The sequence below is a fragment of the Lithobates pipiens genome, unplaced genomic scaffold (assembly GCF_037356315.1).
Source record: "Lithobates pipiens isolate NorthernLeopardFrog02 unplaced genomic scaffold, aLitPip1_a1.2 Scaffold_8, whole genome shotgun sequence".
Lineage (NCBI taxonomy): Eukaryota > Metazoa > Chordata > Amphibia > Anura > Ranidae > Lithobates > Lithobates pipiens.
This window is the reverse complement of record NW_027507903.1, coordinates 243,780,342-244,068,699: the sequence shown is the minus strand read 5'-3', so window position 1 is coordinate 244,068,699 and position 288,358 is coordinate 243,780,342. Positions and strand designations below refer to the sequence as shown.

General features: G+C 43.6%; 3 protein-coding genes across 7 annotated transcripts in view; 1 reads left to right on the top strand and 2 right to left on the bottom strand.

Annotated features, from left to right (window-relative positions):
• The first annotated feature begins 85,659 nt into the window (after positions 1–85,659).
• Positions 85,660–195,348, top strand: CPM (carboxypeptidase M). Of its 3 annotated transcripts, none has more exons than XM_077469121.1 (9): positions 85,661–85,882; positions 90,425–90,584; positions 168,203–168,300; positions 169,218–169,390; positions 175,211–175,395; positions 177,080–177,220; positions 184,555–184,707; positions 189,551–189,699; positions 191,018–195,348. In XM_077469121.1, the coding sequence occupies exons 1-9, from the start codon at positions 85,874–85,876 to the stop codon at positions 191,240–191,242; spliced, it is 1,293 nt and encodes a 430-aa protein (XP_077325247.1). In that variant the 5' UTR covers positions 85,661–85,873; the 3' UTR covers positions 191,243–195,348. The 3 variants fall into 3 exon arrangements, with proteins under 3 accessions (XP_077325248.1, XP_077325247.1, XP_077325246.1); XM_077469120.1 differs by having other exon boundaries at positions 90,422–90,584; XM_077469122.1 differs by lacking the exon at positions 90,425–90,584 and having other exon boundaries at positions 85,660–85,882.
• Positions 195,349–197,689: 2,341 nt separating this feature from the next.
• MDM2 (MDM2 proto-oncogene) lies at positions 197,690–260,056 on the bottom strand. Of its 3 annotated transcripts, none has more exons than XM_077469119.1 (11): positions 259,895–260,056; positions 259,118–259,196; positions 258,949–259,023; positions 258,708–258,841; positions 251,269–251,318; positions 227,836–227,897; positions 226,412–226,490; positions 226,101–226,261; positions 222,115–222,270; positions 213,285–213,362; positions 197,690–204,532 (listed from the first exon to the last, which is right to left on the bottom strand). In XM_077469119.1, exons 1-11 carry the CDS (start codon positions 259,924–259,926, stop codon positions 203,969–203,971), a joined length of 1,470 nt encoding a protein of 489 aa, XP_077325245.1. In that variant the 5' UTR covers positions 259,927–260,056; the 3' UTR covers positions 197,690–203,968. The 3 variants fall into 3 exon arrangements, with proteins under 3 accessions (XP_077325245.1, XP_077325244.1, XP_077325243.1); XM_077469118.1 differs by lacking the exon at positions 259,895–260,056 and adding an exon at positions 259,350–259,856 and having other exon boundaries at positions 226,101–226,258; XM_077469117.1 differs by lacking the exon at positions 259,895–260,056 and adding an exon at positions 259,350–259,852.
• Positions 260,057–281,607: 21,551 nt separating this feature from the next.
• The window catches only part of SLC35E3 (solute carrier family 35 member E3), a 15,179-nt gene continuing 8,428 nt past the window's right edge, over positions 281,608–288,358 (bottom strand). Inside the window, exon 5 of the mRNA XM_077469086.1 lies at positions 281,608–282,184. Coding sequence (XP_077325212.1) covers positions 281,998–282,184 — 187 coding nt within the window. The 3' untranslated portion in view covers positions 281,608–281,997. The remainder of the gene's footprint in view (positions 282,185–288,358) is intronic.

Sequence of the window (288,358 nt, the reverse complement as noted above, 5' to 3'; positions counted from 1 at the left end):
TCCCTGACCCCATCTTCGTCCCTTGCATCTATGATGCTTCTGACACACTTAGAGACATATGGGAGGAGATACTGGAGACCTTCCAGACTTTCTATTCAAACCTATATCTATCCCAGGCCCACTATACCATACCAGAACTGTATGAATATGTTAATACGATTGAATTCCCTGTGTTGCCCTTGGAACAGAAAATGTCACTGGAATCGCCCATCTCGGTAGAGGAGATAACGGCAACTATTAAAAATTTTGCTAAACACAAAACCCCTAGGCCCAGACGGTTTTCCCATTGAATGGTATTTAGAATATCAGGAAGTCCCCTAGACTATGTAAACTTTTCTCCACCATTTTTACACAGCGCGGTCTACCCCCATCTATGAAAGAAGCACTCATTGTATTAATCCCCAAGCCCAACAAGGACCCTCTTTATTGTGAATCCTACAGGCCAATTTCCCTAATTAATACGGATCTGAAAATTCTATCGAAAATTTTAGCCACCCGAATAAATTCTGTAATTACCACTCTAATAAACTCGGATCAGACCGGATTCATCTCGGGGAGATCTACTTATAGTAACATACGCAGATTATATACCAGTCTCCAGGCCCCAAATGCACTAACAGTCACTAGAGCAATAGTATCCCTGGACGCCCATAAAGCGTTTGATTCTGTGGAATGGCCTTATCTCCTCTACATTATGGAAAAGTTTGGCTTTGGAAACAACCTTATTACCTGGATTAAGATATTGTATGACCAACCCATAGCCCGTCTTCGGATTAACGGTACCATTTCTAAACCCTTTAGGCCCCTTTCACACATGCGGACAGTATGTCCGTATTTCATCCATCCGTTTGTGGATGAAATACGGATATACATGCATCCCTATGGGATAGCGGGTGTCTGCGGATGAACATCCGCAGACACCCGCTATTGTCCGCCTCCGCTACTGTCCGATTCTGCAGACGGAGGAAAATCCTATTTTTCTATCCGTCTGCAGAGCAGATCGGATGAACACGGACAGACGGTCCGTGCTCATCCGATCCCCATAGAGGAGAGCGGAGCGCTGACAGGGCAGTCCCCGCACAGTGTGCGGAGACCGCCCTGTCCGCCGCCGGCTCAGCGGGGACAACGGAGCGATCCCCGCTTAGAGCGAGCGGATCATCACCCGCCCCGTGTGAAAGGGGCCTTAGAATTCATAGAGGTACCAGGCAGGGATGTCCTCTATCACCCCTTCTATTTGCGTTGGCAGTGAAACCCCTTGCTAGGTTGCTAAGAGTTTCCACGGAGCTACAAGGAATGTGGATAGGCTTGTTGGAAGAGCGTATATCATTATACGCAGAAGACATGCTGCTTTTTTTGTCAAATCCAAAATTTACGATCCCCAAGCTGCTCCAGCTAATCACTGATTTTGGCGTATACTCCGGGCTGAAAATTAATTGGACTAAGTCCATTGTGTTCCCGATAGATTCTGACTCTTCTGTTGACTTACCGCAGAACTGTCCATTGCAGGTTGTCACAAAGTTCAAATATCTGGGAGTGACGGTCCAATTACCAATTACGAAGTATATCTCAGATAACCTTCTCCCATGTATAGACTCCCTTAAGATTAAACAAAATAATTGGGTCAACTTACCCCTAACATTGATGGGGAGAGCTAATATATTTAAAATGGTGTTTTTCCCCAAACTATTATATATTCTAGCAAACTGCCCCGTCTATGTGCCCAAAATGATTTTTCAAGAGATTGATTCCTTAATATCCGCATTTCTTTGGTTCCCCAAGAATCCACAAATAGCGCTGACTACCCTGCAATTACCCACAAATAAGGGGGGGCTAGCACTGCCAAACTTGAGAATGTATTACTATGCCTCACAACTAGTCTATGTCCACTGGTGGCTGTTCCCACAACTGAATAATGCTGTGATTGCAGCGGAGGCAGCCTTGCTTTCCTCCTACGAAGCTCTGTCGAATGTCATATTCAGGGGAAGGGTTGGAGGAAGGGGAGGTACAGAGATGATCAAGGTCTCTCTCAAAATCTTTAAACTATGTCAGATACTGGTGCCTGAGGCCCAACCCACAATCTCACCCAATCAGCCCATATGGTATAATCCTTAGTTTCCGCACTTCCATGATTTACCCGATGCTGGTAGATGGGCGGCGAAGGGCTTAAAATATGTTCATCAACTATATGAGGACGGTATATTTAAAACATTCCCCACGTTACGACAGGAGCTGGGAATACCTGAGACCTGGAGATTTAGATACCTACAACTAAAACATGCCACTAACTCCCAACTGGGACTCAGGAATGTCTCTTTTCAGAACTTTACATTAGGAGGGGCATTAGCGCGCCCAGAACATGTAAAACTGGTCTCCACTTACTATAAGGTGCTGAATGAACCAAGGGCTACTCGATTACAAATTTTGAAACAACACTGGACGAGGGATATACCTGATCTCTCGGAGGATAATTGGGAAGAATTCCTTGATACATACTTTAGCACTGCTATCTCCGCCACGGATAGAATGATGCAGATACGTACTTTTCACAGGATATATTACACTCCATTGCGACTTTTCCGAATGCGGAAAATACCTAGCCCAGTGTGTCATAAGTGTGGTAGAGGGGTAGGGAACTTGCGGCATATGCTATGGGACTGTGAGAAAATAAGACCATTTTGGTCCCAAGTGACCCACTTTGTTGCGGTCACTTTTGACCTGCCCAATATCTGTAGTCCTAAATGGTGTCTCCTCTCATCTTTTGAAGAGGTGGAACTTAGTAGTTACCGCAAACAGTTCCTCCGCTTTCTATTATACTATGCTAGGAAGTCTATACTTCTACAATGGACACAATCAGCAATGATCTCATTAAACCGCTGGAAAGCACTGATCAATATACCAGTGTACAAAATAACATACAAGACAAGGGGAAGGGCAGGGAAGTTTCTTAAAATATGGGGAGACTGGGTTGAGAAGGTAGATACGTGTGGAATTCCAGAACTTTGAACCTGACCACAACAAGAGTAATAATATAGAAGATTTCTAGGGCCTATGGAAATAGGTCTGTGCTTAGTGGTAACGATGGACTGATCGTCCGGCGTATGCGTGCAGAAGTTTGACTGTTTAATATTGTTTGGGGAATGGGGGGAGGGAGGGGGGAGAAAAGTACACACTTAATGTATAAATAAAGAGCAGGTAAAATAAGATTGAAAGATACAGTGTTCGGAGTAGTAACTTTAATGCTAACAAGGTTATAACATGGGATTATTCTACACCATGATGTGGCTATGTAAAATGTTTGTTGTACATTACCTGTCTGTAATGATTGTTAATAATAAAAGAAGTTTAAAAAAAAAAACCTATGTTAGACGAATACTTAGTACTGAGGTCAACAAGGTTAAAAAACATTCTGAAGCTCTAAGCCCTTGTACACATGGTCGGATATTCCGATGGAAAATGTCCGATCGGACCGTGTTGTCGGATACTCCAACAGTGTGTGGGCCCCATCGGAATATCCAATGGACCAAGTTTGAGAGCTTGGCTATAAAATTTTCCGATAACATGATCCGATGCATGTCAGTTCCGATTGTGTGTAGCCAATTCCGATGGACAAGGTGCCACGCATGCTCACAATAAATTCTGAGACGGAAGCGCTCTGTCAGGTAAAACTACCGCTCATAATCGATATAGCACATTCGTCACGCTGCAATGTTAAAAATTCTTTAATGCAGCTCTTTTTCTTTACAATGCTACAAGAATGAAGTTGTTTTGCTGCTCATATTCACACACACACTTCTCCCAAACTTATATCTTTATTCTTTTTCCTCATTTCATGAATACAATATTTTAATTCGTCCCATCTCCCCAATCATTTTTTTGTTTTTATTGGTTTTAAATTTGGTGGTTGTTTTTTTTAATCAACATCTCCTTTTTTGACAGTTTGCTCATCTTCGCAATATTTTTTGTGTTTTGTGTGTCAACTTACCACAACACCATTATTATCTTTTCATTTTATTGTTTTCTTTTTTAATCTAGAGGAGGTTGTTTGGTGTTGGTGCCCCTTGTTATTAATTTTACTTTGTAATTTTGAAATGTACCTGCCTACTCACAAATAAACTGTCCTTTTTGAAGTAAAACACATAGGCAAGTATTTCTTCAACCAAAAAAAACTTTAGGTGTCAGTAACAAATATAGAGGGAGACAGTGCTGGAGAAACTGGGGAGATTAGCGAAGCCTTTGGCCCCCAGGGCACACATCAACTATTTAAACGCAAAAATTGGTGGGCAGAGGAGTACATATCTGAGGGAGAGCAGTCTGGTCCTGAAGTCCAAGAAACCCGGAACAGCAGCAGATGACATCTATGTTCCCAGGCTGTGGTCCTACAAGAGGCTGCATCTTCTGTCAGACCAGACTGAACCTAGTTTATCACTCTCTTAACTCTTATCACTCTTATCAGGTCTTCTTTCCACACTTCCTTCCAGGCTGTGGTGCTGGAGGTGTGTCAGAAGGAGGAGGAGGAGCATGGTCCAAATCACACAAGTGTGTTGCTTGTGTGATTTGGCCCAACAACCCCTTGTTGAGGGTGTGTATGATGAGCTCCTCACACAAGAGGTGTTGCCCTTCCTCCATTTGCTGGAGTTTGCAGGCAGCCAAAGCGGCAAAGGCCTCTTGATATGTGGGGGTGGCTTTGAGGGCTGCTGAAGCCTCCCCGATGAGCTTCAGAGCAGACTCCTCCACATTCCCCCCCTTTCTGGGCCTTTTGCGTGGAAGGCGGAGGGGAGGGACTTGGGATTCAGTCAGGCTCCTATGCCTGCCCACCTCTTGGCTGCCCCTTTCCACAGCCACCTCCTGGCTGCTGCATTCCACACCCTCCTCCTGGCTGATGTCTTCTGGTGTATGAAAAAGGGACATAGTTTTAGTTTTTGGTTCATCAAACACACACACAATTTTCAGCTCTTGACTGTTGCAAATTGTTAACAAATAGAAAAGACTATCATTCTAAGCCCAGCATTTTCTTGGCCCACAGGTTTTGGCCACTACTGTCTATTGATATGTGAAATACTTTCTAAAATCAGCAATTAGTGAGCAAAAATCAAGTTAACATCATTCACTTTTACTCCCAAAATATGTTGAACAATACTATACCTGGCTCAAGCTGGGCTCCTCCAGTTCTTCCTGAGTGGAAGGTCCAGGTTGGGCGTTGGAAGACTCAGCAGGGGTGGATTGTAGTGTAGAAGGATGCGTGGAAGGAAGGGTAGAGAGGGATTCCCTGACATCAGCCTGGTCTGACAGAAAATGCATCCTCTCATAATACCACAGCCTGGGGACATAAACTTCATCTGCTGCAGCTCCAGTTTGCATGGACTTCAGCACCTTCCTGCACTCCCTGAGATATGTACTCCTCAGGAAACCAATTTTTGTTTTTAAATAGGTAGTGTCTGCCCTGGGGACCACCGGCTTCACAAACTCCAGCTGTTATGAAAAGGTCCACCCGTTGGTGGCACTGTTGGTTTCTTGGATTGCAGTACCAGTGTCCACCAGCGGGTGTCTTCTAACACCCAGGGCCTGTAATAAGAGGACCTACCTCCTGGTGGCACTGTTGGATCCTTGGGCTGTAGTACCGGTGCCCACCAGCGGGTGCACTCCTGCAGTGTGCAGCAGACAGCACCTTCTGCGCTCAGCTGTTATGTGAGGTTAATCATTGGTAGTCTTATAAATACCCGGCAAGCCCTCACATGCTTGCCTTGGTATCTTTCTCCCTGCTATCCTGACCTTGAGCCTGCTATCCTGACCTTGAGCCTGCATCTGACCCTGAGCCTGTATCTGACCCCCATCCCGGACTTGTCCCTCCTGTTTGCCTAAGATCCCTGCTCTACAGCCAATCCATCTGTCCTCTCCCTCTCCTGCTGGTTCCCCATCCTTACCCATCTACTGATTCCCCGGTGTATGACCTCGGCCTGGCTTTTATTTACGATGAAGGCTCTGATGGAGGAGGAGGGATTTAAAGCCCTCAGACTCCTCCCACAAATTCAGGCTAGCCTGCGGCCAGCCTTCCAACATATTACTTGTTGTTTGTGGTTGGTAGTGCACTGTTTGTTTTCACTTTCTTGTCACTTATAATAAACACTATTGTTATTTCACCTATATGCGTTTTGGGTTTCCTCTGTGCAGTCCATACAGTCTGGTCTAATAATTCCCTGATAGTATTCCAAGGCCATCCCTGACCAGACGTGGCTGCATTGAGGAACCATCCTGACCTGTTAGTCTGCCAATATGGATTTCAATGAAATCACTTATTATACTCTGCTGGCAGAAGAGGATGGTGAATATTGTCGCCAGCTTCTAAAAAGGTGGACTAGTGACCAGCTGATGAAAACCATCTGATCAGCTCATTCCCTGGTGGATCAGTGCTACATGTCATTTGAGGATGTTCAGCCCTTAATCCAATTATGTGCAAAGCCAGCCCTGTCATGTTATCCCGAAAGAAGTGATGATTTTTCTCCCCCCTTCAATTCTGGCCAAGTTGAATCTCTGGCATGGTTGTTAGAGGATGATCCAGCCTTTTTCATGGAATGTAAATCCTCTTGTCCACAGCAGGTGTTGTCTGACTGCATCCATTCAGTGCAATCTCTGGTTAGTCAGGCTGTGTGTGAATCAGTGTTTGTTCAACCTGTGCTAAAGGTATGGTCAGATCTCCTGCATTTAGCTAAGCCACAACATTCCAGCCCTGTCATTAATCACCTGCCTTCCCAAGTATCTATCTCCCCATTTCCTATGGCAACCTCAGCTACAGCCCAGTTTACTCCACTTCCTACCAAATACTATTATCCTGTCACCAAGTGTAACACCTATCCTGCCTTCAATCCACCTGCCTCTTCTCCTCCACCTGTAACAATCCCACAAAACCCTACTCCTGTCACTGTTCCTTGGTCTTCCTTTTGCCCAGATACTTTCTTTTCTTACAGCCCTGCACCCACATACAAAGCTGCAGTGGCTAAGCCAAAAAAGAAACGAAAGTTCTTTCCGACCCGCACAATCCTGCCAGTAACCCAACCCGCCTCCGCACCAACCAACCCGTTCCAGCCTGCATGCATGCCAGTTGAACCCGATGGCCCACCTAAGCCTGACGTCCCAGTTCCAGCTACCCAGCCGGACGTCCCAGTTCCAGCTACCCAGCCGGACATCCCAGTTCCAGCTACCCAGCCAGACGTCCCAGTTTCAGCTACCCAGCCGGACGTCCCAGTTCCAGCTACCCAGCCGGACGTCCTAGCGCCTGCCTTTCAGGCTGATGTCCTGCTGCCTGCCTTCCAGTCCAACGTGCCAGCCTTCCAGTCTGATGTCCTGCTGCCTGTCTTCCAGTTCAACATGCCAGCCTTCCAGCCTAATGTCCTGCTGCCTGCCTTCCAGTCCGACGTGCCAGCCCTCCAGTCTGATGTCCTGCTGCCTGCCTTCCAGTCCGATGTGTCGGCTTCCCAGTCTGCTGTACCAGCTTCCCAGCCTTATCTGCCAGCTTCCCATATTGATGTCTCTACTTGCCAGTCTGATGTTCCGGCTTGCCAGTCTGATGTTTCGGCTTACCAGTCTGATGTCTCTGCTTCCCAGTCTGATGTTCCAGCCTTCCAGTTCGATGTCTCTGCTTCCCAGTCTGAATTGCCAGCCTTCCAGTTCGATGTCTCTTGCTGCCCAGCCCGACGACCCAGAGATTGCTGCCCAGCCCGATGACCCCGAGATTGCTGCCCAGCCCAACTGCCCTGATGTGCCCGCTGTCTGCCCTGATGTGCCCGCTGTCCGGTTTGAAGTATCCGCTGCCCGGCTTGACGTGCCCTCATCCGTTGTGCGGTTTGAGGCCATTAACTTTGGACAATTACATCTAGTTGGAGCATCCGGAGGCCGCTCCTTTGAGGGGGGGTACTGTCATGAAAAGGTCCACCCATTGGTGGCGCTGTTGGTCTCTTGGATTGCAGTACCAGTGTCCACCAGCGGGTGTCTTCTAACACCCAGGGCCTGTAATAAGAGGACCTACCTCCTGGTGGCACTGTTGGATCCTTGGGCTGTAGTACCGGTGCCCACCAGCGGGTGTACTCCGGCAGTGTGGAGCAGACAGCACCTTCTGCGCTCAGCTGTTACGTGAGGTTAATCATTGCTAGTCTTATAAATACCCTGCAAGCCCTCACATGCTTGACTTGGTATCTTTCTCCCTGCTATCCTGACCTTGAGCCTGCTATCCTGACCTTGAGCCTGCTATCCTGACCTTGAGCCTGCATCTGACCCCCGTCCCTCCTGTTTGCCTAAGATCCCTGCTCTGCAGCCCATCCATCAGTCCTCTGCCTTTCCTGCTGGTTCCCCATCCTTACCCATCTACTGATTCCTCTGTGTATGACCTCGGCCTGGATTTTATTTATGACTCTGGCAATTCCCATTTATTGTATATATTACTTGTTGTTTGTGGTTGGCAGTGCACTGTTTGTTTTCACTTTCTTGTCACTTATAATAAACACTATTGTTATTTCACCTATATGCATTTTGGGTTTCCTCTGTGCAGTCCACACAGTCTGGTCTAATAATTCCCTGATACCAGCAGTTTCTCCATCACTGCCTGCCTCTTTAATTTGTTACTGTAGTGTGGATGCGTAGCTTGCCACAGACAGGGCAGCTCCCTGTACTTATCGATGAACAGAGGGAGGAAACTATGGTCGTTAAACCCATCCATATTCTCTGCAAGACACAACACAAGACAAACCCTAATGTCAGGCTAAACTCGACTAAATCTTGTCCCAATACAGGCCTCAATCTAGAAGCAGTATAGGTTAGTGATGTACAAAGTTAAAAATTGTACCTTCGTTTGCAGGATTGGCTCGTCAGCTTCTCCCTCTGCTCACAGATCGTACGTACGACACAGGCGCGTTGCGTTTTATATACAGTGCGCATGCCTGAAATTCCTCCCACCCCTGATGTTGAAATTTGGAAATAATAGAAAACTTCTTAGTCAAAGGAATTTTCAGACAATGTATGTGGTTTTTGTTCAGAAATTACATTAATTTTAAAAACAGAATGTTAAAAACAAGTGAAAATTTCAAACAAAATTCTTTCATTCAGCGAATGTACAAAGATTTTTTTTGTCTGAATATTCTCATCTGAAAATTGATCGGTGTGGCCAGCATAAGGCTTGGTACACACCTATGCAGTTTGCTTTTGATCTGTTTCTGTAGTGCTTTTTGCTGTACGTTTTGATTTTTGCACACGTGATTTTACTGCAATTTGCATTTTTGCATTTTTTTGGGGCAGATTAAAAAACACAAATTTCTGCAAAAACACATTACATGCTTTTCTGCAGCTTCTCCATTTAAGCGTATTGAACCAATAAAGCACCATTTTGCGTTAAAAGTCCCTGACCCTTTCAGATGTGAACGTGTCCCATAGGAAACCATGTAAATGAACTGTAGTGCATTTCTGCAAAAAGCACCAATAAACACATAGATGTGAACCAGGTCTAAGACGTTTAGTAACATAATGGGGTCAAAAAAACTAAAATTAGCCCTTCATAGTAGAAAAAAAGCAGATAATCACTACTGTAAGGGGTTCATTTTTTTTTACTGTAGAACAGTGACAGTAATATTTACAGTAGCGATTATTTTCTCTTTTTGTACTATAAAGCGCTAATTTTAGTTTTTTTAACCCCAAGATGTTACTGGCGATTAATCGATTATGAAAATAGTAATCGATTAATTTCATAATCGATTAGTTGTCGATTAATCGATTAGTTGTTTCAGCCCTACAATGAACTGACCAAGCCCTCAGAGTGAGGCAGTGTTTTATACCCAGCTGATTAGGTAACCTGCCACAGCTGATCCAAGAGTGACAGGTACAAACAGAATTGCCCACAGTACTTTATGCAAAACTAGGCATGGCTGGAAAGCAGGCAGAATAGAACTGAGGTGTGGCTCAGAGGTAAAGAAACAGGAGCAAGAACAAACAGTCATTAGTTCAATACCACCCAGAGCCACTTGGGGTGCGACCAACGCCTGGCCACCTAAAAGACACGGTAGGGCCCATGACAGTTGGGAAGTATGGACCTTACCCAAACCCAAATATCAGAAAGGCCAAGATCATAACTAAAGTTGTGAAGAGTCTTCAGAAGAATTTTGGGGTACAACGTTCCAAGGATCAACTGAGAAAACGCTGGTCAGACCTGAAACTGAGGGAGCACGATCAGTACAGAAGGATCAAGCGAGTTCTTCAAAAAAGTAAGTAGTTGTCGTGTGTTCATATTTTTATTATTACTTGCATACTGCTCCTTGTGCTTTGATTTAATGTTGTACAGTTTAAACTGGCCACTTTCATGTTCATGGATTCAATCGTTCGTAATAAACACCGTTCATTAGCCCACTCCAAAACAATGCTTTGCCAAATTGCACTTGACTACATTTGTTCACACAACAGGTAAGTATTCCAGCTTTAGAAAGTGTCAAAAATAATGTTTTCACCTTTGAACTCATTCAATTTCATATTCCTATTTCTGCCCTCTGTATGCTAAGTATTCCTTTTTTACATTCTCATAGGGGAGAGAAGACTCGGGACGTCTAAGGACACCAGGAACCCCAGGGACCCCACACCTACCAACACCAGAAGCGAAGGAGGAGGAAGGAGAGATTGTCAAAAATGCCAAAATTGGCACCACAACAGGTGAGTGTTGGAGACCACAGCTTCAGGTAAGCTAATCAATGCATGTCTGCATATTTATAATACATGGTGTGTTTTTTTTAGGTGATGTGGATGTTGTGGAAGAAGAATTGCATTTTACCAGTGAAAGTGCCCAGATTCTCATTGGGGAGATAACGGGGTGCAATCGCGATTTAGAGAATATACATTGATGTTTTGGGGAGAGTCTGAAACACCCCAAACTAGCTAGCATCGTTTTTAAATTTTCAAAAACACTTTTAGATTTTTAGAAAAGACAAATTTGGAAGATGCACACAGTGCGTCAACATGTACTATCTCCCATCACAGAGGATCAATGTACGTGTTTTGTGGGTGCAACCCCTTCCTTGCTACTAAAGTGGCTGAGATGAAGGGGTTGCACCCCCAAAACACGTTCATTGATACCCCATGATGGGAGATAGCACATGTTGACATTAGGCATGGGATCAGGAGGAAACTGGGCACTTTTTGATTCTCAATTTTTGTGCATCTTCCAAATTTGGCTTTTCCAGGGGTGACACCCCATCCGATGAAGGCAATATCAGCACAGTTTGTACATACTCATGTCTGATATTATCTTCACTTTTCAAAGTTGAGCTTTGTAAGTTCCTTTGTTCTGTATGTTATGCTTTGATGCAATGGAAAAAATAAAAAACTGCGCTATGATAAAAAATATTATACTAATCGTCCACAATGGAACTTTGATCAGCTGCGGCTTGACTTTATTACATAATTACAGAAGAAAACACATGAAAAATTTAATAAGCTGCGCTAAATCATAAACCCACATAAAATTCAATGAAATAAAAAACATTAGACAAAATTTCAATAATAATGTGCAAAAATAGGCCTATTACCCCCAGTCCTAAAGAATAAGGGTTATAGGATAATTGATCACAGTGAACAACGAAAAAAGAAAAACAAAAAAATAAAATAAAATAGTGAACACCCAATGTGTAATTATATATAAACATTTAAATTCCAACAGAGTCCAATATAGATGAAAATCGTCAAATCTTCTACTGTGTAGCAAGTGCTTGATCCACCACCATACAGCCAAAATTACTTCTTACCAGAATTTCATGACCCCCCACTACAGAGGGTCACCAACAGCATGTAACAATAGATATCTCCCACTTCAGAAGGGTCTCAGCTGTTCTCCTCCCTCCACCGATATCATGACCAGGTTGTCAAACAAGTATCTTTAGTTATCTCCCATATATTAGGTCATATGTGCCAATTCCATGCAAAGAAAATGAAGCTCCAATAGTGTAAAACCTTTTAATATAACTCAAATCTAAAAACAAAAATGCACTTACAAAGCACAAAGGAAAGATCAGCCTTAAGTCCGATGCGCCGGCCAGACGCAAATGGACAAACTCGTCGTTTCTGGGTACAAATCCTTCGTAAGGGGTGACGTCAGCGCATCGCTCATCCCTACGTGTTTCGAAAAAATTGCGTCATCCAGGGGCATGAGCGGCAAGCTGTGTCACCTCTATTTATACTGCCACATCCTCACCAAGCCTCGCTCTGGGCCTTCTGCATTTGGGCATCTGAGCCCTGAAGCACAATATGATTTAGTTTATATTCCGCCATGTGTATTGGCGTCAAAAATAGTCAGAACCGGCTGGCCATTATCCTGAAAGTGTTCTCCACTACTCTTCTGGCTCTGGCCACCCGCACATTAAAGATCCTCTGATTCGGGGAGAGGGTCCTCATCGGGAAATGCCGCATCAGGTGGTTTGCCAGAGCAAATGCCTCATCCGCGATGAAAACGAACAGGAGTCTTTCTACATTCTCCTCTGGAGGTGGCAAGCCCAGACTGTCACTCTGGAGACGCCAGTAGAATTCAATGCGCGCGAACACTCCACCATCCGACATACAGCCATTTTTCCCCACATCCACATACAGGAAGTGATATGTCGCTGACACCACCGCCAACATCACAATACTATTATACTGTCAGAAACCATGAAACAGACTGAGACAGAAGTACAATCAAATCACACTTGTTTATTAATAAAAATAAAAAGATAAATAGAAAAAAGGGTAGTCAAGCATAGCCAGAGTCCAGTAGCCAGATCAGGTAGTCAGCAAGTCCAAAGTTCATTAACCAGATTGGGTAATCAGCCAGGCCAGAAGTCAGGGATCCAAGGAGAGCAACTGCAAGCAGGATAAGAAGCCAGGAGGGATGTCAGCAAGCCAGTCTTGAAACAAACAGCAGAAGATGGTTCCTTCCTTGTGATGTGACCAACGCGAAGGCAAAGGAAAAAGTGAGCTGGAAGGCCTTAAATAGGCAGGTCAGACGAGCATCATCAGGAACAGCTGGTAACTGTGGAAAGAGAAGAGAGCTGGCAATTAGCCGACAGCTGAGCGGCCAGCCCAGAAGAGGAAGGGCTAAGCCAGCCCTGACATATTCCCCTTGTAATTATAATAGTAGGACCCCGAGTTGGGGGGTGGGACAATGGGGACGTGTTTCCCATCAATTGCACCTCCACAATTAGGAAAGTCCCAATGGCTGGCAAAGTGGGAAGCCACAGTCTGCCATTCCTGTGGCGTTGAAGGAAACTGTAGAGTCAAACAAGTAAATAAAAAATTAGTCATTTTGCACATCAACATTGCAAGCAGATTAGACACAAACATTTTTGGACAATATCAGTATAACATTTTTGGAAATGAGTATTGAAAGCCTAAAGTATAAGGTCCCCTTATCAGATTCCTCACCCCCCCCCCCCCCATCTGATGGCCCATTACAAAAAATTAGGGGGGGGATGTTTTGAACAGGTAACCCTCTCCACCTCATTGAGAACTGAATGCAGAAATAATGTGTGATACTTTGGCCAGCCCCTCCTTACTTACACTATTGGCAGCCCACCGGACAGGTAAGAAGTGTCATAATACAAAAGGAACAAATGGAAGCACATTTTGACATTCTGCTATTACCTATCAAGATAATAGGAGAAAAAAAAACTTCAAACTGTAGCATTTGAAAGTATTGAGGCAGACCCTTGCACTACATGCTTTGGTGAATTTATCCATAAATCTGACCAGAAAAAAGGTAGGTATAGTGTGTATTGGGTTTGGCAAAGTCAGCAGATAGAGGATTGCTATCAGCTGACCTAGCAGTTGGGGGGAGGGGGGTTCCTAATGAGTTTGGCCCAACCAAAAAAAAAATTCTGGCACTCTGCATGAATTTAAGCACACACATAACATTAGTACACATTTTAGGGGGTGTTTAGGGGAAAGCAATACTATGAAGCTGACAAAATACATTGCTAAGTGATTAGGCTATAGGTTGATGGGCCCAGAAGAGCATGCTGGGGAAGTTAGTGAAGGCAAATATGCATGAAGGAGAAAAAAGGAACTTGAAAAGCTTCCAGCATGCATGAGGACAAAAGGGGCACAGCATATCAATTAGAGCATATTGCAATCATGGTAATTAGGGAATGAGGAAAGAAACACATTAGCAAACATTAAATACATAGAATGTGATGTTAAAGGAGAAAACTTACCTTCATATAGTCCTTCTGCGGGACCTGAATTATGGCAGAACAGGTCTCTGGAATAATGATTCCCAGAGCCCGGGGGGAGATGCCTGTCGAGAACTTGAGGTCCTGAAGACTTCTCCCTTTCGCCAAGTAGCGCAACGTGGCGATGAGCCTGGAGTGATGGAGTGCCTGGAGTGATGGCTTGCCACATGCCGGTATCCTGCCTGCTGATATAAGGGGACAGCAAAGCCAGCAGACGGTGAAAAAGGGGTCCGTCATCCAGAGATAATTCCTGAAATCATCAGGATTATTCTCCCGGCTCTCACGAAGCAAAGGCATGTGCGAGAACTGGTCACGCTGGCGCAACCAATTCTTGGTCCACAAACTCCTCCCCGCCCTGTTCATGGACCGGCTTGTGTCAAAGCTAAAAGCCCAACCCCAAGCCCCTGTACAGCACGTACTCTACGACGAGTACATACAGGAAACATGGCTTGAAAAAGGTTGGCTGGTGAGAACGGATAACAGAAAGCACCGATAAACAGCAAGGCCCGAAAGAACGAACTGAAAACCAGAAACGAGCAGACAATAAGCAATGAAAATCAAAGCGTACTATATAGCAAGATATAGTCCACAATGACCAACAAATGCTAACTGACTACACACACTGATATAAGCAGATATGCACCGACAAGTACAAACTGAAGAGCAGTAACCATCTGAAGCACAAATCTGAAAAGCGCAAATCATCTCTCACCAAACTTCTACTAACACGCGATAAACACAAGATCAGCAGAAGGAGCCCAAAGGGTGCCGGACATGGTGCTGAACTTCCCTTTTTTAGCCCCATCTTATGCTGCTTACATCACCGCGTTCTTGGCGGTTGGAAATTCCGACAACTTAGTCTGACCGTGTGTATGCAACACCACTTCTGGACCACTTCCTGACTAAATCCGTCTGAATTTATCCGACGGATTTGGTTGTCGCAATGTCCGACCGTGTGTACAAGGGCTAAGAGAAGCATTAGAACTGCAAGCAGTGGCGGAATTATAGGTTTCACTGAGATCGCCAAGGCGACCGGGCCCCATGCTGCAGGGGGGCCTTGAGGGCCCCCCTGTATATCTGAAGGAGAAGTGTATATCAGCCGAAGTGTAATCGGCACTGTGCGGGGAGCTCGGAGTCATCACACTGCTTATAACTAAAGTGAAAGCAGTGTATGCTCTTTGTCTCCCCCCTACAGTGCAGTACCCGGCAGGAAGAGGTAAGATAAAGCAATGCCGTTTTTGAAAAGACTTTATGTGTGTGTGCATTTGTGTGTGTATGTGTGTGCATGTGTATGTGCATGTGTGTAGATGGCGAGCGGGCGGGAGGCACACTGGGGGCATTCAAGGGCACACTAGCAGCATTTGATGGCACAGTGGCTGCAATTGATGGCACAGTTGTAGCATTTGAGGGCACAGTGGCAGCGTTAAATGGGCACAGTGGCAGCATTTGGCACAGTGGCTGCAATTGATGGCACAGTGACAGCGTTTGATGGCACAGTGGCAGTATTTGAGGGCACAGTGGCAGCGTTAAATGGGCACAATGGCAGCGTTAAATGGGCACAGTGGCTGCAATTGATGGCACAGTGGCAGTGTTTGATGGCACAGTGACAGCTTTTCATGGCACAGTGGCTGCAATTGATGGCACAGTTGTAGCATTTGAGGGCACAGTGGCAGCGTTAAATGGGCACAGTGGCAGCGTTTGATGGCACGGTGGCAGCGTTTGATGGCACGGTGGCTGCAATTGATGGCGCGGTGGCTGCAATTGATGGCACAATGACAGCGTTTGATGGCACATTGGCAGCGTTTGGGCACAGTGGCTGCGATTGATGGCACAGTGGCTGCATTTGAGGGTACAGTGGCAGCGTTTGACGGCACAGTGGCTGCATTTGATGATTTGGTTTATAAAAAATGTTGTGCCCTCCAAAAATTTTGAGCACCAGCCGCCGCTGTTTAGATGTATGTATGCACATTTTATGTATCTGCGTTTAATCCTGCCCCCCCTTCCCATAATAGAGCTGGGCGATTAAAAAAAAAAAAAAAAAATTGTCATTCAAAAAAAAAAAAAAAACTCGATTCACAATTCTAATCCAGTTTTTTTTTTTATGGACACCGCGCCAGTCCTGAGGAGCTGCGGGCAGGAGTTTTTTTAGGTGAAGCCGTGGCTTCGCCCTAGTCCGCAGGTCCGGCCTCGTGGACTAGGCCGAAGCCGCAGCCTTACCTAAACTCCTGCCGATAGCTCCTCAGGACCGGTGCAGTGTCAGCACCGATCCTGGTGAAAAAATAAATATAAAAAAAAAAACTATTTGCTGAAAATTTGAATCGATTTGACCTCTCAACTCGATTCAAGATTCAAATCGATTTTTTTCCCCAGCCCTACCCCATATGTGTACAATCAGAACTGTTTTTAAAAAAACGCTATTTTAAAAAAATGATATTCCTCTGAAAAGCGATCTGTGCTCAGATTGCTTTTCAGAGGCATTTGACAGCTGGTAAAGGGGCAATCCTCCTGACCACCTTTTTTTTTTTTTTAACAAACATGTTATACTTACCTTCACTGTGCAGCTCGTTTTGCACAGAGTGGCCCCGAACCTTGTATTCTGGGGCGGCTCTCGTGGCTCCTCCTCTTATCAGACAACCCCCTAGGAGAAGCGCTCTCCCGGGGGGGGGGGTTACCTTACAGGTGCCCCCAATGCCCGCGTCATTGGATTTTATTAACAGCAGTGGGAGCCAATGGCTGAGCTGCTATCAATCTATCCAATCAGGAGCCGAGAACCCCGGGCAAAGGAAGAGCGCATCTCCACCTGGTGAAGTTCCAGGGCTCAGGTAACTAAAACGGGGGGGGGGGGGGGGGGGGGGGTTCCGGTGACTGCCAGGTGTTTTTCACCTTAATGCATAGGATGGATTAAGGTGAAAAAACACGAGGGTTTACAACCCCTTAAATGCATCATCACTATGCAATGCACACAGTTGCAGGGGGGTTGGAGTGCAGCCCCATTCACATTCCCATTCGCAAATGGAGAAATTGGTTGCTTTACATGCAGCCACCCACTTGCAAGTTGCAACCGGGCCCTGTTGTTCCGCCACCAAACTCGGAGTAAAGGGCCCTGTCAGGGGGGCCCTTCATGGTTTCTTGCATCGGGGCCCTGAAGGTTCTAGTTACGCCGCTGACTGCAAGCACACTCCCTCGAGGTGAAATATGTACAGAATCCCACTGAATCCACTAAGGGGGCATGGCAGTCTGCTCATTCTGCGTACGAGCACCTGCTGGCCTCACCAATGGGGAAAAAAAATAGGTTTTTCTCCAAGACAGCATTTTTTGAAGAGGGGGAGACAACAGGCCGACTCCTAGCTAGAATTGCTAACTCAGAGCAGAAGTCCCCAGTTATTGGAATCATAAATAATGCTAGGGGGCGGCTTGTCTGCTCTCCAGATCTCCTGTACCGTCCTGCCTCAGAGGATGGACCTGAGGAGTTTCTATTTGGATCTATTTGGCCGAGATCACATTCCTAAGTCTTACTACTTCTCAAAGCAAGGAATTAGACTCCCCGTTTATCTTGGAAGAATTGCAGGCAGCAGTTGCAACCTTTCCTAATTGTAAAGCCCCAGGGGGAGAGGGCATCCCCATGGAGATTTACAAACACTATTCAGAGATATTGCTACCCAGATTATTAGGAGTATTTAATGCAGCTAGGGAGCAAAATGTCCTACCACCCTCTGTCTAAGGCCCACATTGTGCTAATTTTAAAACCAGTAATAGTCCCAGTAGACCCAACCTCATATAGGCTAATATCATAACTACAGTGAGACTGGCTATTCTGACTCAGATTGTTGTGAAGCGACTATCCCTTGTGAGACCTCTATGCCTGGCCTGTATAAGATATAATCACTGAGGACAATCCTCATCAGATAGTTTTAACTCGCCAAATACCGATTCCATCCACAAGATGCTTTTATTCTGAACATCAGGTTACAGCAGATGACAGGATACAAACAGATGAATAGGTTATGGTCTTTATGCCGTCAAAAGATGATGTTGTCTGTAGCTTACAATGCAGAATACATGTGCCCTGCTACATGGGGCTTGTTGCATCCATGACACAGGAAGAACAATAACAGGAAGAAGGTTGGAGCATTACATACAAAGGAAGTGTGTCATAACATAAGGGAAAATAAACTTGAGAAAACGAGTGCATTACCACAAAAGGTCTCTCGATGGCAGCTTGTGAACTAAATATAAAAGTCCATAGAAAATGGTTATGAAACAATCTATATAAATTCTATGCCCCATTGGGGCGGCACACTGGCTAAAGTGCTAGCCCTCAGGCTAAACAAATAGCCTTTACAATTTAGCCCTCAGGCTAAACAATTAGCATTACTTCGGTCATTCACCCGGACCAGGCCCTGGGTCGACAGGTATCAATGAGTTCAGTCCCATTTGGTCAAATGATTCTTACCTCGAGCTGGCCAAACTAAAACATGCAGAAAGGTGGAAAAAATATGGCACTATCTATCTGAGACAAATTATTCACAACGGTGAATTGATGTCCTTTGAAACTCTGAGGGAGACGTATAAGTTACCAACATATATGCTCTTTTACACTTTGCAACTCAGACATGCATTCAGGACCCAAACAAACGCCTCTGAGTGGCATATGGATTCTGTACCCCTCTTCTTCCAGCTTAAGACAGCAGAGACCTCTAAAGGATTTATCTCCCAGAGCTATGGTACTCTGCTCTGTCAATACCTCACGAAACACCCCCCTGACAGTAAAAAGGCAATGGGAAGCAGACTTGGCTCCCTAGATGAGGATCAGTGGCCATATGCTCCCTAAATGTGACACAAAGGCTGACACAACTATACACACTCCTGAGAGCATACTACACTCCCCATAGATTGCATAATATGGGACTGATACCCACACCAATATGTACTAGATGCAAAAGGGACCATGGGGACTTGATACATATGTTGTGGCGTTGCCCCAAACTGCACGTATACTGGAAGGGGGTGACAGGCACACTGAACACAGTGTTTCAGGTGTCAGTCCCATTAGATCCCAAATACTGTATACTGAATCTGCTAGATGAGCTGGAATGGGACCACAAGGGCCCTTTTTATGGCCCGCAAATTGATAATGTCACACTGGAAGTCTGACTCACCCCCCACAGTCAAAGAATGGACTACTGCTGTAGGTAATGCACTGAGAATGGAAAAAGTAATTTATCAACATAAGGGGTGCTCTGGAAAATTTGAAAAGCTATGGGACCCATGGTTGGGAACACCGGGACTTGCCCCAGATGACCTGATCATGGATCAACTTTTCAGATTCAATGTGTACTGAATGCAGATGTCCTACTGAATTAATAATGGTTCAGGCATGGCGAGGTAAACTGTTTCAGATTTTGGGTGTAAGGGACTATGGGCTCTGACTTCAAATGATGATGGTGACTGCTGTGAAATACTAAATGTTTCCATCGTATACTGGACTGTATGTAATTGTTGTTTACAAACTAAATGTTGATCTTTTGACTGTATTTAATTCTAAATAAAAACAGTTTTTTTGGGATTAAAAAAAAAAACTATGCAAAAAAAGATCACACCTGGAGCTCAGCTTTAACCACTTGCTGGCTGCCCTATAGCAGATTTACCGTGTAGAATCTCCTATACCAATGTGATTCTGCACTGCCTCACAGGGCCCGCATGCGCCGCTGCACCACTTCTGCTGGGATAAGTTACAGCAGAAGCTGATCAGTGGGTGCCGGCCAATGGATATCCGCTGGCACCCGCTTATCGTTGAGGATAGACACAGGATGGAGCTCTGATAATGTAAACAATGTGATCACATGGGGCAATATGCGATCACATGATCACAATGTTAACAAAGCTGTTATGAATGAATGCATTCATAACAGCTATGTTTCCTCAGCTGTGATTGGCCCACAGCTATCTCATGGTACCATTCACAGCAGCCTGTACCATGTGATTAGCTGTAGCCAATCATTAGCAATCACAACAGTTATGAATATAACCCATTCATGAGAGTACAGAACATTGATGTTACAATGTTCACCATTGTAACAGCAATCAAAGTGTAAAAAAAAAAAAAATCCCTGATCCCCCCCCAGAGTAGTACACTGTGGTAACACTGACGAGTACACTGTGGTGACACTGAACTATTCTGATGAAAGTATTAAAAAATAAATTGTAAAAAATATTAAGAAAAGAAACTAAAATGTTTAAAAAAAATTGTTTAATATATATATATATATATTTTTAACATACTGTCACCAGCGTCCCTGATCACCACCACACCAGTTATATGATGACGCTATACTGCACTAGTGACAGCATGTAAAAAATAAATAAAAAAATCAATGTAAACATTTTCAAAAGAATTGTGACAAAAAATGACTTCTTACTAAATGCCTCAGGCGGTCTACTTTCTAAAAAGGGTTCATTTAGCAATTTAAGGCCCACAAGAAATTAGGTAGGCCATCAGTACATCAGAATTTATCCATTTTCATATATACTGTATATACCGTAGTTTGTAGAGGTTATAACTTTCACACAAGCCAATAATATGCATTTATTGGGACGTTTTTTTTTTTTACCAAAGACATGTAGCAAAATACATTTTGGCCTAAATTTACAAACAGATTTTATTTTATTGGATATGTTTTATAACAAAAAATATAGTTGTTTTTTTCCTGACTTTTCAGTATTTGTTTCATTTATATCAGAAAAAATGCCCCCAAAAAAACAGTAATGATCAAATACCACCACAAGAAAGCTCTATTTATGTGAAAAAGATGATACAAATTTTGTTTGTGTACAGTGTTGTATGACTGTGCAATTGCCACTTCAAGTAGAGCAGTCCTGAAAAGCAAAAAACGCTCCTGGTCATGAAGTGGGTAAAACCTTCCAAAGGATCAAATCTTTAAAGTAGAACCTTAATCATCCTGGTAGAGCACTTCATGCTGCCCCCTTTTGCAGGTATAGCTATGTCAAACATTAAAAAAATAAGTGCCTATACCGTTTACCGTTTAAAATCCAGTATGGCACTGTCTCACCCTGCTCTTCTCAGCCTCAGTTGTACTGTATTCTCTGCACTGTGCCGATAATTAATTAGTCACTAAAGGCCAATCTGCGACAGCTTCCAGATTTATTGCTGCTGGGGGACAACAACAACAAGATGACACAAACTGTGATGAGCAAACACAGATTAGGGAGAGGTAAAAGAAAAGCAGGAGAGGTGACACAACAAATTCTTTTGCCAGGAAGAGACAGAAGAGTTAAAGCGGGAGTCCGCCAGGAGTCCGCCATTTTTTTTTTTTTTTTAAAGCCAGCAGCTACAAATACTGCAGCTGCTGACTTTTAAAATAATGACACTTACCCGCCCAGCACGCCCACAATGTCGGCACCCAAAGCCGATCTCTTGATCGTCTCTCGGGTGCTGCCGCTGCCATCTTGGGTATGGGAATCAGGAAGTGGAGCCTTTCGGCTTCATTTCCCGGTTCCCTACTGCGCATGCGTGAGTCGCGCTGCGCAATAAGGATGGTCCCCGCTGTCTCTGGGATCCGTGTGTTTCCCAGCAGGCAGCGGGGGACCTTCGGAAAGGGGTGTAGATTCTGCGGAAAGGGGCGTACCTTCTGCAGAATCTACACCGGAAGTGGGTGCAGATACCTGTACTGTACAGGTACCTGCACCCCCCTCCCCCCTGAAAGGTGCCAATTGTGGCGCCGGAGGGGGGGAGGGTTCCAATGAGCGGAAGGTCCACTTTAGGGTGGACCTCCGCTTTAAATTTAAAAGGATAGTGTCTTATCCTATCCCCCTGATATTCACTCCTTTCTGCCTTCAGCACTGAAAAGTTTTTGCAGCATCCCTTCCTACCCAAGCCAAGACACACAATTCAAGGCTGAAAATGCACACATTTTAATTACAGAAAGTGGTATAGAGTGGGACCTGGGATTACGAGCATAATTTGTTCCAGAAGAATGCTTGTAATCCAAAGCACTCGTATATATCAAAGTGAGTTACTCCATAGAAAGTCGTTCCACAAAGACTTCTATGGTATGCAGTACCGCATGTGGCCCCAGAGGTGGGGGGGGGGGGGGCGCCGGAGACACTCTGAAACAGCTCGGATGGAGTGGAGAGTGAACAAGTCATGCTTTTTGACTGCTGGTGATTGCTGGGTTGCATTTTTAGGTTCTTTTTGGGGCTTTTTCTTGTAGCTTTTTAACACCTTTTTCTGACACCTTTTAAACAGATTTATTTTCTTTGCTTCCTTCAGCCTACTAATTAAGGGAAGAACCTCTGGGGGAATTTAGGATGGAAAAGGACCTGGGGGTCCTAGTAGATGATTGGCTCAACAAAAGCATGCAATGCCAAGCTGCTGCTAACAAAGCAAACAGAATATTGGCATGCATTAAAAAAGGGATTAACTCCAGGGATGAAGTGATAATTCTCCCGCTCTACAAGACTTTGGTCCGGCTGCACCTGGAGTATGCTGTCCAGTTCTGGGCATCAGTCCTCAGGTAGGATGTACTGGAAATGGAGCTAGTACAAAGAGGGGCAACAAAGCTAATAAAGTGGAGGACATTACTTATGAAGAACGGTTGCGAGCACTGAACTTATTCCCTCTGGAGAAGAGACGCTTGAGAGGGGATATGATTTCAATTTGCAAATACCATACTGGGGACCCCACAATAGGGATAAAACTTTTTTGCGGAAGGGAGTTTAACAAGACACGTGGCCACTCATTAAAATTAGAAGAAAAGAGGTTTAACCTTAAACTACGTAGAGGGATCTTCAGGGCTGCTGATAGAAACCATGGGGCCCCGTACAGCCTACCTGATGGGGCCCCCTTCTGCCCCAACCCCACCTATCCATCCAGCGAAAGGGCTAATATAGGTGGGAAGGGGTTAATGATGCCAAGAGGTGCTCATGTCTTACTTTGTAAACTTACAATCTTTTTTTATTTATGTGCATTATATTAAAATATGCAGCAAAGTCAGTATAACTGGCAGAAGATGCGGGGGGTAGGTCAGTAGAACAACGACAGAGTCCCCCATTTCACATCAGAGCCCCCTCCATCACATCAGAGCCCCCTCCATCACAGCAGAGCCCCCTCCATCACAGCAGAGCCCCCTCAATCACAGCAGAGCCCCCTCAATCACAGCAGAGCCCCCTCCATCACAGCAGAGTCCCCTCCAGCAGAGCCCCCTCCATCACATCAGAGTCCACTCCATCACAGCCCCCTCCATCACAGCAGAGTCCCCTCCAGCAGAGCCCCCTCCATCACATCAGAGTCCACTCCATCACAGCCCCCTCCATCACAGCAGAGCCCCCTCCATCACAGCAGAGCCTCCTCCAGCAGAGCAGAGTCCCCTCCATCACAGCAGAGTCCCCTCCATCACAGCAGAGCCCCCTCCATCACAGCAGAGGCCCCTCCATCACATCAGAGCCCCCTCCATCACATCAGAGCCCCCTCCATCACAGCAGAGCCCCCTCCATCACAGCAGAGCCCCCTCCATCACAGCAGAGTCTCCTCCAGCAGAGCTCCCTCCATCACAGCAGAGTCCCCTCAATCACAGCAGAGCCCCCTCAATCACAGCAGAGCCCCCTCCATCACAGCAGAGTCCCCTCCAGCAGAGCCCCCTCCATCACATCAGAGTCCACTCCATCACAGCCCCCTCCATCACAGCAGAGTCCCCTCCAGCAGAGCCCCCTCCATCACATCAGAGTCCACTCCATCACAGCCCCCTCCATCACAGCAGAGCCCCCTCCATCACAGCAGAGCCTCCTCCAGCAGAGCAGAGTCCCCTCCATCACAGCAGAGCCCCCTCCATCACAGCAGAGCCCCCTCCATCACATCAGAGCCCCCTCCATCACATCAGAGCCCCCTCCATCACAGCAGAGCCCCCTCCATCACAGCAGAGCCCCCTTCATCACAGCAGAGTCTCCTCCAGCAGAGCCCCCTCCATCACAGCAGAGTCCCCTCCATCACAGCAGAGTCCCCAGCAGAGTCCCCTCCATCACAGCAGAGTCCCCTCCATCACAGCAGAGTCCCCTCCATCACAGCAGAGCCCCTTATATCACAGCAGAGCACCTCTCAACATCAGTCCCCATTTCAGGTTGGTGGGGGAGGGGGCCTCTCAGGAGGTGTTAGGATCGTTTACATTACAAAACATTTCTGACTGTTCGTGTTGTGTCTGTGCTGGCAAGTCAGATGCAATGTCAGTGGGCCTGTTTTCATCTGTGCCCACATGAGAGAACTCTCCTGCATAGCAGCGTGTCTCTTACCTAAGAAGCTCCTGTCCCGGGCTGCTAATCCTTAGACTTCTCTCCTCCAACCAATGAGAGCAGCGGAGGGGTGTGGTCTTGGGTCTGTGGAGAAGGCAATCTAGAAGCTCTGGACTGGATTGCAGAGCTCAGCTGAGGTCCTGGGAGACACAGATTCCTGGATTCTGTGTCCAGGATTTTGTAATGGAAAGATCCAGTGTGTAGTGTACAATGAGCGCAGGGAGCCACTTGTAAATTAGTAAGCATTTTTTGGGTTTTCTCCACTGAACTGTCTTTGAAGCTGCACAGGCCCCCCCTGCTGGCCGGGCCCGGTACAACAGGGCTGGCTGTACTGGCTTATCAGCGGCCCTGGGGTTCTTAACTGTAAGAGCTGCAAGGATGTGGAATTCCCTTCCACAGGTGGTGGTCTCAGCGGGGGGCATCGATAATTTCAAAAAACTATTAGATAAGCACCTGAACGACCACAACATACAGGGATATACAATGTAACAATGTAATACTGACACATAATCACACACACAGGTTGGACTTGATGGACTTTTGTCTTTTTTTCAACCTCACCTACTATGTAACTTGCCACATTGCCTATCATCAGATGCAGCTTGTCATTTGCTACCAGATGCAGTTTGTCACTTGCCACATCACTGTCATCAGATGCAGATTGTCACTTGCCACGTCGCCTGCCACCAAATGCGGATTGTTACTTGCCATGTTGCTTGTCATCATATGCCGATTGTCATTTGCCACACCATCTGTCATCAGATGTAGCTTGACACTCACCCGCGGCGGCGGCCCACTCAGCAGCCTGCTTGCTAAGTCACCCAACAACCTGCTCACTATTTTCTCTGGGGCAATTGCCTCTTTGCCCCCCCCTCCCCTCAGATCTGCCCCTGTGCTGAGGCTCCTCCTCTTCTATGCCAGAAAAGCCATAACCCTTACTTGGAAAAAGCCACTAAATGCGAATTGTTACTTGCCATGTTGCTTGTCATCAGTTGCCGATTGTCATTTGCCACACCATCTGTCATCAGATGTAGCTTGTCACTCACCCGCGGCGGCGGCCCACTCAGCAGCCTGCTCGCTAAGTCACCCGACAACCTGCTCACTATTTTCTTGGGGGCAATTGCCTCTTTGCCCCCACTCCCCTCAGATCTGCCCCTGTGTTGGGGCTCCTCCTCTTCTATGCCAGAAAAGACATAACCCTTACTTGGAAACAGCCTGCTATTATGAAGAGACCTTCAGGATCCTACTGAATTGTTCATATATTGTGAATGTAACAGAAGGTGTTAGAACACTTCAAGATAGACAGGAACATGCTCGGGGTCAAAGAAATACACTTATGGTTGAAAACTTATGTCTGTGTATGTGTGTTTGATTTTTATTCTCTAATAACAACTCCCATAACCCTTTATATGCTTCTTCAGGAAGACAGCTAAGAATTTTTTGAAGCTGTCAATACTCTCAGCTAGTAGAGCTACCTGGGGGAGAGAATTCCATATTTTTAATGCTCTAACAGTAAAGAACCCTTTTAACGATCTAAGGTTGAACCTCCTTTCGTCTAACCTGAAAACGTGGGACCTCTCCAGGGAACTTAGAGTAAATAGTTTATTACAGTTACTGGAGTCACCTTTGATATATTTGTACACTGTAACCATATTCCCTTTTAAGTGCCTCATTTCCAGGTGGAACTGTAATTTATGTAATTGATCCTCTTAGCTGAGTTCCTCCATCCCCCTTATTCATTTTGTTGCCCTTAAATGTTCACTTTCTAATTCAACAACTTTCCTGAGGATTGATGACAAAAATTGAAAGGCACATTCAAGATGAGGCGGAAACCAGTATTTTGTAAAGGGGTAGAATTGTTCATCTATCTCTAGAATAAATGCACTTTTTAATGTATGAGAGTATTTTGCTAGCTTTGTTAGCTGTGGTTTGACATTGCACGCTATTGATAAGTCTGTGACCTACAAGCACGCCTGTATTATATTTCATCAATGATTCTCCCAGAGAATTCCCTCCTAATTTAGGTAGGTAAATTAGTTATCAATTTATAGCTAAGTTAACTGATGTATACTTAAACTACTAAATTTGGCATAGGCATCCAGGATTCCGTTCACAAAAGAGTTTAATAGATTTAAACTCTAACTTAATGACATTTGGTTTGCTATAGCAATAGCACTGTATCTTGTAAGCATGTGCCTAAATGCAAATTTCATGATTTTTTTTTAAAACTATAATTATATTAAAAATTATGTAAGACTTACATAAGTAAAAGGTTAAAGTCCAATAGTGCAGCGCTAACCATGTGTTTTAAATGTGATTGTCCATAAAAAAACAAATGGGAACAAAAAAACGTAAACGTGATTGTCCATAAAAAGTTGACGTAAATCTTCCACCAAGATTCAATGTGCCTATATAAAGCATACCACACCCCTGTGTTCTCAATATGCTTATCAGAATGATAAGAAAACAGGAATATAATCATACGATGCAGATGGTGAATAGTAAACTTGGATCTCACACTCCAAACTTGATAGATGGATCATAGGGTTAACCAGGTACATCAGTATCAGAGGGAACATCAAAACTCACACCAGGGTATGGATTTAAACAATCATCACCAAAAGAAAGAAAGGAGCAACAATAGTGAAGCCTGTAAGAGTAAAATACTTTAAAAATGTATTGTAGTCTACTTACAGGACAACAGCAGCATCAAAACATATAAAAATCTGTGATACATAACGTGCTTGCATCGGCCAGCCTAGGCCGATTTGACACAGTTCCCCATAAATGTTTTCTGTACAAAAGGTCCGTTGGCATGGACCATAGGGTGAGTACATGGATTGAAAACTGGCTACATGGACAAGTTCAGAGGGTGGTGATAAATGGGGAGTACTCGGAATGATCAGGGGTGGGTAGTGGGGTCCCCCAAGGTTCTGTGCTGGGACCAATCCTATTTAATCTGTTCATAAACGACCTGGAGGATGGGGTAAACAGTTCGATCTCTGTATTTGCGGATGATACTAAGCTAAGCAGGGCAATAACTTCTCCGCAGAAAAGAGGTTTAACCTTAAACTATGTAGAGGATTCTTTACTGTAAGAGTGGCAAGGATGTGGAATTCCCTTCCACAGGCGGTGGTTTCTGCAGGGGGAATTGATAGTTTCAAGAAACTATTAGATAACCACCTGAACGACCACAACATACAGGGATATAAAATGTAATACTGACATATAATCACACACATAGGTTGGACTTGATGGACTTGTGTCTTTTTTCAACCTCACCTACTATGTAACTATGTAACCATCTGCATCGTATGATTATATGCCTGTTTTCTTATCATTCTGGTAAGCAGATTGAGAGCACGGGGGTGTGGTGTGCTTTATATATGACATTGAATCTTGGTGGAAGATTTACGCCACCTTTCTATGGACAATCACGTTTACATTTTTTTGTTCACATTTGTTTTTTATGGACAATCACATTTAAAACTGTTGTTTAGCGCTGCACTATTGGACTTTATATTATTGTTTGATGAATCAGCAAACTGTGCTGGCTGCTGTGTGTGTTTTTTTGGGGGTTAGCGCAAATATTTGTTCACCTTAAGTAAACGGTTACAAGCATAAAAACATTGATTTCAAAAGCATACAGAGTTCACAGATACAGTAGACAGCGTATGTAACACTACACACTATAGTTAACAATATTGCATCAAAAGTCTATAAATACATATACTGTAGGTCCAGATAGAGAACAAAGTCAGTATGAGGTGAGTAAATGATTTTAAAGAATATGAAGAAGCAAAGCAAGAGAGGCTGTTTAGAGGCAAGAGCCTAGTTATCGGGAGGGGATGCTGAGATGGATCCTTAACTTATATTCAAAACCAAGTGCTAGGGTGAAAGTGAATGACAGATTATCAGAGCCATTCTCCATTTTAAATGGAACACGCCAGGGATGTCCCCTCTCACCCCTGATATTCATTTTGACAATAGAACCTTTTTTAAGGAAAATACGTGCCAATGTGGATATCAGGGGGGTAAAAATAAAAAATGAAGATCAGAAGTTGGCAGCTTATGCAGATGATTTGATCTTTTTTGTAACCTCCCCAATTACATCTCTCCCGTCTTTACTAATGGAGCTACGAGAATATGGGAAAATATCTAACTTTAGAATAAATTATGGAAAATCAGAAGCAATGGGGGTAGAAATAGATTCGCCTCAGCTACAAGCAATATCCACGCAATTTGATTTTAGATGGACGAATTCATATATAAGTTATTTAAGAACAAAAATGTCAAAAAATCTAAATGAGCTGTTCGAACTTAACTATATCCCACTGGTAAGACAGATCAAAAGTGATCTTCAAAAATGGGACAAAGAGATTTTTACATGGTTCGGGAGAACCAATATTATTAAGATGAATGTGATGCCTAGACTTCTATACATAATACAAACTATACCGATTAAGATCCCTCCAAGCTTTTTCAAGGATCTTAGATCAAGATTTATGAAGTTCATCTGGGCTGGGAAACCAGCAAGAGTACGTCGAGATATTTTAGTACTCCCCAAAGGAAAAGGAGGGATAGGACTCCCAGACCCAATAAAATACCAGGAAGCTTCACATTTAGCCAGAGTAGTGGAATGGTGTAGGCTTAAAAATAAAAAGCCGTGGATACAGACAGAACAAGCAGCGATAGATATCCCGTTGGAAGGATTAGTGTGGATTCCAGATACAGAAATACCAGTAGGAATGAGAAAACATCCAATACTAGGGGAGACATTACGAATAACTAAAAGAGTATTTAGAAAAACATCTATTTCAGGAATTCCCAGCCCGCTCCTTCCCATTCTGGGTACCCCAGCATTTCTACCGGGAATAACAGATCCAAAATTCAAAACAATACGAGACAGAGGCATGAGCAGAATTTGTCATTTCTCGGTAGGCAATCAGTTAATGACAAAAAAAGATATTGAAAAAGAAATCACATTAGGGTTAGATCCCTTCAGAATGAGGCAATTAGAAGCCTTTATTACATCTAAATCAAAAGTATATGTAGAAATAAGGGCATTGACTGAGTTTGAAGAGATCTGTTTGAAAGGAGAGGAACTGAGACATTTGATGTCTTATTTTTATAGTATGTTAATAGAACAGGAGACTCCACAAGAATTGCCTTTTCTGCAGGCTTGGGAAAGAGACTTAGGGACTACGTTTTGCCCAGAACAAAAGGATAAGATGTTGCTGTTTAATCAAAAGGCCTCGATGGCAAGCAGATATCAAGAAGGGGGATACAAGATCCTCACTAGGTGGTATAGAACACCAAAAGTGTTACATCAAATTTACCCCCAGATATCAGAGACATGTTGGAGATGTCGTGGAGCAGAGGGAACACTATTACATATTTTTTGGGAATGTCCAAAAATTAGAGTGTTCTGGGAGATGGTAGCTGATACTATTGTAGGGATTACAGGAATTGACCTGGGAGATAAACCGGCAACTTTTTTGTTGCTGGATATTCCAATGGCAATAGAAAGATTCAAAAATTCTTTGCTGAGACACTTATTGATAGCAGCAAGGGCATGTATTCCGGTTCTGTGGAAAAAAAGCAGCTCTCCAGCTAGAGCACAGTGGTTTCAGAGAATTGCAGAAATCCAACAAATGGAAAATTTAACAATGACAATGAGAGATCAAGATGAGAAATATCAGAAGATTTGGGCTCCATATCTAAATTATAGAGAAAGTATGATGTAGAACATTTGAAATTTGGTAGAGCTGACGGGTCGTGGGGGGGGGGGGGGGGGACGTGAGGGGGGGATTATAATGAAAACTCTGTTTTTTATTATTATTTATTTATTTATTTTTTTGGGAGGGAAGGGTGAGGGATGGGGGAGGATGACGTGGAATTGAGGTATGGATTGAAATATTATAAGACATAGCTGTTAAAGAAGTTGTAGATATATAACAAAATGTAATGTGAAATCTATGGAAAGAAAAGATGAAAAAATAAAGAATTTATAAAAAAAGAGCCTAGTTATCCTAACTGGAGTTCAAACTCTGCATGTAACCCTCTCGTGACACAGAGCCTATAAAAGCAGTTGTTATACTATATTAGTTGGGAGCTGCTAATATCAGCAATCCAGGTTCCCAGTTTTTTTAGGAATTCAGCAATTTAAAGGTGGTCCTTGGAAAACATATATTCCATATGGAAATGTTGGTTCAAGGTTGCAATTAGTTGAGAGATGGTTAGTGGAGTGGCAGATTTCCAGTTCTGAGCAATGGAGAGACGAGCTGCTATGAGGATGTGAGTAGTGATAGAGTGAAATTGATGAGGCCAGTCCTCAACCCTGTACACAGCAAGGCCATCTGTGGTATGATATCACGAGATACACCCGTGAGTGATTTCAGTAAATGACTCACTTCTTTCCAAAACATTAATATTATTTAAGTCCACCATATATGCAGGGATGACCCTATGTTTCCACAGTTTCTCCAGCAGGTGGATGAGAGGGCCCGGAAGAGTTTGGAGAGCTTTGCTGGTGTGTAGTACCAAAATTGGAGCAGCTTCTGGGCCGATTCCCAGTGAATATGGCACTTGGAGAACCATAGCGTTGCCTGGATTACTTGGTGCTAGGATGTGATGGTACATTTCATGATTTTTATTCATAAAGCATCCAATCCTCTCAGCCATTGTAAATAAATAAATATATATATATATATATATATATATATATATATATATATATATATATATATATATATATATATATACACACACACAGTATCTCACAAAAGTGAGTTCACTCCTCACACTTTTGTAAATATGTTATTATATCTTTTCATGTGACAACACTAAAGACACTTTGCTACAATGTAAAGTAGTGAGTGTACAGGTTGTATAACGGTGTATTTGCTGTCCCCACAAAATAACACAACACACAGCCATTAATGTCTAAACCACTGGCAACAAAAGTGAGTACACCCATAGGTGAAAAAGTCCAAATTGGGCCCAAAGAATTTTGTGTGGCCACCATTATTTTTCAGTACTGCCTTAACCCTCTTGGGCATGGAGTTCACCAGAGCTTCACAGGTTGACACTAGTGTTCTCTTACACTCCTCCATGACGACATCACAGAGCTACTTCTTTGAGGATACCCCACAAATGCCCAATAGGGTTTAAGCCTGGAGAAATGCTTGGCCAGTTCATCACCTTTACCTTCAGCTTCTTTAGCAAGACAATGGTCGTCTTGGAGGTGTGTTTGGGGTCGTTATCGTTACCGAAGGGAGGGAATCATACTTTGCTTCAGTATGTCATAGTACTTGTTGGCATTCATGGTTCCTCAATGAACTGTGACTCCCCAGTGCCGGCAGCACTCATGCAGCCCCAGACCATGACACTCCCACCACCATGCTTGACTGTAGGCAAGACAAACTTGTCTTTGTACTCCTCACTAGGTTGCCGCCAAACACGATTGACATTGACATCTAAACCAAATAAGTTTATCTTGGTCTCATCAGACCACAGGACATGGTTCCAGTAATCCATGTCCTTAGTCTGCTTGTCTTCAGCAAACTGTTTGCAGGCTTTCTTGTGTGTCATCTTTAGAAGAGGCTTCCTTCTGGGACCACAGCCATGCAGTTCAATTTGATGTTGTGTGCGATGTATGATCTGAGAACTGACAGGCTGGCCCCCCCACCCCTTCAACCTCTGCAGCAATGCTGGCAGCACTCATATTTCTATTTTCCAAAGACAACCTCTGGATATGACGCTGAGCACGTGCACTCAACTTCTTTGGTCTACCATGGCAAGGCCTGTTCTGAATGGAAGCTGTCCTGTTAAACCGCTGTATGGTCTTGGCCACTGTGCTGCAGCTCAGTTTTAGGGTCTTGGCAATCTTCTTATAGCCTAGGCCAGGGGTGTCCAAACTTTTTTCAAAGAGGGCCGGATTTCATGAAGTGAACATGCATGAGGGCCGACCATTTTGCCTGACTTTTTTTGAACCGTTAAAATGAAATGCAAATTAAATTTTTAACCAAAGTTTATTGCAAACGGCATACTTTTAATTTCGTCACATGGATGACAAATCTACACAGGTGTTAAATCACTCTGCCTTTCATATATGAAGGCCGGATGAAAAAAAGAAATCCAGGAAGCTGAAATATATGTCAGGAACATTCTAAAGTACATTAATAAAGGCTGTCTGTCAACTTTTAAGCTAAAAAAAAAAATATGAACAGGAACATAAAACCAAGTGTCCATCTTGTGAAATATAGTCATAACTGATTTAGACCAACTGATACTAACTGAGATTTTACATTAATCTGAATTGAAAAAGAAAACTTGTCTGCATTAATGTGAAGGGTGAAACTGAGATCTGGACTGCAGAACATAGGTCAGGTCTGGGTCAAAGGCAGTGGTTTTGATGCGCAAAATGTCCCGCAGGTGAGAGTCACTTAGTCTTGTCCTCACGCGGTTCTTGTTAAAGTTCATAACAGAGAACGTCTTCTCACATATATATGTTGAGCCAAACAAGCTCAGCATTTTCTTAGCCAATGTTCGAATCTCTTGAAACCGGCTTTTATCCAGTTGGCGATAAAAGTTTACAAGAGAGAGTAGTTGGTGACGACTGCGTAACTCGCTGTCACAATGCAGCTCAATGAGCTCAAGCTGCAGCTGATCTGGAGCATCATCGGGGTCAACAGAGAATGGAGAGGAGAAAAGGCTGATCTCCTTTTCAATAGCTGCAAAATCCTGAAAGCGCCGTTTAAACTCCCCAGCTAGAGAAGTGATGTCTGCTGCATATCTGCTCATTTGCGCACTGATATTGTCCTGTGGAAAACTGGTCATTATTTCCTGCAACGCTGAAAAATGTATAAGATTGGGTTGTGCTTGTGACAACTGCCTTATGAAAAGTTGCAGCTTTGTTCCAAAGGCTTTGAGGTGTGAATAGAGCTGGTTCACTGCTGCATCTTTCCCCTGAAGACTCGTGTTCAGGACATTCAGATGCTTGGTTATGTCAACTAGAAACCCCAAATCGGCCAGCCACATCGGATCAGATAGTTCTTGCATCAGTTGTCCCTTTGTTTCCAAGAATTCTCCAATTTCCTTTTTGAGAGAGTAGAAACGCTGCAGTGCAGACCCCCGACTGAGCCATCTTACATCGTTGTGATATAAAACATCTTCGTATTCAGCCTGGATGTCCAGTAGAAACTGTTTAAACTGGCGGTGGCACAGAGCTTTAGAGCGAATAAAATTAATAGTCTTCACCACCGGTTTCATAACATGGTCATATTTGAGATGTTTAGCACAAAGAACTTGTTGATGAATGATACAGTGGAGTTTAATAGCTTTGCCCCCTTCTTCAATCACCTTGTTACAGATTAGGGCTGCTAATCCACTTCTCTCACCAGCCATGGCAGGTGCCCCATCAGTAATAATCCCAGTAACTTTGTTCCAAGGCAAGTTCATGTCATTTATGGCGGAACTAACAGAAACAAACAAATCTTTTCCTCTTGTTTGGTCCGTAAGACTCTGGAGGTCAAGTAGCTCTTCAGTCACATTCATTTCATCGTCCACCCCTCTCATAAAAATCAGCAACTGAGCCGTGTCAGATAGGTCTGTGCTTTTATCACAGGCTATTGAAAAGAAATCAAAATCCGCTCCTTTGGATGTCAACTGTCTCTTAATATCTGATGAAATCTCTTCAATTCTCCGTGCTACAGTGTTACGAGCCAGGCAAATGTTGGCAAACTCTTGCTTCTTCTCTGGACAGATATTCTCCACCATTTTCATAACGCATTCTTTGATGAAGTCACCCTCAGCAAAAGATCTGCAATTTTTAGCAATTAACGTTGCCACCTCATAGCTTGCCTTTGTGGCATTTTCATTTGACTCACGGGCTCTTGTGAAAAATCGCTGTTGCAACATTAAAACAGCTTCAAGTTGCTTCAACTTTTCACTGCGGTCGCGCCCTGTTAGCTTGTCATATGTGCTATGTCGCGACTGGTAGTGCCTCTTGACATTAAATTCCTTATAAACAGCCACAGTCTCTTGGCATATCAGACAAACACAGTGATTCCGTATTTCAGTGAAGAAATATTCCACTTTCCACTTGTCCTGGAAGCGGCGGCCCTCACTGTCAACTTTCCTTCTCTTGTTTACAGTCGCCATTTTAGAAATTGACCAGAATGGGAAAATGATTATGTAAGCGCAGTGTCAGAGGTTTTGGTCTAAGCGTGTTCGTCCCATACACGAATACACCGCCCAGCAAGAATTCTGCTACCTTTTGCACCTGTGTGTGGGGAAGATGAGCTGTTATTTGGATATATGTATTTATTTCTCTTTCTCTTTATTTCTCTCTTTCTCTTTATTTAATTCTCTTTCTCTTTATTTCTCTCGTTCTCTTTATTTCTCTCTTTCTCTTTAATTCTCTCTCTCTCTTTAATTCTCTCTCTCTCTTTAATTCTCTCTCGCTTTAATTCTCTCTCTCTTTAATTCTCTCTCTCTTTAATTCTCTCTTTAATTCTCTCTTTAATTCTCTCTCTTTATTTCTCTCTCTCTTTAATTCTCTCTCTCTCTCTCTCTCTCTCTCTCTTTCTCTCTCTCTCTCTCTTTAATTCTCTTTATTTCTCTCACTAATTCTCTTTAATTCTCTTTATTCCTCTCTCTCTTTAATTCTCTCTCTCTTTAATATTCTCTCTCTTTAATATTCTCTCTTTAATTCTCTTTAAATATCTTTATCGGTAATTCTCTTTACCTTCTTTCTCCTCTCGTTCTGGCTTTCAGGCACCTGACAGCGCGCGGCACCGCAGCCAATCCGCGCCGCCAATCACAGGCACTGAGAGATCTGCAGCTGCTGCAGGGATAGCTCAGTGTCTGCTATTGGCGGCATGTGCTGTCAGCTTCCCGGAGGCCTTGGACCGCCCCCAGCATCTGATTGTCAGTGGGAGGCGGGGATGAGAGGCGGGGTGAGAGGCACTAGCAGCCAATCACCGCCACCAATCCCCGCCGGAATCACAGGCTCCGGACCTGCCGCACACGCCTCAGCTTGTCAGAGAGGCGCTCGGGGTGTGCGGAGCCAGGCGGGCCATAATGCAGGAGAAGCTGGGGGCAAGGTGGGGGCCATACAAAACCGCAAATGGCCCGCGGGCCGGACTTTGGACATGACTAGCCTAGGCCATCTTTATGTAGAGTAACAATTCTTTTTTTTAGATCCTCAGAGTTCTTTGCCATGAGGCGCCATGTTGAACTTCCAGTGACCAGTATGAGAGAGTAAGAATTTAACACACCTGCTTCTCATTCACACCTAAGACCTTGTAACCTTGTAACGAGTCACATGACACCGGGGAGGGCAAATTGCTAATTGGGCCTAATTTGGACATTTTCACTTAGGGGTGTACTCACTTTTGTTGGCAGCGGTTTAGACATTAATGGCTGTGTGTTGAGTTATTTTGAGGGGACAACAAATTTACACTGTTATACAAGCTGTACACTCACTACTTTACATTGTAGCAAAGTGTCATTTCTTCAGTGTTGTCACATGAAAAGATATAATAAAATATTTACAAAAATATGAGGGATATACTCACTTTTGTGAGATACTGTATATGTATATATATATTTTTTTTTCCCCATAAAGTTTGTATATATATATATATATATATATATAATTTTATACCTATATACTGAATGAAAGAAAAACAAAAGACTGAGATATATTTAAATTGTAATCATCATTCTAAACGGCCTGTGGTTTTCATTAATAAATACTGTGTTTCAGGACTCTGTGAACACATCATGTTGGCAGATGTTTCAACAAAGAACAGTTGCTCAGTATTCTGATCAGCTTAGTGGCAGGGAAAGTAAATATTGCAAAACTAATAAGCATTTTCAGAGACTTTGGAGCTACTCAACTGACTTTAAAAAAAAAGAGAGAGAGGCCACCCTGTATGCATTCCATGTAGTTGCTTCAACACGCCAGCTTCCCATAATTTTGTTTTTTTAAATAGTGATAATATGTGATTTTCTATATTTAAAATTAGTAGTTACACAGTATAATTAAAGGAATGGAAACATTTGAACTCCTTACTAGTGAACTTCCTAATGTGATCATTTAAACAGTTAAAGTAACATCTATTTATAACTAGAGGCCAAGGGAAATGCTTGTATGTTTGTTTTGTGTATTTGAAATGCCAATCATCTGATATTATTTTGAGGTGTCTGGATGATAAAAAAAATGTCTCAGTTAATGTTGGATAATGTTGGGACACCACTGGTGGATAAATGCCTAATATAGGAGTTTAGAAATATCCTGCCAAGCCCTCGATATTTAATGTCATTGTAGATGTGACTTAACGTTCATGTTTTTAAACGTCTTCATGTTTAATTTGGTAACCAGGCATTTCAAGACACCAGTCATCAAAAAAGTAAGTATTATATATCTTCTTTTAGCAGGTATACATTTAGATATAATTGATTGTGTATACTTTTAATGTCTTTCTGTTAATACAATGTTACTTGGCTTTGCTAACATGGCATAACACTAGTAATGTGTTGGATGTCTATCTTGTAAAAAAAGGTAAATGGTTGGTGATTATCCTGAGATGATAGATACTTGAAATTGCATCCGAAGAAATTGCACAGACATTGAGGAGTATAATAAATAATTGAAAATATTGAAACAACACTAAAGCCCCCTACACACGATCGGATTTTCCGATGGGAAATGTTGGATGTCAGGCTGTTGGCGGCCAATCAGACTGTGTGTATGCTCCATCGGACAATTGTTGTCGGACTTTCTGCCAACAAATGTTACTTTGTTTCATTGTTAACCATCGTTTGCTTAGTAGGTATGCCATTCAGCTGCAGCAAGGGTTTATTTATTCTGGCAGCAACAGTGTTTGCTCCCACGATATGTAAAGCTGTGACTCCAGCACTGTAGGAGGTGATTTCATCACCACAGTAAAAAAAAACAAAAAAAAACATATATGCCGAAGCATGGGGGCAGGGGTGGAAGAGCAATTTGCTCCTAACATTAGCATCTGCACTGATTTATTTATTATTACGTATCTTGACCGCAACAGCGTTTGCTCTCACGATACGTAAATCAGCGACTCTAGTACTGTAGGAGGTGATTTCCGCACCTAATGCCCATCATTAGAAGTGAGTGGATGAAGGGCAATACTCTAATGGTGGGCATACCCACTGATCAATCTCTTTTTTTCGTTCAGAACACAGAATGCATGAAAAAAAGATATGATATAAGGGGGAGGGGTCGAGATTGCTCATGATTAGAAAAAATGCGTTAATACCAGACTTCGCATTTCCTCTTTTTCTTTTTCTTCCAGGCCTTCCAGGTCAGACCGCCAAATCATGGTCCAAGATGACATAGACCTTACCAGGCCACAATATCACCACTCAACATCCAAGTCCAGACGTGACTCTCTGTCCAGGACCCACCAGCAGAGGAGATGTTCCCAGACACCGCACCCACCTCCATGACAGCCGCTCTGATTGCAGAGCCTGCTGGGGATGTGCGACATGAGCCCCGGAGGGCAAATCATTGTGTGACAAATGCTATGCCCAGGTGGTCGGGTAAAAAGAGACTGAAAACCAACAGATGGAGTCTCTAGTTAAGCATGTGTGCAGCAATCCCTAAAGGAGTGGGGTACAACCCAAACATGGCACCAGTCCACCACTCCGAGGCCCAGGAGAATGCGGCCCATCCCTACCTTATGATGCATCTCCCGGGTCTTCAGACAGTGAGTTGGAGGGAGACAAATTTGCCGGACTCTTCGACTTCGCTCTTGTTTCTCAACTAATTAAAGTGGTCAAAGAGGCCCTTAGGTGGGACAATCCTTCCACTCCCCCGGCTAAGCAAAGGAAGTTCTTTAAACACTTGGGGAAGGAACGTTTCAATTCCCCGCACATTTCAGAATTGAGAGATATCATTGATGAGGAGTGGAGCAAGGTAGATAAGAAGACTTCTATGTCAAGCAAAACCTCCAGAGTATACCCCTTCAAGGCAGAGGAAGTGAAACATCTGGAAAGCGCTCCCCTCATAGATGCAGCACTGATGCAACTGGCCAAACATTTCACTCTTCCCCTAGAGGATGCTGAATCCTTCAAGGATGGGCTCGAGAGAATAGACCAAGACCTCGAAAGAATTTATGGGCTAGCTGTAATGGCTTGGAAACCCGCCTTGGCCCTCGCGGCAATGTCAAAGGCTATGGAAGCCTGGACAGAAAATGTGGACTCTGTGCTCAAGGGCATTTCAGAAGAACTGGCCAGGGGCTCAGCAGTCCAGGAATTGAAGCTGGCAGCGGCCTTCCTGGAGCAGCCTTCTATCGACCTGCCTGTTGGCCTGGACTATGCTATCCTCGGTCACAGCTAAGCTGGCCTTATGGTTACACCCTTGGCTCACCCATCCAGCATCCAAGCAAACCTGGTGTAGGATTCCCTTTGAGGGGCCCTCGTTCTTTGGCAACAGGCTGGATAGCGCCATAGCTCGGGCCACGGGTGGGAACTTGGGCTTTCTGCCCCAGGATAGGTGTCTGCTCGGTCAGAAGAGGCCCCAGCACAGAAGACGCAGTACTGAGCATTCAAGGGAAGCGCGCTCTTACAGGCCCGGTCGAGACTTCAGAAGGAATTGGAGCAGAGGTCAGGCATCCTTCTTAAAGCCAGGCGTCCAGTGGACGTGAGCCAGCTAAGTAGTTTTGAGATTGGGCCCGCCCAGGCAGGTCGGGTGGGGGCATGTCTGCTTCTCTTCCTACACGTCTGGGTGGCCTCAATCTCGGACTACTGGACCATCAAGACAGTCTCTACAGGCCACATATGGTCCTTCACCACTACTCCTCCCCCCAGATTTATTTCTACCCTGCTACCACGGTCAGAAGAAAAGAAGCAGGTGTTACAGTCCTACGTGGATTCGCTAATAGCACAGGGAGCCGTGGTGCCTGTCGCGAAAGGCGAAGAGTCCCAGGGGGTATACTCCCCTCACTTCTAAGTGCAAAAGAAAAACGGTTCATGGTGCCCCGTGATAGATTCTACCATCCAACAAGCCGTGCAGCCAGAAGATTGGCTAATCTCAATCAACTTAAAAGATGCCTATTTCCACATGCCTGTAGCAGAAGAATTCCACAAAAACCTCCGGCTCATAGTCAGGCAAGAACATCTACAGTTCACCTGCCTCCCTTCTGGGCTGACAACTTCACCCCAAGTCTTTTCAAAGTTCTACTGGCCATGGTGGCCCTTATCAGAACAAAAGGGATACGGTTGTACCACTCGATGACCTCCTGCTACTATCCCAAGACAAGGAGCAGCTTCTGATCCACAGGGAGCAGGTTATCACCACACTGCTCAAATTTGGTTGGCTCCTAAACCTGGAGAAAAGCCATCAGGAACCATTTCAGTGCCTGATATACCTAGGGGCCCAGTTTGACATGGTGGAAAGTACCATCTCTCTCCCAGTGGAGAAGATCCCAGTCATACAAGAGAGAATATCAATGGCTTTGAGCTCCTCACACCTAAGGGACTTACAGTACCCAAAAATTACCGGCACAATGGTCTCTTTAACCCCTATGGTTAAATGGTCTCTGTGGAGGTTGCACCCTTTCCAGACAGGGTTTCTCCAATGTAACTCAGGGGACAGCAATCAATCCATTTACATAACATCAGTGATGAGGAACAGCCTCTCCTGGTGGCTTCAGTGCAAAAATCTGCTCACGTGCCACTCCATTTCCCCCTTATGGGTCACGGTCACGACCGATGCCAGCGGTGCTGGATGGGGACCCTTTGCAGGCCAGAAATTGCACAAGGCAGATGGGATGCCCGTCTTCACAACCTGGGCTTAAATGTCCTGGAACTATGGGCAGCCTAGTGTGCCCTTCAAGCCTTCACTCATCTCCTGGAAGGGGAATCAGTTTTATTGAGAATGGACAACACCACAGCGGTCTCCTATGTGAAGAGGCAAGGGGTCACCCGGAGCTCCCCCTTGCACCAAGAATTCGAGCCCATCATGTCTTGGGCTCAGAAAACGTGGCCAATATCTTAGCAGTCTTCGTCCCCGGAGTCCAGAATGTCCAAGCAGACTTCCTGTCTTGCACACAGTTAGACAACGAGTGGCCCCTTCATGTGGATACGTTCAAGTGGATCCTGTCCTTGGGAGTCTATCCCAAAGTAGATCTATTTGCATCCCCCGCAACTTCAAGAAGTATTAAACTCGGTACCGTTGCAGCCAGGCCTTAGGAATAGATGCCCTGACAGATCGGTGGAGCCTCAACAGAGGGCATATGCCTTTTCCCTGTTCCAGATCATCCTCAGATTTTTGCGGAGACTCAAAGCAGTTGAGGTGGTGGTGATAGCGCCTTACTGGCCGAACAGGCCATGGTTTCCCTTCTCTTCTCACTTTCTGGGACCCGGTTCCTCTTCCTTTAAAACCGGACCATCTTTACTTACTGAGACCAAAATGGGGTCATTTAGGGGGGTTTTGTGCTATCTTGGCATTTCATGGCCTCCGAAACAGTGATAGGCAGTGAGGAGTGAAATCAAATATTTATGCCCTAAGAAGACCTGAAGGCAGTGATTGGTTTTCAGGGTCCTGTACACAGATATACTGCACAAAAAGTCCCACACATGTGGTATCCCCATACTCAGGAGAAGCAGCAGAATGTATTTTGGGGTGTAATTCGACATATAACCATGCCATATTTGAACAATATATGATTTAGTGACAACTTTGTGAAAAAAAAAAAAAAAATATATATATATATATATATATATATACAAATAGCTTGAAGTGTCTTCTTTCCAAAATTGGGTCATGGGGGGAGGAGTTGTGCTGTCTTGACGTTTCATGGCCCCCGACACTGTGATAGGTAGTGAGGAAGTGAAATCACCATTTTACGCCCTTAGAAAGCCTGAAGGCAGTGATTGGTTTTCGGGGTACTGTACACGGCTAGGCTCCCAAAAAGTCTCACACATGTAGTATCCCCATATTCAGGAGAAGCAGCAGCATGTATTTTGGGGTGTAATTTCACATATGCCCATGGCTTGTTTGAGCAATATATCATTTAGTGACAACCTTGTGCAAATTAAAAAAAAAAAAGTTTGTAATATTCCTGCAACTTGTGGCAAAATATAAAATATTCCATGGACTCAACATGCCTCTCAGCAAATAGCTTGGGGTGTCTACTTTCCAAAATGGGGTCATTTGGGGGGATTTGTGCTATCTTGACATTTTATGGCCTTCGACACTGTGATAGGTAGTGAGGAGTCAAATCAAAAATGTACCCTTTTAGAAATCCTGAAGGCGGTGCTTGGTTTTCGGGGTCCTGTGCGCGGCTAGGCTCTCAAAAATTCTCACACCTGTGGTATCCCCGTACTCAGGAGAAGCAGCAGAATAATTATGGGGTGTAATTTCACATATGCCCATGGAATGTTTGAGCAATATATCATTTAGTGACGACTTTATGTACATTCTTCAATCACTTGTGACAAAAAATTATATATTCAATGGGCTTAAAATGCCTCTCAGCAATTTCCTTGGGTTGTCTACATTCAAAAATTGAGTCATTTGGGGGGGGGGGGGGTTTGTACTGCCCTGCCATTTTAGCACCTCAAGAAATGAGATAGTCAGTCATAAACTAAAAGCTGCGTAAATTCCAGAAAATGTACTGTAGTTTGTAGATGATATAACTTTTGCGCAAACCAATTAACCACTTGAGACCCGCGCTATAGCCGAATGACGGCTACAGCGCGGATCTCCTTTGCCGGGACTACGTCTATTGACGTAGTCCCGTGCACGAGCGGCCTGCGCGCCCCCTGAGGGGGGCGCGCGGCGCGCTCTGTGATCGGCGAGTCTATGAGACTCGCCTGATCACCGATCCGAGCAAGGGGTCGATCCCGACCCCTTATCACGTGATCAGCTGTCAGCCAATGACAGCTGATCATGTGATATAACGGAGCCGGTAATCGGCTATTATTCCTGTCAGCGCGAGGAGAAAAAAAAAGAGCCGATCACCGGTCAGCCCTGCCAGTGCCCACCTGCCCCCTGCCAGTGCCCACCTGCCCCCTCATCACTAAGCAAAATAAAAAAATAAGTGCCCCCCGTCAGTGCCACCCAGCAGTGCCCATAGTGCCACCCAGCAGTGCCCACAGTGCCACCCAGCAGTGCCACCCAGCAGTGCCCACAGTGCCACTCAGCAGTGCCCACAATCTGCCTCAACAAAGGTGCTGCATACCAGTGCCACATATCCGTGCTCATCAGTGTCATCTACCAGTGCCCATCAGTGCCCATCAGTGCCGCCCATCAGTGCCCAGCAGTGCCACCTATCAGAGCCACCTATCAGTGCCCATCAGTCCCATCTATCAGTGGTACCTATCAGTGCCCCTTAGTGCCACCCATCCGTGCCACCCATCTGTGCCACCCATCTGTGCCATCTTATCTGTGCCCATATTTGCCCATCAGTGCCGCCTTATCTGTGCCCATCGGTGCCGCCTTATCTGTGCCTATTAGTGCCGCCTTAACTATGCCTATCAGTGCCCACCAGTGCAGCTTATCAGTGCCCACCAATGCAGCCTATCAGTGCCCACCAATGCAGCCTATTAGTGCCCACCAGTGCAGCCTATCAGTGCCGCCTCATCAGCGCACTTCAATGAAGGAGAAAAATGACCTGTTTGCAAAATTTTATAACAAACTATTAAACATGATTTTTTTTTTTTTGCATTTTTTTTGTTTGTTTAGCAAAAAATAAAACTCCCAGCTGTAATTAAATACCACCAAAAGAAAGCTCTATTTGTGGGAAAAAAATGATAAAAATTTAATTTGGGTACAGTGTTGTATGCCCGCGCAATTGTCATTCAAAGTGCATCAGCGCTGAAAGCTGAAAATTGGTCTGGGACTGAGGGGGGTTTAAGTGCCCAGTAAGCAAGTGGTTAATATACGCTTATTGACTTCTTTTTACCAAAGACATGTGGCTGAATACATTTTGGCCTAAATGTATAACTAAAATTGAGTTTATTGGAATTTTTTTTATAACAAAAAGTAGAAAAATATCATTTTTTTTCAGAATTTTCAGTCTTTTTATGTGTATATCGCAAAAAATTAAAATCGCAGAGCTAATCAAATACCATCAAAATAAAGCTCTATTTGTGGGGAAAAAAGACAAACATTTTTTTGTTTGGATACAGCATTGCATGACAGCGCAATTACCAGTTAAAGAAGAGCAGTGCCCAATTGTAAAAAGTGCTCTGGTCATTGAGGGGCCAATTCTTCCGTGGCTGAAGTGTTTAATTCAAAAAGTCTATAAAGAACAGGATTTTACACAGATAAAAGATACAATAATGAAAACAGACAGGGAGGAATTAATAAAGAGATTGTAAAGTCTTGTTTTTTTTTTTCTATAAAAATAACAAATATGTCATACTTACCTGCTCTGTGCAGTGGATTTGCACAGAACAGACTAGATCCTCCTCTTCTTGGGTCCCTCTTCGGTGCTCCTGTCCCCTCCCTCCTGTCGAGTACCCACACCTCAAGCTGCTTACTATGGGGGCACCCGAGCCAAGTCACAGCTCCGCGTGTCCATTCAGACACTGAGTCGCGGCACCGTCCTACCCCCTCTCTCTCCTGATTGGCTAACTGACTTTGATTGACAGCAATGTGAGCCTCGGATGGTCAAGACACTCATGGACATTGCTGGACAGAGACTGAGCTCAGTTAAGTATTAGGGGGTTGAGGGGGGCTGCTACACACACAGAAAGCTTTTTATCTTAAAGGAGAAGTACAGCCTGAGCTCGTTTGGCTGTACTTCTCCTATGGATCAGTTTGCAGTTTGTTTTGCACTCCAGTGACCTGTTTACAGCAGAGAGTGGGCTGATGTCTGCTTTCTGCTAACATTACAGAAGTTGGTCGGTTGGTGGTGCCGTTACCCCAAAACCTTCTAGAGGTACTCTTGATGAAAGCAAGAATTGACCTTGCTGTAAAAAATTTAACTGTGATGCCCCTGATGCACAGTTGCGGAAAAATTGGTCTTTAGGTGTTGTGCCTTCACCCTATGTCAGGTTCTGAGGAGGAGGTCAATTGTTGAGAGGGCGGCCGATTGTACAGAGGGAGCAGTGTTCAAAGGTGCATGGTTTTCTAGGTTTTGTTGGTGATGAGCCGGTCACTTGGAGTGCACTGGTAGTTGTTGGGATGACCTGCAGAGCCTCTGAGCATGAGGTGCTGGGCAGAAGGCATCAGTAGGCGCAAACTGGTAGCAGGCACTGAAGCCTAGCCATTGGTCATACACGAGAGATCAGTCCTAAAAAGCCAGAGACGAAGTACAGATGAAGGAGCAAACAGGAGTGTAGTCGGTGGTTAAAGCTCTAGGCTGATATGTTGGAACTTTACTAGTGGGCAATTACAAACGCCCTAGAATGTCATAATACTTTCATAATATATAAAATGCAATTTTTCATATGCTGTATTAGCAATGTCAATGTTCACTAAACATTATTTCACAAATGTTGTTGATACTGTATTTCTGGATTACTCTTTAATACTGTAATACTTATACTTTTTTTGTGCTACTTTAAAGACCCTGACGAAGCGGGTTTTTTCAGTGAAACGCATAGGCCACACTTTTGACATTCTCTACCAGGATCTGCACACCCTGGACCAAAAGAAATAGTAAAACTGTAATCTATTTCAGATTGTAATCTGTTTTTAAGGTTTCCATCCATGGATGGTGAATAAAGTTTTTCTACATTATTTTTAAATCTGTGGTATACATTGTTATTTCAACCACACATCGAGGCACACTCAAGTCCCATTCTACCCTATTTTTAGTCTGAATTTTTCACTTCAAATTCTGGTAGAGGCGGCTTCTCTTCTCTCCCTGGGAAGGGACTGGGCATGGCTGGGCATGGCTGGCTTGAGCAACGAAATGTGGAACATGGGGTGGATCTTGTAGGACTCCGGTAGGGCAAGTTCGAAGGGTTGATTACCCTCTTGATCTCAAATGGGCCGACAAACATTGGCCGCAGCTTCCTAGAAGGACAGGGCAATTGTAGGTTGATGGAGAAGAGCCAGACCTTGTTCCCAACTTTGAGGTCTGGGCTGTCCCTTCTCTTCCGGTCATAGTGTCTCTTGACATCTTCCTTGGCCTTCTGCATGGTTTTTCCGGAGGGTTTGGAGGTTGGACTGGAGAAGGGTCAGCCGGTCTTGTACTGAGGGTACTAAGGCTTCTGGAATGGTTTTAGGTAGCGTGGACGGGTGATTGGTTGGCTGCTGCATGTACCAAGTTATTGTAGGTGAACTCGGGAGCAGAGAGAGACAGTCATCCTGGGAGAAGGAACAGAAGCATCTAAAGTATTGGTCTAGGGTTTGATTCATCCTCTACATTTGCAAATCGAAATTCGGCCAAATTTTGCATCTTCTGGACATTCGGATGCATCCGAATGTCCAAATATTCCTCAAAACTGAGTGAGAAGGGTGTTGTATTGTATTTGAGCAGAGAAGAGATATTGTCATTGTGTGTGTTAACAGATTCAATAAACAAATGACTTTCCAAACTACAAATCTTTATCACGAATATATATACATACATAAATATCGAATTTCAACTAATATGAAAGAAATTACGAATGAGATCGACATGATTTGAGATTCAGTATAAAGAATAGCGACACTCTACAGAAATAACGAATTATCCGAAAACGAATTAAAATAACATGACGAATATAACAGAATGAAATTATGTATTTTACAAATGAAAACTAAACTAAACAAAATTTTCTATTGTGCACAAGTCTACTCTGCAGGTGCTAAGCCGAAGATAACCGTATCTCAATGACCAGGCTTTTGCAAAGACCCTTCCAAATTTTGATGTAAACTGCACCTCCCTGTCTGAGACAATACTATCGGGGAGGCCATGGAATCTGAAGATCTCCTTGATGAAGGTGTCCACAGTTTTCTTAGTGGTAGGTGAGCCCCTCATGCGCAGGAAGTGCGCCAACTTAGATAGGCGGTCTACCACGACGAAGATGGTTGTATGTTCCTTAGATGGGGGCAAATCCACTATAAAATCCATGGCGATAAATTTCCAAGGTTTATCATGTACTGGTAAAACTTTCAACAGACCCCAGGCTTTGGTGTTGGATCCCTTGTTGCATTGACAGACAGTACAGGAGTGCACATATTGTTTACAGTCCGATTTGAGAGTGGGCCACCAGAAGGACCGTGAGACGAGTTTGGTTGTCTTTTTAACTCCGAAGTGACTGGCTAGCTGGTGGTCATGAAAGGTTCTTAGGACCTGCAGCTTAGGCTGTTGTGGAATGAAGACCTTGTCTTGGTGCCATACAAACCCCTCCTGACTTCTTAGTACAGAGGTCTCTAACTCCAGGCATTGGGCTGCGGCTTGCTCCATAGTAGATTGGAGATCCTATTGAAGCAATAAGAAGTTCTGTTTTGTTAGGATAGTATTGGGTGTAGCCTCCTCTGGGGTATCAGGGAACATGCGTGATAAGGCATTGGCTTTGCCATTTTTATATCCCGGCTGGTCGGCGATATGGAACTGGAAGCGAGAAAAGAACAAGACCCAATGAGCCTGGCGAGGTCTCAACCATTTGGCAGACCGGAGGCATTCAAAATTTTTATGATTCGTATAGATCATAATAGGATGACTGGCTCCCTCTAGGAGGTACCTCCATTCTTCCAGGGCTGTTTTTATAGCAAGAAGCTCTCGATCTCGATTGTAATTTTATTGAGCTCCCTGTAGTCTATGCAGGGTCTGAGGGACCGGTCTTTTTTTTCCACAAAGAATATGCCAGCGCCCGCAGGAGAGGAAGGATGGATGAACCCCTTCTTTAGGTTGTCATCCAGATCTAGCCACAGGGCCTCAAGTTCCTTTTCCAAGAGGCGAACTCCCGGTAGACTGCAGGCACCTCCTAGTGGACGTAGGGCTGAATTGTTTGGCAACAGGAAGGGTCCTGAAGAGTGAGGTGAAGGCAAAGCTGCTGGCAGTACGGAGAGGAGAAGCAGATTTCCCTGCTGGACCAGTTGCTGGACCAGTTGCATTGTGTGCTTGCACCTATGAGATACCCAGGATAACCGGAAACATGGGTGAACTTAAGATATCAAATCTGAGGACTCATGGTGGCCAGACTCAGTGGACACAAACAGAGGAGCGGTGGCTTGGGTGACAGGTCCGGAACAAGGCTTGGAGCCATCAGCCAGGTGGACGTCCAAGTGCTTTTCCTTAAGAAGAAGGGGGATGTTGTATTTCGTTGCCAGTGCATGGTCCAGGAAACAACTGCAGGCCCCCTAAATCAACCATTGCTGGAGGTCAAATCACCTCTGCCACCTGCAGGGAAACGGGGAGAAGCAGATGAGTAGGTGAGGTTGCAGCCACTTAAGAGACAACAGGGATGTGTGGAGATGGCTTACTGGGACGATAGGGCAATTGCGGAGGAAGTGACTGGTGCTCCCACAGTATAGGCAGAGATTGGCTTGTCTTCGCCAGAGCTTCTCCTCGGCAGACAGAGCTGACCGCACCAGGCCAATCTGCATAGGCTCAGATTCTGCAGGAGCTGGGGATTTGGGCACTGCTGCTGGGGGAGGAGCAATCTTTGGTAGCATTAGGGTTGCCACCTGTACGGGTTTCTTCCAGACAGTCCGGTTTTTGAATGATGTGTTCATGTTTACTTCCGCCCTAGACCCGGACACATCATTCACACGGACTGCACCAAGAGTGACATGTTTCCCCTCTCCCTGACAGCAGCTTGGTTCAGCAGAGCAGAGTGTCAGTGTATCAAAGCTCCTCCCCTCCTCCTCCTTCTCCATTCTGTACACACATGAGGAGGAGAGGGGAGCAGGGATGCCCTGATCTCAGGTCTGTAGAAAGTTTTTACTATGCTTTGTAGATGGAGGAGGGAGGCAAGAGATCAGCTGGAAAGGAGGACAAGGTATAAAATATGTGGAGTGATCGAGGGGTTAGGAGGATATGTGCTGGGGGGATTTGGCAGGGGGAAGATATGCTAGAAGTGTGGATTGGATTTGAAATCTGACAACCCCTCCTTGCACTATCTATCTTCCTTTCCAAATCACCCCTCCAGTATGTATCCTAACGCCCACCCCTCCCCCTGGCACTGGCCCTCTTCTCTCACAAAGCGCCCCTCCCCAGCATATATCTTACCTCCCCAAGTGCTCCCAGCACATATGGGCACAGGCTGCATATCATGGGCACAGAGGCTGCATATGATGCGCACAGTGGCTGTATGATTGTCACAGAGGCTGCATATAATGGGCACAGTGGCTGTATGATGGGCACAGAGGCTGCATATGATGGGCACAGAGGCTGCATATACTGTAATGGGCATAGTGGCTGTATGATTGACACAGAGTCTGCATATGATAGGCACAGTGGCTGTATGATGGGCACAGAAGCTGCATATGATGGGCACGGTGGCTCTATGATGGGCACAGGCTGCATATGATTGGCACAGAGGCTGTATGGTGGGCACAGAGGCTGCATAGGCTAGGCACAGGCTGCATATGATGGGCACAGTGGCTGCATGTGATGGGCACAGAGGCTGCATTTTATGGGCACAGTGGCTGCATATGATGGGCACAGTGGCTGGATTTGATGGGTACAATGGCTGCATTTGATGGGGCACAGTGGCTTCATTTCATAGGGCACAACGGCTGTATTTTATGGGGCCCAGTGAGGCTTCAATTGATTTTTTTCAGAATTTTTCAGTTTGTTTGCGCCCCCCCCAAAAAATTTTGAGCACCAGTCGCCACTGTCTCCCAGCACATATACAACTCTCCCCACCCCCCTGCTAGCACTAGCCCTTTACTCAGGACATATCTGACCCCTGCATTCTGTGCAGAACACTCACAATTTAGCCACGCGCACTATTTGCTGCGGCAAACTATGCGCCACATTACTACTCTCTTTTGGGCCACCAAAAGTGTCCCAGGTCTTTTAGAATCTTATAGCATATACCCCCCAAAAATATGCCACCACTAAAGTGTTTGGATTTGGCTTGAAGAAAAGGTGGCAACCCTAGGTAGTATCCAGGTGGGCCTGAAAGCTTGAGCACCTGTCAAGCTGGATTACGACTTGAATGAGACCTTCCAAGGTGGCGGGAGTTTCTATTCTTGCTAGCTCATCCTTGAGTGGCTCTGACAGGCCCTGACGGTACTGGTACCTCAATGCCGCCTCATTTCAGCCTGTGTCAGAGGACCACTTGTAGAAGTCCACCATATAATCTTCCACCGGCCGCCGCCCTTGTTGCAGGGTATGCAGGGCGGATTCAGAGGTGGCCATCCGCTGTGGGTCATCATACAGTTGAGCCATGGCCTCAAAGAATGCATCCAGGGAATTGATGACAGGGCTTTTTTTGCTCCAATGGGCCGTGGACCCAGGCCTGGGGTTCATAGGCTAACAGCGACACCAGAAAACCCCCCTTGATGGTCTAGATCGAGAAGGTGCATGGTTGCAGGGCCAGGTACAGTAGACAAGCATTTTTAAAGGAGCGGAACTTCTTTCGGGCCCCAGTAAAGTGCGCAGGGGTTGGCACCCGGGGTTCGGGTGGCGGGACCACTACTCTATGGGTAGAGGTGGCGCGTTCCAGAGCAGAAGCAGCTGATGCAGTGCTGGAAGAGGGAGAGCCTTGATCCGCTGGAGCAGGTGGCGCTGACAGGTGCTGCAGATGAGCTTCCAACTGGAAGTAGCCCTCCTGGAATTTATTGGACTGCTTGTGTGAGGGCAGAAACTTGTTGGCACAGACCCTTTAGCACCTCCATCGACCTCAGACATATGACTGGATTATACTGTTAGGTTCTGCAGAGGAGGCCGATTGTTGCGGCTAAGTGCAGTGCTCCCCTGGGAGTGATACAGAGGGAGCAGTGCCCAAAGGTTTGCCAGGTATTGTGGGTGATGAGACGGTCACTTGGAGTGCACTGGTGGTTGCTAGGATGAGCCGCAGAGCCACTGAGCATATGGTGCCGGGCAGAAGGTGTCAGTAGATGCAAACCAGTAGCAGGAACTGAAAGATCAATCCAGAAATGCAAGAGATGAAGTACAGATGAAGGAGCAGACAGGAGCGTAGTCGGTGGTGTAAGCCAGAGGTCAATTAGGAATGGATCAGAAGCAGAAGTCAAATAAGCCGGGTTGGTAACAGCGAACAGAATCACAGAGACACAGAAGCACAGGAAACACTGGGGAGCTGACAATAATCCCGCAAAGGGGCAGCTCAAACAGCAGGCTTAAACAGACCTGAAAGTACTGCCCACATCAGTCACACTATGCACTGTGGCAGTCATGATTGTCTTGGGCAGAATTGCCAGTCCTTCTTCGGCCATTTCCCTGACACCCCGTGGCTGTCTAGAGGTAGTCTTGATAAAAGCAATAGTTGGCCCTGCTGTAAATAATTGAAATTTGATGCATGGTCTTGGGGATGTGGAGGAGGTTCTGGTTAGTTGACCGGGAGTGTAACCTGGGGTGTAGTGCTTTATTTTGTTGTAGAGGTATTGCGGGGCTTTTCCTTGTGCACATTTGTGAGTGATGCGGAGGGTCTTGAACGTAACTCGATCCTTCACGGCTAGCCAATGGAGGGTCCTCAGGGACAGGGTGATTGATTTGCATGTTTTTTTTCCAGTTCCAGTTACTTTGGGTGTTGGTGCTGACTTCATCCCATAATCCTATAGAGGCACTCTTGATGAAAGCAAGAGATGGTCTTGCTGTAAAAAAAAATGTATTTGATGTCCTGGTCAAACAGTTGCAGAAAAATTGGCCTTTTATGTGTTGTGGGTGTCTTCATCCCATAACCCTATGGTGGTGCTCTTGATGAAAGCAAGAATTGGCCTTGCTGAAAAAAAAATGAAATTTGATGTCTCAGTCAAGCAGTTGCAGAAAAATTGGTCTTTGGTTGTGCCTTCTTCATCATCACTGGAGCAATACGCTATGGCTGGGGGAACATTACTGCCAATTTGTTGTTTATTGGTGTTCTTCCCTCCCTGCAGGCTCATCTTACAGCCTTCCTTTACATCTGAACCAATTCAGAATCAAGTCTGTGCATCCTCAAGAAGCAAGTGGCTGACGCTGTGTTCAAATAATTCAGCTGACTCCTCCATGTATGATGCTGGCAGGAGTAGCTGTGGACAAGGAGGCAGAATAAGTCGTTGTAGCAGCTGCAATGGACTGTGCACTAGTGTCAGCTTGGGTCATAGAGGATGAGGAGGATAAGGATGGTTTACTAAGGCAGTCCACCACCTCCTCTGCATGCTGTGGGTGGATAGCACAGGCAACATCACTAAATAGAGACAAATGTGTCCTGCCTGAGGGCGCACCATGTCCAACTTGCCTGTGGACACAGACGCTGCTGGCCCCCTCTTAGTGGCATGGGAACATCTGCCTCTCCTTGTTGGCCTCCCAGACATGATGGGGGGGTTATTACCTGAATTTAATAGGAACTGGGAAATGTGTGATTGGATACCCTTTATTGAATGAAAAGTGGTGTTTGGGGCACTTTAAATTGAGGAGTGACCTTGTCAGAAATATAAAAACTATAAAAAAAATAAAAATACAAATAAAAAGGGGGAACACCAGCATCACAGTCACAAAAACTGTGGCTAACAGTTTAAAAAAAGAGGGCAGACAGAGGACAAAAAACCGACTAAAAAATGCAGCAACCAAAAAAAAAAAGGTATACTGTACAGCACTGTATAAAGCACTGAATGTGTACTTCACCACACTAAAATGCTAAACTGACACTATACTCACACACTATACTCACACACTATACTAACACTACACTCTACACTCAAAGTCACAATAAGTGAACACACTAACTTTCTAGTAGCAAACAGAGCCCTGCTCTATCTTCACTCCAACACAATGAAAAAGCTTCCTATGGGTAGGAACCATTTATAGTGTGGGGTGGGACTATAAACACTGAGCCGTGGTGTCATGAAAAGGTCCACCCATTGGTGGCGCTGTTGGTCTCTTGGATTGCAGTACCAGTGTCCACCAGCGGGTGTCTTCTAACACCCAGGGCCTGTAATAAGAGGACCTACCTCCTGGTGGCACTGTTGGATCCTTTGGCTGTAGTACCGGTGCCCACCAGCTGGTGTACTCTGGCAGTGTGGAGCAGATAGCACCTTCTGTGCTCAGCTGTTACGTGAGGTTAATCATTGGTGGGCTTATAAATACCTGGCAAGCCCTCACATGCTTGCCTTGGTATTGCTCTCCATGTGCCCTGACTGTAGTGCTTGTACTTGGACCTTGAGCCTGTATCTACCCGACCTGATCCCTCCTGAGCCCATCCTGGACCTGTCCCTCTTGTCTCCTGTTACCTAAAGATCCCTGCTCTGCAGCCCATCCATCCGTCCTCTCCCTCTCCTGCTGGTTCCCCATCCTTACCCATCTACTGATTCCCCGGTGTATGACCTCGGCCTGGCTTTTGTTTACGACTCTGGTATTTCCCATTTATTGTATATATTACTTGTTGTTTGTGGTTGGTAGTGCACTGTTTGTTTTCACTTTCTTGTCACTTATAATAAACACTATTGTTATTTCACCTACTTGCGTTTTGGGTTTCCTCTGTGCAGTCCACACAGTCTGGTCAAAAATTCCCTGATATGTGGTTGGAGAAAGTCATCCTCACTTTGTTCAATCAGAGCTCTGACAGTGCACTGTGCCCTAATTGGCAAAGTCTTGCACCTGACCTGAGGTCAGGTGCAGGGCTTCCTACAATTAGGGCCCTAGAATACACTATGAAGCGCATTGTGGGGCGCACAGCAGGCAAAAGTCCCACTGACTGCCCTGCAAATTTGGCTGGCGCTGTGCGCTGGTGCTGCCACTAACGGCATGATCGCCATTAGCAACGGCATGCTCAGTGCACATATGCGCCTTTTGTCTAGCAAACTTTTTTACCTTGTTTAATTAATCTATAAGGTCAATTAGGTTTGTTGTGTATAACCAGGGCTTTTTTTCAGCTGGAACTTGGTGGAACTCAGTTCCACCACCTCTGGCTCAGACCTTTTACTCAGCACTATCACTTGTAATCACAGAAGTCCAGCTTCTGTATTTCCAAGTGACAGCTTGTCTCCCAACGACTCCCATAGATCTGATATCTCACGTGGCTCCCACTGAGTGCAGGATGGGGACAAGGGAAATGCAGGTGCCTGGGGTGCAGTGCAGATCCTGACCCCCCCCCCCCCCCACCCCACTGGATGATCTCCCTGCAAGTGAGAGAGGCAGAGCCACCTACAATGTGCAGGGAGGTACTAGAGCCGGCTGGGTGTTCAGCCTAATACAGCAAGACATTTGGAAAATGGTGGAGCTTTTAAGCAGGAAGGGTGGGGGTGGGGGCAGTGGTGGTGGTGGGACGGGTTACATGCAGAGGTCAGAGCTGAAGAGGGGTGAGATATGGATTGGGGATGCAGAGCTAAGCAGCTATGGAAGAAGGCTGGACTCTGCACTCTGTGTGTCGTGCACCCCTGAACTCTGCACATAGCACACCCCTGAACTCCCTTGAACGCTGCGATCTGTATTGTTTGATGTTAAATGTGACCACACCCACAATTTGATGTAATTTGGAGGGGGTGTGTGTGTGTGTGTGTGTGTGTGTGTGTGTGGGGTTAGTTCCTGCGCTTATTTGCTGAGAAAAAAAGCCCTGTGTATAACGTTCTACAAGGATCAAACATTAGAAAACTCTAAAGTTCTGTTTTGGAAAAATGCTTAGTAAATTCTCTTATTGATCATATAGGCATGTTAGCTAGCATACTGACTTGCTTGGAATATAGAATACAATCGTACTTTAATACTGTCCTTCCCTGAGATGGAAGGCAAGAATGATGAAGTATGATGACTATGTTAAAAATGTAACTTAGTTGTCATTTAGTCTTGCAAATTCCCAATGAGACTACTACTTGTTTACTAAAATAATCCAACACTGTGGGAACTTCCTGGGGGAATTTAGCAATGTACGGTAATAAGAATTAAGAGCAGATTGACTGTATTCCATTAACTCTATTGCACACATTACATGCTTAGGCACTAAATAACATGTTTATAACTGACAGTGCTCCATTGAGAAAGAATAGAAACTATTAAAATCCAATCTGTCCAAAATTCACTTCTAAAGTTCTCATGTAAAATATCAATCAAAAATAGCTGAATGCAGAGTAGAGTCCATTTTTTGCACAGGAGCGGTGTATATACCGCTCCTAAAGCGTCTCGAAGATGCTGCTTGGAGGACTTTTTTTAACGTCCCGTATGTGCACTGCTCCAGTGTGAAAGCACTCGGAGTGACAGAGTGCTTTACAGGCATTTTGCAGGTGTTATTTTTAGTACTATATCGCCTGTAGTAAAGTGCCTCATTGTGAGAGACGCAATTTTTGCTGCTATTTCAGGTAATGCCTGTATAACTTTCATCAAAGTCAGAACAAAAGTAGTGTAGAGACTACTTTGAAGTCGTGCTAATATGAATGGTTGTCATTGGAAATCATGGGGAACGACTTGTCATACGACTTTGCAGTTCCAAGTCGCAGGACAAGTCGTACAAGTGTGAAAGTGGGCTTACAGTAAGACTTTGCCAGATGATGTGTATTCTACGTCTATCAGATGTGAGTCAGATAGAAGTCGCCTTGAAGTAGTACAGGAACCTTTTCTAAAGTTGGACTGACTTCAGTAGTGCTAATTAAGACATTTGTCATTGACTAACATGGGATTTCACATGTCATGCAACTTGTGGTCTCACAAGTCGGATCCCAAGTCATAGCGGTGTGAACCTTTAGACTAGCCTTAGTGCTAGTTCACACAAGGGCGAGCTGTCATGCTATTTAGCCGCTGAGAAGTTGCGCTCCATGCATTGCAATGGAACTGTTATAATAGGAGCGACTAAAATCGCTCCGAGTTAGAAGAAGGCTCCTGTACTACATTGGGGCGACTTCAGAGTGGCTTGCATTGACTTCTATATAGAAGTCACGCTGTACGGGCGGCTTCAGAGTTGGACGACTTTGAAGCCACCCCTGTGTGAACCGGTACTTAGACAACTGTGTTTTTTAAATATTTATAACTAACCTTTAAATATTTACAGTACAAAATGTTTTAATAATGGTGAGTCACCAAAATGCATGTGATGTTTGTATTTTTAAATTTATTAAACTTTGTAGCAGAGAAGCAAACTGACATAGCTATATAGGCATATAAAATATACTAGAAAAAAATGTGCCCAATTTAAATAAAATAAAACAGCTATGGTTTGCAGTCCGCAAAAAAGCAGGTCACACTCCTCTTTGCAGCTTTAATCTTCTATTTAGTGGCCTTCCCCTTCTGTCGCATATAGAGGAATGATAACTCTGGACTCTCTTACAGATGAAGATACTGTATTCTAACGCAATAATGAATTGATACTTATGTACAGTATCTCACAAAAGTGAGTACACCCCCTCACATTTTTGTAAATATTTTATTATATCTTTTCATGTGACAACACTGAAGAAATGACACTTTGCTACAATGTAAAGTAGTGAGTGAACAGCTTGTATATGTGTAAATTTGCCATCCCCTCAAAATAACTCAACACACAGCCATTAATGTCTAAATCTACTGACAACAAAGTGAGTACACCCCTAAGTGAAAATGTCCAAATTGAGCCCAATTAGCCATTTTCCCTCCCTGGTGTCATGTGACTCGTTAATGTTACAAGGTCTCAGGTGTGAATGGGGAGCAGGTGTGTTAAATTTGGTGTTATTGCTCTCACTCTCTCATACTGGTCACTGGAAGTTCAACATGGCACCTCATGGCAAAGAACTCGCTGAGAATCTGAAAAAAAGAATTGTTGCTCTACATAAAGATGGCCTAGGCTATAAGAAGATTGCCAAGACCCTGAAACTAAGCTGCAGCATGGTGACCAAGACCATACAGCGTTTTAACAGGACAGGTTCTGTTATATCCTCTGAGTTGTGAGAGACACAAGACTCTGGAACAATTGATGTTTATTTCAGTACACACTGTACACTGCAACATGCATCTCAGGACAGGTACATCTTATTATGCTTCCTTACATGTGCTCTAAGATGGATACTATGCCCCTTGACCCTTGTCATCACTCCTGGGTGGAGCCAGCCTTAAAGTGACAGTAAGTGACACCTTCCATCCATCCCTAAAAAAAAAAAAAAATACAACAAAACAAGAAAAGGCACAAACCATTAACTAATAACTGTCCAATAACAGTCTTCCAAACACAGGAGACAGCTTCCAGGGACAGTTGCGGGGATACAATGTCATTGAATCATTTTTGGCGGCCCCATCGAAAGTCTTATAACCAGTCTTGAAGCTGAAACCGGTCAGGAGGGTGACAGTGTCATTGAGGGCGGGTACCCAGCGAATCGGGGCCAAAGGGAAATAGGGCTGGCCGGAATGGGCACTGGCGGGGCCAAGAAGGGATCCCCCAGCTCAGTGGATGGACCGACCTCAGGACCAGGGCTGGAGGGCTCTGTTGGAGCTGAATTCAAAAGTTCAGAGTCCCCCAATCATCAGTCCCCGTGCATTCCAATCCACTGGGAGTAGTTCCTTGCGACACTGGTGGTTCAGCCGGCCTCAGGGATTCATGCAGTTGAAAATGAGGACGCAGTTGATCCACATGCCGTCTGCAAATGAAACCATCTTCCAGGCAGACCCTATACATCTTGGATCCCAAAGTCTCTGCAATGACAGCAGGAAGCCAACGGGTGTTGGAAGCCCCATGAGATCGGGCCCATACCTTTTGTTGGGCTGTGAATCGGAGGGGGGGGGAGCTTGTCATTGTGTTTGACCATCTTGTCTTGGGACTGAAGTACATGTTCCTGGACTGTTTGAGGGTGGAGCTACTGGGGTGACAGGGACTGTTGTTTACTTGCAGCCACTCTAGCTTTGAAATAGCATTTAAAAGTGTACACAAACTGTTCTGCTTGACCATTTGTAGCCTGGTGGTACGGTCAACTTGTGCTTGATTTTGTGGGCAGTCAGGAAACGCTGAAACTCCCGATTGGTGAATTGTGCATCGTTGTCTGTGACGATCTCTCTGGGGTATCCAAACGTAACAGAGATGTAACAATTTTAGTGGTTCAACATCACACAACACCTAGTAAATATGGCACCACATCCCTGAGAATTAAAACACGAATCAAAAGGCAGGAAGGGGAATTAGGAATTTTAACGGTGCAATTGACAATTAAATAGTAAACATGATTAAATGGGATACAGAATTTATAGTACAAATATTTATTAAGTTTAAAGTTAAAATCAATAACAAATTATGCTTAAAAGATAAAAATACAGGACAATACAATGCAGTGGTTGTTCTTATTAAACACACATAGTCCCGACATGTTTCGCAGTAGGTTGCTTCTTCAGGGGATGTGTGAATATTTCAACGAAATCTAAACCAAGATACAGAATACAGAATAATATAGTAACAGAATATATCACAAAATTGTATCAAAAATCAATAGGTATGAGTGCAGGTATGAGAAAAAAAAAAAAAAAAAAACTTACACTATTATAGCCGATATTCTCTATTGCCTGAATTCGTCTCTTTTCTTTATTGATTCTTAACGCTCTGCATAGCTATTAAGTTTTCTTTCAACATGCACTTTTAACTCTTTTCTCTCTTTTTGGTTTAGGTCTTGCCACATAGATTCTATATACTTGGGCTATTGCTACGGTTCTTATCACCTCCGCATTTATTCATTAGCCTAAAACCCTATGCTTTGGGGTGTCACTCTTTAATTCCTAGTGTGTGCATGTGTGTTTGTGTGTTTATGTGTGTGTATGTATATATATATATATATATATGTGTACATGCATTTTCATGTATATGTATATTTACATATTTTATTTATCCATTCATTCTAATTTTCTTTTCTGTCTCCTTTTTGATTTTTCGCTCATTTGGTACTCTTTTGGAAGTGCGTCTTCTTGAGTGCTGAATCTTTAACGTTCGCCCATATCTTTACAATTATTCAATTCATGTAAGTATCTATTGAAATAAAAATACTTCTTTACTATTTATTCCAATTCTGTATTTCAGAGGGTATTTACCCCTTTAGGTTGACTCATCCTAGCAACCTCTATATTTATTCATTTACTTAATATTTATTTAATTATTTTAAATCCTTAAAAAATTCTATCTTTCATTGTATACTTTCTCTTATCAGTTATTTTGGGCTGGTTTTTTAGCCCCCTGCGATTCAGCATGGCTGTGGTTAACTCCTGAGGTGGACAATTTCCCTACTTTATCATCTACGTAGTGGTCGAAGGTGGGTTTTTTTATTTATTTATTTTTTTTTCTCATACCTGCACTCATACCTATTGATTTTTGATACAATTTTGTGATATATTCTGTTACTATATTATTCTGTATTCTGTATCTTGGTTTAGATTTCGTTGAAATATTCACACATCCCCTGAAGAAGCAACCTACTGCGAAACATGTCGGGACTATGTGTGTTTAATAAGAACAACCACTGCATTGTATTGTCCTGTATTTTTATCTTTTAAGCATAATTTGTTATTGATTTTAACTTTAAACTTAATAAATATTTGTACTATAAATTCTGTATCCCATTTAATCATGTTTACTATTTAATTGTCAATTGCACCGTTAAAATCCCTAATTCCCCTTCCTGCCTTTTGATTCATGTAACAGAGATGTAACAGTATAGAAACCATTGCCTTAGTTGTTGGCTGAGTAACAGGAATTACCTCAGGCCACTTTGAATGGGCGTCCACTATGATCAAGAAGGTGTGTCTTCTGATTGGGCCTGCAAAGTCCAAGTGTAGGCAAAACCAAGGAACCATGGACGCACCCTCGAGGAGGGTCTCTTGCAGTTTGGGTACATACAGCACAACCATTCACATATGTTGTGATATCTGAGTCTAGGTTTGGTGACCACACATAGCCTTGGACCTTTTGTTTCATACGTGTGCCCCCGGGATGACCAGTATGTAACAAGTCCAGAATGTGTCTCCGGAGGGTCTGTGGAATGATCACTCGTTCTCCCCATAAAACACAGTTGCCAGCCACAGTTAATTCCATACGCCTATGAAAATAAGGTTCATAATCCTGTGTGACGGTTGCAGGCCAACCGTACCGTACCCAGGAGAGTATTGTTTTCAGAAAGGTATCCTTGGCTGTATGGGCTGCTATCTCCTCGAAGACAAGAAGGACAGGCTGGTGTAATGACAACTCTTGACCAGTGGAGAAGAGTCCATCGACCTCTTTGTCAGTTGGGGCATTGCGTCTGCATTAGCACTGGCATCATGACCGCGATACTGGATTTTATAGCTGCATGCTCCCAAGAATAGGGCATAGCATTGGAGGCGGGGCACAGTAGTCTGAGAGATGCCTTTGTCAGGGCTAAAGATCTCAAGGAGTGGTTTATGGTCTGTCAGTATGGTGAATTCCCTACCATACAGGTAAAGATAAAACTTCTTATTTGCTCATATCAGCGCAAGAGCCTCTTTGTCAATGTGTGAGTAATTGCTTTCTGCTTTTGCCAAAGACCTGGAGGCAAATGCCATTGTTTTTTCTGACCCATCTGGTAAGATGTGAGACAGTACAGCCCCCAGACCATAGGGTGAGGCATCACAAGCCAAGGTGAGAGGCTTCTGGAGGTCATAGTGAATGAGCATGCGTGACGCCAACAGCTTCCGCTTAGAGACTTCAAAAGCGCGTTGGCATGCAGCCGACCAGTCCCATCTGGAGTGTTTCTCCCAAAGCTTGTTCAATGGAAACAAGGTGTGTGCCAGATCTGGCAGGAATTTGTGGTAATAGTTCAGCAAGCCAAGGTATGATCGCAGCTGCTGGACGTTGGTTGGGACAGGAGCTTTGACTAAAGCATCAACCTTGGCTTCTGTGGTGTGTATACCCTCTGCATCCACAAGGTGGCCACAAAACTCCAATTTAGGCACCATAAATTGGCATTTTGCTAAGTTCACTTTCAGACCCTGCTCTTGGGGTCTCTCCAACACAAGATCCACGTTCCGCTTGTGTTCCTGGTCCAGCCGTCCCATGATGAGCATGTCATCTAGCAGGCACTGCGTGAAAGGAATGTCCGCCAAAATCTCATCCATTTTTTGTTGCCAAATGGCTGGGGCAGAGGCTACACCAAACACCATCCGATTGTACTCACACAGTCTCTTGTGGGTGTTGATGGTCAGAAATTTGCGGGAAGAAGGATGGACCTCAAACTGTAAATATGCTTGTTTGAGATCAAGCTTGGTGAACTTTTGACCCCCTGCAAGAGAGGCAAAAATGTAATCTACTCTGGGTAGAGGATACTGCTCTATTTCCAGTTGGGAGTTCAGTGCCATGCGGAAATCACCACAAATGCGTAAGTCCCCATTCGCTTTCTTTACTGGTACAACAGGTGATGCCCACTCGCTGTGCTCTACCTTTGAGATGACACCTTGTTCCTCCAACCGACTTGGTTCTGTTTCCACTCCTGCTCGGAGTGTGAAAGGTACTGTCCGAGGTTTGAAGAACTTAGGCTGAGCGTTGGGTTTCAGCTTGAGTCTCACACAGTCATGCTTTATTTTCCCCAACTTGTCATCAAAGATCTTTGGGAACCGCTGCTTCAGGGACACCCCCCGTCCCTCATTATCTCCTAAGGGAATTGTAACAGTGTTACAGGGACTTATGGCGATGTCTGGCATACCAAATCGAGCAATCCAGTCTCTCCCAAAGAGAGGGGGTCCTCCATTTTCTAGTATATATAATGGCAGTGTCTTTGTCTGACCCTTGTAAATACCTGTACTTTCGCATAACCCAGTAGGGGGAGTGTCTGCTTTGAGTATGTGTGCAGTTTGATTGGTGTTGGGCGGACAGTTGTTCGGGTCTGAAGTTGTCTCGATTGTTTCTGAGTGATAACTGAAACTGCTGCTCCTGTGTCTACATCCATCTTTAGTTTCTTTCCGTCAACAGTTACCTCTACAGTCATTGCAGAGGGTGCTGAATGCATATGATGTATGTCTAATCTGTGGAGCACTTCCTCATCCTCTGACTCAGATGATGATGTATATCTTCCCACCACATATGTCTTTGTCTTGGGATTCAGAGGTTGTTTATCTTGCACCTTCATTCTTCAGCAAACTCGTTTCAGATGGCCCGTTTTACCACAATTATGACAGGTCTGATCCTTAAACAGGCAGACTTTGTGATCATGGTCTGTATTCCCACAACGGTAGCGGGCTGACTCCCGACTTGGTGGGGGTCTGTATTTCTAATTTGTGACTGTGGGCTTGACTGCTGTTCTGAAAACTTCCTGTGCCCTAGGGGTTCAATTCTTCTGTATCTTTCACAACCATTTCCATCACTGAAGCTATTTCCATTGCCTTTGTAAAAGGGTAAGCTCTTTCTTTGTTAACAGTCTCTTTTGGCTAGAGTCACAATTCAGTCCCATGACAAACTTATCTCTCAGTGCAGTAGGTAGATACTTCCCAAAAGAACAGGTAGTGGCTAGTCTGTGAAGGGCGAGCACATAAGCTTTAATTTCTTCACCTGGCTGCCTCTAATAAAAACAAAATCTTTCTGCAATCTCTAGTGGTTTAGGCTGGAAGTGATCCTCTAACAGTGTCAGGAGCTCGGCCAATGTCTTAGTTGCTGGTTTTACAGGGGAAAGGAGATCTCTAACAGTGTCATATGTCTTAGCACCAACCACATCAGAAATACTGCTACTTGCCTGTTGTCTGGTATGGCATTTGCACTGAAATACTGTTCCAGTCTCTCAACCCAGGAACTCCAGGATGTCTGTTTGCCATCAAATTCACTCAATGTCCCGATCAATGCCATTTTCCTGCTGGGATCTGTGATTGCTTTTATCCAGGTGACAATCCACACTGCCTTTGTCTCTCTCTCTCTCAGACTGATAGGCACTTTATAAATCCCATCCTCATGTCCACTGTTATATCCTCTGAGTTGTGAGAGACACAAGACTCTGGTCTGGAACAATGGATGTTTATTTCAGTACACACTGTACACTGCAACATGCATCTCAGGACAGGTACATCTTATTATGCTTCCTTACATGTGCTCTAAGATGGCTACTATGCCCCTTGACCCTTGTCATCACACCTGGGTGGAGCCAGACAGTACATGTGGAACCCTTCAGGTATAACAGGTTCCACTCAGAACAGGCCTCGCCATGGTCCACCAAAGAAGTTGAATGCACATGCTCAGCATCATATCCAGGGGTTGTCTTTAGGAAATAGACGTATTAGTGCTGCCAGCATTGCTGCAGAGGTTGAAGGGGGTGGGATGTCAGCCTGTCAGTGCTCAAATCATACACTGCACGCTGCATCAAATTGTTCTGCATGGCTGTCGTCCCATGAAGGAAGCCTCTTATAAATATGATGCCCAAGAAAGCCCACAAACTGTTTTCTGAAGACTAAGGGCATGGATTACTGGAACCATGTCCTGTGGTCTGATGAGACCAAGATAAACATATTTGGTTCAGATGATGTCAAGCGTGTGTGGCGGCAACCAGATTGGGAGCACAAAGACAAGTGTGTCTTACCTACAGTCAAGCATTATGGTGAGAGTGTCATGGTTTGGGGCTGCATGAGTGCTGCCGGGACTGGGGAGCTACACATTAATTGAGGGAACCATGAATGCCAACATGTACTGTGACATACTGAAGCAGAGCATGATCCCCTCCCTTCAGAGACTGGGCCGCAGAGCAGTATTTCAACATGATAAGGACCCCAAACACACCTCCAAGATGACCACTGCCTTGCTAAAGAAGCTGAGGGTAAAGGTGATGGACTGTCCAAGCATGTCTCCAGACCTAAACCCTATTGAGCATCTGTGGGGCATCCTCAAGTGGAAGGTGTAGGAGCGCAAGGTCTCTAACATCCCCCAGCTCCGTGAAAAAGGACTCCAGTTGCAACCTGTGAAGCTCTGGTGAACTCCATGTCCAAGAGGGTTAAGGCAGTGCTGGAAAATAATGGTGGCCTCACAAAATATTGAAATTTTGGGCCCAATTTGGACATTTTCACTTAGGGGTACTCACTTTTGTTGCCAGCGGTTTAGACATTAATGTCTGTGTGTTGAGTTGTTTTGAGGGTCAGCAAATTTACACTGTTATACAAGCTGTACGCTCACTATTTTACATTGTAGCAAAGTGTCATTTCTTCAGTGTTGTCGCATGAAAAGATATAATAAAGTATTTACAAAAATGTGAGGGGTGTATTGACTTTTGTGAGATACTGTATATAGACAGTGCTATAGCAATCAAAGGCTCAATAAAACAGCTACCGTGCACTGGTCATGTTTTTTGTTAGCTACAGATTACAGCAATTTACCTTATTATAGACCAGGGATATGCAATTAGCGGACCTCCAGCTGTTGCAAAACTACAAGTTCCATCATGCCTCTGCCTATGGGTGTCATCCTTGTGGCTGTCAGAGTCTCGCTATGCCTCATGGGACTTGTAGTTCTGCAACAGCTGGAGGTCCGCTAATTGCATATCTTTGTTATAGACCATTGTAATGTGGAGCAAGATCTTATCTAATTTTCACATTTTTGTAAAGCTGTAATGAAAGTTAAAGCGGAGTTCTGCTAAACAAAATAAATTAAAAGTCAGCAGCTACAAATACTGCAGCTGCTGACTTTCAACAATCGGACACTTACCTGTCCCAGGGTTCAGTGATGCAGGGGAGGGAAGAAGTGGGAAGGGGTGTTTTTCTCCTAGGAATGTCCCCTCGTCCACTGCTTTACTTTAATAGCTTTACTCCAAGAAGCAGAGGGAGCATGGTGTCAGTCGGCGGTGTGCCGCGCAGCTCCCGCCGCCATTACAGTGGTTCCCATCGGCAGCTCTTCTCCACCCCAGTCCTCCATGTGATCCAGTCAGAATCGAAGCCCGTTCGTGCGGAAAAACGATCTATTTTGAAATAGATTTGGGGGGGGGGGGCTTGGTGGGTGGTCGGAGGAAGGGGCGGGACTTAGCGGCATTGACGTGCTTCAGCATCCACAACGCGGGCTGTATAGCTATAAAATGAAAATTTTTCAGGTGCATACAGCTGAAGGAGGGACACAGAGCGGATGGGTGGCTTGTGAGTGTGGATGACACAGGCATTCCCAGGCACATTTACTTAAACATCAGGCTGAGCTTAATAGCAGTGGTAGTTGCTGGACTATTGCTCAGCAGTGGGTGTATTTTTTTGGTAGCACCTCTGTGTTTGTGCTCAGCACTATGACCAGAGGGAGTGGTACAAATGTCACAATAACCATGGGCACAAAGGGGTCACCCTCAGGCCCTAAGGACCCTCCCTTTGCAACACCATCCCCCCTGAAAGATCTAGGGAGGCTGGTCAGAGTGAGCCATCAGGGTCATCAGGGGCTTTAATTTATTCTGATACTTCAGCCCCTGTCTGTATAACTGAGCAGGTTTTATCCTCAGTTATGAGTGGATTGGAGGAAAGATTAGTGGCATTAATCACATCTTCAAAGAGTAGAAGAAAGCGCATTAGGTCCCCTTCTACCACCCAGGATCCTCAAACAGAGGAACAGTGGGAGGGGGAAGAAGAATCCCCCTAAGGGGACCATGAAGAGGCTGATGATTCCTTTTCCTAGGGATCAAGTGGGGAAAGGCCTTCTTCAGCTTCACATGCTGAGAAGTTGCTGGTGCATTCTCTTACTGAAATGGTCCGCTCCACATTTAAGCTACCTTTAACGGAGTCGGTTGAAGAGCCCACTTCCTGTTTGGGTTCAATAAAGCCTCCTCAAGCCTTGCTTGCCTTTCCTATTCATTAATTACTAGAAAAGCTTATGTATTCTGAGTGGGATCACCCAGATGAGCACTTTTCCCTCCTTAAAAGTTTTCAACACTTTATCCTATGGAGGAAAAATTTACTAAGATGATGAGTATACCAGCAATTGATGCTGCTATATCCTCTGTGAATAAAAGTTTGACTTGTCCGATTGACAATGCGCAAATGCTTAGGGATCCAACTGATAAAAAAATGGAATTCCTGTTAAAAAACACTTTCTTCTTTAGCAGGTTCAGTGGCTCAACCTGCAGTGGCAACAATTGGGGTATGTCAGTCCTTGAGAGACCATTTGAAACAGGTGCTCAAGGTGTTCCCTGAACAGCAGGCCCAGGAGTTAACTAAGCTGCCAGCGGCTTTGTGTTTTACAATTGATGCAATCAGAGATTCTATTCTTCAAACCTCTCACCTTATGCTTGGGTTGGTACATATGCGTAGAATCTTATGGTTGAAAAGTTGGTCAGCAGAAGTGCCATGCAAAAAGCTCCTGGCTGGTTTTCCTTTCCGCGGTGAAAAATTGTTTACGGAGGATTTGGACAAATATAGCCAAAAAATATCAAGTGGGAAAAGTACACTTTTGCCAGTTAAGAAAAAGAGTAAACATCCCACATTCAAACAGGCTTTTTCTCCAGTGCCAGGGGCATCAGCCTCCAGTCAGTCACGATGGCCTCCACTGTCAGGTTCAAGAGGTAAACCTCAGGGTCAACCCCAGGGACAAAAGAAGTCCTGGGAGAGGAAACCCACACGACAGAACGCTAAAGTCTCTTTATGAAGGGGCGCCCCCGCTCGCTCGAGTGGGGGGAAGTCTTCTGCCATTTCTCAAAGGTCTGGCAGGAAGAATTTCGGGACAGATAGGCGGTCTCCACAATAGCTCTTTGTTACAAACTTGAGTTGTGAGAATTCCCGCCTCCTCATTTGCTCAGGTCAAATGTCCCCAAAGATCCAGAGAAAAAGAAGTCTCTCTTTCTAGGGTTTGACCGACTTTTGTTGCAAAATGTGATCATGGTGGTCCCCGTGGAAGAGCAGGAGTTGGGGTTTTATTCAAACCTTTTCACGGTACCAAAACCAAATGGGGATGTCAGATCCAGAAGTATCTGCGTTTCGAAGAATGCGTTTAGAAAAATGTAATTTTCAGTTTATAGCCTTGCCTTTCGGTCTAGCTGCTGCACCTCGGCATACCTGGAAGACCTGCTCTTAATAGACCGGTCAAAGCATGGTCACCACAGTCAACTACCTGGAATACCTAGGTTGGGTCTTCAACCTAGAGAAATCTTCTTTAAAGCTAGTAAGAAGTTTATCATAGATACAGCCCAGAAGAAGGTGTTTTTACCCCAGGCAAAGATCAGCGCCATAAGGGAGCTGGTTCAGGTGGTCAGGACAAAGAAGGGTCCTTCCATTCGCCTTTGTATGAGGTTGTTGGGCAAGATGGTGGCTTCATTAGAACCAGTTCTCTATGCTCAGTTTCATTCAAGACTGCTGCAAAACAGTATCCATATCGGCATGGAACAAGAAGATTCAAGCACTAGATTTTCCGATGCGTTTGTCACCAAAAGTGTGCCAGAGCCTCAGTCGGTGGAGGATATCCGTGAATCTGCAGAAGGGGAAATCCTTCTTACTGGTAATCTGGTTCTCACTGATTTATGCATTCCCTCCTATTCTGCTGCTACCTCAACTTCGTCGCAGGATCAATCAGGAAAGGAAGTCCATAGTTCTTGTGGCCCCAGCTTTGTCCAGAAGATCTTGGTATGCAGAAATAGTAAAGATGGTGGTAGGGGCCCCATGGCACCTACCACCAGGTCCACACCTGCTATCGCAGGGACCAGTGTTCCACCCTACTTTACAAACGCTAAATTTAATGGTTTGGCTATTGAAACCCACATTCTGAAGAATCATGGGCTTTCAGGCTCAGTGATGCCTACCTTGATTAATGCAAGGAAGCTAGCTTTGGGAGTCATTTATTATAGAGTCTGGAAGGCATATGTTTCCTGGTGTGAATCCAGGGGTTGGCATCCTAGGAAGTATGTCATAGGTAGAATTCTTGCCTTTCTGCAAATGGGGCTAGAGATAAAACTGGCCTTAAGTACTATCAAGGGCCAGGTCTCGGCCTTATCAGTATTATTTCAACATCCGCTTGCTTGCTTAGTCCGAAGCTTTATACAGGGGGTAACGCTGCTGAATCCACCGGTCAGAGCACCCCTGAACCCTTGGGACTTGAATTTACTTCTGTCTGCATTGCAGAAACAGCCTTTTGAGCTGATACAACATATTCCTTTGGTCCTTTTGACAAGGATGCTAGTTTTTCTTGTAGCCATTTATTCTGCAAGAAGGGTATCAGAGTTGGCGGATCTTTCTTGTAAAGAGCCATATTTAATCATTCACAGATCACTCCTAGCTTTCTGCCAAAGGTGGTTTCAGGTTTTCACCTAAAGCAGGATATTGTTTTACCTTAATTTTTTCCAGAACCCTGTTCTAAGGAAGAAAAGTCACTACATTCTTTGGATGTAGTGAGAGCAGTCAAAATCTATTTGAAAGACGACTGCTCAGATTCGGAAAACAAATGTTTTGTTAGTGTTGCCTGAAGGTCCTAGGAAAGGACAGGCAGCATCGAAATCTACTATTGCCAAATGGATTCAGCAAGTTATTATTCAAGCTTATGACTTGAAGAGGAAGGTTCCACCTTTTCAAATCAAAGTTCACTCCACCAGGGCTGTTAGTGCTTTGTGGGCAGTGCATCACCAAGCCTCCATGGCTCAAATCTGCAAAGCCACAACCTGGTCTTCAGTCCATATATTCACCAGAATCTATCAGGTGGATGTAAGAAGGCATGAGGATATCTCCTTTGGGCGCAGTGTGCTGCAGGCAGCAGTATAGGTCCTCAGGTCTGTTTGCACCCTACTTTTGTTTCTGTTCCCTCCCCTCAGGTGGCATTGCTCTGGGACATCACATACAGTTATTACTGTGGCTCTGTGTCCTGTGATGTACTATAAAGAAAATAGGATTTTTATAACAGTTTACCTGTAAAATCCTTTTCTTGAAGTATATCACAGGAGACAGAGGTCCCTCCCATCTTTCTGGTTACATGTGTATTGCTTTGCTAAAAAACTGAGGTAATTCCGGTAAGGGGAGGGGTTATATGGGGAATTGAACTTCCTGTTTAGGGTGTGCCAGTGTCCATCACCTGAAGGTGCCATATAACCCATACAGTTATTACTGTGGCTCTGTGTCCCATTATGTACTTCATACTTTTTACTAGGGTTGCACCGATACCAGTTTAAGGCCAAGTACAAGTACCAATACCTTTTTCGCCGATACCAGTTACCGATACTTTTTTTAGTCGCACTAATGTGCAGCACTGATGATGCGTAGACTGTGTTTTTTGTGTTGGTTTTTATTACAATTTAATTTTTTACTATTTATTTATTCTTTACAATGCTTTATTTTTTTGGGGGGGGGGATGGGCGGTGTCAGTTTTTTTTATTTTATTTTTTTATTATTTTTACAATTTGACTTTTTAAATATTTATTTATTACAATTTCTTTCATTTTTTATCAACTCTGTTGAAGGGGGACTTTTGTGAGATATCAGGGGTCTAAATAGACCCCTGACATCTCCTCTTTGAGACATGGAAAGGGACTGAGGACAGAGATTCCCCAGTCCCTTTCTCTGCAGCCTCAGCTGCATTGAAGATGAATGAAGACAGGGGCTCCTCTCCATTCATAAACTGAAGCACTGTAAACACAGTTTACGATGCTCAGTTATGAATGGACAGTCAGTGATCACTGACTCTGTCCATTCAGAAAAGGAAGGAGCCAGTAAAGGACATGCTTACCGGCTCCTTACTCCGCTCTCCATCCTGACACATCCGGTATAAGTGTAACTGGAGGAGGACAGAGGGGGACCGGAGGAACATGGAGTGGGACTGGAGGAGGAGCACAGGGGGGGACTGGAGCAACACGGAGGAAGACACAGAGGGGGACTGGAGGAGGAGCACCGAGGGGGACCGGAGCAGCACGAAGGAGGACACCGAGGGGGACCGGAGCATTATGGAGGATGACATCGAGGGGGACCAGAGGAGGGGCATAGAGAGGGACCAGAGGGGTACACAGAGGGGGACCGGAGCAGTGCAGAGGACACTGAGGGGAACCGGAGGAGGAGCACGGAGGGGCACCATAGCAGCACGGAGGAGGACTCCTAGGGGGACCGGAGGAGGGGGACCGGAGCAGCATGGAGAAGGACACAGAGGGGGACCGGAGGAGGACACAGGGGATAGTTGGGGGTGATTGGTGCCGTGGTGGAGGGAGTTACAAGCACTGATCGTATTGATTTCAATAAAGCAGCTGAAAGCCGCAGGGGCGGTGTATGAGGAGAAGCGGCTGTTAGCTGTTTTATTGAAATCTATACAGGGAGATTGGTGCTTGTAACTCCCCTCACCACCACACCAATCACCCCTGACTGCCCAGGTATCGGATTAGGCATTGGAGCATTTGCACCAGTACAAGTACTGGTGCAAATGCTCGGTATTGGCACCGATACTGACGCTAGTATCGGTATCGGCGCAACCCTACTTTTTACATACAGTGGGTATAAAAAAGAATGACCCCTTTAAAATAATCACTTTTTATTGCTTCGCAGCCTGAAATGAAGACAGACACAGTTTTTGTTTTATCCAGCAACTTATAACATCCACGTGAAAGATATAACAACAACATGTCAGAAAAATATCAAAAACAGAATAATTGAGTTGGAAAAAGGATCACTCCCTTGATTCAGTATTTTGTTGAACCACCTTTTGCTATAATTAATATCTCTGCTAACTTTGCCCATCTAGTCTTTGCAATATTTGTCCATTCTTCTTTGCAGAACTGCTCGAGTTCAGTTAAATTTGATGGTGACCATCTGTGGAATGCAGTCTTCATGTCATTCCTCAGATTTTCAAAGGGGGTTAATCTGGGCTCTGACTAGGACATTCACCTCCTCCTCCTTCAACCACTGTGTGGTCATTTTTGCCATGTGCTTTGGGTCATTGTCATGTTGGAAGGTAAACCTTCTTCCCTTTGACAACTTTCTGGCAGAGGGCAGCAGAATTTGATGGTATTTTGCCCCATCCATTTTTCCTTCTATCTTGACAAGTGCTACAGTCTCCGCTGCAGAGAAACACCCCCATTACAGGATATTACAACCTCCATGCTTAACTTTAGGAGTGGTTTTATTTGGATGGTAAGCTGTATTGGATTTCCGCCAGACATATCGTTTGGTGTTGAGGCCAAATATCTCAATTTTAGTCTCATCCAACCATAACACCTTTTTTCATGTTGCCTTAGTGGGCGAACTTTTGCCATAGCAACCCACGCAGGTGCTATGGGGCTCGCAGCCGAGTGGGGCCTGGGGAAGATGAGGAATGCATACTGTACTAGCCAACTTTTTTCCTTGCCACTGCTAGAGGTCCGTGGGACAGGTCATTTTTGTCTCCATCGCCATTTTACAGAAGACCAGTTAAGGAAGAACCAATAAAAGCGTTTGCAATAGAAATGGAGCTCCATTTCTATTGGTCACTTTCTTGCCACCCAGGCTCCATCTCCTGGTTCTGTAAAAGGCACAGAGACAAGCACAGTGAGTCCTGAGCGGCGTTGAGGCCCAATGGAGTGTCCTGGGTTCTGCCACCATGCTATCCCTGTCTGACTGAGACTCAGCTGTCTCTGTCACTGGCTCCCTCCTATCACATCGTGATTCCTGGAGAGTCAGTGACTGTCTGAGCAAGTAACTCTCTGGGCGGCTGCATGCCCAGGTGCATGAATGGGGGGGGCAGCACTCCTGGGGGGAAGGGTGAATTGTCCTGGGGGTCTGTACTCCTGTGGGGGTGAATTCTCCTGGGGGAGTCTGTATTCCAGGGAGGGTGAATTCTCCTGGGGGGTCCGTACTCCTGGGGGGCTCTGTACTCCTGGGGGGCTCTGTACTCCTGGGGGGATCTGTACTCCTGGGGGGTGAATTTTCCTGGGGGTCTGTACTCCTGGAGGGGGTCTGTACAGATGGAGGGGGTTGAGTTGTCCTGGGGTGGTCTGTACAGATGGGGCTGGTCTGTCTAAGGGGGTCTGTACTGAGAGAGGACTATGGAGGGAGGGGGGTAACACCAACCTTAATGACGCCACTGGTAACTGGGGACAGCTGATGTAAGGAGGGACTCTACTGGGAACACCTGATGTAAGGAGGGACTCTACTGGGGGTACCTGATGTAAGGAGGGACTCTACTGGGAATGCCTGATGTAAGGAGGGACTCTACTGGGAATGCCTGATGTAAGGAGGGACTCTACTGGGGACACACCTGATGTAAGGAGGGACACTACTGGAGGCACCTGATGTAAAAAGGGATTCTACTGTGAATGCCTGATGTAAGGAGGGACTCTACTGGGGGCACCTGATGTAAGGAGGGACACTACTGTGGGCATCTGATGTAAGGAGGGACTCTACTGGGAATGCCTGATGTAAGGAGGGACTCTACTGGGAATGCCTGATGTAAGGAGGGACTCTACTGGGAATGCCTGATGTAAGGAGGGACTCTACTGGGGGCACCTGATGTAAGGAGGGACACTACTGTGGGCATCTGATGTAAGGAGGGACTCTACTGGGAATGCCTGATGTAAGGAGGGACTCTACTGGGAATGCCTGATGTAAGGAGGGACTCTACTGGGAATGCCTGATGTAAAGAGGGACCCTACTGGGAATACCTGATGTAAGGAGGGACTCTAATGGGGCACCTGATGTAAGGAGGGACACTACTGTGGGCATCTGATGTAAGGAGGGACTCTACTGGGAATGCCTGATGTAATGACGGACAATACTATGAATGCCTGATGTAAGGAGGGACTCTACTGGGAATGTGTGATGTAAGGAGGGACTCTACTGGGGCACCTGATGTAAGGAGGGACTCTTCTGGGAATGCCTGATGTAAGGAGGGACTCTACTGGGGGAACCTGAAGTAAGGAGGGACTCCAATTGTTGATTGTTTGCTTCAATTGCACTTTCAGGGACTTAAATGCTCCAGGAAAGCTATTTTCATGCTGAGCTAATTAAAATGGCCACAGCTGATCACAGCGGATTTAAAATTAAATGTCTTTGTGTGCCATTGAGAAGGTGATTAACTACACCTGATAAAGTTTACAGGTAATTATTAGGAGGGGGTAATCCTTTTTCCAACTCAGGGATTCAGTTTTTTTATTTTTTGACGTTTTGGTGTTATAGCTTTCACTTGGATGTTATAAATATAGCTGGATAAAACAAAACGGTGTCTGTCCTCATTTCAGGCTGGAAAGCAACAAATTGAGATTACTTAACCACTTGCTGACCGCCTAAGGCCGATATACGTCGGCAGAAGGGCTCGTACAGGCAAAATACGCGCACCCGCATGAGTTGGGCCGCGGGTCCCGCAGACCCGATCGCCGCGGGGGGAAGAATGGGGAGATGCTAATGTAAACAAGCATCTCCCCGTTCTGCCTAGTGACAGTGTCACTGATCTCTGCTCCGTGTGATCGGAGCAGAGATCAGTGACGTGTTATACACAGCCACGCCCCCCATAATTAGAAACGTGCCCCTAGGACACACGTAACCCCTACACTGCCACCTAGTGATTAACCCCTTCACTGCCAGTGTCATTTACACAGAAATAAGTGAATTTGTATAGCACTGATTGCTATACAAATGAAAATGGTCCCAAAAATGTGTCAAAAATGTCTGATGTGTCCGCCATAATGTCGCAGTCACAATAAAAATCACTGATCGCCATCATTTAAAAAAATATATATATTTAAAAAAATGCCATAAAACTATCCCCTATTTTGTAAACGCTATAACTTTTGCGCAAACCAATCAATAATCGCTTATTGTGATTTTTTTCACCAAAAATATATAGAAGAATACGTATTGGCCTAAACTGAGGAAAAAAAATATTTTTTTTATATATTTTTGGGGGATATTTATTATAGCAAAAAAAAAATAATAATGTGTTTTTTTTTTTTAAATTGTCGCTCTTTTTTTGTTTATAGAGCAAAAAATAAAAAAACGCAGGGGTGATCAAATGCTACCAAAAGAAAGCTCTTTTTGTGGGAAAAAGGGACGTCAATTTTGTTTGGGTGCAACGTTGCATGACCGCGCAATTGTCAGTTAAAGTGACGCAGTACCGAATCGCAAAAAGTGCTCTGGTCAAGAAGGGGGTAAATTCTTCCGGGGCTGAAGTAGTTAAAAAGGTGGGGGGGATTATTTTTATACCCACTGTATTCCTGTGTTTTTACTTTTTTTTGTGTGGGTAGTAGTGAGTGCAGCTGCTATTTTTTCATTTTAGAATTATATTATTTTAAAACTCCTATTTGAGCACTTTCTAGCACAGGATTTTGGTAGATATTTCCTTGATAAACGCCAAGCATTTAATGCTAAGCATCTTCAAGGGTAGTTGATTTGACTGATCTCTACACATGGGGCGAATGCCGGGTGGCATTGGCCATTTCAATAGAAACCTGCCGTCATTTGGGTGATACCACCCGACCATGGGTTGCAGGAAATAAATTTGCACAATTCTCCTATCAACACGGATGTGTGATAGGGGAATCCCTCTTGCTGAGATATATATCAAGTAATAGTGCTCTGCAATCAACTTTCTATTGAAATAAAGTGCAGTATAGAGGTGCTAAAGTGCAGTAAACATATAAAGTGCTTAAATATATGATATTCTAATGTAAAGTGCTTAAATCTAAGATGTTTGAATGTAAAGTGCTTAGTGCTGAATCATAATGGTACTGTAATAAAAAAAAACCTTAAGCACAAACCAATAATTATTGATCAAAATACACCTACATAAATCGTCACAAGCAGAGAACAATGAGTGAAGAAACAATGAAGAAAATAAATGAATAACTATGAATGTGCAAATGTCACTTTATGCACATTCACAGACAAAGTCCAATAAGAGAATAAAGAGTTAATAGCAATCCATTCATTAAATGAAGGTCCATAGAAACACTTGCATATGGATCATAAATCAATCATGAAAACTCTTCAGACACTCATGCTTGCTTCCCCCCTAAGATTCTCCTTTTATTCCAGATTTCCTCCAATTTACATCCAGTTCATAAAAAACAAATAAAGACAGGTAATCATTGCGCAATGATCATTGTACACAGGTCACCAGACATACGCCGATCCACGCACACGTGTGTGTAATTAAAATAGTGCTTGTAACAATCAGCCGCTCTGAGTAATCCTCACACAGCATCCGCTGTGTAGTAAAGAGACATCTCGGATGATGTCACTGGCTCCTCCCAACGCGTTGCGTCGCATGTCACGTGACTTTATAAAGTGACCTGTGTACAATGATCATTGCGCAATGATTGCCTGTCTTTGTTTGTTTTTTTATGAACTGGATGTAAATTGGAGGAAATATGGAATTAAAGGAGAATCTTAGGGGGGAAGCGAGCATGAGTGCCTGAAGAGTTTTCGTGATTAATTTATGATCCATATGCAAGTGCTTCTATGGACTTTCATTTAATGAATGTATTGTGCTATTAACCCTTTATTCTCTTATGGGTCTTTGCCCTTGTACACACGGTCGGACATTCCGATGGACAATGTCCGATAGGACCGTGTTGTCGGATAATCCGACAGTGTGTGGGCTCCATAGGACTGTTTCCGTCTGAGTATTCGACAGACCAAGTTTTCCAGCTGGGCTATAAAATTTTCCGACAACATGATCCGATCGGACCTTGTCTGATCATGTGTAGAGAATTCCGATCGGACAAAGTGGCACGCATGCTCAGATCAAATTCCTAGACCAAAGCTATTGGCTATTTCCGACAACTTTGTCCGACTGTGTGTATGCAACAGTTTCGGACAAAATCCGATGGATTTGGTTGTCTATATGTCCGACCGTGTGTACAAGGGCTTTGTCTGTGAATGTGCATGAAGTGTTTTTTTGGACTTTACATTCAAACATCTTAGATTTAAGCACTTTACTTTCGAACATCTTATATTTAAGCATTTTATATGTTTACTGCACTTTAGCACCTCTATACTGCACTTTATTGCACGTTATATAAATAGAAAGTTGATTGCAGCGCACTATTACTTGATATATATATATATTTGATGTTTTAGGGTGTCAGAACACCACTACATGGTTGCAACGTGATCATTTGGGTTTTTTCTATTTTTTCTATTTATACACAATTTTGCATTGATATTCTCTAGTGTATCAGTACTTGGATTCATATTTTTATACCTCTTGCTGAGATATTGTCTGCTCCCGATGGCCCCAGATTGCGTACACAAAATCACGTACAGGTACGTGATTTTGTGCAGCCGGGCTGCCCTGCCACAGTATATATGAGGTGGCTTGTCCGGAAGAGGTTAAAGGGGTTGTAAACATCAGAAAAAAAAAAAAAGCAAAAAAATAAATAAAACAAACCCTGCAAGACAAAGGCATAATGAGCTAGTATGCGTCGCATACTAGCTCATTATGAATTACTTACCTTAGAACGATGCCCTGAATCAGTGTACCCACTCCGAGTACATGGCACATCTTCCACCGGAGTTACTTCCAGGTTCGCAGCTCCAGCACTGTGATTGGCCGGAGCCGTTTCTTCAGTGCGCATGCACCGATGATGTCGGCAGCAGTGCATATACTGAATATCTCTTAAACTGTGCAAGTTTAGGAGATATTCACGGTACCTTCAGGTAAGCCTTGTTATAGGCTTACCTGTAGGTAAAAGTGATGTAACAGAGTATTAACTACTTTAATACAAGAGGTGTGCTACTGGCCACCTACTGTCACCAGTCATTGTCCCTGATCACCACCATACCAAATATATGATGACGCTGTACTGCACTGGTGACAGTATGTTAAAAAAAAAAGAACACTTTTTAAATAATGTCTCCATTTTCCAAAAAAATTGTGACAAAAAAATGACAACTTCAAAAAACTCACCATGCCTCAAACAAAATCCCCTGGACTGTCTAGGTTTCAAAAATGGGTCATTTGGGGGATATTTGTACTGTCCTGACATTTTTTGGGCCTCAAGAAATGAGATAGACCATCAGTACACCAGGATTGATTGGTTTTTACATATTTACCATAGACTCTATAACTTTCCTACAGACTAAATAGAGCCGCATACACACGGGCGGACTGTATGGCCTACTTAGTCCGTCATACAATCCGACGGACAGTCCGTCCTACTTTCGAATGAACGGACTTGACCACACACGGATGCACAAACAGTCCGTCGAAAGCTTGCGCGATGACGTGTACAGCACGTACGACGGGACTAGAAATAGGAAGTCCAATACACAGCAATGCAACCTTTCGCCGTGTAAATCCTTTCTGAGCATGCGCCATTCTTAGTCCGTCGAACTAGCCTACTCACGAGCGGATTGTCCGCTGAAACCAAAGTATGACGGGCAGAATTTCGAAAAATCCGAAATACTTAGTACGCCAGACTGCACGCTGAAAAAGTCCGCTGAAGCCCACACACGAGCGGACTGTCCGCTGAAATGTGTTTTGACGGACTAAGTAGGCCATACAGTCCGCCCGTCTGTACGCGGCCTAATATACACTGATTTGCATTATTTTCACCAAAGAATTGTAGCAGTAAACATTTTGGTCTATTTTTTCGTTTATTTAGCATAAACAGAAGTGGTCACTAAGTACCACCAAAAGAAAGCTCTATTTGTGTGAAAAAAAAATGTTAAAAATGTCATATGGGTTCAGTGTTGCATGACCTTGCAATTGCCATTTAAATTGGGACAGCACTGAAAGCTGAAAATCGGCCTGGGCAAGAAGGGGGTGAAAGTGCCCTGTATTGAAATGGTTGAAGCGGTAGTAAACCGTTGTTGAAAAAAAATTCCCTGCAAGGCAATGTCATAACGTGCAAGTACAGTATCTCACAAAAGTGAGTACACCCCTCACATTTTTGTAAATATTTTATTATATCTTTTCATATGACAACACTGAAGAAATTACACTTTGCTACAATGTAAAGTAGTGAGTGTACAGCTTGTATAACAGTGTAAATTTGCTGTCCCCTCAAAATAACTCAACTAAACCACTGGCAACAAAAGTGAGTACACCCTAAGTGAAAATGTCCAAATTGCGACCAATTAGCCATTTTCCCCTCCAGTGCCATGTGACTCGTTAGTGTTACAAGGTCTCAGTTGTGAATGAGCAGCAGGTGTGTTACATTTTTGTGTTATCGCTCTCGCTCTCTCATACTGGTCACTGAAAGTTCAACATGGCATCTCTGAAGACCTGAAAAAAAAGAATTGTTACTCTACATAAAGATGGCCTAGGCCATGGGTCTTCAAACTTTGGCCCTCCAGTTGTTCAGGAACTACAATTTCCATCATGCCTAGTCATGTCTCTGAATGTCAGAGTTTTACAATGCCTCATGGGATGTGTAGTTTAGCAACAGCTGGAGGGCTGTAGTTTGAGGATCCCTGGCCTAGGCTATAGTAAGATTGCCAAAACCCCTGAAACTGAGCTGCAGCCATGGGCGTCCGCAGAACTTTTTCCGGGGGGGGGGGCATCATTTCAAGGCCACTCATGCTCCGCCCCTTTTCGACAATCTCATGAAAATCTTTCCACTGGTAATACATATGTGTTATATAACAGATAATTCATCTTCACTTTGTATTGGAAGTTACTCTGGCGGCTGTGTTCCATGCCCATACAGCCTAGAGAATGTACATCTTTTTACATTGCAATACATCTGTTGTGGCCATATTTTGATCTCATACTGTCACTGTATAGGCTGTTTTCATCAAGATAAAAATATGGCAACAGATGTATTGCAATGTAAAAAGATGTACATTCTCTAGGCTATATGGGCATGGTACGCAGCCACCAGTAACCTTGCGGACGCCCATGCTTTCAAAAACCAGCCCTGGAAAAAATTTCATACCAGCCTCACACCATTATTATACTAGCCCAGTGATGGCGAACCTTGGCACCCCAGATGTTTTGGAACTACATTTCCCATGATGCTCCACTATACTACAAAGTGCAGAAGCATCATGGGAAATGTAGTTCCAAAACATCTGGGGTGCCAAGGTTCGCCATCACTGTACTAGCCCAACAGCATAACATCATTATTTTCTTGTTCATGAAAAGGGAATACCATACATTTTAAAGCACATTTGATGAAGAAAGTATTAGATAAAGATATGAAATCACATAGGGCTATATTTTATATATATATATATATATATATATATTCAAATTCCAGTTAATAGTGGTAAGTGATCAATCATCAAGGGGGACCCCAGAAACTCAGAACGTGGGGGGGACCACATTCTGCAGAAAGAATGCTCTAAGGTAAGGGGGGTGGGTTACTAATATAAGGAGGAAACCCTTTATATCAGTGCCCCTTACATTATCGTATTCACTCCCCCCTTACATCAGTGACCCCCGACTGGCCTGGCGGTGCTTTCACTGACCTCCTCTCAGGTGCACTGTGCAGGGCTCAGTCAGTCGGCTCCAGCTTGGAGGTTTTATCCTATAGTCTCCTGTCCACAGTCCACACAAGTCTGACTTCTCCCATGACCCCCATCCCGGCGGTGCTCCCACTCTTGACTCCTCTCCAGACTCCCTCAGAGACTGCAGACATGCTACAGGAGATGGTCAGAGACTGCAGACTTGATGCAAGAGCTCAATGCAGCCTCACCAGTGCTTATCAAATTCAGCCTCACTGTGCCCACCAAATTCAGCCTCACTGTGCCCACCAAATGCAGCCTCACTGTGCCCACCAAATGCAGCCTCACTGTGCCCACCAAATGCAGCCTCACTGTGCCCATCAAATGCAGCCTCACTGTGCCCATTAAATGCAGCCTCACTGTGTCCATCAAATGCAGCTTTACTGTGCCATGAATGCAATCTCACTGTGCCCCATGTCCCAGTCTTCAGTCCCTGTCTGTGGGAAGGTGTGTTGTTGATGTTCGGTACAGTACCTTGCATGCCAGCAGGATATCCATGACGGCCAACAGCAGGCAGGGTCTGTTCTCGTTTTGGATGGGGACGGTGCTCCTTCTAGAGGATCTGTCTGCTGTGAGATGGAGTGGTGCCTGGCCACCTGCACCTTCAGCCGTCCTCATTTTCCAGCCCCAGTCAGCCTGCCCTCTGGTCCTGGGGAAGTGGAGAGCACTGGGTGGGAGCTGGAGAGAAGGGGGAGCAGAGAGTACTGGCGGGGTTGGAGAACACATGGGTGGGGGCAAAGAGCGAGGGGGAGTGGAGATCACAGGGTTGGGGAGCGGAGAGCGCTGGGGGGGAACTTGAGAGCACTGGGGGGGCAACAAGAACAGGGGTAGAGAGCACGATAGGCTGAGAGCATTGGGGGGGCTAAGAGTGTGGGGTGGTGGAGAGCACTGGGGGGCTAAGAGTGTGGGGTGGTGGAGAGCACTGGGGGGGGCAGAAAAACAGGGGTGGAGAGCACGGGGGCTGGAGAGTACTGGGGGGTACAAAGAGCAGGGGGAGTGGAGAGTACTGGGGGGGAGCTTGAGAGATCCAGTGGGGGCCAGAAAGAACAGGGGTGGAAAGCACAGGGGACTGGAGAGCACTATGGGGGGTGGAGAGCACATGGGTGGGGGCAAAATGCAGGGGGAGTGGAGAGTACAGGGGTGGGGAGTGCTGGGGGGGAGCCAAAAAGAACAGGGGTGGAGAGCACGGAGGGTAGAGAGCACTGGGGGGGCTGGAGAGCACCAGGGGGGCAGAAAGAACAGGGATGGGGAGAATGGGGGGCTGGAGAGCACTGCGGTGGGGGCTGGAGAGTGATAGGGAGAGCTGAAGAGCACTGGGGGGGAGAAAGAACAGGGGGGAGAGCACTGGGGGGAGTGGAGAGCACTGGGGGGAAAGAACAGGGGGAGAGAGGAGAGCACTGGGGGGGGGGGGAGAGCACTGGGGGGAGTGGAGGGCACTGGGGGGGAAAGAACAGGGGGGAGAACAGGGGGAGAGCACTGGAGGGAGTGGAGAGCACTGGGGGGGGAAAGAACAGGGGGAGAGCACTGGGGGGGAAAGAACAGGGGGGAGAACAGGGGGGAGAGCACTGGGGAGGAGAACGGGGGGAGAGCACGGAGGGGAGAGGACTGGGGGGAGTGGAGAGCACTGTGGGGGGGGGGGGAGAACAGGGGGGGAGCACTGGGCGGAGTGGAGAGCACTAGGGGGGAACAGGGGGGAGAGCACTGGGGGGGAACAGGGGGGAGAGCACTGGGATGGTGGCTAGAGAAGGATGGGGAGAGCTGGAGAGCAAGGAGGGCAGCAAGAACAGGGGAGGAGAGAACTGTGGAGGGGGGGCAGGAAAGTGTGGTGGTGGAGGAGAGCATGGGGGAGGGGGGCCGGAGAGTGTTGTGGTGGAAGAGAGCACTGGGGGGGGGGGGCAGGAGAGTGTGGTGGTGGAGGAGAGCACTGGAGGGGGTGGCAGGAGAGTGTGGTGGTGGAGGAGACCACTGGGGGGGGCAGGAGAGTGCGGTGATGGAGGAGAGCACTGGGGGGGGGCAGGAGAGTGCGGTGGTGGAGGAGAGCACTGTGGGGGGGGGTAGGAGAGTGTGGGGGTGGAGGAGAGCACTGTGGGGGGGGGGCAGGAGAGTGTGGTGGTGGAGGAGAGCACTGGAGGGGGGGGCAGAAGAGTGCGGTGGTGGAGGAGAGCACTGGAGGGGGTGGCAGGAGAGTGTGGTGGTGGAGGAGACCACTGGGGGGGCAGGAGAGTGTGGCGGTGGAGGAGAGCACTGGAGGGGGGGCAGGAGAGTGCGGTGGTGGAGGAGAGCACTGGGGGGGCAGGAGAGTGCGGTGGTGGAGGAGAGCACTGGAGGGGGTCGCAGGAGAGTGTGGTGGTGGAGGAGAGCACTGGGGGGGGCAGGAGAGTGTGGCGGTGGAGGAGAGCATTGGGGGGGGGGTGGCAGGAGAGTGTGGTGGTGGAGGAGACCACTGGGGGGGCAGAAGAGTGCGGTGGTGGAGGAGAGCACTGGGGGGGGCAGGAGAGTGTGGTGGTGGAGGAGAGCACTGGGGGGGCAGGAGTGTGTGGTGGTGGAGGAGAGCACTGTGGGGGAGGGGGCAGGAGAGTGTGGTGGTGGAGGAGACCACTGGGGGGGCAGGAGAGTGTGGTGGTGGAGGAGAGCACTGGGAGGGGGGGCAGGAGAGTGCGGTGGAGGAGGAGAGCACTGCAGCCCCCCCCCCCCCCGATCCTCCTATCCAGGCACTGTGGCACGGATGTGCTTCTACTCCTCTGGATCACAGCGCTGGATGTTCGGCGGCCGCTCTGTAACACAGTCCCGCCCCCCCAGACCGGCTCATGTGATAGGCGGAACGTTGATTCTCTCTACTATCACACGAGCTGGTCTGGGGGGGGGCAGGACTGTGTTACAGAGCGGCCGCTCAATACAGAGCCAGCCAGCGCTGTGATCCAGAGGAGAGAGCGGAGAATGCAGCCGCCAGCGGACTCAGAAAAAAATGCAGCATGGTGGCGGCTGCAACACCTTGGGGTTTCCAGGGGGGGGCACTTGACCCCCCTTGCCCCCTGCTGCGGACGCCCATGCAGCATGGTGGCCAAGACCATACAGCGGTTTAACAGGACAGTTTCCACTGACAACAGGCCTTGCCAGGGTCAGCCAAAGAAGTTGAGTGCATGTGCTCAGCATCATATCCAGAGGTTGTCTTTTGGGAAATAGACGTATGAGTGCTGCCAGCATTGCTGCAGAAGTTGAAAGGGGGGAGTCAGCCTGTCAGTGCTCAAACCATATGCTGCACACTGCATCAAATTGGTCTGCATGGCTGCCATCCCAGAAGGAAGCCTCTTCTAAAGATGATGCACAAAAAAGCCTGCAAAGTTTTCTGAAGACAAGCAGACTAAGGACATGGATTACTGGAACCATGCCCTGTGGTCTGATGAGACCAAGATAAACTTATGTAGCTCCAGGCTCCTTAAAGTGGAGGGCCACCCTGAAAACAAAAAAAAATATTAAAAATTACAAAAAAATATAAAAAAAAAAAAAAATGAAAAAAAATTTTTTTTTTTTACTTACCAGAAATGCCTGTTGCTAGGCACTTTCTCCTAATCTTCCTCTTCCTCCTCCGCGGAGATCTTCTGTCTTCTGTCTTCGTCGCGGCGTCTTCTGGGTAATGGGTCGCGCTGTGTTCTGGGAACTGTGTGTTCCAGAACACAGCGCGTCCCATTCAGAAAGCGCTGCGGGACTCGCGCATGCGCAGTAGCTGCGGGACTCGCGCATGCGCAGTAGGAAACGGGCAGTGAAGCCGACATCGCGGGCGCCCTGGACAGGTGAGTGTGTTGATTTTTTTTATTTTTATTTTTTCATATAACCGGCCCTCCTCTTTAAGATCACACACTATGTTTTTGTCAATTTAAATGTTCCTAAGATCATAGTTGGGTTTTAGGGTTAATTGTAGTAAATTATGGTCACAGTATCAGTTTGGCTGGACTGTATTGTGTTCTGCTTGGCCATAGGTGTGGATGTCACTTTTGGAAGGCATTGGAACGCAGTCCGGTTGGACGCATTGGGTGCCAATCTTTCTCGGAACCAATCAATGGGTGCGTTGTCTCGCTGTGTATTCTGGGAAAGGGTAGTTAAGGTACTGAGGTCACGTGATTTGGGGTTCCAGTCCAGAGGATTCCTTCTGACCACCTGGTCCTGGTCCTCCTGACCAGCTCCCAGAGGCCCTCATGGCCTGGGGTGTGGATCCATCCGTTTCTGAGTCTCTGGGCTGGCTAGCCCAAGGCACAGTAACTGGAAGGAGGGTTCCAAGGTGGTCCGGTGCCAAGGTGGTCCAGTGCCTAAGTTAAATATGACCCACCCTTTGCTGTTTAAGACCTGCCCTGAACTTTTCAAGTGGGGACACTAGTTCCGAGCGCCTGGGGGAATGGATTCCCTTAATTTGTATAGATTTCCTCTCATTTCCTGTTTGGCTATGGGGCAGGAAGTGAAGGGAAATCTCTGCAATGGGACAGGGATGGTAAAAATAAACTGACAGGGGCTATAACCTTCCCTTACTCTATCTAAAATGAAAAAAAAAAGTGTTTCCTATAGTTCCACTTTAAGCACAAATTTCTGGTGATTTTATGGAGAGGATTAAGAAGATATAACCATTCCAATGGTGCAGCAGAAAACATATAGCACAATAAGGAAGGTTTGTGGTCCAGGATGATAGGACAGCCAAAATTAGAAGCGGCACCCCCCCCCCCCCGTTGTGGAATGCTGGCAGCAGTGAAGCTGCTTTATGGGGGTGATAGGCTAATTTGCCTCTCATGCCCCACAAGACTGGTGCTAACTACTAACAGTGTAGTACAAGCCGGCGGGGACTCTTTCAGTGCTGCTCCTCTGCAAAGTGCTGCCCTAGGCGTGAGCCTTGTCAGCCTAGGCCAGGATACACCGTTGGGGCTCGGGTTCCAGAGAGTGCGCTCCGATCCCACCCAGGTGTTACAACAGCGAATCAATATTCACTGTTGTAACACTGATCCGTCTACCGGCCAATCAGGAAGCCAGCTTTGACACCGGTCACCCAATTGGCTGAAAGGACAGGCGATCCTATTGGACGCCTAGGAGGAGGAGGGGAGGAGCTGGAAGCCGCCATGAAGGAGAGGAAATGGAGCCGCTGTACCACGCTGTCTGCTGCCTGCCACCCATCGCCGCTAATGGGGTAAGTGCGGGACCGACTGGCAAACAGCAGGGGGGTGGATGCCGCCACTGCCTACAGGTAAGACTTATTACAGGCTTGTCTGTAGGTATAAGTATTGAAGTGGAGTTCCACCCAAAAGTGGAAGTTTCACTTTAAGTACTCCTCAGCCTCTGACATGTCACATTTGGCATGTCATTTTTTTGGGTGGGGGGGTGTGTACCTAATTTTAGCGTGGGACTTCCTGTCCCACTTCCTCCTTCCTGCTCTTGGCCGCCTAGGCGACTCCTCCTCTCCCCCAAGGCAGCCCCTCCCTCTCTGCAATCTTCTGGAACATGTCACAGGTCCCAGAAGATTGCTTGGCCACTAGCAGAGCGCATCGCGACTTGTGCATGTGCAGTGTGCGCCCGGCCGTGAAGCCAAAAGCTGTCACGGCCAGGTGCCCACAGTTGCTATGACGGCTCCAGCGGAGAGGAACGAGGCTCTGGGCGCCCGCATCACTGGACCGTGGGACAGGTGAGTGTCTGTTTATTAATCAGTCAGCAGCTACACTTTTTGTAGCTGCTGACTTTTAACCACTTCCATACCAGGCACTTCCCCCCTTCCAGCCCAATTTTTAGCTTTCAGCACTGTCGCACTGTGAATGACAATTGTGCGGTCATGCTACACTGTACTCAAAATAGATTTTCATAATTTTGTTCCCACTGTGTTTTTAATTTTTGTGCTATAAACGAAAAAAGACTGACAATTAAAAAAAAAAAAAACTGATGGGCACCGATAGCAATGATAGGCGGCACTGGATAGGCAGCACTGATGAGGAGCTACTGACAGCCATTACTGATGGGGCACTGATTGGCACCGTTGTGGGCACAATGTGCAGATTATCAGCACAGACCCCCCCTCTGACAGGGAGAGCCGCCGATTGGCTCTCCCTGTCAGCGTGAACCGAGGAAAGCCGTTTACCGTCACTTCCTGTTTCACGCGATGATCAGCTGTGATTGGTCACAGCTGATCACATGGTAAGAAGCCTCTTTCAGAGGCTTCATACCACGATCAGAGTTGCGGTATGTCAAACTGACACACCGCACCTGCAATCGCCGTGCGCCCCGGCTGTGCTATCCTGGGCACGTCATATGACGTCCAGTCAGGATATCACAACCACTTTGCTAACGTCATTCTGCTATATGGTGGGCAGCAAGTGGTTAATAAATGAAAAAACGTGTGGAACTCCGTTTTGAAATAGAGTTTACTACCATTAATAAGAGAAAATAGGAAATTCACTTTGTAAGGGAATTTTTTATTATCTTAGTGAACGTGGTGCAAAGAATACCCAATCACGTTCAAGGAACATAAAAATAATATACTTTTGCTTGCATGTGATTGGATGATGGAAGTCAGCAAATTTCCTTCTAAAGTGAAAAGCATATTTGCCTTTAGTAAATCAAGCCCAATGTCTCCAAATATGAAGCTGATGTGGGTGACTGCAGACAGGTAAGTGTCTTCATCCAATGTCTCCAGTCCTGGAGCCGTGTACAGAGGAGATAGGAGGTGGACAGCACTGATTAGACAATGTACATGCCTTTCCATCAACATGCATGAACGCCTCCTCTCCTCCTCTACAAGTCCAGGCATACATTACATGACAGTAAGCTATGAGGAGATCCACCCCCAGCCCGCCCGCCTCACAATAGCCTCTTGTATCTGCTGCCAGAGGAGTGGGGCAGACTTGTCGCGGCAAGCTGTACAACTGTCACTAGGTGGCGCCCCCTTAGGGTTCCGAGAAGAGTGTCAGGCGAGGGGTGGCACATAAGTTGAGCAGAGGGGAGTAAAGCAGTGCAGTGTGTGTGTGAGCCTGGGATCACCGACACCAAGTTGTGGGAGAGGATCGCTGTCTGCTCAGGATCATGAACTGGGTAATCATCACCTCACTGCTGGACATTGATCTCTCCTAACTCTCTAGGAAACACTTTGTTTTCCTTCTACACTGTCATTTCTTCCTTCATTACCTTTTACATGGCTGGACAAAAGTACATGTGTATATAGAATGTCTACAAGATCTCTAGAAGAATCTTTTCTGACTTCCCATGTGTCCTAACATAAACATTGCTTAGGAAAATGTAGCTATTTATGTATTTCAACATCTATTTAGACGTCTTCAGTGGAAAAAATGCAGATGTATTACATATATATATATATATATATATATATATATATATATGATAATATATCAAGCAGGGCCAAAATTTATTTAGAAGTGTTCAGTGTAAAAAGTGCAGATGTAATATATATATATATATATATATATATATATATATAATATATATTTTATATATCATATTATACAGTATATATGATAATATATATCGAGCAGGGCCAAAATTTATTTAGAAGTCTTCAGTGGAAAAAATGCAGATGCAATGTATAAAATATATATATATATATATATATATATATATTATATGTCTATATTTATAGATATATAATATATATTTTTACATATCATATTGTACAGTATATACGATAATATATATCTCGCAAGCCCTCTGGTTCCTCCTGTATAGAATTGTACTGTCTGCCCGCATGCTGTAAAGCGCTAACTGTTGGTGCTACATAAATCCTGTATAATAATAATAATAATAATCATATATATGATGTGTAGTTTCCTGATGGTGTCTTGGATAGAATACCTTTTAATGTTTTTTTGGGGGGTTTTAATAAGTCATGTAATTTCCTATTTCTCTCCTGTATGTCTAATGGTTGTCACACATATCCAATTCATGTGTATTACGATCAAAAAGAATCAAAGCGGCAAACAATCAAAGCCATAATCTCCCAATTTTTAGTTGATCGGCCAGGGTGGAAAATCATCAATCATTTTGTATCAATCGGCAGCACTGAGATACTTTGTTCAGGAATATGATCATCTTTTGATTAATCGGATTATGAGATTACATGGTGGAAACAGACTTGTGATAAATCATTTCTGATCACAAGTTTCGAGGTAACTACTGATTAAATATCACCTCCCCATGTGTGATCAAATGGGTTGCTGACTATAGATTTAGAATTATTTCTATCAGAAGAGGTTAGAAAATGAATCCATCATTTATAGAAGCTTATGTAGTCGCCATTATGATAGAAACTGACAGATCTCTGTTTACTGAAAAGTTAGTTAACTAAGATCTTGTTCTTGCCATGTTTTTACTGCCCCCTCCACTTCAACAGCCACCCCCTTTAGCTGCAGAGGCAGTAGCAGAGCATGTACACATGATGCAAAGGATCATGGGCGTGGAAAAAATTATACCCCCTGTCGCTTTGCGACCCGTTCAAGTAAATGGGGCCGCTCTGCAAGCGTTCCGCAACCACATGCATTGTAGCACGCTAGTGCAGAGTTCAGGATGTTAAAGCAGAGAAGGCATTCTATTGTCTCTCCACTGCCTATCAATTGCTCTTATGCCGCGTACACATGACCAAACTTTCCGGCAGAAAAGGTCAAACGGTCTTCCCGACGGACTTCCGACCAAACAGACTTGCCTACCCACGATCACACCAAAGTCCGTTCCTTTTGAACATGATGACGTATGACGGGACTAGAAAAGGAAGTTCAATAGCCAGTATCCAATAGCTGCCCTTGCATCGTATTTGGTCCGGACCAGCATACAGATAAACGGTTTTACCGATAGAAATTGATTCCGTCGGACAGATTTGTAACATGTTCTATTTCTAGGTCTGTTGGAATTTTTGAAGAAAAAAGTCAGTTGAAGCCCACACATCATCGTAATAGCCGATGGAATGATTCCGTCTGACCTTTTCTGCCGGAAAGTCCGGTCGTGTGTACGCGGCATTAGAAGAATGATCTGAATGAGCTCTAAAAGGCTGCTACCAGTTACTGTACTTTGCGCTAAATCAGAATACTTTATTAATATCTTATGTTATATTTTATGTATTTATTTGACATCTAAAATAATTCATATTTTACATATGTAGCAACATAATGGCCAAACACATAACAATAAAAGCTGTCCCATGAATAATATATTTATTGTACAGCTACTCTAAATAATGTAGTTTTCACATGGATAGCAAAAGATTCTTGGTCTAGCACTGACTATACACATAACAATAATTGATTAGCTGATTGTGTATTCTGTCATTTTAAACAATATTTCCCTTGAAAACAATTGTTACATTTGATTATCTGTTTGGTCGAATTCAGTTAGATTTTCTACCATGACTGTCTTTTTCTTTTCACATGAAAATGAAGTGATCATTTATTTATTGATCAGTCCATACATTTAGCTCTTTGATTTCCTGAAAAATACCATTCTGTTGTTAAAACAATTAATATGTGAAACAATTGTATTGTTATGTGTTTGGCCAGGATGTTAGACACTTTATGGTTGTGTTTAAAGGCATACTTCTGTTAATCCTGTTTGTTATTCAGCTCTCTCTTTATGCTGATGGAGTGTGTACTATATGAAATCCCTTAGTCTTCTCTTTCAGCTTGGCTTTTTATTCTTTATACAGAATTCCTTATTTGTAATCAAATGTCCCTATCTTATGTACTTAATACATATCTAAAGCCAATTGTAGTTTAGGAGAGAGTAAGCTGGCCATAGACGTTTTGAATCCCTTCTAAACTGGCCAAGATTCAAACCATGTATGGGCAGGCTGAATGTTCCCAAGTTGATTGATTGATCAGCTTGTCAGATTTTGCATGCGATTATTGCTAGTGGCTATTATAGTTGCTAGCAGTAATCACTGTGTTCTGAACCCAATAGGGTTGATTTACTAAAGGCTAAAAGACTGTTCACTTTGCAAAGGGCAGTTGCCCTCTCCAAGCATCGGTCCAGTGCTGCTTCTGTCCCCTGGTGCCTCTAGCACTGAGAACCGAGCTATCAAACACCACTGAGCGCTCGGTTCCCAGAGCTCCCTAAGCAGAGAGCTGCTGACTGTCACCTTTAACAAGGGTACCCCAGATCCCAGCCCCCCACCCTATTTGAAAGAGGATGGGGTACATAGTACCCCTACCCATTCCCCTAAAAAAAAAGTGTAAAAAATAAAAACAGCACACAGGTTTTTGACAAATAATTTATTAAAGCAGCTCCGGTGTCTCTCCTCCTTCCGATTTCTTCTCCCTCCGGCGATGTCTTCATTCTCTGGTTCTTCTCCATCTGCTGATGTCTTCTTCCACTGCCAGTTCTCCTCTCTCCACTGTCTTTTTAGGTGAATGGGTAGGGGTACAATGTACACCATACTCAATCACATAGGGTGGGGGGTTGGGATCTGTGGGCCTGTGGGAGTCAAAGATCGGCTAACCCAACTGAAAAGTCTTCTGCAAGAAGGTACATCTCAGCTTTTCAAGTGGGGGTCTGTCTATCAGGGCAGGTTCTTGGGTAGTTTTCCTCACTGCGTTTGGGTGCTCAGGCACCCCATTTAGCTCTTTAGCCCTTTCAGCTCACAGGCTATCCCCTTGTGCCTGACAATTCCTTTAGTTGCCCATCACTGCCCTTCTTGTGCTACTGCACAAAGCAGTGGTAATTCTGAGGCCTTCCTGGGTACCCTGCACCCTGTCTGGTTCCCTACCCTAACAAGGACCAGACTCCTCAGTGTCCTTTAGCACTAGCTACTTCTTGAAATGCTGGTCTTTGTGTCTAACCTCGTGCCCTTTTCTTGTATCCCCGTTGTGGAATGCTCAGATGATTTTTCCCTGAGGAGGGTCAGGTTTTTGGGCCCCCACAGTCAGAACACTTTTGAAGGTCTTAGCTCTCACCTCACTGGTGTCTATCTCTGGTAAATACTGGTCCACTAACAGGTGGGGCTGTTCAACTTAAACCCTCACTAAGACAGTATCCATCATGATAGGGATCTCAACCTTATGAACTCTGTTCTTCAAAGACCACCCTTTGAACCGATTAGAGACATTTCTTTGGAAAACCTTACATGTAAAGCTGGTTATAGATGAATTGGTGTTTTATTTTTTGTCAGACAACTGGCTGCTTGAAAAAAAATCAAATAAGTATATACATTCTCCTGGCATGCTGTAAAACTGCCTGGAAATTTACGCTAGCCATATAAATAACTGTAAAATGTCTGTAAACATGAACCCTAAAAGGTGGACAAATGTTCTGAACCCCGTATGCAAGGTTTCCTAAACCTTCAATAAAAGTTTTAGGTGAAATTGGGTTCTAATTATTTCAGATTGCTAAGAATATAGAATTGTGAAAAATGAATGGTTGGGCTTACTTAGTACAACTTTTCATTGGTATCCAATGTCCATACACTGTTCTGCTGATCAGGTAACGTCAGTCGTGTAGGGACAGGTTATTATGTCAAAATCTTTTGTTTTCTCATAAAACTGATACTCCCTGTTTGATAAGCACATTCAAAATATGTACATGTAGTATACGTGAAAACTATATTTGCTTATACATCCTAATTTCTCTATAAAGCAGTTGCTGATGACCGTTGCGTGCCTGGGTTTTCTTGCCCTTTCTGAGCAAAGCCTGGATTTTACCTATCACCACACTCAACAAGTGGAAAGCATATTAAAAGACTTCAATTCAAAATATCCAAGTATAACTTATCTCCACAGCATTGGGAAATCTGTGCAAGGTAATTTCAGTAATGTTAAACTTTTTCTAATAATTTTTGTACCGAGATGTTTTGCTTTGGAATTTAAAGGGTCAGTCCACCTAAAAGTGGGCAGGTGGTGTCTGGTGGACTGAATTGCCAACTGGCTTCTTTTATCTCTTGAGAAATTTAGCAGTGATATCTTCATATTAATATTTCCAGATTTCCAACTCATCTCCCACTTTTCCCAATAAATAAGAATCCAAATGGGCAGCCTGTTTTCATTTTTGTGGTTGGTATACAGAGCTCCCAACCAAAGTCCCAGGAAAATCTACGAAACTTTTAAGTTAGAGCTACATTGTAGTGTGCCATCTGACAAAAACTGGCATCTGTTTTGGGTGTACTCATCCATTCAATGTTGCATCTGCCTGTTGCAAATATTAATGTCAATTTACACAAATTTGAGCTTGAAATGTAGCGTTTAACTCTTTTATTATATAAAAGGTGCTTAGGTATGGAAAGTAATTTCCCATAGTCATGCAAATCATTTCTAATTGAGTCACTTCTTAATTATAGACGTCATAGTTATAAACACAGTTAGGTATGGCTTAAGCTGCTGAATTGCATTTTTCTTTCTCTGACGCACGTACACTGTAAGTGGGTGTGTTCTAAATTGCAGATAATAGAGAGCAGTACTTTATTTAGTACTAATTTCCAAATTAATTTGTAGACAATTTCTCACATGTAGGCCCCATAGTGCTGTCTGCTTTGATCTTTGGGGTCGTTTAGTTCTATGGTCAGCATATGTTTACTGTCCAGGGCAGCCTTTCTCAACCTTTTCAACACAGAGGAACCAATGAAATAGTTCTCCGGTCTTGAGCAACTTCTGCTAAAAATTAGAAATCTACAACTCATGATACATTAGAGTGAAGGTCAGTAAGAGGAATGGTCCTTACACTTGTGGTCATTGGGAAGAATTACCTCCTTATAGATAGCTAAAAAGATCAATGGTGTCAGTGGGAACTTATCTGAGAGGCACAAATTGCCCAATGCTGAATGAACCCCTAGCAAACTCTGGAGGAACCCTAGTTGAGAATCACTGGTCTAGGGGCACATCAGGGTTTTTCTGCTCTCCTTTCTATATTGGTGATCATAGCAAGCTGTTTCTGCAAATCTGATAGTGATCTGAGGTGATAGTGTAAAGTAGACTATAGACAAATTTTTCAGCTTTTATTTCATATATTTTAAGGGTCTCTATATTGAAAATTAACTCCGAAGATTACAAAGGGGGAGTTCAGGTTACAGGAGTACCCTGAGTGTCATAAGGACTGTAAGCGAGGGGGAATCACCCTAACTGAGAACCTTAAAGAAATTGGAAGCTAACAGAGGCTCTACCCCTTCTCCGCTTTACACAAACATTAAAGCAGTTGTAAAGGCGCAATTTTTTTAAATAAAAAACATGTTATACTTACCTGCTAGGTGCAATAGTATCGTACAGAGTGGCCCCAAACCTCCTCTTTTGGGGTCCCCTGCCAGCGCTCTAGGCTTCTTTTTCTCGATGCGCCCTCATAGAAAGTCGCTTTGGTTGCTCACCTGTGGGCCCCCACTCGACTGGGCTGTGTGCATCCATTGACACACATAGCATGGCTTGACCCCACCCCTCCTCTCCCTCCTCACAGGATTTGATTGACAGCAGTAGGAGCCAGTGGCTCTCACTGCATCGGCAAAGCCTATGAGAACAGGAAGAGGGGAAAGAACCGGTACCAATGGAAAAAGCATTGGATTGAGTGAGTACTAGTAATAATATAGTAGGAGGGCGAGGGGGCAATAATATTACTGGGAATTTTTTTGCCTTAAAAGGAGAAGTCCAGCCTGTGCTTGTTTGGCTGGGCTTCTCCTATGGCTCACAGAAGTGAAATTAGTTTTGCGCTCCTGTGACCCGTTTTCAGCAGAGAGCAGTCTGAAGTCCGCTCTTCGCTGACGTAACGGATATCAGTCCCGCATCATCACAACAACAAAGTCTGGATCCATCAGGTGCCTGGGCTGACACCCATCTCAGCCTCTCAGCGAGCCTCTGAGAGCCTGAGACATCCGCTCCCCACCCCTCCACAGCTCAGTGCTCCAGCTGCTGATTGACAGTCAGCAGATCTCTGCTAGGGGAGCTGTGAGAACGGAGCCATCGGCGATGTTCCATCGATTGGTTCTCAGTGTAGAGGCGCTGGGAGAAAGATGCAGCATCAGACTAATGCTGCATCCACCTAGGTAAGTATAAACCTGCAAACAAAACAAAAAACATACTTCTCATACTTTAGAACCACTTTAAACTAAATGGGGTAAATTCCACTTAAAGTGGATGTAAACCCAATGTCATCCTTTCTAAACTACTGCAATAGGGGTTATCTATAAAGATATACATGCCTCCTGCATGTATCTTTACCTATCAAATGTCTCCCCTCTGTTATGAGACCCGAAAAATTGCAGATTCTGTGGGTGGGTCTGTTGTCTGGAGCTCGGTGGGTGGAGTCGTGATGTCAGTAGACTCCCCACCCACCTCTACACTCCTCTTGTCAATATGCATTTTCTCCTATGTATTTCTTACACTGAACTTCTACTATGATCTCCAACTTCCAGTGAAAAGACAGGAAAGTAACCACATGACTTCAGCATGCCCAATCATGCTGAGGTGTGGAACATCCAATCCTGGCAGAGCAGCAGAAGAAAGGAGTGGGAGGGAATTAAAAAAATGTCTCTTAGGCTAGTGCACAATATGTAAATCACCTGTCACTCACAGCATTGGCGTCCGCAGAACTTTTTTCAGGGGGGGGGCATAATTTTAGGGTCACCCATGCGCCGACCCTTTTCGACAATGTCATTATCACATTATCACGGTCAGAGACTGCAGACATAGTACAGTCCCTAGGATAAGTAATGGATAATGGCCGACAGGCCCTCTTACCAGACCCAGTGAAACTACAGCAGTGATCCCTCCGGCTGGACGATCGCTCACTCTGGGTTCCTTGGGGGCGACTCTGGTCAATAGTGTAGCATGTCTGTACCCTGGCAGTGGCTCAGTCTTTCTCTCTCTGGCGGTGCTGGGCAGCGTGCCACTCTCTGGTGGCGCTGGACAGCATGGCTCTCTGGTGGCGTAGGGCAGTGTGGCTCTCTCTGGCTTCTGCCCAACACACTCCTCATTCTTTGTCCTGTAGCACTCTCTACCTCAGCTTTTTTCCAGGCTGCAGTCTCTGAATCTCTCCCTTGATCGAGCTGTAGCCTCCTCCCTGTGGAAAATGGGGCCGCCAATCTTAGGGACTACCTGACAGCCCGCAGCTCGCCTTTCTCCTGTCACATCGCCGCCGAGTTCTCTGCTGGACTGAGCAGGGAAAAGAGCCCGCAGTCACATTACACTGATAGGGGGGCTTGACAGAACCTTGATGGTGTCACCCCAATAGTGATGGAACTATGCTGAATTTGAGATCTGATCCGTGTTTCCAGGGGGGGGCACTTGACCCCCCTTGCCCCTACCTGCGGACGCCCATGACTCACAGCAAGGGGGAGGATTTGACAAAGTTTTCCTCTGTTTGTCAAGATTTATCTCACTGAACAATAAAAGAGGATTGCTCAGAGTTGGAATTACTCTTTGTGGCAAGACTGGGCTCAAATGATAAGAAATCTTATTCTCTACATTATGACATCAAAAAAAAAAAAAAAAAAGTTCGGGTTTACATCCACTTTAATTGCTGCCTGGTGCTGATCTTTAGAAAAGTCAAGGAATAATATTGAATTTGCTGCCGTCCACAACCAGGGTGGATAAAAATGAATGTTTTTTTTTAAAGTAAAAAAAATAGATTTTTTAAAAATTTAACTCAGATTTTTTTGATTTTTATCAAATTTATTTTAATAAGATGATTTTGGAGTAAAAATCTATCTAAAGATAGTTTTCTATTTAAAGCAGAACTTCAGTAATTTTTTTCTTTCTATATATTAAATCTTCCGATCTTGTTGTTTTAACTTTGGATAGTAAAACTTTTTTTTTTCTGCCAGTTAATACCTTCTAGAGACCACTTCTTGTTTCTTGTCTGATAAAAAGCCTAGGCTTATGACATCATGCAGTGCTTTCTCTCTCACTCTTGTGGGAGTTTGCCAGGAAGGAAGGAAGGAAGGAAGGAAGGAAGGAAGGAAGGGGGGGGGGGTGAGTCATAAGAGAACCAATGAGAGCTGCAGAGCTGGAGGTGTGCCTCTGTGTAAATCTAGGAAGTGAACAGGCAGCAGCTTCAGCTGCCCACAGTTAAAATGGATGCAGTCAGACCCAGTGGAGGGAGATTTCTACTGCATATTTGGCAAGTACAGAATCACAGTATATATACAATAATATGCAAAGTGGTTGGTGGGAAGCTTCAGAATGGCAAAGATGTTTTTATTACAAATTATGTGAGCAGACAGCAGTTCCTCTTTAAGATACATTAATAATTTAGTTTATTCAGCATGAAACGGAGCTTAGTTATGCAGCATGAGGCTGTATATTTTGCAATATTTAAATTTTTGGTAAACTCATTACATTTAAAGAGTACCTGTCATTTCAGATCCATCATGGCAGAGCCTGTTAGCGGGCATCCACTCACCTGCTGCCGCCACATCCCTCACCTTGTTGTGTTACTGCTGCATCACCATCCGTCCCATTAAAGTGAATTGGACTGTCAGTGAGTCGACAGCAGGTCAGAGGAGGAGCTGCTGTGGGACAGAGACGACAGTTGGTCTTTAAAAATAACAATTTAAATCAAGTTGATTTAAATCAAGCCTTTTTACTAGTGATTTAAAACAAATCCACCCTGTCCACCATATACCATCACCTGATATTTTTGATTGTTCTGTCTAATGTAAACTGCTGAAAGGTAAGATCTGATTGGCTGTAATGCGTAAATGTGCTTGGCCCTTTATCATTTATTGTTTGCTTGTATCTGCCATATTTAGCCAGGAGACAGGCAATGTGCAATGTTTACTTATGAATATCAGGTATTCAGAATTTACCTATCAAATCAATGAATTTGGTAAACTGAACTCTGGTTTGTAGTTTGCATATTTATTTTACTGGCTGCATTGTCTTTTGAAATTAAACTTTGAGCTATGTATGCTTTTTCCATCCTACTTCTCACTGCCACCTTCTTTGTTACCCAGGTGTATAACCAGTACCATATTTAGCACATCTCATCTGACACCCAGGGCGATACATCAAAATGAATTTCATTATTAATCATAAGATTATTTTTGCTCAGATTCCATTGCGCAAGTAGTAAATAAAGTTACGTACCACAAGGCTCTGCAGGCACTTGGGGCTTGGTCTGCTACATACCGATATATTCTTATAAGCAGTAATACCATAGTTGCCATCATCTAAAACTAATTGGGAGGAGCACCTTGAAGCTTTTAGGAAAATAAAATGCAGACTTGTGGACGTGGCCAAACAGTAGGCATGGCCAAACAAGTGGGTGTTGCTTCATGATGCATGACTTGTAGTTTTTCTATTTTTGCTTTGCTATGTTTTAGACAAGATAGGAGAACACTGAAGAGTAAATGGGAGTAAAAACGGTCACATCATTGGTGCCAGTGGCAGCAATAATAACCCCAGCATTGGTGTTTAGTGGTTGTACTTACCTGAGCATGCAATCACAGGTGGCTGCTTTTCTCCCTGTCGGGCTGGGAATATACATAGTAATAATCAGCAATGGCTGATACACCTCAGCATGCAAGGTTCCTCCGTACGTGGTGTGGATCCAAAAAAGCCACAGAGGTTAAGTCATCTAAATTGTCAAGATGAATCAGACACCAACCTGTAAGCAGGTTGTGCCAATGTTAGTTCTGTAAGTTAGTTCTGTATGTTAGCAGCTGGCCCAGGCTGGGGAAAAAGGGTTAAGTTATGTGAATTCAGTTCCAGGGTTTTTTAGTCCTAGCCAGCCCATCTGTGCAATAAAAAGGGGGAAGGCTGAGGTCCAGGGTCTTTGGATAGTTCTGTTCTTGTTCGTGGTTTGTGGTATTGGGACTAGTACATCTTGCAGTGCTTTTCAGAAGACATCCAAGTCATAGAGTAAACCATGATGGGCTATCACCTCATGGAGGTATGCCTGGGCAGCCACAACTAATTTAGTTGGGCAGAGGCGTAGCTTGAAGCTTGTGGGCCCCGATGCAAAAGTTAACCTGCCCCGCCCCCCCCACTACTTCCAATGTGCGTGCAGATACATCCACCGCACGCCAAGATACTCAAAATGGCTTAAGAGTTTTGAGTTCCGCCTTACATCAGAGGACAGGGATTACCGCTGGAGAATCAGAGGACAGGTTTCACTGCTGGAGAATCAGAGGACAGGGACCCCTGTCAGGTCACTTGGCAGAGCTCCTTTCCCATCCCAGCACTGTATACACACTACACAGGGCTCAAATCACATTCCTTTACACACAGTCTGTTAGTCTTCACAGGGTGTATCTGGCTTTTATATTGGCCTTCTGACATGTGAAATTCTCTGGTCGGAACAGCAGTGTAGTTGCAGTAGGCAGATACACCCTGTGCAGATCATGGCTAACTGGCTGTGTTGTAAAGGAAAGTGATTTCAGCCCTGTGGAGGAGGAGCAGTGTAGAGTGCTGTAATAGGAAAGGAGCTCAGCAACTGGGCATAGCATGCTGGGTGAGGCGATGGTCAGGGGGCAACTTAGATCTGAGAGGGCAAAGTCATGTGACACAATCTCTGGAGCCTACAGCCCTTCAGGTGCCCCCGAGGAGTTGTTAAGAGATTTGTTTTAGCAATTTCTGAAGGTTTCTCTGTCAGTGTTGGCAGGTGTTGGGGGAAGGTCATCTCCCGGAGGTGTGCTTCTTTTCCCTAGTTGTCAGGGATTTGGGGTAAGTAGACATTCCTAGGTGGGGGGGTACAGAGAATCCCAGCTGGTGACTAGGAGACACTGAGCGGTGTCATACCTCACCAGTGACATCGGTCCTATCGTGGCTACAGGACGGCACTCTCCTCCTCTTGTCTCGCTGAGCTCGGTTACCATTCCATGTTGAATGGACTTTGTAAGGCACATAAGTACTCTGTCTAAAAAATAGTAGAAATATTTTATTACTTAGTTGTCACAAACATATATTAAACAGTCACATGTATATAGTACAACAATTATTTGCATAAAGAATGGTATTACTGTAACCCATACTGCCTGATCATTAATATTGTCCAATAAGGCTTATAATATAACATGTAGTACAACAATCAATAATACAAAGCCATTGATTTGGTATCCGCTAGCAGGAAAGTATTCAAAATCCCCCAAAAATTCAGTCAGGCGTGTGGGTCCAGGTTTTTAATTAGAAGAATGGCTCGACGTGTTCCGCGGTCAATTAGTGCTTCTTCAGGAGTGGTTTATAATAAAAAATATATGTACATATACAAATCAAAAAACACATAATAATAATTTTAATACATAATTAATCATTTTAAAAGAGAAACAGAAAAGAAAACACAACCTGGGTGTCTATCACATATGACCTATGCTGATGCCTAGAGAGTGCTATACCGCCAGGACCCGTCTCTGAGAAAAGACGGAAGAGCAAAAGGGACACATCTCCGAGAGGACCACCAGAAAGTAAGGAGCAAAGTGGGAGAATGGAAGTCCGTAAGCAGATACACATGCAGATACAGTGCAACCAACACTGAAAATAACATTAAGCTACCAAGCAGTATATAGAGGGTTAAACATATATAAGTGGTGCATCCATATAAAAAGCCAATAATTGGCAAATACTTAGATATATGTAGATAAATAAATAAAAATAAAATTATCAATATCCCTGTAGATACATTTTCCAGAGAAAGATTGTATATAAAATATATGATAAATATTATCGCAGCATAAAAAAGGCTGGTCCAGATATATGTTATAGCACATAACCTTACCGTAGGGTTAGAAAAGGCTGTATGTAAATATTTTTCAGCTTGCTTAGTTTTTGATTCAAGCACCTGGCGTCATTGTTAACACACCGTAGGTATAGCGCTGTTACTTATGCGGAAGGAATTGGTCACGGCAGTTGTCTTTGCTCTCCCATGAGAGGTAAAACATTTCTATCCTTGAACACTACAATTTTTCAGCTTAGTCTGACTGTGTGCTACTTTAATGTTGCTGGTTGTCTATCATGTTTAGACTATTTTTATTTGTCCTTTGTCCTAGATCGCAATTTAGGCGGCGATATTGTCGTCCAGACACTTAATCAAAGCGTTAACCTTAGACTACTATTTTTATCATCCAGCGATTACATATGACTGTTTAATATATGTTTGTGACAACTAAGTAATAAAATATTTCTACTATTTTTTAGATAGCGTACTTATGTGCCTTACAAAGTCCATTCAATATTAGTTTTTTCTTTTGCAATCCATATCGGGATGTTGGTACATTAATATAGGTGTGTTCGCAGTGTCACCCTGTGATACATATGGTTTTTTATACACTTCCTGTTGCCAGCACACAGCACAGACACTTCCCCATCCTGGGCTGTTCTCACCTTGTGCTCCTCTCTATTCAGGAAATGGCTCACAGCTTCTCCCCAGCCAATGGGAACAGAGGGGTGTGGACTGTGGAAGGCAAAGTAGAAGCCCAGTACTGGAGCGTGGCTGTGGGGCCCTAGGGTAGATTGGAGCTGGATTTTGTAGAGGATATGGTAATATGACAGAGAGACTGCAGGGCCCCCCTGGAGCTAGTGGCGGGGTTGCGATTGTGACCCCCGAAACCCCTTATGCTACGCCCATGTAGTTGGGACTAGGAATGGGACATTGTTCATATTGGACTGTAATTTTGAAGTTTCACCAGTAAAGTTACATTTACTGTTCTAAATCTGGTTATTAAAAGTAGTGCATGTTGGTTCTGGCGTATCTAAAGATCCAGGGTCTATAAAGCACAAAGGGGTATGTAACAACAGCATTACAACAGGGTTAATTTGGCAAGATAAGGAGAGGGAGTGTAGTTGCTAAGAGTAACCAAGTGCAAATTCACGACACAAAGCAACCAGTCGTTAAGTGTGGTACCTGGTAAGGTGACAAGTCCTCCAGTAGCAAGAAGGTCAGTGTTGTGGCTCCCTACCTAGCTGTTTGTATCCAATAGAAACCAGATCCAAAACCGCGTTATGGAGATCTATGGCCTGGTGATGAGGTACAGTGATGTGCTTGGCATTACCCCATTCTGTTACTTGGCGTGAGGTAACAGAGGTATGCTGGATTGGCGGAGTGGGCGCAGGCTCAGAACATCCCTCCTAATGCAACATCTTCGAAAGTTACAGTGTGCAGTGACATGGGACAGCACTTTTCAGAACACTGAACTTTAATCAATGCACACAGTGAAGGCTCACCTCTAAGCCAGTGAACTGCTGTAATGTTAGATTTTTCACATGAGTGCAGTCTTCATCTAGTAACAGCATTGATGAGCGTGCTCCGTGGAACAGTACCCCCATGTGCAGGGTCTAGTAGGCCCCTCCCACAAGCTACCATAAGCAGGACAGCTGGAGTGAATCTATATATCAATATAGAATGCGCTGAACAATGTAGGGTCATTTACTAAAGGAATTGAGAATCTTTACACAATTATCCAGTCATGTGAAAAGCTAATTCCCATTTACTTATTTCAACTGCCTGTAATTGGAAAATTGAAGTGAAAATTCACATAATTTATTGTTCGAAGAGTCTCAACTTCTTTAGTAAATCAGCCTGACTATCACTTTAAGAGGACTTTGCCATGTTTAGGTTAAACTAAATTCCCTCTATGCAATTTTTGTCCCTGTATAACAATAAAAAAAACATACTTACTGGTACATGGAGTCCCCCAGTGTCTTACTTTGCAGTTGAAGTTATCCTTGCACTGCTCTGTTTCCATGTCCGTGATATATCCATCTTGAAATATCCAGCATGTCTGCAAAAACATGGATCCCTATGCATGCAGAAACACGATTCTGGTTTATTGTGTTTGGGACCTAGCAGGGCGGTTTGGTAGGTTCAAAATAACATGCTAGTGCTGGATCTCACAGTGTGCATTTACTACTCACTAAAACATTGCCTGCTGGGATGCGTTGCATGGACATCCCAGGAGGTAGCTGGGAGGAGCTTCATCCTTGCTTAGTTGTGGGATTGGGAACTTGGAGGGCTACCTACTATTGTAAAATGGGAGGGGGTGGAAGAAGATGAAAGCGCCTTTACAGGTTGAGGGTCTGCTTTAAAGCATGCTTAAATTACATACAGTAATACAGATAATGATGCCACGTTAGCGTGGCTTAAATCCCAACTCCAGGCAATATATTTATTGAAAAAAAAAAAAGTCCCCCAACAAAGAATTTAAAAGAAAAAAATGATTTGGCTGCAATATTCACCTCCTTTCTGGTATTATCCCCCACAGAAATCCCTTTCTATCGCTATAAATTTTCGCAGGTTTTTGATTGACCGATGCTGGGAGACACTGAGGACATCCTGTGAGTGCAAAGTCTCCTGGGGTATCATCATGGTACCCTGCACTCCCATAAAACAGCGCAGAGAATGGCTGTGACATCATTGTGTCAGCACTACTCTTTGCACTAATGAGCCCACTCCTGGAGGATATCCAAAGACTCTACATATCGTGTGATTGTCTTAAAGACATCTAAAAAAGGTAAGAATATACAAAAAACTTGAGCTTTAAATGCTTAATTATGGCCAATATTTCTGAGCTTAGTTGGCTGAATGTTGTACTATTCACTTAGGCGCAATCAAAACAGTGGAAAACAACCTTTTCAAGTTCCGACAAGCTCATAGACTTTTCAGATGCATTTACTTATACAGTTTTGCTTACATTTGCTTGAACTTGCATTATTTCTTTTCCCAATTTTTATATTTTCTATATGTTATCTACTCAGTCAACCATCCCTCTTAACCCATGGATACTGTAAGTGCAAGGTGGTGTCCATCTTCCTGGGGGAAGAGAAGCAGAAAATGCTATCACCTTATTTTACTCCACTAGGAAGATGCACTATGGAGTGACTAGTGGATGTGGAGGAATTTCGAGCCAGTGTTGAGGGAGGCATGAAAACATAAAGACCTCTAGAAGCTGTGTTACGAATTATGTGATAATATCTATGAGAAACAGCAGTAGTGGGAAACAAAGGTGATAACACCCCTTGCCTCCTAAAGGCTCTGTTAAAAAAAGTATGTGGGTGCATGGGCACGAGTGGACAGAAACTGATGTAGTTGATTGACAGAGAGAAGCGACGTGCTCACGTCACCGTGTTTGCGCAGGTCCTGGAAAGATGGGCTGCTAAATCTCAGCTGGCTTGTGTATTCACACATTTATTTAAAGTGGTTGTAAACCCTTACAAACCACTTTGAGCTACAGGTAAGCCTAGATTAAGGCTTACCTGTAGGTCCAAGAAATATCTCCTAAACCTACACGGTTTAGGAGATATTTGGCGAAAGACAGGCACCGCTGTCTGCGGCGCATGCGCCGTAGACAGCGGCGCGCAGGCGCACTGAGCGCGCCGCAGTTAACGGCGATATGCCGCAAGTGGCGGCTCCTGTGCGCATGCACGGGAGTGACGTCATCCCGGCTCCGACGAATGACAGCGCTGGAGCAGCGAGACCCACCAAGAAGATGGAGGCTCCGGACTACAGGGGACAGCGGTGACTTCGCTGGCTCCTGTGTCAGGTAAGTGACACATAATGGACTACTATGCGATGCATAGTAGCCCATTATGCTTTACCTTTGCAGGGAATCAAAGAGGAAGTAGACCCATCAGGGTTTACTTCCTCTTTAACTACCTTTTGTAAGTGCAATTGTTTTATATATTAAAACCTCTTGTTGATGATTTTACACAACAGATTGGTTAATCAGTTCCCTGTTTTTTTAAGAACTTCATCTGATTGGGTCTTCCCTTGAGTGGTGGGCGCCAGTTGCCAACTGGGTTCCACTGGAGAATTAAAGGCCTTGGCTGGGTGTAATAGCCACAAGCGGGATAGACCTTCCATAATGAGAGGTCATAAAGAGCTGGTAAGCAGTACATTTATAAGGTGGAGGCTTTTCTAGTAGTGCACCGTGGGAGTGCCCCTTTTTTCATCACTTATGGACTCTATGTTTGCAGTGTCGCTGTTTTCATTTATATTAGACTTATTTAGCACAACTTTACTTTTGAAAAGTTGATTTAGCGTTATCAGTAAAAATTTTAAAAATTAAAAAATGTCCCACTGCTATATCATTGTGTGAAATAAATAAGCAGAGCCACAAATAAAGAACTTCAAAGTGACATTGCATGTCATGTGGTATGGAGTTTCAGTTCCTCTTAACTGGTGACGTAACTGGTTACTTCTGTTTCTTCTGTGCACGTGAATGTAAGGATTATATTTATAGTATATACGATGCGTATATACAAACCCATTGTGTTACAAAATTGTACTCTGTGCTCACAGGAAAGCTAATTAGGTTAAAGGCCTGTTTTGTTTGTAGAGCTGGTTGTGTTTTGGTGTCTCTGCTGCCTGTAGATTACACACAACGAAGGTGAATAAATAAGCGAGTGAGAACAGTGCGTTCATGTGTAACGAGACCTTTGCAGTTGGATAGTATATTTTATGCAGGAGATAGAGCCTGAGGGTCCCAACAGTTAGGCCGCGTACACACGCGCGGACTGTTTGCCCAACCTTGTTCGTCAAACAGTTTCGGCAAACAGTCCGCTCAAAATTTGCATGAGCGGACTTGCCCACACACGAGCGGACTGTTTGACGAACAAGGTTGGGCAAACAGTTCGCTCAACTTTTGAAATGAACGGACTCGCCCACGTAAGGAGGAGGCAAATCCGCCCATTTCGAGCGCGTGTACAGGTAGGCGGGGCCCGCGAAGGAGACGTCGCGGGCTCCGCCGCCTGGAATGGGCTTAAAGGGGAACCCCAACGCCGAAAAAAATCGGCGTGGGGGTTCCCCCCAAGTCCACACCAGACCCTTGTCCGAGCACGCTACCCGGCCGGCCAGGAAAGGGGGGCGAGCGAGCGCGCCCCCCCTCCTGAGCCGTACCAGGCCGCGTGCCCTCAACATGGGGGGTGCCTTGGGGAAGGGGGGGCCGCGCGGCCCCCCCACCCCAAAGCACCTTGTCCCCATGTTGATGAGGACAAGGGCCTCTTCCCGACAACCCTGGCCGTTGGTTGTCGGGGTCTGCGGGCGGGGGGCTTATCGGAATCCGGGAGCCCCCTTTAAGAAGGGGGCCCCCGGATACCGGCCCCCCACCCTATGTGAATGAGTATGGGGTACAATGTACCCCTACCCATTCACCTGTGAAATAAAGTACAAAAAAAAACACAACACATGGAAAAAGTATTTTATTGCACAGCTCCGGGGGTCTTCTGTCTTCGGGGGTCTTCTCGCCGGACTCCTCCGCTATGTGTGTGTAGCTCTTTTACTAGCGGAGGAGTCCGGCTTTCTTCCTCCCCACCGCCGGCCTCTTCTCCCGACTTCGGGGGTCTTGTCCCACTCTTCGGTTCTTCTGCCGGGCCACCGCGCCTTCTTGTAGCTCTTTTACAGGCGGTGGCCCGGTCTTCTGTCGCCGCTGTCGCCGCTGTCGTCGTCGTCGTCGTCGCCGCCGCCGCCGCCGCCGCCTTCCGTTCTTGTTCTTCTTCTTGTTGTTCTTCTTCTTCTCCTGGAGATGTTGACTCGACGAGCTCTCCGGCCGGAATGCCAGGGACACGCTCCGCTGCCACTTATATAGTGACAATGGGGCGGTGTCACATGGTATATGTCACATGGGTTGGTCACATGGGTTGATGTCACATGGGGACTATGACATCGTAAGGGGGCGGGGTCACCATGTGACCAACCCATGTGACATATACCATGTGACACCGCCCCATTGTCACTATATAAGTGACCGCACAGCGCGGCTCTGGCATTCCGGCCGGAGAGATCGTCGAGTCAACATCTCCAGGAGAAGAAGAAGAACAAGAACGGAAGGCGGCGGCGGCGACGACGACGACAGCGGCGACAGAAGACCGGGCCACCGCCTGTAAAAGAGCTACAAGAAGGCGCGGTGGCCCGGCAGAAGAACCGAAGGCGGCGACAGAAGAACGGAAGACGGCGACAGAAGACCGGGCCACCGGACCAGGCGCGGTGGCCCGGCAGAAGAACCGAAGAGGGGGACAAGACCCCCGAAGTCGGGAGAAGAGGCCGGCGGCGGGGAGGAAGAAAGCCGGACTCCTCCGCTAGTAAAAGAGCTACACACACATAGCGGAGGAGTCCGGCGAGAAGACCCCCGAAGACGGAAGACCCCCGGAGCTGTGCAATAAAATACTTTTTCCATGTGTTGTGTTTTTTTTTGTACTTTATTTCACAGGTGAATGGGTAGGGGTACATTGTACCCCATACTCATTCACATAGGGTGGGGGGCCGGTATCCGGGGGCCCCCTTCTTAAAGGGGGCTCCCGGATTCCGATAAGCCCCCCGCCCGCAGACCCCGACAACCAACGGCCAGGGTTGTCGGGAAGAGGCCCTTGTCCTCATCAACATGGGGACAAGGTGCTTTGGGGTGGGGGGGCCGCGCGGCCCCCCCTTCCCCAAGGCACCCCCCATGTTGAGGGCACGCGGCCTGGTACGGCTCAGGAGGGGGGGCGCGCTCGCTCGCCCCCCTTTCCTGGCCGGCCGGGTAGCGTGCTCGGACAAGGGTCTGGTGTGGACTTGGGGGGAAGACGTCTCCTTCGCGGGCCCCGCCTACCTGTACACGCGCTCGAAATGGGCGGACTTTCCGAGCGGGAACAGTCCGCTCATTTCGAAAGTACAGCGGACAGGCCCACACACGGGCGGACTGTTCGCTCAAACACAGTTTCAGCGGACAGTTTTTCGGAATTTCCGAAAGACTTTGTCCGTCCAACTGTCCGCTGAAACTGTCCGCTGAAAGCCCACACACGAGCGGACTGTCCGCCCAAACACTGTTCAGCGGACAAGGTTGGGCGAACAGTCCGCCCGTGTGTACGCGGCCTTATTGTTTGACAGTTTTAGGGAGAAGGTTCCACTTTCTATTTTGCAGCAGTAACAGGTTCTCTAACCATGAAAAGTATCATCTTCACCTACCCAGCCTGGGGGAAACATGTTAATTCCAGAAGTGTTCCCCCCCAAGTCAGAATGCAGCTCCACAAAGGAAGACTAGGAGTAACTGAGAATTTATGTCAGCTACAGAATAAGAGTGAGTGAGAGGAATGAGTACATTGTGATATCAGTGCATGAGTCCATTTACAATTAATTTGTGATAAGAATATATTTTGCTTTGGAAAAAGCAAATCATTTTTTGTACAGCGCATTTTTGTTTCCTTGCCTGCCTATTTTACTATCAATAGAATCTTAAAGTGATTGTGAAGGATTTTTTTTAAAAGAACAAACATAATGTTATATTAATCTGCTCTGGGCAATGGAATTGCACAGAGTGGTCTGAAACCTCCTATTCTCTGGTCCCCCAGCGGCTCTCCTGGCTCCTCCTCTTCTGCAAGTGCCCCCATAGCAAACCGCTTGTTATGGGGGCACTTACACGGGGTCAATCCCAAGCAACGCTGCCTGCATCCCTAGGTACCCCCAGCACAGGATTTGTCTCAGAGCAGCAGGAGCCAATGGCAGCCTCAGCAAGACCTGTAAGACCGGGGAGAGAAGAGAGAACTGCTCTAGATGGGCACAGTGCTGGATCGAGTGAGGACTCAGGTAAGTATGGGGGTGGGGGGAGATACAGATCCTTAAACATTTTTTACCTTCCCTGCAGGGAATGCAATTAGATAAAAATGTTTAGGCTTTAGAACCAATTAAAAAGAGTGAAGGGATGAGTTGAGAATATGGCAATAATGGTCGTGAGTAAAATAGTCAAGTATCTGACAAACATACACTTGCAATCGGGATTGAGGTATGGAAACAATGAAAATATTATTGCCTCCTATGAGGAAAAAAAAAAATCCCTCCCAAGATTGTGTGCAGTGAGTAAAGTGTAACCCTTAAATTCAAATCTGATCACTGGTAGAAGTGTGTAAAAATCAATGTGTTATACTAAAGAGGAGTCTTTAAACTTTCAAAACAAAAGGGCCATTTACTGTCTTTCAGAATTTAGTGGGCCGGACTGTGGGCAGTAATGCCGTGTACACATGACCGGACTTTTCGACAGACTAGGTCCGACAGTCTTCCCGATGGACTTTCAGCGGAGTGCCTCAAGAGCCAGATAAAAAACAGCAATGGGGAGCAGTTTGGAGACCACCATAATAAAACATCAACTTCTCGTACCTCCATTAGGCTGCATTCACACCTTCAGCTCGTAAAAAAACGCTCATCTCAAAAGTTCCAAAACGCCCAACAAGCAAAATCCCATTCATTCAATTGGCCCCTGTTCACATCTGAGCGTTCTGTCACCTGAAGCAAAACTCCTGAAGCTCCAAAAAGTACACAAGCTTCTTTTTAAGCAGATTACAGACATTTTTCTGCTTTTTACATTGGTGACCCTTTGACCTGTACAAAATCGTGACAAAATCACAGCGGGAAAAAACGCTGTAAAAATCGTGGTAAAATCATGCGACTTTCTGCCTGAAAACGAAGCGCTGAGGTGTGAATGCAGCCTTATACATAGCTAAATCCTTCCAACTTGTTATTTTGTGGATCCTTTTATTTCTGGACCCTCTTTCCAACCAAATAATAAAAATTAGTTTTCCTGCTCACCTCCAGCATATCTTTTTCTAATTGTACCTTCAAAAAAGATTATTACAAAAGTTCTTTAACCTTTATAAACCTAATACCCCCTTCCCCAGAAGCACTGTGAAAAAAAATATTTTCAACATTGCGGCAGGAGTGCGGTTGCGGAGCACCACCTCCCTGAAATTAGTTTTTGGAAGTTGGGATATTTGAGTAAGGGCTGGTTCACACTACTGCAAATTCTATTGTGAATTTGAGCCGTTGCGATCGCTCAAATTCGCAAGTCATTTTAATGACATTGTTTTCGATGAGTGCCGTTCACATCAATGCATTGCGAATCTAAGAAAAGGGTCCTATCCGAGTTTGATCCCAGTGCGATGCAAATTCAGCTCCATAGACTGCAAAATTTGCAGTGGAATCGCAAGAACATATAAAGAATTCGCAACGCAATCGGATCAAAATCGTGCTAAATTCGCACTGCAGCAGTGTGAACCGGCCCTAACTCCTATATGAAATCCCCGTTAAATAATGAGCTTAATGAATCTCATATTGTGGTATACAAAGAATGAAGATTTTGCACAACTGCAGCTGTTTTTCAAGTGGAAATCATGTCATCATCCTGTTTCCTGTTTCAACATGCTGCTAGAAAATTATGCGAAAATGGTCTAATGGTCTAAAAATGGTCTAATGAATAAAGTATTATCAGCTATGCAAGAAGATGTATTTGTTCTTCAGAAAAGGGTAAAATATGACCCCAGCGCAACCCCTGCCCATCTTTACTGGGAATCTTTTACCCAGTCTAAATATATAATACAGATATATACAGGAAATACAAATCCAGTATCATATTTGTTGATTATATCTACATGCACGTATTTGATGCATTCCAGTGCATTTTTTGGTGTGTGTTTGTGTGTGGTTTCGCCCTCCTTTTTTTTTTAACCTTAAATAAGGACAAGTGTGTTCCAGTGCATTTTTGATGTGTTTAGGTGCGTTCCGGTGCATTTTTGAACATTTACAGCTTTCCACTACAGTCCAGTGCACACAAATGCAACATGTTCTATTTTTTTTTTCTGGAAAAGGAAAGCACTGAAACTGACCGCACTGGTGTGAACTATTCCATTGAAAACCTTATAACCTACTATCCATGCGTTTTTAATGCAAAAACAAACAAACAATAGACTGCATGCTTTATGCTGTCATATTACATAGTTTTAATGGTATATACTATAGATTGCCCTTTACTGTATATGGCCCCTTTCACACATGCGGACGATATGTCCGTATTTCATCCATCCGTTTGCGAATGAAATACGGACATACATTCATCCCTATGGGATAGCGGGTGTCTGCGGATGAGCATCCGCAGACACCCGATTTCGTCCGCCTCCGCAACAGTCCGATTCTGCAGACGGAGGAAAATCCTATTTTTCTATCCGTCTGCAGAGCGGATCGGACGAACACGGACAGACGGTCCATGCTCGTCCGATCCCCATAGAGGAGAGCGGAGATCTGACAGGGCGGTCCCTGCACAGTGTGCGGAGACCGCCCTGTCCGCAGCGGGGACAACGGAGCGATCCCCGCTGAGCGAGCGGATCTTCACGGGGCAGATCATTACTGATCCGTCCCGTGTGAAAGAGGCCTTAGAGTGTATTTTGTGCCTTTTTTGCCTGTTTTTTATATGCCAATGGCTTTCTACCCCATATACAGTATATATATATATATATATATATATATATATATATATATCCATAACAAAAAAAAAGATACGTATGTGTGTTATGAGTTCTCTTTTTTTTACTGTGAATGACCTGATATTTACATTGTTATATTACCATTGGTTTAAAGTTACTCTGCACTGTGCTAAACTTTATTAAACTAAAAGCAATCTTACTTATAGAAGGAATTCTCCCCAGATTGCTGCTGGAATTTTTTATTTTTTTTGCAAGACTAAGCCGTTGTAGAATGGAATTCTAGTAAAGAGCTCATTCACACGTGTGGCAAGGGGGTGGTAACATTTTATTTGATTTTATTGCCCTGCCAAAAGCCCACCTGAACAAGGACTTGCAGCCCCTCAGGACTGTACACATGCCATGGCTGCGATGCTGTGCGTTGTGACCAGAGCAAAAACGAAAACCCATTGCATTTGGCAGGAAGTATTACTGTTGAACGCAACCAATTCAAGATAATGGGGCAGTAACGCCCCCCCTCCCCCAAGGCACCCCCCATGTTGAGGGCACGCGGCCTGGTACGGCTCAGGAGGGGGGGGCGCCCGCTCGTCCCCACCCCCTTTCCTGGCCGGCCGGCCGGGTAGCGTGCTCGGATAAGGGTCTGGTGTGGATCTGGGGGGACCCCCACGGCGTAGGGGGTTCCCCTTGGAATCCATACCAGACCTAAGGGCCTGGTATGCTCTCGGAGGGGGAACCCACGCCAAATTTTTTTCAGAAATTTGGCGTGGAGTTCCCCCTTCAGAGCTAATAATTCTGTCAAAGTCGCCTCCGTATAGACAGAAATCCGACTTGGAGGCGACCTCCATTGAAATCAATGGGTACCGGTCGCCTACAAGTCGGATTCAAGTAGTACAGGAACTTCTTTTGAAGTCGGAGCGACTTCAGTAGCGTGCATTAAGACAGCTCTCATTCACTTACATTGGTTTTTAAATGTTGTCCGACCTGAGGCGACTAGGGGCGACCTGAAGTCGGATCCCAAGTTGCCCCTGTGTGAACGGACTCTAAGTGCTCAGTTAGAAAACTCAGAGAAAACTGTCCTTTAGAATAGGTGCAGCAGAGGATTAAGTGGCTTTATATTTCTTTCATATTCTGCATATAAACTCATACTAGTACTAGCTACTGCAACACTGTGTGCACAAAGGTTTTTAAAAATGAAGGTTAGGCTATTCCTCCATTGATGTCTCTAATGTGTGATAAATAAAACATCAATTTTGTTAGCTAGGTTTTCCACATCAAGAGCATTCCATTCCATTGTCAACTATAAACCCCTTGTAACATATTATTATTGCTAGATCTCTGCAATCATTTTTCACTAGGCTGTTTGTTTAGCATTCTGTCAAAGTTGTCTTTTTTTAATTTGAACTGAATAATAAAAGGATCATTCTTTCGTGGAAATTATTTCAGAAACAAATGTAGGCGGAGGGCTTACTCACTTACTGCTTCTTGGATGGATACAATATCTTGTCTGGCTGGTATGATGAAAATAGCCACCATGACAGTAACAAAGAAGTACATTTTTTTTATAACCCTTGTGAAAAAAAAAAGTGAATCATTTTTATCTTCTTAGAGACCACGCCTTGCCTTTAAAGTGTTTGTTAACCCAAAAAAAAAAAAAAAAAAAAATCAGATCCTGGAACGTTAAAGCAGATTAAACAGCACAGTGCTTGTGCTTTGTAATCTGCTCCCCCTCTAAACTGTAAAAGAAAACCTCCCTGAACTTGCCACTTCCTGTATCCCCTCTCTGTACTGACCACGAAAATCAGGGCTGCTGAGCCCTGGTCAAAGTGCGTCCCTCCATCATACGCAGCTGTCCTCTCTGCTCTCCTCTCTCCCTCCTCCTTGCCTGTCAGTTCCTTCCCTGTGTCTCTGTCTCCACCCCCCCCCCCCCAGTCGCTATTATTAAAAATAAAACCTACAATGGTCACTTCCAGCCCCTCTATTAGAGCCTGGCATACCACACTAGGTAAATTATTTATAAAAACAAGTGTTGTAAATACCTATTTAGAGCTATCTTCAGGCCGGTCACGTGAAGCGCTTACAGTTGCAAGACAGGGCTTCCGCGGGAGGTCACGTGATCTCCCCGTCTGATAACAGAGGGAGATCATGGCCCCTCCCACAGAAGCCATGTATCGGAGCTGTAAATTGGCCACGAGTCACGTGGCCAGACTGAAGACAGCTCTAAATAGGTATTTACAATGCTCATTTTTAGAAATGACTTACATGGTATACCAGGCTGAGTCGAGAGGCCTGACATGGATTTGAAATTTAGACTTAACAAACACTTACATTTTTTTTTCATTCTTTATATAAAGTATTGTACAGTAGAGCACATCCAAAGGGTAAAAAAACAGGCAAGCAAAGCAAAGGCCAAACATATGACCAGCAAGAAAGAAAACTCAATATCTGATATAACATCAATCTGTCAAAGTCATATCAGAAAATTTGTATTCAAGATGACCCAGCATTTTGTATATTTGATGCCTATGTGAATATAGGTGAAGGAGCAAAATGGTCTGTATATGTAAACTTTCATGTATGCAGTATTTTTGTATCAAAAATATGTGGAGTGGCAAAAAATAGAAAATGAAAGAAGGGGGTGAAGAAATGAGAGTGGGTAGGGTTGGGAAGCACACTAAGCCCTTGTACACACGGTCGGAGATTCCGACAACCAAATCCGTCGGAGTAATTCCAACGGATTAATTCGGGAAGAGGTCCGGAAGTGATGTTGCATACACACGGTCGGACTAAGTTGTCCGAAAATTCGATTGTACATAACGTGATGACGTTATTTCGTTACGACGGGACTACGTTCAGGCTAGTAGCCAATAACTTTGGTCTAGGAATTTGATCTGAGCATGCGTGGCACTTTGTCCGTCAGAGTAGGCTACACATGATCAGAGTATGTCCGATAGGAGCATTTTGTCTGAAAATTTTACCGGCAAGTTGGAAAACTTGGTCCGTCGGATATTCCGATGGAAACAGTCTGATGCAGACCGCACACAGTCGGAATATCCGACAAAATGTTCCGATAGGAAACATTCCGTCGGAATCTCCGACCGTGTGTACAAGGGCTAAAAGGGTCTCTCTTCTGTCCATTCCCCTAAGGGGAGATTGTCATGTCGGCATCATCAGCAGCCTGTAATAGAGATTAATACTCAGAGGTAAAGGAAAATAAATTCCGGTAATACCTGTTTTTTCATTATCTATCATGGGAGTCTCTGTCTGCGGCCTGTAGATATTCCAAACATTCACTTTTCATTCACTTTATCCACATGGCTACTGGGGAGTCTGCCGTTGTTTCCAGCATCTCAGGTTGCAGCTTTTAGCTTTACTGGTCAGGTCTCTTACATGTCCGATTAGGGATAGTATTGTGATGTAGTAAGAAAAAGGCTGAATCATTCGGCATAGGATAGTCAGTAAATCTTTAAACCTTCCACCAGAAAGGCTGTAGGGAGGAATGTGTTGGTGTATCAAAGGGGTAGTAAACGGCGCACACCTGCTGTTAATATGTGCAAAAAGCCAATCAAGAAAAATTCAGTAATTGAAATACCATAAAAACTAAATACGTGATGATCGGTGAATAAACAATAATTTCATGCCTAATAGCATATTCATTAAAAAGTGCCAGATATAATACAAAGTGTTATTTGTGAACCACAAAAATTACCAAACCGTAATACTACAAAAACCAAAATTGTGTGTATGAAAATTCAAATGTTAAAATCGCATTCCTAAATTGTATGCGATTTGAAAATCGCTGAGTGGAGCTATATTGCAAAAGCGTGTTAAAATTCAACAGCAGAAAAAATAAATAAAACAAAAAATTCCATCAAATAACAATCTAATGATCCGTGCGATTCTGAAATCGCTAGGTGGAAATAAATTGTAAATATATAGTGCAAGTCCCACAGTATGATGTTATAAGCGGAGCCAGAAGTAAAAATCAGAAAGAAATAATAAAAAGTCTTTAAAATGGAACGGAAGTGACAAAAACTGCTTCAGTGCTTCAAAATTTCCAGGATGATGACCGGTGCATTAATAGTAAAAATTCTCACTCACCAGCTCCCCATCCCCATAAGGGGTTAATGCACCTCCACAGTGTGAGCCCCTGTGTCGCTGCTATAAAGCTGGTCCGGTTTAAACATCCATGGAAATCCTCATGAAAGATAATAAAATGGGGCAGAACATAGTGTAATCCAGTTTAAAATTAGTTTATTTAAATGTTAAAAACGCTACTCACATAAGTACAATGAAAACCGGCATTGAAATCATTCAAAACAGTGCTGTATGTTTGAATTTGCCGCCTATGCCGCTGTATACGAGTGGAAACACCTGAGGCCACATTCTGTAGGGAGGAATGAATCACATCTCACACATTTGTCAGAAGTCACAGGGAACATACAGTGGAGCGTGTGGGACTGTTTGTACCAGCGTGATACAGAATTTTAAAGCTAGATTCTAGGTAGTTCATGTAAATAGACGCTTTATGAGTGAGATATAGGATCTTGTCCCACTGTTCCGGGGACAGCTGGAGTTTAAGGCCTCATTCACACGAGGCGGATTCGCTCAGGTCCATCTCTGCTCACTGAGCGGGGAGGGGCCTGTCAGAGCGCTGCTGATTCCTATGGAGAGATTGGACGAAAATGTTCCTTTTCATCAGATCTCATCCAATTCGCCAAGATGGATGGCGAACACATCTCCACTTACATCCATCTCCCCGTAGGAGTCAATGGATGGCCTGTTCGGCTCCACCTGAAAAACGGACAGACGGATTCCGAACAGGCTTGCCGTGTGAGTGGAGCCTAAGATCGTATTCCCATTTTGCAAGATAAGGAGAAATAGTTTTCCAGAGGGGTATTAAGCATGTTATACTTAATCGATATTATATATAGTATCGATTTTACAAACTCGCGATGCTCATTCATGTCTTTATGGACCTTGCTTTGTGCACTGGTGCGCAGTCATGTTGGAACAGGAAGGGGCCATCCCCAAACTGTTTCCACAAAGTTGGGAGCATGAAATTGTCCAAAATGTCTTGGTATGCTGACGCCTTAAGAGTTCCCTTCCCTAGAACTAAGGGGACAATCCCAACCCCTGAAAAACAACCCCACACCATAATCCCCATTCCACCAAATGATTTGGACTAGTGGACAAAGCAAGGTCCTTAAAGACATGGATGAGTGAGTTTGGGGGGGGGGGAACTTGACTGGCCTGCACAGAGTCCCGACCTCAACCCAACGGAACACCTCTGGGATGAATTCAAGCGGAGACTGCGAGCCAGGCCTTCTCTTCCACATCAGTGCCTGACCTCACAAATTCACTTCTGGAAGAATGGTCAAACATACCCAGACTTCCAGACAGACTTCCCAGAAGAGTTGAAGCTGTAATATCTGCAAAACGCGTGCCAACTTAATATTGAACCCTACGGACTAAGACCGGGATACCATTAAAGCTCATGTGAGTGTAAAGGCAGGCGCCCCAATACTTTTGGTAATATAGTGTATGTATTATTAATTACTTGCTACAAATGAAATAGCTCTTGCTTGAGCAAGATTTTATGGGGTTTTTGAAAATATATGGATAGTCTAAGCAATATTTGCTAACTAGCACGGGCCTAAAACAAAGATTGCGGAAGCATGATTTGTTCTGAGGTGCTTGCTGTTATGTCGCCCACATGTAAAATTTTAACGTGTGTGCTCGCGCCCCATGCCAGAGGCCATTGACACACACAATGCGGCTCAGTTCCACCCCCTGCCCCCTTCTCACTTGATTTGACTGACAGCAACAGGAGCCAATGAGTCCCATTGCTCTCAGTCAAGACTGTAAGCCCCTGTACACACGGTCGGAGATTTCCACAACCACATGTGTCGGATTTTGTCCGTCGGATCTTGTCCGAAACTGTTGCATACACACGGTCGGACAAAGTTGGCGAAAAATCCGATCTTTCAGAACGTGATGACGTAATTTCGTTACGATGGGACTACATTCAGGCTAGTAGCCAATAGCTTTGATGTAGGAATTTGATCTGAGCATGCGTGGCACTTGGTCCGATCAAAATTCTCTACACATGATCGGAGTATGTCCGATCGGCCCAGTTGGTCGGTAAATATTTCCAACATGTTGGAAAATTGGGTCCGACGGATATTCCGACGGAATCAGTCCGATGCATACTACACACAGTCGGATTATCCGACGACACGGTCCAATAGGACACATTCCGACGGATTCTCCGACCGTGTGTACAAGGGCTAAGAGAGGGAAGAGAGCCGTTGGAGATGGGTGCAGCGCTAGATCAATATAGGTAAGTATTTTTTTTTGGGGGGGGGGGGTGCTTTGGGAATATAAGACTCTCTGAAGAACCTGCCTGTCCCTGTTCCGTCTTGTAGAGCATAGTGTTGCGTTTAAGTGCAACATGTTTAATTTTATTTAACCCATAGTTTATCAATTCATTGTGAACCAGTGTGAACTGGACTTCTTGTAAATATGAAATTCCAGCTTATCATTGTGTTGAGCAACAAAGCCTGACAGGTGTTGTGCTGTTGTAAATTGTAACCTCCCGATTCAGTTATCAGCTGTTGTGTGAGTTGAAGCAGTGCCTAGAAAATCTCAATCCTGTGTATATGAATTGCATTTATTCTGACTGAATTATATTACAAATAAATCAAATTTGAAAGACAAAACAGATACATGACAGTCACAGTTCTCTGCTCAAAGCGGCAGGGAGGGGAGAACTGAGTGATCAGCAGTGTTTGATTTCTTAGTTCACAGCCTTAGAGCCAGCAGGGGACAGATGTAGCATTGGAAAGATGCTGCATTCACCTAGGTAAGTAAGATTTTGAAAAGAAAAACATACTTCTGTATTAACTGAGACATTTAAAACTACACTGCATCTGAGCACCACCCAAAAATATTTTATTTTAATTATTTCATTCATTTTTAACCACTTCCATACCAGGCCTAATCTGGCACTCCTCTCCTACATGTACAAATCATAATTTTTTTTGCTAGAAAATTACTCAGAACCCCCAAAAATTAAATATTTTTTTTTAGCAGACATCCTAGGGAATAAAATGGCGGTCATTGCAACTTTTTATCTCGCACTGTATTTGCACAACAATTTTTCAAACGTGTTTTGATTTAAAAAATAATGAAACAGTAAAGTTAGCCCAATTTTTTAATATAAAGATGATGTTATGCCGAGTAAATAGATACCCAATATGTCACGCTTTAAAATTGCTCGCACTCATGGAATGATGCCAAACTTCAATACTTAAATCTCCATAGGTGACCCTTTAAATTTTTTTACAGGTTACATGTTTAGAGTTACAGAAGAGGTCTAGTGCTAGAATTGTTGCTCGCACTCTAACACATGCGGCGATACCTCACATGTGTGGTTTGAACAGCATTTACATATGTGGGTGCGACTAACGTGTGCGTTCGCTTCTGAGCATGAGCTACCGGGGACAGGTAAAAATCTTTTTTTTTTTTTTTTTTTTTTTTTTTATTTGAATTTTTTTTATTTTTACTTTTTTTTACAACATTTTTTGATCACTTTTATTCCTATTACAAGGAATGTAAACATCCCTTGTAATAGGAATCATTTGTGACAGGTCCTCTTTATGGAGAGATGCGGGGTCAGCAAGACCCCACATCTCTCCTCCAGGCTGGAAAGTATGAGATCAGAAAAAAAAATCCACAATCTCATGCTTACCAGCCGCAATCCCGGCTTTATTTACATCCGCGGCTCGGACGTGACGTCATAACGTCGTGTCCGGGCCTCCAACGGTCATAGAGATCTGGTCACCAGAAATCTCTTTGCTCGTCATCCGGCAGCGACCGATTCTTTCTCCGGGTCCCCGATGGCACAGGAGAGTCCTGAGACGCATCGGATGGTGGCAGGGGGGATGTCTGTAAGAACGATCAAGCAGTGGAACTGCCACTATGATTGTTCTTATGGTGCACAGAATCGCGGCTGAAAACAAGGATATCTGAATAATGCCTGTAGCTGCAAGCATCATTCAGATATTCCCACTGAAAGTCCAGGACATCATATGACGTCCTAGGGTGGGAAGTGGTTAATATTCAAAACAAACTCCCCCATTCAGTTGGCCTCCTCTCCATGCTTTATTTTGCTGAGAAATCACTTTGAACCCCCGGAATTTCTGCCTGTTGCCATCTTGAGTAAGGGCAGATGAAACATATAGCACTTACTTCCTAGAATCAACCTGCCCCTAGCTCAGGCATGCAGGCAGGAGTGTGTGCTTAGCTGAGAAAACCCCTCCTCCCCTCTTGAAGACTCCTGGGATGTATGACATCATTAGCCTAGGCCTGTAAATCAGAAAGGAACTGAAGAAATCAAAAAAAGTTTAAAACAAGTAAATATGGTATACCTTCCTATCCATTTACTAATGCTGGCAGCATAAGGATTAAAAATAGTCCTCAGCAGAGGTCTCCGACAAACCTGTGATATGAATTTCAGTGCTATGTGGTTCTTTTACATTTGTAGAATACCTCTTTCCTGTGGATGTGGTTATAGAACCACAGAGCCCACAGTTTGAAAAACACTACAAACTGTCAGCGTTGTTGTCTTAATAACAGAGGCAGTGCTGAAAGCTCCTATCAGACATGGCTGTCAGTTCCTATGACTGATGTATTATGTAAACTTTTCTGCTGGTATGTTTTTCAGTGCTGGTTCTCCATTCCTGGGAGTGAATAGTATGTCTTACACGTTTTTGGTGTCAAAGGAAGTCTTGATTAAAATGAGCAGCAACTCTGAATACCACTTCCAGTAACACTAATTGTCCCCGAGATGAATTATTCAGGTGTCACCATTTTAGAAGGGAGATTGGCCCGGCGGTGTCATTGTCCGCAGTCTCTACGGCATTCTAATCCAGTTTAAATAGTTCTCACTTTGAAATGGCAGGCTCTCTGAACCTTAATTCAAGTAACAGAGCAGCCTTGGAGGTTAATAAATGTTTGTTAGGCTACTTTCACACTGAGGCGCTTTACAGGCGCTACATCGCTAAAAATAGCGCCTGCATAACGCATGTAAAGTGCCTCTCCTGTGTCTCCAGTGTAAAAGCCAGAGGGACGGTAAAAAAAAGTCTTGCAAGCGGCATCTTTGCAGCGCTGTAGGATCGGTGTATACACTCCTAAAGCGCCCCTGCCCATTGAAATCAATGGGGCAACGCCGCCAAACCGCTGCTGCTTTGCCGGCAGTTTTAGCCCTCTTAGGGCCACTATCGTGGGTTAAAAGCGCCCCACTAGCGGCTGAATAGCACAGCTAAAACAACAGTAAAGCACTACTAAAAATAGTGGCACTTTACCGCCGACCCCCGCTCGCCCGCCCCAGTATGAAAGTAGCCTAATAAAAGAGGGTTCTTTAGTGACCAGACTATATATAGTTCCTATTCACAGTGATTGCAAATAAACTTGTTTAGCTTGCTTTGCGTCCTTTGTGATAAAGCTTGCTGTTTGAGTAAGAATGACGTGAGGCGGAGCTAATATGTTTCATGAGTTTCAGAAATATTCAGCAAAAATGCTGCATGTTATATTTGAAATGTGACTCAGCAACTTGCCAACAGTATGCAGGTGTATTACACTGTAAGGCAGGGGACAGCAACCCTTTTCCACTTAAGGGCTGGATTCAATGTATATGAATGTATGGAGTGCCGCATTCACCTGCTAATAAATGAAGATAATAATAATCCTAACCTGGTAATAACAGTACAAGTTTACCTCACTCTATGGTGCTTCACTAATACATAGCCAGTCCACCCTGAGGGAGCATGTGGCTGGGGATTCAGATTTAACTGCCCCCTCCCTCATCCTGGAACTCAAGGGTGGCTGGCGCCAGCCCTGCCAGCCTGCATGGTCTGGAGATGGGGTTCCTGTCCTCAGGGGTGATGGAGCCCCTGTCCCCATGGCAGATGGGAGTCCCTGTCCCTATGGCAGATGGGAGTCCCTGTCCCCAGGGGAGATGGGGGTCCCCGTCCCCAGGAAAGATGGGGCCCCAGGCGACAGGAGTGAATCAAAAAAATCTTTCTATCACTTATAGATCAAATTCTATAGTATACAAGGTCCTATGCCTAGGAACAACTGATTTGAGTTCTCAAGATATAGTATTCCCTTATTTTCTGATGTCATGTTTTTTATAGCATTGTTCCCATACTGACCTTCATGGTACCTTCTTTAAGCGCAATGGATTTTTCATATGTGTAAGAGTCATCAGTGGCAGGTCACCTGAGACCAGGTGACAGATGCACTCCATAGGAATCGGAAGTGCACCGCTAAGATAGTGGACCCTAGGACTGACTGCTGCGGTTAGTACCCAGGGAGGTTCAGGAAGCAGGTCTACTGGATAACTAACACAGATCCCAGTGGGAACTAGAGCATAGATTCCCCAGGCGCGGAGTCTAAGAGCCAGCGGGTGTTCACCAGAGCCTATAGTGGTGAGAATGGACTGCGCTGCAGTCTGGCTCCAGGTCGCGGCCCCTAGGGTCTCACAGCTCACGCTCACGGTAGACTACAGGAGAAGGAAGCAGCAGGCTAGAACAACAAGGATAGTAAAGGGATAAGGCAGAGGTCAGGGCGACTAGCAGACAGGAACAACAGAGTACACGCCAAAGGTTCAGGGTCCCAGGCAAGCAGGGATAGTCAGGGACACGCCAAAATGTCAGGGTCACTAGCAGACAGGAATAGTCGAGAACACGCTAGGATAGGTAACAGAGACCAACAAAGAGCACATGGCAAGCAGGAAACTGGAAGCCAAACACAATGGTTGATCAGTACCGCTGGCTTGCAGTGCACAGGTTATTATAGGGTTCCCTGATGGGGCCTGGGGTGGAGCCATGCTTAGAGGAGAGGTTATAAAAACAGCCAGATGAGAGTGGCTGACCTCTTAGTCTGAACACATGAGGAGAGGTAAGCTGACAGAGAAAGATTCCTGCATAACCATGACAATCAGGTTCAATATGTCCAGCACAGTGGTGTAGTGGTTAGCACTCTCACCTAGCAGTAAGAAGGGTCGCTGGTTCAAATCCCAACCATGACACTACCTGCCTGGAGTTTGCATGTTCTCCCTGTGCCTGCGTGGGTTTCCTCCGGGTACTCCGGTTTCCTCCCACAATCCAAAGACATGCAGGTAGGTTAATTGGCTTCTGTCCAAAATTGGCCCTAGTATATGAATGGGGACCTAGGATTGTGGGCTCCTTGAGGGTAGGGACTGGTGTGAGTGTGCAATGTACAGGGATGGGGACAGTTGTAGACACTCACTCAGGTTGAACTGGATGGACTGGTGTCTTTATTCAACCTTACTAACTAACTATGAAACTATGAAACTATGAAACTATGTCCATTATTGACGGGGAAATCCTAGATTTCCATTTAGGAGCAATTATCAGGCGTGCTGCGTATAGGATATGTATCACTAACATGTGGCTTGGAGAGGGAGAAATATCCATATCTATGCTCAATAGGGCTTGTTCCGCTTTAAGTTTATTTAGAATTCCTGTTACTGTTGCTATTAGTCTTGCTATTGCTGCCCAGAAGCTATGTAGAGAGGCGCAAAACCAGAGCATGTGAGCCAAGATGCCCACCTAAGGGCAGAAGATTTAATAGATGGAAAGTTGAAAAAATTACTGAATGCCCACTTTAAATATGGGAGTGATAAACATTTTTTTTTTAAGTAAAACAGTTTTGCAGTTTCTGTCTCACCTTACTGAGAATTTATAATATAAGTACCTTCATAGTAGGATATGCTGTTTTATTTAAATATGAGGAAGGCAAATTGATAACTAGAATTAGAACATTGACAGCTCATGTCCACCACCGGTGACACAGAAAAGCAATCCATGATGCAAAGGTTCTATCTTCTATGTAAAGTTTTATTGAATTGAATGGGAGTGAAACTAAGCTAAACCTAAAGCGGAGCTCCACCCAAAAGGGGAAGCTCCACTTGTCTCCCTCCCCCCCCCCCCCCCACACACTGCCACATTTGGCACATTTTTTTTTGGGGGGGGGGGCGGGTAGCTGCTTTTGACAGGTACCCGCTCCTACTTTCGGCTCAGTTTGCTCCTTCCCATGAAAGCTTCTGGGACACTTTACAGGTCCCAGAAGACTGCTGCAAATTTACAAAGCACAGCGTGCAGAAGGAAACTGGCTGTGAAACTGCCGGGCGTCACTACTGGTTTCCCTTAGTCAAGATGGCGGTGCCAGCACCAGATAGCTGATTAAAGAATCAGCTTGGGTGAGGACACTGCTGGATCCCTGGACGACAGGTAAGTGTCCTAATATTAAAAGTCAGCAGCTACAGTATTTGTAGCTGCTGACTTATTTTTGTTGGAGGGAGCCTGGAGCTCCTCTTGTATGTTTACATAATTCATGGCCACACTTTAACATGTAGATTTACTTTTATTTATAATGCTCATATGATTGTTTTCGAATATTCCACATTTATTTATGAACAAAGACCTACGTGATATAGCTTTATACTTAGAGATTGGATGGGTGCCTGTACCCTCCATAGCTAGTGTACCCTCCATAGCTAGTGTACCCTCCAAAGCCAGTGACATATGTGATCAGGAAAATGTTCTTACCAAGCCTTTCTGGCAGTATAAACAATTCTCTAGTCTAGCCTTGGCACGGCTTCTATAAGTTTGAAATAGCCAATATCAAGCTCCACACAATGAAGATGCCCAATCTACACATATTTAAAATCTATACTGGCAAATGTTAGAGTGGCTGATGCTTTTGTCTGTCAAACAGTTGCAAAATTCTTCCTTATTCTTTATACTAGAGGAAGTATCATTAAACCCTTCTTTGAGGCTATAAATTACAATGACATCAGGTATTGAACGCCTTTCTACAGTGTCTTAAAGGTCATTGTAATCCAATATCCTTTATTGTTCCTTGTGTGACAACCTGTTTGGTGTAGCTTGAAAGTATGGTCAAAGTTCTTTGCCTTTTAAGTGTAGAATAAATTGGTAACATTGGGACAGTAAAAAATGTTTTTTTTTTTGTCTGATTCCTTGCCATTGGCATTTAACATACATACGCACATATTTTCACAGACAGCTTGTAAATTCCAAGTTAGAAAAAAATGCAGACTTAAAATGGGTGTAACCCCCCCCCCCCCCCCAAAAATCCCGATCTTTTAAAAAGGATACACAGAATAGTTCTTGTCTGTGTCATTTGTCCATCTCTGTGTTTTTAAAAACCTATTTGATCCTGCCTGTTCCTGTGTCCTCCTTAGTGTGTTGACAACGGTAATCATGGCTGCTGATCCCTGATTACTGTGGTCAGGTTCCGTGCCTCCGTCAGCCTGTAGTCTCTCTTCTCTCCCCCTCCCTCTCTGCCTGTCAGCTTGGGAGCCTTTGTGTGATCAATCTCTTCTCCGCCCCTCTTTTCCCCTCCTGCCACTATAGCTGTAAAATGACTACTGAGAAACCCTGTAATCCACCGGCAGATCGCGTAAGTGCCCGGCGGCGCTGTAAGATAAGATATTTTTTTAAAGATACAGATACTGCACATTATATCTTCCTGTAAGAGAGAGGGTTACAGGATTTCTCAGTAGTGACTTTACAAACACTTTAAAATTCCCCTTAAAGAATATCTAAACCCAAGAATGAAAATGCAATATACTACAGTTTACAGTCCTGTGGTGTTTTATCATTTTCAGAAAATACATAAAATACCTTGTCCCTGCCTCTGATTTCCACCAAAGGATATCTTTCTTCCTATCTTTCTTCTGTAAACTTCCAATTGCCCTGCCCTCCATTTAATGGCGATGAAGACATATTGACATGTTTGTAGTCCATATCAGGACAACAGCCTAGGGTAACAATCCTAGATCCATCTATAAGATACTGTGGAAGAGTGATGTAACCACCCAGGGACAGGAACCATGTTATTTGCAGGATTTGCAGGTGAAAATAAAGCAAGGTAAGCTTAAAAAAAGAAAATTAATGTAGCCATCACACCAAGGACTGGTAGGCTACAATATAATACATTTTTGGTTTTGGATTTAGACTTCAAATATGTTTCCCCTTTCTTCATCTCCATTACATAGTTGATTGAGGGATTAAAAGGAAGTGACAAGGTCAGTGCATTTCTAGCAAGATCAACAAGCATTTTCTGTACTGGCTGAAAATGTTCTTAGTCTGAAAAGTGAAAATGAATGCAGCCATCACATCTAAGGACTGGCAATCTGCAATAATTTAACATACTGTATATTTCCAAAGACTAGTTGTTACTGTGCCACCACAATACACCACAATGTTTATATTATAGTAACATTTTTATCAGTGTGTAAACACACATAAATATACTGTACATGGGACCCAACATTATACACAACTACAAAAACTCTGTAAGTTATCTCATCATTGCCTATTCCCTTTAATCATATACAGTATATGTGCATACATAGAAAATGAGTCCATACTTACTGTCAACAAATCTTTTATGCCTTACCCATAGGAGCACAAGGTTTTAAGAAATATATATATTTTCAGTTTTGCTCATTGTTATGATAGTTAACTCTTGACATAAATGGTGTTAATTTATATTTTTATAGCCCTTTACTCCTTAAGGACCCAAAGTGCTGTTGGGGCAGATGATGAGGCAGCCATTTTGGATGCAATCAGTAGAGTATTATACAAGGGCCAATTTTAGACAGGAGCCAACAAGCATGTCTTTGGATTGTCGAAGGAAAGCAGAGTACCGGGAGGAAACCGATGCAAGCACAGGGAGAACATGCAAAGTTCATGCAGATAGTGTCCTGACCAGGACTTGAACCAAGGACCCCAGTTCTGTAAGGCAGCTCTAACCAACAAGTTACTGTGGTGGCCTCAATTAACAAGATGCGGGAAAGGATTCTGTGCAGCAATCTCATAACAATCCTTATTAGCCAATGATTAATTACATCGATATATTAGATGTAAAATAGTAGAATATTTCCACCTTTGCCAATTTATTTAAAGCAGTATTAAAGTAAAGGTACATCTTTTTATTTTAATTATTATTTAAAAAAAACAAGGTTATATTGATCAATGGTATTTGTGGAGGCTTACATCTCATTCTGGAGTCCCCCTTTGGCGCTGCCCCCTACTACTTTCTGCTGGTGTCCCCATAGCAAGCCTTGTGCTATGGGGGCACCCATGCGGGCGAACCCCTGAGCCAGTCTGTGTGCGTCCATAGACACACACAGTGCGGCTTGAGCCTGCCCCCCACTACCTTCTGACAGGATTTGACTGACAGCAGCAGTTGCCTGTGGCTCAGAATCTCCTGTGAGAGCAGCAAGAGAGCCGTGATGGATCAAGAGAGGACTCGGTTAAGTGTTAAGGGGCTGGGAACAGGTAGTGGAAGGTTTCTTACTGTAATGTAGGGAATGTGTTAAAAAAGAAGTAAACCCTGATGGATTTTAATGTATTTTTTCCCCTGCAAAGTAAAAGCATAATGGGCTAGTATGTATTGCATACTAGCCCATTATGTGGCACTTACCTGTAAACGAAGCCCACAATGTCCCCACTGGTGGCCTCATCCATCTCTGCCCCTCTTCCTTTCGAGGTCACCAATTCCGGCTCTGTGACTGGCCAGAGTCATGTGACGTCACTCCTGCGCATGCGCACGTGAGCTGTCAGTCACGGCGCTTGCTAGTGAAGAAATGACACAGAGGGCCATTTCTTCACAGCACATCGGCGCACTACAAGGTAAATATATCTCCTAAACGGTGCACGTTTAGGAGATATTTACACTACCTATAGGTAAGCCTTATTATAGGCTTACCTATAGGTAAAAGGTTTACAACCACTTTAATCCATAAAAAGCTTTTGAGCTTACAGCCACTTTAAACCCAAAAGCAAGCATTTGTTATATTGCAGCTTACTAATACTTAGATGTGATGGCATGGCCAACTAGGAAGTATAGAAAGGTTTACATTCTATTGTGAACTTCCTTATCCTGGATCATGTTTACACATCATAAAGAGATGTCTTCTTATTTCCTTCCACTGCTACTTTTAGCAAAACTGTAGTTGTAGAGTTTGAGTTTGGGATTTATTTTTTTTTTTTAGATATGTTTTTTCACTGAGCTTAGTTTTTCTGATGTGTGAATGCAATAAAGTAGAAAACCATTAGTGGCGTTGCTAGGCCAAGAAGACCTGGGAGATTTGCCCTAAATTTCCTAAAATGTGGATCGGTCTGGAATTTTGGCTTACTTTGTTTTGTTGTTGGTATAGTGGCAACATTACCAGTGTGCCCAGACAGTGCAAGTCTGTGGTTTCTGCCAGCTATGGCCTTGCTGTGACCATGCCACTATAATTTATATACACACAGGACATTGCAGCGGCCTACTACAACTTAGTGAAGGCCTCGTTGCCACCACTTTGAGCATTTTTGGATGGCACTGCAACTAGAGAGAGGGTTCTACTACCTCTGTTCTAAATGTAAGATAGTGAGGTAGGAAGGACAGTTTGCTACTCGTGGTGACATGACATGAAAAGCCTAAAGTGCAGATTGGTGATAGTAGCTGGTGGAAAAGAACATAAAAAGACTGAATAACACAAGTGAGCTTTTAGTGGCATAAAAAATATAAATTCACTTTGTGTGCAACAAATGCCTTTGCAAACACAGATATTATGTTGTAAAAGTAGTGGTGACATAATTTCTATATTATTATGTATTACCATGGGGAGATGCAGACTAGAATACTGCAATCACTGAGTAGCAAATGATATCACCTGGGATGTATTTCAGTTATCTTGCAAACCTGGCCTGTTAGTGGGCCCTGAGGACAGGAGTTGAGAACCATTGCTCTAGAGAGTCTAAAGGTTACCTACAAAAAACTATAGAGGAGTGGATACAAAACCAATCACCCTTCATAAGGCTTGAGTCACACTAATGTGTTTTTTGATGCATTTTGCAGAAATGCAGGGAATTTTTTTTAACATGGGTTCCTATGGAACATGTTCACATCAATTCATTTTTGTGCCTCTGCGTTTTTGGAAAGGGTCGGGGACTTTTTTTCATGCAAAATGCAGCGTTTTGCTTGTAATAGAAGTCAATGTAGTACTGGGTTTTTACCACGTTTTTACTGCGATTTGCGTTTTTTTTTCATTTTTTACACTGTATATATCTGATTGCTAAGCAACCACACAAAAACAAAACAAAAAAAAAAAACGCAAAACGTGGTAAGAACACGTGTCCAAAAACGTGGCAAGCACCGCAAAAAGCACTGCAGAAACGCTCAAAAGCAACATGCATAGATGTGAATCGAGCCTAAGGGTAGAGAACACCACTGACTGGCCTATATTACAGGAAAGTCCTACACAGAAGCAAAGTGTAGGAGTTTAACAATGCCAGATTACTGCACAAATCTTTAGGAAAAACACAAAGTACACAAAGAACACTATAGCCCCATACACACTATCAGATTTTCGGCCGATTTTTTTTCCTTCGGGTTTACCAAAACCATGTAGTGCAAGGGCCTGCCTGATTGGATACAAATTGAAACGCCTAAGGTCTGACCTCATATTATATGGTTTTGGTAAATCCGAAGGAAAAAATCAGCAGAAAATCTGTAGTGTGTATAGGGCTTTATATCTCTTGTGCTTCTTATCTCTAGCTTTTAGCTTTAAGACCCCATTCACATCTCGTGATTTACATACGTTTCCACGTGTCATGCATGGGGCAGCCGCTTCTATGCTCGTTTGTTGTGCAAACGAAGCTCATGCGCCTATTTGGGTGACAGGCTTCACCTGATATTGTCACGTGTGTTTTGCCACGATTGTTACATGTTTTTGACGTGTGACAATTGCAGCAAAATCACACTGTTTGGGATGCCATTAGGAATGACACTCAAGCTCAGGTTTTGCCACGACTTTAGCACAATTCGGAATTGCGCTGATTGTGCCTTGCGAATCCCTAGGTGTGAATGGGGCCTAACAGACAGCACACTCCACCTTTCTTACCATGTTACATGGTCACAATTCCTAATCCCCAACCTTTTCTTTTTTTTTTTTTTAATAGAGTGTTGTGGGTGCACAGCCAGGTCATCTATTCACAGAGATCTGTGGATAGACTGACTACAAGTCCCATCTTCACCAAAGCAGAAGGCCTCCTAGATCGTGCTAGGAGTATGGCAGTGATAGTCCATTGTTTGCTTCCTCCAGCCCCATAACTGAAAGTCTGTACCTCTGTATAGACCTGGGGTTGGGACATGAAAAATGCATTTTATTTATCATATATTTTTTGTAATTAATGTGAGTACTTTCTTAAATGTTTTCAAAAGTTGGAATTATGTGTCTTCATGTGTCTTTCAGATATAGCTTTATTACTGTATACAGGGCTTTACAGTATATACAGAATAAGTGCATGTACCCCACCCCCCGAGTCCACCCTCTACCTACCTCCTAGCACTGTCCCTTGTCCTCCTTCAAGAACTGCCCCTTTTAGAGACTAAAAAAACAAATATCATGCTGTAGTGTTAAGTAATTTGTATGGATTTTGTTAAAGATAACAAGAAAGGTAGTAAAATAGATCCTTTGCAGACAGCAACAATAGACCCCACCCCCAGCCACAATAGATCCCCCAGGAACAAAATCCTCCCTCAGAAACAATTGATCCCCCCAGGAACAATACACACTCACTGGCCACTTTATTAGGTAGACCTTGCTAGTACCGGGTTGGACCCCCTTTTGCCTTCAAAACTGCCCTAATTCTTCATGGCATAGATTCAGCAAGGTGTTGGAAACATTCCTCAGAGATTTTGGTCCATATTGAATTTATAGCATCACCCAGTTGCTGCAGATTTGTCGGCTGCACATCCATGATGCAAATCTTCTGTTCCACCACATCCCAAAGGTTCTCTATTAGATGGAGATCTGGTGACTGTGGAGGCCATTGGAGTACAATGATCTCATTGTAATGTTCAAGAAACCAGTTTGAGATGATTTGAGCTTTGTGGCATTATCCTGCTGGAAGGAGCAACAATACTCAGGTAGGCCGTGGTGTTTAAACGATAGTTGGTGCTAAGGGGCTCAAAGTGTGCCATGAAAATATCCCCCACACCATTACACCACCACCCTGAACTGTTAATAGAAGGTAGGATGGATCCATGCTTTTATGTTGTTTATGCCAAATTCTGACCCTACCATCTGAATTTCGCAGCTAAAATCAAGACCAGGCAACGTTTTTCCAATTTTCTTAGCTGACAGAAATAGCACCCGGTGTGGTCTTCTGTTGCTGTAGCCCATCTGCTTCAAGGTTTGATGTGTTGTGCATTCAGAGATGGTATTCTGCATACTTTGGCTGTAACGAGTGGTTATTTGAGTTACTGTTACCTTTCAATCATCTTGAACCAGGCTGCCCATTCTCCTCTGACCTCTGACATCAACAAGGCATTTTCCTCCACACAACTTCCGCTCACTGGATATTTTCTTTTTCTGTACCATTCTCTGTAAACCCGAGAGATGATTGTGTGTGAAAATCCCAGTAGATCAGCAGTTTTTTTAAATACTCAGACCAACCCGTTTGGCAGCAACAACCATGCCATGTTCAAAGTAACTTACATCCCTCTTCTTCCCCATTCTGATGCACAGTTTGAACTTCAGCAAGTCATCTTCACCACATCTAGATGCCTAAATGCACTGAGTTGCTGCCATGTGATTGGCTGGTTAGCAATTTGTGTTACCAAGCAATTGTACAGGTCTACTTAATAAAGTGGCTGGTGAGTGTACTTCCCCCAGCAACAATAGAACCCCACCAGCAACAATAGGTCCTGCAGCAGTCATTCAATAGACCAGGGATGTCCAAACTTTTTTCAAAGAGGGCCAGATTTGATGAACTGAACATGCGCGAGGGCCGACCATTTTGCCTGACATTCTTTGAACCATTAAAATTCGGTCTAAGTGTGTCCATCCGAGCAATAATACACTTCCCCACAAGAATTCTCTTGATTTGTGGCTGTGTGTGGTGAATAGATGAGCTCAAGTGTATTATTTGGATACACCATATTTATTGACGTATAACACGCACCTTCACTTTAAGAAAACTTCAGGAAAAAAAAACTTAACATTTTAAATAAAGAACTGTAAAGCAAAACAAGGATCAGTGTCTATCTGCAGACCCACAATTGCTAGGAATGCAGCGCTCACCATTGCTAGGAATGCAGCGGCCACCATTGCCAGGGATGCACCCACCATTGCCAGGGAATTCACCCACCATTGCCGGGAATTCACTCACCATTGCCGGGAATTCACTCACCATTGCCAGGAATGCAGCCACCATTGCCAGGGATTCACCTGCCATTGCCAGGAATTCAGTCACCATTGCCGGGAATGCAGTCACCATTGCCAGGAATGCTGCCACCATTGCCAGGAATGCAGCCACCATTGCCAGAGAATTCACTCACCATTGCCGGGAATGCTGCCACCATTGCCAGGAATGCAGCCACCATTGCCAGGGATTCACCCGCAATTGCCAGGGATTCAGTCATCATTGCCAGGAATGCAGCCACCATTGCCAGGAATGCAGCCACCATTGCCAGAGAATTCACTCACCATTGCCGGGAATGCAGCCACCATTGCCGGGAATACAGCCACCATTGCCGGGAATGCAGCCACCATTGCCGGGAATGCAGCCACCATTGCCAGGGATTCACTCACCATTGCCGGGAATGCAGCCACCATTGCCGGGAATGCAGCCACCATTGCCGGGAATGCAGCCACCATTGCCGGGAATGCAGCCACCATTGCCGGGAATGCAGCCACCATTGCCGGGAATGCAGCCACCATTGCCAGGAATGCAGCCGCCATTGCCGGGAATGCAGGCACCATTGCCAGGAATGCAGGCACCATTGCCAGGAATGCACCCACCATTGATAGGAATGCACCCACCATTGCCAGGAATGCACCCACCATTGCCAGGGATTCACCCGCCAATGTCAGGAATTCACTCACCATTGTCGGGAATGCTGCCACCATTGCCGGGAATGCTGCCACCATTGCCAGGAATGCATCCACCAATGCCAGAAATGCAGCCACCATTGCTAGGAATGCAGCCACCATTGCCAGGCATTTCACCCACCATTGCCAGGCATTTCACCCACCATTGCCAGGAATTTCACCCACCATTGCCAGGAATGCAGCCACCATTGCCAGGAATTTCACCCACCATTGCCAGGAATGCAGCCACCATTGCTAGTAATTCACTCACCATTGCCACGAATGCAGCTCCACAATTGCAATTGCCAGGAATGCAGCCACCATTACCATCAGTGCAGCCATGGAGGGCAGGACGAGCGCCAAAGACATCTTACAGGAGAATCTCCTGTTTACACAACGGCCTCTTTAAGAGAAAGTCCCGCCTCCTTTGATGGACAGCACAGTCGTCCAATGGCAGAGACGGGACTTCCTATTACAGCTGCCGTGTAAACAGGAAGTTCTCCTCCTGTGTGCACGGCACTCGTCCCGCCTCCTCCCTCCGAGGCAGCTGGACTATACATCTTTTGTGGCCCCGGCGCTGGGAGATCGCCGGGGGCCACAAAAGATATATATGTTTAAACAACCAGGCGGGCCGTTCAAAACCGGACCGCGGGCCGCAATTGGCCCGCGGGCCGGACTTTGGACATGCCTGCAATAGACCCTCAAACAATCAGCATTAATAGACCCCCCCCCCAACGGTAGACCCCCAGAGCATCAATAGATTCTCCTCCAGCAACAATAGACACCCCAGCAAAAATAGAAGCCCCTCCCCCAATAGTAGTTTTCTTCCCCGCAATAACAGACCCATCCCAACAACACTACCCCCCCCCCATCCCCAGCAGCCCCAATCAATAGGTCCTTCATCGGCACCCCCCAGCACCCCTTCCCACAGTTCATACATTTCTTTTCAATGCCAGGTGCCAGAACTGCCATGTTCCCACTGAACAAAAGCTCTGGCTGTATAGAATAACCTGATTGTTCATCTGAAATTTGGATTACAAAATCTATTATCCGGCACAAACAAATACAAATTGTCCTTCCTTTTAGCTCTTTCAAGGAAGCTTGTCTTGAGTGCTTTCCAAAGCCCAAATATTTACTTGCAGTGAGCTCTGAGGATAGTTCTGAGTAATTTATTAATGCATGCACAGCTGCAATAAATCAATTCTGGTCTGCTAAGTTAATAAACCAGAGTTCTAAACAATTAGCGCTGTATGCCGTCCAAAAGAGAAGACCCAACATTTCCACATCAAATCAGTTTATGGGAAAACCATATTGGCACCACCCATGGGAGACAAAATGCCAGAAGGCTTTCATTATCTTAGAGGAAATTTCTAATTGGAGTAAGAAAAAGACCCTCAAAATCTGTCCAGCGCTGTGGAATATTGAGAAGTTCCTTGCTTGGAACTGAAGGTCAGCTTTGGGCAGAGTGTGAAAAAGTGCTTCAGAGGCATAAATCTGGTCTAACACTTTAGCTATCCAATTTTAGGTAGATATTTTTCCTTCAGATTTACCAAAATCATATAATATCAGGTCAAACCTTAAGAGTTTCAATTTGTATGAATTCAGGCAGGCCCTTGCACTACATGGTTTTGGTAAATCTAAAGGAAATCGAATAAAAGTTGTATAGTGTGTATGGGGTCTTACTTTTTATCTGTTACAGATTCCCATTCACTTACACCCTATACACACTATTAGATTTTCTGCAGATTTTTGTCTTCAGATTTACCAAAAACCATATAGTGCAAGGGCCTGCCTGATTGCATACAAATTGAAACTCTAAAGCCTCATACACACGATCGATTTTTCCGCAGACAGAACATCAGACTTTTTTCCAAAGGTGTGTGCCTGGATTTTGTTTTGCATACAAACAGTACACAATTGTCGGCCAACAAACACGAACGTAGTTATGTACTAGACTTACTGCAAGCTGATAAAGAGGAAGTTCAATTGTCAGGCGCCACCCTTTGGGCTCCTTCTGCTAATTTTGTGTTAGTAGAAGTTTGGTGAGTGTTGATTCACGCTTTTCATTTCATGCTTTTCATTTTGCGCTTTTCAGTTAGTTTCAAAATGGCTGTTCGTCAACCAGCCATGTTGCGGAATCGGAGGAGATAACATGTTATTTATTATTGGCCTTGGAGTTATTGCTTTGACCCAAGTCCAGTCCAAGAAGAGGAGGAGGAGGATTTCTTGGACCAAAAATTAGTTGTTTTAATAATCGTGACAATTTATGTCATATGGCTTTGCTGCGGGAGTTCCAGGAGAATAATCCGGATGATTTTCGAAATTATCTCCGGATGACGAACCCCTGCTTTCACCAACTCTTGGCATTGTTGACCCCCTATATTAAAAAGCAGGACACATGCATGAGGCTTTTATTTTATTTTTTGGTTGAATAATGATTTGATTTGGTATATTTTCTATATTTTTGGATGCATAGAATGCACTTTTTGGTTAAGTTCTATTGGCAGATAGCATGTCTAAATTTGTTTTCTTTTTTTAATGCACAATAAAAAATTTGGAGAATAATACTTGGCTATGTGTTTTACTTCAAATGAGAGTTTGGGAGTAGGCCGTTATATTTAAAAAAAATACAATGTAAAATTGACACGGGACACCAACATAGTTGTATCTTTGATCTTAAAAACAACGGGATAATGGTGTTGTGGTAACGTGCCCAAAAAAAAAGCATAATAGTATTATTCTTGATATCACTAGAAAAAGCTTTTCAAAATGAGTTTGCAATAACTCCATCAGTATCACCAGAAAAGCAGCTTCATTATTACCCCATTAAAGAAGAAGAGAATGTGCGCTGCATTTGGAGATTTCATAATTTGCCACGTCATGATTGTCAATTCCCCATTACGAATGCTAGTTTACAAGACCGACCGCTTCTGCTTCCGAACATGCGCGTTTGTACATTGGACTTTTGTTCACGCTCTGAAAATCCGAAAACACGCATTTGTTGGCAGAAAATTTGAAGACATGCCAGCCAACATTTTTTGGCGGAAAGTCCGACAACAATTGTCCGATGGAACATATACACGGTCGGATTTTCTGCCAACAGCCTGACATCGAACATTTCCCATCAGAAAATCAGATCGTGTGTATGGGCCTTTAAGGTTTGGCCTCATGTTATATTGTTTGGGTAGATCTGAAGACAAAAATACGCAGAAAATCTAGTGTGTATGGGGCCTTACATTTTTATTTTTTTTTTTATATAAAAGATGCAACTTCATTTTTTTAATTGCTGAAAAATCTTCTACAAATCTTAAGCCGACCATTCATTAACCTGTTAACCTGCATTATATTACATTTTTGGTTGTGGCTGTAAGAACAGTACCATATGATGTAAAAAAACTACCTTTGCAGTGGGGCCTCTCCTTTCTGTAAATATTAAATACTTTTTAAGTCCAGCATGGATTTTCATTTGATCTATGATAGAGTTTTTATAGGAGCCTTGGATACTAAGGTGTCGCTATTATTTAAAGCAGAGAGGGATAAATATTTTGGGGAGAATGCTATACCAAATATATGTTACATTTAATAAATTAAAAAGGTGCAAATATACTGCACTTTAAATAGGAGGATTCTTCAAATTCTAAAGAAAGTGTTTTCTGGATCGCAGCAGTCATTCCAAATTAATAGCTTGTACAGTAGTTGAATCCCCTACTCCACTTTCACATTACCATGAAAACTACCCTTTAATCACCAAAGAGAAGTGAATTCTAGCTGCTTGTTGGCAGGCATTCACTTCGGTAGATATTCATCTGGCCTGTACCACTAGGTTGACCGATGCATCAAAGTGAGCTTTGTACTGTATCCCACTTCTAAGTGGCCTTTTACTGGGAGAACAAAATGCTAGCTTTGTTGTTAGGAGCCTTCGACAAACACAGCTTCTTTAAATACGTTATTTCACTTTTGTTCTTAACAGGAAAACTTTACCTATGCAACATCTAGCAAAACGCTAGATCAGAGCCGTTCAATGTTTTTGTGTTGGGAGTCAAAATGCTGGTTTCAGCCATCCTTCTAGGAACCCAGTAATTGTGATTTTTAATCTGAAGAAAGAAAATGAATTGTGAATACCTCTGATCCTTAAAGTGATACTAAAATCACGTTTTTTTTAAAGTTAAAAATAACAAACAAGTTATACTTACCTGCTGTGTGCAGTTGGTTTTGCACAGAGCAGAGCCGATCCTCTGCTTCTGGGGGCTCTTCGGCTTTCCTGCCCCCTGCCCCCTGTTGAGTGCCCCCACAGCAAGCAGCTTGCTATGGGGGCTCCCAAGCCGAGCCACAGCTCCCTGTGTCCATTCAGGCACGGAGCCATGGCCCAGCCCTGCCCCCTTTCTCTCCTCATTGGCTGGCTGTGATTGACAGCAGCAGGGAGCCAATGGCGCCGTGCTGCTGTCTCAGCTAATGAGGAGGGGAGTCCCGGGCAGCCGAGACATTGCTGCAACATCGTTAGATCTAGATGGGCCCAGGTAAGTATTGGGGAGGGAATGTATTAAGGTAAAAAAAAACCTTCTCTCTTTACAACTACTTTAAACATCCCCTGCTGGTATTTCTGGCAGCATCATTAGGCGTGATTATTTTCTGTAATGAATAGGGCCCCCCTCCCACCACTGTTGCTGGGTTCTCCAATGTGATTGGAGAGCCCAGGACCACTGCAACCTGTGTGGCCAACATTCGTACCTTCCCCTCCTTAGTGATGAATGAAGCTGGAAGGGACGAGTATTATACCACTTCCAGTCAAAACCAAGGTTTAATCCATGTATGGGCAGGCTGGTGGTACTGACGGTGATCCATTGATCCTATCATATTTTTGGCACACAGTCACCACAAGCTTCCCCACTAGCAAAACACAATAGTGCGGTAGGAGGGATTCCTCCATTAACAGTCAGTGAATTTTCTTCCAGGGGTTGCAGGAAAGAAAATAGGATTATCTATGGCTTGCCTAAGTGCCCATTCATTCTAGTTTGTAACGTGTTGTGGTTAAATTTAACTTAACAAAATGCAATATGTGTAGTACTATTGTATAACCATTGACTATATTGCATGGTGCATTTTCAAGATCTATATGAAAGATGCAAAAAGCCGGATTTAAAAAAAAAACACAATATAATACTCAATTTGTTATTTTTTTATTTTATTATTATTTTATTAAAATCTTGCAACAAAATACAGTACGTTAAAGTGTTACTAAACCCACAACAGTAAAATCTGTCTGTATATGCAGAATAGCATGATTGTTATACTCACTGTGGAACTTAAGGGTTTAATCCTCTGTATTGTGTAAAAAGACTCTTTGATCCTGTATGGACAGATCCTCCCCTCCTACAGGGCCTCTCTTTGCAAGGCCACATAAGACGCAGTCAGAGTGGTAAGGCTGCACATGCTCAGTTTGGTGTCTGTTGCTGGAGAGAACATTTCCTAGTTGAGCAGATCTTGCCAGGTCACATGGTGTTGACATCACACATTTGAGCGTGTATACAGATCCTAAATGAAAGCCCAGTAACTAAAAAAAAAACACAATGGGTGGGATGTCACATCTTGATTAATGGATGATCTGCTTCCAATAACAGCATGAGGACACAGGCTATAGTGGAAATCTCCTCCTAACTGAACACTCAGCACTCGGGCAAAACCTGCAGTTTATCAACTGACCGTGGTATGCAGATCAGCCAAAAACGTGTATAGTGGCAGTATTTTAATGTAAAAAGAAGATTTATAAGCTGTGGACACTGCGGGGGGGGGGGGGGGGAGGGGGGGTTGGGGCGGATGAACTATTTTCATATTGCTGGGTTTAGTAATGCTTTAAGTTATTCATAGGCAATGCTTCAAAAGCCTTTACAGGTTACTAGTTTAGCGTTAAACAGGAGGTCTGGCACTAGAGTTATTGTTCTGACTCACTTTTACGGCGCTACCTCACATATGTGGTGTGATCCCTGTTTACACATGCAGGACTTAATGTACACGTTGACATTTGCACATGAGCACAGGGGAATAGGAGTGCTTTATATATTTTTTTACATTTTATTATTCATCTTATTTTCTTTTTTTTTACACTTTTTATTTACATTTTTTTGGATCAACTTTATTGCTATCACATGAACAATATACCTTGTGATAGCATGGAGGGGAATGTATAGATGTTGGCCACACAGGATGCATCGGTCCTGGGCTCCCCGACCGCATCAAAGAACTCGGGAAGAGTGGCGTGAGGGGGGGAGCTCTAAATGATATTTTACTATTATAAATGAACAAGCAGCACTGAACACTCATTCATAAGTGTGACGGATAATTCGCTGCTGTGTGTCTATCAGTGGCTGCATTTACACATAAACAGCCTAGTCGTTGGATCGCACAGCAACGCTATATAAATAAATCGTGTATAATAATAATACTTATGTGGAGGAGGACAGGGTTAGTGAGAAAAGCTTAGCCCTAAATAATTTTTGACATTTGAAAAGTAAATCACTCCAGGGCACTTTCGCAAGGCACTACTGGCAGCTGGAAAGACAACCGGAGGCGCCTTATGCCAAATTAGTGGATTACTTTTATTAATTGCACCACTGTTGACGATTGCTTTGGTTCTTTATCTTGGCACAGAGAATGCTTTTACATATGCATCATTGAGTAATTGTTCTTCTACTGTCATCTTCAGATATATACAGCATATAAATATTTTGCAAGTGGCATATTTTTTTAGCAAAAGTGTACAGTCAGTGTCCGTTATTTCCCTACAACACTAAATCAATACTAAGCCTAGATGGAAATCGTGCTGAATTTGCACGATTTCATACCCACATTTCAGTCCCGACTCCGGGTTCCTGCACAGATGTCTATACAAATCGCACCCCAAAGTTGCCAAAAGTAGTACTTTTAGCAATCGGTGCGACGCCGCACCCATTCGAACAGTGCCATTGCCAGCAAAAGCTTCTGATTTGGCATGCGATTTGACATGTCAAATCGCATGCCAAATCACTGCAATGTGAACCAGGGCTAAATGTCCTGCAATTTGAACCAGGGCTAATAAGTATATTGGAATAGTCTCTAGTTAAAGTTGTACTTAACCCAGGACCCTGCAATCACTATACTGGGTCTCCCACAGTACACAGGACATGGAAATGCAATTATTTTCGTAAATATAAACTGCTAAAAACCCTTTCTCATCAGCAGTATATAGCAGTCTTGTGACTTCTATCAGTGTCTGGTTAAAGCTTGTAGCAGGAGTTTTCCTTCTACTCTGACTGTCCTATGACGCTGCATAACCCCTGACCCTCTGTCTGGATAGTGCTGATTGGCCCTGTAGTAATCACATGCACCCTCCCAAGAAAAAAAACTCTTTAACAATACACACCAAACTGAACATGTGCAGAGTGCTCCTAGGCTCTGTACTAAGAGGAGATGATTGGGGACAGTAAAAGACGGGGAGGATGAGAGAAGAAGGGATCAAGCAGCCTTTTTACACAATGCAGAGGATTAAGCCCTTAGGTTCCAAAGTGAGTATAACAAACATGTGTTACTGCATATACAGACTGACTGTTATGGGTTTAATAACACTTTAACAACATGTTCAAAACATATGTTATACCTAAGTATAGAATTCCCCCTTGAGGTCTGTAAGGATGAGAGCTTAGTTGTAAATCCAGCAACGTAAGGGGAGATGCTTGTGCTATTCTATCCTTATTGTAGGTTGCATTTGACAATGGGTCAATAAGCTTAAAGTCTTGCTTTTTTTTTTGTTTACAAATAACAAACATATCATACTTACCTGTTCTGTATAGTGGTTTTGCATAGAGAAGCTCCGATCCTCCTCTTTTTGGTTCCCTCTTCGGTGCTCCTGGCCCCTCCCTCCTGCCCCCACAGCAAGCAGCTTGCTATGGGGGCATCTAAGCATAGTCGTAGCTCTGTGTGTCCATTCAGAGTTGTGGTTCAGCCCCACCCCCTCTCTCCTGATTGAGTAACTGACTTTGATTGACAGCAGTGGGAGTCAATGGCGCTCGCTGTGTGTCTCAGTGAATCAGGAGGGTGATTTCCCGACAGCTGAGTTTCTTGTGCAACATCGCTGGATTGAGATGGGCCTCAGGTAATTCTTAGGGGTGCTAGAATGCATTAAGATAAAAAAAACCTGCCTTTAGAACTACTTTAATGATAGGGTGTTATATTCTATGTTTATTGCACACTGTATTTAAAGTGATTGTAAATAATCACCTTGTAAGACAACTCAATCAGTTTAAAATAGAAATGAAAGGCAAAACATTTTTGTACAGATATAAAAATATATTATACCTTTTTTTCCCCCTTTTTATAAGTGATCACATCCCCTCTTTTCTCAGCTACATAATAGCTGGGGGAGGAATAGCAGCAGCCCTGAGCTTCCCAGTAAATGGCTGTGCAGCAGGTGCGTGTCAGGACAAGTCTAAAGCCGCGTACACACGGGCGGACTGTATGGCCTACTTAGTCCGTCGAAACACATTTCAGCGGACAGTCCGCTCGTGTGTGGGCTTCAGCGGACTTTTTCAGCGTGCAGTCTGGCGTACTAAGTATTTTGGAATTTCCGTAATACTGTCCGTCATACTTTGGTTTCAGCGGACAATCCGCTCGTCAGTAGGCTAGTTCGACGGACTAAGAATGGCGCATGCTCAGAAAGGATTTACACGGCGAAAGGTTGCATTGCTGTGTATTGGACTTCCTATTTCTAGTCCCGTCGTACGTGCTGTACACGTCATCGCACAAGCTTTCGACGGACTGTTTGTGCATCCGTGTGTGGTCAAGTCCGTTCATTCGAAAGTATGACGGACTGTCCGTCGGATTGTATGACGGACTAAGTAGGCCATACAATCCGCCCGTGTGTACGCAGCTTTATCATTGGAGGAGAGCGCATTGAGCTCCCAACATAGTCAAAGAACTGATCACGCTGTGCTCACCTGCTTAGTGTGGTCAGTTTTTAATAGAAAAGCAGAGGGACTGGCATAAACACCAGGGATTTCACACAAAGGAAGCAATACAAAGAGAACAGGATGTGTTCTCATACAAGTATATGGTACAGCAGGCTCATATCAGGAATCTGCAGTGTTGAGGTAAGAAACTCTTTAAAGGGTTTGTTAACTCATTATATAAGACTATGCCAGCCCCTCTATCAGAGGCTGACATAGCACACATGTAAGTAGTTTTCAAAAACGAGCGCTCTAAATACCGAATTTGCGCTGTCTTTAGGCTGGTCACTTGACTCGCGGGCGCTTTACAGCTCAGATGGATGTCTTCTGCGGGAGGAGCCATGATCTCTCTCTGATGTCAGCTTGGGAGATCACGTGGCCGCTTGTCTCCTCTGCAGAAGCTCTGTCTCGTAGCTGTAAAGCGTCCACGAGTCATGTGACCGGCCTGAAGACAGCTCAAATTTGGTATTTAGAATGCTCGTTTTTGAAAACTACTTACGTAGTGTGCTATGCCAGCCTCTAATAGAGGGGCTAGCAGTGACAATTGTACCTTTTTTTTTTTTTTCAAGAATAGTGGCGGGGGTCGGGGCGGAGACAGACACAGAGAGGAAGATAACAAGCAGGAAGGAGGGGGTGAGGGGGAGAGAGGAGAGCAGAGAGGACAGCAGAGTATGATGGAGGGACATACTCTGACCACGGTGTTCAGGGCTCAGCAGCCCTGATTTTCGTGGTCAGTACGGAGAGGGGATACAGGAAGTGGCAGGTTCAGGGAGGTTTTTTTTACAGTTAAGACCCCTTTCACACTGCCAGCGTTTTTCAGGCGCTACAGCTCTAAAAATAGCGCCTGAAAAAGCGGCTCCATTCAGTCCAGTGTGAAAGCCCGAGGGCTTTCACACTGGAGTGGTGTGCTGGCAGGGCGTCAGAAAAAATGCTGCGTACAGCTTCTTTGGAGCGGTGAACTCACCGCTGTTCCCCATTGAAATCAGTGGGGCAGCGCTGCGATACCGGCTCTGGCGGCGTTTTGCAGGCAGATTTAACCCTCTTTTTGGCCTCTAGCGGGGGGGTTAAAAAAACGTCCCCAGCTAGTGGCCGAATAGTGCTTCTAAAACAATCGTAAGAATAGCGCCGCTTTCCCGCTGATGCCCAAAGCGGCTCGGTGTGAAAGGGGTCTTATGCCACATACACACGGTCGGAGAATCCGTCGGAATGCGTCTTATCGGACCGTGTCGTCAGATAATCCGACTGTGTGTGGTATGCATCGGACTGATTCCCTCCGAATCTCCGTCGGACCCAATTTTCCAATATGTTGGAAATATTTCCTGACCAACTGGGCGATCGGACATACTCCGATCATGTGTAGCGAATTTTGATCGGACCAAGTGCCACGCATGCTCAGATCAAATTCCTACATCAAAGCTATTGGCTACTAGCCTGAATGTAGTCCCATCGTAACGAAATTACGTCACCGCGTTCTTGGCAACCGCTAAATCAGACAACTTGGCCCGACCGTGTGTATGCAACAGTTTCGGACACAATCCGTCGGACTAAATCCGACGGGCAAAATCCGACGGATTTGGTTGCCAAAATCTCCGACCGTGTGTACGTGGGTTTAGAGAGGGGCAGATTACACAGCTCAAGCACTGTGCTGTGTAATTTGCTTTAAGGGACCAGGATCTGAATATTTTTCTGGGGGGTTAACAAACACTTTAAGGACTTACTTATGTGTGTGATGTATTCTATGCTTATGGCATGCTGTGTTTCCTAAGAGATAATAAGCTTAATTCTAAATATGTTGTGATCCATGCATTGTGATTTTGAAATCGTCACTCATAACTGAGGGTAAGGAAGCAAGGTACAGTAAACTACTTATTTTATCCTCAACCAATATATTTCATATTATGAACATATTAGTCCTTGAGATATCATATTGCTAGATTGCTGGCATGTAGCATATGAATCTTCAAATTCTGAATGTTCTTGGCATGTAGTGGTGGGAAACAAGTGATACTAGAAATGTTGATTTAGCAGTTTACTGTGTTTGTGGAAACACTTTGCATACTGTTCAGTGAACAGCATACATGTTTATTAAAAGGATTAGTGGAGTGAGATTATATTACTGTTTAATTGCTTATTGTCAATCCAGAAAAAATAAAATAAAAATCAGACAATGATAAGGTCTCATGCTCACTGCAGCGGTCAAATGTCTGTTATACTGGCATTTTACTTTTTTTTTCTGCCCCTTTTTCTTCTGTCCATGCACACATAGGTGATTGCAGGGGCATTTAGAGGCAGAAATCTAAACACATCAAAATCGCATTCAGGAGAGGTGAATTTTGGCAGTAAAATGGGTCTAAACACATTTAAATTGGTCTAAATGCGCCTAAACTCTAGGCACATCTAGCATTTGAGTGCTCCTTCATTTTTAGGGCCAGAATAAACTAATATTCTGTCCAATTAAATAAATAAACGTCCAAATGCTTGGCATGCCTGAGCGCATCTAAATGCATTTACAAAAGTTGCTTCAGGCGTGTTTTTAACCCTGCTTTTCCCCTGTCAAGGTAAAAGCGTTCTGAAGAGCATAGTGTGCATAAGGCCTAAGCCTGGATGCACAAGACGAGCCTTAGGCCGCGTACACACGGGCGGATTGTCTGCCCAACTTAGTCCGCTGAACCGTGTTTCAGCGGACAATCCGCTCGTGTGTGGGCTTCAGCGGACTTTTTCAGCGGACAGTCTGACGGACTAAGTCTTTCGGAATTTCCGTAATTTTGTCCGTCCAAACTTGGTTTCAGCGGACAGTCCGCTCGTGTGTAGGCAAGTTGGACGGACTAAGTATGGCGCATGCTCAGAAAGGATTTACACGCCGAAGGTTGCATTGCAGTGTATTGGACGTCGTATTTCTAGTCGTACGTGCTGTACACGTCATCGCGCAAGCCTTCAGCGGACTGTCTGTTCATCGTGTGTGGTCAAGTCCGTTCATTCAAAAGTTGAACAGACTGTCTGTCGGATTGTCTGACGAACTTAGTTGGGCAGACAATCCGCCCGTGTGTACGCGGCCTTAAAGGGGTTGTGAAGGCAAAAGTTTCTTAATACATTCTATGCATTAAGATAAAAAAAAAAACCTTCCGTGTGCAGCAGCCCCCCTAATGCTTACCTGAGCCCCATCTAGATCCAGTGATGTTGTAGCAGTGTCTCAGCTGCCCTTGTCCTCTTCATTGGCTGAGACAGCAGCGTGGCTCCATTGGCTCCCGCTGCTGTCAATCAAAGTCAGTCAGCCAATGGGGGGAGAAAGGGGGCAGGCAGGGCCGCGGCTCTTTGTCTGAATGGGCACGGAGCTGTGACTCGGCCCGGGTGCCTCAATAGCTAGCTGCTTGCTGTGGGACCACCCAACAGGAGTGCCGAAGTGGGATCCAAGAAGGGGAGGATCCAGGCTGCTCTGTGCAAATCCACTGCATAGAGCAGGCAAGTATGACATGTTTGTTATGTTTAACGAAAAAAACAAAAAACAAGACTTTACAAGCACTTTAATAAGGATGATCTTAGTACATATATGAATATATGATTTCAATGGATTTAGATTCATTTTGTCATTGTTTTCTTAATCTACAGTAGTTTTCATTTGTATTGTTGAGGGTAACAAATAAACAGAAAGAAAAAAATCCGTCATTCTTCTAGGAATATTTTGGTATGCAGTTACTCCTTTTATGAGCATTGTCAGTTCCAGAAAAAATAGCCAAATGGAATACTGAAAAACAGATGGGAAGTCAGGAAGATATCTACAGTCAAAATGTAAAAACCTTGTATTCATTGTTCTAATTACTTCCAGCCTACTTCTACTGCTCTGAACAATCTTGAAGCTTGTAAACTTACTAAGATATTCACACATTGACTTTTTTTAATTCTGTGACATACATTCATATTTATATTGTTTTTTTTTTAAGTTTTAAAACTCACAACAGTCTGTAAATGCTTGATTGCTTGTTATACTCACTGTGGAACCTAAGGGGGCAATCCTTTGCATTATGTATAAAGGCTGTTTGATCCAGTCTCTCTGATCCTCTTCTTCTTCCACTGTCTCCAAAAAAATAACCTGATATTTACAGAACCAGGGGACGGGCTGCACATGCTCAGTTTGGTGTGTATTGCTAGAGAGTTTTTTTTTTCTTGGGAGGGTGCATGTGATCTGCACAGGGCCAATCAGCACTGTCCAGACATGTCCAGACAGAGGATCAGTGCAGTATGAAAACTCCTCCTACAAGCTTTACCACTGTGTACTGTGGGAGACCAGATATAGTGAATGCAGGTTCTGGGTTTAGTAACACTTTATTACCTATACAAAAATGTTTTTCCTTCCATTTCTATTTTTTGAATAGGTGTGTTATACAAGGTGATTGTTTAAAATCACTTTAACCACCCCTGTCAAACTGGGGCCGCCCGAGCATTAGCAGTAAAGCGCCGCTTGTGTTTGCATGGCTTTACGGCGGCTAGTGGCAGAGAAAGTGGTTAAAATCGCCCATTTTGCTTTTCAGGCAGTTTTCTGGCGCTTTGGAAGTGCTGGGCATTCATTTCAATGGGCGGGGCGTTTTGGGAGCACTGAATATAGCGCTCCCAAACCACCCCAAAGATGCTGCTTGCAGAACTTTTTCTAAAGTACCACAAGTGCACCACCCCAGTGTGAAAAGTCACGCTGAAAAGAATGAGAGGCGGTTTTCAGGAACTATTTCTAGCGCGAAAACCGCCTTAATGTGAAAGGGTTCTAAAGGACACAGATCTGCTTAAAGCGTTTACAGCATGTAATGTGGTATAGAATTATTGCCATATTAGGAAGGCTAACAGCATTGTACAGTAAATGCCAGTAAGTGTTAGGACAGCGAATGTTTATTCGCTGTTCTAACACACCTGGGTGAACTGCGAGCGCCAAGCATGGCGCTCGCAGGTCACCATTTTGAAGCCTATTAGAGCCTATGGCTCTAATCAGGTGCTTCAAAAACACCCCCTGCTGCTGTAATTTTTGTACCCGAAAAGAGGCCGGGCACCTGACTAGGGGGTGGCAGCGGCGGCCATGGATAGATTCATGCAATGCATGAATTTATCCATTGGTCATAGAGGGGGTGGCTGGAGAGAGAGGGAGGCACCCATGCGCCCTTATGGATGCACCACCACTGTCTATACAGCTTGCGATAAGGTACCATTGTCAGCACAACACATTGTCTTACATAAGACCCACAGGGACAATCTTTTCCACTGGTGAAATAAGTAGAAAATCAATCCCTCTCCACTTTATCCAAAACTAAAAAAAAGTTTTGTCTTTAGTTATATTTAGATTGAATTTAGGATACACTACGGTATATACATTGAAATGATCAAACTTTCTTTGTAGATGTACATCCTTTCTGATTTCCTGTCATTATGTGAAAGGCATGTCTTTAGAAGTACATGGGTGTAAGTATCTTACCAGAAAATGAAACGTCTACAGCAGAAGATGACTGAAAATGAACTTCTATTCCTGTGTAGACTTCGGGGAAAAGCAAAACAGGAAATAAGATTTCTGGGGTTGTGCTGAACAGTATACACAACTCCTCCAGGTTGCATTGTTTCAAGGAGGCAACATTTTCATTTTTTGACATTTGGAGGTAATGACAGGTTTTGCAGATTGTAGGTCAATTTAATAAAAAAATATATATATACAGAATAGCTATTGCAGCAGTGATATATATATATACTATATATAGCAGGGGTCTCAAACCGGCAGCCCTCCAGCTGTTGCGAAACTACAAGTCCCATGAGGCATTGCAAGGCTGACAGTTACAAGCATAACTTCCCATAGGCAGAGGCATGGTGGGTCTTGTAGTTTCGCAACAGCTGGAGGACCGCCAGTTTGAGACCCCTGATATATAGTAAGTTCTCCTTTACCCTCCACTACCTAAAAATTGAATGCCTAAGTCCTAAAATGAACCCCATATGCCCCCACCCTTCATAATATGTTGCAACTTACAAGTTCTTAGATGGGGCGACCGCATCAGTTTCCTTTTTCTGGCTTTTCTCTATTTAGGCTGGGTTCACACTTATTCGAATCGGATGCAGGTTTCCCCACATCCAATTCGCATGACAGGCAGGGGCGGACTGACCATTCGGGCACTCGGGCACTGCCCTAAGGGGCCCCATCAGGGTTGCCAGCCTCAATAAAACCAGGGACAGTATGTAAAAATCTGTGTTTTTAAAAAAAAATCCCAAGATTATATCTGCCCCGTTTCTCCAGTACCTTTTCAGTGTGTGTATGTGTATTCTGTGTGTGTATATTGTGTGTCTGTGTGTGTGTATACTGTGTGACCCCATAAATAAATAACACCCAAAGTGTAGTCATTTTCAACAATGTATTAAGTAAAATACATAAAAAATCCAGTGGGAATGTACTCATAAAGGTAGCAGTCAAAAACAGCTTTGTAATCTCACATTAGTGTGCAGTCCAGTAAGGGTTTTGCACAGAGCAACCCCGATCCTCCTCTTCTCGGGTCCCTGCTGCCGCTTCTGGTTCCCCCCCGCTCCCCGAATGCCCACCATAGCAAGCCACTATATGATTAGTGCGAGTGGTTTGCAATTGCCAGTGGAAGTTATGTGCAATTTAAATGCAATTTCACTGCTGTACATTTCTGGAAGCAATTTTATGGTTACTACTACTACGGCCTGGTTCATTCTTTAATGCGATTTTAATTGCAATTATACAGAGTGAGTGGTTTGCATCTCTCAGTGGAAGGGGTGTACAATTTTCATCATGTGAATGAGATTTAATACTACTACTCCTGTAGAGGAGGAGAATAGATGAGGGGAAAACTCACCAAAATTGCATAAAAACCCATTTACATGCATTTTATATGTGTTTCCAGAAGTCTATGGGCTACAAAATCGCACTGCGTCGTAACAAAGTAGCCCATGACTCTTTCCCAAACCTGCATCACAGTTGTTGTGCAATGATGTGAACAGCCACCGTGGAAAATCATGTTATTTCCATTGCTATGGGATTCTGTGAGACTCAAGTCACATCGCAAATTGCACTACTGTGAACCAGGCCTTAGTGGGAGATGATTCAGACATGGCCGATTCCTGCTGTAACTCCTGTTCTAGTTGTTTTAGGTGGCGCAAATGCTCATTTTTCTGTGCAGAAGGGATTTGAATAATGTGTCCAGGAATTATAGATGTATAGGGTTCCTATAAGGTAGACATGGATGAAACTGAACATCAATAGTCCAAAGATGGGGTCGTTTAGTAGATCTTAAGACTAAAGGCGAAGCAGAGCCACCAGCATGTCCATTCGGCGTCCCACAGCTAACAGCTGTTACTACCCCATCTTTGAGACCGGGTTCGCTTAGCTGAGACCGGGTTCTCTTAGCTGCCCATTTTTTGCATCAAGGGCCCTACCCTGCAGTTATCATTTGATTTTGGAAATTTGGTTCTTCCCTTCTGCCCTGCCTCTTCCAACGTGGGTCCTCCCTGCACAGTCCTTTGCCTTTTTCGCTTCAGTGTATCTCCTATCTTCTCCCAGTGCCACTCTCCTGGTTTTGGAGTAGTAGAGGGTTGATTCCTACAGGGCCTTCTAATTCTGTTGACATCTTTCCAATTATTGAAATTCATCAGCTACTGAGTTATATATGTGAGGCCCAATACACTGGAAAGCCATATCACCTGACTGTTTGACCTCATTGCTTTTAATCCATAATATATCGCATGTGCATATTTGCATACTTTGCTATAACCTTGTTTTACATAATCTACACTCACCCCTGATGAAGGAGTGTACAGTCCCTCCGAAACGCATAGGGTAACAAGTGTTGGGACTCACTTTATTGTGTATGGGTGCTCAACTCTGCAATATAGACATTGTTTTCTTATTTTTAATTGTTTTGTATTATTCCGTGTTTATTTTTTGTGATTACGTATATATAGATTTTGTACTAATAAAAACACAGTTTTGTACTCTTCAATCATACGGTTGTACGCACCTTCAAAGTCCACCAATAGGGATTTTCTTTCTTTGCAATTTTTATAGGATGTGGCACAACAAACACGCACAGATATGCCATTCTGTACCCTTGTTTATCCATGTCTTTATGGACCTTGCTTTGTGCACTGCTGCGCAGTCATGTTGGAACAGGAAGGGGCCATCCCCAAACTGTTTGCTCAAAGTTGAGAGCATGAAATTGTCCAAAATGTCTTGGTATGCTGATGCCTTAAGAGTTCATTTCACTGGCACTAAGGGACCAAGCCCAACCCCTGGAAAACAACCCCACATCATAACCCCCCCCCCCCCCTCCACTGTATTTGGGCCAGTCCATAAAGACAAGGATGAGCAAGTTTGGGGTGAAGGAACTTGACTGGCCTGCACAGAGTCCTGACCTCAACCTGACAGAACACCTTTGGAATGAATTGGAGTTGGCACTGCAAGCCAGGCCTTCTAGTCCACATTAGTGCCTGACCTGACAAATGCGCTTTTGAAAGAATGGTCAAAAATTCCCATAGACACACTCCTAAACCATGTGGACAGCCTTCCCAGAAGAGTTGAAGCTGTTATTGCTGCAAAGGGTGGGCCAACTCAATATTGAACGCTACGGACTAAGACTGGGATGCCATTATCCTCCTTGGCGGTATTCCAGAGTGTGGCTCGGGGTGAATTTTCACTACCAAAAGCTGTAACCCTAAGCCACACTCTGAATTGCATCGCAGGATCCAGGCAAAGTTACTTACCTTGTCCCCAGGATCCTGCGATGTCTCCCTGCTGTGTGTGTGTGCGAGCTGTCCTCCACTCGATTCATCACAGTGCCAGGCTCCGTTCCCTGCAGCGCATGGGGACGGAGCCTGGCGCCAAATTCAAAAAGTGCAAAAAGCATAATACATAGGGTACACTGTAATCTTACAGATTACATTACTGTATCAAATCATTTCACATCCCTTTTGTCCCTAATGCTTTGTTCAGTGCCCTGCATGCACTTTTATATTATAAATATTGTTCTTTCTGCCTGGAAACTTGAGAATGTCCATAGCAACCAAAAAGTGTCCCTACATCAAAAGTGGTTTTAGACCAGCTAGAAAACAGTGATAATAAATTAGAATCACTTGCAGAATTAAGCGATAGTGATTTGTGGGGATATTAGTCATCAAACACTGAAAGTAACGACAGTGACAATTGTTTCAAACTTTATCATACCCGGGATGTCTACCAGACTATTGTTTGGACAGATTTAAGTGTATTATTACTAAGAATTACAGGCCTACAATAAAAAATGCCAAATTTCTATGCAAAACAATGTACCACTTTCAGCATCAAAAATATGACATAATAATACCGCCAGGGAGGTTAAAGTTCATGTGTGTGTATAAAGGCAGGCGTCCCAATACTTTCAGTAATATATGGTATATCTAAGTAGAAAATCATAGTGGTAATTGTATGATGCTATGTGTGCAGATATGTTCATTCTATGGTCCCACTGTATGTAGGAATGTAGCCACCCTCTCTTGCTCGTTCCTGAGAGGGACTAGACTACGGACCGTCAGGGCATTCTGCATATGGTGCTTCAAGAAACAGGTTCACTGGCCTAGTTCTTTATTGTCACACAGTAACTTTGCCAAGAACTTTTGGGAGGCCATTGAAATTTCTTCCAGCTCTAATGATCCTAATTTATGCAGAAGGCCTAATCTGTGGGATCCACTTGGGGAACAAGTGCAGGCATTGACTGTTGTCTAATCAGGTAGAGTCAGCTAAAGAAAGCCAAGTGGTCTTCTCAGCTGTCTGCTGCAACCCAAACACAAGCAGTCATCTCACGGAAGGGCAGGTGAGGCACGCTCCAGACAACTGTGGAACTTACCTATTATGGAGGAAAAAATTACAGATCAGTTTTTTTAACCTACACAATTATTGTTCATCCTATCGCCAGAAACTATCATCTAATGTCCTTAAGCACTTTTATTATTACTAGTAAAAATTAAGGATAGACCTATTCCCTATAGCAAATTGTTAAATACTTTCTAATTTAGTCGGAAAGACATGCACAAAGGGAAAAGTGTGAGGTTTATTTCCAACATCCTATTTCACTGTCAAACGTTCACCAAGAGACAGAGTAAAATCAAAATATATAGGACTATTGTGTTTAACACAAATTCAGAAGTCCTTGTGCCTATACCAGTGATTCTTAACCAGGGTTGTGTGGAACCCTAGGGTTCCTCCATGGTGGCTAGGGGTTCCTTCAGCATTGGCAAATTTCTGCCTCTCAGATAAGTTCCCACTCACACCATTGATCTTTTTAGCTATCTGTAAGGAGGTAATTCTTTCCAATGACCACAAGTGTGAGGACCATTCTTCCCACTGACCATCACACTAATGCCGCGTACACACGGTCGAACTGTTTGACGTACTTAGTCCGTTGAAACACATTTCAGTGGACAATCCGCTCGTGTGTGGGCTTCAGCGGACTCTTTCAGCGTGCAGTCCGGAGTACTAAGAATTTCGGATTTTCCAAAAATCTGTCCGTCATACTTTGGTTTCAGCGGACAATACGGTCGTCAGTATGCTAGTTAGACGGACTAAGAATGGCGCATGCCCAGAAAGGATTTACACGGCGGAAGGGTGCTTTGCTGTGTCTTGGACTTCCTATTTCTAGTCCCGTCGTACGTGCTGTACACGTCATCGCGCAAGCTTTCGACGGACTGTTTGTGCATCCGTGTGTGGTCAAGTCCGTTCAGTGGAAAGTACGACGGATTGTCCGTCGGATTGTATGACGGACTAAGTATGTCAAACAGTTCGACCGTGTGTACGCGGCATTATGTGTCATGAGTTGCAGATTTCTAATTTTTAGCAGGAGTTCCTCGAGACCAGAGAACTATTTCAAGGGTTCCTCTGTGTTGAAAAGGTTGAGAAAGGCTGGCCTATACACACAGAGCAAAGTGAATGTGTGAACGGCCTTTTCTGTGTAATGTGCTACTCAACAAACTCCATCTGTCCCCATATTAGAGAGCATGTGATGGCAATGAGAACATCTAAAGAACCTCTCATTCTGATGCTTGCGTTTACAAGGCCTATAGGTACCTAAAATTAAATATGTTGTGGATTTTTTCATATAAAGCACAAGTGTCATAAAGATTCTTCAGGTTTCTGTATCATTTTCAAGTATTCGTGTTAATGCTATTAGTAACCTGTAATATGGGTTTACAGGCCCTGTTGTGAGGCAAGTTGCAGCAGTTTTAATTTGGTGCTCCTTCCTTGTAGGTATATGTGTTGGTCCAGACTGAGTATAGGGTGGAACACTTCACACTCATTTGTGGATTTAATAACCCTCTAAGTTGATAGTTAAACCTCTAAAGAACAAAATATTACTTGCATTATACTAATTAGAAGTGCTAAATTGTTGCAGTGTGGTCCATAATGATGATTGTTAGATGCATGACTAAATAATAGTTGCGTTAATAGGGGCTAAATCCTGATCCCAACCAGAAAACAAGTTCAGATGGTTAAGCATGACATGTTTCATAGTTTTACTGTTAAAAGATTGTAAAAAATATGCATTCTATTTTACATTAATATGATCTTTTCAGGCAGCTTTATGTTTAGAGGGTACCCTGCTTACCTCCATACTTCCACGTCCAATGATTTCTGGGAAGCAGTGTTCCGCTCAGAGCAGAGGCAGTAATTATTAACTCTCCCTTCATTGCTGTCAGTGGCAGCAATAATAATGATCAGCATTGGTGTCAGTGACAGTGGCAGCAATAATATACCTGCTACTTTTACGTCAGTAGCAGCAATAATAACTCTGCTTTGGTTTCAGCACAAGCAATAATAATCCTCAGCTTTGGTGTCAGCACCAGCAATAATAACACTTAATATTTGTGACAGTGACAGCAATAATAACTCTGAGGATTGGTGTTGGTGCCAGCTATAATAACTCTGAGGATTGGTGTTAGTGCCAGCTATAATAACCCTTAGGAATGTTGTTTGTGCCAGCGATGATAACCCTTAGGAATGTTGTTTGTGCCAGCGATAATAACCCTCAGGATTGGTGTCAGTGGCATCAATACTACCCTCCTCCCCTTTCTTGGTGTTAGTGACAGCAATATTACCCCCCCCCCCTCATTTGTGTCAGTGGCAGAATTTATAAACCTCAGCATTTGTGACAGTGGCAGCAATAATAACCCTCAGGATTGGTGTTAGTGGTAGCAGTAATACCCCCCCCCCCCCTTTATTGGTGTAGTAGCAGCAAGAATACCCCTCTGGATCGGTGTCAGTGGGCTCAATTCACAAAACCCTCTTTACCCCTTTAAGATCAGCAGTAAAATAGCTCATAGCGCTATTTCTTGAAGCGAAGCAGTATTTTAGTGGTGAAAACTTTCAGTATTTTAACTCTGAGACCCACTGGCATCCTTAACAGCCAGTGAATAGCTAGTTGTTAAGGAGCTGGCACCTTAAGCCAGCCATAGACAGAGCGATTTTCTTTCTTGCAACCACGGTTTGCAGGAAAGAAAATCGCTTGATTCCCCCATCAACACAGTCAATTTTGATGGGGAAATCCCTCCACAGGGCCATTGTGTTCTCCCACATCACATGCAAAATCCGGCAGGCTGGTTGTACTCAAGTTGATCGCTCTATCAATCTAGAAATACAAGTAGAGATTTCATTTGTTTAGCTTAAAGCTAGCCACAGGTGGTTTAAATCTCAGACGGTTCAGCGGAAACTGGCCGAGATTCTAACCATGTATGGACAGGCTGAATGTACCCAAGTTGATCGATCTATCAGCTTGGGTACATTCAGCCTGTCCATACATGGTTAGAATCTCGGCCAGTTTCCGCTGGCTTTAGGCTAAACAAATGAAATATCTACTTGTATTTCCAGCCTAACTTGGTTAAGTGCTTTGATGTTTGTCAGACCCTTGCACAGACAGAGGTCTACAGTGCAAGTCCTAGCAGTTATGTATTGTCTTTTCATCTTCACATCTTGCCTGTCCTTTTATCAAGTGAAACAATTGTTGACTTTGTGGTTCCTGGGAATTTCTTTGCTCATGTATCGTAACTATCGTTTGATGGTATTACTACCTATTTTGCTTGCTCAAATTAATATTTGGTCTCCTTGTATTTTTTTTCCCATGCCTAAAATCAGGTACATACAAAGAAATCCTAATCCACATTTTTCATTGTGAACAAAAAGCAGAAATTAGGTGCTATGGACAAAGCAGTTCTTAATTCAGATACTTTCAAAGATAAGACTTCATTATTATTTTGCAGGATTTATATAGCGCCAACAGTTTGCACAGCGCTTTACAACATGAGAGCAGACAGTCAGTTACAATACAATTCAATTCAATACAGAAGAAGAATCAGAGGGCCTTGTTCATTAGAGTTTACAATCTAGGATGAGAGTCAAGTGATACAAAAGGTAATACTCTGGGGGATGATCTGATGGAGAAAATGAAAGTACAGCTGTTAGGTGTGGGCAGAATAGGCTTCTCTGAAGAGGAGGGTTTTCAGGGATCATTTAAGAGCAAGGGTAGAGTAGGATATAGTCGGACAGATTGGGGTAGGGAGTTCCATAGAATAGGAGAGGCTTGGGAAAAGTCCTGGAGGCAAGCATGGGAGGATGTGATGAGGGAGCCAGAGAGTGGAAGGTCTTGGGAGGAGCAAAGAGAATGAACGTAGGTTGGTATTTTGAGACTGGGTTAGTAATGTAGCTGGGGACTGAGTTGTATTAAATATTGGGTGTGCCTTAAAGGGGCATGGCTCGAAGGGGGTGTGGTTCAAGTCTGAGATGAACGAGGGATGAAGGGATAATGAAAGAAAGAAATAGGGAGAGAAGGAAAGAAAGAAAGAGGGATGGAGGGACAGCAGGCTCAGATCCTACACCACAATAGCTTTGAGCGCAGGTGCGCGAAACATGTCAGTCACGGTCGTCACGGCAACTTATTGAGCTTCACTGACCACCCTTTCCTTCTGAACGGGAGCTCCATTTTCCGAACGGTAGCTTCTCCCCTCTTCACCACATGGCAGGCATCATGAGATGCCAACCCGCATCATGAGATGCCAACCCGACGTCTCCCGGACATGCACTATAGGATGCCGCTCATCGTGAATAGAGGTACTCTGATGACTGTCTTGGAGCAGCGCTGTCTGATCCCTGGTCATCTCAACTTGAGATTAAAACAGAGCACATGTTTTTTAAGTGGACAGCAGCCTGCGATAAGTGAATTGCCAAGTTACTGCAACATGGAACTATGAGTCCTCTATGCTTTGGCTACCTGTTAATAGATCTATAGCCGAGAGTTAACCCCTTGTTTCCTGAAGGAAGGCGGCACAGTGTACTATTACTTGCTTTATTCCTACTTTTGGATTTTTACTTGACTGTGCAATAAGTACATCCCTCCCTGTTGTGCTGGGTATTAAAGATTTTACCTCTGTGCTTCTTTTTTGATTAAATGTGATATTTTTTAATTGATTGTATTTATGTTGAGTTCCACTGAGCGCTGATTTTAAATTGTATTCATGTGAACCTCTCTCCGGAAGTTTTTTCAGCTGCACTGGATACCACTCGGAATCGCTAGTTTTTAATCTGACTTTGATAGGTTGTCTCCAATAAAGCTGGCCATACACCGTGCAATTTTCTTTTTCGATTTCCTCTGGGTTTGCCTTCAGCTGTTTGGTACAAGGGCCTGTCTGATTGCACACACATTGAAGATGTTTGGATTTGGCCTCATATTGTGTGGTTTTTGGTAGATCTGGGGGAGATCCATAGGGGAGAATTGTATGGTGTATGGCCAGCATAGGACCAAAAAATCTTAGCGCTGGAGTTTTGTGTTGTTGACCCATGGACAATGTGCCTGGCTGCTGAGTTCATCGCCCCATCCCTGCACTCAGTGCACTGATTGGCAGTACTGACAGGCAGCAATAATTGACACTGATCGGTGGCACTGATTGGCACTGATCGGCGGCACTGATGGGCCCTGATTGACACTGATAGGTGGCACTGACTGGCAGCACTAATGGCACTGATAAGGAAAAGGGAAAAAAACACTGCGCTAAGGTCACAAAAAAAAAAACAATAAGAAAAAAATTAATAAGAGAAAAATTAGCTGCTGACACTCAAACAAACCAAGCCAAATAGAAATTATATAAAAATAGTGTAGCGCTTGTAAATAAAACAGTGTGAGAACAGTCTATGGTGAGATAAGGAAAACAGCAATGAAGCTCAAAGACACACTGAAAAACAAAGATACATAAATCCCAATATATACGGGAGAGATTAAAAAATTGTCCCAATCTTTAATCCACATATATTAGATGGTGAAATTTCAATGAGAATCTTCACAGCAATGGTATGGACGGCCACACAGATCAAAAACCAGGAAAAAACAGCTTGTCTGTAGTTAAAACTATTTCTGAAAGGGCTATCTACTCTTACCAGAAAAGTTGGACACACCTGTCATGTGACAGTGTGTCGTAAGCGCTTGAAGACCTAACTGGTCTCAATCAAAAGCTGTACATTTGAATAAATCCTGGTGATCCTGATGGTGGGTCGTCACCGTGGCATCTCAAAGCTCCATGGTCAGCTGGAACTCATAATATGAAAAAAGTGCATCTCCAAAAACTCCAAAATCCAAGAAGAGAATATCCAGGATATGGTAAAAAAAGAAAGAAAAAAAAAGGGGCTCCAAATGGTGCAGGTCAGAAAGTAACCAATAGGTTTATTGAAAAGTCATAAAAGTCATAAAAATGACATAAAAAAAAACACAAGTGATCACGCAAGCACTCCCGTGATACAGCTAGCTGCCGTAGCCACTCACTGTATCACTCGCCCTGCCCCTGGCGCGCCACATCATTGGATGTGATTGACAGCAGCGCGAGCCAATGGCTGCGCTGCTTTCAATCCATCCACTCTAGCCAATCAATGGGCAGGGTGAGTGGCGAAGAGGATGTCGGAGGCGAGCGCAGTACTTCCGAGGGGTCAGGTAAGTAAAACGGGGGGGGGGGGCTGGGGGAGCCGGCACTGCCAGATGTTTTTTCACCTTAATGCATAGAATGCATTAAAGAGGAAGTAAACTCCCACTCTGATGCTTTTTTTCATTTAGTCCATTATAATAAGTAATTATCAAACTGTAGCCACTGTATTCCAGCCCAAATTGCATATTACTTACTGTTTAAAGAAACTTTAAAAAACTTGTTTCCAGGGGTTCGGCAGCGACATCTTAAGTATTGTTTTCTGAGTCCACAGTGGAGTGCATTTCCGCCCTTACATTGAGCACTTCCTGTACTGTTAACCAAGCCTCCTTCTCAATCCAACGTTTCTATGGCAACCCTGCTTCCCTGTTCGTAGCTGACTTGTTTTATTTCATAGCCCTTGTACACACGGTCGGAGATTCCGACGGAATGTGTCCTATTGGACCCTTTTGTCGGATAATAGGACTGTGTGTGGTCTCCATCGGACTTTTTCCGTCGGAGTATCCGACGGACCAAGTTTTCCAACTTGTCCATAAAATTTTCCCACAAATTGCTCCGATCGGACATACTCCGATCATGTGTAGCCTACTCAAAGTGCCACGCATGCTCAGATCAAATTCCTAGACCAAAGCTATTGGCTACTAGCCTGAACGTAGTCCCGTCGTAATGAAATAACGTCATCACGTTATGTACAATCGGATTTTCTGACAACTTTGTCCGACCGTGTGTATGCAACAGTTTCGGACAAAATCCGTCGGACAAAATCCAACGGATTTGGTTGTCAGAATGTCCGACCGTGTGTACAAGGGCTTTGTGTTTGCCTGTGTAAGTCCAATCGGATTCAGCTGATAAGAGTGCAGTAATGCTGTCCCATGCCGTGCTTTACATTGCATGTGTCACATGGTGTGTAGAAGGAAGCTCTGAGTGATTATGAAGCCTCCTGGGAGTTCAGTGTTGTGCTGTGGAAGTCCTGATAACAGATAGATAAGACATAGAGAGTGTGCCGTAAATCAGGGGAGATCTGGGCATGCTCAGTGACGTCATTCTAAAGAACAAAAAGGATTACAACAATACTAAGCAAGTAAGGAGATATCTACAAGCAGTGTTCATTAGGGATTTTTATGCTGATTTACATGGGACAAAGTTGTGGAGGAGGGTTTACAACCACTTTAAAGTGGTTGTAAACCCTTACAAACCACTTTGACCTACAGGTAAGCCTAGATTAAGGTTTACCTGTAGGTCCAAGAAATATCTCCTAAACCTATATGGTTTAGGAGATATTTGCCCGAAAACAGGCACTGCTGTCTACGGCGCATGTCTACGCCGTAGACAGTGGCGTGCAGGCGCACTGAGCGCGGCATTCTCAACGACGGAGCTGCCGCGCGTGTCGGCTCCCGTGCGCATGCGCGGGAGTGACGTCATCGCGGCTTCGCCGAATGACAGCGGCGGAGCTGCGAGACCCCACCAAGAAGATGGATGCGGCGGACTACAGGGGACAGCGGCGACTTCGCTGGCTCCTGTGTCAGGTAAGTGACACATAATGGACTACTATGCGATGCATAGTAGTCCATTATGCTTTGCCTTTGCAGGGAATGAAAGAGGAAGTAAACTCATCAGGGTTTACTTCCTCTTTAAGGTGAAGAAATGTTTACCTTTACAACCCGTTTAAGCTCCTAGAAGCTATTATGAGCATTTTATTTCTACTCCTAGAAGCTAATAGTGTTATCCTATGTGTCCATGCACACTATTTTATGCTAGAAGCATTTTTCAAGTTTCAGCATTTAGGAGCAGAAAAAAATATTTTTGTAAAGTTTTTGGGAGTGTTTTCCCAGCAGAAAAAACGCTAAACGCTCCTAAACACTTCTTAACACTTCTAAATGCTCCTAACAGCTTTTTTGCAGCTTTTATGCACTGATAAAACGCTAATGCTCCTAAAAGCTACTAACGTGCTACTACAAGCTGGCACAAAAACGCTATTTACAGCATTTTTCATCCAGCATTTTTTTCTAGCATTTTGTGGAGCTTATAAAAAATGCTAGTGTGCATGGAGCCTTAGAATATTTATGTATTATTTATGAATTAAGGGTAAATTGTAACTTACTGCGCTATAATGAATAAAATATTGCAGTTTTACATTATTTGTATTTAAGAAATTATTTTCCCTCTTGCTGAAGCTAACTTTATATGGGGTTTGGCCTGCCTTTAAAATTGTATGCCTCAAAATGGAATTGGACTCCCGAGGAGCTGCAAGCAGAGGGAAAATCTATTATTCTGTGGAATTCTATAAAAACTAATAGAGCTTGTCTTTTGCTAACACTTGTGAAGACACCCAGCTATGCTAGATACCACAAAAAAGACGGTCTAACCATGGCATGAAACACACTTGTTTATTCAGTCTTTAAATAAGTACCTCTTTCAGCCGTGGTGAATTTGGAATTCGGTCTTTAAACTGATCAAAGACACCTATTTTTAACCTACCAGGGAGGGATACCTAGATATTAATGTATACTCATTAGACTGTTCTCACCAATACCTAGTATTTTCTGTCTAATTCCCTGTACACACGGTCGGAAATTCCTATGGAAAAAGGTCCGATCGGATTATATTGTTGGAAAATCCGATCGTGTGTGGGCTCTATGGGACTTTTTCAGTCAGAAATTCCCACGGAAAAAATTGGAGAGCAGGATCTAAAATTTTCCGGCAAAAAAATCAGTTCAGACTTTTTCCGATCGTTTGTAGAGAATTCCGACGGATAAAGTGCCACGCATGCTCAGATTAAATTACAAGACCAAAGCTATTGGCTACTAGGTTCTACGTAGTGCCATCGTATGCAACGAATGTCATCACGTTCTAAACGATCAGAGTTTCCGACAACTTTGTCCGACCGTGTGTATGCAACACCAATTTCAGACAAAATCCTTTGGAAAAAATCTGATGGATTTTGTGGTCGGAATGTCCGACCGTGTGTACAAGGCATTAGTGGCAGCGGTCACCAGAACAATTAGAGAAGGTTAATCAACCCAGTTGGGTCGCAGACAGAAATAAACACCTAGAAGAAGGTTCAACCCTTTCCCATCCCCAAAAAGGCTTTAAAAAAGCCTCTCTCAATCATCATTGGCTATTTTTAATCCTTATGTTGTTTGCATTAGTAAATAAATAAAAAAATATATATCATATTTGCTTTTTTTCACATTTCTTCAGTTACTTTTATGTTTTCCATGCATAGGCAAATAATGTCATACATCCCAGGGGTCTTCATCAGGGGAGGAGGTGTTTTCTCAGCTATACACACCATCCTGCCTGTGTTCCTGTCAAATTTTTTAACGAAAGTGACGTTCCGTCACGGCCATCTTACTACACTTCGCAGTTGCCCACAGTAAAGATACAGTGAGAAGGTGGCAAGCGGACATCTTTTTACACCCACTGGAGTCTTAGCATTTCACACTTATTTTTACCAGTAAACTGAGCTTATATAGTGAAATACAATATTTTTAAATCCGTCTAACTCTTTTAATGTTGAATTTTAAAAGCAGCGTTGTTCTGTCAGATTAGCAGGCTTGCCGCTGCTTTTAAAATTCAACATCAAAACAGTCAGACGGATTTCAAAATACTGTATTTCACTATTTAAGCTCTGTTTACTGCTAAAAATAAGTGTGAAATGCCTCCATTGGGTGTAAAAAGATGTCTGCTTACCGCCTTCTCACTGTATCTTTACTGTGGACGACTGCGGGGTGTACCAAGATGACCGTGACTGAACATCACTTCTGTTACAAAATTTGAAGGGGCGCCTAATTAGGATTCCAGGAATTAAATGCTACATGAATCATTTGCCCTTGCTCAAGATGGCCACAGCCAGAAATGTGATTTCTCAGCAAAATAGAGCATGGAAACATGGATGGATGGGGGGAGTTTGCTTTGAATATTAAATGTGAATTTTATAGTGCTTTTGGTTTGTGGTGCTCATATGCATACAATGGTGATACACTTTTTTTCCTTTTTTTTTTTTTTTCGTTCAAAAATGAGGTGGCTGGAGGAATCTGAAACAACCACCCCGTCTTCTTCACCAGGGCTTTGTATTCTAAGGCCGCGTACACACGGGCGGACTGTTCGCCCAACTTTGTCCGCTGAACAGTGTTTCAGCGGACAGTCCGCTCGTGTGTGGGCTTCAGCGGACAGTTTCAGCGGACAGTCTGACGAACAAAGTTTTTTGGAATTCCCGTAAGACAGTCCGCTGAAACTTGGTTTGAGCGGACAGTCCGCTCGTGTGTAGGCTTGTTCGTCAAACTAAGTTCCGCGCATGCTCAGAAAGGATTTACACGCCGAAGGTTGCATTGCAGTGTATAGGACGTCGTTTTTCTAGTCCCGTCGTACGTGCCGTTCACGTCATCGCGCACGCTTTCAGCGGACTGTTCGTTCATCGTGTGTGGTCAAGTCCGCTCATGCAAATTTTGAGCGGACTGTTTGTCGGATTGTTTGACAAACTAAGTTGGGCGAACAGTCCGCCCGTGTGTACGCGGCCTAACAGTAGCGCCCTCTGATGTCAGAATACCCTGATCAGTGACTGCAGCTGCAGATTAAATTTTTTTTTACAACTTGTCCATTTGACCAAAGTCAATCAAACAATCAAGTTTTGTGTAGCAGGGTCTGCCACACACTGATTGACGTTCATTTCTGCTGAAATGGCCAGCTTTAGAGGCCTAATCCACCTTTGTAAAAATAACAAAAAAACTAAAGAAAAAAAAAATGTAATAAATGCACCAACAATGATTAACTAAAAATGTACATTTATTGCCTTTTTGCATTGAAGAACATTGCAACTATGAGTGGGTGCAATGCACAGGATCCTGCTTTGTTTACCTTTAGCCCCTGGTCCGTACAGACTTTATGTTTTGGCAGTGGCGGCTGCTCATAAAGGGCACAGGCCCCCCCCCCCCTAATCCATGCCTCTAGCTCCTAATCTCCATGCAGGGTGCCAGACACATGGATTTAAATGGGGTGTTTTTTTTTTTAAACACATGATTAGACCCTGAGGCTTTAATTGGTTTCAAAAAGGATGGGCTCAGGGTTCAGAGCTCTGCGCCCCGAGCCCACACACTTGTGTGACATTAGCTAATTAATAATCACTAATGTCTTCCTGCTTCTCCTCCCGGCCATTCAGGAAGCGGGTCCTAAGGCCCAACTGGCCAGGAGTTCTAGGACCCAGTTGGCTGGGAGGAAAAGTGACCGCCGGGACTTGAGAGGAGATGCAGGGGGGAAACTGTCAAAGCTGCAACCTGGATCGGCTAAGTGCGGGGAAGGCGAGTGAAGCGGGAATCAAACGTGCAATCGATCAAGCGATGGGGCGGAGTGAGGGGGCCAGGTTTGTTTACCGCCCAACTGAGAAAAAATTGAGCACCAGCCGCCACTGTTTTATGGGGCTGGGGGAAGTCAACAATAGATCCCTGGCAGATCCATGTGAATGGAGGACATGGCTGTGCATGGCTCTGCACTGCATTTATAACAAAACACATTGACTAGAGAGAAGCAGCCCATGATTCAGGTAAGCAGGCAATAGTTTGAGGATGAAAGATGTAATCTTCTCCTATAAATATGGGTGTAACATGAATGGTGGGCTATGATTTTAAGTGGTTACGTCTGAGCAAAGTTTTTCTGTAGGAAAGAATAAAGAGTAGCTGAGTGTCATACTGTAAATGAGATGTTTGTAATACTATAATTATTCCCTTCTTTACTTGCAAAGTATAGGTTGTTTTGTGTGTTATTTCTGTATTTTATAGTTTGTGGAAAGTGGGCCACTGCCTACTATTAACACAACTATACAAGCTTATACCTAGAATGTACTTAAAGTAAATGTTTCAGGATTTAATAGTGGCGGGTTTTATGTGCTGTTTTGTGCTGTTTTGTTTATGATTATGCCAGTAAAAAGCAGCACTTTTAGAGATATAAAAAACGTTAGACATAAAACTCATTAAAATAAAAGCCTGTTTGGGCACAGGAGGATCAGAAAGTGTAACAAAATCATCAATCATCGAGTCATTATAAAGTCCACTGTGAAATAAATTATACTTTTTTAGAATCTAAAATACTGTCTCCTTGCCAGCAATTACAGTGTGATATCCTTGTTTTCTCTGGGATAGCAGCGGTCCCTCTGCAGAGGTCTAACATGTCTCCTGCTGAATCATATCTATAGCTCCCAATCAGCAAAGCTAATACTCCCTCCTGATTGGAGAGCTCTGGCCCTAGCTCTGACTCAGTAAGGGGTGTTCAGAACCTCTGCAGAGAGACCACTGATTCTCCACGGAGAACAAAACTCACACTCCGCTGCATGCTTTTCTATTTAGGCTGTAAACACCTTAGAAAGAAAAATTAATCACAGTTTACTTTAATCACCAATAAAGTAACATTTTAATGTGAGATTCTGGGTGGAGAAGGCTACAGCAGAAAATCAGAAAAAAATTATTGGAAACCCAAATGTTTGAATTTGAAGCAAGCATATCTGTAGAGCACACCACAGTGCTTTATTAAATAAAATAAAATAATATAATATATTGATCATGTCCCTTTAAGTACCGGTTCACACTAGTGCGATGCCAGACATTGCATGTAATTCACAGCGCCACTGCTGTTCACATTACATGCGATGTCTGTGTGGTGCGATGTCAGCCATACAGATAGTATGACTGATATTGCACCGCATTCAGTCCAAACACGCACAGGACCCTTTTTTCTGTTTGGACCAGAATCGGATCGCATGTGTGTTCACACATATGCCATCCGCTTCATGTCCAATTCATGTCTGAACTGTCAGTTCGCAGTGCGATATGCGAGCTGAAATGGGGGTGTTGTTATATAATAACAACCCCCCCAGCAGTTCGCATATGGCAGTGTGTGCCGTGCATGTCAGGTGCGATGCGATGCGGGAACCCACAGTTGATTCGCAGGGTTCTCGCATCGCACGAGTGTGAACCAGCATTCAAGCGCGTTATACAGCACAGTGCTTGTGCTGTGTAATTTGCCCTCTGTATCACCAGAAATACTGCGCTGATCCTGCCTGGTTCTGCCCTCCCCTCTGTAAACTGACCATGGTATATCATGGCTGCTGAGCGCTGACAGTTTATGTGCCTCCGTCACCCACAGCTCTCCCCTGTCTTCCTGTCCCCCGTCCCTCCCTACCTGTCAGCTCCTGCGTCTGTGAGATGTCTATGCCCCCTCCTGACATTATTAGTAATACAGTAAATATTACAAAACTGCCACTGCCAGCCCACCTTTTATGTAGCCATAACACACACTGTAAATATTTATGAAAAATGAAGCTTCTAAATTATTTAGTCTCCTGTCTATCTTTATATAAAACCAGTCATGCTCAGCCTCTATGATGTATAGGGCTCATTGTTGCATTGTGGTATCAAGCACATTACGAAATCCCTTATTAACATGCCTCAGCATATTGTGGCACATGTCAATTTTTTTGGACATTTAAAGTGGTTCTAAAGGCAATTAGAAAAAAATAAAAAAAGCAAGGGTATACTTACCTGATGATGCTCAGCTACACTACAGTGCATGAGCATCGTGGGAAATGTAGTTCCAAAACATCTGGGGTGCCAAGGTTCACCATCACTTTTTTTATAACATTGAGATCCCATATTTTCAGTAAGGAGTTTGACTATTTGTGGGCCATTTTAAGAGGACACCTGTCTGCAATCCATTCTTTATGCACATCATCATTCTTACAAGTGTAACGATGCCCCTGTGGGGTTGCTGCATGTACTAGCATCCACACAGTTCACCCTGCTGGTCAGACATCCATTTTTGGCACACTTTCCTAGACAACGAACAGTCTCTTGCTTGTTTTTGTTGTTTTTATTAGGGGATTAAACTTGGATGAGGAAAAGGGACATGGGATGCCCATATAATGAATAGTTCTCAATGAAATAAATGTTGGTTTAGTCTAGATTTGACATTCTCTTCCTCTGCATATCTCCCCCAGCACATTACTTGAAATCACTTGCTTCACTTCACTGTCCAAATCTAGGTTCCTGTCTCCATTAGCACATGACTAGGCCTCACTCTGAATAAATCCTAATGTTTTCCTAACAGCCCATTACAGGCAGGGGTCTGCAGTTCCCATTGAGATAGCAACCGTATTAGTAGAGAAGAATAAATGTGCTAATTGACACTTGGTGGACTACTGATCCCAGCACGTCCAATGCAAATCCTGACAGCCCTCCTGGCTGCAATGACTTGACTTCACAACAACCCCACAGTTTCTCCCTCTGGCTCCACATCCAACTCCTTGCATGTCTCTTCCAGAGCTTTCCACTGTGCTTTTCACTCACCAACTCCAGCATGGATCTCTCCTGAATGACTTGCCTGGCATTGCTCCCAACTCTCCTCTTTCTTGCTCCTGTTCCAGGACACTTCTCAATGACCGCATAGAGAGAGGTTCCCAGCTCCCCGAGCTCCCGGTCTGAGGTACACCCCCCCCCCAGAAAGGGAGTTCCCTCTAGAGTGACCACATTTCCAAACTGCCATTCAGGGACACCCCCCCCAAAAATATGATTTTTGTCATTTTTTGTGGGGTGGCGCTGTAAACATCCCACAGGGTCTCCCTGCAGGGATGTAGTCCCAAGGGAGGGGGGCGAGAACGCTGACTAACCCCCAGCCAGAACAGCTCGGATGATGGGGGCAAGCTTACAGGAAGTGAGAAATTCAGACAAAGAAAAAAAACATTTAGAAGGGAAATCAAAGGAAAAGGTAAGGGAACTAGCTTAAAGGAACCTATTTAGAAAATAAAAAACGACTGACTTTTGTTAAATGGAGCAGGGATAACCACTGACCACGGTCAAAGTGTGTTTTTAAACGTTCATGCTGAGATTAAAGCAGTATTAAACCCCAAACTAAAAATAACATGTAATATATTGCAGCTTACTAATAATTAGATATGGTGGCTGCAATCATTTTCTTTTTTTTTAGTATTTTTTCCCTCTGTTTTCACCTGGTGATCTGACCAGTTACACACCTCCCATATTAGAGAGCCCCCACTCTAAATGAATAGGCACAGGGGGCACATCAGAAAGCAGCATTGACAGACTGGGGTGGAGGAGAGTGTTAAATGTACTAGTATATTTAACCAATTAAGGACCAAGCCTCTTTTTGAGATTTGTTGTTTACAAGTTAAAAACAATTTTTTTTCGAACACCCTAGAGAATAAAATGGCGGTCGTTGCAATACTTTCTGTCACACCGTATTTGCACAGCAGTCTTACAAGCGCACTTTTTTGGGAAAAAATACACTTTTTTGAATTAAAAAATAAGACAACAGTAAAGTTAGCCCAGTTTTTTTTTATATTGTGAAAGGTAATGTTACACCAAGTAAATTGATACCCAACATGTCACGCTTCAAAATTGCGCCCACTCGTGGAATTCTACAGGTTGCATATTTTAAGTTATAGAGGAGGTCTAGGGCTAGAATTATTGCTGTTGCTCTAGTGATCATGGCAATACCTCACATGTGTGGTTTGAACACCGTTTTCATATGCATTCACTTCTGCATGCGAGTTAGGCGTGTTTTTATTTTTACAGTGTTTGAAAAAAAAAAAGTGTCAGTTTTATTAGAATTACAAGGAATGTAAACGTCCCTTGTAATAGAAAAAAAGCATGACAGGACCTCTTAAATATGAGATCTGGGGTCAAAAAGACGATTTGACGTTGCTTCCGCTCTCCATTTTTATGGAGACGGATGGGGGCCATCTTCCCCTCACTCATCTCCATGCCCAGCCAGGGTGAAGATCCCATCAACTCCACCACTGCCGACGGCTCCGGTAAGTGGCGGTGCACCAGAGCGAGGTGGGAATCCGCCGCAGAGACCACTCTTAGAAACTGGACCGCCGGCGGAACAAGAAGATACCGGGGTCCTATAAGTCACAAGAGTACACTTAGTTCTGCACTCCTGTAAACCGGAATCAGCCCACAGCAGGCTAAAGTCCACTGTCGGCTGACGTCACTCAGCCAGTCCAGACTTTGGTGGGATCATGACTTTAATGTCATGATCGGCCCAAATGCCTCACCGGCAGCTGGTTAAGTCTCTCAGTGCACTGCCGAGAGCCTGAGCCAACCACTCCTGTGCCCTCCATAGTGCCGCACTGCAGTGAGTACTGGAGAGGCAGAGCAGAAAGCTGACAATCTTTGATCACTCAGTTCTCTATCTTAGAGGTGGCGGGTGACAATTGAGCATTCGACTGATGTTGCATCCACCTATTTTGAAACCCCACACTTCTTTTTCAAAGAAGATGGACCACATTGCCTGAAATGCAAGGTTCACCCGAATTTACAATGTGCCAGTAGGATTGCTGCATAGATTCCTTCTCGTAATATTTTTTTTCCCTTCTGCCAGTTACTTTTGGACTGTCTGTCACACATTAGTCTCTGCTACAATATTTGGCAACCTAACTATATGATTTGTATAATTAGATATAATTACTTTACTCCCCAATTACATTATTGTATAATAATTGAGCAACCCAATTTCTATACCCTCTAACTTTTTTTTCCAAATCTGTGCTAATCCTCTCAAGGAATATAAGCCATGAGCGCCACCTTCTGGAGATGTCTGAATAAGGAAAAAAAAAATCTCATCTCTAATCAGTATTAGGTTACATACAAACAGAGGGTTTGTCCCTTTGTTGTCAAAACCAAGGAATTCTGTGTTTGGGGCATACCACCCTTAGTGCATGCACCCCTAAACGTGAGTGTCGCTTTGCACAGCATCCAGCTACCATGTATTTCAGCCGATAAAATATTTTTACAGGCCCCAGCAGTGAGTTTAAAAAGCTGCATCTGCTTCTCTAGGGTGCCCGGGAATGCCAGGATTTTACGCCGATGGGCCAAACAACCTGTGTCCATGAGGCCTTAGTAGCCTTTGCTCATAAATAAACTAAACAGTGTTGGCTGTAGCAAGAACTTTCAAAGAATTTCAGCAGTTTTCTTAACCTGCATTCACACCTGAGTAGAGCTTATTCCTAGTGATTTTTTTGGGGTGTTTTTAAAGAGTTAGGCTTGATTCACACCTATGCATTTTTAGTGCTTCTTGCATTTTGCAGAATTGCTCTACAGAACGTGTTCCATAGGAAACCATGTTAAATGGACTGTAGTCCAAATCTGCAAAATGCAAAAAGCACTAAAACTGCATAGGTGTGAATCCAGCCTTATAGAGGCTTTGTGCAAGTGTTTTTGTACTTGTTTGAAGCTCCCGATGTATCCTGAGCTGGGAAGGGGCGGAGAGCAGTTCTTATGCCGTGTACACATGGTCGGACTTTCCAGCAGAAAAAGTCAGATGGAATCTGTTCATCGGATATTCTGATCGTGTGTATGCCTCATTGGACTTTTTTTTTTGTGAAAATTCTGATGGACCTAGAAATAGAACGTTTTAAATCTTTCCGACAGAATCAATTCCTATCTGGAAAACCGTTCGTCTGTATGCTGTTCCGGCAGACCAAAACGACACATGGGCAGCTTTTGGACACTGGATATTGAACTTCCTTTTTCTAGTCCCATCGTACGTGCTGTACGTCACCGCGTTCTAGAAGATCGGACTTTGGTGTGATCGTGTGTAGGCAAGACCGTTTCAGCGAAATTCTGATGGAAAAACCGTCAGTTTATTCTGTTGCGGCATTAGAGGAAAGGAGCGTGTCGGGTGTTTACAGGCACTTAAATTCAAATCTGTAGGGCCAAAAACACCTGGTCTTGGCCACCGTGCTGCAGCTCAGTTTCAGGGTTTTGGCAATCTTCTTATAGCCTATTCTTTTTTTCAGATCCTCAGAAAGTCCTTTGCCATGAGGTGCCATGTTCACATTCCACTGACCAGTATGAGAGAGTGAGAGCGATAACACCAAATTGAACACATTGCTCTACCTTCACACCTGGGACCTTGTAACGCTAGCAAGTCACATGACACTGGGGAGAGAAAATGGCTAATTGGGCCAAATTTGGAAATTTTCAAAAATCCAATGGTAACCTGTGAAGCTTTGGTGAACTCCATGCCCAAGAGGGTTAAGGCAGTGCTGGAAAATAATGGTGGCCACACAAAATATTGACACTTCGGGCCCAATTTGGACATTTTCACCTTAGGGGTGTACTCGCTTTAGTTGCCAGCAGTTTAGACATTAATGGCTGTGTGTTCAGTTATTTTGAGAGGACAAATTTGCACTGTTATACAAGCTGTACACTTACTACTTTACATTGTAGCAAAGTGTAATTTCTTCAGTGTTGTCACATGAAAAGATATAATGAAATATTTGCAAAAATGTGAGGGGGTGTATTCAGTTTTGTGAGATTTCTTTGAGTGTAGGACGACGCACATACAAGTGACTGACTGTTGAAATGGGAAGAGGTACAATTACAAACAATGGGATTCAGATGTGAATAGGGCGGGAGGGATCAATGATCATGTGACCACTGTGATTCACTGTCACAGTAGTCACATTGTAGGTGGAGTACAGAGTGGTATGACGGCAGTAATTCACACAGACAAGTGCAATGGAAAAATAGGTTGGAAATAATGCAGCCACAGTTTTACAGTGTCTGTAAAAGGGAGCAGAATGCAGCCTGGCTATCTGGTGTTCAAGCAGGATGAAGCCCAGAGTAGTTGTGAACCTGTGCTTTCCCTACTGCCAGTACTGTCCCTAACAGATTGGGTAGCTTTCCCTACACTACCCACTTGCATAAAGCGCATCAAACCCAGGAGCCAGGACCTTAAATAGGCTCTGCCTGACCCAAGATGGCTTCCAGAGTTACATGGGGCAACAGCCTTCAACCAGATAGCTTCCCCAGGAAACCATAGAGGAACCATGTTCCTCTTGACTTTGTCTCCAGATCAAAACACCACCTGCAGTGGAGAAAGTAGACTGCACCTACCTACACTATGATCAGGAGCTGGTTGCACTGGCTACCGATTAGTAATGGGGACAAAGAGTTGTCTTTGATAGTTCGGTCACTGAGCTGGAAGTACATAGTTAAAGCCCATCCTTTTGACGCCTGATATATTCGTGATGCAGGCAGCAACAGGTAAAAGCACTGTTTAGCTCTGCTCCAGGTGCTCAAAATACCAATTTTATTAATTGTGCTGACTGCAGCTTCACACAGGTTTTTGGGAGGCTTTATGATGTTTCAGGTAACCCCCCCCCCCCCCCCCAAAGGGCCAACATAAATATTAATTATTTGGATTTTTCATGAAGAATGTCCATGGAATCTATTCTTTCTATACATCTTTGGATAAAATAATTAGGTGTATTAGATACATTAAACGATTTTTTTCCAGTAACTGATAAAACAAGCTGTACAGTACTTCATGCATTTTAATATGGTATGTTTCTGTTTTATTTAAGGCAGAGACTTGTGGGTTTTGGTTGTGGGATTACATCCAACCACACACACAGTTGGAATTCCTGAGTTCAAGTACGTTGCAAACATGCATGGCAATGAGGTATGCATCTGTTCTTCTGTCCATTTTTTCCCACAGATGATTTTCTTAGAAATGCCTTTTCTGGTTATCTGCTTTATGGTCACTGGTACTGCTAATGTGCAGGTACTGGAAGCGCCATTGGAGAGAGTGAGGTAAAGCCTCGTACACACAGTACGATTGTGGGCCAGCCGAGCGTCTGATTTTTGTCAAAAGGGCGTGTGCCAAAATCTTGTCTTGCATAGTAACATTACACAAATTGTCGTGCCACAAACACAAACGTAGTGACGTACTACGAGGAATTTCAGCTCTTGAGTGCCACCCTTTGGGCCCCTTCTGCTAATTTTGTGTTTGGTGAGCATTGCGTACTTTTGACTTTTGTGTGACGGATTTGTGTACTAAACATACGAAAAATCTGACGTCAAACCGCTGTGCCATTGAAAATTTGATAGCCTGCCACCCAACATTTGTTGGCCAAAAATTGGACAACAATTGTCAAAAGGAGCGTACTAATGGTAAGATTTTAGGACAACAGTCTGTCAACAGACAATCCCCTGCCTACAATCGTACCGTGTGTACGGGGCTTAAATCTAACTAAAATCAACATGCCTTCATTCTAAAATCTGTTTTTTTTTTCTTCTGATGTCAGAATACACTGATCAGAAGAAAATCAGTGGGCCAATTACACAAGCAAAAAAATTTAATTTCCAGGGGCATTCTACCATCGCTATACAGAACACCCCCAGGTTGCCTAATTGCATTGAACTTTCCAAAAAACTACAGCAGAAAGGTCATTTTAATAACTTTCAATTACTGCACTGTTTGATTAGCAATTGTATATGCTTTATATTTTTTATTTGCTATGTTTTTTTCCCACTTAAGTGGAGTCACCCTTCAAAAACATTAACAGGTTTTTCTGCAATTGTTTTAATTTCATCTAGGCAGTTGGTAGAGAACTGATGCTACACCTAATAGAATACCTCCTAACAAATTACCAGTCTGATCCAATTATTACGCAAATGATAACTAAAACCCGCATACATATTATGCCTTCTATGAATCCAGATGGCTTTGAAAATTCTGATATTTTGGATTGTACCTCTATAAATGGAAGGTAAGTCAGAGCTCCTGTTCTTCTGTGTGGCTTGGTTTTAGACACTTGCATTTTTTTTTTATAATATAAAGGTGCTTGCAAAGATATTGAATTTTAATAATTAATTTAAATTTAATTAATGCCTACAAGGTGCGTAACAAAAGAAGAACTGTAAAAAAAAAACCTAAATAAATTAAATCTAATCAATATTTGGTGAAGTAAATCCAATCAATATTTAGTGTGTCTGTGTCAGAAACCATGAATCAGACTGAGAAAGAAGTAAAGTTAAATCACACTTGTTTAATAAAAAAAAAAAAGAAAAAGTAAACAGTAAACATAGTCAAAACATAGCCAGAGTTCAGGAACCGAAAAGGATAGTCAGACAAGCCAAAACGTCAGGGAGCCAGAGAGGAGCGTAGTAGAACAGCAAGCAGGATCTGGAGCCAGAAGGAATGTCAGCTAAGCAAGTCTTTAACAGGAACACAGGAGAGGGTCTCTAGAGATGTGACCAAGGCGAAGGCAGAGAACATCTGGACTGGACAGCTTAAGTAGGCAGAACTGACGTGCAGGATATCATCAACAGGTGAGTCACTATGAAGAGACAGGAGCTGGAAACTAGCCGACAGCAGAGTTGCCAGCTTTGAGAAGGAAGAACTGAGCCCAGCCCTGACAGTACCCCCTCCTCAATGACCCTCCCCCCCTCGGAGGACCACCAGGCTTGAGGGGAAAACGTTTATGGAAATCACAGAGGAGGACAGGGGCATGTACGTCCGTGGATGAGACCCAAGAGACCTCCAGGCCATACCCTTTCCAAAGCACCAGGTACTGTATACACCCACGGAACCCACGGGAGATAACAATGGACTGTACTTCATACTCCTCATGGTTCTCAACCTATACAGGGTGAGGACGAGGCACTGAGGTGGTAAAGCGGTTGCAGACCAAAGGTTTTAATAAGGAGACATGAAATACATTCGAGATAGCCATATTAAAAGGAAGGTTTAATGCGTAAGCCACTGGGTTAATTCTGTGAAAAATACGGAAAGGCCCATTAAACCGAGGAGCGAACTTCAGAGATGGAACACGAAGTTGGGGGTTGCGAGATCACAGCCAGACCCTGTCCCCTACCTGGTAGGAAGTCGCAGGCGGGCATCTGCGGCCATCATGGAGTCTGTACCTCTCATTAGCATGTCACCCAAAGGAGGAGTGAGACTGTTGCGAACCATAGCCAGAATATGATCAGGAGGAATCACAGGAACCGGAACCGACTCCATTTTAGAAGTGGAGGAAAATTGTTGTGACAAAGCGTCAGCCCTTACATTCTTAGTACCGGGTAAGAATGAGACAATGTAATTGAAACTAGACAAGAAAAAAGCCCATCGCACCCTTCTGGGAGAAAGGCGTTTAGCCTAAGACAAGAATGTGAGATTCTTATGGTCAGTAAGAATGAGAACCGGCACAGTGGTATCTTCAAGGAGATGTCTCCATTCTTTCAGGGCTAAAATGATCGCTAACAGCTCTCTGGCACCAATCTTGTAATTGCACTCCGCAGGTGACAATTTCTTGAAAAAGTAGCCACAAGGATGCATAGCGGTCTCAGAGGTAGAACTTTGATACAGAAGGGTGCCAACTCCAGTCTCAGAAGCATCAACCTCAAGGATAAAAGGTAACGTAGGATCAGGATGTGCCAAGACAGGAGCAAAAACAAAGGCAGCCTTGAGACTCAAAGGCCTTAATGGACTCCGGAGACCAACTCTGAAGGTTATCGTCCTTTCTGGTCATATCAGTCAGGGGCTTGAGCAGAGACGAGAAGTTATGAATAAACTTACGATAATAGTTGGCAAAGCCAAGAAAACACTGCAGAGGATGTAAACACATGGGTCGGGGGCCACTGTAGGACTGCTGAGAGTTTCTCTGGGTCCATCGAAAAACCAGCAGTGGAAATTACATAACCCAGGAATTTAACCTGTTCGCAATGGAATTTGCACTTCTCCAATTTACAATAGAGATTATAGAAAAAATGAGGTTCCCTCGTGCTATCAAAGTGAAAAATATCTGAATGTGGTATGTTGGTTAGATTGCTGCTAGACTTAAAGTGTATACCATGCACTTGAACAAAACTAAATAAAAAAGGTGATCAGAGCAAACTATATACCATATATTACTACAACGATGGAATATCCTTGTTTAATATATATTCTATCTCATAGATAAAGTGCAATAAATCAATATTTATACCAATACTAATAGTGAATCCTAGTGCAAATTGCTGTTGTGCGTGCAATTATTTAGCTTCTGTGCAAATTGCTACTGTGCAAACTACGCAAATAAATTATTTGCTGTGCATGAAATTATTTAGCTGCTGTGCAAACTACGCAAACAAATTATTTTCAAAGAATGCACAACACATTACCATAAATTAATAAAGTAAATAAAATAGCTGCTGCTGTGCAGATTATTAAAACAAACAATTAATATAGTGCAAAATCGTGAAAATCATCATCAGGTGCTAAATATTAAATAATAATTGAACAAACACTAAATAGTGCAAGATTATCAAAAAGTGGCAAGTATCAAATGATCCTTTGAGTACACCTTTAAGTGTGTAGGTGTACCAAAACAGTCCTATTTATATTGAGTAGCGATACCCATAAAAGTTCATCCATAAACAGTAAACATGCAAATTAGTGCAAAAAGTGCTGGTGTGCAGCAATTTGACAGGCAAACTCTTCAGGTAACATCCACTGTGTACTCTTCGTGTGCTCCACTCAGTGCTCCCTATGCGCTTACCTCTAAATGGGTAAGAAATGCCACTCAGATATTTCTAATGATGAGCCCTCCTGACTGTGGTAACCAGGGATGATGTCCTTAAGAGTGCTGTATTGCAATAATGGCTCCCAGTTGGTTAGTTCGCCCATTCATCCATGAAAAATGAAAGCGGGAATAAGCAGGAAGACCCCACAGCATCATATGTCTCAAATAGGTTTATTTATGTTTAAAAAATGGCTACTTACAACAATGCTGAAAACGGCAGGCAGATCAAACAATGTGCGGTGTTACAAACGTCTCCATGCGTCACTTCCGGTTGCTCCTTAATCCAGTAACTTCCCTATGCATTACGTCACAGGTCGTGACTTCATCAGGGGCATCATCCCATACATTGGGACAAAATTTGGTTTACAATGCGTAGCAATGTTTCACAGTGAAGCGCCAAGCATACAGTTGAATGAATGTTATTTAAAAAAAAATTAAAAACAAAACTAGGCACTACATTACCATGTAACAAAGCACTGTAATGTGTTTGCACAATTCACACCAGCGCACAGGTATAAATTGCACTATAACAGTGCATGTGTACATTATGTAATAATTAAATAGTTTTAAAAAAATATTATTTTATTAATTTTTACAGTACGTCATTTGGCTATAGTGAATATTAGGGTCTAAAATGACCCCTGAAATTTCCCTTATGAGATGGAGAAAGAGATTGAGGAGTTTGTTCGCCAACAGCCTTAGGAGCGGTACACAGATAAGTGTCAGCAGGCAACAGAAAAGCATGGTATAAGCTTCCTTCCTTGTACCATGCTTTTTAACCACTTCCCGACCGGCGCACGCCGATGTACGTCGGCAGAATGGCACGGGCAGGCATATTAGTGTACAGGTACGTCCAATTTTAAATGCCCCCTGCCACCGCGAGCGTGGTGGCGGCAGCAAGCTCGCGTGCCTGTCGGGACCCCCGTGAGTCCGGTAGCGGGTCCCGCGGACTCGATCACCGCGGGCATACCCGCGATCGTCTCACGGGGCGGCTGAATTGGGAGATGCCGTTGTAAACAGCATCTCCCAGTTCTGCCTAGCAACAAGTGACGCTGATCTGTGCTTCATGTGATTGGAGCAGAGATCAGTGTTCACTAAAAGAAAGCCCAGCCCCCCACAGTTAGTAACACACCCCTAGGAACACTTAACCCCTATAATGCCACCCACTGGTTAACCCCTTCACTGCCAGTGTCATTTACACAGGAATCACTGCATTTGTATAGCAGTGATTGCTGTATAAATGACAATGGTGTCTCACTGGGATAGAATGTGTGTGTGTGTGTGTGTGGGGGGGGGCGGGGGGGGGGGTGTAAGGTGCTTTTATTGTCGTTAGTGTCCATGTTGGACAGATTTTCTAAACTTCTGTTCTGCAGTTGAAAAGAAAATGTAAGTGTGGCACTATTCCTCTATGCTAAAAAGGTATTGAATATAAGTATTAAGTTGCACGTGCTGAAAAAGATTTTTTTTAATGTAAATTAACTTGCTTGTGAATCGTGCCTTGTAAATTAGTGGTGGCTTGGTATATTTACTCAATATGATTGATTATATAAGATGCTGTGGGGGGTTTAATCTCCTGCCGGTGTGTTTAAAGGTGCTAATAGGTAGGCTAATGATGTAATATCAATGATACCACAATTGCTTAAAATGCATATATATGTAGATCCACATTAAACATATCAGTAGAGTCCATAAACAAAAACGTATACACTTTTTAATACTATTAAATAATAATAAAGTGATTGCTGCTCATTAGTAAAGTGTCCAGTGCTAGTTGTCCACAAATAAAAACTGTTATATCTTCTCCTCTCAGTAAAGTGCTTGTAGTGCAGGTGACTAATCTGTGCTCTTATTCAGAATGCACTCACCAGATACTTCTTACCCCACCTGGGGTGTTATGCAGCCACAGTATTTGCTACTGTGTAGCACTCTGGGAGATCGGTCCTTATTTGTAGTTTTGGCGTTCCTCCAAGTTTTAGTATGTAAAGAAGAGACGGGTGCCCATAGTGCATTACCGCTTAAAAAACATTTATTTTAATAAAAAAGGTGTTGCGATATACTCACATTTAATCAAACATCAGACATGTATTGCTGACAAAGTCGCCAAGGAAAAAACTGTCTACGGCCTCAAACGGAAGTGACCTTAAGACGTACTGTAGCCCCGCCGTACACGTTTCGTCACACTAGACGTCATCTGGAGCATCCATTAAAAGACTAATGAATATTAGCCTGTAATAATAATCCACCCTCAAAGGGACTCCGTGGTATCCTCTCCACTATGCACGAAAGGTAGCCAAAACATCTGTCCTGTTAGGGAAATGCTTACCACCCTCTCTGGTCAGCAGGTGCTAAGCATTTCCCTAACAGGACGGATGTTTTGGCTACCCTGTGTTACATTTCTGAAAAGTCACCATTGTGGTTTTGCTTGCAATGGGGCATGATGGTGTTAACACAAAGCAGTGGAAAAGTGGCTTTTAAAGGATATATAAATCAAAAAAACAAAGTGTAATATATTGCAGTTTATCAGTCCATGGATATTATGGCTGCATTTTTTTGTTTTTCAGGCTTCATTCCTTTACTTTTTACATAGGGATCCTGTCAGTAACATGTTACCTGTCATAAAGGGGGCAACATCCACTTGCTCTATTGGAATTATGGGGGAACAGCGGTGTTACCCTGGGCTGCTCTTTTATTTTAGACAACAAACATCTCCTCCTTTTTTTTATCTATATACCACAGAGGGGTTGCTTTGCAGTTCATTGAAGTTATCTGGGGTGCCTGATAGGATTTTTGGTATTTCAGTTTAGTGCACAGCGAGAACTAAAGAGGTATTTTTCTGTACTTACAGAAAACATTATTATTCTAAAAAAAGAAAAAGAAAGCAGTCAGCACATCTAAGGACTGATTATCTGCAATATATTAAATTTTTGTTCTTGGGTTTAAATATCTTATAAGATACTAGTACAAAGTTGATTGACTTTACTGTATTTTTCTTTATGAGTTAACACTTGTATTTTATTTATTTTTTAGGACCAATGCAAATGGCTATGACCTTAACAGAAACTTTCCTGATTACTTTGAGATAAACCATGATACAATCCAGCCAGAAACCCAGGCTGTCATGAACTGGCTCACACAGGAGACTTTTGTGCTGTCTGCTAATTTTCATGGTGGTGCCTTGGTCGCTAGCTATCCATATGATAACTCTGCTAAAAGTAAGATTCTCTTAAATATATTCTCTCTGTCACTTTATATCAAGCATGAAACAACTTCAATACAGATTCTCTTAGGTCCGGTTCACACTGAGGCAGCACGACTTACAGCGCAACTGCCTCAGGCGACCTGGACGCAACCGCTGCGGCGACTTGCAAAACGACCTCTGTATAGAAGTCAATGCAAGTCGCCTCCAAAGTCGTACAGGAACCTTTTTCTAAGTCGGAGCGACTTGTGTCACTCCGATTAGAACGGTTCCATTGTACAGAACGGGACGCTACTTGTCAGGCGGCTAAGTCGCCTGACAAGTCGTCCTAGTGTGAACCCACCCTATCTAGACTGTCTTTTGGAAAAGTTCGCAATAGGATAAAAAAAAGCACTTTTTTTTTCCAGAAATAACAAACATAATGTAACATTATTTATTTATTTATAATCAAATATATATCAATTTTCTCACTTTCACCCTGAATATAATGGCATCACAAGACAGAATGCCCAAAATAGGAATAGTATTTTTGTTGGAATATACGGGCATACTGCCACCTCCAGGGTCATTGAAATATTTACACAGAAAGTATTTTCAGAGGTCCTGGAAAAATATATTCCGCACTTGTACACAGCTGTGTGAACGGCCGTCATTGTACGCCAGCCGCTTTAAGAGCTATTGGAGGCGCGCGCCCCCCCCTCCCGCGTCGTGCTGGAGCCGATACGTGGGGCCTGACATCTGCGGTATTTTTTTTTTTTTTTATTCCATCTATAAACAAAATAAAGAGCTACATATTTTAAAAAAAAACAATATATTTTACTTTTTGCTATAATAAATAACCCCAATTTTTAAAAAACACATTTCTTCAGTTTTGGCCAATATATATTCTTCTACATATTTTTGATTAAAAAAAATCGCAATAAGCATATATTGATTGGTTTGCGCAAAAGTTATAGCGCCTACAAACTATAGTAACGATTTATGGCATTTTTTTTACTAGTAATGGCGGTGATCTGCATTTTTTAGCGGCACTGCGACATTGCAGTGGACAGATCGGACAGTTTTGACACCTTTTTGGGGTCATTGTCATTTATACAGCGATCAGTGCTATAAAAATACACTGATTACTGTAAATCTTACTGGTAGGGAATGGGTTAACACTAGGGGCGATCAAGGGGTTAAATGTGTTCCCTCTGAGTGTTTCTTACTGTGGGGGGATGGGACATATGGCTGTTTCTTCTTACTAGGAACAAACAATCTGTCTTCTCTCCCCTGACAGGACAGCGATTTGTGTGTTTACACACATAAATACCCATTCTGGCTCTCGTGCCCACGATCATGGGTGGCCGGCGGCGAATGCTTCCGCCGGCCATGCACAGCCATTGTTATGCCAGAGTCTGCATTAGCAGCACAGGATCTGCATGGTCCCATGAAGAGGAGAAGTACAGAGCTCCCTCTAGTGGTTAGTCTATAGATTTCTCTATTTCATACAATAAAGTTAGCACAGCTGGTCGGGGTGGTATTTTTAGTTATTATTGGTACTTGTATAGCATCAACTAATTAGACAGGAGCCAGGTAACCTACCAGCATCTATGGAGTGTGGGAGGAAACCAGCGTACCCATGAGAAACCCACACAAGCTTTGTGATATGCATTTTTTATTGATAAATATTTGTTCACTTCAATATTCTAATCTCACAGCATCTCCGGATAATGATTTTCTGAAGTATCTCGCTCAAACATATGCCAACAATCACGCCACAATGTCCACAAACAATATGTGTGATTCATCAGCATTTCCGGGTGGCATCACCAATGGCTACACATGGTATCCTGTGAGTGGTAGGTTCTTTAAAAGTCTTCATGTTCTTTGTTTTTTTTTTTTTTTTTTCCTGTTTTTTTTCCTGAGCATTACATTTGGCACTTTATTTATTTTGGTTAGCACAAAAGAAAACATTTTTAACCACTTGAGTCCCTGAGTCTTTTTCCTCCTAAGGCTTCTTGCACACTGCAGCTTGAAAAAGCTCAGTACAGCTCTTTTTTTACTGAGCCAAAATACAGCCCATGTGCCTATGCACATAGGGGCATAAACAAGCGCCATGTAATCTTCAGTAAAAAAAAAAAAAAATTGGAAAAATCTGCATTTTTGGTCAGTAATTAACGCAATTGAGCACATTTGTGCACAAATGTCCATTAACACATTGTGAACGCGAGAATACGTTTGCACGCATTTGTGTGCGCAAATACACGCAAATACATTTAAAAAAAAACACTGCTGAAAAAATAGATGCTCAAACAAAAGTATCGTGTGCAAGAGTGTTTTTTCCATTTTTACAATGTCTCGGTTCCATACAGAATATAAAGTGTTTTAGATTTTTAGATCCAACCTAAAGTATTACAATTTTTTTTTTTTTCTTCAGGACTTATAGAAGTTAATTTGCTAGAAATTTTGGATATATATATTTTTATCTTCTTGCTTTTTAATGGGAATCATACAAAATAAAAAAGTAATAATTTTTCTCAACGCAATGTTTATGGACAGTGCCACCCCCATATATTTATCCCAAAATATAATTAACGCCCGCTGATTAAGTAGATGTCACATCAGTGTGATTTGTATAGAACTTATCAAACGTGAACATGTGTTTTACTTTTGGAAGGATTCATTCCTATTTTGCTGCATTGTGACACAATTGAAGAAACAAAAGCAACAAAAAAAGAATAACAATAACCTATTCAATGTTTCACCACCTTCCTGCCAAGGACAATTTTCAGATTTCAGCGCTGTCACAGTTTGAAAGACAATTGCGCAGCCCCACAAAGCACCTTGTCCCCATGTTGATGGGGACAAGGGCCTCATCCACACAAACCTTGACTGGTGGTTGTGGAGGTATGTGGGTGGGGGGCTTATCGGAATCTGGGAGTCCCCTTTAACAAGGGAACCCCCAGATCCCCCCCCCCGTGTGTGAATTGGTAATGGGGTACCCCTACCAAATACCCCTACCATTTCAAAAAAAAGTGTAAAAATGGTAAAAAACACAATAACCGGTTTTTGACAATTCCTTCATTAATAATGTCTTCTTCTTTCCCCTGCTTCTTCCGCCATCTTCTTGTGGTCTTCCTTTGGTTTTCTCCTTCTTCCTCCATCTTCCTCTGCTTCTTCCTACGGTCGTCTGCTTCTTCCTCTGGCTTCTTCTTACCCGCTTCGTCCTCCAGACGATCCATCTCAATGGGAGGCTCTCGTTGTGCAATGAGTCTGTGCTTGTGACAGTTCTTATATAACCCTGTGACCCCTCCCCCTCTGAAGCCACGGGTACTTCCCTATGGCTTTACCGTGGCGTCAGAGGGGGGCAGGTCACGAGGTTTACATAACGAGGAAGAAGCAGAGGACCAGAGGAAGAAGCAGAGGAAGATGGAGGAAGAAGGAGAAAACCGAAGGAAGACCAGAAGAAGATAGAGGAAGAAGCAGGGGGAAAGGAGAAGACATAATTAATAAAGGAATTGTCAAAAACAGGCTATTGTCTTTTTTTACCATATTGACACTTTTTTTGTGAAATGGTAGGGGTACTTGTACCCCATTACCCATTCACAAGGGGGGGTGGGATCTGGGGGTCCCCATGCTAAAGGGAGCTTCCAGATTCCGATAAACCCCCGCCCACATACCCCCACAACCCTTGGGCGAGGGTTGTGGAGATGAGGCCCTTGTTTCCATCAACATGGGGACAAGGTCCTTTGGGGGGGCTACCCCAAAGCACCATCCCCATGTTGAGGGCATGTGGCCTGGCACTCTCTCATACCCCCTCTTTTCCTGCAGCCTGCCAGGTTGCGTGCTCGTATAAGGGTCAGGTATGGATTTTAGGGGGACCCCCACGCAATATTTTTTTTACATTTTGGTTCGGGCATCCCCTTAATATTCATACTAGACCCAAAGGGCCTGGTAATGGACTGGGGGGGATCTCATGCTCTTCTTTTCAATGATTTTTATCTATATTTCTGAGACCCAACAATTCATTACAGCTGCGATCAGTTTTAAATTACAATTTTTCCTTTAGAAATGTCATTTTGCCATGGTACTGTTCTAAACACGGGAAAAATGTGTCACTTTACAGGCATACCATAGACACCCCCCAGGCATGATATTTAAAGGAAAATTTCATTTTTTTTGTTTCACTATAAGCATTAAAGAAATCACTGCTCCCAAAAAAACCGGCCGTTTTTTAAAATACAATTTTCATTGATACATGTCCCCTGGGGCAGGACCTAGGTCCCCAAACACTTTTTATGACAATAGCCTTTAAAATGAACACTTTTGTTTTTCATGTTAAAGTCCCATAGACTTTAACAGTGTTCCAGCAGCTTTCGAATTTGCCCTGGACACCGCATATTGTTTGGTGTTTGCAGAACATCCGAAACAACCAAAGTTCGGCCCAAACTTATGCTCGGGTCGAACCGTTCGCCCATCCCTACCCTCTAACACTTACCTGAGGTCCCTCTCTGTCCAGTGATGTCCACGAGTGTCTCAGCCATCTGAGATTCTCCCTCCTGATTGGCTGAGACACAGCAGCAGTGCCATTGGCTGCCACTGCTGTCAATCAAAGGCAGCTAGCCAATCAGGGGAGAGAGGGGGGAAGGGCCAGACTCCATGTCTGAATGGATACAGGGAGCTGTGACTCAGCTCGGTGCCCCCAAAGCAAGCTGCTTGGTGTGGGGGCACTGAACAGGAGAGAGGGGCCAGGATCACAGAACATGGACCCAAGAAGAGAAGGACCAGGGCTGCTCTGTGCAAAACTATTATACAGAACAGGTAAGTATAACAGGTTTTTTATTTTTATAGGGGGAAAAAAAATGAGACTTCAATCACTTTAACCACAAGCTGCATGCACCTTGCTGCATTTACCTGTGTACATAAGCTAAAAGGAGACTCACAGGTCAGGTGCAGATCCTTAAAGCGGAGGTCCACCCACCCCTGCCAAAATTGAAAGCCAGCAGCTACACATACTTCAGCTGATGAATTTTAATAATAGGACACTTACTTGTCCTGGAGTCCAGCGATGTTGGCACCGCAGATGTTTCCATCAGCTGTCGGGTGCTGCTGCCGACATTGCGGGTAAGGGTACCTGGCAGTGTAGCCTTACGGCTTCATGCCGGAAACTCTACTGTGCATGCGCGAGGCACCACTGCGCTCTCCTACTGGCCTGGTGGAGGAAGAGAGAGCCAAGCTGTGACATCATGTGCCGCAGCCCAGACTCTCGGAAGTGGGGACAGGATACCTGTCAAACACAGGCACCTGCTTCCCCCCCCCCCCCCCCCAAAAAAGGTGCCAAATGTGGGGGGAAGAGACAAATGAGTGGAAGTTGCACTTTTGGGTGGGACTCCGCTTTAACATTAGGGCTGTGTAAAGTCTTTGGAACCCACTTAAATGCATCCCCACCAATGTCAGGTTTCTGGTCCAGAGGCAAAGAAATTAGTCACATTTAGATTGCAGGCCCCTTATATATACCGTACATCACCTTACATCTTTCAATCCTGCTGACAACAATGTTAATGATAGATTTGTTACTTGTTTAGTATGATGAAAGATGAGAAACTTCAAAAATGTTCTTCCAGTATTTTTTGTGACAGTTAATTCCTAAAAGCTGTGCTTTCCCTTTTAACCCAAAATAGCCTTTTGCTTCATATACAGTATCTCACAAAAGTGAGTACACCCCAGTGGCGGCTGGTGCTCAAAAAATTTTTTTTGGGGGGGGGGCGCGCAAACAAACGGAACAAAAAAACCCTGTGCCCATCAAACGCAGCCACTGTACCCATAAATTGCCGCCACTGTGCCATCAAACACAACTACTGTACCCATCAATTGCTGCCACTGTGCCCATCAATTGCCACCACTATACCCAATCAATTGCCGCCAGTGTGCCCCATGAATTGCCGCCAGTGTGCCCCATGAATTGCCGCCAGCATGCCCAATCAATTGATGCCAGTGTGTCCCATCAATTGCTGTCAGTGTGCCCCATCAAATGCTGCCAGTGTGCCCAATCAATTGCCACTACTGTTCCCTATCAAATGCTGCCAGTGTGCCCGCCCGGCACTTACGTGTCTTGGCACTGTCCTCCACGCTCCGAATCCTCCATGTCTTCTCCCATCCTCTTTCTGTCATCTCTGCTATGATTGGAAGCCTGATAGGCGTCCAATCACAGCGCCTTTTGCTTCAGCCAGTCAGGTGACAGGGTAACCAGACCCGAGCACCTGATTGGCTGAGAGGTGGGTCAGTGTTAGGGAAGGAATGTATTCGCTTCTCTAACACAACACAGCGAACGCACAGCATTGCACCCGCTGTTTACCAATTTGGCTCTAATCAGGATGCCTATTAGAGCCGACAGCTCTAATCAGGTGCTTCCAAAAACACCCCCTTTGCTGTAATTCAGATGCCCGACACCCAACAAGGGGCCGGACACCTGAATAGGGGATGGCAGCGGCGACAATAGATAGATTCATACATTACATGAATCTATCTATTGGTGATAGAGCGGTGCAGGAGAGAGGGGGTGGCACTCCTGCACCCTTTATGTACACACCGCCACTGGTACACCCCTCACATTATTGTAAATATTTTATTATATTTTTTCATGTGACAACACTGAAGAAATTACAGTTTGCTTCAATGTAAAGTAGTGATTGTACAGCTTGTATAAAAGTGTAAATTTGCTGTCCCCTCAAAATAACATACAGCCATTAATGTCTAAACCGCTGGCAACAAAAGTGAGTACACCCCTAAGTGAAAATATCCAAATTGGGCACAAAGCGTCAATATTTTGTGTGGCCACCATTAATTTCCAGCACTGCCTTAACCCTCTTGGGCATGGAGTTCACTAGAGCTTCACAGGTTGACACTGGAGTCCTCTTCCACTCCTCCATGATGACTTTACGGAGCTGGTGGATGTTGGAGACCTGGAGCTCCTCCACCTTCTGTTTGAGGATGCCCCAACAGTGCTTGTCCAGTCCATCATCTTTACCCTCATCTTCTTAAGCAAGGCAGTGGTCATCTTGGAGGTGTGTTTGGGGTTGTTATGTTGGAATACTGCCCTGCGGCTCAGTCTCCAAAGTGAGGGGATCATGCTCTGCTTCAGTATGTTACAGTACATGTTGGTATTCATGGTTCCCTCAATGAACTGTAGCTCCCCAGTGCCAACAGCACTCCTGCAGCCCCAGACCATGACACTACCACCACCATACTTGACTGTAGGCAACACACTTATCTTTCTCTCCTCACCTGGTTGCCGCCACACATGCTTGACACCATCTGAACCAAAAAAAGTTTATCTTGGTCTCAGCAGACCACAGGACATGGTTCCAGTAATCCATGTCCTTAGTCTGCTTGTCTTCAGAAAACGGTTTGCAGGCTTTCTTGGGCATCATCTTTAGAAGAGGCTTCCTTTTGGGACAACAACAGTGGTGGTGCATCCATGAGGGCCCATGGGTGCTGCCCCCTCTCTCCAGCCACCCCTTCTATGACCAATGGATAGATTCATGCATACCATGGCTGTTGCTGCCACCCCCTATTCAGGTGCTCGCCCCCATTTCAGGCACCAGGCACCTGAATTACAGCGGCGGGGGTGTTTTTAAAGCACCTGATTAGAGCCGTAGGATCTAATTGGCTTCAAAATAGGTGAACTGCGAGTCCCATGCTTGGCGCTCGCAGTCCACCCAGGTGTGTTAGGAAAGTGAATATTCATTGGCTTCTCTAACATTGAACTGCCCCTCCACTAATCAGAAGCTCGGGTCTGTTACCCATCACCTGTGCCTGTCAGGAGGAGGGGATGGGAGGAGACACATGGAGGACACCGCTCGCCACTGTCACCCGCTGCCCCAATGAGATAGGGAAAGTGCCAGGCAGGCGGCAAGCAGGGGGGGTCACAGTGACGGCATTAGATGGGCACACTGGCAGCATTCGATGGGCACAGTGGCAGCATTGGCACAGTGGCAGCATTTGATGGGTACAGTGGCAGCATTTGATGGCACAGTGGCGACATTTGCTGGCACAGTGGCGACATTTGCTGGCACAGCGGCAGCATTTGATGGCACAGTGGCAGCATTTGATGGGTAGAGTGGCAGCATTTGGTACAGTAGCGGCATTCAATGGGCATGGTGGCAGTATTTGATGGCATAGTGGCAGCGTTTTGGCACAGTGGATGCATTTTATGGGCACAGTGGCGGTATTTGATGGCACAGTGGCAGCATTTGATGGGAGCAGTTGCTGCATTTGATGGGCACAGTGGCTGCATTTGATGGGCACAGTGGCTGCATTTGATGGGCACAGTGAGGCTGCAATTGATGTTTTTTTCCAGAATTTTTCAGTTTGCTTGTGCCCCCCCCCCCCCCCCCAAAAAAAGGGCAGCCATGCAGATCAGTTTGATGCAGTGTGCGGCATATGGTCTGAGCACTGACACCGACCCCCCCCCCCCATTCAACCTCTGCAGCAATGCTGCCAGCAATCATACATCTATTCCCAAAGACAACCTCTGGATATGACACTGAGCACGTGCACTCAAATTCTTTGGTCAACCATGGCGAGGCCTGTTCTGAGTGGAACCTGTCCTGTTAAACCGCTTTAAATTTAGGGCTCCTTCACACGGACGTGTCCGTGTACTGAGCCTGCTCTGCTCAGCGGGGGGATCACTCCATTAATCCCTGCTGAGCAGGAAGATAACAGGTCGGTGCACACTATGGGGGATCGGAGGAGGATGAACCGCAGAGTCCGTCATCATCCAAACCTCAGACGGATGGAAAATTTGGTTTTTCCTCCGTTACACTTTTTCGGATCGGAGCAGGTCGGATGTCAGCAGACATGTCACCATTGACGTCCGACGCTCCATAGAGGTCTATGGAGCATCCGTTCAGGTCTGCCGAAAAAAACTGACAGGCGAACCTGAACGGATTGTTCGTGTGAAAGAGGCCTTATGCTGTTACAAGCTGTACATTACTTTACATTGTAGCAAAGTGCCATTTCTTCAGTGTTGTCACATTAAAAGATATAAAATGTTTACAAAAATGTGAGGGGTGTGTGTGTGTGTGTGTGTGTGTGTGTGTGTGTGTGTGTGTGTGTGTGTGTGTGTGTGTGTGTGTGTGTGTGTGTGTGTTACAAGTTGTACATATCTAAACTATGTCCTTTATGAATACAGGTGGGATGCAAGATTATAACTACATCTATAGCCAATGTTTTGAAATTACTGTTGAGGTCTCATGCTGTAAATATCCAAATGAGTCCACACTGCAGAAGTACTGGAATGATAACAAAGTATCTTTGATTGAGTACATGAAGAAGGTGCACATGGGTACGTATGTATCGATAATTGTACTTAGTAGCTAGTTGTAATGTACCACAGACCAGCAGGAGGTTGTATGCAGGACCATTCCAAATCTGTTTGGGAGTCCAAAGAGGCCAAAGGGTTATGAGGCAGCAGTAATTTTCTTTTCAAAAGTTGATTAACTGTAGCAAATACAGATTTATTAAAGATATACTGTATAATCAGCAGGTCCACTGTATTGCTGACATAAGGCTTAATTTACCCCAGGACAAGGGTTCTTTCCCACAATACGAAGTTCTTTCATTGGAGGAGATGGATCCTGTTATTCATATACCTGTCCTCCATTCACAGAGAGCTTTGCATTCTGGGAAAGAATAGGACAACTTCTACGAATGGAGGAGGCGGGCAAGAGGCATAACTCTTTCGCACTTGCAGTGACTGGTGTTAACCCCCACAGTGCTGTAAGATCAGTGCGGTGGGGTGGACCCAGTAGCAGCAGAGAAAAGATTTTCTACACTATGCAGCAGCCTGCCTGTAATGGGACACAGAGGTAAGTTATGGCCCTAGTACTGCATACCAAAAAACTAAAGCAGCTTTTAGTACAGAAACATTTCCGATGATATGCCAGAAATCCAGTGAGTTTGTTAGGTAACTGCAGAACACCCCATCCCCATTTTTTATGGAAAGGGTGTTCCATTGTCCTAACGCAATTCCTTTTCTAGGGTAATAACACTGCTCCTCTTTATTTATTTATTTTAGAAATTATTTTTATTTCATTTAAAAGTTAAGTTATACAAAATAAAGCCTATTGGGCATACCTAGGCTTAAAAACACAGAAGAGAGAAAGAAAAAAAGCACACAAAACATAAAAGGTTGGCAACCAAAGTCAAAGTGACCACACTCAGTTCTGCTGGTAGGCACTAAGTAGGATTCAGGAGAACATGTACCCATATTACAATGGAATAACATTTGTCAAATACTTGGAAGCAGAAAAGCATTATTCATGGGGGCATTGGCGATGAGACAACCATATCCCTGGACTCCGTCAAGATGTCCCATGCCTTCGAGAATTTGTTAGACCATCCTCTAGGTTCATATGTAAATTTATACAAAGGCATAATTTTAGTAACGGAATTGCAGAAGTCTAAAGTAGGGGCCTGTGGGGATTTCCATTTAAGGAGTATAGACTTGCGAACATAAAATAACAATCCTATTAAAATTCTCATGGCCCTGGGAGGTGGCCAGTAAATGAACTAGACCCAATATACAAACTGTGGATACAGTTACTGAAATGATAGCAACTGAACAAATGCACTGAGAAATATTAGTCCAAAAAAGCTTAATCCCCAGACAGTCCCAGAACACATGTAAAAATGTGGCAGGGTCTTCTGAACAGCGCCAGTATTTAGATGTGTGTAGGGGATAAATGTTATGTAATCATTGGGGAGTGAAGTAGACTCTATGAATAATTTTAAATTGTTTCAATCTATCCCCGACAGGGGCCAGGTGTTGCATAGGGTAATCCCACATATCCTCACAATCCTCTGAATCCAGTTCCGGAACCTCAGTGCGCCAACAGGACAAAAGCTTGTCAACACCGCCATGTATAGTGGGTTGGAGGGCCTTGTAAATTGCAGAGAGAGATTTCTCTAGGGCAGGGATCCTCAAACTACGGCCCTCCAGCTGTTGCGGAACTACACATCCCATGAGGCATTGTAAAACTCTGACATTCACAGACATGGCTAGGCATGATGGGAATTGTAGTTCCTGAACAACTGGAGGGCCGTAGTTTGAAGACCCATGCTCTAGGGTTTCCTCTCACAATAGGGACTCAGTCCCTGATAATTTAAGAAGTACTGGTTGATTGCAAAATTGCAACTTGAAACGCATGGCCCAACTGGGAGTACCAGATCAGGTATGAGTTAGGAAGGGAGTAGTTCAGTTTAAGTGAGTCAAAAGTTTGAAGGACACCCCCTGTACAAATTAGGCTGAGATATTAAATTCTTTTAGACGCCCATATGTTAGTATCTGGAAACAGAAACAATTGTTTGAGAAAGGGAGTAAACCACAGTGATGTATTGGGCAAGAAATTATGAGGGGACGATGGGTGTTGCAGTTGCCAGGTTCCAATAATGGATCTCATGGAATGTGTACTTGAAAAAAATTCATATGAGCCAAGATGTGCTTCCTCCAGTACCATTGCTGCATTGGTCTTCCACCAGCCAGTTATGCGTCTGAGTAAGCAAAGCAGCGATGTAATAGGCAAATAAGTCTGGACATGCTAGTCCACCCTGTGTCAATGGTCTCTGTAGTGTTGTCAGTCTAAATCTAGGCTGTTTTGAACCTCAGATGAATGAGGCCAGAGCAGATTTGAATTGTCTAAAATATTTCCTGAGGATCCATACTGGGGCATGATGAAGAATGTATGGTATACTTAGTGGCCCTTTAACTTAATAAAACTTCTCATGAACAAAAAATAGAGGCTGTTATTTCCTCCCTCTGCCTCTGAGAATGCTAGTTACCTGGCTTCCGTAACAGACATTTTCTAGCATTTTCAGAATTACTTTTTTTAATGGTAATCCTCATATTTGCTTCATGTCAGGTTTATAGAATGTAGACTGGAAGGGAAATTAAATTACACACTGACCTATGTGACAGGTCAGCTTGTTAAACTGTCTATTCTGATTCACTTCTAGCAGCTGTGTCCTGTTCTGTGGTTTCCATGTAATATGGGTTGAGCCATAGGGGAAATACCTGACAACCTGGAGATAAATGAGCAAGACACAGCAGCCAAATGCATTTTTAGACAAGCATTTTAAAGCTACTGATCTCTGAACTGGAGCACATAGATCATTGGCATGGACACACTACACCCCTCTTTCCCAGTCACACACATTAACAGATATGCACCCTAAGTGCCCTTTCAGAACATTCAGATCCGTATGTCAGTTTTTTCTGAACAGTTGCTCCATAGAGCTCTGTGGAGCGACAGGTGTCAGAGGTGACATGTCCGCTGACATCCGATCCACCCCGATCCGATCTGCAATATCCAGATGGATGGAAACCCTGTTTTCCATCCGTCGATCGGATCAAAATGGACAGGCAGACCATAATCATCTGATTCTCTCTCTCTCCCCCCCCCCCCATAGAGGATAGCAGAGATCTGACATGTCCATCCCTGCACAGTGTGTAGAGATGGACTTGTCATCCGCCGGCTCAGCGGGGATCAATGGAGGATTCCCTGCTGAGCAAGCGGATGGCTAAATACGTATCCGCATGTCTGAAAGGGCCCTAAAGGCTACACTGATGCAACAGTTTAGCTGCATCACTTTCTGCTATTAGCTGTGATTATCTGAAGCCAGTTTGTGTGTAGACAAAACTTTGCAGTAGCACTGGCACTGGACACACACTGTGTTCAGGCTTTGTGTTTGCATGTAACCACTCACATGAGCAGCTACAATGGACATAAAAAAGTCTACACACCCCTGTTAAAACGTCAGGTTTCTGTGATATAAAAAAATGAGACAAAAATAAATCATTACAAAACTTTTTTCACCTTTAATGTGACCTATAAATTGTACAACACAATTGAAAAACAAACTGAAATCTTTTGGGGGGTAAAAATAAAAAATAATGTGGTTGCATAAGTGTACACACCCTCTTAAAACTGGGGATGTAGCTGTGTTCAGAATGAAGCAATCACATTCAAACTGATGTTAAATAGGAGTCAGTACACACCTGCCATCATTTAAAGTGCCTCTGATTAACCCCAAATAAAGTTCAGCTGTTCTAGTAGGTCTTTCCTGACATTTTCTCACGTCCTACAACAAAAGCCATGGTCCGCAGAGAGCTTACAAAGCATCAGAGGGATCTCACTGTTTAAAGTTATCAGTCAGGAGAAGGGTACAAAAGAATTTTCAAGGCATTAGATATACCATGGAACACAGTGAAGACAGTCATCAAGTGGAGAAAATATGGCACAACAGTGACATTACCAAGAACTGGACGTCCCTCCAAATGATGAAAAGATGAGAAGAAAAATGGTCAAGGAGGCTGCCAAGAGGCCTACAGCAACATTAAAAGAGCTGCAGGAATATCTGGCAAGGATTGGCTGTGTGGTACATGTGACAACCATTTCCCATTTTCTTCATGTCTGGGCTATGGGGTAGAGTGGCAAAACTGAAGCCTTTTCTTACAAAGAAATACATGCAAGCCTGGCTAAATTTAGCAAAAACACATCTGAAGTATCACAAAAGCATGTGTGAAAATGTGTTTTGGTCTGATGAAACCAAGGTTGAATTTTTGGCCATAATTCCAAAAGCTATGTTTGGTGGAAAAACAACACTGCACATCACCAAAAGAACACTACACCCACCGTGAAGCATGGTGGTGGCAGCATCATGCTTTGGGGCTGTTGTTCTTCAGCTGGAACAGGGGCCTTAGTGGAAAAAGTTCTGAAATTATTTATCTTTCTAATTTTTTTACATCACAGAAACCTGACATTTTAGCAGGGGTGTGTAGACTTTTTATATCCACTGTACATACGAAACAGCTGGAGCACCAGCCATTGATCTTTACAGAGTACAAATCTGACAGTTGTCACTGATAGCTGCTGCTAGATGCACACTGCGCACAAGCAGTGTTTAAAAGTGCTTACAGGAATCTACTGCCCTTCCCACACGCAAACTGCCCTGTGAATGTAGCCAAAGATGTTCAGTTGATTAGTGTCGTTTATTTACAGAAGTCCAAAGGCAGTGGTAAAATCCTGTCCTTCTTAGGACTCCATGAACAAAACAAGGATAAACTATGTTCAGTTGAAGGAAAGCACAATTGTCCTGTATAATATTTTGTATGTCCATTGATTTCACAGGAGTAAAGGGACAGGTGTTTGACATAAATGGAAAACCTGTCCAAAACGCTATTGTGGAGGTCAGTGGAAAGCAACATATATGTCCATATAAAACTAACAAGTATGGGGAATATTATCTCTTGCTTCTTCCTGGAACATACACATTTAATGTAAGTAATGATAGAGACCTGAGAAGCTAGTAAATGATTAATATACTGTATACCAGTAGATGGACAACTTATGAAAAGCAGTCAGTAGTTACCTGTCCTTGCCTCCTTTTCTTCCCCCCCTTACTTTTTTTTTTTTCTTTTCCCCTTTACCTTCAGCCCATAAATAAGACCTCTTAGACCCAAAACTTCCACCCTAATGATGCCCAACTGCCTAACAATTACATGCCATGTGCAATACTGAAGTAGGCCACAACTGGTAAAACCCCAGTGGGCATGAACACAAATGCCAACCACCTCCCCCCCTCCCTTTTTCCCTTCTTCCCCAATGGTTTACCACTTTGTGTATTGCTTTATATTGCTTTTACCACTTTGTGTATTGTTTTATATTGCTTTTACCACTTTGTGTATTGCTTTATATTGCTTTTACCACTTTGTGTATTGCTTTATATTGCTTTTACCACTTTGTGTATTGTTTTATATTGCTTTTACCACTTTGTGTATTGCTTCATATGTATATGTGCATTCATGTCATACCCGAGCTGTTAATTTCACTGTGTGGCTTTGCACATACTTTTGTAAACTAACGCTAATACTAAACTGCACCTCAAAATGCTTAAAGTGTTACTAAACCCAGGACCCTGCATTCATTATGTCTGGTTTCCCACAGAACACGGAAATATTTTTGTAAATATAAACTTCTAAATACCTTTTCTCATCAGGAGTATATAGCAGTCTGGTGACTTCTATCAGTGTCTGGCCGAGCACTGGTTAAAGCTTATAGGAGTGCTTTTTCTCCTCTGACTGTCCTATGAGGCTGCAGGACCCGGACCCTCTAGACAGTGCTGATTGGCCCTGTGCTGATTACATGCACCCTCCCAACAAAAGAAACTCTCTAGAGCAAAACAGCAAACTGAGCATGTACAGAGTGCACCCAAGACTTTTTTCTAGCAGTAGATAGGGAATAAGAGGAGAATCAAACAGCCTTTTTATACAATGCAGAGAATTAACCCCTTAGGTTCCACAGTGAGTATAACAAGCATGCTTTACTGCATTTGCGTACTGATTTCACTGTTGTGGGTTTATTAACACTTTAATAAAATTATTATGAAAAAAATATTTCTGGTGAAAGGGATCACAGAACTACAGCTTGTCTACCACTTCTGCTTTATTCTGTTAATGTTAGATCTTGGTTCTTCTGGAATTTGGTCTGTTTTGAAATCTATACTGTCTTCTGTGCATCATACCAATTTTGTACATACAGCTAGTAAAGCTAAAAGTATCATCTTATTAACATATGTTTAATGTTCCCATGTTTTAGGTCTCAATGAATGAAACAATACTAACCAATATAACAGTGCCAGAGACTGTAAATTTCTCAGCGATGACTTATGATTTCCAGTACAAAGTCAATATCGGCAGCCCAGCTGTGGTCTCAACAAGTTGCCTTCCTGACGGAGACAGCAATAGCAGCAGCATACTGAACGCATGTTTGCTGACAATGCTACTAAGAACTGCGCTGACATTATTCGTTAATGCACTATAGCGCCTGCCATGAAGGATTCAACCCTGCGCATAGGAGCAAGTTTTGGGACTTTCCAGAAAGCAAGAAGCCAAAAAAGTTACCAAAGTTTATATAGCAACAAGACACCATTGAATTACTCTTTTTAACTGCTTTTATTCCATGAATCACACCAGCAATATACAGATTGTTGTAGCATTTATTGAAGATGTTAAGGTTATAATGTTCGAGTTAACTTGTATGTGCCATTATTCAGACTTGCAATGCTTTATCATTCGAATTTAAGCTGAACTGCCTCCGTGGTTGTTTATTAAAATATCCATGTGAAATATTTGCTTTTACCATTTTGAGCCAGGACAAAGATCTGGAAGTATAGGTCAGCCTTTTTCAACCACGGTGCCTTGGCAAAATGCCTAAAAATTGCACAAATTGGCCAAAAACTGTCACCAAGCCCGTGAGAAGATCAAGCCTTGCGTTTTGTTTCAAAAAGCCACAGGTTTTTATTGTGCATGATTGCACCCTTGGACACTATGCTGGCCAGCCACTGGCATCCTAACAATCAATGGTGTCATTAGTTGATAAGCAGGACCTTGGGTGCCTGCATATTTTTCTTGTTTGTCCCTCAGCACTGGTGTCACGTTAGTGGAGAGCGGGAGAGAAAATGAGGAAGAACACAAATACTATAATACTAACCAGTACCAATTTGCAAAGGTGGAAGAATTAATCGCCTCTATCTAATGTTGGGTGGCCCATGTGTGTAAATGCTGCTGCGATATGCAAAACTATTAGTTTTGTTTTTTACATTTTAGAATGGTGTGGCTTGAGTTTGTGCTTAATTTAAAGGGTGCCTTGACTAAATAAATGTTGAGAAACACTGGTCTAGGTTACTGGTTTCCTGCTACCCATAGAACGTGATCACCAGGCTTTCATGGTCTTTCAGGGTTTTATACCAAAGATTGTTCCATAAGCTCTAAAGACTTTCCCTGCTCAGAAATTTGTACATTTGCATAATAGATATTTCCAGATTTTACTTTTAGACAGTGCTTTACAGGTTCATGTAAGTTGTGTGCTCCTTCAGTTGCTTTGGGATAGAAAAAAAAGACATGCAATAGAAAATACATTTTAATTCCACAGATAACGTTACTGGCTACTTTAGTCTGATGTGAAGATCAATGTTCTCACCCTAAAATTGTAGGACACAACAGATATATAGGATCTATGACCATTGAACTACAGCACCGCCTTCAGGACTAGGACACTAGGTAAAAAAACAAAGCACAGCATAGGGGAAACCTCTGATGGTGGCCAAATCCCCCCCCCCCCAATCTGGTAGAGCCAGCTCTCAGTTAGTCGCAAATCAATATATAGAGTACAGCTGATCACAGACACAACAATCAGTTCCCCAACCTTATAATAAGTAGAAGGGAAAAAGACAGTAAATATACTTACCGTACTCCTGGTTTCAGTACTGCAGAGTGTGATGTCATGATCCCTTAGCGCAGGTGTGTATTCTTGTGAGATGGAAGATATTCAGAATTCCCTGGGATATTGCCAGAAAAAATACCTCAGGCAGAAGCTGGGGTGAGGTAAGTATATATAATAAAAAAAAATTCCCTACAGTTTTTCTCTTTCATGCTATTTATTTTGAAGAAAGAACCCCTAATATATTGAAGCTCTGTTTTAAGTGCCAAGTGATCTTTCAAGTGCTATATGTTTAGATGTGTCCTCCACTGTAAACCTTTACATATACCCACTGAAGTGACTGGCCTCAGTTGATACACAGAGAAGAAACATCCTTCTCCATAACTTGTACTGTTTATCTTCAGCCCTCTCTCCTATAGCCACCCAAAGCACACATACTACACAGCATTCCTGAGCTTTCAGAGGCTGAGGGCGGGGATCTGACATCAATAAATTCACAACATTGAGGAGGGAGCTAAATGTAAGATGAGACCTGAGTGGCAGGAATGGACACACACACACTCCTTTACACAGCCTTACAGGGAAACGTGCAGGCGAGGCTAACAATCACCTACTGGGTGCTAGAGGAAAAAAAAAGGGGGGGGGGTGGGGGGCAAGGCCATCACCCGGGATTCTAGTACACACTATAGAAGGATATGCCTTGTACATTTTTAATTTAAGAGGTTTACAACCACTTTAACTACACAATTGTGCTCATATAGAGCACAGTCTTTATTAGAAAAAAGAAAAAATATATATACAGTGCATTGAAGAAGTATTCATACCCCTTAACATTTTCCACATTTTGTCATGTTACAACCAAAAAAGGTAAATGTATTTTATTAGGATTTTATGTGATAAACCAACACAAAGTGGCACATAATTGTGAAGTGGAAGGAAAATAATAAATGGTTTTGTATTCAGCCCCCCGAGTCAATACTTTGTAGAATCACCTTTCTCTGCAATTACAGCTGAGCTTATTATGTACAGCTTATTCAATAAAGTGATACATTGAGAAAAAACAATACAATTTGGTGACTTGATTTTCATATAATAGTCTCCATTCCAGAACAAAATCAGTGTGTCCGGTGATATCCGTTGTGCAAATGTCAAATTCCTCAGTGATGTGATCACTCTCCCTTGCACCTCAATCCACACTGTTTGCTAGTAGCTCACCTCATTCTCTAGACCAGAAGGTCTAAAAGCATTTAGGGTGTAAGCAATTCTTATGCATGGGTGGCTATATCATATTCTTCTTCCAATCAGAAATGCAAGCTATATGGGTCTGTCCTCACTCTCTCCCACTATCCATTCTCCTCTTCCCCAGGGGGCAATATGGTTCTACAAGAAAGCAAATCCTTGAGTAGTATTCCAATTAAAATGTATTATATAAAAAAAAACATAGCAACTCACATTTAAAATCGATTACAACAGCATCAGAATCCTTGAACTTGTTGAAGAAGTTCATGGTTTCGGATGCTGTTGTAATTGATTTTAAAATGTTAATTACTATCTTTTTAATATAATAAATTTTTATTGCAATACTACACAGAGTCAAGCATGGTGGTGGGAGTGTCATGGTCTGGGGCTGCATGAGTGCTGCCAGCACTGGGGAGCTACTGTTTATTGAGGGAATCATGAATGCCAACATGTACTGTGATATACTGAAGCAGAGCATGATCCCCTCCCTTCAGAGACTGGGCCGCAAGGCAGTATTCCAACATAACGACCCCAAACACACCTCCAAGACAACCACTGCCTTGCTAAAGAAGCTGAGGGTAAAGGTGAAGGCCTGACCAAGCATGTCTCCAGACCTAAACTCTATTGAGCATCTGTGAGGCATCCTCAAACAGAAGGTGGAGGAGCACAAGGTCTCTAACATCCACCAGCCCTGTGATGTCATCATGAAGGAGTGGAAGCAGAATCCAATGGCAACCTGTGAAGCTCTGGTGAACTCCATGCCCATGAGGGTTAAGTGCTAGAAAATAATGGTGGCCACACAAAATATTGACATTTCAGGCCCAATTTGGACATTTTCACTTAGGGGTGTACTCATTTTAGTTGCCAGCGGTTTAGACATTAATGGCTGTGTGTTGAGTTATTTTGAGAGGACAGCAAATTTGCACTGTTATACAAGCTGTACACTCACTACTTTACATTGTAGCAAAGTGTAATTTCTTCAGTTGTCACATGAAAAGATATAATGAAATATTTACAAAAATGGGAGGGGGTGTATTTAGTTTTGTGAGATACTGTATTTCTTTGAGTATAGGATTATACACATACAAGTGACTGACCGTTGAAATTGAAAGAGGTACAATTACAAACAATGGGATTCAGATGTGAATGGGGCTTAATGCATTTAACTCATTCCCATGCACCTCGAGATCCCTTTAAAAAGTTTTGAATGCCCATGGGCGGGAGGGATCAATGATCATGTGACCACTGTGCTTCACTGTCACAGTAGTCACATTGTAGGTGGGGTATAGAGTGGTGTGGCGGCAGTAATTCACACAGACAAGTGCAATGAAAAAATAGTTTGGAAATAATGTTGAGGGGACAGGAAAGTTACTGTTATACAAGCTGCACACACACACTACTTTACAAGCAAAGTGTAATTTCTTCAGTGTTGTCACATGAAAAGATATAATAAAATATTTACAAAAATGTGAGGGTTGTACTGACTTTTGTGAGATACTGTATCTGTTCTTAAAGCATTCCACCCTGAACAAAAAAATTACATAATCACAGACCTTTAATCCTACAAAGAAACATTTGGGGGAATTTTTTTTTCATACCAGAAACACCCTTTTTTTCTATGTAGTGCTCCTAATCTGCACTTCTTGGTCCACGGAGCTCCTCGTCACTTCCTCCCTTGCTTCTAGGAAATGTGAGTTATCAGTTCCCAGGAGTCTGTGGGCAGTACTGTGATCAAAAATCGTGTTATTTCCCGACAGCAAATGACGCAATTTAAGGCGGTTGCCATAAAGGCGCAGGACCTTCCTCCGTCACCGCCCGTTATGGCAACTTTTGAAACAATCTGCACTACGCCCGCTGGAGAATCGCGCATGTGTGAGATCGAGAGGTGCATGCTGGTTACCCATAGCTAATCCCGTAGCAAAAGATAGGGGGAGGAGCCCCTGTGTTTTTCCTATTGCAGAGAGCGTGAGATGTACAGTACCCTGCAGCCGAGGACCAGCGCAAAACATTCTCATGGGCAGGTGTTGTAGCTGACCTTGCATTGTATTTGGTCTGTCGGACCAGCATACAGACAAATGGGTTTCCCGCTAGGAACTGGGTCCGGTGGAAAAATTTAAAACATGTTCTATTTCTAAAGTCCGTCGGATTTTTGGCAAGCAAAGGTCCAATGGAACCCACACACGATCAAATTGTCCAACTTGCATATAGAAGAGGAAGTGACAAGAAACCCAATGTGCTACAGAATACGTTTGTGCAGGAGGGAAGGATTCCTGGGAGCAATAGTCTGCAGGAGTTACGCAGAGGAGGAGCAATGGTCTGCATGATGATGCAGGGAAGAGACTGTAGATCTTATACATGTTCATCATTTCTTCAAGGCTCAATCGAAGTTCTAAATTATTAATATGATGGCAAAGTAATCTGATCTATGGGCATCCCATATACCCATTTCCCCAACCAAGTTAAATCCCCCTAATAAACAAAAACAAAACAAAAGCAAATGACTGTTCATTGTCTCAGAAGTGATATATGAAGGTCGGGCAGCAGGGCGATTTGGTGGCTGTTAGTAACTAGTGACAACATACCACTACATATGTAATCAGGGCACTGATCATCAGTGCCCTCATTACAATTAAGTGCCACCAATGAGTGCCCACCACTGCCAGCAATCAGTGGCCATTAGTAATGCCAGTCAGTGCTGGCCATCACTGCTGCCTATCAATGCTGCCAATCACTGCCGCCTATGTGTGCCCATTAGTGCCGCCTGTGTCCACCAGTGCGGCATATTCGTACCTCATCAGTTACACCTCATCAGTGCCCATTAGTGAAGGAGAATTACTTATTTACAAAATTTACTGACAGAAACTAAGAAAAAAAACTTTTTTTTTTTTTTTTTTTAACATTTTCGTAAAAAAATACCACCAAAAGAAAGCTCTATTTGTGTGAAGAAAATGGTTAAAAATGTCACATGGTTACAGTGTTGCATGACCGTGCAATTGTCATTCAAAGTGTGACAGCACTGAAAGCTGAAAAATGGCCTGGGCAGGAAGGGGGTGTAAGTGCACTGTATTGAGGAGGTAAAAGTGACAGAAAATGGAAAAAAAATATTTAAAATATAGTTATTAACATTTACTAACCTTCTTCATGTCTACAGTGGGGAAATGTGCTAAACCCCCCTTCTCCCCTGGGACAGCACTGGTGTGATTGGGCTCTGTCAACTTATTCTAGCATCCTTGTATAATGCAAGACAAAGCATTTACCAAAAAGTGTCTAAGGAAAGAGCGGTTTAAAGTGATTGTAGTCGTGTTTTTTTTCCCTATAAAAATAACAAATGTGTTATAATTACCTGTTCTGTTGCAGTGGATTTGCAGAGAGCAGCCCGAATCCTCCTCTTTTCGGTGATCCTAGCCCCTCCTCCCTGCTGTTCAGTGTGCCCCCAGAGCAAGCAGCTTGCTATGGGGGCACCTGAGCTGAGTCACAGCTCTATTTGTCCATTCGCCCCGGCCTGGCCCTGCCCCCTCTCTCCCCTGATTGGCTGTCTTACTTTGACTGAATGCATTAAGATAGGAAAAAAAAAAACACCTTCTGCCTTTACAACCACCAAGTCAAAAAATACTGATTATGGAAATCAATTCAATCACTTTTAATAAACAGTGTGAAAAGGCTATTGCAAGCTATTTTGTGCCAGTAGTTTAATGTAAATGCATTAACCCAAAGCATTGCACATCTGACTCAAACCTCCCAGTATCTGTTATTAAAAAAAAAATAATAATAAAAAACACAAAACACACAACCTGCATCACTGCAAAACAATTAAAATTAATTGTTTTAATCTTAAATAATTCACAAAATGTAACATTTTCAATAGTTTATATACAGTGCATTTTAGTTGAATGTTCTGTACAGAGGGTTAAATGTACATATCAGCTCTTAGGACTGTAAATGTTTTTCACAGTGCAAACAACTGAAGAAGGTGCTAAGAGGAGAAAGTACAGAAACAACCATTAGCAACTGGTTTTACTCTCTGTATTTACTCTATGCATTGTTACTGCTGATCAGTCATAGATGGAAATAAATAGCAAAACATTAACAAAAAACACACAGCATGAAAGCCTAATGAAGTGTAAATTATACCTAGACACATTTGGGTTTAAATATAAGTTAAGGAGTAATCATGGGCAAAACTTAGCAAGATTATAGTGATGTACTTCGATCCAAAAAAATAAAAAATAAAAAACACAATCATGGTCAAATGTAGCAGGATTATCATGGCACATTAAACTAAGAAAAGTCCAAAACATTTTACTCTAATAGACATTTCCAAAATCAAAAGAGAGAAAAAATAAATTAAAAAATCTGACAATGTCAAGCAAATCACTGTGCACGCTGAATGATGTCGCCAAGAAATATTACTTCTGAACATCTACTACAATTTATTATTCTATCACTTTTAGTCCCTCTTACATGTTAATTTTTACTACTTGTTTTTAATAAATTCATAAGTGCTTATAGTCCAATTAGCCTTTCCAAAGATCCATTAGTGAGCAGACCACTGTATCCAGCATAAATAACTACATTTTAATATTCAAAGCTAACAGTTGCAACAAACTAAACCTTTTGCTGTATAAATCTTCTAAAATAAAAGTGATAACGTTATGATGTATGGAAATGATTAAGTCTGGCCAAACATCAATTCACCAGCAAACAGGTTATATTGCCTTTATCGACCCCCAAATCTCAAGCCAAATAAAGTAAATGCTGGGCGTTCCTGCCAGTTGTCAATATTAGTGCACATTTCACTTAAAGCAGCGTTCCACCCAAAAGCTGAACTTTCGCTTTAAGCACTCCTCGTCCCCTGACATTAAACATTTAGCATATCATTTTTTTGTATGAAGGGGGGGGGGGAGCGGGGAGTGTGTACCCTCTTTTTAGTGGGACTTCCTGTCCCACTTCCTCCTTCCGCCTCTCGGCCGCCTAGGTGACCCCTCCTCTCGCCCTCCCTGCCAGCTATCTTCTGGGACACAAGACAGGTCCCAGAAGATTGGCTGGCCAACAGAGCGCAGCGCGACTCGTGCAGTGCGCACCTGGCCGTGAGCTGTCACTGCTTGGTGCCCACAGTTGCCATGCTAGCGCCAAGGAGAGGAGGGAAAGAGGAGTGAGGCTCTGGGCGGCCACATCGCTGGACCGTGGGACAGATTTCAGTTTATTAAAAGTCAGCAACTACACTTTTTGTAGCTGCTGACTTTTAGTAAAACTAAAAAACGGGTAGAACTCCGCTTTAGGGGAACATCAGCCTTCTTCCTCGAAACAGAATATGTCTAAGCCTGCGTTTTATGCATCTTATTACAGTTGGTAATTTTAGTAGAAACAAACTAAGTTATATATAAACAGGCATGAGACGAGAAAAGTTGCTGACCACAGTTCTCCATCTATGGGCAACACTCGCCTTATTGGACAATATGAATTCACATTTGGACCAATGACACACTCTTGCTACAGTTTTGTAAAAAAGCACTTGGGGTTTTTTTTTTTTGGGAGAAACTCTACATAAAAGATATGCAATCACATCAACAAATTCTAAACAAACTAAATTACATGCACACTAATTGCAATATTTCAATAATGAATTTACCAAAGGCTAAGCAAAAAAGAAAGAAAAAATAATATTTATGGTAGTTATATATCCAATAAAAAGATATGAAATACATTGAAAAGTACAGCTGTCATATCTATCTGCCCAAAGTTGTCTTCTCACAATCCTCTTCACTGCAGTAATCAGCATGAAAGTGAAAGGCTCCATTGCATTATACAATACTGTCAGTCTAACATATTTCCATGCTGGTTGCAAAAGGGGAGAGCATAGGGAGGTTTTCAGCAATAGGTGGATGCTTTTCAATTGATAACAAGCAAACAAGTGACACAGAAGCTATAGTGTTTGGTGAAGAATGGGTCACACTTCTGGCTATGCAATGCAACAGGTGTGTGTAAAAATCACAAAAATGGTCTGGAAATATCCTCGCCTTTGAAAACTGATATAGCCAATCGTATTTTTAATAAACAAACAAGATATAGATTAATATCGTTTCTAAACTTGTATGTTTCACCAAAATTAGTCAGCAAAGATGGTACTCATTCACCTGCAACAAAAAACGATTACTCTACAAGGGCAATCTAGCCAGACAGCACTGCCCACAACATGAAACAGAGGCGGCCATGGTCATCTATCACCTTACATGAAGTGTGTAGTACCATTTTGGTTAAACAATGCTCAGTGTGTAAATTCACAAATAAAAGTTTACAAAAACTAAAGCAAAGCTCAATCATTATGAATATCTGCAAAAAAAAAAAAAAAAAAATTCTTACTAATCCTACACTAAATACCTTACATGTATTACTGGGTGGTTTGGGTTGCGGGACAAATCTTTGCATTCACAACCGATGCTCAAAATATTTAAAGGCACAAGAATAAAATTCTGCACAGCAGACATACATCACATAGCAAATAGGATAACTGAACAGATGCCATCCATTAATCTTATTACAAACTCTTCATATAAAATACACTACCTCAAAGAGATCTGTAAAAATTCTCTACACACCTATGGAGAAAATGTACGCAACATATAAGGCCTTATGGCTACAACTTCTGCCAGATAAATCTCAGACAGGAAAATAAAATTGCGTAGATTTTAAAAGTAAATTCATGCAGCTTTCAAAAGCCAGTCAGCCAACCCAGGAGCTAGCAACATGTAATGCAGCAGGGAATCTGCACTGCCATTAACATCATTACAAAAGAATAGCATATTCTTCAAGGCGCACTGGCAAGCTAACTCCTGGAATTTTTGTAGGCTTGCTCACAAACTAAAATATAAGGGGATTGCTAATTGTTTTGACAACTACTCAAACAAGTTATGAATAACATATCACTTGCAAGAGGTAACTTGTATTCAGGGGTTCAGTCCTTCAAAATGTCTGTGTGCAAAAAACTGCATGCTTTCCACCTGAAAAAGACTAGTGGAGAAGCAGGATGGACTATTAAATAGTAAGAGGATACATTATACCAGTGGTAGGCAACCTCGGCACTCAAGCCGTTTTGAAACTACAAATCCCATCATGCCTCTGCCTCTAGGAGTCATACCTGTGATTGTCAGGGTCTTGCAATGTCTCATGGGACTTGTAGTTTCACTACAGCTGGAGGGCAGAGATTGCCTACCCCTGCATACTATGGCTGATGCAGAATTAAACCTGCCTGCTGGAGATAAACCACCACAGGCATCAAAGCCCATAGAGCCCATTCACACAAGGAACTGCATGTGAATCACACAGGATAGTGTTCATCTGCGATTCACATTGAGTTCTGTGCAGTGCGATTTCAGCCCATTCATTTTGCATGCAAATAGCTTTACACAATATACAAAACAGAGAATGAAAGCTTCTACATGTGAGCAACTTTACAGAAAAGAATGTACTTCTGATGTCTGCTGTTTTAGCTAACCTATTTGACAACCTATCGGTTCTGTAGTCATGCTATTCAAGGTGCCATTTGGTAAGTGTTTGTGCACCAAGCCAAATAGTTCATTGCATACTTCATTTGCTACCAGCTGGTCACCACATTGACTTTCACTGACCTTTGAATAGAAAAGGTCCATCAGAAGAGGATTCCAAATGGGGGTGGAGCACTGACACTTTTTCTATGGTGACCACGTTTCTTTACACACGCTTAATATAAAAGCAAATCTATCTATATTACAAGCTAATTAAATATACAAAGTTGGCCATTAGCAGCTACCACAAGATGCCTGCATTCTTTCTCACGTTGTACTTTGGGGGGCTTCTGTGTGTACTGTACACAAATAACTTGGTGAAAAACATGCTTTGCAATATCCCAGTAGCATCCAATAACGCAAAGTGTGCACCTCGCTATAATTTTCCAAAACGTCAGGTGCACATTGTGAAAGCTCCAACTTGGTTACCAAATCTTTGAATTCAAGGCTCCTGACTTCAAAGCTTCAATAAGCACCTTTGGAGCCTTTAACATAGAGCACAGAAGCGCTGAATGGACACTTTGTGGTATAGTTAGTAGTGGTAAAATATTAAAATAGACTTTTTCTGTAATGTTTAAGGCTGGATTTGCACTGTTCCGTGTGCATGCAGCGTGCATAGTTATGCACACATGTAAATGGGCCCATAGAGTTTTCCTTTGTCTTTCATATTAAACTTCAGTGCATAGTTATGAATCAGTCACACATGAGAGAATGAGATTTCTACCTGACATGCATTTTCATGCAGCAAAATGCAAGAGTTTTTCTGCTTTAAAACAGACAAGTGTAATGGGCCCTTGGGCAATTTGGATCTTATCCAAGAAATCTCTTCCTTTCCAAGAGGCAGCTTGGACAAACTCAAAACAGCAAAGATTACAGAACAAGTCTACCTGAATGTGACCCACTACCCCTAGCTATAAGACCCCTCCCTTTCACACTGGGGTGCTTTGCAGGTGCTACAGTGCTAAAAAATAGCGCCTGCAACGTGCCCTGAAAGAGCTGCTCCTCATACTCCAGTGTGGAAGCCCAAGGGCTTCACCCCACTAGCTGCTAAAACGACGGTAAAGTGTCGCTAAAGATAGCGCCGTTTTACCACTGGCACCCACACTGCTTCAGTATGAAAGGGGTTAAGATTACTTTAAAAGTGGTTGTAAACCCTGTTACACCACTTGTACCTACATGTAAGGCCATAATAAAGCTTACCTGTAGGTACTGTAAATATCTCTTAAACCTGCACGGGTTTAAGAGATAGTTACCATATACATTTGCGCCGACGCCATTGGCGCATGCGTGCCATTTCTAAAGGTCTTCTGCTGTGACCGGCGGCTCCCACGCACGTGACATCATCGCACCTCCGGCCAATCACAACACTTGGGCCCGTGAACCTGGAAATAACTCAGGGAGACATGTCGCCAGCCACAGCAGTGTATGGGGACCTCTGCAACAGCTTTGATCTAAGATAAGTATTTCATAATGAGCTAGTATGCGGTGCATACTAGCTTATTATACGTTTATCTTGCAGGGGGTTTTTTTTTCTATGGATTTACAACCACTTTAATAAGGAGAACCTTCACAGATGTATCTTGTGGTATCTCCTTTTTGTCTATTGTATAATGTTGGAATCCTGACCTATTGACTGAAAGCACCTGCATACAGTATTAAAGGAGACGTCCAACCAAAGCTCGTTTGGCTGGGCTTCTCCTATGGATCACAGGAGGGCAATTCGTTTTGCACTCCTGTGACCCGTTTTCAGCAGAGAGCGGACTGAAGTCCGTGCTCTGCTGATGTCACAGAAATCAGTCCAGGCACCTCTTCATCGTGACAACGGAAGTCTGGATCCGCCAGGTGGACTGACACCCGTCTCAGTGAGCCGCCGAGAGCCTGAGACGGCCGCACCCCCCTCCACAGCTCAGTGCTCCAGTGTGCGAGGAGGAGCATAGCGGAGAGCTGTTGATTGACAGTCAGAAGATCTCTCTTCAGGGAGCTGTGAGAACCGAGCCATCGACGGTGTTCGATCGCTTGGTTCTCAGTGTAGAGGTGCTGGGGGACAATGCAGCATCGGACAGATGCTGCATCCACCAAGGTAAGTATGATACTGAAAAAAATCCCTTACTTCTCTTAACTGGTTAGAAGCATTTATCACAGCAATAGTGTAATTAGAAGCACAGCATCACCCTAGAAATGAACTACAATGTCCCAGTCCATCAAGTGTAAATGTGGTCACCATCTGGCACACCTGTTATCGCACCCCCATCGCCGGATTGCAAACATCATTAATAGATCATGGATATGAAAAAAATACACCGACCTGTGCATAAATTTACAAACTATAGGATTTAAACTATGTACATTTTTATAAATAAACCTGCTTACTAGAATTCTTCATTAAGCAAATAAACCCAACAATTATTACAGTTTGACAGTCCATTCTCCTGTTGAGGGAAAAATACTATATATATATATATTATGTATAACTATTGGATACAAAGGTTTTATGATCTAGGTTTTTTTTTTTTTTCCATTTTAAAGCTTAATAGTTAAGGATTGAGTTTTAGCTGAAGTAGGTTAATACAATCATCTGGATGGGCTGTCTGCAGACAGGACAAGGCTTGTTCCTTTTCTTCAGTTTTTTTGCACAGCTAAAACATGCCATGAGGTGTCCCGTCCTACCATGGACAATGCATCCATTTTTTGGCCTTGTCTGGCAAATGACGCAAGGTTCTATGCTGGTCAAAGGCAGGCTCTTTTCTGAGCTTTCTTCATAAGATTGCTCCCGCTCATTCTCTCTGAGCTCCTCCTGACTACAAGAAGCCATGCTACCCGACGTGGATGGCTGAGAAAAGTCCTCTGTCTCCTGGGATTCTGAACTTTGTAAGCCCTCATCTTCCTTCTTTTCTAGATTTAATTCTTGTGAATCAGACAATTTTGCCTTTTTGCCATCAGGTACATCAAACCCCTCATCATCTAGAGAATCTTCCATATTTTTCCTCTTTAAGGAGTTTGTTTTTTTCTCATTCTCATCAGGAAGCCAGCCCTTGCGAAGAGACCAACACCTGTGACAGTATCTTGGGATAGGAGGATTCATCTCCTCACACTCAAAACATTTCCAATAATCCTGCAATGACAGGTACAAGACACACTTACCACATAGCACCCCAGAAAAAGTTCATTTAAAAAAAAGAAAAAAAGAACACCTTATTTTCATACATCGTTACAATGGGTCTTTCATTTTGTGGCAGAAATATTTTTAAGAACAATGAAAATAGTTTAAAAACATTATGACAAGAGCAGGAGAGAATAGTTTGTGTTTTCAACATCTTAAAAAAGGTAAGAACATTTTTTTTTTGGGTATGCTGTGTGACTGGGATCACATAAAACACAGTGGGGTTTTATCAAATTTGACTGCAAAATTATCCCTTGTAGTGAGTGGGGCTGTACTTGTAATTCAAGGTCTAGGGGACCAACAAAAAAAAAAAAAAAAGAAGATCCACCTACCCCAATTCCTCCACATTGCTAGACCAGTCCCTGTAACATCTTCTCCCCCATGCTCCAGCGTTCTAAGGTCCCCTGACACCATCAAAACCAGATTTATTTTAAATGTGTATAATTGGGTACAACATATGTAGGAAGATTTGTTTCTTTTGTGTATCACCTGAGGCTAGTCACTTCAGTGGGTATTTGTGAGGGCTTACAATCAATTTAAGTCAAATCCAAAAGCAAGCATTTATTTTACTGCAGCTTACCAATTTTTAGATGTAATGGCTGCAATCATTTTCTATTTCAGGCTCCCTAATTTTCACCTTTTTCAACAATGCAAGCTTTCCTGCAGATGTAACAGTTAGATGGTTGAAAGGGTTATTATACTGCAGTGTATCAATTCTTAGGTGTGAATTTTTAGCCTATTCTATTTAAGTCTGGTGTTTTTCAAAAGAACAAGCTCTCTTGCAGATGTATCAGTTACAGAGAAAAGACAAACCATTTACCACTGACAGGGGTGCTTACAATGGGCAGCTTTTATATATGTAAATCCTTGTCCCAAAATAAAAAATAAAAAAACTGTTGCTGTAACGGTTTAAAAAGTTTACCTCCGTTGCTCCTTTATCACTCTAATACAGGAGGAGTGTTACTGGGCAGATCACCAGGTGAAAACAAAAAGGAAAAGAAGTAGGGCTGTGGAAATTAAAGATTAATTCCTCGATTCATTTTTTTGATCAGTACTCACCTCTCTGCCGACTTCCAGGTCTTCAGGGAGTTCCATCAGAGATCCGGTGACGTCACGGACATCGACATCAGTGGACTCCTCCCCCCTTCCCCAAGTGCCTTCATCGGCTAACGAAGGGAAGAGGGAAGGAGTCCGGTGACGTTGAAGTTCTGATTGAAAGTAACGTGTACGGGGGAGGAGCTACGCATGACGTCACCCACTGCTGCCCTACAGAACCAACATGATTGTTGGCTTTACATAGTGGGTTTTTAACATCTTTATGTGAGTAGTTTGTGTTTGAACACAAAAATTTAATCTTATACTTAAGCGGTAAGCACTTTTCTTTCTACCCATGACCTGGCATCCTTGCTGAGATCTAATAAGACGTGAGAGAAATTTATGGTCCGTGTTAACCCTTTTGATACCCGCTTGCATGACCACCTGTTTACACAGGGGTCCATGCCATGAGGTCAGATTGATTAGTTAGACCGGAGATGGAGGAATTGTCACGCTACTGTGGAAAAAAAAATGACTTACGTCAGTGCTACAGTTTGAATTTAAAAAGTATTTGTGTGAAATGTGAAGTTAAGTCATGGATTGTGGAATCTAATTAGTGTCGGGTGATTGTATAGATTGTATATAGTGTATACCACATTTACCACTGACTAATGCAGAGTTGCAATGCAAGGAGATCAGCTAAAAGTAGTTGGATCTGTATGTGCGTTATAATTAAATGAAATTAGTCGATTAAAAAACAATTAATCGAACATGAAAATTTTAATCAGTAACCGCCCTAAAAAAAATAAAAAAATTAAAAAAAAAAAAAAGAAGCTTAAAATAAATAAATATATAAAAAAAAGAAGATTAAATGCTTGGTTTTGGGTTTAATACCGCTTTAAAGCGGGAGTCCACCGGGACTCCGCGTTTTTTTTTTTTTTTTTAAAAGCCAGCAGCTACAAATACTGCAGCTGCTGACTTTTAAATAGTGACACTTACCTGTCCAGCGCGCCCGCGATGTCGGCACCCGAAGCCGATCGCTCGCTCGGCTGCCGGGTCCCGCCGCCATCTTGGGTATGGGAATCAGGAAATGGAGCCTTTCGGCTTCATTTCCCGGTTCCCTACTGCGCATGCGCGAGCCGCGCGGCGCAATCCGGACGGTCCCCGCTGCCTCTGGGAGCTGTGTGTTTCCCAGCAGGCAGCGGGGCACTTGCTGAAGGGGCCGGGCGCTTGCGGAACGGAGGCGTAACCTACGCTCGTTCCGCAGAGCGCTAGCCCGGAAGTGGGTGCAGTTACCTGGTAACTGCACCCCCCTCCCCCCTGAAAGGTGCCGATTGTGGCGCCGGAGGGGGGGGGGATTCCGATGAGTGGAGGTCCATTTTATGGTGGACCTCCGCTTTAAGTGTTAAATTATGGCTTAAAATGTGTTAAAAGCTTTGGCTGATTTAGGGTTAAGTATCAAAGTGAAGGATAAGTTCACCTATTGGAGCAGGTTACATATTACATGTGTATTTAGGGTGTAACATGTAATATTTTTACCCCCCTCTGATGCTGGGGGGAAAAAATATGATTTTTGTACTCACCATAAAATCCTTTTCTTTGAAGTTCACTGAATGACACAGCTCCATTAATCTTGACCATAGGGTTGTTACGCCACCTTCAGGAGAGGACTAGGCAGAACATGTTATAAAGGTGAAAAACAGAACTTTACAGTTCCGCCCAGGGGGCCATCCCTCCAGTAACATCCCCTCAGCCTGCCTCCTGCAGCTCAGTACGTCAACAAGCAGTATAATGTAAACCAATAGGAGGGGAGGGTGCTGTGTCAGTCAGTGAACTTCAGAGAAAAGGATTTTATGGTACAAAAATCCTACTCTCTTTCGTTCACTGACTGACACAGCTCCATTAATCTTGACCATAGGGACGTCCCCAAGCAGTGTCATAACGAGGGGTGGAAACAGCATTAAAAAAAAAAAAAAAACACACTTCACCCACAACCAAACAAGGGAGTCACCCCCTTATCTAGCTGCATCAGAACTTGCAGACAATGCAACAGTGCATTATACTCAAACTAACTGTATTTTCTTTAAACAGAAAAAGGAGTGCAGAATTGCAACATTACACGGCCGCCTGCAAAACTTGTGGCCAAAGCAGGCATCAGACGATGCGCTTACATCCACTTTGTAGAATTTGGTAAAAGTGTGAATGGACGAGTAAGTCGCCACCTTACACTCCAGAGCGACTGACGCTCGATGTCAGAAAGCCTAAGAGGCCCCAATTGCCCTGGTGGAATGGGCCATGACAGGAAAGGGAGGCACCTGCCCCTTCAAGGCGTAGGCCTGTACCACATCTGTCTAATCCACCTGGAAATGGTGGTCGACGAGACCGCCATACCTTTTTTTTGGACCAGCTACTGAAAAGAACAGAGAATCTGACTTTCGAAAGGGAGCCGTGGCAGACAAATATACCCTTATAGCCCTGACCACGTCCAGGGAATAAAGGGCCACCTCTTTAGGATGTGTCGGTTTAGGACACAGAGATGGTAACACAATGTCTTCATTGATGTGGAACGCCGAAAAAAAACCTTGTCCTTATGGATAACCAGATAGGGCGACTTGCAAGACAAGGCCGCCAGTTCCGAAACCCTCCTGGCCGATGTAATGGCCACTAGAAAGACCACTTTCTGGGAAAGAGTCAACAAGGGAATTTCTCGAGTGTTCTCAAAGGGCGGTTTCTAAAGCACCGATAACACGAGGTTCAGATCCCATGGGGGTAACAGTGGACGCACCGGAGGAACTACATGTCGGACCCCCTGAACAAAAGTGCTCACTAGAGAGTGAGATGCCAGGGGTCGCTGAAAAAAAGACAGGCAAGGCTGATATTTGTCCTCTAATGGTGCTTAAAGCCAATTTCTGGTCTATTCCTCACTGTAGAAACAGCAGGATCTTGGAAACGGAATAGGTGCGCGGACACCATCTTTTCTCCTCACACATAGAGATGCATGCCTTCCAGGTACAATGGTATATCTTCCGAGAAGAAGATTTCCGTGCTTTCAACATAGTTGAAATCACCGAGTCCGATAGACCTCGGTACCTTAAACCTAAAACAGGATGGAGAATCGGACCTCAACACAGAAAGTCCTCTCGCAACGGCAGTTGCCAGGGAGCTTTCGCAACCAGGCATACTAGGTCGGCGCGACAGGGACGCCGAGGCCAATTAGGGGCAATCAGTATTATTGGAACTCCCTCAGTCTCCACTCTGCGGAGCAGACATGGTAGTAGTTTAGCGGAGGAAAATCAGTCGGTACTGATCCCATGGAGCCACCAGCGCGATTGACGCGTCTGCCCAAGGATCTCTTATCCTGAATATGAATCTCGGCCCCTTCCAATTGAGACGGGAGGCCAGAAGATCCACGTCTGGTGTGCCCAACCGCAGGCACAGTAGCCTGAACATCTCCGGATGCAACGCCCATTCCCCTGGGCCCAGCATTTGGCGACTTAGGTCTGCCTGCCAGTTTTCTATTGCCGGGATGTAAATGGCCGACAAGGCCAGTACTTGTCGCTCTATCCACTGAAGGATGTGAGCGACCTCCCGTGCTGCAGCCGAGCTTCTTGTTCCTCCTTGGTGGCGTTGTCTGACCTGATCCTGATCAGACACCCTCGTAGTCTCATCGACCATGTGGAGAGGCAAAGCCTGATCGCTCGGAGTTCGAGCACATTGATCAGCAACTTAGGTTCCTCACCCGACCAGGGGCCCTGGGTCGACTGTACTCGCAGTACTCCACCCCAGCCGGTCAGGCTGGCGTCTGTTGTGCTCACAGTCCAATGTAGCGTTAGGAACGACTTCCCGGACCGAAGTGACATGGACCTCAGCCACCAGTGCAGGGAGTCCCTGACTGACTGGCTCACCTGAATCTGCCGATCCAGGGATAACGGAGATATGTTCCATTTTGTCAATATCTCCTTCTGCAAGACTCTGGTGTGGAACTGTGCGTAGGGTACTGCCCCGTGGGAGGCCACCATGAGGCCCAGAATTCGCATGCAGAAACGCGATGACCACCTGCGGTTCATCAATAGTTTTACTGCGGCTCTGAGAGTCTGCATATTGTCCGAAGGGAGAAAATCTCTCGCTTCCATGGAGTCCAGCAGTAAGCCTAGGTACTCCAACCACTGAATCGGTATGAGCACCATCTTTTTTAGGTTCAACAGCCACCCAAAATCCTGCAGGGTTTGCCTGGTGATCGCCACATCCTCCTTTAATTCTGAGGCGGAAGCAGCTCGCAGAAGGAGATCGTCCAGGTAACTTACAATTGCGATCCCGCGTTGTCTCAACAACGCCAAAATTGGAGTCAATACCTTAGTAAAGACTCGGGTGCTGAAGCCAAGCCAAAAAAGGGAGAGCCACAAACTGGTAGTGGGCTTCCCAGACTGCAATTCGCAGAACCCTCTGATGCCTGAGGCATATAGGTATGCGGAGGTACGCATCCTGGATGTCCAAAGACGCCAGGGTGTCCCCTTGATGGAGTGCGACTACTGAGAGAACTGATTCCATTCTGAACTTCTGTACTATAACAAAGCAATTGAGGCTTTTAGGTCCAAGATTGGACGTACCCCTTCCTTTTTGGGGTCTACAGATTAGAGTAGAACCCCTGGAACCTTTCCGACTCTGGAACAGGCACTATCACCCTGTGACTTAGCAGGTCCCATACTGCCCCCATGGGGCCTTCTAGCGAGTCGGGAGTCAGGGTATGCTGGAGGGGAAGAATCTGTTTGGTGGCCAAGAGAAGAACTCTATCTTGTAGCCAGAGGAAATAATTTCGCAGACCCATTGGTCAGACAGCTGAGAGGCCCACCGGGCTGCAAACTTCCGAAGGCGACCCCCCCGTATGACGGGCAGGAGTAAACCTTTATGCGGTAGCACCTTTGCTCGCAGGCTTGTTAGGTGAAAAAAACTCTTGAGTGGAAAATGAGTCCTTGCCTGCGGCGTGGCCCTTTAGTCTTCCTAGCCTGTGGGAGCAAGGTACTCTTCCCACCTGTGACATTCTTAATGTCATCCAACGAGGCTCCAAAGAGCCGCTCACCAAGGAAGGGTAGATCCGTCAAGGCTTTTTTAGATGCTTGGTCCGCCAACCAGCATTTCAACCAAATCAGGCGCCTCCGCGCCACTGCTGACACTGAAGCCCTGGATAGCAGAGGAAACTTATCCAGAGCCACGTCCTAAACCTACTTAAGACCGCGCACTAACTGGTCTGCTAGTTCCACGCAGACGGGATTAGCCTGCTGCTTCTCCAATTTGCGACGCAAAAGTTTTACCCATTCAGTAAGTGTCTATGACACAAGTGCTCTGGTCAGTACTGGTCGTATTGCTGACCCCCCAACTGTAAACAAGGAACAGACCACTGCCTTGGTTCCTGCCCGTGGGGTCCTTAAACACAGGAGCCAACTGTACCAGGATCGTGGGTTACTTTATTTAACCTGGATACTGGGGGGTCCACGACCGGAGGAGCCGACCATTATTTAAGAAGGCTCTCCCCAAAGGGGTAACGCACCGCCATGCTTTTTGGGACTGAAAAGGTCAGTTGTGGTCACTCCCATTCCTGTATATGAACTTATCACAATAAGTCAGATCAGGAAACACTAGGTGCATGGGCTGGCTTACGGGACCTGAAACCTCAGGGCATCACGCACAGCTGTGATAACTGCTCCAACTAGAGGTCTTCTTGCGCGGACCCGGACGTGGACTCGTCCTCACTGTCCGATTGGTCCTGGTCAGCGTCACTTGAAGCAACAGAGCAGGTGCCGCCAGTCTCAGCTGGGCCAGAGTCTGCGTCAGAGCTCTCCCCGGAGGATGGGGGCAGGGGCCGCTTTCTACCACCTTGCGCCCGCACACCGCCTCCACTCTGGCAACAAACGTTTTCAGGACCATCGAAAAAGCATCCAAAGGCACTGCACTGTTTGCAGACGAGCCGGTTGCAATTGCAGGGAGTTAGGGGGGAAGAAACATCAGTTTCTGAAGCCATGCTGACCCACCCTGTCTGCCACCCTTGGGGACTTAGGACAGGTGCACAGTCCCACTCTCCTAGCTGCTGCGGACTAAGGAGCCCCCCACCGCAGGAATCACCACCCTGACGGAGTTCTGCACTGCTCAGCTACTAGTGCCTGTGTCAGCCCCCAGGTGTCCCGAGTAAAAAAAGGTGCTGTTCTGAGCCTCAGGGACCAATGCCGAGCATGAAAACCGTGCTGGGCTACAACAAAATGGCCGCCGGGCATCCAGTATAAAAGGACATAATCACAGGGAAAATGGCTGCTGAACTACAGTACAATGGTTCCTGACCATGCTTTCCACTGAGGCACACTAAACATGGCTGACAAACAACTGTACGCAGAGAAGAACAGTGAAAAAGACAGAAAATGGTGGCAGAACAGCCCTATGGCGATCAGCACATACAGACCTCCAGACACCCAGCGCAGCCCCCCCATCCAGGTGAGAGCCCTCTGGGGAACCCCTGGCTATAGGCGCACACACACCGCTCAGCAGCCCATCATGCAGCAGATCGGGGGGGGGGAGAGAAGAGAGGGAGGAGAAGGACCCCCGAATTGACCTCCCAGGAAATGCCCAGCTGTTCAACCCCACGCCAAGGCAGGGAGAGCTGTACTTACCATCCGGACGAGCTGGGGACATCCCATCACAGACCCACTCCCGAAGAGTACGGGGTGGCTGCTGGCCACGGCACGCTGTGACTCAGACATCAGTAGCCCGGTCATATGTGTGATCCTGAACGTTGCGCTCACCTGGAGCCTGAGGGGCATGTTGTGGCCGACCCAGCATGTAGCTATGGTCTGCGCACGCTCGATGGCCAAGCTGGGGAGACTACAAGGATAAGGGTATCCAGCCTGTCACCCAGCCGGCTGTTGATAGTAGATCACAGGATCTCAAATCTTGCGCAAAAGGCAAACTTCTGCAAAAAAATGCCAGGACTGATGGGCCCGCAGGGTTCCTAGGTCCATCTCCTTGACTAGGCAGAAAAAACTGAGCTGCAGGAGGCAGGCTGAGGGGATGTTACTGGAGGAACCGCCCCCTAGGCAGAACTGTAAAGTTCTGTTTTTCACATGTATAACATGTTCTGCCTAGTCCTCTCCTGAAGGTGGCATGACAACCCTATGGTCAAGATTAATGGAGCTGTGTCAGTCAGTGAACGAAAGAGAAAACATTCGGATCCGGAGCACGATTCTTCCACATTCAGGAGAGGGAGGTTAAAGCTCACCTAAACACAGCAGCTGCTACACTCTGCTAAGAGCCTATGTGTACATGGACACATAGGCTTTTATGGAGTTGAGTTCAGGAGCCTTGGCAAAAAAAAAATGGCAAAAGCTCCTAAAAGTCAAGTTTAGGAGCTGCCAGTGCAGCCTGGTGAACATGATGCCTAAGTGTTAATGTGTGCGTTTGTGTAAAGAGTTTTAACAAACACAATTTAAAGGGAATGTTCCAGTATTGACCCATTTGGCTCAATAGACTTTTACTGGGCTTTATGAATGAAAGTCAGCTGCTAAATGTTAGCAATATGTATGAGGATAAAAAGCTAATACACATTTTTTATGTTGGTCTACTCCATAAAAAAACAAAAAAATAAATAAAAAATAAATAAAATAAAAAAAAAAAACACACAACTTACAGCTTCTGAAATTTCAGTATCATCTTCAAAAGAATCCACATTACTATCCTCTGCTTGGTATATGGTTACTTGATATACCTAGATTTAGAAAACAGAAGGTCATTACAGAGAAACGGAATGATCTTTCAGTAGACACTGAAAAAAACAAAACAAAAACAATGTAGACCTTTAAAATTTTAAATATACACTCCAAAACATGGATGGGGAAACCATGGCCCTCCAGCTGTTGGGAAACTACAAGTTCCATCACGCCACTTTCTCTGGAGCTTTCAGTCTTGCAATGCCTCATGGGATATGTAGGTCCATCACAGCCTGGAGGGCCACAGCTTGTCCACCCCTGTTGTAAATCATCATGAAAATAATTGAACTATTTCCAAACAGCACCTTTCCAACATCACACCTTATAGAAACACGAGTAAGTTAGTGTTACTCTTTCACAAATGTATGTTAATATTTCTGCTTTTCTATTTCCTGCATTGGTGGCTTGATGTACACCGGCCACCGAAGTGTAAATGAACAGAAGAAAAATCCAAAATTAATATTATTATTAGGTGTGACCACCCTTTGCCTTCAAAACAGCATCAATTCTTCTAGGTACACTTGCACACAGTTTCTGAAGGAACTTGGCAGGTAGGTTGTTCCAAACATGTTGGATAACTATCCACAGATCTTCTCGTTTCTTCATGTAATCCCAGACAGACTAGATGTTAAGATCAGGGCTTTGTGGGGGCCAAACCATTACTTCCAGGACTCCTTGTTCTTTATGCTGAAGATAGTTCTTAACCCATTAATGTCTCTTGTTCCAATATTGCTACAGCCAAATATTTCACATTTAAAAATTTTCAGTCGAGAGAATCTGCTGACATTTTCTGCAACCAGGTTCCTATGTTAGAGCAAAAGAATGTCACCAGCACATCATGGATCTTCAGAACAGGTGCAAAGCTTTAATCAGCAATAACATCATTACAGCAGACAGCAAGGTTTTGGAGCTACGCAGGACCCCTTCATCAGGCACGAGACAAAGTGCGATACAGAACAGAAATTTTTTAAATATTTTAATAAATAAAATATTTAAAATATCTGCTGTAATGAGGTGATCGCAGATTAAAGCTTTGGAACCGTTCTGGAGATCCATGTTGTGCTCTTTTTACAGTTCTCCTCAGCATTCACTAACATTCACAGCCATTTCTACAGATACATGTAAATTGGGAATTGTGAGTTTGAAGCAGTTCCTATGTTTTTGTGCATAGTTGATTCACTTTTGTGTTTCCACGTCAGTTGTATGGATTTTTGCAATTCTTTCACGAATATCACTTCCGGTCAGACTTCTCTGGACAGTAAATGGGTGTAACTGGGTCACACTGCTTTCCGCCAGTTCTGTGCTGATGGCATTGCTGGGCTTCTTTCAATGTCGAAGGAAAGTAAACATGATGTGTCTTTCACCTGCTGCATTTTTCCTTGGCCGACCACTGCGTCTACGGTCTTCAACAATGCCTGTTTCTTTGGGCTTCTTCAAAAGAGCTTTAACACCACATCTTGCTTCGAAAGCTTTGCCTGGGAAAGATCTTGTTGATGCAGTATAACTATCTTGTGTCCTGTCGCTGTGCTCAGTTTTGCCACGGTGTATGACATGTGACATGAAACGGTCTTCCACAGCCTCACCTTAGTAACAGAGTTTGGCAGGTCCTCACCCAGTTCTTAGCCTCCTACACAGCTGCTTCTGTTTCAGTTAATTACTATTTCAACCTACATATGAAATTGATAAAACATTAGCTTCTGCTTGGTATAATTGTTTAATCATACACCTGACTTAAATCCTCCAAAATCCATGACTTTGTGCAAGTGTACAAGTTCTTTCCACAAGTCTGCTTTGCTCAGCAGGAGATCGGCCCATTGATCCACTGCTGAACAAATCAGAGCGTGCAGATGAGATGTCCATGTCCGCTCAGTTTATGCATGGCGGACACAGCCCACTCTGCTCTTTGGGCGATTGGGTGCAAATGACCCGGCTGCTTGTTTACATCAGACTGCCCTCCAATCTGATCTAGATGGAAGGCAATAAATGCCCATGCCCATCCTTTTTTCCCGGAGGATTGGAAGTAGGCGAGTGTAAACAGACACAAGTCCATTTACACTCAACGCTCAATAGGGATGCATGGAACATTGGATCAGGTCCGTTAGAAAAAATGACCTGAACTGATTGCCCATGTAAAATGCCGCTGGTTTGAAGGCAAAGGGCAGTCACATCGAATATTGATTTGATTTAGATTTTTCTTCTGTTCACTCACTTTGCATTTTGTAAATTGATAAAAAATAAACAGTAAAAATGTATATATTTTTGAAAGCATTCATACTTTACAGCACTTCTTTACACCTGCCTAAAACCTTTGCACAGTACTGTATAGTTGTGCTCATAAGTTTACACACCCTGGCAGAATTTATGAATTCTTGGCCATTTTTTAGAGAATATGGATAACACAAAAACTTTTTTCACTCATGGTTAGTGTTTGGCTGAAGCCATTTATTATCAGTTTAAATCATGACGACAACAGAAACTAGCCAAATGTTTACATACCCCAGTTCTTATTACCGTGTATTGCCCCCTTTAACATTAATGACAGCTTATTTGTGGATGAGGCTTTTTATCTTCTCACATGGTAAAGCTGCCCATTCCTCTTAGCAAAAAGCCTCCAGTTCCTGTAAATTCTAAAGCTATTTTCACACTGGGGCGTTATGGGCGCTGGGGGTAAAGCGGTGCTATATTTAGTGTTGCTTTACCGTCGTTTTAGCAGCGCTATGCCCCGCTAGCGGCCGAAAAAGGGTTAAAACTGCCCGCAAAGCGCCGCTGCAGTGGCGCTTTGCAGGCGGGTTTGCCCCATTGAATTCTATGGGAAGGGGTGCATTAGGAGCAGGAAATACACTGCTACAAAGATGCGGCTTGCAGGACTTTTTTGACCGTGCTGCAAGCGCACCGCTCCAGTGTGAAAGCCCTCAGGGCTTTCACACTTAGACAGCAGCGGCTGATTCAGGGCAATTTGCAGGCGCTTTTTTTAGCGCTGTAGTGCCTGCAAAGCGCCTCAGTGTGAAAGGAGCCTTAGGCTGTCTTGCATGAACTACACGTTTGAGATCTCCCCAGAGTGGATCAATGATATTGAGGTTAGGAGACTAAGATGACCACTCCAGAACCTTCACTGTATTCTGCTGTAGCCAATGACAGGTCAACTTGGCCTTGTGTTTTGGATCATAGCCATGTTGGAATGCCCAAGTACGTCCCATGCACAGCTTCCTTGCTGATAAATGCAAATGTTCCTTCAGGATATTTTGATAAAATACTGCATTCATCTTGCCATCAATTTTGACCAAATTTCCTGTGCCTTTGCAGCTCACACATCCCCAAAAACATCAGCGATCCACCTCTGTGTTTCACAGTAGGAATAGTGTACATTTCATCATAGGCCTTGTTGAATTCTCTCCAAATGTAGCGTTTATGGTTGTGGCCAAAAAATAGGATTGCAGGGTGGAAGATCAGCCCTTGGGATAGCAGATCCTCCCTGAGGAGGCAGCCGCCAGAGGGCACGTGCGACCATGTGCCCCAGGTCGGCGTACCAGGACCGACGAGGCCAGTGCCAGGACCTATAGAATGTCTGGAACTCCTTTGGCCTCGATCCTACATAACAGCCGAGGCAGAAGCTTGAGAGGAGGAAAGGTGTAGATCAGACAATACTGGCCTCCCGGAGCCACCAGAGCGTCTGAGGCGCCTGCCAGAAGGTCCCGAGACAAGGCCACAAACCTCTGCACCTTCCTGTTGACCTGGGATGCCATCGGATGCCACTCTGGAGAGCCCTAATGCAGACATATCTGTTGAAATACCTCCTGATGAAGGGACCACTCCCCTTGGACCAACAATTGTCGACTGAGGTAATCCCATTGCCACTTGTCCACTCACAGAATGTGGACAGCGGAGGTGGCCGGGACAAAACGCTATGCCCACCAGAGAATGCCAGCTACTTTCGGACCCACTAACACTCTTTGTTCCTCCCTGGTGGTTGACATAGGCCACTGCCGTGGCATTGGCCGAATGGATCCGTATCGGGAGCCCCTGAAGTTGATCCGTCCAATGATCCAGACAGAGTGTGATCGCCCGGAGTTCCAAGATGTTGATAGGTAGCCTGGATTCCTCCAGTGTCCAGCGACCCTGAGCAGAGCTCAGGCCTTCTCCCCACCTGGACAGACTGGCATTTGTGGTGACCATCGTCTAGAACAAAGGGAGAAAGGATTTCCCCTGCCAAAGAGTCAAGGAACAAAGCCACCAGATCAGGGAGCCTTTGGCTCCTAGGCTCAGCCGAATCTGACTGTCCAGAGAACCTGGACATTTGACCCATTTTAACAAGACCTCCTTTTGCAGGGGTCTTGTATGGAGAACTGAGCAAATGGGACAATCTCGAACGTTGAAAGAAATCTGCTTGGGGGACAAGAACTCTATCTTGTAACCAGACAGAATCACTTCGTGGACCCACGTGTCGTTTATCAGAGAGGTCCATGGGCCTGAAAACCAGCGAAGATGTCCCCCCACCCGGACTGCAGGTGAGAGTGCCCCTTCATGCCAAAGGAGACTTATCTGGGGGTCTGGAGAACCCTGCTTTCGGTTTGCCCGACAAGGGTCGCTGGCAACCTCCTGAGGGGGGCTTGAAAGACTTTGAGCCTTTATCAGTGGACCCTGAGGGACGAAAAAACTCCTGCCTGGCGTAAGCGCAATACTTTGAGGCATTTGCGTAGTAATGGCTTTCTTCTGGCAACTCGACCATGCAGTTTATCTTTCTTCAAGTGCCTTCATATTGTGCATTTTGAAACAGCCACACCACATGTTTTAAGAGAGTCCTGTATTTCACCTGAAGTTATTTTTTGTTTTTTCTTTGCATCCCAAACAAATTTTCCTGGCAGTTGTAGCTAAAATTTTAGTTGGTTTACCAGACCTTGGTTTCGTTTCAACAGAACCCCTCATTTTCCACTTCTTGATTAGAGTTTGAACACTGCTGATTGATAATGCCAATTTCTTCAACTACTTTTTCCCTGCAGATCCTTTTGACAAATCTTTTGCTTTCCCCATTACTTAGAATCCAGAAAAGTCAGTGAAGCACTGGATGATAGATTCAAGGGTCTGTCAGGAGTCCAGAAACTCATTGGACCTTTTATACACACACAAATTACAAGCAAACGGATCTCAGGTGAGGATGGTTACCTTTAATAGCCATTCAAACCCCTTTGTGTCAACTTGTGTGCATGTTATTAGGCCAAAAACAACACAGTTGATTGATAATAAGTGGCTTCAGCCAAACACTAACCATGAGTGAAAGAAATGTTTTTGTGTTATTCATATTCTCTGAAAAATGGCAAAGAAATCATAAATCCTGCCAGGGTATGCAAACTTACGAACACAACTGTATATTACTGCAAAGCAAAGTAATATTTAAAACAGCGGAATCTTAGACATTCATAAAGAACAATTTGAAGTCCCTACACAGTTAAACTTCAAAAAGTGGTCTGTAAAAATCTAAATTCCCCAGCTTTTACTACTGTCTAAAACTCCAATAGTGAGCTCTTCCACGGTCTTTGCTGTAACAAGCCAATTTCACCTTTTCAGCCAAGTTATTCTTTGGCTGAATTTGAATATTTTCTCGATATAAAGTAAAGGTGAAAAAGATAAAGATGCTTAGCTTAATTTAAATGATCGTATCAATCGCTATTAATGATTTTAGTGGAACTGGTTTATATAGCATGTAAGTATACAGTACATGTACATGGCCGCAACTCTATCTGCTGATTATATAAGCAGGCACTGATTTCTGCTTAGAAGTGGTACATGGTGATGTTGCCTTATTGCTTCTTTCCTGGAAGTCTACAGTTAGAGTTCATGATTAAATGTAACAAAATTTGTATGTGGTCAAGATCTGGCTAGAGCTTGAGAGAGGAGGATAAGGGGCTTTACACAAGCTATTTCAAAATTCTCACTTGGTACTGATGCCCTACAATGCTCCCCATCGTCTATCCCTCAGTCACAGTCCAATGGTGGAAAAAAATATCTGGGCACTATGTTCCATTTGGTGGGCTTGCACCCTCACAACAAACTCTGGGGCATAATCCAGGAACTCTACACCAAAACCACAGGTTCTGCTGTCCCTTACCGTCCGTATGGTTACACTTTCGGTGTTACCATGCTCTAGCTCTATTAAACATGCTACTCAAGATATCCTTTAACATTTTCTCATGTGATCGCAACTGGTGTGGACCCTAACCACCTACCCTTCCAGAGTGGGTCAATGTATTAGACTATATTACCCATCTCCATCTGTCTTCATATCCTCAGACCTGAGTTGGCTGGACTGCCCTTTGGAATTCACAAGAATTCTATAACAGATTATCATCCCCTTAAAATGTATGCATTTTCTGTGTACGTGCTGCGATGAAGATGCGTCCTATGCCCTTCCTTACACCACTACTCTTTTCCCCACCTAACCTACTCTTTCCTTCTTGCCCCCCCCCCCAAATATGTCCTTCTCCTTGAATATATTTATGCAACCACCAGCCCCCCCATCCTCTAAACACCAGAGACTCTAAGCCACACCCTGGAAATTAGGAACCCTGGAAATTACACTATTTTAAAATCTGTAGCCCTTATTTGTCTTAATCTAACATTCAGTAAATGCACAATAAAAAAATTTCAAAAACACATTGAAATTTAAAAAGACATTTTCTATTAAAATGGTTTGCTCCAGTTTCCTACCTGGGAGACAATGAATAGTCTTGTAGACTGGATCTGAGCTCAGTGTGTGTGGGAATTGACAGGCTGTTTGCCATGCTTCTCTGCCTTCCCACTCACATCTGAACAGATGACATTAGGTTTGGAGCAATGAAGACGAGGGGCCACTCACTAAAATGCACAAGCATATGAACATGCATTTCAGTGATATCAGAAGTTGCTGATCATCTTCAGTACCCAAAATGTAACAACAGACCAGGCTTACAGCAGCCTATGGAAGTAAGAGAGGAAATACTGCAATGAAGGCATGACGATTTGCTTTGTTTAAATACATAAAAGACAATAAAATTATCACATTGCTCAGTAATCACAATGCCTTTACATACAATATTTACAACCATCTACCTTCATTCAGTTTCTAAGTTTCAGTTAGCAGAATAAGAGTTTGCTAACAAATGTATCAGTTCCAAAGAGACCCACCCAGACACATACAAATCCTTTGAAAAGTATCCAAAGGCTTGCCATAAAGCCAGACAAAAACATGCATTAGCAGAGGCCATGGTTTATCAAAATATGGTTATCTCTGAATGCTGATAAGCAGCACTTTAAATACCTCTAAATACCGTATATACTTAAGTATAAAAAAAGCTGACTTTCAACACGTGTTTTATGCTGAAAAAGCCCCCTTCGGCTTATACTTCAGTGAGGGTCTTCCGCTGTGTCATGCAGTCTAACTGTTCGGCGACCGTTCACTGTAACAAAGCAAGGAAAAGAACCCACTCCAGGTGTCTGGGTCACAAAAAAAATCTTCTCCTCAAATAATGGTGTTGGCTCTGTATGCAAGGTAGCATATAGAAAATAATTAAATCCGGATAGTGGCACGCCAACAACGATTTCTTTATTGGTTAAAAACCATACAGCAAAAGATGAAATCAACAGCTGACAGGTTTCACACCGTAACTACTGGTCCTTACTTGCTACTGTAACAAAGCCCCGTCTCCTTCCTGTTCGTGAAAGACAGAACACTGATACAATACTGGGAAACTGAATCAGTGTTTTCCATCTATCACGGATGAGGAGGAGGCGGGGCTTTGTTACAGCAGACAGCCGCCGAACAGACTGCAGTTGCATGACACAGCGGGAGACACCCGCTGTTTGTAATCAAAGGTGCAGATGGACACCGTGTTGGCTGCAAATGGGCACCGAAGATACAAGTGGGCACACTGAGACTGCAAATGGGCATTGTTTACCAGTAGCTGCTGCATTTCCCACCCTAGGCGTATACTCGAGTCAACAAGTTTTCCCATTTTTTTTGTGGTAAAATTAGGTGCCTCGGTTTATATTCGGGTCGGCTTATACTTGAGTATATACGGTAAGTTGTTGTTTTTTTTTTATTTAAGGTAGAATCTAAAAACACATCATCGAGATTTAAAAATAGCTTAAAAAAAAAAAGTTCCTGTTAAAGCTGAAAGCCACATGGATAGAAAAATGAAAAAGCATTGCACCCATGTATCCAAGTCAAGTGCCTAAATTTTCCTTGAGAGAAGCAACCTGTAATAGTCTGTACAGCACTTCTCACAATGGTAGGAAAGGGGTGGGAATGTGCAGCATACTGAGCCATTTAGACTTTGTTCATTGTCAGTGTGCTAACAAGAGAAGAGAAAGTGGACAGAGAGATGGCCTCTCCAGCACGCTGCAGATTCTTCACTATCCAATCAGCAGACTGTGCTGCTTGATAAAGTGCTGCTGCAGTGGAGGTCCAGGATGTGGCTGGGATGCCTGACAGTGGTGCCAGGATCAAAGCATTAAAAATCCTTTGGTGGGTAAAATGGTTTCCTTTTTGTATTTAAATTGTTGGTAATCTCACTACCTAGAGATCAGCCTTGGCATTAGCCATATTATTTTTCTGTGTATTGTTTAGTGGTGGTCTGGTTTTATAAGAAACATGTATGCAACAAGGTTAAACAAATTCTTAAACTCTGCTTAAATAGCATACAAATTACATAAGAAAATACATTTGCATTGAGTGGACATTTTCCAAGATACCATTAGCATTTAAAAGCATATGCGTACCTCATCATCTAAATCATCATCCGAATGACTCTGTTCATCTGCACTGGGGCTGTAATCATCCGAATATACAGACTCAACTTCAAATTCCACACTGAACTGGTCAGAGTCAGAATCTTGGTCCAGCCACTCAGAGTCATCTGAATGTGCTTGGAGATCCTAAAACAAGACGTGAAAGTAAAAAATACCTGTTGAAATGATGAGGTGCTAAAAATGGTGTCTGCAGTTTGGAAAGAAGAGAGAATCAATCTTAAATAAGTGGGGATCACTGGTATTGCTTAGCTCCCGACAGCCAGTGAACACTGAAAAATATAGTTCAACTTACCAATGTATCCACTTCAAAATGAAAATAAATGTTCATTTTGACAGCAGAAAAAATAAATAAATGAATAAATCCTGAAGTCATACAAAATATATTGGCCCTCCCTCAGTGGCTGCATTACATCAGGTGGGATGATGGCAAATATGCTTTTACAGGCTGATGTGTGCAATTAGGGATGTCTTTCTAGAATCAGCAACTCAACACAGAAGTCTGGAAAGTTAATAAATGGTTCCAGTCCAGATGCACTGCTACAGATCTGCCCCATCTGGCATTTAGCTTATCTTCTGATTATGCCCAACTGGTATCATAGTACCTTACAGCTTATCATGGTACCTCTCTCACTTCCTCACGTTATAAATACTTTCACAATTTTTAAAGCAAAGTTTACATTTTATGAATACTGCTATAAACAGCCTTTCTTTGCAAATGTTTTTTCATACCTCCATGTAGTCCAAAGAGATTTACTGGGTTGTTTGTGCACACAGACTAGAAAGATGTCTTTCACAGATGCAACATTCTGTTGGATGTTACAAACAGTCCCAAGTGTATAGTGTGTACTGTTACTTAAAAGGGACATTAACACTCGAAGATTAGGCCTTAGTTTGGAACTTTTTGTTCCAAAGTTTAAATTTGTATTTTTTGCAGAAAATTACTTAGAACCCCCAAGCATTATATATTATCTTTTTAGCAGAGACTCTAGAGAATAAAATGGCGATCGTTACAATATTTTATGTCACACAGTATTTGCGCAGTGGTCTTTCAAACTAAATTTTTTTGGTAAAAAATACACTTTAATTAAAAAAACAAAAAACACAATATTTACCCCAAATTGTATAATGTGAAAGATGATGCTACGCAGAGTAAATAGATACCCAACAAGTCATGTTTTAAAATTGTGCACGCTTGTGGAATGGAGACAAGCTACGATACCTAAAAATCTCCATAGGCAATGCTTTAAAAATGTTTGCATATTACCAGTCTAGTTACAGAGGAGGTCTTACACAACAATTATTGGTCTCACTCAAATGATCGTGTGAATACCTCACGTGTGGTTTGAACACTGTTCACATATGCTTGCATAACTTACGTACGTGTTCGTTTATATAGTATATTGACATCTGTGATGCTGTTTTGATGTTACATTTTAAAAGAATCTGGACACCAGCAGTAGGAAGATGCCGAAGGCCATGTTGGTACACCCCACACCGCTCAGCGCTAAGCCTTTAGGCTTTCAATATTAAACAATCAAACAGCATGACAGATGTCAATATACTACTATATTTATATACGCTCACTTTATTGCTAAAATTTCTCTGAAATGAAAGATGTAGCTGGGTGTAGTAAGATGTCTGCTGCCGTCTTCTGACTGCAGGTGTTCTGTTAGATTAGCAAACCTGGTAGTGGTGGAATGCATGCGCAGCTGATGGAACGCCACTTCCATTAGCTGATCTAACAGAACACCATTATTCTAGTTTTAGAAAATTAGTTGTTGATAGTAGGACTTGCATGCTCTTGCTGTCTTTTTTATTGTCTCAAAGCCAAAAGCTCAGGAGCCACTGACATTCGCTACGGGAGCACGCACGAAGTGGAAACCCCTGCAAGACTCCATAGATTCCGGGAACACACTTACCTGAAGTTAGGCAGCATGGCTGGGGAGCAGTGTAATGGGCAAGCACAGTGGAGAAAAAATAAATAAGCGCTGGAGTATGCAAGTCCTGCTATCAGCATTTCATTTTGCCCCAAAAAAAAAAAAAAAAAGAAAAAAATTGCTTAAATATCACTTTAATACCAAGGCAGGCTATAATGCGAATAAAGCAAAGCGTGCCACACTGCATCTCCCCGAATCTGCCCATGCAGAACAATCCATCAGTAAAATATAAATCTACTATCCTATTTATAAAAAGAAACCTTAACCACTTAGCCATTGCCCGTTTGCAATGCACTGCGTAAACACTGCACTGGGCAAAGCGACATACCTGTATGTCGCTGACTAATTTCGGTCATGCCCCCCTGGCACCCGCTGTGATTGCACACAGCAGAAGCCTGTCAAGTAAGTCCTGGCAAATCATTCATGGCTGGGACCTGCTGATCAGCTTGTGTGCAATCACAGCCCAGAGCTCCTGTGTTGGCAAACACAGAGCTCTGTACAGAGGGGGGCAATCTGTTAGTTTCTCTCTTAGTAAAAGCAGCACACTGCACACACAATACACATAGTTAAAAAGAGGAGCTCCAGGCTCCTTCAGAAATACTGTAGCTGCTGACTTAATATTAGACCCCTTTCACACCAGGGCGTTTTGCAGGCACTATAGCGTTAGAAAAGGCGCCTGCAATCCGCCCTAAAAAAGCTGCACCATTGTTTGTAGTGTGAAAGCCCCGAGGGCTTTCACACTACAGCAGTGTGCTGGCAGGACGTCAGGCAAAAGTCCTGCCAGCAGCTTCTTTGGAGCGGTGAAGGAGCGGTGTGTTGACCGCTCCTCCACCGCTGCTCCCCATTGAAATCAATAGGGTAGCGCTGTAATACTGCCGGCAAAACGCCGCTATTGCAGGGGTAAAAGCGCACCGCTAGCGGCCGAAATGCGCCGCAAATCCGCCGACGCTATGGGCGGTGTGATGTGAAAGGGGTCTTAGGGTTCCTAACTGTCCAGAAATCCAGTGGTGTCCACACCCGGTCTCTTACTGTGCTGCATGAATTGGCTAGCTGCAGGGGAAGGCACAAAACTGAGCATGTCAAAACCAGGTCCCCCCGACCTCAAAAGGTGGCAAATGGGGGGGGGGGGGGTATGGGGAGACATACAAACTGAGCTTTCCCTTTTGGGTGAAGCTCTGCTTTAAGCACATATTTAACCCCTTGATCTCCCTAGATGTTAACTCTTCCCAGCCAGTGTCATTAGTACAGTTAGAGTGTATAGTACTATTATTGTATTAATGTCACTGGTGATGTCAGTGTCCGTTAGTCAGTTCCCCTTAGCATCAGATTGAAAAAAAAATACAAAATTTTCATTTATATCACAAAAAAAAAACAAACACAAAAAAACAACCAAGTAGTGCTCAAATACCATCAAAAGAAAGCTCTATTTCTGTGAAAAAAAAAAAAATATTATATAAATTTTGTTTTGGTACAGCGTTGCAATCGCCAGTCAAAATAGCCAGTACCGAACAGCAAAAAGCGACCTGGTCATGCAGGGGGCAAAATCTTCCAGAGCTGAAGTGGTTAAACATAGGTAAAGTTTCTCCATTTACTTACCAATCACTTACAAAGATGAATGTTTATTCAGAGAATCTTTATTTTACCAAAGCAACCGATGTTCAAATAAAGATGGCCATGAAACTTTCCCACCGCTGTTTCTATTCAGACCTTAGCTTTCACTTGATTACGACCTATAGAATCTCTTGGCACATCGCATTCATGCAGACAAACTCAAAACCAACTGCGTAATGCAAACAGAACCTCTCACAGTCAACCCTGCCACTTTTGTTCTTACATATTCTGTCTTTATCCATTCGAATAGCCTGTATCCCAAACAAATCACAAACCAAACACTGTAGCATAGAATCTACCTCAAAGGCAACAAAGAATGCTGTTAACTTGCACTGTTGTCTAACACCCTTTGCTGAAAAAATACAAATCTCTCACACCAATTTGTTGTCAGCCAATAACCTTACTTACAGCATTAGAAGAGGTGTCTGTTGAATCACTGTTATTTCTATCACACCGTAAGCCACTTATCACCCACCACGAAAGGCTTTCATCAAACGTTAATGAAATACTGTCTGACTTATGGCGCTTTCTCTGTTGTTCTGCTGGTTGATCATTTGAAGAATTTTCTTCTATGCAAAGTAAAAAAAAATTTAAAAAAATAAAAATACATAGAAAATGTGCTCAATAACTATATAATGGCCAAGAGATTATATACACTTTGGAGGGAATGTCAAGACCAATGTGACACCAAGGCATCAGAGATCACGAAGGTTCCTTACCAGAGTCACTGTTGCCTTTTTTTGAACACGACGCAGAGGTGCCTGGAGGTAACTTCTCTTGGAACTCCACAGAGGACGCCTAGATGTGAGACAAACATAGTTAGAGACAACAGGACCATTTTCTGATACGAGTCATAAAAAAAAATAAAGAAAAGTAGAATTTAGGGTAAATGGTTCACTTTCAAAACTGATGTTTTTCCAAAGAATAAAAAACCTTCACCGCACCACGCGAGACTGCTCCCCTCAAGAAAAAAAAAACACACTCACCAAAACAACGTAATAAAGACTCCTTGTGACAATGATGTATCATTAGCAGAGGATTCCTTCTCCGTTTCATTATGGTGCTACAGGCTAATGATACATCATTGTAACAAGGCATCTTATTTACTGTATTTTCCGGACCATAAGACGCACTCTTTTCCCCCAGAAATATGGGGGAAAATGTGCCTGTGTCTTAAGGTGCGAATATGGTGGCCTCGGCCTTAGGAAAGGCTGCGGCTTCGGCCTAGTGCCAGAACGGTGGCCATCGTGATGCACCCGCCGTTTGCAATGCGATCGCTCTGTCAAATAACGGAGTGATCACTTGTAAACAAACCAGCGTCATGACGACGCCGGTTCCTCTCTCCCCTCTGTGTACAGATCTGTAGAGTGGAGGGGAGAGATCTCGGATGGCAGCAGCGCTGTGGGCTGCATCTGTAGAGCCCACAGCGCTACACTATAAGTGCAGTCACAGCCATCCCTCCATACCCTGCCAATACTTTCTATGGTAATGGTCACTCTGCATTTCATGGGCACTGGAAAATATTTTAGTACACCATTTGGTTCAGAATATTTTTTTTCTTGTTTTCAACCTTTAAACCCTAGGTGTCTTATGGACAGGTGCGTCTTATGGAGCGAAAAATACAGTACATTGTTCTGGCAAATGCGTTTGAGGGGAGCGGTCTCACGTGGTGCGGTGAAGGTTTTTTTATGCTTTGGAAAAACATGATATGAATACTTTTAGGATCACCTGATGCACTATGGACTCACCCTTCAGAGGGCATATTATCACCACTGGACTTTGTTGTTTTTATTTTCAGAGCGCTGCTAAAGCTTGTGAATTACATCTATGGTAACCTGTAAAACCTTTTAAAGCGTCCACTATGGTGCTTTTTAAGTACTGTAGTTTGTAATCGTTCCATGGGTTTATGCAATTTTAAAGTATGACATGTTAGGTATCTAACATTATCTTTTACATTTTGACAAAAAAGGGTATTGTACTGTGTTTGTGAGCAGCAAAAATCCTTAACGTGTGTGTTTTCCCCTGCTCGCTGTCACAAAAGGTGAACTTATCTATTAACACAGCCCTCTTTTTGGGGAGCTTTCATTTTCTTAGATGCCTCTGAAAAGGACAGAAAATAAGCGGTTTAGAAGTGTATACCAACCTGAGATCCCGGGGATTGTAAAGTACACTTGTCTTTCCCATACAATACGTCTCCCAAGGACTCTGAAAAATACACAGATTATTGGTACGTATACAAAGAAATTATAAAATCTATACACAGATGACTTTCAACATTCTAAATAGAAAAATACTTTGGACAATAGTTCCAAGCTCTTCTAAAGAAAAGATGGATACAATAAATCATTTAAGTATACAAAACAGGACAATTGTAGAATGTGTAGAATACAGTGTTTTTAGCTCTGTCTTTTTAACCCTTTTGTGACTAGAGATTATTGAAGCCTGGATGCCCAAGTTAAATCTAGCCATGTCAGTATGTACCAGTTACCCTTAATATAATACTATAAATTATCTGCATACCTAAATATTTTTTATATATATTTTATTTTTATATAAGGCCTTTATTTGGTACCCGGCTTATTTAAAAATGCTGCTCTGTTTTTATTTTATTATGGGCCGACAGGCCAATACTATATCAAAGCTGAAATAGTAATCGCATTTCTGGGAAAAACTTTGATTTGTTAATAGGGGTGAGAGCAGTAAGTGACAGCCTGGTCTATCAGGTAGCAGCTAAAGTTAAGGCTTGTTCATATCTGTGTTAATTATGAAGAACAGAGCAATGCTCAATAATGCTCCTATGGCGTTTATGACGCATTTTCATTGCATTTATGAAGCGTTAAAAAGGTTTCAATAATGCTTGATAAATGTCCATGGAAGTGTTGCTTTTCATGTTGGAAGTGCTTAAAAGGGAAAGCAATGCATAGAGAATTATCTACCTTGAGGCATGGTTAGGTTATGATGCAATAGCAAACATTTTGTGAATTCTCTGCAAGAAGGATTCGTATACTTTGATCTCTTTGATACTTGGCACCCCTTGTTTACAAGTTGTGGGAGGGAGCAGGATAATAGAAGTCTATGGCTAAGCGCAGAAAACCAGCAAAAAAGCTGCAGGTATACTGCACCTGCGGTGTGGGTAAATCACAGCACATCTGTGTGAAAGCAGCCCTATACTATTATGTACAGTGTATTGCTTCACAGTGACCTGAAGGACTCTTTCCTGTTGTTCGCACCACTCTGGAGACAACTAACCAGGATAAGAGATGGTGTGGAGTTGGTATCACTCTGCATGGAACAGGAGCCAAGACTACAAGGAGACATTGGCTCTTGCTTCCTACTACAGCTCCAACCTTTCAAGTAATCCTTTTGCATTGAACTCTGATGCTCTGGGATAGAGGGTCAGCGAGCCCAGGCCGTGATCTATCAGTTGCTGACTCCCGCTCTAGGTGCTGTTAAAGTGATTGTAAAGTTTTGTTTTTTTTTCTATTAAAATAACAAACATACTTACCTGCCCTGTGCAGTGGTTTTGCACAAGGCAGCCCAAATCCTCCTCTTCTCGGGTCCCAGATTGGAGCTCCTGGCCCCTCCCTCCTGTTGAGTGCCCCCACATCAAGCAGCTTGCTATGGGGGCACCCCAGCTGAGCTGCAGCTCCGTGTATCCATTCAGACACGCAACCACGGTTCATCCCCATCCCCTCTCTCTCCCGATTGGCTGAGTTTGATTGACAGCAGAGGGAGCCAATGACACCACTGCTGTGTCCCAGCCAATCAGAAGGGAGATTCATGAATACTCAAGGCACTCATGGACATTGCTGGATAGAGATGAAGCTCAGAGAGTAGCAGCAGCTGCTTAATGGCACTTTGGGAGACATACCGATGCCGAACACTGGGGCTGAACAAAACTTTTAAAGGTATTTTGCCCTGTGAAATCCCTGCTCCAGCTTTCTCTACAACATACAGGCAGTGTGTACAGATGTACACATACTTGTATCTTTTTGCCATTAGTTGTTTGGTTCTCAGCCTTGTGTTGGTGTCCTCATTGCCTTTGGACTCTTACCATAGTGTTCCAGTATGCTTACTGCCATTTTAGCACACTCTATCTCTGCTGTCTATCCATTTATGAAATTATTGCTCCTGAAGAAGCATTTTCACGCACAACATGTTGAGCTACTGAGCAACTGAATGAATTTCTTATGCCCGGATCCACACTCTGACCCACAGCTCTTTGAATACCCACATCCTGATTTGGAGAGTGACATTTAGGAACTTGTTGGTTCATTTACTCCTGGATGTGGTTGTGTACTGTGTTACTGTGCTATGTGGTGTCAGAATCTGTGTATATACGGTGTATCAGTATTAAATCTATCGATTATGTATATTTACATGTTAATATGCATTTTATTTATATATCCAATTAATAAATGTAAACATTTTTAGATTAGATTAAATTACCAGTGCGCCTCTAAAGTCCAACTATTTTGTTTCTAGTTTTCTTTACAAATCCAATATCAGGACATTGTCACACTACTACCTGTGCATCCACAGTGTCACCATGTGCAGGCACATTTTAATTATAAAATTGCTTTTCAAGAGATGAAGCTCAGATAAGTATTAGGGGGGCTGGTGCACACAGAAGGCTTTTTCTCTTAATGCATAGAATACATTAAGATAGAAAACCTTCTGCCTCTACAATCACTTTCAGGTGTGGTTACAGAGCCTTACCACTGAAATCAATGGATGCGTTTGACAAGCGTTGATGCCTCATGAAAGCCAAATGCTGCTTAATTTTTTTTTCTCCAATTTTATATTTATATATCTACATCACACAGTAAAGTACAAAAGCCATAGAACAGACACATCAAAAATAATATGTTCACACAGAGGCTCAATGAGAGGATTATATGCCATCCCACACAAAGTAATTCCAAGTCTCACATGGTAACCAGTTCCAGGCAGGAAGAGCAGATGTACAGTGAAGGAAAAAAGGAATGAGCCCAGAACTACACGGGAGGATCTTGTCAATGATCTCAAGGCAGCTGGGACCATAGTCACCAAGAAAACAAATTGGTAATACACTACGCCGTTAAGGACTTTAGTACTGTAGCGCCCGCAAGGTACCCCTGCTCAAGAAAGCACATGTATAGAGCTGCACGACTCTGGATAAAATGAGAATCACGTTTTTTTTCCTTAGAAAAAAGATCGTGATTCTCGGCATAATGTCAGTTTTCACATTATACAAAAAAAATTGGGCTAACATTACATTTTTTTTTTTTTTTTTTATTCAGTGAAGTGTATTTTTTCCCAAAAATTGCTTTTGAAAGGCCGCTGTTCAAATACAGTGTGACATAAAATATTGCAACAAACTCCATTTTATTCTCTAGGGTCTCTGCTAAAAAAAATTATATATATATATATATATATATATATATATATATATATATATATATATATATATATATATATATATATATATATATATATTTGGAGGGTTTAAGTAATTTTCTATCAGAAAAAAAAATACTGATTTTTAACTTCTAAGAAACAAGTGTCAGAAAAATGATTTGAATGATTCAGAGGAGAACTGGGTGAAAGTGCTGTGGGCAGAGGTGACCAAAATCGAGCTCCTTGGCATCAACTCAACTCACTGTGTTTGGAAGAGGAATGCTGTCCATGACCAAGAACACCTAACAGAGGTGGAAACATTATGGTTGGGGGGGGGGGTTCTGCTAAGGGGACAGGACAGCTTCACTGCATCAAAGGGATGATAGATGGGGCCATGTACTGTCAAATCATGGGCAAGAACCTCCTTCTCGCAGCCATGGCATTGAAAATGGATCGTGGATGGGTATTCCAGCATGACAATGACTCAAAACACACAGCCAAGGCAACAGAGGAGTGGCTCAAGGAGAAGCACTTCAAAGTCCTGGAATGGCCTAGCCAGTCTCCAGATCTTAATCCCATAGAAAATATGTGGAGGGAGCTGAAGGTTCGAGTTAACAAATGTCAACCTCGAAACCTTAAATGATTTGGAGAGGATCTGCAAAGAGGAGTGGGACAAAATCCCTCCTGAGATGTGTGCAAACCTGGTAGCCAACTACAAGAAACGTCTGACCTCCTGTGATCGCCAACAAGGGTTTTGCCACAAAGTCATGTTATTTCACTTATTAAAATGCAAATCAAAATGTATAACTTTTTCGAAAAATACGTCTTTCTGGATTTTTGTTGTTATTCTGTCACTCACTGTTAAAATAAACCTACCATTAAAACTATAGGACTGATCATTTGTCAGTGGGCAAATATGTTAAAAAAAATATCAGCAAATTCTTTATTTACCTCACTGTATAAGAGAATGCCCTGAGAAACCGAACACATGCTGCTAAATTTTTAAACACAACACTACCACTCCTGTGTGAACAGCACTGTGGGGTACCCTTGTAATATTCATGGCAGGCATTAACGGGTCGGTGATGAGGCTTTAAAAATGCTGAATGCCGCATTAAACACACGGCATTGACACACATGCGTATGATCCCTTACCACAAGAGATGCAGATTAATGAACCCACGGGACATTATGCAGGGATTGTTAATCAACAGACTAAAAGTACATAAAAAAAATAAAAATAAAACTTCAAGTGCATGTGATCACAGTGAGAAAATAAATACAGTGACTTGCACAGGTATTTCCTCATTAACTGATCTGTCCATTTTACAGAAATATTTTCTGTAACATTTTGAATTTCAATGCTTAAGGCAAAATATTTTTCTAACGAAAACCGAAAGCTTGCGTGGTTGTCTTTCTACAAAACACCAGTGGTCAAAACATTGGAATTGCTTACAATCAAAATGGTGAATGTACTGAAATATCCCAAATCAAAGTTACAGTATATCAGCCAGAGAGAGTTTGCCAAAAATTTCTAGACGTCTTTTTGCTGGCAGCTGCACCACTATTCATATTATTGGTTTCACCATTATGAATGAAAAAGCAGCACTGATTGTTCATTCCTAAAAGTGAAAGATCACGCAGTGCTGTGAGGCTGTGTGATCCATCTGCCAACTGCTTGTAAACACACACAGCCCTGACCCAAGGATTGATTTGTGAATTTGAGCCAGTGATGTGTCTGAGACCAGCAGAGCTGATCATTCAAAGTGAAGGGTCATTCGGCACTGTGGTGCTGTGTATCTTTATAAGCAGCTGCAGATACAGATAGAGCACATTGCACCGCGATGTGTGCTGTTTTTGTGAATGGCAAGAACGACATTGTCCAACTATTCTGCTTAGCAACCGAGGGAGGGATCTGAATGTGACCAAGTACTATATGCACTCGGTCCTGAGCAGGAATAAAAATGTAATTTTAGTAGAGACTTTTTTTTTTTAATTGACTGCATTTGTACATTTTGCCTTCAGCTACTAAGAACTAAGAAGTGTTCCAGCTTCAATATTCATGTATTTAATTTTAAAGCGGTTGAAAACACACACACACACACACACACACACACACACACACACACACACACACACACACACACACACCCCTACTTACATACTAGCACATAATGAAATCTTGGAATAGAGCCCTCCAGTGATGTACTGTCACCGATAAGAACGCTCTGGCGCGATTGGCTAGAGCCGCGACAATTTTGATGTCCGTGGTTCCGGCAAGATATGAAATTGATCATCCCCTGGAATTTTCCCCAAACTGCACCCACTACAAAATGCAGCACAAAGTAGCAATTTCCATCTTCGTGATTTAAAGCTGGGCCAAAACCATCTTAGTGAAAGATTATCTCACAGCAATCCCAGCTAACTGGTGGTGGAAGCACCAGCCTGTGTATCGTAATATGAAAACCAGCACATCCCACTGTCAGCCAGCCGTGACCCACCGCACAGATTCCCCTCCTCCCCTCTGCTGTGGTTGACTGCTAGGACTGGAAGGATTTTAGCACTCAGTGCAATGATTGCCTACTGTCCTTCCATTCTACTGTCTCAAAAGTAGCAAGAGGCAGCATTTCTGGACAAAGTGGAACTCTGCTGAGCACTCCTGGATGTAAAGGGCACTTATTCAATCATTTAAATGTTATACATATCTGCCCACCAATATTCGTGAAATATATGAGAATCTCATACTGAAAAGTTTGCTTTATGCACTTAAATTTAGAAAATCTAACAAAAACTTTCAGCTGCTTTATGCAACTTTCACAAGAGTGTTTGTGTGCGGCTGCTGACAAGAATCAGTAGATTATTACCAGCAGTTGCGTACTATTACACAGAGTGTGCGGACAGCTGCAAGTGTAAGCAGTGGCTGTCAGATTGTACCCTGTACAAATCAATGGTAGGCGCCGTTGCTGTTCACACGTAACCACTCGACCTTGGACACAGAGCCAGTGTACGTCCAGGGTTAAAGCGGAGGTCCACCCTAAAATGGACCTTCCGCTCATCGGATTCCTCCCCCCCTCCGGCACCACGATTGGCACCTTTCATGGGGGAGGGGGGTGCAGTTACCTGGATAATCCAGGTAACTGCACCCACTTCCGGGCTAGCTCTCTGCGGAAAGGGGCGTACATTACGCCCCTTTCCGCAAGTGCCCGCCCCCTTCCGCAAGTGCCCCGCTGCCTGCTGGGAAACACAGATCCCAGAGGCAGCGGGGACCGTCCTCATTGCGCAGCGCGGCTCGCACATGCGCAGTAGGGAAACGGGAAATGAAGCCGAAAGGCTCCATTTCCTGATTCCCATACCCAAGATGGGTCGATCTAGAGATCGGCTTCGGGTGCCGACATCGCGGGCGCGCTGGACAGGTAAGTGTCACTATTTTAAAAGTCAGCAGCTGCAGTATTTGTAGCTGCTGACTTTAAAAAAAAAACAAAAAACGCGGAGTCCCGGCGGACTCCCGCTTTAAAGTTCATGTGAAGTTTTGGAATCGCACAAACTGGCCGCAAGTGAAAAATCTGCCAATTTGTATGTAGCAATAGCAGGGACTGTTGCTGCATCCAAAGGTGGTGTGTAGTTAAACCTCACAACCCTTCCCACAAAAAAAAAAAAAAAAAAAAAAAAAAATTTGCATCCTCTGCTGGTTTGGTAGTGGTGGACATATACTTTTTCATATGTTTTGCAAATACAGTGCCTTGCAAAAGTATTCACCACCTTGGCATTTTTCGTGTTTTGTTGCCTCACAATCTGGAATTCAACATGGATTGTTTGAGGATTTGTATAATTTAATTTACAGAACATGCCCACAACTTTGAAGATTTTTCTTTTTATTGTGAAGCAAAGAACAAATAGGACAAAATAATAGAAAAACTCAATGTGCATAACTATTTACCCTCCTAAAGTCAATACTTTGTAGAGCCACCTTTTGCAGCTATCGCAGCTCCAAGTCACTTTGGATAAGTCTCCATGTGCTTGCCATATCTTACCACTGGGATTTTTGCCCATTTCTCCTTGCAAAACTGCTCCAGCTCCTTCAAGTTGCATGGTTTGCGCTTTTGAACAGCAATCTTTAAGTCTGACCACAGATCTATGAGATTGAGGTCTGGGCTTTGACTAGGCCATTATAACACACTTACATATTTCCCCTTAATACACTCAAGTGTTGCTTTAGCAGTGTGTTTGAGGGTCATTGTCCTGCTGGAAGTTGGACCTCCATCCTAACCTCATATCACACACAAAGTGGTACAGGTTTTTCTCAAGAATATGCTTGTATTTAGCAACATCCATCTTTCCCTCAACTCTGACAGGTTTCCCAGTCCCGACTGCTGAAAAACATCCCCACAGCATGATGCTGCCACCACCATGTTTCACTGTGGGGATGGTGTTCTTTGGATGATGTGAAGTGTTGGGTTTGTGCCAGACATGGCATTTTCTTTGATGGACAAAAAGCTAAATTTTAGTCTCATCAGACCAGAGCATCTTCCTCCATACATTTTGGGAGTCTCCCATATGCCTTTTCACAAACTCAAAACATGCCATTTTGTTTTTTGCTGAAAGTAATGGCTTTCTTCTGGCCACTCTGCCATAAAGCCCAACTCTAGGGAGTGTACAGCTTATCGTCCTATGTACATATACTCCAGTCTCTGCTATGGAACTCTGCAGCTCCTCCAGGGTTACCTTAGGTCTCTGTGCTGACACTCTGATTAACGCCCTCTTTGCCCAGTCCATGAGTTTTGGTGTGCAGCTGTCTCTTGGCAGGTTTGCTGTTGTGCCATGTTCTTTCAATTTGGTTATGATAGATTTGATGGTGCTCCTAGGGATCATCAAAGATTTGGATATTTTTTTTATAACCTAACCCTGACTTGTACTTCTCAACAACATAGTCCCTTACTTATTTGGAGAGTTCCTTGGTCATCGTGGCAGTGTTTGGTTAGTGGTGCCTCTTGCTTAGGTGTTGCAGCCTCTGGGGCCTTTCAAAAAGGTGTGTATATGTAATGACAGATCATGTGACACTTAGATTGCACACTAATTATTACTAATTATGCGACTTCTGAAGGTAATTGGGTGCACTAGAGATTTTTATGGGCCTCAGAACAAAGGGGGTGAATACATACACACATGCCAATTAGCAGTTCTTTATTTCTAAAAAAGAGTTTTATGTATATATTTTTCTAATTTTACTTCACCAACTTAGACTATTGTGTTCTGATCCATCACATATAAAATTCAGATGAAAAAAAACATTGAACTAAAAGGCTGTAATGTAACAAAATAGGTAAAAAGCCAAGGGGGTGAATAAGTTTGCAAGGCACTGTCATTTTCACATATTGAACGGATTGTGGCTTTTCATTAAAGTGGTAATAAACATTATGTCACTCGCAGTGTGCTGTGGAGATGCGAGTCCCATGCGCACATTGGATCGAGGTCACTGCAGCCCAGCTGGTAAAGGCTGAACCCAGAAGGAATATTGAGACTGACAGCCCAGCGATGGAAGGCTTCCTTTGACAGTTTAGTCACACACAGTATCTCACAAAAGTGAGTACACCCCTCACATTCTTTTCATGTGACAACACTGAAGACACTTTGCTACAATGTAAAGTAATGAGTGTGCAACTTCTATAAGTGTAAATTTGCTGTCCCCTAAAAATAACTCAACACACAGCCATTAATGTCTAAACCACTGGCAACAAGAGTACACCCCCTAAGTGAAAATGTCCAAATTGGGGCCAAAGTGTCAATATTTTACATGACCACTATTATTTTCCAGCACTTCTTTAACCCTCTTGGGCATGGAGTTCACCAGAGCTTCACAGGTTGCACTGGAGTCCTCTTCCACTCCTCCATGACAACATCACAAAGCTGGTGGATGTAAAGACCTTGAACTCCTCCACCTTCAGTTTGAGGATGCCCCACAGATGCTCAATAGGGTTTAGGTTTAGAGATATGCTTGGCCAGTCCATCACCTGGCCAGTCTCTAAGCTTCTTTAGCAAGGCTGTGTCATCTTGGAGGTGTGTTTGGGGTCGTTATGTTGGAATACTGCCCTGCGGTCCAGTCACCGAAGGGAGGGGGATCATGCTCTGCTTCAGTATGTCACAGTACATGTTGGCATTTATGGTTCCCTCAATGAACTGTAGTTCACCAGTGCTGGCAGCACTTATGCAGCCCCATATCATGACACTCCCACCACCATGCTTGACTGTAGGCAAGAAATACTGGTCTCTGTACTCCTCACCTGGTTGCCGCCACACACGCTTGATGCCATCTGAACCAAATAAGTTTATCTTGGTCTACTCAGATCACAGGACATGGTTCCAGTAATTCATGTACTTAGTCTGCTTGTCTTCAGCAAACTGTTTGCAGGCTTTCCTGTGCATCCTCTTTAGAAGAGGCTTCCTTCTGAGACGACAGTCATGCAGATCAATTTGATGTAGTGTGCGGAATATGGTCTGAGCACTGACAGGCTGACCCCTCCACCCCTTCAACCTTTGCAGCAATGCTGGAAGCACTCATACATCTATTTCCCAAAGACAACCTCTGGATATGACACTGAGCACATGCACACAACTGCTTTGGTTGACCATGGCTAGGCCTGCTCTAAGTGGAACCTGTCCTATTAAATCACTGTATGGCTTTGGCCACTGCGCTGTAGCACAGTTTCAGGGTCTTGGCAATCTTCTAATAGCCTAGGCCATCTTTATGTAGAGCAACAATTTTTTTGTTCAGATCCTCAGGGAGTTCTTTGCCATGAGGTGCATGTTGAAATTCCAATGACCAGTAGAGCTACACGATTCAGGCCAAAATGAGAATCACGATTTGTTTTGCTTAGAATAAAAAGATCACGATAATCGTGGCGCAAAATCTTTCACATTATACAAAAATATACAAATGATGCAGCGCAAATAAAAGTCCACAAACATTGGTCACGTATGGCTATGTGTCAGCAGGAGAACATATACACGGAAGACACCACGTGGTGAGCCAGCTCTTCTTTTGTACGTGACCAATCCTTCCACCAGTAGAAATAAACTCTTACCAGCTGGGATGGACCTCTGAAAACTCAGATGGTCAAACATGCAGATTCACACTCAAGGTGTGCAGGAGCCTGACTGGTTGACTTCCCAGATATGGATGAAAAGATATTCAGATCCAAACCACCAACAGTCAGATGTGGCCGACTTCTGATATATGTCCAACACTTTCACTCCAGGTGTATATGGGCAGGTATGTATAGGCAGGAAAAAAATCCAAGAAAAGAGCTCCAGCCAGGGAATGATATACCAAAAAAAGAATAAAAAAACGATCCAAGTGTAGCTTAACCACTTGTGGACCGCCTAACGGGGATGTACGTCCTATTTTTGAAGAGGGATATCTCGGTAACGGCAGCAGCTGCTGCCACAACCGAGATATCCATCTCTTCAGACGGCGGTCGGCTGTACGATAACGGTGGTCTCCGCGGCAGATTCGCCGCGAGATCACCGCTATTGGCGGCGGGAGAGGTGCCACCCCCCCTCCCGCACCTTCCGCCGCTTACCGGAACCGTCGGTAGCGGCGGAGGCGATCGGGTCCTCTTCCTAGCTGGGCATAGAGACAAGTGAGGCTAAGATGGCCCCCACTCGTCTCTATACCATAGGAGGGCGGAAGCGACGTCAAAACGTCACTTCCGCCCATACCTCTTAAAGGTATATTTTTTTTTTAAATGTCAGATTTTCTTTTTTTTTTTTTTTTTTTGCATTTTAGCCCAAATATGAGATCTGAGGACTTTTTGACCCCAGATCTCATATTTAAGAGGACCTGTCATGCTTTTTTCTATTACAAGGGATGTTTACATTCCTTGTAATAGGAATAAAAGTGATCCATTTTTTTTTTTTTTTTTAAAACAGTGTAAAAAATAAATAAAATTAATTAAAATAAATAAGAAAAAAAAAAAATTTTTTTTAAAAACACCCCGTCACGACGAGCTTGCGCACAGAAGCGGGCGCATACGTGAGTAGCGCCCGCATATGAAAACGGTGGTCAGACCACACATGTAAGGTATCGCCGCGATCGGTAGAGCGAGAGCAATAATTCTAGCCCTAGACCTCCTCTGTAACGCAAAAAATGCAGAATTTTTTAAATGTCGCTTATGGAGATTTTTGAGGCTAAAAGTTTGACGCCATTCCACGAGCGGGCGCAATTTTGAAGCGTGACATGTTGGGTATCAATTTACTTGGCATACCATTATCTTTCACAATATAAAAAAAAATTGGGCTAATTTTACTGTTGTCTTATTTTTTTATTCAAAAAAGTGCATTTTAAAAAAAAAAAAAAAGTGCGCTTGTAAGACCGCTGCGCAAATACGGTGTAAAAAAAAAGTATTTCAATGACCGCCATTTTATTCTCTAGGGTGTTAGAAAAAAAACAATATAAAATGTTTGGGAGTTCTAAGTAATTTTCTAGCAAAAAAAACAGTTTTAAACATGAAAACACCAAGTCTGAAAAAGAGGCCTGGTCCTTAAGTAGTTAAAAAAGATCTTATTAAGATTCACAATTAAATAAAAAAATATTAGCCAAAAAATTCCACTGTAATAGTCCACAGTTGCATGTAATAGCTAATACAATGTCTTTATGTCAATACTGATAACCGCCACAAGATGCCAGTGTGGCGGCGTGTATGGTGCCAAAAGCACAGCACACTGCAGGGGAAGAACAAACAAAAGCATACTAGACGGCGGGTAACGTCCGCAACAAGCTTCTCCCCCCGTACGTACGTTACGTCCTATCAGGACTTCGTCAGCGGTGGGTGGAGCTAAACGGCGCCACCCTTCACATTTAAATAGTGCTGTGCTGCCATAGTGAGCCTGGACGCTGTGGAACGGCGGCGACAGGAAAAGGAAGCCAGCCATTTCTATATACCAGAATAATAATGCTTTTCATATGGGGACACTTGGACAAGCATCCATAAACAGTGCACCACACTTAAAATCAAATGATACAGAGGGGACAAAGCGAGCAATAGTAGCAGCAATAGCTTAATCAAAATACCCGCTGTCTGTATATTACAATACCTAATTGATATATTAATAAAAATATATATGTATTTATTAGAAAAAAGAAAAAAAAAAAAAAATATATATATATATATATATATATATATATATATATATATATATATATATATTTAAATAAAACAATTCAAATCAAAATCAACATTTAATCCTCCCGGAGTGAGAACCTGAGTCTCGTGGATCCAGAAAGATTCACGCTGACTTAAAGTACGGATAAAATTACCTCCCCTCCAATGTTTCTTAACTTTTTCCAAGCCCCAAAATTTGAGGCATCGGGGGTCCCTATCATGAACGTATCTGAAGCGTTTAGACACATTATGGGAACGTAAACCCTTTTTAATATTATTAACATGCTCTGTGACACGGATTCCAAGGGGCCTAGATGTCCTTCCCTATGTATTGGAGACCGCAGTCGCACTCGAGCATGTAAACTACTCCTTCAGTATTACATGTTATGAGATTTTTAATTGGATAGGTTCTTCCTGTAGTGCAAGCCATAAACTCCTTTTGTCTCTTATGTTTACACTGTTTACATGAGGGGCATTTGCCACATGCATAAAAACCAGTAAGAAAAGAGAAGATCCTATTTTCCTTAACCACTTGCCGACCGCCTCACGCCGATGTACGTCATCAGAATGGCACGGGCAGGCATAAGCACATATATGTACGTCCTTTGCCTCCCGCGGGTCGGGGGCCCGATCGGGCCCCCGCCCGGTGCCTGCGGCGGTCGGTTTTCGTTCGGGAGCGATCCCGGACGAGGGGACGGCCATTCATTCATGGCCACCCCCTCGCGATCGCTCCCGACGAATGGAAATCCCCGGTGACATCACTTCCTCTCCTGTAATGTAAACACAGGAGAGGAAGTGATGTATTCTCTCCTCCGTGTCGGTATTTTTCGTTCCGACACGGAGGAGAGCGGATCAGTGAGTTGCACCAACACATCCCACACACAGTAGAACATGCCAGGCACACTCACACCCCCCCTTTACCCCCCGATCACCCCCCCAATTACCCCTGCCCCCCAGTCACAGTGACACCAATGTCATTTTTTTTTTTTTTTTTTTTTTTTTTTGCATTGGTGTCATTTGTGACTGTAATAACTGTTAGGGCAGTTAGGGTTAGCCCCCTTTAGTTCTAATGTACCCCCCTAACCCCCCCAATAAAGGTTTAACCCCGTGATCACCCCCCGTCGCCAGTGTCACTAAGGCTGGGTTCACATTGCAGCGGTTTATGAGAACGAATGTGATTCGCACCGCACTGCAGTGCAAATCACATCCGATCTCTGTGCGATTCGAGTTCAGCCATTCGCCGCACCCGCCGCACCCGCCACACCCGCCGCACCCGCCGCAAATTCGCACGGGACCCTTTTTTTGGCCCGCAGCAGAATCGGATCGCATGGGTGTTCACACCATGCGATCCGAGTTTGCAGATCGCACTGCGATATGCGAACTGATCTGGGGGTGTCAGTAACATTTCACTGACACTCCCAGCAGTTCGCATAGGGCAGTGTGAACTGCCGCCGGGAGGCATGCGATGCGGGAACCCGCCGCGGATTCGCGGCGTTTCCGCATCGCTCCAGTGTGAACCCAGCCTAATAAGCGATCATTTTTCTGATCGCCGTATTAGTGTCACAGGTGACGCTAGTTAGGCAGGTAGGTATTTAGGTTCGCCGCAGCTTTTTATAGCGCTAGGGACCCCCATATACTACCGCATAAAGCCCCCTGATTGCCCCCTAGTTAACCCTTTCACCAGTGATCACCATATAACTGTTACAGGTGACGCTGGTTGGTTAGTTATTTTTTTATAGTTTCAGGGCACCCGCCATTTATTACCTAATAAAGGTTTAACCCCCTGATCACCCGGCAGGTGTCATTTGTGACTAATAACTGTTAGGGCAGTTAGGGTTAGCCCCCTTTAGTTCTAAGGTACCCCCCTAACCCCCCCAATAAAGGTTTAACCCCGTGATCACCCCCCGTCGCCAGTGTCACTAAGGCTGGGTTCACATTGCAGCGGTTTATGAGAACGGATGTGATTCGCACCGCACTGCAGTGCAAATCACATCCGATCTCTGTGCGATTCGAGTTCAGCTATACAGATAGTATGGCTGAATTCGTGTCGCACCCGCCGCAAACTCGCACGGGACCCTTTTTTTGGTCCGCAGCAGAATCGGATCGCATGGGTGTTCACACCATGCGATCCAAGTTTGCAGATCGCACTGCGATATGCGAACTGATCTGGGGGTGTCATTAACATTTCACTGACACTCCCAGCAGTTCGCATAGGGCAGTGTGAACTGCCGCCGGGAGGCATGCGATGCGGGAACCCGCCGCGCATTCGTGGCGTTCCCGCATCGCTCCAGTGTGAACCCAGCCTAATAAGCGATCGTTTTTCTGATCGCTGTATTAGTGTCACAGGTGACGCTAGTTAGGCAGGTAGGTATTTAGGTTCGCCGCAGCTTTTTATAGCGCCAGGGACCCCCATATACTACCGCATAAAGCCCCCTGATTGCCCCCTAGTTAACCCTTTCACCAGTGATCACCATATAACTGTTACAGGTGACGCTGGTTGGTTAGTTATTTTTTTATAGTTTCAGGGCACCCGCCATTTATTACCTAGTCTCACTAGTGTACCCCTAAATTTAGGGGTGTCTACTTTCTAAAATGGGGTCATTTGGGGGGGGGGGGTTTGTGCCATCTTGGCATTTTATGGCCTTCAAAACTGTAACGCCCTTAGAAAGCCTGAAGGCGGTGCTTGGTTTTTGGGGCCCCGTACGCGGCTAGGCTCCCAAAAAGTCCCACATATGTGGTATCCCCGTACTCAGGAGAAGCAGCAGAATTTATTTTGGGGTGTCATTTCACATATGCCCATGGCATGCGTGAGCAATATATCATTTAGTGACAACTTTGTGAAAAAAAAAAAAAGTTTGTAATTTTCCCGCAACTTGTGGCAAAATATAAAATATTCCATGGACTCAACATGCCTCTCAGCAAATAGCTTGGGGTGTCTACTTTCTAAAATGGGGTCATTTGTGGGGGTTTTGTGCCATCTTGGCATTTTATGGCCTTCAAAACTGTAATAGGTAGTGAGAAGTGAACTCAAAAAATTACGCCCTTAGAAAGCCTGAAGGCGGTGCTTGGTTTTCGGGGCCCCGTACGCGGCTAGGCTCCCAAAAAGTCCCACATATGTGGTATCCCCGTACTCAGGAGAAGCAGCAGAATTTATTTTGGGGTGTCATTTCACATATGCCCATGGCATGCATGAGCAATATATCATTTAGTGACAACTTTGTGAAAAAAAAAAAAAAAAAAAAAAAGTTTGTAATTTTCCCGCAACTTGTGGCAAAATATAAAATATTCCATGGACTCAACATGCCTCTCAGCAAATAGCTTGGGGTGTCTACTTTCTAAAATGGGGTCATTTGTGGGGGTTTTGTGCCATCTTGGCATTTTATGGCCTTCAAAACTGTAATAGGTAGTGAGGCGTGAAATCAAAAATTGACGCCCTTAGAAAGCCTGAAGGCGGTGCTTGGTTTTCGGGGCCCTGTACGCGGCTAGGCTCCCAAAAAGTCCCACATATGTGGTATCCCCGTACTCAGGAGAAGCAGCAGAATTTATTTTGGGGTGTCATTTCACATACGCCCATAGCATGTGTGAGCAATATATCATTTAGTGACAACTTTGTGTAAAAAAAAAAAAAAAATTTTTTTTTTGTCATTATTCAATCGCTTGAGGCAAAAAAATAAAATATTCAATGGGCTCAACATGCCTCTTATCAATTTCCTTAGGGGGTCTACTTTCCAAAATGGGGTCATTTGGGGGGGTTTTGTACTGCCCTGTCATTTTAGCACCTCAAGAAATGAGATAGGCAGTCGTAAACTAAAAGCTGCGTAAATTCCAGAAAACGTACCTTAGTTTGTAGATGTGACAACTTTTGCGCAAACCAATAAATATACAATTATTGACTTTTTTTTTACCAAAGACATGTGGCTGAATACATTTTGTCCTAAATGTATGACTAAAATTGAGTTTATTGGATTTTTCTAATAACAAAAAGTAGAAAATATCATTTTTTTTCAAAATTTGCGGTCTTTTTACGTTTATATCGCAAAAAATAAAAATCGCAGAGGCAATCAAATACCATCAAAAGAAAGCTCTATTTGTGGGAAGAAAAGGACGCAAATTTTGTTTGGGTACAACATTGCATGACCGCGCAATTACCAGTTAAAGCAGCGCAGTGCCAAAGTGTAAAAAGACCTCTGGTCATTTACCAGCAAAATGGTCCGGTCTGAAAGTGGTTAATTACAGGGGGATAAACTACACTAGCGGCCAGTATGTCCCTCAAAGTAGCAGCCTTCTTATAAATAAATCTCAGACAAGTTGGTAAAACTAGGCCCAGAATGTTATCTTTCTTAAGGATATCCCAGTGTTTAACGGTAATTTTCTATATTGAATATTGTAATCCAAAATCATCCCGAATTCATTGTTCTTAGACTTGCTGCGATGATTATCGCTATTGATAGCATGGTTAGCGACTAAGGTGGCTCTGTCCAGATTACCTACGCTTAATCTCTGACTATCAATAATTTCTGGGTTATACCCCTTCTGTAAGAAAGGTTCGGCCAGGATATTAGACTGTGCGCTGTAGTCCTCTACATGAGAGCAATTGCGCATCAGCCGAATAAACTGGCCCCTAGGGATGTTACATAACCATGACCGATGATGAAAACTGTCCAATGGTATGTATCCATTCCTGTCTGTCGGTTTTAGTTTTAAAACATGAACCTTCCTCTCTAAATCCAGAAATGTTATATTCAAAGGGTCAGCATTCCAGGTAAGTTTAATGTTATTGGTATTACCGTATATACTCGAGTATAAGCCGAGATTTTCAGCCTCTTTTTTGAGGCTGAAAGTGCCCCCTCGGCTTATACTCGAGTCACCGCTGTCTGACTGCTCGATCAGCGTATCGAGCAGACAGACGGCGGACATTAAAATTCAAAAGCCGCGCCTCCTTCTCCGCCTCCGCCTGTGATAGGCGGAACACTGAATTTCCCAGCAGTCAGTGTTCCGCCTATCACGGACATCCGTTCATTCTCATACTACGGACGAGTATGAGAGGATGTCCGTGATAGGCGGAACACAGGCTGCTGGGAAATTGAGTGTTCCGCCTATCACAGGCGGAGGCGGAGAAGGAGGCGCGGCTTTTGAATTGTAGAATGGCCGCCGAGAAGAGCGGCGATCCTGGAGCGGCGATCCATCGGCACGACACGGGACGGAGGAGGCACGGGACAGAGGAGGCACGGGACAGAGGAGGCACGGGACAGAGGAGGCACGGGACAGAGGAGGCACGGGACAGAGGAGGCACGGGACAGAGGAGGCACGGGACAGAGGAGGCACGGGACAGAGGAGGCACGGGACAGAGGAGGCACGGGACAGAGGAGGCACGGGACAGAGGAGGCACGGGACAGAGGAGGCACGGGACAGAGGAGGCACGGGACAGAGGAGGCACGGGACAGAGGAGGCACGGGACAGAGGAGGCACGGGACAGAGGAGGCACGGGACAGAGGAGGCACGGGACAGAGGAGGCACGGGACAGAGGAGGCTCGGGACGACGGAGGCTCGGGACGGAGGCTTGGGACACAGGTAGGCTGGACACACACAAGGCTGCACGGACACACACACACACACACACACAGGGATGGATGGATGGATGGATACACACACACACACACACACACACACACACACAGGGATGGATGGATGGATGAATACACACACACACACACACACACACACACACACACACACAGGGATGGATGGATGGATGGATACACACACAGGGATGGATGGACGGACACACACACAGGGATGGATGGATGGATGGATGGATGGACACACACACAGGGATGGATGGATGGATGGATACACACACAGGGATGGATGGATGGACGGACACACACACAGGGATGGATGGATGGATGGATGGATGGACACACACACAGGGATGGATGGACGGACACACACACAGGGATGGACGGACACACAGGGATGGACAGCCATGTCTCACCCTCGGCTTATACACGAGTCAATAAGTTTTCCAGTTTTTTGGGGGTAAATTGGGGGCCTCGGCTTATATTCGGGTCGGCCTATACTCGAGTATATACGGTACCATTAAGCCTAGACATAAACATCTTAAGGCTCAATAAGTCACCTTCCCACACCATAATCAGATCATCTAGAATACCGTTGGTAACATTTCAATTGTGTGGGTCTATTTTTAAAAATGGTCTCTTCTTCCCATAAAGCCATAAAGAGCTTTGCAACACTAGGTGCAAAACGAGCTCCCATAGCTACTCCGAGGACCTGTACATAGAATTTACTGTCATACCAAAAATAGTTTTTTGTTAGACAACATTCTAGAGCTTCCAAAAGAAATTTCCTTTGGGGAACTGGTAGGTCAGAACATTCTAGAGCCCACCTAGCTGAAACCATGGCATCATGATGGCTTATAATCGTATATAGTGAGCCGACATCAGCTGTGACCAGAAGACTATTATCACTAGCTGGTAATTTTTTTTTAAAATTCCCTAATTCTTTTATGATAAAATATATATTTTCTAATAAATATATATTTTTATTAATATGCTTTAATATATCAATTAGGTATTGTAATATACAGACAGCAGGTACTTTGATTAAGCTATTGCTGTTACTATTGCGAGCTTTGTCCCCTCTGTATCATTTGATATTAAGTGTGGTGCACTGTTTATGGATGCTTGTCCAAGTGTTCCCATATGAAAAGCATTATTCTGGTATATAGAAATGGCTGGCTTCCGTTTCCGGTCCCCAGCGTCCAGGCTCACTATGGCAAAAGAGCACTATTTAATTGCAAAGGGTTATGCTGTTTAGCTCCACCCACCGCTGACGAAGTCCTGATAAGATGCAACGTACGTACAGGGGGGGGGGGGGGAGGAGCTTGTTGCGGACGTCACCCGCCATCTAGGATAGCTTTTGTTTGTTTTTCCCCCACAGTGTGCGGTTATTAGACATTGTATTAGCTATTACATGCAACTGTGGACTATTACAGTAGCATTTTTTGGCTAATATTTTTTTATTTATTTAATTGTGAATCTTAATAAAATGATCTTTTTTAAGCTACACTTTGATCGTTTAACTACTTAAGGACCAGGCCTCTTTTTCAGACTTGGTGTTTTCATGTTTAAAACTGTTTTTTTTGCTAGAAAATTACTTAGAACTCCCAAACATTTTATATTGTTTTTTTTCTAACACCCTAGAGAATAAAATGGCGGTCATTGAAATACTTTTTTTTTACACCGTATTTGCGCAGCGGTCTTACAAGCGCACTTTTTTTTTTTTTTAAAAATGCACTTTTTTGAATAAAAAAATAAGACAACAGTAAAATTAGCCCAATTTTTTTTTATATTGTGAAAGATAATGGTATGCCAAGTAAATTGATACCCAACATGTCACGCTTCAAAATTGCGCCCGCTCGTGGAATGGCGTCAAACTTTTAGCCTCAAAAATCTCCATAAGCGACATTTAAAAAATTCTGCATTTTTTGCGTTACAGAGGAGGTCTAGGGCTAGAATTATTGCTCTCGCTCTACCGATCGCGGCGATACCTTACATGTGTGGTCTGACCACCGTTTTCATATGCGGGCGCTACTCACGTATGCGCCCGCTTCTGTGCGCAAGCTCGTCGTGACGGGGTGTTTTTAAAAAAATTTTTTTTTTTTTTCTTATTTATTTTAATTAATTTTATTTATTTTTTACACTGTTTTAAAAAAAAAAAAAAAAATGGATCACTTTTATTCCTATTACAAGGAATGTAAACATCCCTTGTAATAGAAAAAAGCATGACAGGTCCTCTTAAATATGAGATCTGGGGTCAAAAAGTCCTCAGATCTCATATTTGGGCTAAAATGCAAAAAAAAAAAAAAAAAAAGAAAATCTGACATTTAAAAAAAATATATACCTTTAAGGGTCCTTTCACACGGGGCGGATCACTTCTGATCCGCCCCGTGGATGTCCGTTTGCTCAGCGGGGATCACTCCGCCGATCCCCGCTGAGCAGGGAGATGACAGCTCCGTCTCTGCACACTGCGCAGGGACGGACCTGTCACAGCGCCGCTCTCCCCTATGGGAGATCGGATGATGACGGACCGCAGTGCCCGTCGTCACCCGATCCGATCCGCAGACGGATGGAAAAATAGCTTTTTCCTCCGTCACACTTTTTCGGATCGGAGCGGGGCGGATGTCAGCGGACATGTCACCGCTGACATTCGACACTCCATAGAGCTCTATGGAGCATCCGTTCAGGTCCGCCTGAAAAACTGACAGGCGGGCCTGAACGGATCGTCAGTGTGAAAGGGGCCTAAGAGGTATGGGCGGAAGTGACGTTTTGACGTCGCTTCCGCCCTCCTATGGTATAGAGACGAGTGGGGGCCATCTTAGCCTCACTTGTCTCTATGCCCAGCTAGGAAGAGGACCCGATCGCCTCCGCCGCTACCGACGGTTCCGGTAAGCGGCGGAAGGTGCGGGAGGGGGGGTGGCACCTCTCCCGCCGCCAATAGCGGTGATCTCGCGGCGAATCTGCCGCGGAGACCACCGTTATCGTACAGCCGACCGCCGTCTGAAGAGATGGATATCTCGGTTGTGGCAGCAGCTGCTGCCGTTACCGAGATATCCCTCTTCAAAAATAGGACGTACATCCCCGTTAGGCGGTCCACAAGTGGTTAAGCTACACTTGGATCGTTTTTTTATTCTTTTTTTGGTATATCATTCCCTGGCTGGAGCTCTATTCTTGGATTTTTTTTCCTGCCTATACATACCTGCCCATATACACCTGGAGTGAAAGTGTTGGGCATATATCAGAAGTCGGCCACATCTGACTGTTGGCGGATTGGATCTGAAGATCTTTCCATCCATATCTGGGAAGTCAACCAGTGAGGCTCCTGCACACCTTGAGTGTGAATCTGCATGTTTGACCATCTGAGTTTTCAGAGGTCCATCCCCACTTGTAAGAGCTTATTTCTACTGGTGGAAGGATTGGTCACATACAAAAGAAGAGCTGGCTCACCACGTGGTGTCTTTCCTGTATATGTTCTCCTGCTGACACATAGCCATACGTGACCAATGTTTGTGGACTTTTATTTGCGCTGCACCATTTGTATATTTTAATGTGTCAGTGAGGCGTTTTGTGTATTGCTCCTTTAGGTGTTCAGCTTGCAAAAATATTAATTTTTTTCTGGTACATGTGAGCACCGATTGTCTCTTTATCTAAATATACATTATACAAAAAAAATTGGGCTAACTTTACTGGCTAGTGTTTTTTTTTTTTTAATTCATTAAAGTGTAATTTTTCCCAAAAAATTGCATTTGAATGACTGCTGAGTAAATACAGTGTGACATAAAATATTGCAAGAACCCCCATTTTATTCTCTAGGGTCTCTACTAAAAAATATATATACACACACACACACACACACACACATACATACATATATATACACACACACTGGCCATTTTTTTATCCTTTCTTTTGAGGGCTGTTGCTTTAGCAGAGCAGAGAGAATTCTCTGCATAGAAAGAATCAGGAAATACTTTTTTCAAGATCGCAACGGGGAAAATAAAAATCTTTATAACGATTTTTTAATGATTAATCATGCAGCTCTAGTGACCAGTATGAGAGAGTGAGAGTGATAACACCAAATTTAACACACCTGAGACCTTGTAACGCTAACAAGTCACATGACACCGGGGCAGGAAAATGGCTAACTGGGCTCAATTTGGACATTTTTACTTCGGTTGCCAGCGGTTTAGACATTAATGGCTGTGTGTTGAGTGTTATTTTGAGGGGACAGCAAATTTAAACTGTCAAATGAAAAGATATAATAAAATATTTACAAAACTGTACTCACTTTTGTGAGATGTGTGTGTAATTATATATATATATATATATATATATATATATATATATATATATATATATATATATATAATTCCTCTTCAAAGTGCCACATTTATTTTCTCATCATTATAGGGTTATGCCTCTCATTGACTTCAGCACTACTGGATGATCAGTCTCCCCCGGGTTGCTTTGGTTACCATTCAGCAAAACATATTCAATTTGAATGTGATATAAAAGATTACAAACGGGCAGACTCAAGAGAAAACACATGCATGATTGACCCCTTCACGTCCCCACGAAGGAGATTCTGAAAACTCCAAAACGCATTGGGTGAACCATAGACTATTACTGTCAATCGCTGTAATGGCGGTCATAAATTACATGCATTTTTGATAACACTCCGCTCATTTTCCTCCCCTTTATTTTGTATCCTATTTAGCAACTACGCTATTAATAAAATGTATACTTTTTTACCTATCATGTCATTTTTGTGCCTTTAAAGTCCAGCGAGGGGATTCTCTTCTTTTAGTTCCATACCAGATTCAGCCGTTTTGGGTCCTCTACAGAAAAAGAGCTGCCCCCCCCCCATTCCTCTGTTCTACTCCAGCTAATCTTAGTAGCGGTCACTCCAGGCTGTTCAAACTCTGCTTGTACACAGTGTACTCAGCTCAAGGAGAACATGCTGCTTTTGAATGGCCCAGAGCAGTCACTACTAAGGTTAGCTGGAGTTATGAGAGGACGCACTGCCCATGTGTGCAGTTTAAAGGTCTCAGAGCAGCCACTAGGGGGTTATTAGTGAAATAAGCCTGTCCTGCAATCGGCAGGACCAGGAGATATTGAAGGGGGGGCGGGTTGTAGTGCTGTTTCTGGAGAGGCTCCAACACATCTGCATTTGGAATGGGAGAACAGTTTTCAAGAGGAGATGCTATGGTACGTACTATTCATTGATGTAGAATTACAAAGGGGATTCTCAAAAAAAAAAAAAAATCTTCCTGAAAAGTGAACTTTAAAGTAATGACAAAAGGTTCATAGCAGAAATGTAAAAAAAAAAAAAAAAGCTCTGGTCCATAGAGGGGTGTACAGATGTGAGAAATGAATTGGTTTAAATAGAGAGAGATTCAAAGTAGAGATTTGTAAGCCAAACTAGCATTAGAAAGAAGTACATTTATTTCATTAACTTACCTTGTGAATCAGCAGTTACTAGATTTTTTGAGATCATTGCATACAACCTCCTAAAGGGAAGAAAGTGGGAGATCATATTTTAATTCTGTACAGTCTCATACATGCACATATAGTAGAAACTCTGTTCAATTCTGCAAAATATGTTTTGTAACTCTAGGTTTACAAAAAGGAGGCAAGTTCTGCCAGCAATAATTTGTAATCATCTCTCAAGACTTCAACAGTCTTTGTTGTCACAGACTTGGTTTTTAAGGCAAACAGGTAAAACTTCCTATTAGCATATATTATATAATAATAAATAATAATAATAATAAATATTATATATATATATATATATATATATATATATATATATATATATATATATATATATATATATATATATATATATATATATATATATATTAATATTATTTTTTTTGCCCCTTTTCTCTGCGCAAACCTTGCAATTATCAGTTGTGCATCAAGAAAATGTAAAAAGTGATTCAATTTGAGGTGAAAACTATAGACACAGATATCTATAATTTACTAGACGGCATGACTGAAGAATGAAATTGTATGAAAAAATAAACAGGCCCTGTTGCCCCTAGCAATCAGATGCTCTCTATCACAACATAAGTGTATAATTGGGAATATGATTCTCTCTTTCTTTAGACACTTATCAGGCCCAATGTAATCTGTGTAAATGTAGATCTGTGCATTTGGACACTGCCATTTTGGGGAAATGTTTTATTAATTACAATTTAGAGTATGCCACCATCATGCCTTACAAAATCAAAATGTGTCAAAAAGGTAGAGTCAATGCTTTATTTTCTTAAAAGAAACCCGTACTGGAAGAAATACAAGAAGCACAGACAGTTAATGCTAACATTTCTAATTTAACTTTTGTAATGATATATGCTCGTCCTAATACTCCGAGTTATTACCTCTTTACAAAATACAGATCATGTATTCTGAATTCCCACTGATTTTATTAAAGGCTGCTTGCTTGTTCTAAGTCAGCAAATCGGGAATCCTGAAGACAGAATTAACTAGAATTTTCAGGTCACAAAAGACAGGCTACATTAATCTAATTTCAGATTTACTGTATGTGCTTTAATGCACCTACCTGCACTATTTATAGCCAATGCAATGAGCCACAATTCAAAGAGCATTCACATCTTTAAGTTGTGGTGTGCTGAAAGGCAGGTGCATTGCTTTAAAATGTATGGTCTAGTTCAGCTTGTATAACTGCAATCTTTTATGAAACCTTCAGAAAGATTTTGTAAAGTTTTCAGCAGGTCTAAAGCATCCTTCTTGAAGTCGTTAAAGCCTAAGTGTAGCCAAAATATTAAAAAAAAAAAAAACTGAAAAACCAGCACATGGGACACAACTTCAGTCACAGTCAGAAGGATGTGTCCCTTTGTGCCGATTCCTCTTCTGAAATCTTTTGCCCTTCAGGACTCCCATCCACACAACTTTCCCATGCAGTGGGGGTTAATACAAGGGGCTGCCACAGGCTCTCATCAAAAAAGCCCAACTATGCCTGCCTTTCCACCCAACTCCTCCACACCTAGAAGCCATATTACAGCGTCTATGAATGGAAAGCAATCCGAGCATGGATGAAGGATGGATACCTACTGTAAATTATGTCCCTTGTGCCGATTTTTCATTTTTGTTTTGTTTTTTAGGATTAAAGCACTCTTCAGCTCCTGCTTGGAAATGTTAAAAAACTGCTCTTATTAGGAGTGTGAATGTCACTTTAAATAGTCAGCTAGCATGCTTTAGCAGCCTTTCAACAAACTTCCAGTAGTGCTGAAACCTGCTAGCGGCTTATTTAAGTGACAATCTGCACTCCATTTAAGATCTGTGTTTAATAATGCCAAAGTGTGAACTAGCACTACATGGTGTTGGGGTTCCATTTAGAACAAAATGGTAATGCATCAAAATATGCACATATGCTGCGCAGTGTGGTCTGGTACAAGCACATATGTAAAGGAAGATTCTATTCACACCTATGAGTTTGCTGTGAGCACTGTAACACACTGTTGTAGCATTAGCCGATACAGTATGCAGCCCCGTCTCCCACAGCAGTATGGGAGACTTCCTGTCTGCTATCATAACTATATTAAGTCAGCCTGAACACATCTCCATCATTCAGGAGAAGACTTGTATTAATACAAGGTATCCTCTGATTGGCCAAGGTGAAAATAGTGACATCTGCCTGCCTCTCCACCACAGCCAATCAGAAATCCACCAGGACAAAACATGTTTAATCTTAACACAGCTTTACAAACATTATTACTTAACCTAAATGGCCAGAAGGCATTTGGAACACATTGCAAAAGGGACCCAAAGTATATCTATGGTCAACTTTTTCTCAGAGATGTGGTATCCATGTGGGCCAAACCATTCTAATCACTGCTGTCACTCACTGGTTTCTACAAGCAACACAATGACTTTCCAGACATATCTCATCATACACAAGGCCAATTCTGTCAGTCCCCCCCCCACCTCACCTATTGAAGGAGTCACAAACAGGACACATTTCTGGTAAAGTGACTGTGTACATTTCTACAGATAAGGCTTCAATAATCTGTAAACATATGAGGCTACATAGCTTATTTTTTTGACAAAACATTGGTCCAGGTTCACTTACTTACCTTTCTTTTTTTACTTCACCAGTTTTCCAATAAGACAAAAGCAGGCACTGTGCACAGCCAGAGGACAGTACATTTTTTTATCCATGTTATGCAGGTCACCTATGTTAAAAATCTGTTTACACAATCTCCATTAGATTTACCAAAAGACTAGGTTGTGCCAGGGTCACCTTTCCTGGATAATAATTTACTGTACTGTCAGGGTGGCTTCACACCTATATGTTACACTATCTTCCAGTAAAATGCATCATTTTAACATGTGGTAACACACACTACTCTGCGCAGTGTCATTTATTGTGAAAGGCTCTCCATCGAATAAACCTACAGTAGCAAGAGCTGACAGACCTAGATTTCCCTGCGTTAACAGCAGGCTGTGTTGTCAATCTGTTCCTCATGAATAGACTGCCTTAAAGTGGTTGTACACCCTGAACAACCACTTTTATCTACAGGTAAGTCTATATTAACCACTTCCCGACCAGCGCACGACGATGTACGTCGACAGAATGGCACGGGCAGGCATATTGGCGTACATGTACGTCCAATATTCGTTGCCGCCGTGCCATCGGTAGCGCGCCGCCAGCAGCGCGCTCCCGCGCTGGTCGGGACCCCCGTGAGTCCGGTCGCAGGACCCGCGGACTCGATCGCCGCGGGCATCCCCGCGATCGTCTCACGGAGCGGCCGAATGGAGGAAATGCTGTATAAACAACATTTTTCCATTCTGCCTAGCAACTAGTGACGCTGATCTCTGCTCCATGTGATTGGAGCAGAGATCAGTGTACACTAAATGAAAGCCCAAACCCCCCACAGTTAGTAACACACCCCTAGGAACACTTAACCCCTACACTGCCACCCACTGGTTAACCCTTTCACTGCCAGTGTCATTTACACAGGAATCACTGCATTTATATAGCAGTGATTACTGTATAAATGACAATGGTCCCAAAAATGTGTCAAAAATGTCCGATGGGTCCCCCACAATGTCGCAGTCACAATAAAAATCGCAGATCGCCGCCATTACTAGTAAAAAAAAAAAAAATAATAAAAAATTAATAAAAATGCTATAAAACTATCCCTATTTTGTAAACGCTATAACTTTTGCGCAAACCAATCAATAATCGCTTATTGCGATTTTTTTTACCAAAAATATGTAGAAGAATACGTATCAGCCTAAACTGAGGGAAAAAAATGTTTTTTTTATATATTTTTGGGGGATATTTATTATTACAAAAAGTAAAAAATAATGCGTTTTTTTTCAAAATTATCGCTCTATTTTTGTTTATAGCGCAAAAAATTAAAACCGCAGGGGTGATCAAATACCACCAAAAGAAAGCTCTATTTGTGGGAAAAAAAGGACGTTAATTTTGTTTGGGAGCCACGTCGCACGACCGCGCAATTGTCAGTTAAAGCGACGCAGTGCCGAATCGCAAAAAGTGGTCTGGTCTTTGACCAGCAAATTGGTCCGGTCTGAAAGTGGTTAAGGCTTACCTGTAAGGTGCTTGAAATATCTCCTAAACCTCCACAGTTTAGTAGATATTTACAAAAAAGCCATGCGCCGATGACTATAGGGCATGTGCACTTTAGAAAGGGCAGACCATGCCGTTTCTAATAGGGGTCATGCTGTGATTGGCGGCTCCCGCGCGCATGCGACGTCACACGACTCTAGCCAGTCACAGAGCCAGAGTTTGCGTCTCCAGAACTTAGAGGGGTGAAGATTAACACCCACTGCTAGTGGGGACAGCGGTGACAGGCTTTGGTTTCAGGTAAGTGACACATAATGGGGTACTATGCAATGCATAGTACCCCATTATGCTTTACCTTTGTAGGGTTTACTTCCTCTAACACAGTGCACCAGAACTCTGAGGTGTTAAGGGAGCCGATAACCTTTTTGCTGCCAGAACCATCACATAAAAATACCAAAATATTATATATTTTTCTGAAAGCAGACACCCTAGAGAAAAAAATAGTGGTTGATCCAATTTTTATGTTACACGATATTAGAGCAACAATTTAGAAAATTTCAGTTGAAAATACCCATAAGTTAATTTTAGGGCACACAAATGCAATAAATTATCCTTTTTTGGTAAAATATAAAAGATGAGGCTGCACTGAGTAAATATATACCCAACACGTCACACCTTAAAATTGTGTGCACTTTTCATGTCCTAGTTTGCAAAACCGTTCTCTTCAATGTAATGAGACGGACTTGGTCTCTGTTTGCTGCGTTTATTTTCTTCTTTTGTATATGAAAAGCTTTCAAAAACTCATATTGAACACAAAAGGTTTTTTTTTTTTAAAATCACATAAGGGACAAGGTCACATAGGGGACAGGTGTCTAAAATGACTAGAGTGCAGATTGCACTCCATTTGATTTTTCCCCAGCCATACTAGGGACAGCGACACCAGGGACCAGAATTGATGTTTGTTTTTGAGTCAGTAACAGAAGGGGAAATCAAAGGATTGTGGTTAGATCTCCCTCCAGCAAGCGGCACCCAGCGTGCTAGTCCTGGATCCACCGATGGGTGCTCGGAGCCCAGGAAGCATGGCAGGAGCATGGGACGCAGGGGGGTGGGGGCTGACAGTACCGGGGGGGGGGGGGGGGGGGTTGGGCCACCAGATTGCTTCCACCCAGCAGGCTGCTTGCGACATTTACACAAACACTAAAGTGTAGAGATCCCCTGAAGCCACCAACATAGTTTCTACAGTGATGGAAGAAAACATGTTTCAATGGGCCTTGCTTTAGACATTTGATGTTAAATATAACGGAGAATGTGTTACCAAAATTTAACATTTATGACCAAATATATACTGATAGCCATATTAGCAGAAGGGCTACAAACTCTGTGAGTAGCAACTTGACAGTTGGTCAAACCTGACATTGCACAACTCAGCTTGTGTTCAGCACTGATTATTACAGTGGCTCCAGAATTTGTACTTTGCTCAGTAACATGCAAAGTTTTAATCAAATGAAGCATGACCAACTGTATACGTATACCTTACAAAACAATGCACACTGTGCCTTATATATCAAAATGACAAGAATTTGTTTTTGTCACCCATAGCAACCAGAATATACCTTACATGTCCCATTTTGTACAGGAAGGACCAGCTTATGCTGGAGATATATGGCTCAAATTTTGTCTGATTCTTGATGAATTGGTAGAGAAAATTGAGTACTGTCCGTGATACTTTTTTTATTTGCACTAACATACAATTCATTTTTCTCTGTCACAATTGCACTAATACGGCTACAATTACATTAAGTATGATGAATTGGTAGAAATTCCAGCTGTGAGTGAAACTGACAAACTTCAATTTCAAAATCAAAGAAGCCAAATAGAAATTTCTCAGGTAAACAGTGACTGTAGCCAATGCAGCCATTTTTTGAGTATTATACCTGCTGCAGGAGCAGGGGGGAGTCCGAATATACTAGATAGCAGGGAAAATTCCTCCATCCTCACTGTTAAAGGATAAGTTTAATATTTTAAAAAACATAATAATAAATGCACTTTATTTTTTATTTATTTTTTAGGAGCCTGTAAAGCATTTCCCCAGTGATCAGCAAATTGTGTGTGTCATGCAGCACTCCTAAAGACTGTCAGTGTAAGCTGTCTGCCCGTACACTGTATGGGCAGACAGTTACAGGCTGACAAATAAAATAAAAATATATCAATGAACTACCAGTGTCCAGGTAGTTTACTTGAGAATTACATTCCGACAGTTGCAAAGGCTGTCTGTACCTGTAGTTTTCCCATTCACAGAACATTGTGAAGGAATGAAGTGGCCGGGTGAGCAGAGCCCCCCTTCTGTTACTTTTTCTTTTTTTTTTCCTTACATTATGACAGCTAGTGAAGGGAGAAGATCACCATGGTGGCCGATGCATTTGTAATATATTACACCTGCAACATGTTAGAAAAGGTGAACTTATCCTTTAAGCAAGCATGAAAATCTATTGACAGAAATCTTAACATGTATGACTGACCTGAGGTTGCTGTGGGCAAAAAAAAAAAAAAATCAATTCGGCTTCAGGCATTGTGATATATAAGGACTTTGAAAGAGAAAGAGAGCGGGTTTTAAAGGAAAAATTTAATGAGCAGGTGGTTATTTTGGAAGTCAGTCAGTTGCTGTAGGGAATGGTATGCAGCCAGTGATGAAAGGATGATGAGAGAATAGAATAAAAGGGAGAAAAATTGGTGTATGCAATACAGCTGGCAAGCAGGGGCCCCCAGGATTAGAGTAGAATCATATTTATTGGGAGGTCCCCATTAGGTTCCAGAATAAAGCAGAATCATATCTGTGCCTTAATGTAGCATAGAATGGAAAATAAAAACATAGCCACATTTTAACAAATTTTAAAAAGAAGTAGTAAGATTTACAGAAGAAAGAAAAGAAAAGCAGGAATTAAAACGGTGTGTGCACACGCTGTAATGTTTAGGCTCTATGCACACTGGCTTAAAAAAAAAACATTGCTTCTATAGGAGTTTTGTGTTCTGCCTGTAGAAACAGCGCAATGTTATCCTATGTGTCCATGTACATTAGGACGATTACAGGCATATATTTTGAGCTCACTGTTTAGAGGGAGGAAAAAAAAACCTTCTGGTTCGAGTTTGATTGAAGCTTACCGGCAGAAAAAAAAAAAAAAAAAAACACCTCTCCTAAACTTTGTAAAAAAAATAAAAATAAAAGCTCTGAGTGATTTTTAATCCCAAGAGAACAGACATTTTTTTTAAAGCCCAGTGTGCATGGAGCCTTACATAAATCCTTCTATAATGTCACAATCTCACATACACACTGTATTTATATTACCTTGGTTCTTTTACAGAGAAGTTCTGTACCCCAAATAGTTCTCCCAGAGGATCATTAGAGCAGTGGACAATATGCTGTTGCTTCTCGTCATACAACTGCTTGGCCATAATGTATTGACCAAGATGGTAAATAACCTACAGCGTAAGTATGGAGACAATGCAATGAACTATATTATATCAGACAACAAAGCACGGCTAATACAGACTGCATACAATCTTACGCATACATATCATCCGCGCACCTCTTTCATTGTAAAGGTATCCTTCTGGGCACCGGCAGATTTTAACAGATGCAACAGAAGTGGATTTGGTTTTACCTGAAATATTAACCAGTTGGAAGAAACAGGCTTAATGACAGGCTAATGACAACAATGGCAAATCGATTAAAGAAGATATATAGCGCTCACTTACCAGTGTTTCGTTGTCTGAGCCCATGATTGCAGAGTTTTCTATACAATCGGTACTGGTAGACGATACATTGCACGCTTGCCTGTAATGAATAGAGGATTCTCTATGAGAACAAGTAAGGAAGGATGTATGAGTGGATTGCTCCTTGACAGCTTGTGTTGATGACATGAACATCAGTGATCAGGATGATCAAAGAGAAGATAATCATGTAGATGAGCAGGAGTATATGTCTTACCTTGACATATAAAGTGCTGAGGATGTAGAGCTGAGCTCCCAGTATATAAAGTGCAGGACAGTGTAGCAGCCGGTATCCCTCTTTATTAGTGTGAGAGCAGACAAGTCGGGGCTAGATCCCTGGCACATGTCTGAGCATGATCCGTACAGTCAGAGCTGACTCACCACCTGTCACCATCAACAACACGCAAGAACCGGACTGACCGCTCCGTGCATGCTCACCACTAGAGGGCGTGATGAGGGAACGAGGGGGGCGCTGCTATCACAGACATGACCAGCATGGCCCACCCTCACCGATACGAATGACGACACCACCAACAACCCGCTCACACCGGCTCCTTCCTCTCCTCATACGAAACTCAGCGCTACATGCCCTGTACACCGAGCCTGCCCACCAACATAATACAGGGAGCGCCAACACAAAGGAGGGCCTTGTACACAGGAGCGCCCCTTCATACACTACTCCAGCTCCGCTCCTACAGGCCGCACAGGCCTCCTCCGCCGCACCACGGCACCATACATACCTACCGGACACCACAAACCCACCTCAGCTGGCCGGAGCCTTCGCTTTCCTCCATTCTGTGGGCGAAACGTTTAATTCTCCGTGTTTACCATGTAAAATGGTGATGGACCCGCTCCACACACGATATACACAGCCAGGGCTAGTCAGCGGGCAGCGCGCCATCCCAAGAGCTCCCCCTGCCGGCAGACACAGGCGCGACACCTAACCTCTCCCTGCTACAGTGACACGTCTGGCGGCTCTCCACCCAATACTCACTCACAGTACAGTACACACTGCTCATACACACGCACAGTACACACTGCTCATACACAAACACTTGACATATACTCACACACACAGTACACACTGATCATACACAACAACTGGACCTATACTCACACACACTGGTCATATACTCGCACGCACAGTACACACTGATCATACACAAACACTGGACATATACTCACACACAGTACACACTGATCATACACAACAACTGGACGTATACTCACACACACAGTACACACTGATCATACACAAACACTGGACCTATACTCACACACAGTACACACTGATCATACACAACCACTGGACGTATACTCACACACACACAGTACACACTGATCTTACACGCACACAGTACACACTGATCATACACAAACACTGGGCGTATACTCACACACTCAGTACACACTGATCATACACAACAACTGGACCTATACTCACACACACTGGTCATATACTCGCACGCACAGTACACACTGCTCATACACAAACACTGGACATATACTCACACACACACACACAGTACACACTGATCATACACAACAACTGGACGTATACTCACACACACAGTACACACTGATCATACACAAACACTGGACCTATACTCACACGCAGTACACACTGATCATACACAACCACTGGACGTATACTCACACACACACACAGTACACACTGATCTTACACGCACACAGTACACACTGATCATACACAAACACTGGGCGTATATTCACACACTCAGTACACACTGATCATACACAACAACTGGACGTATACTCACACACACAGTACACACTGATCATACACAAACACTGGACCTATACTCACACACAGTACACACTGATCATACACAACCACTGGATGTATACTCACACATACACAGTACACACTGATCATACACAAACACCGGACCTATATTCACACACAGTACACACTGATCATACAAAACCACTGGATGTATACTCACACACACACAGTACACACTGATCATACACAAACACTGGGCGTATACGTACACACTGATCATACACAAACACTGGACGTATACTCACACACACAGTACACACTGATCACACACAAACACTGGAGGTATATTCACACACACACGCGCAGTACACACGGATCATACACACACACTGATCATACGCGCACGCACACACACACAGTACACACTGATCATATACTCACATACACAGTACAAACTGGTCATATATATATATATATATATACACACACACGCAGTACACACTGATCACACACAGTACACACTGGTCATATATATATACACACACTGATCATATAAAATCAGCAGAGATTCCCTTCATTTCAGATCTAAAGCGACTGCACTTCCAAGTACACTTGTAGTGCAAAGTGGATTTGTCTTTAGTAAATCAACCCCACAGTACACACTGATAATGTACACACAAACAGTATAAATACACACTGATTGTGTACACACACACAGTATAAACTGATCATACACAAACACTGGACGTATACTCACACACACACAGTACACACTGATCATACACAAACACTGGACATATACTCACACACATAGTACACACTGATCATACACAAACACTGGACGTATACTCACACACATAGTACACACTGATCATACACAAACACTGGACGTATACTCACACACATAGTACACACTGATCATACACAAACACTGGACGTATACTCACACACATAGTACACACTGATCATACACAAACACTGGACGTATACTCACACACATAGTACACACTGATCATACACAAACACTGGACATATACTCACACACACACACACTGGTCATATACTCACACACACAGTACACAGATCATACACACACACTGATCACAGTACACACTGATCATACACGTGCACACTGATCATACACACACACCAGTACACACTGGTCATATATATATATATATATATATATACATACACACACACTGATCACACACACACACACAGTACACACGGTGCACACTGATCATATAAAATCAGCAGAGATCCCCTCATTTCAGACCTTCCCCTCACTTCCAAGTACACTTATAGTGCAAAGTGGATTTGTCTTTAGTAAATCAACCCCACAGTACACACAAACAGTACAAACACACACAGTACACACTGATTGTGTACACACACACAGTACACACTGGTAATATGGTAATACAATGTTGCCAACTGGCAGCCAGTAAAAAACAGGCAATTTTCTCCTGCCAGTAAAAGAAAAAAGTTGCCAGTAAAAAATATGGCTGTGATTTTCAGCTCGGTCCAGAGCTGGCCGAGACCATCCGAGTGTCTGCTACAGTGTGTTCGGGCAACTCTGGTGGAGGCGGTGCCTGAGCGTGTAGTGTGATGTCATGGTGCAAGGGAGCCAAGCAGAGCGGCAAGAACCACATGTGTCAGTCTGCAGCACAGGAGCAGGGCAGGTCGGGAGGGGGACTGTCAGTGCTGTTTGGACTGAAGGGACCAAGAGTCAACTTCATGTGTATGTACCTTCCTTGTCTAATTCCTTGCCCTCCTGAGTCCTGTCTCTGAGCTCCTTACTATATCGAAACTAAAATAATAAATCTGTTTCTTTCCCTAATATCTACCTTAAATCACATTGCTAATTGCATATTGTACTTAGTTTGTAGCCTAAATACTAAAGTTTGCACTTATAACTGTAATTTTGTAACTTTTGGAAATGCCAGTAAATTTCAATCTGGTAAATTGGCAAAATTGTGATAATATATATGCATTAATCGAATTTAGGAATCAATGAGGGGGTCATCTGCCCTAGACAAGACTAAAAATAGGCGCCCCCCCCCCCCCAAATATAAATTTGTCCTACCCCAGCAACTTTAAAATTGCACATGGCTGTGCAATGGGAACAAACAACATATATTTTACTATCCATAGCGACCCTTTAAAAGCCTTTACAGGTTACCACTTTAGATTTACAGAGGAGGTCTGGTGCTAGAATTACTGCCCATAATCTGACATTCACAGTAATACCTCACATGTGTGGAACAATTGCTGTTTGCATGGGAGGATGGGGGCACTCTTGATTTTTTTTTTTTTTTTATACTGTTTCATTTATTTATTTATTTTTTATAACTTTTATTGCTGTCACAAGGAATGTAAACATCCTTGTGACAGCAGCAGGCATGTGACAAGTACTCTTTTTTTAAAAACCAAACTGTGCGTTCTTGGTTCAATAGACTTCAATGGAAAAGCTACAGAAATGCATGTAGTGCATTTTTGCCATGATTTGTATTTTACATTTATTAATCCACCCAACAACAAATTAGCCCAAAAAAGAGCATCAAAAAAGTGCAAAAAATGCGTGTGCAAAAACGCAAAATGCACCACAAAAAGCACCACAAAAAGCACTGTAGAAACATATTAGGTGTGAACCAAGCCTGATGGTTTTTTTTTCCCCTATTTTGTTGCCTGCAAAGTAAAAGCATAATGAGCTAGTATGCATCGCTTACTTGCCCATTATCTTCCACTTACCTGCAAACGAAGCCAGCGGTGGCCGGGTCAATCTTCACTCCTTTTCCTTCCGGGGCCTTGTACTGGCCGGAGCCATGTGAGGTCACTCCTGCGCATGCAGGCGGGAGCCGTTGGTCACGGCACGGGCCCTTTAGAAACGGCGCAATCGCGCCCTTTCTTCAGTGTGTAAGCGCCAATGATGTTGGCGTAGGTGTATATGGTACATATCTCCTAAACCATGCAGGCTTAGGAGATATTTCCAGTACCTACAGATAAGCCTTATTATAGGCTTACCTGTAGGGAAATATGGTGTGTAAGGGTTTACAGCCACTTTATACTGCTGTAAAGCTGAATTGTAGGCAAAAAAACTCACTGGGGTTTTAGATGGGGATAAATAAGGTACCTCTAATAATGTGCGGCCCCTGGTTGCTGCAGATTTTTTCTTGAAAAATGTTTCTTACATGCAGTTTCAGTGGTGAAACTTTACAGTCAGGGCTTGAGCACAGTGATCAAAAGTAGGTCACTCACTGTTCAGCTCCTCCATCAAGGAAACATCTTGTATTCCTCTCAAGCAACACAAGAGTGTTCTGTGATTTTCATTTTTATATGGGCAGGGGCAGTCATCCTTGCCAGGAGAAGACAGTGATTATTGCTAGTGGCTATAGCAGCCGATAGCGATACTCGCAAGTAAATCCGGCAGGCTGGTTGTACCCAAGTTAAGCGATCGTTTAACTTCAGCCTGTCCATAGGCGGTTCGAGTCTCAGCTGGTTCCTGCTGATTCAAACAATCTAAGATAGCAATTTCCTTGGCTGTAAAGACTAGGAGCGTTTAGTTTCTCTTTAAAGTGACACCAAACTCTGGTTTAAAAAGAAAATAATTCTGTTAAAACATGTATTCTTGAAATGTTACTAAACCCAGGTCCCTGCATTCACTATATTTGGTCTCCAACAGTACACAGAACATGAAAATGCAGCTATTTTAGTAAATATAAACAGCTAAATACCTTTCTCATCATCAGGGCCGGTTCACACAGCGGGCGATGCGAGGCGACACGACTCGCCTCGCTCCTGCAAGTCGCCCCCGTTCTGTACAATGGAACCGTTCTGAGAGGAGCGACTCGAGTTGCTCCGACTCAGAAAAAAGGTTCCTGTACTACTTTCGGGCGACCTCGGGGCGACTTGCATTGACTTCTATACAGAAGTCATTTGCAAGTCGCCGCCGAGGCCGCTGCAGGTCGCGGCAAGGCAAGTCGAAGTCGCCTCGCCTCGCCTGCAGTGTGAACCAGCCCTCAGTATACAGCAGTCTTGTGACTTCTATCAGTGTCTAGTTAAAGTTTGTAGGAGGAGTTTTTCATTCTAGTCTGACTGTCTTATGAGCTTGCAGGACCCCTGACTCTCTGTCTGGTCCTGTGCAGATCACATGCACTCTAAAAATACACACCAAACTGAGCATGTGCAGCTTGCCCCCAAGGCTCTGTTTTATAAAGAGATGGGTTGGGGACAGTCGAAGAAGGGGGGGAACAAACAGCCCTTTTACACAAAGCGGAGGATTAACCCCTTAGGTTCCACAGTGAGTAGACTGGTCTTACACTCAGAGGATCAGCGCAGTAGGTAAGTATATCTCCGCTCTCCTCACCCCTAGACAAAAATGTGCAGTTAACCCATGCAGTGCAGGCACAGCTACACTGCATGGAAAAAAAATATTTTGCCCGGTGTTCTTCTATAAAAACTTGGATTCCAGCATAACTGGACTGTCTGCCTTTGCTGCTATACATACCTGTCAGGTGAGCTTTCACGTAATATTTTTAATGTGAGTAGATTTGTGTTTTAATAAATATAGAAAGTCTTTATAGGATTACACTATGAGGCTCTTAATTTCTTTACTGAGTCACTAGCTAAACATCATTGGAAGCTGACAGAAGATATACAGGGAGGAGCCGACAGCCAGGGAGAGAGAGAGAGAGAGAAATGACAAGCCTGATTGCCCTACTTGAGAGAGGTGGGCAAATTGAGTCAGTGAGTGTAGGTCCATTCAGTGGTGGTGACCTGCACTGGGTGATTCCAAGCTTGGTGTAGAACACATTCATTTTTGAGTGAATCAGCACAAGAAGAAGCTTTATTATTGTGAGACTATATGTGGTTTTTAAATGGACACATTGTTTTAATTGGATACATTGTTTATATTTCCTTTGATCTGCAGGACACATTCTTTCTTTCACTGGATACACAGTTTGATTTGCTTAAATTTATCGCTTTTAAAATAAAGCATCAACCACTCTGTCGTTAGGATTAGCCTAGTTCAGTGGTCTCCAAACTGTGGCACTTTGCTTGCCTTTATCCAGGCCCATTGGGCACTATTTCATCCACTGATACCAAGAATGGGGCTAAATTCTTCCCCACCAAGACCAGTGAAGGGCTACAATTCCACACAATGTCAAACATAATCAAATAAATTTCCAAGCTGATCTTATTGACCAGCCTGTGACCAATCAAATTGACCTGTCGAAAAATATGCGTCAAAAACAGGGGTTCAGGCTGGGTTCACACTGTAGAAGTCCGGTGCGTCACCGTTTTAGGTCTGATTTCAGCCTGAATTTTTGGCCAAATTCGGACTTGAAGACGCACAGGACTCTTGTGCAATTCACACCAGAGCCAATGTGGAGATGTGTGAACCATCTCCATAGAGAGCTGGTCACAATCTCCTGCTATGCGAACTGGATGTGGAGAAATCTGCATTCAATTTGCAATAGTGTGAACACAGCCTTAGTGTGCACAGATTTGTATGTATTTGCTAATGTGTGCACACTAAACCCCTGTTTTCAACTCATATTGTTGGGTCAATTCGGTTGGTCGCAGGCTGGTCAGTAAGTTGAGCTGGGAAATTTCTTTGGTTTTGTTTGACATACGTCGCCCTTCCAGGGTTCCTTGGTGCAAAGACCAGTTATAGGTGGGGGCAGAGGCCAATTGTTTGTACAATTCCTCACAATGACAACAACACTGGGCCCAATGGCATCAGTAATGGGACACAATTTTTCCCACTGCTACCAATGACTGGGCACAATTCTTCCCACTGACACCAACAATTGGGCCCAATGACACCAATGATGGGGCACAATTCCTCCACTGACTCAAACGATGAGGCAAAATTCCTTCCAATGACACCAACAATTGGGCCCAATGACCGGACACAATTTCTTCCACTAACACCAATGTTGGTGTAAATTCCACCCAATGACATCAACAATTGGGCCCAATGACGCCAATGATGGGGCACAATTCCTCCCAATGACAGCAATGATGGGGCACAATTCCTCCACTGACTCGAAGGATGGGGCAAAATTCCTTGCAATGACACCAACAATTGGATCCAATGATGGGACACAATTCCTCCCAATGACACCAATGATGGTGCACAATTTCTCCCAATGACATCAACAATTGGGCCCAATGATACCAATGATGGGGCACAATTCCTACCAATGATGGGGCATTGTTTTTCCTGCTGACTTTGGGACCATTTCTGCTCCCAGTTGCCATAGTCCGGCCCCCCTAAAGCCTGTAAGACAGTGAACTGGCCCATTGTTTATAATGTTTGGAGACCCTTGGCCTAGTTTATATCACTGTTTTAATAAAAGTTTAAAAACAATATCCATTCACATGTAAAATTCTGTGTCAGCATGGAAATGATCGCCTCTGAACATCCAGAGCTTGTGCAAAGTGTTGGTAAATCCAAGCATTAGGACTGGCAGGTCTCATGCTTCTGCAAGCAGGCTAGAGCCTGCACCATGACGCAGGGAAGCTGTATGGGCACCTATCGGAGGCGTTCAACCATGCAGAATACATAAAAGTAGAAGAAGGGGCTGGCAATGCATTTTAGAGAGGTCAAATCTGGCCAAATAAGAATATGGAGAAATATAAGGGCACTGAGGGACAACAATGATCAGAATGCCACTATTAAAACCATAGAATTAAAAACACAGAATGGGGTGAATATGTAAGCGGTATATATGGTATACATTTTAAGGACCTGGAAGTAAAAGTAACTAAACATCTGTGAGTGGGAGGGAAAATAGACATAAATTAATCCCATTACTATAAAAATAACATTACTATAAGAATAATAATAGAAAGGGGGGGGGGGGGGGTAGGTAACCATATAGGGACCTTATAATACCTCATAATGTAGGTTAGCAATATATACTGTAAATGTATAAAATCTGTGAATAGCGACATAGACATGTAATATAAAAAAATATAAAAAATGTCCAGTAGGGGGAACTAGAGTCAGACCTCTAGGATAATAGGTATATAAGGAACATTGTATCCAGAACAATTTATAAAAATAAAATAAAGTTAGTTTGTTACAATAAGAGAACATATCCCAGAAATATTTGTACTCTATAATTAATTACATTATGGTGTTAACTTCTATTTCAGCTTTGAGACCAGGGGTGTTTACAGTGAATATTCAAAACGTCTCTGGTTTTGCATGATTTTTTTAAGTGTTCTGGAGAGTAACTTTTAGATAAGGCCTCAATGAGCCATACCAACAATCCACCTGTGGAATCATGTTTTTCTGCAAAATGCCTGGGTACACTGTTCTTTAATACTTTGTTCAGTGAGATGGCGGTATTCACCAAACTTGCTACGTAGGGCCCTAATAGTGTGCCCCACATAAAAAAGACCACAGGAGCAGGTCAGGCGATATACCACAAACTCTGTGGAGCACTTATAAAATGCAGAGATTTTATGTCTTAACATTAACACAATTTTTTTTTTTTTTAACAATGTTTAACCACTTAAGCCCCGGACCATTTGGCTGCCCAAAGACCAGAGCACTTTTTGCGATTTAGCACTGCATCGCTTTAACTGACAATTGCTCCCAAACAAAATTGACATCCTTTTTTCCCCACAAATAGAGCTTTCTTTTGGTGGTATTTGATCACCTCTGCGTTTTTTATTTTTTGTGCTATAAACAAAAAAATAGCGACAATTTAAAAAAACGCATTATTTTTTACTTTTTGCTATAATAAATATCTCCAAAAAATATATAAAAAAAACTTTTTTTTTCCTCAGTTTAGGCCGATATGCATTCTTCATAATTTTGGTTAAAAAAAATCGCAATAAACGTTTATTGATTGGTTTGCGCAAAAGTTATAGCGTCTACAAAATAGGGGATAGTTTTATATCATATTTATCAATATATTTTTTTTACTAGTAATTGTGGTGATCATCGATTTTTATTGTGACTGCAACATTATGGCGGACAGATCGGACACTTTTGGTGCGATTTTGGCACCAGTCACATTTATATAGCGATCAGTGCAATTAAAAATGCATTGATTACTGTAAAAATGTCACTGGCAGTGAAGGGGTTAACACTAGGGGCGATCAAGGGGTTAACTGTTTACCCTGGGAGGTGATTCTTACTGAAGGGGGAGGGGACTGACTAGAGGAAGTGAAGGATCGTGGTTCCTAGCTAATAGGAACACACGATCTGTCACTTCTCTCAGAACAGAACACGGATTTACACACACACTTCCATGTTCCACCCCTCGTGCTTGCGATCGTATCGGCACCCCCCCCCCATGCAGCAGGTGTGTGCCTGCTATCCTGATCCCACGAGCCGACATATTCCTATGACGGTTAGCGGGATCCTGCCAACCTGCCGCAGTATAATGATGGCGGCTGGTCAGCAGGCGGTTAAGAAATTTTGTGGGTAAAACATAAATTTTTCCAACACTGAAAAATTCCTACTAAATCACCAAACAAATTACCCTCAACAAACAAAGGTTTCTTACTTTGGTTTAAAGAATATGCTACCGCAAATTTTCATATTCCTGATGTGTCAGCTGTACCATGTCCTTGTGTTAAAAAGTATCTTGTTCTCTTTGTATTGCTTGCTTTGTGTGAAATTATTGGTGTTCCTGTCTGCTTTCCTATTTCAAATTGACCATGCTAGGCATGAGAGCTCATCCATCCCACCATGGTCAGTTTTCTGTCTGTGCTGGGAGGGCAACCAGCTGACAAGCCTCCTGCACAGCCATTCACTGGGAAGATTAGTGTACTGATGTTTTTCTGTCCCCACCTCTCTAAACAAAATTTGCAGCCGAGAACAGAGATTATGTGATGAGAAAAAAAAAGGGGTATCTATAATGTTTTGTTTATATGCACACAAACATTTGCCTTTCATTTCTATTTTAAAGAGAATGGGTTGTGTCACAAGGTAAGGGCTCATACATACTTAAAATTTTACTAGGAACTATTTCACCCCTTATATTTGGGGCTTTTCGATATTCTAACCTGGGTTTCTACTACTGAGTAGCAGTAGCTGAGGGGGGTGTTTGGACAGTACACTTACTGATTCATGCGGCAGCTGCACACACACCCCTATCCAGCAGCATGCTGCATGTTTGTGTGCTTATCAGGGGGTGGAGTTGCTAGCCTGGGCACAGCAGGGAATCAGGGATTGGTCAGTTTACAGGGGTCTTCAGCACACTGCGGTCCTGTGCTGTTCACTCTGAATCCTCCTGTGAAAATATGAGTGACAGTGCAGGATCGGCACAGGCAGCTACAAAGGCAGCACAGTTTACTGTGCACTTAACCCTCTGCCGTGGAGGCGGGGCTGCCGACATTCAGTTCACTCAGGGAAGAGTGGAGGAGAGGAGAGTTAGGAGAAGTGACAACCAGCCCGGCAGAAGTAGAACAGAAGCGGCCGTCCGCAGCTGCCTGACTCCCGAGACTGGCGCTGATGGCTGTCACTTGTCCATGCAGAGACCAGACTGCAGTCCTTCCAGCTGACCTTACCTTAGTACTGCCGCTTCCTGCACAGTAATTTAATGTGGCAGAACTGGCCCTAATAGGGTAACAAGGAACTTGGATGTCTGGGTCAAATGGTTGGATCGTCTTCTTTCCTCTAATGCCGCGTACACACTATCCGGCGGACTTAGTCCAGCGGGCAATCCGACGGACTTTGCAACTGAGGTCCACCGGACTTTCAAGCGAACGGACTTGGCCACACACGATCACTCCAAAAGTCCGGTGGATTCGAACGTGATGGCATAGAATAAGGAAGTTCATAGCCAGTAGCCAATAGGTGCCCTAGCGTCGGTTTTAGTCCGCCGGACTAGCACACAGACGAACGTATTGTCCACTAAAAGCTGAAACCGGGGGCCAATTTTGAAGCAAGTCTTATTTCTAAGTCAGTCGGACTTTTGGGAAGAAAAAGTCCGCTGGAGCCCACACACGATAGAATTGTCTGGCGAACAGTCCGATCGTGTGTACGCGTCATAACACTCCTGTGGAGGAAATTAGAGAATATCTCCCACTTATAGCTAAGTCAGTAGCTTTTTTTGGCAGACGGTGTTACTCATTCAGTGATATCCATTGCCAGAACCGCTGCCCTTGTTAATTCAGCTAGGCATGCAATATGGCTTAAATTCTAGGAGGGTGACATCACATCTAAAAACAAATTAAGTTGGATCCCCTTTGAAGGAAAGCTTTTGTTTGGCTCTACTTTAGAGACAGTTTTGACGCGCTCCTCTGTGAAGAGTAAGAAATTCCCTGAAAAACGTAACAAAGTTCGTAACAAGAAACCTTTTTGTGGCCCTCAGGGCAAGCTGGAGATTAAATCAGGCAAAAATCAGGCTAAAGGGAAGTGGTCCTTTATTAGAGACAAGGCCAAGATTGGAGCACTCTTGTGACAGCCAGCCCGGAGGTATGAGGAAGTATGAGGAAGATTGTCCCCTTTTTTCAGTGAATGGGAAAATATTACAGAAAACTCCTCTGTCCTTCAGATAATACAGTCAGGTTACAGGCTGGAATTCAGCCTCCCCCCACCCTGCAGGTTCTTTTTCACTCGGCTGCTGAGAGAACATGTAAGGAAACAGGCACTGTTAAATCTAGTTTCCCAGTGGGAATTAGAACAGGTAATTGTTCCAGTGCCAATCAAAAATTCCGGTGGTTTTAGCCCCCATTCACACCTATGCAAATTAGTTGTGCATTTCCTGGTATCTAATTTGCATAGCAGGAGAATGTGACTGGCTCCCTATGGAGCCAGTTCACATATCTCCGGGGCAGCTGTGGAGAGCACTGCACTGCACTGTACGTCTTTGGCTCTGTTTCAGGGCCAAATTCAGGCATAGATTCATCCCTGAAACGGGGAACAGGGATGCACAGCGCTCCTGTGCGATCTGCCGCGTGCTATAGTGTGAACCCTGGCTTACTCTCACGTGTTCCTTGTCCAGAAGCCTTCCAGCAGGTTTCGAATGATAATCAATTTGAGCTTGCTGAACAAGTTTCTGGAATTCTGAAATTTTTGGATTGAAAATATTTACTTTGAGAAATCTTTTACTCCAAAAGGCTTATATGATTACCCTGGACCTCCAAGATGTGTACTTGCATGTACAGATTTGCCTAGAGCAGTGATGGGGAACCTTGGCATCCAAGATGTTTTGAAATTATATTTCCCATGTTGCTTATGCACTCTGCAGTGTAGTTGAGCATCATGGGAAATGTTCCAAAACATCTGGGGTGCCAAGGCTGATCTAGAGCATCAAAAGTTTCTGAGGTTTGCAATCCTAACAAAAAATGGTCTGCATCATTGGCATTTCAGAACCTTGGCCTTTGGTCTCTTGGCAGCCCCGAGAATATTTATAAAAATGATGGCAGAAGTTATGGCTTTCCTAAGACTACAGGAAGTTTTGATCTTCCCCTATTTGGATGACTTCCTAATTATTGCACAGGATCAGCATTAGAGAATGTTCTCCAGACCCTACAGAGGTTAGGTTGGAAAATCATTCAGGAAAAGTCCTCACTGGTCCCCTCTCAGTCCCTTCTTCGGTTATCAGATAGACACAGTGAATTTAAAAAAGTTTTCCCGACAAGAGAGAAAGTGGAAAAAATGATTCTGTCAGTCCAAACTTTAAAATTACTCCCACAGACTTCTATACGCTAGATTATGCAGTTGTTGGGGTTAATAACTACAGCAAGCCCAGGAGTTCCATGGGCTCACATGCACTCAAAGACCCTTCAAGCATTTCTTCTCAAGTCATGGAATCTCAAAAAAAGTGGCCTGAATCAACTAGACCCCCTACCGGCGTCAGATTCTGTAGATCTCTCTTGGTGGGAAATAGCAGAACATTTAGTATTGGAAGACCATGGGCTCAGAGAACACCCGTCAAAATTACCACAGATGCCAGTCTCTGGGGTTGGGGTTCCCATTCAGATGACTGGCATACGCAGGGAGTTTGGCAGCCAGAAGAAGTGAATCAGTCGTCAAATTAGAGCTTCTGGCAGTAGGCACAGCCTTATGAGCATTGGTACCCAAAATACAGGGGAAAGAGATTTTGGTCTTCACAGACAAGGCCACGGTTGTGGCATATCTGAACAAACAGGGGGAACTCCATTCAGACAGCCTGCTGTCTCTGTTCTAACAGATCTTATTTTGGGCAGTAGTACACATCAGGGATTATTTGAGCAGTTGGGAGTTGAATGCGGAAGTCTTCAGGGAGATCACATTGAAAAGGGGTGTCCCAGAAGTAGATCTGTTTGCATCCAAACAGAACACAAAAATGGAGGCTCTTTTCCATACAGGGGGAGAGGGAGTCGCTAGGGATGGATGCACTGGCCTTCCCATGGACCTTCGGGCTAGTGTATGCATTTCCTCTATTTGCTCTTCTACCCCTGGTAATCCGAAAGATCATTGGGCAACAGGCAAAGGTGATTTTGATAGCCCCTTGGTGGGCCAGGAGGAGCTGGTTTTCGGTGTTGGTGGCTCCTCCTTGGACAACTTCCGGAGTGCAAGGATCTCCTCCTGCAGGGTCAGGTTTACCATCCAGGCCCTCGGATTTACCATTTGATGGCCTGGATGCTGAACGGCGCATCTTACAACTGAAGGGTTGTTCGGAAAACGTTGTCAAACACTATACCAAGTAGTCGTAAATTAGTCACTAGGAAAATTTATGGGAAAATTTGGAAGACTTTCAGGTTCTGGCAGAGGAGGAGAGGGAGTGACTCCTTTTTTCTGTCTTGAATTTTTCCAAAGTGGTGTTGACAGAGGTTTGTCAATTAGTACCCTGCGAGTGCAAGTTGCTGCCTTGCCAGTTTTCTTGCATAAGAGGCTTGCTGAATATCCCTTGAGTAAGAGATTTCTCTTGGCAAGATTTACCCCAAGGTTACGCAAACAAGTGGCACCCCAGTCCTATCCCAAGTCCTCAATGCACCTACCAGGAAACCCTTTGTGCCACTAGAGGGGGCTACCTTAAAGTGGCTTACATTAAAGGTCACTTTCTGTTAGCTGTGACTTAAGGTAGAAGGACCTCAGATCTGGAATCTTTCTCCTGTAAATACCCCTTTTTGAGAGTCCTGGAGGACAGGGTTATCATAAAGCCAGATCCCCTCTCTACCTCTTTTCATAGGTCACAGGAAGTGATTTTACCCAGTTTTTGAAGTTCTCCTAAAAATAGGGAAGAAGAAAGGTTTAGCTTTCTTGATGTCAGAAGGTGCTTACTCCATTATTTGGAGATTACTAGAGAATTCAGGAGTTCCACTCAGCTTTGGATTTTATTTAGTGGCCCCAAGAAGGGTACTAAAGCATCCAGAAGTTCCATCGCTAGATGAATTTGAGACACTATTGTCTGGGCATACAGATTTTCCAATCGGGCCCCTCCTGAAAAAGTCAGAGCCCATTCTACCAGATCATTAGCTACATTATGGGCATAATGAGCAGGAGCTTCATGGGAAGAAATTTCCAAAGCAGCCGTCTGTTTTTTTTCACATGCTTTCATCAGACACTATAGAGTTCAGATGCTCTCCAGCTAGAACCTTTTACAAGCTGTGATCCCTCCCTAATGCAGGCCATACACGGTCGAATTTCGAACAAATTTTCTTTTCAAAATCAGAAAATTCATTTTTTTTGTGATCCGATGATGCCACCATTGATTTTCGAAATTCGGCCGACCAAGCCTTCAATTTCACCTCATGTTGCTACAGAAAATAATTTTCTTGGCTGGGAATCTTCTTTTCTCTCCGTAAATTTTCGTTTATCTCCGTACATTCTCTTTTCTTATTACGTTTCTCGCACGATTCTCCCATCATTGATTAGAAAATCGTTCGTTTTTCTAAAAATTTCCAACATGTCCGATTCCTCAAATTTTATTTCCGCACGAAAATAGGCTGTTGCTGCAGCCCACTAATGGTGCGAAATTCATACGAAAATTCTTAGATACGATTTTCGAAAGAAAATTCTTTCAAAATTCGAACCGTGTATGGCTGGCTTAAGGTATGCAATCTTGCTTATCCTCTCTAAGTAAGCTGTCCTGGAAGATGAAGGGGGAAAACACCCATTAGACTTACCAGTAACTGTATTTCCATTAATCTTCCAGGACAGTGTCCAGATTCCTATCCCTTATTTTTGTCCTTTTTTCACGCCTTGGTTGGAGGTTCCTTCACAACCTAGGTGTTCTTAAGTTGGGAGTGTTTTTTCTTCCTTACACACATGGTGGAGGTTCTCTCTATCTTCAATACAAACTGAGGTGCAAGGGAAGGGAGGGGCCTTTCAAAGGCTTTCTGATTTGTGTTTCCTGTAGAGGGCAGAGCCAATCATCTCTCAAGCTGTCCTGGAAGATTCATGGAAATACCATTACCAGTAAGGCTTGATTCACATCTATGCATGTTGCTTTGGAGCGTTTTTGCGGTGCTTGCCGCATTTTTGGACATGCGTTTTTACTGCAATTTTGCCACGTTTTGCGTTTTTTTTTACACTGCGTTTGCTTAGCAACCAGATATATACAGTGAAAAAAAAAAGAAAGAAAAAAACAAAAACGCAAAACGCGGTAAAAACGTGGTAAAAACGCGGTACTTGCGTTTTTGATGCAGGTCCATTGACTTCTATTACATGCAAAATGCTGCATTTTGCATGAAAAAAAGCCCCCGCCCCTTTCCAAAAACGCAGAGGCACAAAAATGCATTGATGTGAACATGTTCCATAGGAACCCATGTTAAAAAACGTCCTTGCATTGCTGCAAAATGCATCAAAAAACGCGCTAGTGTGAATCGAGCCTTAGACCTTGTACGGTCGGAGAATCCGTCGGAATGTGTCCTATCGGACCGTGTTGTCGGATAATCCGACTGTGTGTGATATGCATCGGACTGATTCCGTCGGAATATCCTTCGGACCCAATTTTCCAACATGTTGGAAATATTTCCCGACCAACTGGTTCGATCGGACATACTCCGATCATGTGTAGAGAATTTTGATCGGACCAAGTGCCACGCATGCTCAGATCAAATTCCTACATCAAAGCTATTGGCTACTAGCCTGAATGTAGTCCCATCGTAACGAAATTACGTCATCACTTTCTGAATGATCGGATTTTTCGACAACTTAGTCCGACCGTGTGTATGCAACAGTTTCGGACAAGATCCGAAGGACAAAATCCAATGGACAAAATCCTACGGATTTGGTTGTCGAAATCTCCGACCGTGTGTACAGGGGCTTAGTCTAACGGGGGTTTTTATCCTTATTCCTCAAATTGGTTTGAGTATCATTGTGGCCACACATTCCATTCTTAGACCACATGATAAAATGTTTTCAAGATAGAGCCTTTAGCATAAGTCGGATTAAAGGTGGATTTTGGTCTGTATTTAGTGTGATGCATAGAAAAAGTTTTATTGGGGACATGCTTCATTTTCCAAAAGCAATTCGAAGGCATCAATGACAAGGAGTTCATCTTTATCCCCCTAGATGAAACTACTTGTACCCTCGTGAGTGGTATCCAGGTTTCTATTTTTTTTTACGAGTTTATAGTGTAAGAGTGTTGCACTGTAAGATTCCTAATAAATCTATTTAAAGTGTTTGTTAACCCAAAAAACAAAAAAAAATCCTGCTCTCTTAAAGCATGTTATACAGTACAGTGCTGGTGCTGGGTCATTTGGCCCCCTGTAACACCTGAAATACCTGGCTGATCCTGCCAGTTTCTACCCTCCCCTCTCTGTGCTGACTGATATATCAGGGGTGCTGAGCATTTGCAGCCTGCTCTCCTGTGTCCGTCTCCCCCTCTGTCCTCTTCCCCCCTCCCCTCTCTGCCTCCCTGATCCTCCCCCCTGCTCTCAAAAAACTATTTTTTTCTATAGTTCCCTCTGATATAGAACATTAGGCTCTGCAGTGCATCTCATTTATAAAAATATGCGGTATAATAGCTTACGTCAGATCGCTGTTCGGTGCTCACGTGACTGCCCGCCAATCTCCTCCCCTTCTCTCCTATTCTCGGCTGACATCAGTGGGGGTTTCCCAGCACCGCCCCTTTCTGTTTAAGATGCCCCCGGTCATCTGTAAACCACAACCCTTCCTCTTTAGGCTCCACCTCTTCCTCTCTGTACATTAAAAGTGGGTACCAAGTGCTTACTTGTAAGCTCCTTGAGGGCAGGGACCAATGTGAATGTACAATGCAGGACTCAAAATTTTAAGTCCTGAGCCCCTAGCCAAGCCTTAAGAGTTACTCACCTCAAGTTGTCCCACTCAACCCCTACCTGGCTCCTCCCCTAAACACGCTCTCGTAAATTATCTCATGAGATGACACGGTAAGGCCCCTTTTACACGGGGTCGATCTGTTTTGACGGACTCCACTAGCTCAGCGGAGAATCGCTCTGTTAATCCCCGCTAAGCAGGCAGATGACAGGTCCATTTTTGCTCACTGTGCTGAGATGGACCTGTCAGAGACCTGCTCTCCTCTATGGGAAGATCGGATGTCACCTGGTGTAGTAAAACATGGTGTCACCCCCCTTCAGTCCCTAGGATTAGTAATGCGTAATGGCCAACAGGCCCTCTTACCTGACCCAGCGAAACAGCAGCAATGATCCCTCCCGTTGGATGTTTGCTCACCCTGTGTTGTGTAGCACTCTCTCTGGTGGTGCTGGGCAGTGTGGCGCTGGGCAGCGTGCCGCTCTCCCTGGTGGCGCTGGGCAGCGTGCCGCTCTCCCTGGCTTCCCCCAGCACAGTCCTCTTTTTCCTGGCTCCTGTAATTGGCTGCTACAGTCTGACACTCACTCCCTCAGTTTGCTCCTGGGATCTCTCTCTCTTCCCCCAGCAGAGTGCATGCTGGGGGGTGTAGCTTGCTCCCTCTGGAGAACAATGGAGAAGACAATCTTCAGGGACTACATGTCACATGATGCTCCCCTAGTCTCATGCTTGGCCTCTGCTGTGGCCAATGGGGAGAAGGAAAATGCTGGGTGTGAAGCTGAAAACAGCCCTCTCTCTTATGCCGCGGACAGGAAAAGGGGGGAAACCTTTCCGGCAGCCCGCAGTTCGCCTCTCCCCTATCACAGTGCTGCTGCCGATTTCTCCTGGGAAGCAGTGCACTGTCATTGCTTCCTGGGTGGTTTCACCCGGGTGCTTTCCGCCCCCCCCCCCCCCCCAACAGCGTCGCCACTGCCTGGGGGTTCCCCACCTCCTCCTCTGGTCAGACATACCCCGCTCAAGGGAGGAGTTACAATGTGTAAGGCTGCCTGTGGAGGAAGGTAAGCGGAGCATTAGGCTATGCCAGTTGAATGGCCAGTCATCGGCTGCTCAATGGGGGTGCCAGTCCCCCCCCTCCCCCCACCGTGCCAACTACGCTCCATAGTGCCCAGCAAGCCACCAGCCATTATATATGTGCAGGAGGTGGACTCGAGGGGACGAGTCGGGGGGACTTTTTTTGTGGCCGCCTAGGCCAAGAGACAGCACTGATTATACCGCATATTTTTTATAAATGACATGCACTGCGTGTACCAGCCTAATACCTCTAAAATAGTGAACATCATGATGTAGCTTAACCACTTGCTTATTGGGCACTTAAACCCCCCTCCTGTCCAGACCAATTTTCAGCTTTCAGCACTGATGCACTTTGAATGACAATTGCACGGTCATACAACATTGTACCCAAATTAAATTTTTTTTTATAGTTTTTTTTCCCCACAAATAGAGCTTTCTTTTGGTGGGATTTGAGGCAGCACTGATGGGCACTGATAGGCAGCACTTCTAGGTGCCACTGATTGACACCACTGGTGGGCATTGATAGGTGGCACTTGTGGGCACTGGCGGGTTGCATAAATGAGGCATAATTGCCTCTTCAGGACCGATGTCCCTTTCAGATGAGCCGGTGATTGGCTTTTTTTTTTTTTCTCCTCCGCTGTCAGTATGAGGAGGAAAAAAAGATCACCGAGCTTTTGTTTTAATCATCTATCATTGGCCGACAGCTGATTTCATCAAAAGGAGCCAGGGACTGGCCCCTTACTGGGATCGGTGATCACCAGAGTCTCACAGCGTGCAAAAGGGAGGCCATCACATGACGGCCTCCCGGGAATTCAGGTCCGGGCTGTGGCCGTCTTTCGGCTATAGCGCGGATGTCAAGTGGTTAAGCGTCTCTAATACATTTGATCTGCTTAGTGGTGCAGAATTAAGAGCTGTTCCCACTCTCTTTTAGTTCTTCATCTTAAAGAAAAAATATTTATATATGTGTGTGTGTTAATTCTAAAGGGCTCTGGGAGATGACATTAAGATACAGATATTTGTTCAGAAAGAATTTCTCCCACCATTGGGTATTTTATGCATTGTTTTATCTTCTAACTATAAAAACCTTTTCCACATAGTGGATAATGAAGGTTCAAGTGGCTTGGCCAATGGATCAATACTAGGAAGGGAAATGATCAGGACTGAAAAGGGACAAAATGGAAGGACAGCCCCAAGTGTTGGGCAGAATATATATATTTTAACCTTAACCCCTCAGTACAGACCCTCTTTCCAGCCTGACCCCTCAGTACAGTCCCCCCTCCCGTGTTAGGTGTCCACTTTGTTTCCAGGTAGGTATCTGTTTTTGGCAAGAATAAATGAACATGCTTAAGCACAACAGGGATGTTTACATGTGATGAGACCTGATGTTTTAGTTGTGCCACCCTGGGTGACTCTTGCAGGATTAGATCTTGTGTCACAAGCTACTAATTTGAATTAAATGAGTTAACGTTAACGATGGATACTAGGAAAAAAATAAAAAAAATTATATATATATATATATATATCTCACCTGTGACAAGTACCAAAATACAATATTGTTGTCAGGATAACTAGATGACTGTTCCATCTGTTTTAGGACAAGAACCAACACTAATATAACAAGACACTTTGAGGCATGGATCCAACACACAGCTCAAATAATAGTGAGAGGTGACAGACTAGCTAGAGGGGGAGATGGTTTCTCCCCGAACAGAAAAGAGAAATTTTGGGGTTGATTTACTAAAGCCAAATCCGCTTTGTTTGCACTGCAAGTGCACTTGAAAGCGGAGTCCTGTAGTCTCACGTGTTAAGATTATTGAAAATTATATTTATTGCATCTGTTGCTTTAATAGGATAAACCAATTGGTATTTAAAACACCCCCCCCCCAATCTCTAGGATTAGACATATATATTAGGGTGGAAGGACACAGGCTGTTTGAAAAAAATGTAGGCAAATTAATTTATTGAAACATCCCTGCAGGTATCAGAGTCAGTTTATTGTGTTCAACTTGGAAAGCTAGGAAAAGTTCTTAAGGCTTAATGTACATGGGACGTTTTACAACCTCCTTGAACGATTTAGCTTGACAGATAGTAAATGACATTTAAAAACCATCTGTCATGCCGCATTTACATTTAGAAGAGCATTTAAAAAAAAATAAAAAAAAACACACCTATAAACGAAATGTGGCTAAACGCAAGTTACCGTGTTTACCAGCTGTTACAGGCATTTGGCGTTTCAAATGCCGCTGAACATCCATCCTGAATGCATTTTTTTTGCTTTCCAAAAAATGCTTCTAAACTCAACTGCCTAGAAACTACTATAAACGACCCTGTGTATATGTACTAAGATAACCTAGAAGAAAGTTCAAGGGTAGCTGAAAAAAAAAAACTGCTCCTAAACGTCCGTTTACCAGCAGCAGTGTACATGAGGCCTAATGTAGCATGGAACCCGGAGGCTGTAAACAGAATCTGAAAAGGTCTTTAGAGTACGTTCAAGCTACCACTACTCAGTCACTGACCTGGAACAAGCATGCAGATTAGAAAGTTAAAATGCCTAATAAGCCTGTTTTATGCTTCATGCCCTAGTGCCCAACCAGCAGCCCTTTGGCACCATTTGTGTAGCCCTCGGGGTCCCACCCATACTAATCTGCTTTGCCCTATTGTCCTGTTATAGTAGTGATTTCTAGTAGTCTCAACGAATAGGTCTCCAGTCTAAAGCCCCATACACACTATCAGTTTTCCTGCTGAGTTTTTCCTTCAGGTTTACCAAAACCATGTAGTACAAGGGCCTGCCTGACTGCATACACATTGAAACTCCTAAGGTTTGACCTCATATTATATGGTTTTGGTAAATGTGAAGGGAAAAACTCAGCAGAAAAACTGATAGTGTGTATAGGGCTTATGACTGTCTCACGCAGCATGTCCCTGGTCTTCAACAATTCCTAAGCATGTTCACAGTCTACGTCACCAGGCCCACAGTCTCTGACCATCTCTTGAATCATGTTGAAAATCTGATTATCTTGCATTGTGTGTATGCTGTCTCTGACCATCTCTTGTATCATGCCCATAGCCTTTGACAATATCCTATTGTGTGTCTGCTGTCTCCAATGATTATTATTCACTGACTTTTATACGTGGCCCTTTGATGAGGTTAGGGGGGCACACTTGACGTCCTCCATACCAAGGACACTTTGAGACACTGGCTTAATGTCCCAAAGTGAGGCCAGAGCACTGCTTTGCCACCAGGAGACAGAGGTGTCCTCAGAGCAAGAGGGGGGTATGCCAATCAAAGAGCCATCCCATGTCCTACTTGGTTGCTGACCCCTGCTTTATAAAGTATCAGTATGGGACATCATAAAGTGTGAATAAGGAACCAAAATATTTTTTTCCCCCCCTTTTCAACCTATAGGCACATGAGGTTTTATCCTTTACAGTGTAAATCAGTAAATCACAAAAGACACAATACAATTGTTCTTATGAAATGTTCTTCAGAATTTATTCAATATGAATACTTTTTTCTCAAACTTTGAATTTGCACTCACAGAGGTTTCAAAGTTTCCTTAATTGCATGTAAAGAAATCAAGGAATTGTATTCTCACATTTCAAAATGAAGTGTCCAAACAAATACATACATAATATATAGACATTCATTTTACCTACCACACTTTTCCATTTCCCACAGAAATACTGTGTATATGTGTGCACATACTGCTTCAAAATTCTGGCACAGATCGGAACACTTGTTTGTAGCGCCACATATTAAATGGTAATCTCATGTAAGTTCCTTTGTTAGAATGTCTGTTATAGTTCTTTACACAGAGAAAAATCTAATAAGGAAGCAGTCTATTAAGGCACGACTCATGGCCGCTGGACCAGTTTACTTTTATTCACTTCCTGTTCATTAAGTTTGAAGTGAGTGTAAGCTAAAATACCAAGCAAGGTGCATAATATTCCAAATCCTTGATTAAGAGAAAGCGTGTCCTGGAATAGGATGTATCCTCCCAAAAGAGTGATACAAAATTTAAAGTGTCCAAACATGTTGTAACTGAACCGTTATGTTAAGGATTTAACTGTACTGGTTTGAGCAATAGCTTATCAATAAATAGCACTATAAAAGTCACCTCTATATAGTTTATTTTTTGTAGTAGTGCATAGCGGTCCTAGCTCTGCATGGTTTTACTTCCATTAACCACTTGCCTACTTGGGCACTTTTACCCCCTTTCTGCCCAGGCCAATTTTCAGCTTTCAGTGCTGTTGCATTTTGAACAATTGCGTGGTCATGCTGTACCCAAACAAAACTTTTATAATTTTTTTTCACACAAATAGAGCTTTCTTTTGGTTGTATTTAATCACCACAGTTTTTTTTTTTTTTCCATATTTAGCAAAAAAAAAAAAAAAAAAAAAAAAAAAAAGGGAGACTAAAAGACTTTTTTAGTTTGTTGTAGAGCTGCACGATTAATCGTCAAGAATCGTTATCGCGATCTTGACTACAGTGTTTCACGATTCTTTCTATGCAAAGAATTCTTTCTGCTCTTCTGAAGCCAGAGCAGTCAAAAAATAAGGAAGGAATAAGCCAGGCAGTCTGCCAAGAATCAAAACATTCTTTCAGTTCAACTTAAGTATAAACATTGTAACAATTTGTCAATGGAATAGACTACCAGTGTAAGTGAAAAAAGTCTAAACACTTAAACACTAAGGGTCCTTTCACACGGGGCGGATCAGTTCTGATCCGCCCCGTGGATGTCCGTTTGCTCAGCGGGGATCACTCCGCCGATCCCCGCTGAGCAGGGAGATGACAGGTCTGTCTCCGCACACTGTGCAGGGACGGACCTGTCACAGCGCCGCTCTCCCCTATGGGAGATCGGATGACGACGGACCGCAGTGCCCGTCGTCACCCGATCCGATCCGCAGACGGATGGAAAAATAGCTTTTTCCTCCGTCACACTTTTTCGGATCGGAGCGGGTCGGATGTCAGCGGACATGTCACCGCTGACATCCGACGCTCCATAGACCTCTATGGAGCACCCGTTCAGGTCCGCCTGAAAAACTGACAGGCGGGCCTGAACGGGACGTTAGTGTGAAAGGGGCCTAAACCTTTTTCTGACATTTGTTGGTTTCAAGTTAAAATCATTTTTTTTTTGCTAGAAAATTACTTAGAACCCCCAAACATAAATATTTTTTAGTAGACCCCCTAGAGAACAAAATGGTGGTTGTTGCAAAATTTTATGTCACATTGTATTTGCGTAGCGGCCTTTCAAATAAAATTTTTGGGAAAAATAACTTTAATGAAATAAAATAAAAAAAAACTAACCAGTAAAGTTAGCCCATTTTTTTGTATAATGTGAAAAATTTTAAGTCACAAGAATCATGATCTTATTATTCTAAGCAAAGAAATCATGATTCTCATTTTGGCCAGAATCGGCAGCTTTAGTTTGTTGCAAAATTTTGCAAACAGGTAATTTTTCTCCTTCCCTGATGTGCGCTGATAGGCAGCACTGATGATCAGTGCCCCGATTATCAATGTACATCTCCCTTTTACAGAAGCCGATTAATGTCTCTCTTCTCCAGTCCTCACGCTGTCAGCATGAGGAAAGTAATGCCGATAACCAGCTTCTGTTTAAATTGTGATCAGCTGTGACTGGACACAGCTTATCAAGTGGTAAAGAGCTGCTGGCTCTGTACCTCAATCTGTGATCAGAGTGCGCCACAGCTTGTAGCATCATACTAAAAAAGATTTGAGACTAATTAGTGCCAAAAGGTGCTGCAACAAATTATTAAGCAAAGGATGTGAAGACTTACAGTGCCTTGAAAAAGTATCCATACCCCTTGAAATTTCCCACGTTACAACCAAAAACATAATTGTATTTTATGTGATAGACCAACCTAAAGTGGCACATAATTGTGAAGTGGAAGGAAAATAAATGGTTTTCAATTTTTGTTTACAAATAAATATGTGAAAAGTGTGGCGTGCATTTGTATTCAGACCCCTTTACTCTGATAACTAAAATCTAGTGGAACCGGTTGCCTTCAGAAGTTACCTAATTAGTAAATAGAGTCCACCTGTGTGTAATTTAATCTCAGTATAAATACACCTGTTCTGTGAAGCCCTCATGGGTTTGTTAGAAGACCTTAGTGAACAAACAGTATCATGAAGGCCAAGGATAAAGATGTGGAGAAGTTTAAAGCAGGGTTAGGTTATTAAAAAAAAAAAAATAAAATAAAATAAGAAGAAGATTATGGCGCAACTTCAAACCTACCAAGACATGGGTGTCCACCTAAACTGACAGGCCAGGCAAGGAGAGCATTCATCAGAGAAGCAGTAAAGAGGCCAATGGTAACTCCGGAGGAGCTGCAGAGATCCACAGTTCAGGTGGAGAATCTGTCCACAGGAAAACATAGTTGAGCACTCCACAAATCTGGCCTTTACGGAAGAGTGGAAAGCCATTGTTGAAAGAAAGCTGTAAGAAGTTCTGTTTACCATGTGGGGGAAACAGCAAACATGTGGAAGAAGGTGCTCTGGTCAGATGAGACCAAAATTTAACTTTTCGGCCTAAAAGCAAAACGCTAACGTGTGGCAGAAAACTAATATGGCACATCATCCTGAACACAAAATCCCCATCGTGAAACATTGTGGTAGCAGTATCATGTTGTGGAGATGCTTTTCTTCAGTAAAGACAGGGAAGCTGGTCAGAGTTGATGGGAAGATGGATGGAGCCAAATACAGGGCAATATTAGAAGAAAACCTGTTAGAGTCTGCAAAAGACTTGACTGGGGAGGAGGTTCACCTTCCAGCAGGACAGCGACCCTAAACATACAGCCAGAGCCAATATGGAATCATTTAGACCAAAGCATATTCATGTGTTAGAATGGTCCAGTCAATGTCCAGGCCTTAATCCAATTGAGAATCTGTGGCAAGACTTGAAAATTGCTGTTCACAGACTCTCTCCATTCAATCCAACAGAGCTTGAGCTATTTTTCAAAGAAGAATGGGCATAAATGTCACTCTCTAGATGTGTAAAGCTGGTAGAGACATCGCCAAAGACTTGCAGCTGTAATTGCAGTGAAAGGTGGTTCTACAAAGTACTCAGGGGGCTGAATATAAATGCACGTCACACTTTTCACATATTTAATTGTAAAAAGATTTGAAAACTATTTATCATCTTCCTTCCACTTCACAATTATTTGCCACTTTATGTTGGTCTGTCACATAAAATCCCAATAAAATACATTTACGTTTTTGGTTGTAACATGAGAAAATGTGGAGAATTTCAAAGGGTATGCATACTTTTTCAAGGCACTGTATGTACAAATGACTTTTCTGTTTTTTATTTTTAATAAATTTGCAAAGATTTCAAACAAATATCTTTCAAGTTGTCATTATGGGGTATCATTTGTAGAATTTAGAGGAAAATAATCACTTTAATTAATTTTGGAATAAGGCTGCAACATACCAAAATGTTGAAAAAGTGAAGCACTGAATATTTTCCAGATGCACTGTAATCCAATGCTGTCAACACGTTGTCACAAACCTGGAGAAAGTTTGTGGATTAAGCCTTGGCTCAAACTGATGCGATGTGGGAAACGCACAAGATTCGCTGTGTTTCCCCGCATCGCATTGTGTTCATGCGATCTGCTGGCGGGAGTTAAAAGTTAACGACACCCCAAAGGCGTTTGCCTGAATCAGATCACATGGGTGTGAACACCCGCGGTAATGTTTTGCCTTTAGCACAGAAATGTAAATACTTTATAATATTGCACTAGAGGGAGATTGTTATGCGACTGAAGGCAAACTAATGCTGGCCATACATTGTTAGTTTTTTGATTCAGCAAGTGGACAAAAAAAAACAAAAAAAACAAATAGGTTGCTCTATCCACACAAATGAGGTGGATGGAGGAATTCCAACCCTACCCCATTCTGCAGAGGGGCAACCGCTGCCGTCAGGATACACCGATCAGTGGCTGTAGCCGCTGACCAATAAAAAATTTCCAACATGTCCCTTTGACAGACTTCTGTTGAGCGAGGATGGGCACACACTGAAATTTGTCTTGTAGCTGCTGAACTGCCCGAATATCAATCAGCGTACAGCCAGCTTTAAATATTTTCATAGTTTCAAAATATTTGCGTGTCTTCATTCATAGAACAATTTCCCTCTGCAATGATAGCTGGTGAAAACCAAGCTGGTCCAAACGAACCATTTGATTCACTAAATGCTGCAGAGTCTAAGCAATGCATGTACTGCATGTAATTTGAGCTACATACAGTACAAAGTGCTGGGTTTTCGGTTGTGAGACAGGAACAAAACAGGGTCTGTGAATGAATACAAAGCTTCCTCTGACTGGCTGAGACTAAGAGTGTGACTTCATCAGCCTGCCCCTCCTATTCAGCCAGTCAGAGGAAGCTTTGTATTCAGAGCTCAGCCAGACTGTTTTGTTCCAGGTGTGAGATGGGAAGTCTGTCTCTTACCCAGAACCCAACACTGTGTACTATATACAATTGAAGTTCTATGCAGTATACACAGTGCTTAGAGACTCTGCAGCATTTACTGGAATAAATTGTTTGTTTGGACCAGCTTGGTCCAAACTATTTAAAGTGACAGGGAACAGACATTAGCTTTAAATGCTAAATATCACAAAACAAATATTTAACTCATGCCTTAAAGAGGAAGTAAACCCTGATGGGTTTACTTCCTCTTTTTTTCCCTGCAAAGGTAAAGCATAATGGACTACTATGCATCGCATAGTAGCTCATTATGTGTCACTTACCTGACACAGGAGCCAGCGAAGTCGCCGCTGATCCCTGTAGTCCGCCGCATCCATCTTGCTGGTGGCGTCTCGCAGCTCCGACCAATGACAGCGGCGAAGCCGCGATGACGTCACTCCCGCGCATGCGCACGGGAGTCGCGTCTCGCAGCTCCGCCGCTGCCATTCGGTGAAGCCGCGATGACGTCACTCCCGCGCATGCGCACAGGAGTCGACAAATTAGGCAAATCCATTCTTGGACTTGCCGCATTTAGTGCGCCTGCGCGCCGCTGTCTACGGCGCATGCGCCGTAGACAGCGGTGCCCATTTTCGGGCAAATATCTCCTAAACCATATAGGTTTAGGAGATATTGCTTGGACCTACAGGTAAGCCTTAATCTAGGCTTACCTGTAGGTCAAAGTGGTTTGAAGGGGTTTACTTCCTCTTTAAATACCACCAAATAAAATCCATGCAATATTTATCTCTTAGCGACTTGACCAAGAGTCTATTTAACCTAACATTTAAGATGACTAAAGGAGAAGGGGGGGTAAACATGAAGTGCAGGCACCTAAAGGTGTCCACACATATTTGTGACTGCCTCCCAAACCTTCCTGTAACAGACAAATACCAGGTTGTTCTGCAGGGAAAACCTTTAGCACTTTCAGGTAGTGTTAAACCCTTCCCCTATGACTCACCCCTATACATTGCTACTAGCCCATCACTATAAATGGCATTCTCAATGACCAATAAGAATGTGCAGGAAGCAGAAAGCAGCAGGCATGCTTCAATAGAATCAGGATGCGCCAAAGCTTTATAAAAGCTCAAGATTAGACTTTGCGGGTATTTCTAGGTGCCTGCACAACATACCAGCAGCAGTTTTTCCTGCAACAGATTCACTTTAACCTTAAAGCCTAATTTGAAAATGTAACCCTTATGTTACAGGTCTCATTGTTGGCACTGAATACTACTAGCCCCACACTAAATGCAGTAATACTGAACATCCTTTGGAGAATCGAGTTGTTTCCTTACATAAAAATATCATATCAATGTATATACTGCCAGATGTGAAAGAACCAGTCTACTACCTCTACCATTAAACAACATGGATCAATCCCGTTATAGTGCATGGGGAAAATATATGACAATTAAACTCGTTGTAAAGCCACTTGGCTTTCTTTCTAGAATTCCGTGTTCGATTAAGTTATGCTACCCTGTGCATGTGCTTTATATAAAAAAAAAAAAAAAAAAAAAAAAAATTAGGCAGCTTCATACCTTATTTGAGAGCTCCATTTCAGTGCTCACGTGACCACCCACCACTCACTCTCCTATCCCGATCTGAGAATCCCCCACTGACATCAGCAGACTAGCTGACAGGCAGGAAGGGAGGGAAAGAGAGGAGAGACAGTGGGCTGATAGAAACACGTAAACTGACCATGATATCATGGATCAGCAGCAATGATAAACATGGCCAGTTTACAAA

Bases quoted from the DNA above. Each gene is read 5' to 3' on its own strand.
- MDM2 (XM_077469117.1), bottom strand. From the start codon at position 259,477: ATGTGCCAGGGATCTAGCCCCGACTTGTCTGCTCTCACACTAATAAAG. The intron at 226,491-227,835 runs GTTGGTATACAC...TCTCACATCTAG, and splicing joins TACAATCCCCGGGATCTCAG to GCGTCCTCTGTGGAGTTCCA. The intron at 226,262-226,411 runs GTAAGGAACCTT...TACTTTGCATAG, and splicing joins AAAAGGCAACAGTGACTCTG to AAGAAAATTCTTCAAATGAT.
- CPM (XM_077469120.1), top strand. The intron at 90,585-168,202 runs GTAATTTCAGTA...GTTTTATTTAAG, and splicing joins CATTGGGAAATCTGTGCAAG to GCAGAGACTTGTGGGTTTTG. The intron at 184,708-189,550 runs GTACGTATGTAT...TTGATTTCACAG, and splicing joins CATGAAGAAGGTGCACATGG to GAGTAAAGGGACAGGTGTTT.